This window comes from Cupressus sempervirens, chromosome 9, assembly GCF_028749045.1.
Source record: "Cupressus sempervirens isolate cs-2001-9-10 chromosome 9, ASM2874904v1, whole genome shotgun sequence".
Lineage (NCBI taxonomy): Eukaryota > Viridiplantae > Streptophyta > Pinopsida > Cupressales > Cupressaceae > Cupressus > Cupressus sempervirens.
The window spans coordinates 296192269-296466078 of NC_143126.1; the positions used below are offsets into that span (position 1 = coordinate 296192269).

The window sequence follows — 273810 nt, forward strand, 5'->3', positions numbered from 1 at the left end:
TAGTGTAGTTTTTATTATTATTGTTTGTCTAAAGATCTTATGCATTTAGGATGTCACCACTTGGTGCTTTCTCAAGGATATTATAGGCATGAAGGGTCTAAGCAATCCAGGTTATAAGGTCTTTTGATTTTATTAGAACAAAGTTAATTCTCTCACAAATACTTATTTATGACTATTTAATTGTGGGAGGATATCTTAGATGAGCATGCTAAAAACAAAGGATGTTGTATTAATGATTGACTATGTGTATATCTATAATAGAGTCAAGTGTTTGGGTGATAGCTAAGGGGGTTTCAACAACAAGCCCCTATAGCTGATCTGATCAGCTTGGTTGGACGCATGTTCTTTCTTTTAGTTTTCTTTTGTTTAGGGGCATTTGGTGGTATCTTAGGGTTTATCTTTGTCTCAAGCTTTGGTATTTTTTTACTTGTTACAATTTATTTGGAGTCTCTAGACCTATATTGTAAAAACACTTTATTTTAGATAGAGTTCCCCTACAAAACCCTTAATTCACCTATCATACAAATATGAATTATAATAATTCATTTATGCAAATTTTTATGTAGTAAATTAAATGAATTAATGTAGTTTGTGGATAATGACTGGGCATTTTATATCGAGTAGCGATTCAAATTGTAAAAAATAAGAAATAATTAAGTTAATATTAAGTAAATTTGTTTACACAAGCACAATATTTGTTCCTCGCCGAAGGATTTGCAAGACATTAAAACCACCTTGAGGAAGTGGTTGAAATAATTATGACAACCATTAAGAATAGTTGTAACAGAATCCAGTTATTGAATGAGAGGATGAAGCCTATTCCAAAAAACGCTATTCCTTGTTGAGACAAAGAAGGATTTGCAAGATATTAAAATCATCTTGAGGAAGTGGTTGAAAAGTAAGACAACAATTAAGAATAGTTGTAATAGAATCAAGCTACTGAATTAAAGGATGAACTCTATTCCCGAAAATGAGGGAGTGAGGAGGGGGAGAGGGGGCGAGAAAATAAGAAGAGAACAATCAAGAATAGTTGTAATAGAATCAAGCTGCTGAATGAAAGGAGGCCCCTTTTAAAATGATACTTTTACTTCTTATAACATAAAGTACTATTTAAAAAAAAACTATGAATTAATGAATGTTGTGTTTGGTTTTAGAAGAGTGGTTGTGTAATACACAATATGGAGTCCAAAGATGAGGGCTGTGTTATTGAAAAAGTAGAACATCATAATTCTTTCTACTTATTTTTCGTTATTTTTATTTTATATTGAAGGTTGTTTACAAACCTTGTGCTCCTTACAAGCAACAACATGAGACTTACAAGCTAATTCAAATTCCTTATGAGCAACCAAACTAGAAGCAACAATTTGAAGACCAAGAACCACAACTTAGAATCCACCTTTTACAATGAAATAAATAAAACCCATGGAAGACCAAGGGTCACAACATAGAATTCCACAAAGATGTCCCTCTTGGGACTTGAACTAGGGTCTCCACAATGAGAATTCATTACCCTAACCAACTAGCTAAAGCCCTTGGACTTATTTTCTTTATTTTTTTCTTAACCTTCTTTCTAGTAAATATTAATGGGGATTCAAACTCTCCCAAAATTTTATGATGATTACAAAGCTTAACTATATTATTTCAAATGATTCTTCATTTTAAGTGGCAAGGAGAACATCTCTAAGGGTGTCATTGGCATTGCATGGTCATCACATGGACAACCCCATTTGTAGATGCACTTGAGTGATATGATGTTGTTTCATACTATAGACATCCCTATTAAAAGTCTTTTAACCCTTTGGAACACTAGGTTTCATAAAGGGCATGCAGGGATTATTGACCTTGTGCCCTTTTATGTGTTTTCTCAATTGATTTTGCTTTTAAATTTTAAATATATAATGCATAACTCATGGCGATTGGATGATAGTGAAATACCCTAAATGCCTTGCCTCATCAATTAACATTCCCAGGTCGTATCTCTAATTTCCCCCAATAATCGAAGATAGTTGCATGATATCACTTCCATCCCAAGGATGTAGGTGGGGGAAAAGGAAGACAGGTTGAAAGATGGGGACACATCCCTATGCCACATAGCTCAATCCTTCGTATTCAATTAGACTTCACATGCACTATTGAAATACAAAAAATAGTTAATTCACAAAAGCCACCTACAATTTTTTAAACACCATAAATTAAAGGGGTTCTCTAGTTAAATTTAAATTTAATATTTATTGCAAATATGGTTAGATTTATGCTATTTTTATTCATATTGTGAGGCTGCCTTTTCAATGCATTAAGCATAATTGTTATTCAACACTAATTGCAAACTAAAAACTTTACCAAGTATGAAACAACCAACAAGACATCAACAAACATAGTTTTCATGGTCAACTAGTTATTGCTCTTAATTAGTGAATGTATATGTTCATTTTGACAAAATATCAAGAGTGGGAAAGACAACACAATTAATAGCAAAAATGACAACAATCCATAATGGTAGTAGAGTAGTGTATCTTTCTAGCATGTGATTCTTTCGATGCTAGATGATGACTAATAAAAGGAAACACTCAACAAATTAATTTAAAAGGTTTTTTACAGAAATTAAATCTAGCCCTTCAATGGAGTTTCTTAAGATGACTTATAAGCACTATGACTTGGAGAAAACATTTATTTTGGAGTTCCATCAAAGAATGTTCTTCTTAGTAAGTTGGAAGCAATGGAAATGCATATATCAAAATTGGACCACTTAGATTTTGAGGGGTTTCATTATACAATAGAAGCTCTAGTCAATGCTTTAGTCCAATCCCAATTGACAACGCACTCTGTGAATAACATGAGACTTATACTCATTAGTTGTCTTAGAAAGAGCATGCATATTATAGCTCTTAAAGTTCCCTACAAAAGTGATACAATGAAGGAGATTCTTCTATTGATTGTTGAGAGCTTTCATTAGCTACATGAGGACAAAGGCCCTTCCTATGATAGAAAGGTTAAGATGTTAGAAGTGATGACAAGACCAAGATTTTGTATCTTCAAATTGATTTAGAATTTCATGATCTTATCCTTTAGATGTTTCATTATTTCATAAACTCTATCATTAAAGGGTTATAGAGAAATTATTTTCTCTTGTCTGCATGGTCTTAAATATTGAAAAATGTGACACCATCTCCCATTGCTTTTTTTAAGCTATGCTATTAGTTGTTTTGAAGCAAGAACATGCTTTTTCTTTAGCTGCTTATGAGCGAGTTAGTAGGGCGTGCAAAAGATGTGAGAACCTAAAGCATTTGTTGATTAACAAGGAGCAAATAAAGAAAATAGTTTTAAAGAAAAAGTTGATGAAGGAGGGAATACCATACCTTATGATGTTTGTTTGACAAACCTCTAGGATGATCCCCTTGAAGTGCATACATATATATTGTAAAATCCTCATTTTAGGTAGGTTACTACAGTTGATTTGGTCAGTTCACTATCGCGACCCTTGTGAGTTGATAGTGGGATTTAAGGGTCTCAATTGCAAGGTTATAGGCTTTCCAACAACCTTTGGTGTGTTTTGGCTCTGTTTGACAGACTTTCTATTTATAGTAAGTCAAAATGTTGGTTCTGATGAGCTTAGTTGAGTTAGAAGAGTTGAGTGAGGCTCTTAATTTTTATTTCGAGCTTATGGTTTCAACTCAAAGAATCTTGGAGGGAGCGTCTATTTATAGTAAGTCACCTTGTCAGGTTCATTCATCATCTTTCTTCATCAGGATCACTCTGGTGTTGCTAGATTTTGGTTTTGATGCTTCTACAATTGTTTTTGCGAGACAAGTGGATTATTATAATTATTCATCTAAATATGTTAAGGTTGGTTTTTTGATTAAGGAAAATAAGTTTTGAAGGGTGCCTGGAACCCTTTACAAATTATAAAATTTTCAATGAAGCCCAAACCAAACAAAACTATAGCCCAAAGGTGAAACAGGTCACCAACCAAGACAAGTGACTAGGGTGCATCACAGATAACACAATACTCTTTAGCCATATAAACAAGTTTTGAATGGGCACCTGAAGCCCCATGGTAAAAAGAGGAATAGGCAATAAGTCCCTTACCATGTCAGACTACAAATAACAGAAGGCCAAAAGAGCTAGGAGAACAAAAAACGGGACAGCTGCAACAGGAACTCAAGCTTTTCCTTTCGGTCTCGTCTTTTGAGATCGTAATGCCATATCAAAAGGAGTGGAGGGCTTTACCTTCTTTCCTTTTACTATGGTCCATCCATCCTCCACCAAGCCAACATCCTTTTGCCACACAAAGTCAACAACATCACAACCATCCCTCAAAACCCCTACAGCTAGGGAATGGACCTCGACAGAAGAAGGGACATCAACATCCAGAGACGAAGCCACACAAGGGGTAGTAGTCAAATCGCTAGAGACAAAATTTGAAAGAGGGTGAAAAAAAGAAGTCACCACCATTGGGGCAACAATCATACCATCGGAGACAATAGTCGAGTCCACCACCAAAGTGTCTTGAGAAGAGTCACCATTCCCAACAAAGGGGGCTTTCTGAACTGTGTAGTGATCATCCGAAACCCCCTTCCACCAAGAAGGAGACTTCTTCAGTCTAGATTTTTTAGAGGAGCAGTGGGCAGCAAGGTGGCCAATTGTGATGTCCTAATTTGAGAGTAAATTTTAGTAAGGAATAAAAAATTAAATCGTCAAAGTTCTAACAATTTTACAAACACACACACACACACATACATATAATAATAATAATAATAATAATAATAATAATAAATTATTATGATAATACAAATATTAATTATAACAAACAAGATAAATAATATTAATGTGATATACATATAATTGGATATATCTAAAATATGTATAATAATATATAATTATTTAATATAATAATCTCATGGTATGTTTAATATAAAATTACATAATATTATTTAAATTAATAATATAATAATATAATAAGTCTTATTAATATTAATAATAATTTATATAATTTATATATAATTAATATAATAATATATAATCATTAAAATAATATATAATAAATAATTACTTTATTAATATATTTAATATGAAAGGACATAACTCTGAGTACACTCATATTTATATCAACTCTTTGAGTACACTCATATTTATATCAACTCATCAAAAGAGAGGGGAATTATTGGGGAGAAAAATATGACAAAAAAGGTATATGAATAAAAAAAAATGGAGAAATTAAAGGAATATGGTATCAGAGCATGTTTCTGCCATCTTGATGAGAAGAACTTTAATAGATAATGACTTTGGCCACAGATATATAACTTCAATAGGTTATGGAGCTTTCTAGTACCCAAAAATGAAAGAAATAGAGAAGTGAAATGATTCGGCTACAGAAGAGGTTTTTCAAATTGCCAAGAAGAGGTATATTTCAAAGATTAAGGGCACACTTTGTGAAATACCACAACTTGATCTGAATGAATACATTGATGACGCTGATTAGAATTCAATACTCCTTGAAGATATTGACTGGACAGACGATTATAGCTCAGATTTTGAAGATGGAGAAAATTGTAGGCACATGGAAAGTCCGCCAAAATCAGAGAAGGAAATAGAACAGCAGACATTGCAGTAGCAGCGAAAGCAATCAAGGATGCCGAGGGGAAGATGAAAAATGCTGCAAATTTCAATCGATTAGATATCAGTATTTACAACGCACTGGGATACCTTTTCAGTATGCAGGCAGACAGGTTATCCCAGTATACAGATTATCAAGCACGGGTCATTACTAGAAACTAAAGCCCAAAATAGGTTAAAAACTATTTATGGAAGCCAGTCGACATCAGCATCCCATCCAAATGCATATTATCGAGCGATTGTATTAAGCGGATATGCTGTTTCATGGAAGGACCACTCAAAACCATGTTACAAAAGGAGAAAATTACCAAACTAAGATAACTTACAGGGCACAACTACACGAATCAATAGATATTATTCTCATTTACGTGGATGTTAATCAATCTGACAGACACCTCTTAAGTCCGCATACACATCTAGCACACTATCTTCAGTGGCTATAAAAACTTAGGAATACTTAGCTAATCACTTGAGCACGGGGTATACCATGTAGTTTCCTCCATGTTCAATACAGTTTCAGGAAAGAAGTTTTCCATTCTTGGTTTTGCATTCAAGAAGGATCACAGCAAGCATTGTTGAGTCTTCAAAACTTCATTGCCACCACTATGATCGAGTAAAAACATAAGGAAACTTGCACATCTGGACTCTACAGGGAGACTATACAAGGAGGAAGTAGAAAACCATTGAAATAACAAAACATAAATTCTGTAGCAGAGATAGTAATCGAGATAGCCATAATATTTTCTTATCACTTACCAATATGGACGGGAGGTATGGAACAAAGACTTATCCTTGGCAAAAAGTAGAAATGGTCAATAAGATTCACAAAAAAAAAAGAGAAGACAAATTTGTAGTCATCACATATAGGAGATTCTGTCAAGATCAAACCATCAAAGACCAAAGAAAGATATATGAAGATGAATAAAGGGATAGCAAAGAATTGCCACCGAAGTTTAGATTCAAGAACAACCAAGCACAATATGGATGTCCGAATGAGTCATATCTGATGAAACCATGAGCGTTCGAAATCAAACCACCTTCAACGTGAGACAATCCAATATTAGTATCTACAATAGCAGACCAATACAATCTTTATTCAGTAGAATGACATTATAAAATCACATGATATTCTATGGGGTTGATAACAGTCACTAATAATGCCAAGAGGATAATTTGTCGCTAAAGACAAATAGAGACATTAGTTAGGTTCATTAAAAAAACATACAGTTAGAAAAATGGTAATCCTAGTTAATAGTTAAATATGTATCCACTCAGTGATAAGGGAAAATATCAGAAAGAGGCAATACGTGCGCTGGAGAACCAATGAGATAGAATTAGAGAGATAATAAATAAAATATCAATGTTTTAGTTACCAACTAAGATCAGATAAGGAAGGAAAATAACATGACAACACCAAAAGTAGAAGAAGAATCGAACACATCGAATTTTCTATTTCAACTAGATATGGCGGAATGGGAGGATAAAAGATATGGCTCTTAGGTAAGTAGAAATGGTAATGTTTGTTTTAATTTGATATTTTCTTATTACAACATGTTATATTGTCAAGAGGAAATTTTTTGAAATTATGAAAATATTTTTTCATTTAAATAGCTTCTCAAAATGGGGAGGCCTATTAGGAAGGTTCACAAATCGTGAAATAGAAAAGGTAAGAAATTGAGCTTGCTCAAATTGCAAAAAAAGGTAAAATTAATTTTTTATCTCATTTTTGGCATGTTATTATTTATAAGTACATTGGATTATTAATAATTAATTTTAATCTTTTACATAATGAGTTAAATTATTAATAGTCGTTTACCCTAAATTTAGAAGATCTACAATGACTTTTTAAAAAGGGATAGCAATATGTATTTATGAATGTTAACTATTTTGGAGATATAAATCTCGGAATATATTTGGCTCAATTAAATATTTTATCTTCAAAATCATTTACATTTAATTATGTATCTTTAGTTGTAAATGTTTATACTATTTGGAGGATATGTGGAGAGTACATTTTTGGAAGGTAACTTATAAAAGATAACTTTATTTTCTCACCAAATGTATAGTGGATAGGGAGTGTGCATAGGGTGAAGAGTAAATCAGTCGCGTTGGGGCATAGGAATTTCAATATGAATTTTAAAAATTCGAGGGAGCCCCAAGCTGAGCGTGTCCAAACTCAGAGCCGTAGTAAATCTTCCATCTATGTCAAAATTAAGCATGTTCCTAGTGGATAGGGATTGTGCACAGGGGGAGGAGTAAATTGGTCACGTTGGGGCGAGAGAATCCCAATATGGATTGTAAAATCTGCGGGAGCCCCAAGCTAAGTGTGTCCAAACTTAGAGTCACAGTAAATTTTCCATCCACGTCAAAATTAAGCATGTTCCTAGTGGGTAGGGAGTGTGATCAGGGGGAGGAGTAAATCGGCCGCGTTGGGGCACGAGAAACCCAATATGGATTAAAAATCTAAGGGAGCCCCAAGCTGAGCGTGTCCAAACTCAGAGCCGCAGTAAATCTTCCATCCACTATGGAATTATACACCCTATTATAGTATTAGTTATAGAAAATATGCATTTCCAATCTAACTTTTGATTTTGAGATAGGAGAAAGGAGCACAACATTCACGATCAAGGTGGTAAAACATTTCCTTACTGTTTCTTATTTCAATTTGTAAGCAAGGTTTTAACATGTATACTATGTGTCTACATCATGTCTTCATGCATCAATGTGTTTGCTTCGTGTATTCTTCGCATCTTCTTGCATTCATGTGTCTACATCTTGTTTGCATCGCATCTTCATGCATTAATGTGTCTACTTTGTTCTTGTAAATGCTATTATATACTAACATATTTACTTTGCAAGTATCTAACAAATATGCAAGAAAGAGAATGAATCCAGACTATGAATTAATGAGGACCAAATCAATTGCTTGAGGACAAGAAAATTTGAAAGGGGAGGACTGTGATGTCCCAATTTGAGAGTAAGTTTTAGTAAGGAATACAAAATTAAATCGTCAAAGTTCTAACAAGTTTACATATATAAATATTACACACACACACACACACACACACACACACACACACACACACACACACAATAATAATGATAATAATAATATTATTAAATTATTATGATAATACAAATATTAATTATAACAAACAAAATAAATAATATTAATGTGATATACATATAATTGGATATATCTAAAATATGTATAATAATATAAAATTATTTAATATAATTTAATCTCATGGTATGTTTAATATAAGATTACATAATATTATTTAAACTAATAATATAATATTATAATAAGTCTTATTAATATTAATAATAATTTATATAATTTATATATAATTAATATAATAATATATAATCATTAAAATAATATATAATTAATAATTATTTTATTAATATATTTAATATGAAAGGACATAACTCTTTGAGTACACTCATATTTATATCAACTCATCAAATGAGAGAGGGGAATTATCAAGGAGAAAAATATGACAAAAAAGGTATACGAATAAAAAAAAATGGAGAAAATAAGGGAATGACCAGAAGGGGTCATTACACCAGTCTTGTGGCATTTCCTACATTGGAAGGGGATACCCTCATAATAAAAAAGTTGGATCCAAGATCCAAGTAGAGTGGCCAGTGTAATCTTTTTAGGGAGTCCCTCAGAGATGTCAATCTCAACCAGGATGCGAGAATACATCATCCGAAACACATTGGAAGATGCAGTATCAACCAACAAGAAATCCTCGAGGGCATCTGCCACTGCCCCCAGGACTGAATCCAACCATAGGTGAAGGGGGAGATTGTGCCATTTGAGGTTGTTATTTTTGTTGGTTTTGTATATTGGTCACCCCAATATCATAGCTTGTTGGAACCGAGTCGAAAATCTTTAAATCATGGGCACAAGAAACCATGATCTATGTGCCAAAATATTATGTTATGGTGGAGAAGGTCATTTTTGGGAGCCAAAAGCAATTAATAGCACTTTATTATATTTTAATGTTGTGGAGTTTATTTGGGAAACTTGTACTATTTGAAGGTTATAAATATGAGTCCATTTGATGAGAAAGGCATATGATTGAATACTATTTGCTTTTGATGTCTTTGTGACATTTATGAGTTTGTGGATTTTCATGCCCTTGTTGAAGTATAAGGGTTTGAATTCTAAGTTGTTCTATTGAATCCACAACCGAAGTATTGTGGATCAAATTTTGATTATTGAGTCTTCCATTTATGTGATCATGTTGGTTTGGAAGAAGTCTTTTAGAGAATTTAGTGATTGAGAGTATTGATGCATGTGCCTAATTATATCTACTGGTGGGTGAGGGTTTAGGTTGCGATTTGAAGGTATTTAATAAGAGGATTGGTGCTGAAGAATTTAATAATATTGTTAATCCTAGTGTGTGCCATTTGCATCAGAATTGAGAGTGTTGGATTCCAGGAATCTGAAAATTATTATTGCCAGACATCTATATTACTTGCATGTGGATGCCCATTTGATACAATTTTTGGGCCACATGTGTATCAAAGGTTTCAGACCTACATTTTCATGTGCATTGTTGTTGGGGGAATCACCTTTCATATAGGTGTTTGAGGTTGGAAATCGACAAGTCTTTATTGTTGGCATTGTAGAAGAATCACAACATGTTGTTCATGACTTTTGGAGCTAAGACTAAACTGTCATTCAACAAATCAACTCTCAGCTCGAGTTTATAGGTCTATTTTGTTTGTGAAGAATTAAAGTTTTTAATTATTGTAGCTGGGATAGAATGGATAAATTATAGGGAATTTTTAAAAACTAATGTGAACTGTTGTTGTTCAATACAAGTTTTCATATCTAAAATAAAGTGGGTTGATACTCATTAACATTTAGTTGGCTTAATAAGTAATAAACTACTCATTCTGAAAATTGAAAGTCTAAATTTTAATTGATTAGCTGACATCGTTGGTATATTAAATTGCTTGCAAAATGTTTGGGTAAATGAATAATAACTGATTAAGTGAGAAAATTTGTGTTGTTTTGAGCTATAACTCATTGGGGTTATTACAGTGGCATCAGAGTGGTTTCCCACCATCCTATGTGGTAGGAAAATATTTATTAATTTAGATCTATTGTTGTATTTGGAGTGACCAACACTCTAGCATTTTCTAGCCATGGAAAAACATAGGACTGGTAGCTCTAGAAACTGGTGGAGTAATGAGGAAGTTAGCAGGAAAATGAAGGTTGTGCAGGAGAGTATGGAGAAACTTAAGCTTCATCAACAAAGGTTGGTAGAGAGCTTGTCAGACCCAAAGACGATTGATAGGGCAGTGAGGTATATGGTTTCCTCTTTTAGGAGATTGACACCGAGGATGTAGGAAAGAGGGCTTGGGTTCTTTCTGGTTGACATTCAGGAGGTAGGTGCACCTGTGTTCAGTATGACACCCACTAGTCTTATCTATAGTTCTGATGATAGACTTTCCACACAGGGACATGCGGATGTTTTGTTATCACTAGTGGATAGCAACACTAAGCTTTAATGAGTTGATGATTCTAGAGTTGTTGCCGGGAATAGTGTAGGTGTTATTAGGGTAGTAGTTATTGTCGATAATTTTGATTCTCTCGGGGAGGGGATCATTAGTGTAGATTTGTATGTCACTTATCATTGTGTTACTCCTTTGTGAGAGGAAATTTCTTCCTTAGGTTAGACTGATGCATGTTTGGAGTCACTCAATTGTGATGTTGGTGATTTGGGTGTTATAACGAACTCAAAAAATGTTGGTTTATGCTCCAACGTTATTGATTCACAACCTGAGATAGAGTAATGTGTGTAGAATTGAGTGACAATAGTTAAGGCTCTATCAGGTGATGGGGATACAGATAGTATGGACACCTTTGATGGTCCATTTGAGGATGCTATGAGTTGCACCAAGTATGATATTCCTTGTTAGATATTGGTTGATGACTCTGAGAAGGTTTTGGACGGGTCCAAAGATCAAGATATACATGGACTTTTTGTTGAGGGGGAAGTACAACCATGCAAAGAGTGCAATAATATGTGGGCTTCTACTTCTTCAAAGGAGGTGTCATTTAAGGTACCAAGTAGTAAACTACTCATTTTGAAAATTCCAAGTCTGAATTTGAATTGATTAGCTAACATCGTTGGTAGACTGAGTTGCTTGAAAAATGTTTGACAAAAAAAAATGATTAAGTGAGAAAATTGGTGTTATTTTCAGCTACAACCGGCTGGGGTATTACATAGGCATACTAAGGACTTGCATGATTCAACTAGTTTATGAGATCAATTTTTTTGAAGACAAGTCAATAGAGAAATGTAAGACTAACAAAATTGGGTTCTAATAGAATGAGATAATGTAAGGAGTTTTAATCACTTATTTCATGTTGCTTGACATAATCTAAAAAGACAATAGAGTTCGATGATATTATTGTTATGGAGAACTTATGCCATTTTAGTGGGTGTTGTAGGATTTAAATGACCAATTATTGGTGGTAGAGGAGAGAATTGTGCAAGTATTAACAAGAAAAAATAATATATCACAAACACATTGAAAATATTTTTAGAAAACTTAAATTGAGAAGCAAAAGGGAGTTGCAAATGGAGTCAGTAAGACACAATTTAACATAATAAAATAAGTGATAGAAAAGATAAAATCATATTACTTGTAATTGTTCATGAATGTGGATCTTTTTGTCAAGTTCATTGAGGACAAAGGAAAAGAGATTGATGATTTATTTACAATTGATTATGTTTCATCTTTCATTACAATTAATTAGGTGATTATTACAATTACACTTGAAGAGCAAAAGGCTTTTACAAGGAATATTGCGATAAAAATTAGTTGAAGCAATAAATACTCTCCATATGTATGCAATATTAAATAGTAACTCTAATATTCCTTATGTTGAGGAGATTTAGAATGTCGAAGGAGATTAAAAGGTACAACAAGAACTTGAGCTTATAAATTGTAATGTCCCTACTAAATAAGACAATAATACTTGCAAAACCAAGGTTAGAATTTATACAATAATAAAATATATTTCATTATTCTACTCTCTATCCTAACCCAACCTTAAAGACGTCTCCACATCAGGATAGAGATAACATCTTATCCTCTATCCTAGACTACTTAATATTAATGTATGAGATAAAGATGTTATAGTTATAATGTCTCTCTATCCTCGACTACTTCTCTATCTTCTATGAAGTTTTTCCTTTAAGGTCCTTCCTAGAAGAGACATTCTCTATCCAGGGCCCTTGACACATGCATATGATAACATCTACGAAATATTATGACATTATAACTATATTAAGATCTGCTCTCTTCCCAAAGGGACTAATCTTGATCTTAATATAATAACCATATTAAGAGCCTTCTCTTCCCTAAAAAGGGACTGTCTTAATCTTAAACCGCTAACAATTAAGTCACATGTGAAAATTATCAATTTTGAATTCCAACTTTACATATACATATGTATATGCATAAATTATCCACAAGTATGATTTATTAATATTAATAAATTCATAAACTTAATTAAACAAATATAATCCATAAACATGACTTTCTTACCTTCCTCTTTGCTTGGTCCTTGTGGCCTCTATCATTAGCCATCCCTTCAATGAATTATTCCTTCTAGATTATCTCAACTCTATATTTACTTTGTAAAATTCTTCCTTTTCTAATTATAAAGAAATGATAAAAAATACTTTTTTGTTTCTTCTTTTCCAAGAGTCACAACCTTTCATAATGAAAATAATTTGAAAAGTCATAATATTTCATAATTATCATCCTTTTCGAAAAGTCACAACACTTCATAACTAAAATCCTTTGGAAAAATTTCAATACTTTATAATTAAAATATTTTTGAAGGGTCGTAACTATTCATAATTATAACCCTTTCGAAGGTTCACGTCCTTTCAATATCATTGATACCTTTTCAAAAAGTCACCTCCTTATTTTCTTCATATTACATTATTCCATTTTTCCTTTTTGAACTCCCATCTTCTCCTCTTCTTTTTTTCCTCACTCTCAAATAAAGTCTCCTCTCTATTATATCTTAATTTTAAGGAGTCATGTCTATTTGTTAAACATCTCTTGACTTTTCATTAGATTTAGTTAATTTATATTATTCTATGTTGTATTATTTATTTACTTACTTATTTGTGTTTATTATTATTTATTATTAAATTCTATTTAGAAAGTTAACATACTTTCTAAAATATTTTCTCTTGTATTTAATTTTATTTCTTTATTTATTCATTGTAATTTTATTATTTATTCATTATTTAAAATATCATACTAAAATTATTTCATTGATAATATAGATTAAAATATTATTTTATATTTTTATATTTTAGTATTAGTTTTAATATAACTTTATTATCATTATCTATTTAATAACATTGTATTATCTAATTATTATTAAAGTTCTATCTTAAAAATGAGGATATGACAGTCCACCCTTCCTCAATTTGCTTGTCCTCAAACAATTAGATAATTTCTTCTATTGGGTTAGAATATATATTTCTTTTAGTCCAAATTCTTAGGTTGTGTCAATGGGCCCTTGGTCTACTGGTGAAGTTGAATGGCTCACAAAGAGCCCACCAGGGATCAAGTCTTGTTGAGTACAAGGCTCGAAGACATCATAAGGGATGAGGTCAAGATCGTGCCCCGAGAAAATTTGGTAGCATGCTCCTTAGTCCTTAGCTCTTGGCTGAAGAGGTTTTAGGCATGCATGGGCCTATATCAGGTACCTAAAACTTGTTTGTGAGTGACCTCCATAAAAAAAATAAAAATCTTAAGTTGCTATCATGGATATGTTTGAATCCTTTCTAATAGTCATTAACTTTATACATTAATATTTCATATAAAATATTTTTCTAGATCCTCTTTGACCCTATAGGATGAGAAGATCATGCTATGTTACCACTATAATATGCCCACTAAATAGGACAAGAATACTTGCAAAAGAAATGTTATAATTTGTACAATAATAAAATATATTTCACTATTATACCCTCTATCCTAACCCAACCTTAGAGATGTCTCCACTTTAGGATCAATAACCCTCTTGAGGATCCTTAGACCCCTAATTACTTCTCCATCTTCAATGAAGTGCTCCCTTTAAGGTCCTTCCTAGAATACACATTCTCTATCTAGGGCCCTTGACACATATGCATATGTTAACATCTATGAAATATTCTAGCCTAATAACTATATTAAGATCACTCTCTTCCCAAAGGGATTGTCTTGATCTTAAACTAATACACATATTAAGATCACTCTCTTCCCTAAAGAGGAACTCTCTTGATCTTAAACCATTAACCATTAAGTCATGTATGTTATCCATTTCGAATTCCCTCTTTACATATACATATGTATATGCATAAATTATCCACAAGTATGATTCATTAATATAAATAAATTCACAAACATAATTAAACAAATATAAACTATAAACATACATTTTTAACCTTCCTTTTTGCTTGTTTCATGTGGCTCTATCATTAGTCATCCCTTCATTTTTTTTCTAAAATTCTTCATTTATAAATTACAAGGAAAGGATAAAATATACTTTTTTGTTTCTTCTTTTCCAAGAGTAACAACCTTTCATAGTAAAAATCCTTTGAAAAATCACAACACTTCATAGTCATCATGCTTTCGAAAAGTCACAACACTTCATAACTAAAATCCTTTGGAAAAGTCCCAATACTTTATAATTCAACATTTTTGAATAGTCACAGCTAATCATAATTATGACCTTTTCGAAGGTTCACATCCTTTTAGTATCATTGACACCTTTTCAAAAAGTCACTTCCTTATTTTTGTCATAGTACATTCTTCCATTTTTCCTTTTTGAACTTCCATCTTCTCCTCTTTTTTCTTTCTCTAAAATTAAGTCTCCTCCCTTTTATATCTTAATTTTAAGGAGTTGTGTCTATTTGTTAAATATCTCTTGATTTGTCATTAGATTTAGTTAATTTACATTATTATGTGTTCTGTTATTTATTTACTTCCTTTTTGTGTTTATTATTATTTATTATTAATTTCTATTTAGAATGTTAACATAGTCTCTACAATATTGTCTCTTGTATTTAATTTTACTTCTTTATTTATTCATTGTAATTTTATTATTTTTTAATTATTTAAAATATCATACTAAATATTATTTATTTAATACTATAGATTAAATAAATATTATTTCCTATTTTTTAAATTTTAGTATTAGCTTTAATATAACTTTATTACCATTATTTATTTAATAACAATGTATTATCTAATTATTATTAAAATTCTATCTTAAAATGAGGATATGACATAATTTTGATAATAAAATTTTACATGATGATGTTGAATGTAGAGATGGGATAGCTTCTATTTTAGGATATTATAAATAAACTTTATATTATTACACTTGTTGGATCAATAACTAATGATAAACAACCAATATATTTTCGCAATTTCAATATTGAGACGAGAGTTGACTACACGGTTTAGGAACTTTGTGCAATTCCTAGATTCATCATGTTGTCTTAGGACTAGAATTTAGGTAGACTTTAACATTAGTAATATTCACCTTTTGATCAATTTTCATGACTATTTTTCTTGGTTTGTAGATGAGTTGGATGGTTCATTTAGTCCAACACTAGTACATGTGTAGCTCATGATAAAGGCTACATGTTGGAGGTGATTTAAACATAGGAGATGACTCTTCAACCACTTTGATATTCATTCCTCATATGTATTGAGAAGGTTTTTGAATTGATTACCACTTGCATTTTATTTTTATGTTGGTTATGAAGACATCTATTCATGAGAAGATGGTTGTTAAGCTTAGGTACACTACAAGGTAGTTGGTTCTGAGTGTTATCCTATAGACTAAATGTATTTGTTTCTTCACTCTAGTAAGTGGTAGTCACTATAGATTCATAGGGATGGTATGCATTTCTTAGATGATGCCCCATAAATTGTAGTATTTTGGGTGCGTGGGTGTGTACACAACCTTTCTTAATGCGAAATGGCCAATTTTGTTACAAGAAAAATATTTCAAAGGTAATTTTATTTCATACTTAACAAAACCTTTATCTATTCTTCTATATATTAGGGTTTCAAGTTTTGAAAGCTTTCTAAATCTCTTATATCTTCTTAACATAGTGTGAAACATACTTTGATGAAATTTTTCCAGGATCATATCTCTTCTTGTCGTTAAAAAATAATAACTTTGTATGTATTCTCAATTTTAGGAGGGGAGTCACTAAATTCACTCATCTCAAAGGAAAACAACTTGCACATCGATGTTTCTTTTATTACATCAATCATGGTCTTGATCTCTTCAATATCAAAATCCTTTTATTTGTAAACAAGAGGCAAGGATCTAAACACCTTATCAACAATCTTAATTCAATATTCCAATAGCACGCCTTATTAAAAAAAAAACAACAATAACCTTTTGAATATCAGAAGCAATTATTTCATCTTCGCTCCTCGTCAATGACTCATATCTCACTTTCACACTCTACAACTTGGCTTGCTTCACACAATTCTCTCCTTTATGTAAGTCTCTAACTATGTTTATACCTCACATATAGTCTCCAAATCCTTGACATTTTTATACTTTGTATCAAATAGGGTGCTAGCTTCCTTATCTTTGATGTTATATTCAAGCTTATTCGTCTCATGAACAATAGCGATAGAAATATCTCCAAGAGGATTGTATGCTTTCTTAGTGATTTTCTAGTAATCTTTTTCAATGCACACAAAGCAAGTCTTTATGCATCATTTCCATACGGAAAAGTTAGTGCCTTCAAATCTTGAAATTTCCTTCTTCAAATATTCCATCTTGGATCACCTCAATTTGTTAGCCTTGTTTGAGAGGAACTAGCTCTAATACTAATTTATTAAATATGGCAACACCACACTACTGAGAGTGGGGGCGGGGTTGGGGGGGGGGAGGTGTGTGGGGGTGGATTAATTAGTTATGTCCCGACCACATAAACTTAAACCAACTTTCTCAATGAAACCTTTAAGTCATAGATATGAATTTTAAGCATGTAAGAAAAGAATCACCACTGCACATGAACAAAAGAACACCATGAATTTTGATTTGGAAAACTTATTAAAGGAAAAACCATGGTGTGAATGATATCTACAAGATGATGTACTCTATTAGAAGCACTATACCTTGATAGGAGTATTACAAGGGGAACACACATGCATTTAGATACACTCCTTAGAGCTCACTACTCGATTACAAAAAGGGAAGGATCACCACATTAAAAGTTTACTTGGACAACAATCTAATGTGGAAAATAATCCACAAGTCATGAACTCTATAATAACATCTTCTGCATGCTAGGCTAGTTTGAGTGAAATACACTAGATCTCCACCTCAATTGAAGATTTTACTCATACCTCTTTGTACATTCATAAATAAATCTCTCTCATCCATATTCATAATCTCATAATTATAAATGACTACATCTTTTTATACATTTAATCAAGCTTGTATAAATAAACAAGGTTGACCAAAGTTAAACACCTAGTTACAAAATATTTATTCATTATAACTAAGTATTCAATGTGATCCATTGTATGTTGACTAAGACATAGAAGTGATCTATAACATCAACTTTGAACATGCACCAACTTCTTAAATCACATGTTGATCCATCACAACATGTTACACCATCATGTCAACCAAGAACATGATGAACACTAACATGCTTTCATAAAATCCTGCAATGTGATCACACAAATCATTATGATCCCAAAACATGATTATAATACAAAAAAAAAACACCATGAAATAACTAATAAACATCAACAACACATCTATCTTAAAATCTATACCCATCTCTACACTACTGCAGTAGCAAAGCGAGAAATAAAATAAGAAATGTTTTATGTTTTCAATATTTAAACTTAATGTTTTCAATAAATGTCCTACATGTGGTGGCATACCTAGAGTAGCAGTTTGATGAGCTCTTCAGATATAGCCACCTAGGACTAGGTATAGGTTTTTTTAAATTAGAATAGTTTTAATTCGTAGACAATGATTGTCAGATTCCAATAATAGGTAGTAGGCAGTTTCAGATTCTTATCCTTTTCTTGGATAGAAGACGAAAAAAATGTGGATATTTAAAATGTGGCCTACTGCATGATTGTCAGATTCCAATAATAGGTAGTAGGCAGTTTCGGATTCTTATCCTTTTCTTGGATAGAAGACGAAAAAATGTTTCTCATCCTTTTATTAGAAAAGGAGAGTCAGTTTTAAATAAGCCGGTTGGCTATGTAAGAGAGGCATTCAAATTTGGGTAATAGAGAAAGTTTTAGTTTTTGCCTTAGAAAGGATATAGATAATCGACTATGGAGTTTGGCAGCAATTCGATCTTGGTCTCTCTTGTAAAAGTGCAAATATATTTTCTTTGAGGACATTCCGGGTTAAAGATCTTGGTGTGCGGGTGAAGATAAACTATGGAGATTTATATATTCTGATTAATCCAATCTTGAGTTTGGTTCGAGTTCGATCCCGACTGATTGATGTCGTGCCCCTTGAAGTAACTCAGTTGAGTGAGTTCTCCTCCTGAGCTTTCCAAGGTGTGGCTCTGCATCATTTTTGGTATCAGAGCTTGAGAGTTGCAGGTTGTGAAGTTATATGTTGAATGCCCCTGATCAAGATTCTTCAGTAGGGTCAAGCAAGATGGTGACCAATGCAGAGTTAGCAAAGAAGGTCGAGGAGCAAGAAGAACTTCTCTAGAATGAGAATAGAGAGTTGAAGGGGATAGTGGCAGAACTAGCCAGTAAGTTGGAATATATGCAGAGTGTAGTTGAGAAGAAAGAAATGAAAGAAGAAATGGAAGAAGAGGAAGATGTACCTGATAGTGAAGAAGATAGAATAGCTGAGAACGAGAGACCATTTTTTAAAGCTTTAAAGGCTTTGGGAAGAAAACCCGTTGATTTACCTATGTTTACAGGAAAGATGGACGCTGAATTAGTGTTGGAATAGATTGAAGCCTTAGAGAATCATTTTGAATGTGAGAAAGTTTCAGAATCGTAGCAAGTTAAATTGGCCAAATCCAAAATGAAGGGAGTAGCCCTTACATGGTGGAATTTCGTGCAAGAAGAAAGGGTAAAGGAAGATCTGTTCGTGGAAGAAGATGGTGTCAATGATAAGAGAGACGTATCTCCCTGAAGACTATGAGGTACAGTTGCATCAGAAGAGGCAGAATCTCAGACAAAGGGATATGGATGTCTGTACTTATACAGAAGAGTTTCAGAAGTTAAGTCTAAGGTCAAAATTTGCAGAACCTGAGAGTATCAAGGTAGCAAGATACCTAAATGGTTTGAGGATGAACATACAAGAAGAGTTGCAGTTGCTAAGTCCTAACACGGTAGCTAAATGCTATCAGCTGGCTTTGAAGGTAGAAGAGAAAATCAAAAGGAGACAAGAAAATAATAACAAAGGCAGAGGAAGACAACCATTCAGAGGAAGAGGTACATTTGCAGGAAGGAGTCCAAATTTTCAGCCACAAATGGAGATGCATAATGAAGTTAATAAGTTTGATAATTTCAGAGGAAGTTTCAGAGGTAGAAGGCCAAATTTCAGAGGAAGATCACCAGGAAGGACGAATGGACCAATAAGATGTTACAGCTGTAATCAGGAAGGTCATATGGCACACAAATGTCCAGCAAAAGCAAGCTCTAGTACTCATGATGAAAGAAGATTACATTTGGCACAAGAAGCAGATTTACAAGAAGATTCAGACAACCATGGTTATCCAGAAAAAGGGGAAGCACTTATGATGAGAAGAACAATGTTGAAAAGGCCTGTTAGAGAAGAACCACCACAAAGGAAGTCCATTTTCAGAACTACCTGTAAATCTGGAGGAAAAGTTTGCAAGGTACTAGTAGACTCTGGTTCTACAGAAAATTTTGTGTCTCTTGAAATGGTGGAAAAGTTGAAGCTACCAAGAATACAACACCCGTATCCTTACAGAATATCTTGGTTAAATAAAGGGCAACATACTATAGTAGAAGAGCAAGCTTGCGTGGAATTTCAGATTGGAGCCTATAAGGACAGATTATTGTTTGATATTGTTAACATGGATGCATGCCATTTACTTTTCGGCAGACCCTAGCAATATGATCTCAAGGAACATCATGATGGAGTGAAGAATACATATACCATTACAAAGAATGGAAACGTCATTGAACTGATACCTTTAGTTGAGCCAAGTCAAGAAGAAGCAAAAGCCGTAGAAGCCAAAGTTATGGTGATGGGTAAGAAAGAATTATTGAAAGAAGTGAAAGAAAAGAAGAGCCCACTCTTTGCACTGATTCCTGTACTCAAGGACAAATTGTAGAATGATGCTGAAAATCAGACTGAGGAAGAAAATTCAGAGATGGAGTCTTCAAACTTGAAGGTGGAAGTGATAGAAAAGAACAAGGAAAAGGTACCTGACGAAGTGGAACCAATTCTGGACAAGTACAAAGAAACTATAGCTGATGGAATACCAAAAAGTCTCCCACCAGTGCGAGAAATCAGTCATTGCATTGATCTCATACCAGGATCAACATTACCCAACAAGGCGGCATATAAACTAACACCACAACAAAATGAAAAAATGGCAAGACAAATTGGAGAGCTGCTAGAGGCTGGTTTGATTGGTAAAAGTCTAAGCCCATGCACCGTACTTGCAGTCCTAGCACCAAATAAAAGAAGGAACATGGAGATTATGCAGATATTCAAGAGCACTAAACAAGATCACTATAAGGTACAGATTTCCAATGCCTAGAATAGAAGATTTACTAGATTGTTTAGGGAAAGCAAGATATTTTTCAAAGATTGATTTGAAAAGTGGGTATCATCAGATAAGAATTAGGCCAGGAGATGAATGGAAAAAAATATTTAAGACAAATGAGGGATTGTATGAATGGATGGTAATGCCATTTGGATTGTCTAACGTTCCTAGTACGTTTATGAGGCTTATGAATGAAGTTTTGAAGGATTTTACACGGAAGTTTGTGATAGTATATCTAGATGACATTTTGGTTTTCAGCGAAACAAACGAGGAGCATCTGAAACACATAGATTTGGTGTTGAGAAGGTTACAAGAGGAAAAGCTAATGATCAATATTGAGAAGTGTAATTTTATGCGAGAGGAACTGACATACCTTGGCTTTGTGATCTCAAAGGGAACACTCAAGATGGATCAAGATAAGGTAAGTGCAATTCTTTCTTGGCCAACTCCCAGAACTATTGCAGCAGTTAGAAGTTTTCATGGTTTAGCCATTTTCTACAGAAAGTTTATCAGAAATTTCAGCTTGATTTGTGCACCTATTTTGAAGACCATAAAAGGAGGCCAAAAGTGTAAATTTGTTTGGACAGAAGAAGCCAATAAAGCCTTTGAAATTCTTAAGCAAAAAGTGGCCCGACAACCAGTCTTGGCATTTCCTGATTTCAATAAAGTCTTTGAGATAGAATGTGATGCAAGCAACATAGCCATAGGAGGTGTTCTTAGTCAAGAGGATAGACCAATAGCCTTTTTCAGCGAGAAGCTCAATGAAGCCAAACAGAGATATTCATCATATGATTTGGCAATGTATGCACTTGTTCAATCCCTGAAGAAATGGAGACACTATTTGCTACCCAGGGAATTCATTGTATACACAGATAACCAGGCACTTAGTTTCATAAACAGTCAAGAGAAATTGAATCATAGGCACATGAAATGGGTGGAGACATTGCAAGCATTCACATTTTCTATCAAGCACAAGAAGGGAGTAACAAATAAGGTTGCTGATGCATTAAGCAGAAGAACTTTGACTACGTCACAAATTCAGTTGGAAACTACAGGCATTTCAAATCTGAAAGGTATGTATGTTGATGATGCTGATTTCAAAGACATTTATCAAGCATGTATTAATCTGGATGAAAGGTACAATAGGGAATATTCTAATTTTCTGGTTCAAGAAGGATTATTGTTCAAAGGAGGACAACTTTGCATCCCAAAGTGTTCAATGAGAGATAATATCATACAAGAGAAACATAGTGGGGCATTATCTGGTCATTTTGGACTGGATAAGACTTTAGAGCTGGTTCGTAGACACTATTTTTGGCCAAAGTCACAAAAGGATGTGCGGAAGTTTGTGGAAGAATGCACCATTTGTCAGAAAGGTAAAGGTAAAAGTACCAATGCAGGATTGTATCAGCCCTTACCTATTCCTTCACGACCATGGGAAAGTATTAGTATGGATTTTGTTATGGGATTACCAAGAACTCAGAAGGGGTATGATAGCATATTTGTTGTTGTGGATAGATTCAGTAAAATGTCACATTTCTTACCATGTAAATCCACCAAAGATGCATCATACATTGCAGATTTATTTTTCAAGGAGATAGTGTGAATTCATGGACTACCACTAAATATTGTTTCAGACAGAGATGGCAGATTTGTGGGTCATTTTTGGAGGACTCTTTGGAAGAAACTAGGCACAAATTTATCATTTTCATCTGCATATCATCCACAGACCGATGGTCAAACATAAGTTGTCAACAGATCTTTGGGAAATCTATTAAGATGCCTTACAAAACAACATGGAGAAAAGTGGGATTCCATACTTGCTCAAGCTGAATTCTCATACAATGATACAGTGAATAGAAGTACAGGGAAATCTCCATTTCAAATTGTGTATGGTACACATCCAAGAGGAATTCTTGAGCTGAGGGAACTTCCAAATACTTTTTCAAGTAGTTCACATGCTGAAGAATTTGCTGAAGCTATTAAAGAGGTCCAACATCAAGTCAAGTTGCAGCTACATAATTCAAATCAAAAGTACAAAGAAGTTGCTGATCAGAAAAGAAGAGAAGTACAATTCGAAGTTGGAGATTTAGTATGGGCGTATCTTAAGAAAGAGAGGTTACCTCAAAGGAAGAATACAAAGTTACTACCTAAGAAAGTTGGCCCTTGTCAAATTTTGGAAAAATATGGACATAATGCTTACAAAATTCACTTACCTACAGACATCGGTATTTCACCCATATTCAATGTTTGTGATCTCACACAATATAGAGGTTTTGAAACACAAGCCGTACATGAAGATTCAGTAACAGAAGATCTGCAACAACTACCTAAACCAGCACCACCTCAGTTGGAGAAAATCCTAGATACAAAAATAAAGAAAACTCGCAGACGACAATACACTCAGTATCTAGTCAAATGGAAGAACAAACCAGTGACATAGGCTATTTGGATGGATGAGCAACAAATTAGCAAACATGGTTCATCAGTACACCATCTCATCTCAAGTGGACTTGATATTCTTTCTACAGTGGAGTATGTTGCAGTAGCAGAGCGAGAAATAAAATAAGAAATGTTTTATGTTTTCAATATTTAAATTTAATTTTTTCAATAAACGTCCTACATGTGGTGGCATACCTAGAGTAGCAGTTCAATGAGCTCTCCAGATATAGCCACCTAGGACCAGGTATAGGTTTTTTAAATTAGAATAGTTTTAATTCGTAGATAATGATTGTCAGATTCCAATAATAGGTAGTAGGCAGTTTCAGATTCTTATCCTTTTCTTGGATAGAAGACGAAAAAAATGTGGATATTTAAAATGTGGCATACTGCATGATTCTCAGATTCCAATAATAGGTAGTAGGCAGTTTCGAATTCTTATTCTTTTCTTGGATAGAAGACGAAAAAATGTTTCTCATCCTTTTATTAGAAAAGGAGAGTCAGTTTTAAATAAGCCGGTTGGCTATGTAAGAGAGGCATTCGAATTTGGGTAATAGAGAAAGTTTCAGTTTTTTCCTTAGAAAGGATATAGATAATTGACTATGGAGTTTGGTAGCAATTCGATCTTGGTCTCTCTTGTAAAAGTGCAAATATATTTTCTTTGAGGACATTCTGGGTTAAAGATCTTGGTGTGCGGGTGAAGATAAACTATGGAGATTTATATATTTTGATTAATCCAATCTTGAGTTTGGTTTGAGTTCGATCCTGGTTGATTGATGTCATGCCCCTTGAAGTAACTCAGTTGAGTGAGTTCTCCTCCTGAGCTTTCCAAGGTGTGGCTCTGCATCATTTTTGGTATAAGAGCTTGAGAGTTGTAGGTTGTGAAGTTATATGTTGAACACCCCTGATCAAGATTCTTCAGTAGGGTGAAGCAAGATGGTGACCAATGCAGAGTTAGCGAAGAAGGTCGAGGAGCAAGAAAAACTTCTCTAGAACGAGAATAGAGAGTTGAAGGGGATAGTGGCAGAACTAGCCAGTAAGTTGGAATATATGTAGAGTGTAGTTGAGAAGAAAGAAATGAAAGAAGAAATGGAAGAAGAGGAAGATGTACCTGACAGTGAAGAAGATAGAATAGCTGAGAACGAGAGGCCATTTTTTAAAGCTTTAAAGGCTTTGGGAGGAAAACCCGTTGATTTACCTATGTTTACAGGAAAGATGGACGCTAAATTAGTGTTGGAATGGATTGAAGCCTTAGAGAATCATTTTGAATGTGAGAAAGTTTCAGAATCGCAGCAAGTTAAATTGGCCAAATCCAGAATGAAGGGAGCAACCCTTACATGGTGGAATTTCGTGCAAGAAGAAAGGGTAAAGGAAGATCTGTTCGTGGAAGAAGATGGTGTCAATGATAAGAGAGACGTATCTCCCTGAAGAGTATGAGGTACAGTTGCATCAAAAGAGGCAGAATCTTAGAAAAAGGGATATGGATGTCTGTACTTATACAGAAGAGTTTCAGAAGTTAAGTCTAAGGTCAAAATTTGCAGAACCTGAGAGTATCAAGGTAGCAAGATACCTAAATGGTTTGAGGATGAACATACAAGAAGAGTTGCAGTTGCTAAGTCCTAACACGGTAGCTAAATGCTATCAGCTGGCTTTGAAGGTGGAAGAGAAAATCAAAAGGAGACAAGAAAATAATAAAAGAGGCAGAGGAAGACAACCATTCAGAGGAAGAGGTACATTTGCAGGAAGGAGTCCAAATTTTCAGCCACAAACGGAGATGCATAATGAAGTTAATAAGTTTGATAATTTCAGAGGAAGTTTCAGAGGTAGAAGGCCAAATTTGAGAGGAAGATCACCAGGAAGGATGAATGGACCAATAAGATGTTACAATTGTAATCAGGAAGGTCATATGGCACACAAATGTCCAGCAAAAGAAAGCTTTAGTACTCATGACGAAAGAAGAATACATTTGGCACAAGAAGCAGATTTACAAGAAGATTCAGACAACCATGGTTATCCGGAAAAAGGGGAAGCACTTATGATGAGAAGAACACTGTTGAAAAGGCCTGTTAGAGAAGAACCACCACAAAGGAAGTCCATTTTCAGAACTACGTGTAAATCTGGAGGAAAAGTTTGCAAGGTACTAGTAGACTCTGGTTCTACAGAAAATTTTGTGTCTCTTGAAATGGTGGAAAAGTTGAAGCTACCAAGAATACAACACCCGTATCCTTACAGAATATCTTGGTTAAATAAAGGGCAACATACTATAGTAGAAGAGCAAGCTTGGGTGGAATTTCAGATTGGAGCCTATAAGGACAGATTATTTATTGATATTGTTAACATGGATGCATGCCATTTACTTTTCGGCAGACCCTGGCAATATGATCTCAAGGCACATCATGATGGAGTGAAGAATACATATACCATTACAAAGAATGGAAAGGTCATTGAACTGATACCTTTAGTTGAGCCAAGTCAAGAAGAAGCAAAAGCCGCAGAAGCCAAAGTTATGGTGATGGGTAAGAAAGAATTATCGAAAGAAGTGAAAGAAAAGAAGAGCCCACTCTTTGCACTGATTCCTGTACTCAAGGACAAATTGCAGAATGATGCTGAAAATCAGACTGAGGAAGAAAATTCAGAGATGGAGTCTTCAAACTTGAAGGTGGAAGTGATAGAAAAGAACAAGGAAAAGGTACCTGACGAAGTGGAACCAATTCTAGACAACTACAAAGAAATTATAGCTGATGGAATACCAAAAAGTATCCCACCAGTGTGAGAAATTAGTCATTGCATTGATCTCATACCAGGATCAACATTACCCAACAAGGCGGCATATAAACTAACACCACAACAAAATGAAGAAATGGCAAGACAAATTGGAGAGCTGCTAGAGGCTGGTTTGATTGGTAAAAGTCTAAGCCCATGCACCGTACTTGTAGTCCTAGCACCAAAGAAAGAAGGAACATGGAGATTATGCAGAGATTCAAGAGAACTAAACAAGATAACTATAAGGTACAGATTTCAAATGCCTAGAATAGAAGATTTACTGGATTGTTTAGGGAAAGCAAGATATTTTTCAAAGATTGATTTGAAAAGCGGGTATCATCAGATAAGAATTAGGCCAGGAGATGAATGGAAAACAACATTTAAGACAAATGAGGGATTGTATGAATGGAAGGTAATGCCATTTGGACTGTCTAACGCTCCTAGTACGTTTATGAGGCTTATGAATGAAGTTTTGAAGGATTTTACAGGGAAGTTTGTGATAGTATATCTAGATGACATTTTGGTTTTTAGCGAAACAAAAGAGGAGCATCTGAAACACATAGATTTGGTGTTGAGAAGGTTACAAGAGGAAAAGCTAATGATCAATATTGAGAAGTGTAGTTTTATGCGAGAGGAACTGACATACCTTGGCTTTGTGATCTCAAAGGGAACACTCAAGATGGATCAAGATAAGGTAAGTGCAATTCTTTCTTGGTCAACTCCCAGAACTATTGCAGCAGTTAGAAGTTTTCATGGTTTAGCCACTTTCTACAGAAAGTTTATCAAAAATTTCAGCTTGATCTGTGCACCTATTTTGAAGACCATAAAAGGAGGCCAAAAGTGTAAATTTGTTTGGACAGAAGAAGCCAATAAAGCCTTTGAAATTCTTAAGCAAAAAGTGGCCTGACAACCAGTCTTGGCATTTCCTGATTTCAATAAAGTCTTTGAGATAGAATGTGATGCAAGCAACATAGCCATAGGAGGTGTTCTTAGTGAAGAGGACAAACCAATAGCCTTTTTCAGCGAGAAGCTCAATGAAGCCAAACAGAGATATTCATCATACGATTTGGCAATGTATGCACTTGTTCAATCCCTGAAGAAATGGATTCACTATTTGCTACCCAGGGAATTCATTGTATACACAGATAACCAGGCACTTAGTTTCATAAACAGTCAAGAGAAATTGAATCATAGGCACATGAAATGGGTGGAGACATTGCAAGCATTCACATTTTCTATCAAGCACAAGAAGGGAGTAACAAATAAGGTTGTTGATGCATTAAGCAGAAGAACATTGACTACGTCACAAATTCAGTTAGAAACTACAGGCATTTCAAATCTGAAAGGTATGTATGTTGATGATGCTGATTTCAGAGACATTTATCAAGCATGTATTAATCTGGATGAAAGGTACAATAGGGAATATTCTGATTTTCTGGTTCAAGAAGGATTATTGTTCAAAGGAGGACAAATTTGCATCCCAAAGTGTTCAATGAGAGATAATATCATACAAGAGAAACATAGTGGGGCATTATCTGGTCATTTTGGACTGGATAAGACTTTAGAGCTGGTTCGTAGACACTATTTTTGGCCAAAGTCACAAAAGGATGTGCGGAAGTTTGTGGAAGAATGCACCATTTGTCAAAAAGGTAAAGGTAAAAGTACCAATGCAGGATTGTATCAGCCATTACCTATTCCTTCACGACCATGGGAAAGTATTAGTATGGATTTTGTTATGGGATTACCAAGAACTCAGAAGGGGTATGATAGCATTTTTGTTGTTGTGGATAGATTCAGTAAAATGTCACATTTCTTACCATGTAAATCCACCAAAGATGCATCATACATTGCAAATTTATTTTTCAAGGAGATAGTGTGAATTCATGGACTACCACTAAATATTGTTTCAGACAGAGATGGCAGATTTGTGGGTCATTTTTGGAGGACTCTTTGGAAGAAACTAGGCACAAATTTATCATTTTCATCTGCATATCATCCACAGACCGATGGTCAAACATAAGTTGTCAACAGATCTTTGGGAAATCTATTAAGATGCCTTACAAAACAACATGGAGAAAAGTGGGATTCCATACTTGCTCAAGCTGAATTCTCATACAATGATACAATGAATAGAAGTACAGGGAAATCTCCATTTCAGATTGTGTATGGTACACATCCAAGAGGAATTCTCGAGCTAAGGGAACTTCCAAATACTTTTCCAAGTAGTTCACATGCTGAAGAATTTTTTGAAGCTATTAAAGAGGTCCAACATCAAGTCAAGTTGCAGCTACAAAATTCAAATCAAAAGTACAAAGAAGTTGCTGATCAAAAAAGAAGAGAAGTACAATTCGAAGTTGGTGATTTAGTATGGGCGTATCTTAAGAAAGAGAGGTTACCTCAAAGGAAGAATACAAAGTTACTACCTAAGAAAGTTGGCCCTTGTCAAATTTTGGAAAAATATGGACATAATGCTTACAAAATTCAGTTACCTACAGACATCAGTATTTCACCCATATTCAATGTTTGTGATCTCACACAATACAGAGGTTCTGAAATACAAGCCGTACATGAAGATTCAGTAACAGAAGATCTGCAACAACTACCTAAACCAGCACCACCTCAGTTGGAGAAAATCCTAGATACAAAAATAAAGAAAACTCGCAGACGACAATACACTCAGTATCTAGTCAAATGGAAGAACAAACCAGTGACAGAGGCTATTTGGATGGATGAGCAACAAATTAGCAAACATGGTTCATCAGTACACGATCTCATCTCAAGTGGACTTGAGATTCTTTCTACAGGGGAGTATGCTGCAGTAGCAGAGCGGGAAATAAAATAAGAAATGTTTTATGTTTTCAATATTTAAATTTAATGTTTTCAATAAACGTCTTACATGTGGTGGCATACCTAGAGTAGCAGTTCGATGAGCTCTCCAGATATAGCCACCTAGGACCAGGTATAGGTTTTTTAAATTAGAATAGTTTTAATTTGTAGATAATGATTGTCAGATTCCAATAATAGGTAGTAGGCAGTTTTGGATTCTTATCCTTTTCTTGGATAGAAGACGAAAAAAATGTGGATATTTAAAATGTGGCCTACTGCATGATTGTCAGATTCCAATAATAGGTAGTAGGCAGTTTCAAATTCTTATCCTTTTCTTGGATAGAAGACGAAAAAATGTTTCTCATCCTTTTATTAGAAAAGGAGAGTCAGTTTTAAATAAGCCGATTGGCTATGTAAGAGAGGCATTCGAATTTGGGTAATAGAGTAAGTTTCAATTTTTGCCTTAGAAAGGATATAGATAATCGACTATGGAGTTTGGCAGCAATTCGATCTTGGTCTCTCTTGTAAAAGTGCAAATATATTTTCTTTGAGGACATTCCGGGTTAAAGATCTTGGTGTGCGGGTGAAGATAAACTATGGAGATTTATATATTCTTATTAATCCATTCTTGAGTTTGGTTCGAGTTCGATCCTGGCTGATTGATGTCGTACCCCTTGAAGTAACTCAGTTGAGTGAGTTCTCCTCCTGAGCTTTCCAAGGTGTGGCTCTGCATCATACACTATTAATCAAGAACAACAATCAATAAACTTTGTCACTCTAGGAATATAGCTTGTGATCTTAAAAACCACGAGCTAATCATGTCAAGGACACAATTACAAGTCCTAAACATGCCATAGACTTCACACCCAAAAATACTATCACACCAATGCACATTGATCCAAGCAGTATTTGTCTCTTCCCGAACTCTTCCTAAACATAAAATATACTAGTTTTTGATAAATCACATATAACTTACTCCAATTTGATAGTGAGCTTTTGTAACTTGACATGGGTCAACAAAAGATATACCTCAACACATTTATTCCTTAGCAACATCTGATCTTCCATAGAATACTCTCAACAATCCAATCTTTTTGTTGAACATTCTTGTAACACCTCTGCAACATTGTCTCAACAAAGAAATATGTTTACATTAATGACAATAAATCTCTCAATTATGACATAGCAATCTCCAAAAAATATGTTTTCACAATATCCCAATACTCATAACATTCCATTTTTTAAATAAAATTTCACTTCTAGGCTTTTTACAAAAATCTCACAACATAACTATGCTAAATACCCAAATGTCAACTGGAAAAATACAAATGCACTCACAAACACCCAAATGGGTGATGAAATTAAATCATAAAGTGGGGGAAAAAAAATTCTTATCCCACTCTATTAGTGCAACAAGAATCAAACACTAAAATGAAGTATAAAAGAAATGGCAAGATGCACCTCACCCAAATGGAGAAAATTTTAAACAAAGAGAAGAAATTAGAGGCTCCATTGAATTGGACAAGATCTTTGGAAAAGTTAAGCAATCTAAAAAATGAATACAACGCCCCACTCCATGCAAGAATTTGACAACCAAGTTTATCCAACAAGAAAAAGACTAATTTCTTCAATGCAAATATGGAGCAAATTACAATTTTTTTTTCACAAAACTCAAAATTGAGAAGCAAGAAACTCAATTATGACATCTAAAACACTTTTTTCAAAAGTGACTTTCAAAATAGTTTATTTAAATAATCAAATAAACTATTTAAATTTTACTCCAAACTAAATAAATTGATTCTAATTAACTGTAATCTAACTATGACAAAATAGTTGGCAAATAAAAATAATATTAATATTTTTCCAAATATATTAACAACTAACATTTAATCTAAATTATCTATGATAGTTGTAGGAACTCTAAATGCCTACACAAGTCACTATTCTATAAAAAATGCATTATTAATCTAGATTTACCAATATGCACTAGAGGGAATTATATAATAATCAAGGGTATGTCACCCATACATTGATGGCATTGGCTTAGTGTGAAAGGCCAAAACTACTATCTTCCCCTACCATTGCTACTAATATAGGTACACTCAAATCCTACAGCTTAGGCATGAAATGTCTAGCACCTATTCACTAAAATAAGAAAACATATAAGTGTAGATGATCACAATATAAATAGTTGAAGTACATGTACATAGATGATATGAAATAGTGAAGGAGAGTGATACATCATGTAGATCTCACAAATGAGTGACAACAAATTCATCTCACCTAGTAACAACACAAAGAGCACAATGCTGAGCAATTATGTGCACACATGAGTGAAATTTATCTTATTTAAATTAAAATTGCATCTAATTATAGAAATATTAAATAGTCATTTCTAACATTATGAGCATTAATTAGTGAGAGTAAATAACTAAAACATCTGACAACATGGGCACAAAATATCAGTGCCTCCAATAAAATCAACCTGATAACATAATCAATAGTTTGAATGCAAAATTTACTAGATATCATCATAAGGCATCATGTCACATCGCTAGAATCAACATGCATATACGATCAAACTATAAAAATTAGCATATTTGACCATGTATCTCAGTCAAGATACTGACAACCAAAATAATAAACTCTCATCAATGCATCTCAACATGAAAATAATCATAATAGTAAAACAACACTATACCTCATATCAAAATCACCACTGCACATAATGTAAACACAAGAGGCACTGCACAAATGGTTACTCAACGAATAAACAAAGACGACTTTACCCTTGCCCACAACCACCCCTTCACTCTCAACACTTGTGGAGTCTATTGTTCAAATATGAGTTCTTACATTAGGAAAAATAAGCTCCATCTTCCTTTGAGTCATTCTCCTAAGGAACACTTTCATTGTACATATCAACTTGTTTTCCTAGTTATCATATTCTAATTCTCTTTATGCCATACTTAATATATTACTACAATATCTTTCCCCGCTCTTTTAATCATAATACAAAATATGTTTTGAAGCTATAATTGAACAAAAAAAATTTCATTAGTGGCCCCAAGTTGAATTTAACATGATGTTAATTCACTTTTCTACATCATTTATAGTTGTTTAAAGAGTATTTTTTGAGTTCTCCTATGATAGTTCAAAACATATTATCCACCCCATTGGGAGGCTTGGTAATTGTCTAATCCAAGAAATTATACTATTAACAGATGCTCATGCATATAATTATAAAACTAAATATCATAACACTTGAAATCATGGATTCTATTATGTTGGAGGGTAGAAACTTGAGGGCTAGGTATACAATAGCTATAGGATGGACTCTAAACTATTAACTACATTTTAGACTTAATGCTAGCATTGCATATGTTTGTCATTAGTCTTTCAAAGTCTAATGTTGTTTTGCAAACTTTAATAATGCTCTTGAGTTTATCACTGGGTACCTATTATTTAAAAAAAATTGAAGCATTTACATTTTTGTATACTCTCATTGCTACTATCAAGTGACTCTACGAGAAAACTTAATAGACCATTAGGTTATTATGAGTCACACCCTTATGACAATTATATATTGTTCTAATATAATGTTATAAAATCTTATCTATAATAGGCAAGAGCCTACAACACAACATTAAATAGTGAGCCTCTTATCTAAGAGGTCTTAGGTTCGAGTCTACTCAAAATTAATAAACAATAATAATTAATCACAAAAAAAATTAACCTTGGCTTCGACGTATTATCCATCAAAAAAGAATCTTATATATAATATTCTTTATTAAGCATGTATCCCATATAAGATAATTATAATCCTCTAATTATTAGATAATTAACCATTTATGGATGAGAGTTATTGAGAAGTTATGAATAGTGAAGCCACCCTTCCTCTTATATTTAATAACGTTCTCTCTCGTTTGAGATAGTGTGAATTAATAGCTTTATAGCTAGTTATGTCATTATGCACATAAGGTATTATAGGCCATGTGAAAGTAAGGGTAAATAACCCCACATTCAACCTCTTTATGATAGACTATACTTTGTAAGTGTTTTAACAAATTGATGCTTTATGTTCTTTTTTTTTAACTTTCAAATGTTTTCCCAAATGTATATCTTGTGTAAAAGTACTTTTATGCATGAATGATTCTTATTTCACTTATATTATATTTTGTTTATAGTGATTAGTATCATAAGTTCCTAATTCCTAACACAATGTTTGGACAATAATGGAATCTTAATAACCTTTCTATCGTGATAGTATTATTGGAGTCAATAAGAGTTGCCTCTTTTCACTAATCCTATTTAGTAGTCAAATTGATAAATTTAAAGACTTCCTTAAAAATCCAACCTTTTTGAATGATGAATGTTTGCTTCACCATGTTGTGATTTCTCGATTTCTTTTTAAGTGGTCATATGTTTCTCTTGACAAATTAGAGAGATAACTTGGCACTCTTTCTAAGTTTAATGATCTTTACCAACTTGAGGTCAAGCTTGGTAAAATAATGGTAATGGTCTAACACCACCAAGATTATTAATTTAAGCTTAATTTACTCTATGAAAGGGGTTAGGCGATATCAATATCACCACTTATAGTGAATTAGGCATTCATTTATTAGTCCTCTTTCCTTTCACAAGAGATGTGCCAAGCTTTGAACACTTAATACATATTACTTTCAAGTGAACTACACAACATCATTTAAAAAATGTATATCCTTAACACAATGAATAAGCCCCAAGTGTTATAAGTTCTTGAGCTTTGGAGCTCTAGTTTGAGATCTTATGACTTGGTTTAGATTGTGAGAGTTTAGGGTTGAACATATTGAATAATTGAATGAGAGATGAATAATTTATTCCCACACGCTTATTAAAAACTTCCAACTGTTAATAGATAAAAATAATCAACCAATACTTATACTTTGTTGGTTAAAACAAAATAAATTATCATAACAATGATAAGCATGGCATGTTGTGATGTGGATCCTAATTAGACTTAGAGGTTTATTCGGTGTGGTTTTCCTCTAGATTATTTCTATGGGGGTTTGGAGGCAGTGTCCCCAAGACAAGGTCAATGGGCAGCGCCCTAGGTGTGCTCCCTATTGTAGTACAGGGTGGGGTTGAGGGGCAACGCCCCTATCAAAATTTTTGAGGCAGCGCCACTGAAGCCAAAAATGATCTTATATTGTAAAAGGTGTCGACTCCTTTTTTCTTCTTCTATTGGACAATTTATTCTAGCACTAATTTTATAAGTAGAAAAAAAACTTGTATAAAATGGCTTAGGGTTAGTGATATCATAATGTATGATAATATTGTAGCTTCTTGCAATGGTATTGAGCTATAAGGGATTGCAAATTGTAATCACTAGATGAGAATAAGATTAGAGTTGTTCTTGGTGGATGTAGCCCAGGGATTGGGTGAACCACATTAAATTTTTATGTCTTGTGTTCTCTTCTATGTGATTTATTATTTTTAATATTGGTTATATTTGCATGTAACTGTTATTTTTGTCTGAGGTTAATCGCAACAAGTGGTATCAAAGCTAGACTGTCATCATTTTTTTTAGCCCAGACCATCGTCATTTTTTTTTAGCTATCCTTTGCAGGAACGTCTCACGGTTGAGTGGGAGCGATGACAAATGAGGGTAAGATGAAGGTTGAAAATTTTAATAGGTAAAACTTTTAGTTATGGAAAATGCAAATGGATGACTATCTTTATTAGAAGGATTTATGGAAGCCATTGGAAGAAAAAACCAAGAAATAGGGAACTATAACAAATGAGGATTGAGAGATTCTAGACATAAAGGCACTTGGAAGTATTTGATTATGCTTGGCAATATCAGTGACATTTAACATTACAAAAGCGAAGATGAAAAAAGAGTTGATGCAAACCCTAGAAAAGCTGTAATAAAGACCCTCTGCTTCAAATAAGGTATTTATCATGAGTTGTTTATTTAATATGGAGATGGCACAAGGTGGATCTATTGTAGATCATTTAAATGAGTTTAATATGGTTACTAGTCAGTTATCTTTTGTGAATGTCAAATTTGATGAAGAAATTAAGACCCTTGATTTTGTGTTCTTTGCCAAAAAGATGGAATGACTTGGTAATTGTTGTGAGTAATTTTGTTTATGAATCTAATATCCTAAAATTTGATCATGTGATGGCATTATTTTGAGGGTGGAAAATTGTAGGAAAACCTCAGGTGGATTTACATCAGGAAGTGCTTTGAACACACAAAGCAGAGGCACAACGACTGAGATAAGAAGTCATTCGGAAAAATATGGGAAATCAAGAGGAAAATCAAAGGGGAAGAGGTCTCAATCCAGAGGACTGAGATATTATTGGTACTATGGGAAACCAAGACATAAGAAGAAAGATTATTGGACTCGAAAGAACAATGAAGGAGATAAACCATAAAGGAACAAGGAGACAAATGTGGTTAGTAACAAATCCAAAGAGGATACTTTGCTTCTTTCTTTAGAAAGTGTTGATGATTCTTAAGTTTTAGATTTGGGGGCTTCATTTCATGCTACACCTCATAGAGGTTATTTTGATTATGTCCAAGGGGATTTTGGGTTTGTTTATTTGGGGGATAATGAACCTTGTTAGATTGTTGGAAAAGAAAAAGTTGAGATTAAGTTGTAGAATGGGAATCATTGGCTACTACATGAGGTAAGACATGTTCCAAGGACGAGTAAAAATTTATTTTCAGCAAGGCAACTCGATGATGAGGGTTGTGTAGTTACTTTTAATGATAAATATTGGAAGGTTTCAAAAGGTTCCCTTGTAATAGCAAAAAGTGTAAAAGTAGTCACCTTATATCTTTGTACAAGTCATATTGTTCTTTCTACTTTAATTGTTTCAGAGAAAAATGAATGTTCAGGAACAAATGCTGCAATTGAGCAAGGAGAACAAGTAGTTGTTGTAGATTCTGATACAATGCTATGACACATTAGACTTGGGCACATGAGTGAGAAAGGTATGAAATTACTTCATTCAAAGAAAGTTTTACCAGGTTTGAAATGTGTCATTATGATTTTTTGGGAAAGTTGTGTGTATGGAAAATAGAAGTGAGTGAGTTTTGAGAAGAGTGAGAAGGAAAAGAAAAATGAGAAATTAGAGCTTCTGCATACAACTGTATGGGGACCAACTTAGGTATCTTCCCTTGGTAGATCTCATTATTATGTTATATTTATTGATTGTGTAACTAGAAAAATATGAGTTTATTTCGTTAGACAAAAAATTGATATATTTCAAACTTTTAAGAAAAAGAAATGCTTGGTTGAAAATGAGATTGATAAAAGATTAAAATTTGTCAAATATGATAATAGTGGTGAATATTGCAACATATAATTTGAAGATTATTGCTTCACTAATGGTATTCTTAGACAGAAAACTGTTCCAAGGACTCCACAAGAAAATAGAGTGGCTGAGTGCATGAACCAGACAATAATGGAGTGTGCAAGGAGCATGAGGCTTCATGCCGGGTTGCCCTAAAACATGTGGGCATAGACTATTAATATTGTTAGATATTTGATTAATAGAGGTCCCTCTACTCCTTTGGGTTGTGGTATACTAGAAGAAGCATGGATTGGTAAGAAGGTGAGTTATTCTTTTCTCAAAACCTTCAGTTGTGAAACATTTGCACATATAGATTCTGAAAATAGAACCAAGTTGGAAGCTAAGTCAAAGAAATGTGTATTTGTTGGATATGACCTTGATGAATTTGGTTATAGGCTTTGGGATTTTGAAAATCATAAAATTATAAGAAGTGGAGATGTCATATTCAATGAGAAAGTGTTGTACAAAGATATGTTGCAGCAGCATGAGAAGAAAGAAAATGATTATGTAGTGCTGGATGATACTCAAAAGGAAGATGTTCTAGTAGTCCCTCATGCTTTGCTACAATTGCAACAACAAATATCACACACCCTAGTGAATGTTAGATGGTCAATAAGGCTAAGTAGACCTCCAGAAAGATTTTCTCCTCTTTGTACTCTATTTTACTAACATATGTTGGTGAAGCTGAATGTTATAATGAAGCTGTGCAAGTGAATACAAAGATTCAATGAGAGTCTGCAATGAGAGAAGAAATGGACTCCTTGCTGAAAAATCAAACATGAGATTTATGCAACTTGTCTACAGGAAAAAGGGCTTTATAGAATAAATGGGTTGACAGATTGAAAAAAAAGGACGAAGGTAAGAAAAGATTTAAAGTTAGGTTAGTTGTAAAAGAATTTGCACAGAAAAAAAAAATTGATTTTGATGAAATATGTTGTCCTATTGTTAACATGACTTCTACTCGTACTATTTTAAGTTTAGTGACTACTGAAGATTTGCATTTGGAGCAACTTGATGTTAAAATACACACACACACACACACACACATATGTATATGTATGTATGTATGTGTATATATATATATATATACGTATATACATATATATGTATGTATATATATATATATGTATATGTATATATGTATATGTATATACATATACATATACATATACATATAGCACAATCACATGGATTTGAGATCAAAGGTAAGAAGAATCTAGTGTGAAGATTGAAGAAAAGTTTATAAGGCTTGAAGCAAGCACCTTGGCAATGGTATCTTAAATTTGATAGTTTTATGCATGAACATGGTTATCCTCGGTGTCATTCTAACCATTGTGTTTATTTTAAGAGGTTAGATGATGATAGCTACAATATTTTATGTTTATATGTTGATGATATGCTTGTAGCTGGGTTTAACATAGATCACATTAAGGGGTTAAAAGAATAGTTAGCACATTCATTTGCTATGAAGGACTTCGGGGCAACAAAGAAAATCTTTGGTATGAAAATTTTTAGAGATAGAAAGAACAAAAAATTGACATTATTTATGTTGGGCTTCCCTAAAACATATGGGCAGAGACTATTAATACTATTGTATATTTGATTAATAGAGGTCTCTCTACTCCTTTGGGTTGTGGTATACTAGAGGAAGCATGGATTGGTAAGAAGGTGAGTTATTCTTTTCTCAAAACCTTCAGTTGTGAAACATTTGCACATATAAATTCTGAAAATAGAACCAAGTTAGAAGCTAAGTCAAAGAAATGTGTATTTGTTGGATATGATATTGATGAATTTGGTTATAGGCTTTGAGATTTTGAAAATCATAAAATTATAAGAAGTGGAGATGTCATATTCAATGAGAAAGTGTTACAAAGATATGTTGCAGCAGCATGAGAAAAAATAAAATGATTATATAGTGCTGAATTATACTCAAAAGGAAGATGGTCCAATAGTCCCTCATGCTTTGTAACAACTGCAACAAAAAATACCACACACCCTAGTGAATGTTAGATGATCAACAAGGCTAAGTAGACCTCTAGAAAGATTTTTTCCTCTTTGTACTCTATCTTACTAACAGATGTTTAAAGTTGAATGTTATGATGAAGTTGTATAGGTGGATACAAAGATTCAATGGGAGTCTGCAATGAAAGAAGAAATGGACTCCTTGCTGACAAATCAAACATGAGATTTATGCAAGTTGCCTACAGGCAAAGGGGCTTTACAGAATAAATGGGTTGATAGATTGAAAGAAGATGATGGAGGTAAGAAAAAATTTAAAGTCAGGTTAGTCGTAAAATAATTTGCATAGAAAAAAGACATTGATTTTGATGAGATATTTTCTCATGTTGTTAAAATGACCTCTATTCGTACTATTTTAAGTATTGTGAGTACTGAAGATTTTCTTTTGGAGCAGCTTGATGTTAAAATTATATATATATAACAACCACATGGATTTGAGATCAAAGGAAAGGAGAATCTAGTGTGCAGATTGAAAAAAAGTTTATAAGGCTTGAAGCAAGCACTTCAAAAATGGTATCTTAAATTTGATAGTTTTATGCATGAGCATGGTTATCGTCAGTGTCATTCTAACCATTGTGTTTATTTTAAGAGGTTAGATGATGATAGCTACAATATTTTATGTTTATATGTTGATGATATGCTTGTAGCTGGGTCTAACATAGATCACAATAAGGGGTTAAAAGAATAGTTACCACATTCATTTGCTATGAAGGATTTGGGGGCAGTAAAGCAAATCTTTGGTATGAAAATTTTTCGAGATAGAAAGAACATAAAATTGATGTTATCTATGGTTGATTATATTGAAAAGGTGTTGCAACGTTTCTCTATAGAGGATACTAATGTTGTCCACACACATTTACTTGGTCATTTGAAATTGACTAAGGAGATGTGTCCAAAGACACAAGAAGAGAAGGATAAGATGTCCAAGGTACTTTATGCTTCAACTGTAGGAAGCTTAATATATGTTATGGTATGTACTAGGCCAGATATTGCACATGCAATGCAAGTTGTTAGGAGGTATATGAGTTATCTAGGGCTTGAGCATTGGAATGCAGTTAAATGGATTATCAGATATTTGAGAGGAACGTCCATTAAGTGTTTACATTTTGAGGGCTCTACTATTGATTTACAGGGCTATTTTGACTAAGATTTGGCAAGGGATATTGATACCAGACAAAGGACTACAGGGTATGTATTTATTGTTGGTGGTAAAATAATAAATTGGATTTCTCGATCGCATAAGGTTAATGCTTTATCCACTACAGTGGTAGAGTATGTTGCTGCTACAGAGGTAGCCAAAGAGATGATATGGCTTTAGTTCTTCATAGAAGAATTTGGACATCCATAGAGGTATAATTATTTGTTCACAGATAGCCAAAGTGCCATTTATCTTGCAAAGAATTCTGCTCTACATTCAAAGACAAAACACATACAGTTGTGACACCATTTCATTCAATCACTTTTGGATGATGTACATTTAAAACCAGAGAAGATGCATACAGATGATAATCCAACAGATATGTTTACCAAGGCAGTAACAAGGGAGAAGCTAGACTCCTCTTCAACTTCGGTTGGTCTTATAGACTGAACAAAATAAAAGAACAATAGAGTCCAGGGTGGTTTGATATTCTAGTGGGAGCTACAGGTTTAGCGGTGCTATGATCAGTGTCCGAATGAAAGGTTATTATTGTTGAGTTTGATTAGTCTCCAAGTGGGAGATTGTTGTGATGTGGAGCCTAATAAGACTCGGAGGTTTATTCAGCGTGGTTTCCCCCTAGATTATTTCTATAGGGGTTTGGAGGTAGAACCCCTTGTGGGGTCCTGAAGTAATGCCCCAAGTGTGCTCCTGTCGCAGTACAAGGTTGGGTTGAGGGGAAATGGCCTCGCGGGGGTTTTTGGGGACAGCAACGCTGAAGCCAAAAATGACCTTATATTGTAAAAAGTGTCGACTGCTATTTATTCTATTGGACATTATTCTAGCCCTAATTTTGTAAGCGACAAAATCTTGTATAAAATAGTTTAGGATTAGGGATTTCATAATGTATGATGATATTGTAGCTTCTTGTGACAGTATTGAGCTAAAAGGGATTACATATTGTAATCTCTGGATAATAATAAGATTGGTCTTGCTGTTGGTGGACGTAGTCCAAAGATTGGGTTAACCACATTAAATCTTTGTGTCTTGTGTTCTCTTCTGTGCAATTTATTATTTTATGATATTCGTTATATTTGCATGCAATTGTTATTTTTGTACGAGGTTAATTCTAACATGAAAGCACATAAAACCAATATAATCAACACTAGGATTTACAAGGAAAACACAATTTGGGGAAAACCATAGAGAATTTGTCTCTCATGAAATTAAAACACCCAATAACGTGATTTTTAAAAGGGTTAACTATTGAAAATGCCCATTGCAACAAGGGGTATTGTTGGTGGGCTTCACTAACAAGGTGACTACACCCCATAAATACAAAAGGGCCCACAATCAATACAAAATGGGCTTAAAGCAAATATATGAAAGATAAAAGTAGAAACAACCACATAGTATAGTTGTCAAAACTCTAAAATACAATCAACTACTACCTCCTTGAATCAACTACCACAAGTTTGCACAAAATATGTAATTGTAGTCTCCGCTCTTCATCTTCACATTCACCAACTCATACACCCACATTTGGGTGCCAAAAGTTTCTTCTTTATTTATATTGACATTGAAGAATACACATGTCAACTTCACACAAGAAAATGTGTGATGTGACCAATGTAGCAACTATTACATTTAATTACAAGCACCAAACTTAAATCAAGGATATACATAATTTTTATCCACGCACTTGATTATGACCTAAAAAAGTTGAACCACTAATGAAACAAAACACCATAACATGTTGTGGCCAACATATACCAACAACCATAAACATGTGTATTGATGAATGATCAATGAGTAGAACCAAGTACATAGATCCAAATGTACCAATAAGTATGAGATATTTGTGTTATGAACAATTCATGTACATAACCAAGAAACATTTGTCTCATTACCAACATCAACAATTTACTAAATACATCAAAATTCCAAAACCTATCAGCGAATTGATATTGCCAAAGTGTAGCTATGGAGGTTCTGACATCAATGCCAACACTTGAAAACCAAGTCTAACATTTAGATGGTTGTAATTCATAATATGATGTAGCACATAACCAATTCCTTGATGGCTTGTCCAAGTTGAATTTATCACCCAATTGTTTGCCTTGAGATTATCTTCAAACTTACTTAGTTTATATATTGGCCCATATTTTGTGGGTAATCGTGTAGTTGTGTTAGATTTATATTTTTTTGGCATTATGCTCCTTAGAGTAATTTTCATCTTTAGACTTTTCTAGATGTTAGCATTGTTTGTTCTCTAAGGTCTATTTTCTCTTCTAGTCTATTGATATTGTGTGCACATGTGCATGAGTTTTGAAGTCAATCATTCTTGATGACCAAATAAATTACAAATATAGCTATAAATATTGAAGATTCATATATTAAATTATAGGTGTATGTGTGTACACACGTGTATACATATACATAGAAGGAGATATGGGTATATATATTTATACATATACACATGACACACATATATGTGTCTATATATTTATACACGCACGTGTGTGTGTCTACATATAGATAATGTTTGAAAGTTTGAATATAATTAAAATATTCAAGTTTTACATAAATTTAAGAAATCATAGAAAGCCAAGGCTTGGATGCATCATTAATTTTGTTCATATAACAATTAAAAATAAAATCATCACATATCAATGGAACACTTATATAGATGAGGAATTACATGCCTCTAGTTACATTTTTTAGATATATACATTTTAAACATGATGAATGTAATGTCCCCTCCTAATCAGTTTACAAAATCATATTTAGTAAATGATTTCTTCCATTTTACATTTGATAAATACGAAACAAGTATAAATTCCTTTCCAAAATCGTATTTATTAAATGATTTCCTCCATTTTGCATGTAATAAATACAAAACATGTATAAATATTTTTACAACCATGGGAGGCTTGGTATTTAGCATTAATACTAATAAGGGAAATAAATAAAAGACAAAGGAACGAATCTACGTGGAAATGGGAAGACGGCACTCGGCCAGTTATACACTTTGGCAGGGAATAAACCGACGAAAGAATCGACGGATGGGGGAGCAAATTTTGCAGACTGAAAATGCGGATGCTAACCGTGAGTCACCTGTGAGCGGTTACTAGTACAGAACAATTTAACGGCGTTCAGAACCATTCCATATTTATATTTAAACTGTAAAGAATTTAAGCTAAGTCGGGTTATGAAAGTTCACAGCGATTCTGGAGGTCCGGGATGAGCTACCGTGAAGCCATTGCGGAAGATGAATGAGTCAAATGGTTAGATGAACCCTAATCTTAGATATGAAACTAAGTCCAATCCAGACATTTGTAGTTTTTTATACGACAATGGCTAGAATTTGTTTGCTGTGCTTACCAATAGCTGTAGACCTCTTTTGAAGATTAAACCTTTATGCATAAAATAAACTGCCACATAGCTTTCTTACGAGCACAAGTCCCTTTCTACCACCATGAAGCATTGAGTCAGGTGAAAAAGAAGGGCATAAATTTGAGTCCTTACTATATTAAAACAGACAAACATGTAAATTTTAATTATAGAATTGACATGCTACGAGCCACACTCAATTTTCTTTTGCATCTTGATCGCATGAGCATTTGACATTATATCAACTTAAAACTGCAGATGCACTCTGCCACACTTTAGCTTTTCCAAATGACAGATTGACATGTTTAGAAATCACATGAACCAATTCAACAAAATTGGGTAATTTGATATTCCTAAAATGTGACTCATGGAAATGAAAAAAATATCAGCAAAACACAGGAGTGAATTAATTAACTTTTTAATCCTTGGGATGATGGTCGAATAGTTATAAGTGGATCGCCATATCCTACCGCCTCTGCAAAAGAAAATTAATTGTCATTGATAAATTTCTTTCTTATCTATTTTTTAAGTATAAAACAAAAACACATGGAAGATTATTGTCTGAATACAACTGTGAATCCTGGATGAACTTTACCGTCATCTGTCTTCAATATCCTTATGACCTCCCCAGCTACTTTACTCTGCCAAATATATTATCATACAGCTCAGAAATAATAAATTATAATAAATTGTCCTTGGGATTCTATAAATGGATGAAAATCACTAAATTTTCTAGATTTCTCAGAATGATTAATTAAGAGGCAAAAAATATTTATAATTTATGTACCAAAAAAATGCACCTCAATTGGTGTCTGATTACCAAGCTGTTCAACGTAGCTAACCACTTGCCCAGCTTCGACGGTTTGTCCCTGCCAAAAATCTTTCAATCCTCTCTAAAATTAAAATCCTAATACAAACATGCGGAAGCTAGGACAGGTAAATTAATTCTGGCAACCAGAACTGGTAAACTAATTTCAAAACATAATTTTCATGTTAAAACACATGGTGCAGTCTTTATGGCAAACATATAAAACAGCACCCAAGCTTGTAAATATTAAATTCAAGTTGGTGCCATCAAACAGGTGAGAAGTTCAGGTTTATTTGTTACTAGAAATACAAAACAAAGCCATTTGCTTTTAGAAACCAAGGGCGACTAATGCAAAACTGATGCCATACATGCATGAAGGACTAGGAAGTAATTGTGCAACCCATGAAACTCAAAGTCACAAGGAAATTTATTCTGTATCTAATAATCAGTATCAGTTCCAAATATGACTGATTTTTGACAGTATGGATATGGATGGAAAGAAACAAATTAAATTTTAATAAAATTAATAATTAATAATTAATGATCATTACAAATTAGATTATAAACATATTTATAATACAACTTCAGTTTAATTTAAATTCGAATATTATCAACAATTCAAGTTCAGCTAAATTATTAACAAATTTACAGTATAACACTGGAGCTCGGGTACGTCGGGATGCTGGTATTGCTGGGACAGGGAGACAAAGGGCCTCAATTTTGGAACAGCAGGGGGACGACAGCAGAGGGGTGGGAGGGTGGGTGGTGTTGTATATTATACATATGGAACTTGAAAATTGAAATACTAGTTAAGAAATGATGTTTCAGTATAACATACCAAATCTTGAACATAGCAAAATTGCAACACGAACTAGAACCATTGAACATTCAACATAGTAACATAATACATATCCATTTGGGCCAGCCATCATATTGTGGTTGCTTTAATATAAAAAACATGGTACATATCCAACAGTAACATTCAAAAATCAAAACTCAAATAGAAATTAAAATACCCTTTTAGGTGGGGGTGTGGTTGTGGAATGGCAGAGGTGGGGGTACTTGGGTACTTCAAGTATCTATTGCGGGGATGGGTACTCAAAGGTGTTTTTTTTGGGGTGGGGGGGGGGGTTGTGAGTCCCCAGGTTTCACTGTAAATTTAAAACTGAACCTACAATAATTATTTTGATACATGAAATATCCTAAACTATATCTTATAAACATGTAAGTTCACTAAAATATACATAAAATTTTAAATCTTAATCCTCTCTTTTTTGTTGTTGTTGTGATCAGGTAAGTCAAAAAGGGGGCTCCTATCCCACCAATTAAGTACACAAAATAAAATTGCAGTCTTACTACATCAAGGAAGCACCAAGATACAGTTAAAATACTTAAAAAATATTTTACATATATCGACGGATACAGACATGAATAAGTGAAACAGAAAGAGCAATACACAAGGAGACAGATTTTTACGTTGAAAACCCAGTGTGGACCAAGCTGAGAACTATCTCACTACATAAAAACTAGTTAACTTGCACATGAAGGTCTATAGCCTCAGAAAAAGAAATAATAGACTTGCATAATAGTGAAAATCACTTCTTCAGGGCAAAGATACAACATACTTGATTACAATGAATCGTGATTGTTGCATTGAAGAAAAGCACATCCTTTGAAATACTGGTTATTCTTTACCATTCTAAACATCTAGCACTGACTTCTTCATTGCTCATTTGCACTTCTGAATCTTTTTCACTTACATCACACACCTCACACACCCTTATACAACCTCTTTCCATCCTCCAAATGATAATGTCCTATACGTTGTCTGTAACACATAATAGCATTAATTAGGTTGGCCTAATTAGATGTAATGTGTAGAACATAATCAGTCAACCCAGAATACTTTCTCCAATGCAATGCAGAAAGGAAACAAAATCTGTGAAGCATATATAACATCATGTTGGAACACTCTCCTATAAAACCCAAATAATCACCTTCAACTCTGAATGCAACCGCATGGACCAAAACTACTTAAGTCAGCCCCAAAAGATAAAACTGATAATGCGAGCCAACTAAACATACTCAAAATATGATGCGGAACTCCACAGCAACTACAAATGCACACCATAGCATCTCCTGACACCAACAAAATTATATCAGAGAACTGCAACACCAAATCTACACAAGGCAAAGGAATGCAAAGCATTCATGCAAACAAGTACACTCTCTTTGCATGACCAGCACTTGGACCATCACCAAATCTATTGTGGAAAAAATAAGAGTAGGAAACCTGAGATGTAACAGTCTTTTACATCCACTTAACATAATATTACAATTGCAAGATAATATGAATCAATGCCACACAATGCAGATCAAAACACTACACTCTATCTAATAGTCTTCGCCAAAAAAATCATAATTAGCTAATTCTACTATGGACAAATGAAACTTCTTCAAAGCATCAGAATAGAACTGAAACATCTAAATATGACATCTACGCTCATCACCATCAATCTCCATACATCAATGTCAACATATATACAGTCTCCTAATATACCAAAACTTTGGTACCTACAGGAACAAAACCAAATGTGTACCTCCAAACCTTAGTTGATGTTAATGACAAGTTTGACATCTATGACCACACTTACTCATATTTGCAACAATCTCCCCCTTTGTCATGTTGTTTTATGATGATTGCTTGTAGGTGTAATAGCACTGCCTGGTACAATATGTGTTTTTCAAATGCAACATCCTCTTATATTTATATGAGAGTGAGCGAAGAATAGGCATGTCCCATGACCCTTCATGGGACATGTCTGTTCATTAACATAATCACAATCTTATATATACTAAATATATATATCTTTGCTACAATTTATTCGAGAGAAGCTACAAAACATCAATAGTTCCTCTTAGCTAGCGAGGATAAACACATGACCATATATTACCTCAATGTAATATAAGAATATCTTTGATCAGAATATATTCAACATTTTGATTTCACATTTGATATCTTGAGTATTGGCCTTCCAAAATATCAACATATGATATTCACCAAATACTTTGAATAATGGCTTGCAAAATATCAACACATGATATTCACCATTTTGAATTCATATGAGTATTGGCCTTCAGAATATCATTATATGATACTCACCAAATACTCAGAGTAGTGGCCTACAGAATATCAACATATGATATTCACCATGTACTCAATAAGGTTTGATATTGCATCCGATATCATGAGTATTGGCCTTTCAAAATATCAACATATGATATTCACCAAGTACTCAAAAAGGTTTGATATCACATCTAATATTATGAGTATTGGTCTTCTAGAATATCGACACCCGATATTCACCAAGTACTCAAAATTGTTTATAAGGTATGTGCACATGCATTCTCATACTGTGTACCATAAAAACATCCACCATGCAAAGTATAATCTATCATGATCTGCATCGACATCGTAGGATATCCATCATAATAAAAAGTTAAGTTATTGTAAGATCATCACCTTTCAATAACTTTTGCAAATACAAGTATGATCATTTGGAAGTTGTCACTTCGTCATGATGTACATAGGGGGTAGGCCCATTAAATCATGCAGTCATACGCATGATACCAAATGTTTACATAAAGTCAAAATTCTCTATGATTCTGATATGATCAAGATCTTCAAGGATCAACTGAAACATATCCTCTATCCACTCCTTCAGATGAATGTGTTAGACTCCCTCTAAACATCAATCTTTAAAGCTTCTTATCCAAACTTGCCTTTAACAGTGTTAGACTCCCTTTGAATCTGATATAAATCTTCCTTTTCTTGCAAGAAACATCCTCGGAAAAGATCAAGACAAATAATTCTTATAGTACATATAGAAATACAAATAAGAATGTTAGTATTTTAACTCATGCCATAACATAAATACTTAGTGATGTATAGAAGTCAACAAAATAACTATACTTTGTCTTTACCTTTTATATTCTCATAATGAATCTCTTTATGGTTGACAAACATTATGTCGGATTTATTTAATCTTTTATTACAAGTCTATTGTAATAAAAAATAATTGTATATCACATTAATTTTCAATTCCATTATATATATTTATATTTCATAAGCAACTATTTCCTATCTGCTTATATATATTCAAAATGATAAATATTACTATTCTAAATATATGATATACATTTCAAACATATCATTTTCTTATCACTACTAATTATATTTAGGAAAATTGACCTTCGCGTATCACCTTTACCTTCATTTCACATTAAAGCCTAGTTCGTGGTGGCTCACCTTCCCACGTGTTGTGCTAGGTAAGAATTTTTATGGTGACTTATATGTTACCTGACTTGCCTTTGATTATCGAGTCACCAATTTGCACAAATTACATATACCATTGCTTTTAATATCTATCTTCCACCCTCTGTGATTTGGTATTGTTTATTATTTATATCTCCCTTTCTTATTTGTCTGTCTACGTATTCATAGTTTGGATCCAATGTGTCCCCCATGATTTAATATGATGTTTCTTAATTGTTGTTTCAATGGTAATGTTTAATGCCGATAGGCATTCTACAATGGCAGAATGGGTGGAGGGGGAAGGTGTGAGTGTGTTAATGTTAACATTTACTTTCTAAGTTAAATTTGACAATCATCTACATGTCAAAATCTTAATATTTATTATAAATACGGTATATTTTTAAACAATTATTTAATAAATATTACATAAAATATTTGCTAAAATTATAAACTTAAGAGATAAATAGTCATTTTTAAAAATAATTAAATTTAAAAAAACTTAAGAAAGTGCAAAAAAGATAAAAATTAAGAGTGCAAAAAAGAATAGAAATTAAAATATTTTTAGATGTAGTATATTAAATTTTAATCATTTTTATAATGGATATCTATCGGCATTTCTTTAGATAGATTTATTTAAGATATCTATACTAGTTATTGTCTAGTGTTGTCTTCTGCCTCTCGTCTGCTCGTTAGCAATAGGTCCGCTTGTTATTTTAATGAATAATGTATTCCTCTACCAATATCATTTATGTCCCCCAATTAGAGGTGGGTCCCTCCAAGCCAATATGACACCAAATTGCTTTCAGGGGCACAACTTGTTTTAATTTGATCTTCCATGTTTGGGATGACAAGCTTGGTGGGTCACTGTACCCAAAAGTTGCTGTCTCCTTCACGACATTGTAACTGTCTTGTTTGGGACGATCCTTATTAAGTTTGTAAGAGAAATTCATTCACTTCCAATCCAATGGCTGTATATGTCCATTTTCCAGCAGGGCACAAAAGCAACACCACTACTCAATTGGGTTTTGATTTAATGATTTAATAGAGGCTTCAATTCCTTTGAGCTTTTTAAAAGTGTCATTCCCTACCTAATGGGAGCTTCCACACTTCCTCTCCAGATGCTATATACACTCTTTCCAATACTCACGATTTCTATTATATCTAGTGTTACAGTTTACTCCTAATTGTCAAATGCAAAACTCACACAGCCTCATGCTTCACATACTCTTTCTTATACATTTCATTCAAATTACATCTGCAATTAAGCTCTGATACCATGTTGTTTTATGAGGATCACTTGCAGATGTTATAGCACTGCTTGGTACGGTATGTGTTTTTCAAATGCAACATCCTCTTATATTTATATGAGAGTAAGTAAAGAATAGACATGTCTGTTCATTAACATAATCACAATCTTATATATATATATATATTTCTTTGCTATAGTTTATTCGAGAGAAGCTAAAAAACATAAACATCTCATTGATGGCAAGACTTGTGATACCTCCACGCCAAAAATATATCTTCTATCCCTTTGACATCAAAGACCAACAATGTCTCTACATCACTGGACAAACTTAGTCTTACTTTAAGTTTTCTATATTCCTGCCCGAGTACCAAATATTGTATATATAACATTCTACAACACTTATCTGTCTTTGCAACACTCCCTACAACACTTACAAAATTTATCCCCCCATCTACAACAACTCCCCCTTAGGGCATGGACAAAATGAAAGCAATCAAAATAAAAAATTGTATTCCATCAATCTGCTAGCTATCCACATGTAATTATGTAGAATAAAATTGTCTTGCTGGAAAAAAATGAGAAATTCTCATAGATGGGGGCATAATGCCCTTGTGAATGAACTTGAGCTGAGCCCAACTGGTCTTCCAATCATTTCAGGTAAAAATCCTGCCCTGCCTCTCAACCTTCAAAAGATCCTTTGCCTTTTTAGTACTATCCAGAACCTTGACTGGCTGATCAAGCTTCTGAGAGTATTCAACAAGTTTTCCCCATGCTAGTGAGTTTCAATTGAATTACATCTCTCAGGTGACAAAATTCATTCTTTATTTTCTTCATTCTGATCATTCAGAAGATTCAACCATAAGTACAAATTTTCTCCTTAAATTCTGCCATTTCCGACTGCATCCTTTTACGGATATACTGTATTTGAATAGCTGTAAAATTTGTGACCATAATGTCTCTTGGTAGGCCATCAGTGACCAATTTGGTAAACTGCCACAACTTCATTCACAGTCTTCTCAATTTTTTTTATACCATCTTGAAGCTGGATGCATGCTATTGCACCTCTGTTCAGAAGTTCCTCTAATCTTTTCTCCTCCAAATTCTCTTCAACATTTTCCAAAACTTCAACTTCCAACTTGGAAGCATGTTCTTAAATCCTTCAAGCAACAACTGTATCTGCTTGGTACTACTCAGTGACGCATCTACTTGTACTAAAGGAAGTCCTTCACGAAGGACTTTAAATACATCATCAATGATCTCATTTCTCTGCATATGAGACCTAATGAACTACTTGTGGGTAGAATGGTGAAGGATATCATCCAAGTGAAGCTTACGCAAGGGAGTTAGCTGGATAGGGTCCACCCAATCTTGAGACATAGGCACTTGAAGTAACTTGGTGGAAACCATTGGTTCAAATTGTAACTGAAGGCAGAAGAAGTCTGATATAGAATCTCCAGGAAGTCCAGAAGTATTTCCACCAAGCTCGACATTCTTTTTTGCTTCTGTCAACTTCTCTACCCATTTCTTTTCTGGGCTCTTCTACTTCTCCATAATCTTCTGTACAGACATCTCCAGACCCTTTTTTGTTTCTTTTTTGTTTTTGGACTTGTATCACTATCTTTCTACTTATTTGTAATCCTTGTCAATGCCACCTCCTATTCACAATTGCTCCATGATTAAGTAGATATTTGGCCTTTAATTATTGTTAGGGATTTAAACATTGCAATTTTATTATTCATTTCTTTATCTAGTATTATTAGTTCCTGCCATCTGCTGTTGATTAAACATTTCATCTTTAGCCAATCAAAATGCATTGTTTTTTGTAATAATATTGTATTCTCATATTTCACAAAGTAAAAAAAGCAAGATATTTAACTTTTCAAAATTTGAAAATTACTTTTCCTCATTCTAATTGGCTAAAAACATTCAGCAATATGAGCAGGTTTCATGGACACATTTTTTCATTTTCTGAAGTTTTAGTTTGCTTTTCAACTTTTAGAAACCTTTGTATTATTCATGTAGAAAAAAGTAAACAGGATATTTTATTTTCTATGACATGATCTTGAACATTTGCATTAGCTAATAGTAATTTATTTTAAAATATTTTATTTTATTTCTTTTTTTATATGTATGAGTTGAGGTTGCTAGTATCTAAAGTGGAAATTTATGAATTTTTTATAATATTTATTGAAATATAAAATATAATCAATATATAATTTATAGATATTTTGTTTAATAAAAAATTCAATTTATTTATAATAAAATGATTAGTCAAATAACATTTATTAAACACTATCAATAATTGAAGCATTGCTTGCATTAACTAATTTCTTTTAAAAACAGAAAAAGTATAAATCATTATGAATGATAAATTTAATGACTATCCAATTTTCTTTCAAATTGTATTATAATTCAAAGTATAAAAAATAGAATCATGGATAGAAACCAATCAACATAAATATTTTTTCACTTTTCTCCTTTTTAGCAAGAACGACACAGCTTTATTATTATTAGTATTCACTCATTATATAGTAATAAATCTTGATTAAACTAACGGTAATAATAAATTATAATTTATTTATTCATTAATTTAATTTTATTATTGAATCTTATTCTAAAAGGGGACATCACACCTTGGTTGTACTACTTGAATGTAACAATCATCCCCGTGGACTAAAAAGGTGATTTCATCTTTATATTTCTAGACCAATATAATGGGGAATCTCTCTCTCTCTCTCTCTCTCTCTCACACACACACACACACACACACACACACACACACACACACATCCCGAAAAGGTTTGAGAAACATGGATCAGTTTCTGCAAATGTAATTATACTGCCATTGTTATAGATAAGTTCCAAATGCAAATCCCAAGCTCTTATAAATATAAGAGTAGGAGACATGTCTCTATGATGAATCATTATTAGTTAATATGTATTGACAATATAAATCACAATATAACATATGTATTATATATAATATAATATATAGTATAATATATATCATAGTAACGAGACTTGCCGCGTGTTGAGCAAGTCGTCCAAATCAGCGAGTCAAGTTACCTCAGCCTAGTCAAAATGACCCGTGACCTTGGCTCAGCGGGTCAACTGAGCTAACTTGCTTGACTCGATTGGGTGACTCGGTTGACTCATTTGACTCGGCTGATTTTTAGTTCTTTTCCTTTGTAGTTACGTAACCGATATATGTTATGTATGTGATCAAATTCCCTTCTATTTTATGATGTTATTGTGTCTTTAATCTTTATTCAATAATGGGTGCATGGAATTAATTTAAATCCAAAAAAATCTCTAAATTTCAAGGGTTTTATCACTTTGCCGAGTCACTACCGAGTCAGAGCTAGGTCTGAGTCTTGTTACTTTGATATATATATATATTATAATATTATATATGTAGTATAATTATAATATATATATGATATATTATATCAACATGATTAAATCAATCCGACTATAGCTATAATCTTAACACTCCCTCTTAGCTAGGAAGGATTTGTTATGGAACACATATGCTCTCAAGCATTTGGAGACATATCATCTCAATGTGATATTTACGGATATCAACATAAATCCATCAACACACATATGGATATCAACATATATTACATATGGAATTTGCTTCAATTCACTATGAGGCTAAATTTCTCAACACTCCCTCTTTAACAAAGAGAGAGTTAAAGAAATTATAATACAAGATTTGAACACCACTTTAAGTGCGGTCTAAGATAGATTTAAATTATGGTGTCTGACAAGATCCGACCCGAAGAACCATAACAAATTGATTTTCATGGTGTCCGACAAAATCCGGCCTGAAGAACCATGGTGAGTTGATTATCAAGGTGTCCAACAAAATCCAACCCGAAGAACCATGATAAGTTGGTTATCAAGGTGTTTGACAAAATCCGGCCCGAAGAGCCATGATAATACTTGCTCCAACTCATTTTGGTGTTAGGAGATAGATCAACTATTGATAAAGTTTTCACCTTACAATAGTTACCTTTTGTTCGTTATCATGACTTCCAACACTCTGGGAAAACTTAATGAAGTCAATCATGATAATAGGTCTACCATTCATAAGATACCCACCTTACAATGGTTACCTTCTATTTATACATGTCAATGAAAGATCGTCATCTTTCATTACATATCATATGTGAAATAGTAACCATCATGAACTAGGTTAGAGGGTGGTTAAAAGGCTTTCACCTCAATTCTATCTCATAGAGAAGAGTACATTACAATAAATTTTACTTAGAACTTCTCCTCAAAGAGAAGATATCATTTACAAAGGATTGCACTTCAAAATTCTCCCTCTGAACATTGATCTTGGGAAGTCAAATCCTCTAGTTACTTCCTTAGAATCTCTCTTCATCCGAGGATGCCTGTTGTAATGCCCCGCCAAGGGATCCAAAGAATTTTGCTAAGTTTGCCAAACAATTATTATTATTATTATTTTTTTTATACATGAAAGATAAAACCATTCATAACATTTGCGGAAGCAATAGCAACAATTCAAATAAAAATAAACATAACATATATACATAACAGGCTACATTCTTTAAAGATCCCTTAACGTTGTATCACATCTAAATTAACTAACATACATGAATCCATCTAGTACAACATCCACATGAATAATAATGATAAGTCCAATGTTCCTACATTACATTTCCAAATGCTCAATCATCCACTGTACATGTCATAGGGTATGAAGGCTTAAAAGAATATACATATGTGAAATAAGGTACATCATCCTATTCCAATCCATGATACATCAAAGTAGAGATAATCACATGATACATCATCATAAAAGACATATACATCTATCATAAAGATCAAACAAAATAAACTAAGTGCACGGTTCCTCCCAACCGTTAATAGCATCATTAGACCATCGTGGATCCTAGCCATCCCTCCGTGCGTAACATCCCAAAGCACCGAAGAGATCATCGGCTATAACATAGTAGGAATGTCACTACTAAAACATCTTACTAACATGCAAAGTAAAGCATAGGATACCATCGTCTAACATATGCAAATCATCAATATAAGAACATACCAGTAAATACATCCATCATAAGGTATATCATCTATCATAATTCTCCAAGGACATAATGAAGATAAATACCAACCAAGAATGCTCCAGCCACGGTGTCTCCGATGGATCTCAAATGATAAGAGTGGAAAAATACTACCACCCGACCGCGTGGAACCTAAGTGGTCCACTCCCACCGTGCTGAGGAGATAGTCTCAAGTCCCAAACAGGATATCAAAACCACAAAGCATAAATCTCTATAGTCCAGGAATCCTAAAAGTATACTAACTCAAAGGTTCCAATCACAAAACAGACATCTACTTCCCAGAGGCACAACAATGACATGTAGGAAACCTACTCTGCAAGCGGGAAAGTGTCATCGCATTTATCTCGTACAAGTTACCCTGGCAGTTAGCTAAACTCCACGGGTCCATACAGATCTCATGCGGCCACTAGTATCCTCTCATACTGACGAGGCATACTATGGAATGCAAGGTCGCAACCATGCGTTCTCACTACTCCCATCCTAGCCTGTACAAGCGCTCAAGGCATGGGCGAGAACATCAAAACAATTATCTTTTTAGGTTCATTTAATCCCCATTTAGTGTGTAAATGTTATCACTTATTAACCAAACTTACAATGAGTTACCTTGGCAGCCACTTAGGGCCCCGACCCCCATTGCAAGCCACTTCCCGACACTACAAGTAGATTACCTACCCTAATGCTCATGGAATCATATATCACCATAGTCCTGTACAAGCGACTGTAAAGAAAATCTATAAAAAGAATCATCAAATATCCATGATAAAAACATCAAATATCCATAATAAGAATCATCAAATCTCCAAGATAAGAATCATCAAATCTCCATGAGCATCCGAAAAGCATCCATAAAAAATCATGATCACAACAGTTCTCTATTGGCAACTGAAGACATCACTGATAATCATAAGTATCCATTGGTTCTCAATAACCAAAATATATCATCACATCCATTGGTTTTCAACAAGCAACCAAGAATATCTCAAAATCATACTGATCGAAGACTCCAAAATGGTTGAGTCAAACATGTCACAATATGACATCATCAAGAAATAAATCAACACTTTAGTCCCATCATGGCGACTACAAAGCAATCCAAGGATAACTGATCGATGACTCAAAAATGATTAGCTCAAGTGTCTCATACACATACATCTCAGCTTCACACATGAAGACTGATGAACAATAACAAACATTTCATAGAGCATACGATCACATAACCATGGTTGGGCTTATAAAGATCGAGACCAAATAAGATCAACATGCCATCACATCTCATAACCCCCGAGCCTCTGGTAACAACCTACGACTGGTCAACACTAGTCAACCCAAAACCCAAAACAAGAAGCATAAAGAATACACGATGCAAACACATGTTTTGGTTTTGCTATCTTACATAGTTGAATCAAGTGTAGAGGTTTCCAGTTTTCTGTTTGCAAGTATATTTTCAAGTGTCTTATGTTTCATCATTTGACTTACAAGTCAACCCATTTGTTCCCCGATAGCATTATCCTTCCATTATTAAGAATTACATTCTAAGAATAACTTATGGATAAGTATTTACTTATTGGCCTTTAATTAAATTGTTCTCTTTATTTAACTATGATCCACATTCTAATTAATTAACCTTTCAACTTTTCTAGGATCATTATTCGTTATATTATAAGAGGACCAATTATCATTCTTCGAATAAGAGATTATAACTTTATTAGAATGATCAATTAATATCGTTTCACAATCCTTGACCTTTAATCGTTCTAATAATTCTCAATTATATATTACTAAGTCTTCACCATTAAAATATCTAAAGTCGTTATTCAAGTCATCGGAATAAGACTTATCAACTTGATATTAATATTTCTACAATCTCATTAAAAGAATTATATCAATTAAATCTCTATTACATAACTTAATTATTAAGTAAATCCTATTAACTCTAGTTAATTGATTTAATTAATATTTTCACAACCAAACCATCAACCCAATGAATATTAGTTGACTAATAACTAAAGGTCAGCCACACACAAATATTCAGGTTCATAGTTCAATAATAATAATAGCTTGCTAATATTTAATGACAAGCTATATTGGGAATCTTATTAATAGATCACATTCATCATTCTGCAACAATGTTCTCATTTATATTTTAATAATAACAAGTTATAATAGATCCTCAATACCAAGTATTATTATCTCAAATAAGTTTTCCCTATGTACGTTGATTCAGTTAACTGATAATCCTCCAAATTATTAACCAATTCAATTTGATTAATATTTTTTATAGTACTTCGATCATTAACTAATCTCCTTTAGAGTAACTTTGTTCGTATTAGTTGATAACTATTTAAACTATTTATACTATTATTTATTAATAGTTTGTTAGACCCAACAAACATTAATAAATAATAAACTTATCACAACTATAAATAATCAATCTAGAGAACTATTACATAGAACTTCATTAGCTAACTCTTAATACCATTAAAGTATTCAAACGTATTAACTAATAACATAATAATTCAATCTTAATCCAATATCATTCAGAGTTTCTAAGTCTAAATCAACATAATATAAATTATCATCTTACAATTATTTAATCAATATTAAAATCAACCATTAGACTTCATTTTCTAATTGTTCTAATAATGTTTTATCTATATAAAAGTTGTTTGAAAAAGATCTCTATCACAAACTAATAAGACTCATTGTAGATTTTAACATGAATAATCTCCAAATTCTTAACATTATCATCTTCATTAAACAACTCTAAAATTGTTTAATAGTGTTCAATATACATTATAAAAAGTCCACTATATAAACTATATTAAAATCTCTTTTCTTTTAATTCATTTACTTAGATTGACTAATAATTAACTGCACTTCTTCTACTATTAACTAATCTGAATTAAATTTGATTTAATTAGATTAGATAATAGACCATATAAAACTAATGCATATTAATAAGATTCTAATAAGGGAAGATTGCAATAATATCTTTAATTCATTAAATAATCTCCACTAGATTATCTCTAATCAAATTTGTTGATAACTATTTAAACCATTATTTATTAATAGTTTATTAAACCCAACAAACATTAATAAATAATAAACTTATCAAACTATATTTCCATAAGCTCCATTAGTTATTATTTAACTAACCTTTAAGGCATATCAATAATTCAAATCGTAGCTAGGTTATAACAATGTTATAATGTAACTATGACTCCTTGCCAATATAATAATTCTTATTTAAATCTAAATCCAATATCATTAAAATTTGAGTCTCTTAATAATCATCATTAAACACTTTTATAAATTACCACCTCTTAACTATATATATTAAATAGTATTTAATATTGAAAGTCATCTATTTTTTTTTAATTCAATATCTCTATCCATCAGCTCCATCCACAACTTTCCATTAAAAATCTCCATTAATTCATTTAGAACATTTTTATTAGTCTTTAGACTAATTAAATAATTATTAAATTCTGATTATATTACTTTGATATATTATTTTTGTGAAGTTTAAGCATAAAGAACTCTTGGTTATGGAAGATGAAGAGACATCCGTTCTTGAATAAAACAGTCCCAGTGCGACGGCCATATCTCTCTAATGAACTGTTGGATCGGGCTGAAATTTAAATATGTTGGAGAGGGCCAAGTTGCGCCAATTCTGACCGAAGCGATCAAATAAATTCGATCCCGATAAAAAGTTATGAATGACTGAATTCGGATCTATCCAAGAGGCAGCGACAGGACAATTTGTGATGAATTAAGAATTTCCTGTTAAAATAATTGTTCTCTAAATTTAACCATAAAAGAGTTTGTTCATATGTATCTGAAAATATAATTGATAGAAAGATTACATCTAATCATTTGAATCTTCAATTTAGAATTTCTATTTTAATTCCAAATCTTGTCTTTCTAATTTACAATATAAATTCGAACCCAAACCCGATTAAGATCTAATTTCTTTCTCATTTGGAACTAAGGTTTTTCTATTGTTTTCTTCTCATTCAAATAAAATATCTAGATTCCAATTTCAAATAGTAGATTCAATCACAGAGAGTATTCAGACACATTAAACAGATATGATGAAGACAGGAAGAGAAAGAGTGCAAAGGAAATATGAAAATATCACGAGTGCACCTGGACACTGATGCTAATTTGCCATGCCTTAGAAGTCCATAGAAAATTCCTTCTTTCTCCATCATTCGCAATTCTTCCAAGAATCCAAGCCGATCGAATCCTCCAAGTGATTAAAGGTGCTAGAAGGAGCGTAGAAGCAAGTAGAAAATATATGAGCATATGAATCTTTTCCCATGCATGTAAGCTTTGAAGCTTCTCTTTTTGCTTGTAACTCATGGCTTCCCTTAAGCTTGTAGCTTCTATTAAACTTTTCTTTTAAGCTTTTATGAATGCTTGAATATCAAGAGCTCTCAAGAAACCTTTGGAATGCTTCTTGAAACCGCTGAAAGGTGTCACCAACTAAGCATGGGTATTTTCCAATTCTTTTTGATGAGTCATAGAATTGTAGACACCTTGTGCTTAATTGATGCACTAACCCTCGTGTTGTTGACACATGTTAATTCCCATGCAACCTTATAACTCCAATTTACTTTACTCTTTCCAATTAATTTATTTATTAAGTCTCATGCACTAACTTTAATATCTCCTCTTTTCAATCTTAATATATTTATATTTTAATCATATGAGATTTAGAATCTTTTAATAATTTAAAATATATTTTCCACTTTTAAATTTCATTTTCCAAAACTTTATTGCTAAAATATTTATTAGCTTTAATAATAATATTATTTAGTCATCTATTTAAAAATGAGCTCCAAATATATTATTATTAAAATAAATATTGTTACATTCCAAATTTAATATTATAACTTTTATCTTCCAATTTAATTATTTAATTTAATTAATTTCTCAATTAATTAAATAAAATAAATAATAAAATACCATATTAATTTTGCATTTAATTAAACCATTAATTAAATCTTTTAATTAGGCTTAATTAATAGAAAATACTCCAAAGACTCACAAAGGTAAAAAATACGAAAAATCCATCATAGCCAAAATACATACAAATCAAACCAAGGGGTTTATATCATGAATTACATCATCTGATGCATTCGGAGGGTACTCAACTTAGATACTTGTCCTAATTTTTCAATTAGAACAAATGGCTTAAAAGGTTGGGATTTGGACTTGAGAATTTATCTCCCCTCTCTTATCATTGAGATAATGTGATAGGGTACGCTCATCCTGGCAATTCAGAGAAGTCGATACCCGGTACCTGCAACCTGCATAAAAACTATGCATGTACAAGCACAATATATACTAAACTAAACAGACAATGGCAAGAAGTGGTGCATCGTGTAGATCCCGACTAGCAGGTGACTACGACTCCCTTAACCACATTAGACACGCCATACAAAAGCAAACACACAAAGCAAACACGCACACCATACACATGCAAGTATGGGGTAAGTATCCATAAGAAAACACATATGATAATAAATCATCTTATTAATCATCATTAATAACTGAAAGCAATGTAATAATCATCATCAATAATTGCGAACACTAAAAATAATCATTATATATACATGAAATGTAGAGTCTAAGTAATCTCATCACATATCAATTGAATCCATAGCACAATATCTGATAATCTCATAATAATGTTACTAACCATCAACATGAAACTAGCTCTAAAAGAGTTCAGCAATGATAACAAAATGTGAACTAGGGGCAGGCACTACACCTGTCAAACTCACTCTAAATTTGATATCAATCTTTTGATTTTCTTGTGATAAGTCAATACTACCTCATGATGCGCTCAAGAGTAGGCCCATCAAAATCATGCAGTCACACACATGTATTTCTAGACTCCCTCTGAGTATCAATCTTTTAAGCTCCTGCGTTGCCTTCGAAGAAGTATCATACTCCCTCTTAATGTAGAAGAATTTCATAATCTTAATCATCAAAGATGTTTCTTCAAGAGCTTCATTTTATCCATATTGATCATCAGGGTCTTTGGAGCTACTATCATTAGGTTGAGTCTGCACAATATCTGGTAGCATGTGTAAAGTACCAACTTTCTTTTCCTGTAAGAACATTCCTACATAAACAAAAAGATCAAGGCAAATAACTCTTATAGTACAAATACAATTTAAAAGAGAGAGAATATAGTAAGTAGATAAGTGTAATACTCACAGCGAATGAATACTTATCTGCGCATCCTTGATACAAGTCACTTTACTGAAGGTCCATATCCATCAAGTCAAAAAATGCCTCTATGCAATAATTTGTCAAACAATGAGAATGAAACATTGGTTTGTATTTCCCCCCACAATGTAAAATTCCCTCTCATATTGTTTGAAATTTTAAAAAAATTCCATGGAATATGAAAAATTTCTTTTTATTCATTCTCTTCTAAAGAACTATCAATGGTTCCCATCTTTCTTATGGGTGGCCAAAACTCCATTGTAGATATCCAATCTAGTGCTTGTGGGTCACAGTCTTCACAATGTCTATAAAGGTATATGAATTATCGATTTCATCTATTATTAAATAAATTCATATGCCTTCTTTTGTTAAAATCTATACCCATTATCTTCAGCGATGCCTCTATGATCAAATGTCCCAATTAATCCAAGAAATCTGAAGGTGTTGTCTTTCTTAAAGAAATCAAACATCTCAAAAATTGTTGTTCTAACTTCTCATTATTGTTCCAAGTAAAATATGTGGTTATCGTCTCTCTTTGAAATTATCCATCCCCGAATTTATAATTCTATGGCTCAACTTGAGTGCCAAGTTTTATTAGAATAAAAATATTTGAATGTCAAACATCTTCTATTTGGATAGAAGGGTTGTGTCTCTTAAATAATGAAAGGACATATTTCTTCTACTATTAGATTTCTTCACAACTCAAATAAATCTTTTGAGACTGTGTTTTATGTTTGTATCATGACTATTCCATGCCGATAAGAGACTATATCATGAATCTCTTATACATATTCATGCCCAAATTCTTGTTGATTACCTTGGATTGCTTAAGTGCCTGGAGTTTGCGGATGGTGGTTTGTTTTGTGTAAATGTTCTTATCTTCCAAACATAGTAACACCTATGTCTCTGGTGATTTCCTTCTATATTCATTCCATCGTATATCTTCTTTTTTATTCAGTGTATGGTAACTTTGATTCTTTTATAATTGATAATCTTCTAATATGACTATCGTGAGTTTCTTTCTTGGTGTTTTAAATATATTAGACTTCCATGAATCCCATCGTTCTAAATATCATTTCTGTCATTGAGATAAAATTAAACCTGTGTTCCTCATAGCATAGCTTTGGTATGGATTGTATGACGATAGGAAGCGGTGATAGTAATATACGATACCTCATGTTATTATTATTACACACAATAGAATCTTGTCTTGTGTTTTATCCGCAACTTCAAACATCATTTAGTTCTATTTTTGTTTCCAGATTGATGCCGTTGTAACACTTCTATTCATCACAAGATCACTTGTATTATTATACACATGGTAAGAATATCGTCTTGCAAATACGCACTCCTCTATATCTGACTGTGATGTATTTCCTCCTTATGTGCCTTCTCTAGACAATGAATGTTTCCACTTTGTTTGCCAACAGCTTGGACTGATGTTTCTCCTTTTCCAATTGATACACCAATATTACTTTGTGTTGAAGTTTGACTCAATGTTTAATTTTCCTGCTTGTTCATAGTCAAACATCATTACCAAGCTGTTCGAAAATCTTATTGTGCCTTAGAGGATGCTATCAAAGCACTGCTCTCATGTATGTGTATGGGATCGATCTTTTCGTCAAGTTCAACAATGATAGATAGTTCATACTTATACCTTCAATATTGGTGATGAAGAATTTACTATTACTCTTATCCATGCTTGTGAAAACCCTTTGATTTTTATAACAATATCTCCTTCAATTTTGTAAAAATTAGAGTCCCATCACCATTCACGGAGAAGGTCTTATGGATGACAAAAAAACATAGACTTCCATATACCTAATTTAAGAAAGCTTTCATTCGAGCATTTCCTGATATATTTTATGCATCATCGAATTCATACTAGGTGTGCAATACTTCCTTTTGATTTTACCATAAATAAAATCGTGTTTTGTAAACATTACATATCCAAGCTGTTTGACAAATGAACTAGTAAAACTCTACAATAGGGACGGCAAGTTAATTCTAATTCAAGCTGTAGGTACAAAATATTGTCACATCAACCATCTTTCACTTATCTTTTAGGAAATTCCATCTAACTTCATACTTATGATTAAACTTGTTTGTATATTAAGCATGCTCAGCAAAATATTTCCCTCTTCAAGATTCGAAGGTTTAATTTACATCGTCAAGTTCCATCAACCAGTCACTATGTTCATTCTTTTCCCAAATTATACAAGATGCTAGAACATCTAGATTTTTTTTTTGTGCTAGCATAGGTATTTCCACAGTTAAATTTATCAGAGACGGTAGGGAAAATATCATCTTCAGCATGAAGTAGATCCTTGTCATGAGTATCTTGAATAAAACATGGAATTGACTATAGTCTAGTAAAGTGTAATAACCTCTACTGGATTAAATCAGAAATAGTGAACTTGGACTAATGGGAATTTCGTCAAACAGTTGTTATGAAATCAGGTCCTTAAGCAAAATTATTATTGACATGCCATTGTATTGATTACTAACAGAGATGGTATGAAATAGTTTTATTAAACTATGAAAATCATGTTTTTTCAATCAAATTCTTAAATGGTGGTTCAATAACATAATATCGCAATAATGGATTATAATCTTGCTAACAACTAATAGTTATGGCACAATGTACTGATAACAGTTTTTCCAACTTCAACTAGAAAGAAAATATAGTGATTTGAGTGTGAGCAGTAATTAACATATAGTTCCGTTCTTGGAATGAGTACCAACTGGAGGTCTGATTGAGCTCAAAATGTCCTCCTAGCGCCCACATCCTTGCATCTGATCTTAAATGCCATCTGCAATTTGTAACACACTAAACCCAACTGTACTTATTTGCAAGTTCCCTCTTTTGGATTCACTGTGGCTGGAGTCCTGATATATGATCAGTCAGAAAGGTAATGGTGTTTGACAATGCCCAGTTGCTACCCCATATTTCCTCCAAGCATATAACTATCCTGGAGACCCCCGACCTCTATTGGTTATTTCTGGTATTATTCCCAACCTGCTACTTTTGGGTGATAGCACTCACGTGAGGGAGTTAATATGAAGAAAAATCGACTGCCGTCCAATCCCCCATATTTGCTACGTTCCCCACTTTGTGTTATGGTAATAATCCATGCTGTTACAACCCAACCAAAACTTGAAAACAATACTTACGTGGGAACTGCTCTTCTGCCGTAGGTGGTCTGTTCACCCTTCTTGCTGTCCTACCCTAACTTTTCTAGTTAATGTCCTATGTGTGTGGTATTAAGCACTACACTACTTTAATCACCTTTCTGTCCTAGAGTTATAATTCCTCGAGATTACATATCACTCTAGTCCTTAGTTCTGAAAGTGCAATGTGCGAGCTAGGTTTGCGTCTAGCGGCTAGCCTCACCTTTTTCCTTAAGGGGTTTTGTCCTTAGGAAATATCCAGTCACATTTAAGCAACCATTAGGATTTTGTAGAAATATCATATATTCGTGTGACAATCCCAATGTAAAAGCTTTCTTTTATAACCTCAAAGTGTGGGGAGAAACAAATCTCTTAGCAATGTGGGATAAAAGACTATTTCATCTTTTAGTCACTTAAGTCATTTTGTCATGAAGTGACTTTAAACAATAAAATACTTTATACTTCAACTCAAATAAAGTGACTTTAACCTTAGGATTTCCCATGTAAAAATCTCCTCAACTGAAACCAAAACTCCTGTGACTAGCTGGCATCCTAAATCATATGCCGTTAGCCTATCCGGATGGATAGATAGACTAACTAGGCACCATTAATGCTAGTGCGGAGAAGATGACATTACATAAAGTAGTTTCTTCATTTTGCCCCAAAGTCTTAATTTTAGCGATTAAACATTCTAATACCACAGACTAAGCAAACTGTTCCTCTAGAATCAAAAGCAATCTTTCTTTAGGAGAATATTTGCTACTTCTATTATCTCCTTGATATGAGAATATCTTTTTTTAGCAAGCTCTCAAGCAGATCCCATAATATAGCAACCAATTGATTTCCCTTAACTGATTCATTTTCAATCTCAATCTCCAGACTATATTTATCATACTTGGCTAGCTGTCAAGCTATGACTATAATGGTGGGACATGGAAGAAATAAGACCCTTGATGTAGGCATAACTTGGTCCAAAGAAGGCAATGAGGGCTAAAAATTCAAAATTTTTGGGCTCCATCACACGTTAATATTTCAAATTACATTTGCAGGTTGGCTCTGATACCATGTTGAGAAACATGGATCGGTTTCTGCAAATGTGATTATACTGCCATTGTTATAGGTATGTTCCAAATGCAGATCCCAATCTCTTATAAATATGAGTAGGAGACATGTCTCATGAAGAGACATGTCTCCATGATTAATCATTATTAGTTAATATGTATTTAATATTAACAATATAACATATGTATTATATATAATATAATATATTTATAATATTATATATATATATATATATATATATATGTAGTATAATTATAATATATATGATATATTATATCAACATGATTAAATCAATCCAACTACAGCTATAATCTTAACACTCCCTCTTGGCTAGGGAGGATTTGTTATGGAACACAATATGCTCTCAAGCATATGGAGATATATCATCTCAATTTGATATTTACAGATATTAACATAAATCCATCAACACACACATATATTACCATATATTAGATATGGAATTCGCTTCAATTCACTATGAGGCTAAATTTCTCAACATGAGCCATCTCCAATACTAGGTGTTGTATGCATTTGTATCCTTATTGAAGCTCCTAATATGTTGTTTATTTATTTTGCTATAGGGGAGAGCTTCTCCCAAACTTTGACCCTAAAAGTAGAAGCTCATTTAAGAAGATAAATGAAAGACGAGTTATCATAGGTCCAAAACTAAATGGATATTTGGTGCTCTTTATTTTCTCCAGTTGACCATAAACTATTGTCTTAAAAGCTTATAGAGATCAAACTTCTCTCGTTCAACCATCATTTGGAAAGAAGTTTATATCATTGTGGTAGTGGTAGAACCCTCACAATATTGATAATACATTTTGTATGCAAACCTTAAGTCACATAGAAGACACCCCCAATCAATGATGTCCTCAATTGCCATTGCTCTCTTGTCAGATTGCACACTAGTTAATTGAGTAATCATGTCATTCTTTATTGCTTTCAAGATAGGAAGAATGCTAGAGGAGCACAATCTTGTCAAAGCCTTGATTGCATCCTTCATGATTTTATGTGACCTATTCAAAAACATCTCATCTCCATGAGTTCGGCTAAGAATGATTTGAATCCAAGGATGCTCATAACTAAATTCTAGAAAATCCTTTAGATGCTTTGTCTTCTCTCTAGGATGTCTTTGTATTGTTTCTTAAAAGTTGTCTTCTTCCATTAGCTTCTTCCAAACATCATTGAATTTCACATGACCGATGTTCGTTAGGGACAGATAAATGTATGCCCTTACGTCCTCTATGTACACCATCTAACAACACCTTTAAAAGTGCTCTTTCTTGGTCTCTTTCCATATCCACAAATGGATATGGATAGAATGTAGGTCATGGATTCAATGGAAGGTTGATGACAATTTGATCAAAAAATAAAGTTGATAGCACAAGAGTGATGAATACCTTTGAATGTAACTACCACTAAGGTTTTCACAAGAGATCTTTTGCAGACAACTCTCGATTTTCCAAGATCACAAGTGATCAAAATGAATCCACAAATTAATTTTATCCTTTCTCTTTTAAACACTAATAGTTTTTCTTTGAATGCTCATGATCTGGTGTAGTTCCACCCAAAAATCTATTACTCTCTATTGAGGGAGATCACAAAAACCTCTTCAAGTTTTTCTAGAAACTTGTAATGCTACAAAAATATATTCACAACATCTACCATGATGAAAACCATCCAACATACCAACCATAAGGGCGTCTGTAGTATCTTTAATCAAACTTCCCCCTTAGACAGTGCTTTGTGTTTAGTTTCCATAGGAAACATCTATATCACCAAGAGGTACAGATTAATCCTTTGCCTTGCCTTCTATATTTTTATCAGATTTCTTCACCCATGTCTTTCGCAACTTTTCCTTTTCTTTACTAGAGAAGAGGTCTTCTCATTCTTTCCTCTATAGAACCTAGCAATGTGTCCTTATTTGTTGAAAACATACCAGTAACTATTTAAAGATTGAACATTAGTACCATTGTTTATGATCAGAAGTTCATTCCTCATTATTCTACTTTTGCATTCATTTACCTTATGTCCAAGCTTATTGCAAGGATAGCATTGGCCATTAAATGGTAATCTGATATGGCTTCTACATCCACTAGATCTATGTGCAAACTTGTTGCATGAAAAACATTTAACATTGAAAGATGGAGAGTACCTATTTTAAGCAAGAATGGACCTCTTGATCAACCTCATTAATCTCAAAATCAAAGTGAAACTTTTTGATCTTCATTAACCTCGTTGGATTCACCTTTGACCTTTTCCTTTCACTTGTCATCTTTGTTGGGAGTCGTAGAGCTACCAACTCACCTTTATCCTTATATAGTTTTTTAATCCTAACAACTCATCAAGCAAATCACTATCACCTTTGAGCTTCAAGTTCTTGTCAATTTATTCTTTTTCCTTGTCAATTCATTCCTCAACATGATAATTTTTTCTCCAAACTTAGTGCATTCTTTTGACTTAATACATAGCTTTGTTTTAAGACTATTAACAATCTTCTTGCCTTATTCAACTTGCTTCTTTAGATGGACAACATGTTCTTCTTTCTTGAATTTTTCTTCATAATCTTCTAGATTAGCAAGAGGTAGTTTCAATTCTCTGTTAGGATCTGCTACTTCTTCCATGTTCCATTCTCGTGGTTATGTAGCATCCAAATCTTCCTCAAATTCAAACACAGTGTTCAAATCCTAGATCTACCTCAGCAGTTTATATGTGATGCAACATGTCGTGAGAAACCATTGACAAACCCATGGTTGAAGGCACACAATCCCACAAATCCTCAAAGATGTGTCAAGTTCCTCCGTCAAGTATACCAAAAACAATATCTAGATGATTCAAGTGTTCCTCCCAAGTTTTACTGTATACCAGTATATCATAAAAGAATAGGATGACTAATCTCCTCGGCCAAGATTTGAAGACCTTGTTCATAGTGGATCAGAAAGTAGCTAGTGCATTGGTCAGGACGAATGGCATAACCAAAAACTCAATGTGCCTACAATAACATCTGAAAGAAGTCTTCTCTATGCCCTGCTCTCTAACTTTGATCTGATGGTACCCTCTACTAAAATCTATTTCGGAGAAAAACAAAACTCCATGTAATTCATCAATCAACTCATCAATGCAAGGGATAGGATACTTGTTCTCAATTTAAATAACCGGTAGTCAATACACGTTCTGAGTGTGCCATATTTCTTCATAACCAAAACAACTAACGAAGTGAAAGGTAACTTAGCCTAATATGTCCCATAGCTAGAAAATCATTAATAGTCTTTTCAATTTCATCTTTTAGATTCTTGGGAAATCGGCAAGGAGTAATCATGACAATCTTAGAGCCCTCCTCCAACTCAATAATGTGTTGTATGCCTCTATCTAGAGGTCTTCCAAGTGGAATATCAATAAACGCTTTGGAGTGATTAGTTCTGAGCTCTTGACCATGTAGATGCTTTGCTGGCCTTTCTAGCTCATCATGCATAGGCATTAATCTATTCTCCACTATCCACTCAACCATATCATGTCTAATAAGTCTCTCCATTAGCTAGATGCAATAACTCTCAAGTTACTCTCCCTGATACCTTTTAGAACATGAGTTCTACCATCCACCTCAATCCTCATCTGCATGTCCCTAAAGTTAAGATAAAAATCTCCAATACCATGAAGTCAAATCATACCCAAGACTACATCTATATTCCCCAAATTTACCACATTGAAATCAGCCTTGAAGTCAGAATTGTTCAAGTGCATGGGAAGATTAGAAATCATCTTGTCACACTTGAGAGTATATCCGTCAGCCACTTTCACCCTTATACCCTCAAATTCCTATGTATGTATCTCATGCTTTGCCACTAACTATGCATGTATAAAATATGAGTTGCACCTATATCAAGAAAAGAAATCAGTCTTTGCCCTACCAAGAGGCCACACATCCTAAAAGAGCCTTCTTTTTTCATGCAAGAAACATATTCTTTCTTAAGGCCAGTTTCACCCACCTCCTTAACTTTACTTTCTTCACTTTCCCCTAAATTGAACTGATATTTTTTCATCATAGTACCATTATGTTTTCCCGTTTTTCCCTTTAGCCCAAGGGACAATCATGCTTCTCATCATAGGGATCCTTCCAAAAAAAACAAGGTTGTCTTACAAAGATCGTTAACTTTTTCTTGGTCAAATGGGGCTGCAAATGATCTTTTTGGTTCTAAACTCTCACCCTTTTTAGGATTTGATTCCCTTTAGGAAGCTCCAATTCATAGGCAACTTTGACTACCCTCCAAACCAGAAGGTAGGGCTCATCTAAACGTTGCCTCAACTTCTTTTCCTACATCGCTTCATAGAAGATTGTCTGTAGGGATGAAGCCGAAGGTATGCCAAATCACAAATTTCAAAACTTCTCTTGATTCGGTAGCTAGCTTCATACATCTTTTCTTGGCTTTGGGCCCTATAAAGATTTTCTTTGAGAGATCTCAAAATATCCAAAACCTCTTGTAGCCAATGCTTGGCCCTTCACGTACGACTGTCACCCAATGCCATATCTATGAATGATCAAGGTTCATAACTGTATAATGCTTTGAATGACACCATCCCAATTAACATGTCGTATTGTAACTGTGCTCACCTAGATGCAACTGCTTAACCCGTGCCTTATGTTGTGTCGAAACATAGTTCTTGAGGTAACATTCCAACCACTTATTCACAATCTTTGTCTGTCCATCTATTTGTGGGTGATAACTCATGCTTTGGGACAATCCTCTTTTTGTAAGCCAAAATAGTCATGTCCAAAAAGTGTTTAGGAAGCGACTGTCTTTATCGCTTACTATGTTTTAGGGAGACTATGCATGCAAAATACTTCATGGAAGAATAACTCTGCCACTTATGATGCTTGATACCTAGTGGAAATAACAAAGAAGTGAGCATATTTGGTCGGTGAGTTGATTACGATGAAGATAAAGTCCTTCCTTTGCACCTTAGGAAGCCCAGAAATGAAGTCCAACAAGATGTTATCCCACTTTTATTTAGGAATTCACAATGGTTGAAGCAATCCTCTAGGTAAGGTGTTCTCGGATTTGTTTTGCTGGCAGGTAGCACACTCCTGAACATATTGTAGAACACAATCTTGAGACCCTTCCATGAAAACCTTTACTTGATTTGTTTATAAGTCTACAAGTATCCTAAATGCTCAGCCAAGCGTGAGTTGTGCATCTCTTTTGAACTTTTCTCCTCCATCTTGGACTCGGGTACCAAATAAATTCTATCCTTGTAGTCGATGATGCTGTCAACCAGCTTGTACCTGTCATCCTGCACTTCAACATCCATCAACTACCATGCGAATGTATTCTTGGAATATTCAACCAATAGGTGTGACTCCTAATCTGCCAAGATCTAGGACATAGAGCATATGGCAGGCCTTCTAGACAACATGTTTGTCAACATGTTTGTCACTACATTATTTTTACCCTTCATGTATTCAATATCAAAGTCAAATGCTTGGATTTTGCTCACCCACTTCTATTTTTTTTGTTCAGCTGCCTTTGCTCAAGGAAATATCTCAGGTTGTTGTGGTTTTTATGGATGACAAACTTTTCTCTGACGAGTTATTGTCGAAATTTTGTTAAGGCATGCATGATGGCAAGCATTTCTTTGTCGTAGATGGAATACAATCGTTCTACTCCCAAGAGCTTCTAACTCTTGAACACAATAAGGTGACAATCCTACATTAGCACGACCCCAATGCCTTCCCTAGATGTGTCACTCTAGGATGAAAGGTCGAGTAAATTTTGGCAACACGAAAACCAAACAGGAACTCATGGCTTCCTTTAGCTTTTCAAAATTGCACTGTGCATGCCCATTCCACTAGAAAGACCCTTTCTTTGTCAAATCAGTCAATGGTGCGCTGAGCTATGAGAATCTCTTCACAAACCTTCTGTACTAACTACACAACCTAAAGAAACCGCGTAACTCCAAGAGAGTTTTGGTAGGTGGCCAGCTCAAAATTGCTTGAATCTTCTCCTAATGCACCTAAACCCCTCAGACACTAATGCTGTGTCACAGCTATAATATTTTTGTCATTCCAAATTCACATGTGAACCTTTTCACAAACAACAACTATCTCCATATTCCTCAATACTTCATCCAAGTGCCTCAGATGATCCTCCCATGTCTCACTGGAAATAAGTATGTCATCGAAAAATACCAATAGAAACTTGCACAAATGCTTGTTAAAGATGTGGTTAATATGGAATTGGAATGTGGCTGGAGCGTTGGTCAACCCCCACAGTATGACCAAGAACTCATAGTCCATAATGGCAACAAAAAGTTGTTTTCTCCACATCTTGCTCCCTCATGTGGATTTGGTGATTGCTGGAAAAAAGATTTATCTTGGAAAAGTATAGTGCACTGCGTAATACATCTAACTTGTCGATCGTGGGTATAGGGTATCTATTCTTGATTGTCTTGTTATTCAATGCATGGTAGTCCATACATATCCTGAGGGTTCTATCCTTCTTCTTTACCAACACTACCGATGACACAAAGAGGCTAGAGATGGGTCTAATTCATCCCTTATCGAGAAGCCGCTGGATTGTCTTTTCAATTTCATCCTTAAGCGTTTTGGGATGGTGGTGTGATGTGGTGATCATAGGCTTGGCACCTTCGTCTAATTCAATGGTATGCTCAAATCCATGGTGTGGGCTATGCCAAGTAGAATGTTTGTGAAGACTATGTGGTTAATATCCAATACTATCGAAAGCTCTTCATCCAGGTTACAAGTCTGTTGTTGATATAAATGAAGCAATGCGTTGCCCAAACATCATTGTGTTTGAAAGTTTCCTCCATTCATTGTGTTGAGATATCCCTCAAGCCTTTGTTCAACATTCTTCGCAGGACAACTTTTTTCCCATCCACCTCGAAGGAGAACTCCATTCCTTTAAAGCTCTGTGTGTACTCATCCAGAGTCTCCACCCATTAAATGCCTAGTATGAAATCCATGTCATCTAGATCTACTACAAAGAAGTCATCTATTACTGTGTGGTTCCCCATGGTAATGCTCCAATTTAGGAACTAGATGGATACAGGACAAAAGGTTTCCTCCTGGCACCTTGACTTCAAACCCTTGGTATGCCTCCATAGGAAAACCCCTTCAGTTCACAAGTGATGAGTTGATGAAGTCAAGTGTGGCCCCACTGTCAAGCATGACCATGACCCATTGTCCCTAGAGAGTACCCCATTTGGGCTATGTCATGCACCTTGGCCTATTGCCAAGTGCAACAATGGTGCCTTCTCACTATACCAGCATAGAAATCCTCTCTGCACGATTTATGTCAACTTCTTGGGAGGTATGTTGATCTCCACCTTCAGTCTCGGGTTCCTCATGCTCCTTGTCATTGTACGTCACTTTAATCTAATGGATTTTTCCTTAGCCAAGGCATTGGCGCCTTGGTTCCCATGACTCCTTATGGTTAAAATATAGTTTTCTTCTCTTGAAAAGATGTTGGGTGGCCTCATCCATTGATGACTTGTTTGATAGGAGTTTGTTATCTTTTTCCTTCAGAGTGAGGGGTGGCTTGGGATGTGAATGATTCCTAGTGGAAGAAGAGGATATCACCATGTCCCATGCCTTCTTAATTGCTTTGGTCATGGTGACAGGATTGTATCCCTTCACCAACCTTTCAAAGGTTTCATCAGTCCATCCATGGATAACACAATCTAATGCATCTCTGAGATGTTTGTTACCAATACAAAAAGCCTCTGAAACTCTATTTATTATTGTCGATTGACCTTGTTTTCTTTAGTTGTCAGTCCTTGAAATTAAGCTTTGGATCTTTTTGTTGAAGTGGTCTATGAGCCTCTTAGTGAACTCAACATAAGAGTTTATTTGATCATGACTAAGTGTAACCATTCGATGACGCCACCACTCATGTATGACTCCTTCCAATTGAAGCACATCAAATTTAATTGCTTCATCCTCAAGAATTGGGTTGAGTTGGAAATATGTGTCTGCCTTCAATACCCAAGTCAATGCGGATATTGATCATGATCTGTCAAAGGATGACAGCTTCACCTTGCCTATTTTTTGTTTGAGATCATCATTATAACACCCACGATTGTTTCCACTTGAGTATCTCATACGTAGATCCGTATAATCTTTTAAGGATATGTCGCCTTTGAGACTCACTTTCCTCCAGTCTTGCATTTCTTGGAAAGTGGGCTTACACTCCCTTCGAGACACTCTGGCTCCTAACAAAAATGTCCGCATTGATGGTTGAGAGTGCAAATGGGGATTTACTCTCCATGTCACCAAGTTGTCATTCCCATTTTGTTCTCCATTTTTCTTTGCTTTAGCTAATTTTTGCAATGTATCCTCCACGAACCATTAACATTCTTCTCCTTTGATTAGCACATTGTTAAACTAGGCTTGACTTCTAGTGAGCTCTCTTAATAGTTCTATGACTATCTTAGCAGGATCTTGTGGTTTCCCCATCCTATCAATAGAAAGATGCTTTCTTCTCCTTCCGGTGTATATTATCATCCACAATCCTATAGGATGGCAGGATCACTAGCTCTAATACCACTGTAATGTCCCTTTGGTCATCGTGAGCTTGGAGGTGATGGTGTTGCATCAACTATGTAATAGGTGATGAACAACCCTTGCAAATGGATGTTGGAGTGCCTATACAGAGGCTAAAGGTTGTATGATTGAGCCCATGAAGGACTAACAACACATGGTATTGTCCAAGGTGTACGGTGGATATAAGTGTGTCCATGCCTAGTTAAGGGGTCATATGGTGCTGGGAAGTGCAGAGGTGTATGATGTAATATGATGTCAGAATACAATGGAGGTGGAGTGGAATGTGGCATACAATGAGGTGGCCTACGTACAAATTGTAGGTTGTATAACCTTCCTAGGTGATATGATTATTCATTGCATATAATATGTGTATTATGTATATTTCCTTTATGTTTAAATGCAAATACAAATCTCCAACTATATGGAACAATAAAATTTTAATGCTAAGAGAACACATTCATTACAAAACTTTTGATTCAAACAATGATAGAGCTCCATATTTTCCAGATCCACAATCAAGGAAAATAGAGTCGACTAGGATGAGGGATGAATCCCATTGAAATTGTGTTAGCCAAATAGGGAAGATCGTTCAATTTCAAAATAAATATAGAACTCCAACTAGAATTCGCAATACAATAAATTAATTTAAGTTGCATGAGAAACACATTCTACACGTCGGTCATAAATACCCCTATAGAGTAATTCCCATGGGTGCACAACAAGTGCAATGACAACACTTACGCCTACAACAAAAATAAAAATGGGCCCAAGATATAGATATATTGAGACCCCAAATACAAAATATTATCGTCTTATTTTTAATTTTATTTGATAATGTCGGCATTACACTTTGCTTATGATACTGTATTCTTGCGTGTGTAATGCCAATGGGGTGCAAATCTTTGTGGCTGCATCTAATGCCCAACCTTGTAGTATGTCAAGAAACCTCTTTGATACCACTATAACAATCTTGTTGGAACTACCCCCATTCAACTGGAGAAACTTGGAATAAAATTGCAGCTTGATTTATTAGCTCCAAGTGGATTGCTAGATATGTCTGATAGCAATTCATCCCTAGGCGCCAATGTAGTATGAACAGAGGGCACTAAAAATCCCAAAACGTGTCTTCTTATACACTAATGTCACCTTTTAAGACTCATGCGGCTCCTTGGGAGGAGTGCGGCTCCTTAATTCAATGCCAACCGCTAGTATTTGGGCTGCAATTCAGATTATTTTCTGATTTTGTAATCTCTGGAAACAATTCTGAATGAAATCTATGATATCAAACCCCAAATCCTTCACCATTAAGCACAATAATGGCCTTTGAGTAAAGCCATAGCCAATTACACAATTCATTGGATCATCCACCAATTCAAAGTTCTTAGAACTAGAAATTACAACTCTCCAAACATGAAACTTTTGTGCACCCTTGTCTTCAATTTTTCTTCACACAAATTCAATAATCAAAATGCATAGGGCGATCAATTTCTTTTCTTTTTGGCTTTTGTATTTCTCAAGTATATAGTTGATCATGAGTCTTCTTGAATACACTCCTCACAAATATATTTTCTTTTGTTGAGTTTGAAATATAATATCAAATTATATGTGTTCCTCCATAGTTAGGCACCATGATTCAAACTCATATAATAATCATTAAATGCACCTAGTGCCAAACCACATAATAAGCTTTTTAATATTATTATTAACAAGGTCACCGGGAGACGGGGAGACTTTGAGGTCTCCGGTACTGGTACTGGTACCGGTACGGAAATTTTTCAAATAGGAGACGAGGGTACTTGGAGACGGCAATTTTTTTTATTTTTTTTAAAAATAAATTTTTAATAGTTTAAACTTAAAGAGTCTAATACTAAAAGTAAATACAAAATTTCAAATTTTCAAAATAGTAATACCGTAAGACTAAAAGACTAAAGTAAATAATAAATTAATAATACTAGTGTTGTCACATTAAAAATTAAAATAGATTCATAGAGTCAAACTGTCAAAGATTATAATAATAATAAGCGGTCAGATACATAAGTACATTACTGAAATAGATTTTAAAACCTGACAAATTGGCATTGCTACAAAAAATTTGTGAAAATTATTGAATTATTCAACATTGATGCATGCATAGAGACACACTTAGGATTTCTATTTTCTAACTAAGAGTTAGGATTGCTTAGTTTAAAAGGGAGTAAATCATTTTGTAATAGTGTTTTTTATCCAGTTACATAGATTCAACTAACAAAGATTCCTATATTGGTACTAGGATATTGCCAACAGCAGATAAACAGGTATGAATAACAAATACGACTTATACATCAAACTGAAACATGATATCCTCTTGAAAAAACAGAAATATGGGACCAAATACATTCATGTTAACATACATAAAACCTCTAGTCTATCACTGTTATCGCTGAGTCTTTATCAGCAAATAGATGCTTGGTTTTCATGAGGAATAATACTATTATCAAGCATTTGCATATCAGATTTTTGTAACATACATAATACTATCTTCTAATGCACTAACAACAGTTTTTGCACACTAATTTCTCAGCCGCATAAATTTATGTGATTTGGGATCTTTACTGCAATCCTGTACAGCTTCCAATATGTTGTCTTAGACTTGTATCGTGTTCTTGTAGGTGACGTACATCACCAAGCAGTTGTTACGAAATTCATACAGTACCTTAGATTTTTGCATTAAAAACATTGAAATGAGGGCTAAAATATATAAAATTATTTAATATTATATTTTACATTTATATTTTATCAGGAGACTTCGAGGGGACTTCACTTTTTGGATTAGGAGACGGGGAGACTTCAGGAGACTTCGTCATGAAGTCTCCAACTTTTTTTGAGGTCTCCGGAGACGCGAAAAGTCTCCGAGACGCGTCTCGGTCTCCGAGACGCCACTTTTAGGGGGGAGACGGGTCTCCTGGTAACCATGATTATTAATTAAGTGAAACTTAATTAATTATCAAATAATCAAGTAATTAGCTTATTAAATTTCTCCATGTGGTCAACTCTAAATCCAGATGTTCACTACCAGCGCCAAACACCTAAGTGCCCTGCCAAAAATAGAAACGACCCAAAAATGACTTACTATAATAGTATGTCCCTCAAAACAAGCCAAATGGAAAATCCAAAGGCACAATCCTAATCCCAAATATTACTGAAGAGAGGTAATGTCACCTCTACCAAGGGTAACGAATCAAACCAAAAACCCTCAAGCCATAACATAAGCCCACAAGGGTTGCAATGATGGGCTAACAACTCAACTACTGACACTAGCTAAAAAGAGGGCATTACACCTACCTTATTACCTTCCCATAAACATGGAAAAGTCTCCACATTATGATGACTTCTACAACTTTTTATAGGTTAGCAGTGATCTACTAAGGCTGCTATTCACTCATTTAATTTTGTTCACATTACCGATGATTAGTTAAATACCTTTACGCTTTGTTCTTGTGTTATCTTTTTAAGTTATTAACAAGCTTCTCCAATAGATAATTTGAGAGTGGACAATGTAACTATCTTTTTGGGTAAGTGGAATTAAACATAATAACAAACATTTTGATCAATATTTATAACTGAAGATCTGATGTCAAAAAATGGAAACTACATATACCTAATTAAAGCAGTCCTATATCGATTGGATGCATTAGGGAGATATAATTTTGCTGCACTTGGTCTAACAGGTACTTCAACAAAATTTAAAACTTTATAAAAATCATCCCAAATAAAACTTTATCATCTAAATAGAATCCCATCCCAGTTATAATACACCATTATAAATCAAAACTCTATTCATAGTTTAACAAAGGAGTTTTAACATGAAGATGGCAATATTATTGAATTCTCGTAGCAATAGGGACTTTATCAACAATGTTGAGGGTTTGTGTGGAATGATTGTAGGCTCCTTATGATCTTCAGAAGTTGTTGGTGGCACTCTACTGCCTAATGTAGGTGCTTTGTTTGACAAACTAGTGGGAAAGGAGAACAATCAAGCAAATACATGGCTGCAGCATTCCCAATCTGACCCTAGATCTTCTTATGAAGGGGTTACCTCAATGAGGGAGTATGAAGAATGCTGACAAAGCACTAGATGTCTGATGTTCTACCACAATGACCATAGTTTTTCTTGATGGAAGTGGTTTTGCTAATGCTACGGTTTCCTTTCTACATGCGATCAAATATGGGACTCATACTTCCCCAATTTTCCATTGATCAATGCAGAATGAGTTTCGGTAAAGACACAGATTGTTGTACCTGAGTCTGTGAACATTGAGGATGATATTTGGTGATTTTGCATGCTATGTTTTCCATCACGTGTGTTTGTGAGTTGATTCGGAGAAGTTATAGGAGATTTTCTGAAGACTAGTTATTGACATTATTCACTTTAGATAGTAGTTCAATATTTTGTTTGGTGAGTTTCTGTGGAGCAGAATTTTTGTCTGTGATTCAGGATACTTCATGAAGACATGTATTCACATCTATTTGCAGATTTTCTTAAGGATTGCTGATTTGAATGTCAATTTTTTCATTGGATAGTGAAAGGGAAAGGGAATTTATTTCCTGACCGACTTAGTTAGGGAACGTGTTTGGATTATTATGACTATCTATTGGATGATAGTGTGATGTATTCTACATGTGTTCTAGCCGACACTTACAAAATCACATTGATTGATGTAAAATTCTTTTTAGGTCTCATATTGAGCCAACCTAATAAGTGTTTGAGACTTGTATATGAGAATGAATTTATTTCTGAATTCAGATGTGTGTACTAGTGAGAGGGTGATATGATGCAAGTTTGGATCAGAGTTGATTGAGAATAGGTATGAGTGGAATTCGATGTTTTACTTCAAAGGAACTGTATTGGCATAATCAATGCTTTTAATCAATTCATTTCAGTGGACTGTTGTTCACTCTTTGGGTTGTTGCCTTTATTTTAATTGGATTCTTGTCCAATCAGGGTCCTTGCCCTTGCTGTAATAGAGCAGTGAGCTCCTGGAAAGTGCCTGAATGCATGTGCATTTCCCATTGTACCTTTAACAAGGTTTTATATGTGCAAGTACATCATCTTGTGGGTTTGATCCCCACCGGGTTTTCCTCGAGAATAAGATTTTGTCTGATGAGATATGGTGTTAATTGCTTTCCATAGCATTTAAGTTTTTAGATTTATAAGTTGTGAATGGTTTAATGTTTTGATTTGGTCACACTTGATTACCCCCCTTACGCCCGTGCCGCTCCCCCCCCAACCCGACAATTGTGTGTTGTGCATTATTATTCCTAATAGTGACTTCGGGGAAAGATTCAATAGACTTTATTCACACAATGTTTGCATGGATTCTAGTGGAACTGAATACCTGCAAAGATATAAAATGGGCATATTGCAGCAGGACGCCCGGATGTTAAAATCCAAACAAAGAGGTAAGCATCGTGGTGGAAGAAACTTCCTATACACATTATATGGTTGATAATTCTTCCAAAAGGAATAAATTCTCTCCAAAAGGTCGCACAATGAATAAGAATCATTTGTAGGATGATGAGCCTTCTTCATGATCAAGGATGGATCGAAAATTGATTTAGCAAGTTGCTTCGAAAATCTTGGATCTATCAAAAATTATTGATGATTCTACTCAAGAATATAGACAAGTGCCACCATGGATCTACAAGTTAAACATCCTTAAGATTCCACATTGGTCAGCAAGGGGCCCCACAACCTATGGGATGAGAGCTCATCTATGCAGATCTCACCTCAATTTCAAAAGGATCTTAATGATTGAGGTGGTGCTAATGAATGCAATACAGTGCAGAAAAAGAAAAAGAATACTCATAAAAGTAATGATATTTGCGATAATAAGCTCTTGCAATCTCATTCCAAATCAGATGTTAAAACCACAATTAATTTGTGTGGTTTTAGTTATTTAAAGTAGTTAGGTAAAATTGCTACCAGGCTTTTGCATATTACTTGGTTCTGACATTTACTGGACAAAATTCCAAGATATATGTGTGAATTTATCTTCGATTAACAAATAGAGCATCACTATGCTGCAGCTAACCAAGCAAAGAGTAAATAATCAAAACTCTATTGAAACGGTTTCCTTTTCAATTATCTCCCAGCCCCATTTATTAAAAATGAATATTAGTGTTTAATTAAAATATAATAAGCTATTTAAAAAATTTCTAACTAAATTAAATTGTCCATGATTATTTTGTATCATTGGGATTAACATATTTTCTAATGTCAAGTTAAGAGTGTGTGTGTGTGTGTGTCTGAGTGAGTGAGTGAGTGAGACACACACATATATGATTTAAAAATCATTTTAAAACACATTATCTAATGTTGAACTTTATGTATTATCTTATGTCACTGTTTCATTACATTCACAACCTCACTGGAGAGAATGCAACAAACTAAATAACATAGGATATTCAGAAGAAGAAGAGAAGCAGATAGCCCAAAGAAAATTAATTGACATGAAAGAATAGAAGTTGAGCAATCCAAAGGAAAACAAGCCAAATTATAGGATAACAAGTTGAACACAGCCAATCTGTAAGGATTCAATTTTTGTAAGTTAGATGGCAAGTTGAATGAATTTTATTAATACCTTGGAAAACATATAACCCACCAATCTAGAGGTGTACCATGTATGTGTAGAACTCCAATACATGTGTGGACATCAATAATAAAAAAAATAAAAGCACGCAGCAGTCTACCAGCAGACCGCGCGGAACTTCATATCCAACATAAAACTGTCCAAACTCACTCCATTGCTGAAAACAAGCATTTTTAAGGTCATATAGAATCTTTTTATTGTTTTTAAAGGATTTTAAACAATTTTTTAGATTTTATTTTATTTTTGGTTCATAATAAGCTTTTAAAGTTGACATGGCTATGGAAGGCTCATTGATTGTCTCTGGCTGTATCCAGTTAAGTTTAATTAGGAGCTCACATATGGATACAGGGAAAAACCATAGCCAGGTTGTGTTGCACGGTGTACCCATGCATGTATTTGGCACACAGTCCTGAAAACATGCATGCAAATGGCACACATGGATGTGCAGCCTGGTTATGGGGTATTGTACCTTACAACTCATAAAAAACTAATACATAGAGGGCATTGTCATGCCCTATTCAATGTATCTCTGTCACTTTTCATGGTCCTATAGAACTTAATCTCATCTATGTTACTAAAATAGTTTCATTTATTCCATTTTTGTCTAAAAAATAGATTACAAATTCCTTAGCCCATAGAGAAAACTTCTTAAATTAATAAGTCAAATAAATACCATAATTTCCATGTGCATGTTTCGTCTAGATTTATAAGCATACCTCTTTTGATAGTGGTGGCCCTGCTTTTCCCTTTCTATTATGCCCTCTTTTAAATATACCAACCTGGAGATCCTTCAAATTGTTAGGATAAGATAAAGGCTGCCTAATATATATTTCAAGGATGTGAAATTCAATTAAGTACAAATATCATAGGCACAAGCTATTGGAATTTACCTTTGGAGAAGTTACCAAATACATGCCTTTGTCATCAAATGTCTTCAATAGGTTTTGTGTGCTTGGTTGTCTAATTAAGGACAAACCAGAAGCAGTTTGTGATTCAAGTGAATCAGATGCAGGTGGATCCACGAAAATAGTAGAGCTCATAGATTCTGGTTTTCCACCTGTGGCAAGGGTAGTATAGTTGGTTGGAGATGTTGTTAAATCCATTTTGCTTGCATCCCTCCTGATATATAATTTGAAATCTTTCAGCTGCTCCATAAATAGTCCTCAATCAAAAAAGAGTTTGGTGACTTCTAACCAACAACAATTATTAGATAATCAGAAAGTGAGATTATTATTTTACTACCAGGAACCAAAATTGCTGAATCTTGTGAGAGTTAACCAATTTCTAAAATAAAAAATCAGTATTATGAAGGAACATAATAACTTCATCAAAGAATCTACCTTAAGTTCAAATTCTGTAATAGAAGTCTCACAGATTTTCATGAGTAAATTCTCCACCTGATTAAATAAGAAACACTTAAAAGTTAAAACAGTAGAAGTCACAGAAAAACTAATTTATCTAGAAGAAAATAGTCAATATGAAGTTTTATTGTTGTGGTATACAGAGCACATATCAACAAAAGGCTGCACGGAATTTAGCAAAACTGGTGGGAAACAAATTTCTATCCACTTCAATTTGAAAAAATTGTGGGGCTCATTAACACATCCAGTTGATGTGGTTTAAGTTCATTAATTTTTGTCTTTCTTGGTTTGAAGTAGATATCTGTGCATGGTAAAGGTAGCAACTAAAATTCGAAAAATAACCAGACAGTTAAACCAAAAGATTAGAACATATATAATATGCAACAAACAAGGGGCACAATACACAAGGTACGTCACTGAGTGGACATCTGATGCAGATCATGAAGGAAAGAATCGTATTGAAAATAATAAATTTCAAGTGATAGCTATCTTAAATTTTAACAAGATACTGACATAGTAGTAGGTAAGATATCAATGGCCTAATAATAGTGCAGGAACTTTATAAAGAAAAATTGTAAATCCACTTTACGTAATTAGCTAGTGACAAGATAATTTTTATCACCTCACTTGCATCTGGAATGTTTGGAATGTTCTTATCAAAGGATTTTTCTGCTTCTGATCTATTACCTGAAACATATATCATGCCCCACATATTAGAATGCATAGATGTCTGTGATAAACACATTTTATATTTTAATGGTTAGGATTAAATAAGATATATATGCTCTACAAATACATAAAATTAATAGGTTTATTCCAAGTTCAGATCTTTAAGGAAAAAGTCCTTATTGCTCGCCAAGAGCATGCAAGGTTATCCAATAAAATGTGTATACTAAAAAGATGTGCTCACTGGATAAAGCCGGTGTAAACAAATATGCTACTATTGTGCTCACATAAATATTTGTGAGATATGGTCCTATAGTAGATTTATATCATATCATCTGGGAAGAATTCCTTCACTTCTTTCCCTACATAATTCATCATTCATTCTAAAATTCTAAATGTATTATCTTCCTCACAGTTCCTGTTACCAACTTTTTTCACTTTAGATTTTAAAGAGAGTTTTACAGTGCCTGACAAAAAATGTAAGGATACCATAAAACAATTTGTGCTCAGAAAATCAAGGTAGTGTAAAAAAACTTTGGCTCTTCAAAAAGCATGCTTCCTGCAGGTTTCAGTTATTGCTGAATTCCATTTTGCCTCTATTTTGAAACTGCAGTTATCAAAGATGTCTTACTTCAGATTCTTTCTTTTGCCAATATATTAATTGGTGCACTTTGGTATGTTATTCACTTTCTATCCAGAATCAATTATTATATTAATATTTTCAATATTTAGATCTGTTGTATAATTCTAGATCATTTATTCCATATACTCTAGAATGGAGCTCTTAATTTCTCTCCTACACAAGTCATTCTGAATTTTAAATTGCCCTGACCTCACAGTTCTTGCTAAATTCATCATTCTAAGGTTATCCATACCAATTTCAACCCTATTATCATTATTATGATGGTGAGTGTGAACCAATGAATCAAAGGCTTCATTTTATCTATCATGACCATCCTCCATGCCTTCACATGCAATGGTCATCTATTTATTGTTCAAAAAAGGAAACATAAATTTATTGCATCTAAATGGCCTAAGTTCCTTGATTCCTCTATCACTTTCCTAAGACCATTTTAGTGTCTTTTGAGGCGATTCTCTGTATCAAAATTGAACTTACATACATATATATATGAGAGTTCAACTTAATTCTTCTCTCCTATAATTGTTTCTTTGCACAAGACATTAGAAGAGCTAATAGTTGTGTACCAGTAAACCAACAGAAAGTGAGAGGCTTGGGCAAAGCTACTCAAATATGGTGTGGACTACTTTGTGTTTCATTTGGCACAATTTTTTTATGAGAGATGGTTTCTTGGATCTCCCTTTTTCTTTGTCACAATACACCATCCACACCATATACACGATTGAGGATAACTCCAAACCAAAATATTGCAAGATCATGATGAATAGGTGTCCATTTGTGTCATTGACCCTCCATATTGACGCAAGAGCATCTTGGGTAATTTGGCAATCTTGCATCAACCAAAAAGATTTCCTGCTTATTATTCCTGTCTATTGTTTGTGGAATGGCCTTTGTTGTTCTTGTTTTCCCTTTCTGCACGGTTGGTTCCTTAATATGGACCTACCGTGGATGTTTTTGTTCTTGTGAAAATTAATTCCATCATGAGCAGGAGTTATCCTTCTATTTGTTTGAGGCATGTGTAATGTCCCCAATTTTGTCGGCATCTGAGTTTTAGGGATGAGCCTATTATTGTGATCCTTGTAGGCTAATTATTGTGGATAGAGGGTCTTCTATGGCAGAGGCATGGCTTGAGAAGGTCTTATCTTCTCTACATTTCAGTAAACTATAGGTTGGCTTTCGTTTGGCTCAGATCAGACTTCGTTTGGGCTTAGTTTTGTGTACTTACTATTTGTGGTAAGTTGGTGTTGATCAAGATGGACCCTTTCTATTTTTGGAAAGTGCATTTGGTCACATGGAGAAATAATAGGTATGACTCCTATTTCAGATGGCATATTTAAATGATGAGTATTTTGGGAGTTATTATATTTTTAGTGGCCAAATTATTATTAATTATTAAATGACTTATTATAAAGTTATAATTTAACTTAAGTTGGGAATTGAGTTATCATTGGAAAGTGTCATTTATTAATTAGTTAAGCCAAGTCAAGTGAGAGAATTTAAAGGAAGCTTCTAATTAATGTTGTGTGGTGAAGCTTCTTGAGTAAAGTTACATTTTGGCATAGTGGTAGTTGAATTGTTCACCAAAGGTTTACGATGATTGTTTGAGTCATAACCAATAGGGGTTATTACAGTGGTATCAGAGCGGTTTCCTGCCAGCCTGCAGGAATTGGGCTCAGTTATTATTTTGGTCGGTGCTTACTTCTGAGATTGCCAAATTAATTTTTTGATTTGTATATTGACATGCATGGTGATAGGAGATTCATTCCAGGTAGATATTATATTCACAAAGGATGTACTTCTCTGCCTAGGGATGGAGAATCTGAAATACAAGGTATTGTGAAACAGTTGGATGTGTTAGTGAATGAGCTGAATCAAAATCACAAATGGATGACCTAGCTGATTTCAAATCCGAGATTTGAGCATAGCATGATATCGCTTTTTCGGAGAGCAAAATGTGATGATATAGTTGTGGCTACAGATGTGTAGGGCATTTCTTATGAGACTCTGTATGAATTGGGCACAATTGTGGTGGAATGTGATGAGAATTTGTGTCAGGTTGAGTCAGATAATGCAGTTATTGGCATGAGTTCCTAGGATCATGTAGTTAATGGCGACGCAACGGTAGTGGGAGTAGGAGCACGCGAGGATATTGTCATATCAGCAACCACTTTTGTGTCAGTTGAGCCATCTAGCAAGGAGTTTAGTAGTATGCATGTGGTGGTTGTAGATGTGTGCCCTGATGATAGTACACATGTCAATGATGATAAGGTACACTTTGTGGACAATCCTATATTTGAAATGGATGCAACATTGTCTCATGACAATCCACTATTTGAGATTGATATTGAACACCCACTAGAGAGGAGTTGGACTCAGTTTTCATCATCTATAGACGTAGTTCAGTTTTCTATAGCTAGAGTTGGTGATGTTCTCGTAGACACAGTTTCTGATGAGGATGTAGTTATAGGTACAGTTGGCATGAGTGCATATGGTTCTCTTGCAGCTATGTCTTTTTCTGGGATTGTTGGTGATAATCACGATTCTAGTCCAATATATATTATATGGGTAGCTACGGGGAAGAAGACTATGCTAAGATCTCCTATAGAGTTATCTTTTGATGATGCCTTGACTTTCACATCATCACCATAGGTGTTGGGTGCTATATTGTAGGCAATGTTGATGGACCTGATGATATTGGAATGCAGTTGGTTCAATGCTATTAGTGATGCCATGTACTTCATTTGGGATCCAGGTGGAGGTTGGAGTTCATTGTATTGCCAGATTGCTTGAGGACAAGCAATCTCAGGGAGAGAGGACTGTAATGTCCCCATTTTTGTCGGCATCTGAGTTTTAGGGATTAGCCTATTATTGTGATCCTCGTAGGCTAATTATTGTGGATAGAGGGTCTTCTATGGCAGAGGCTTGGCTTGGGAGGGTCTTATCTTCTCCACATTTCAGTAAGCTATAGGCTGGCCTTCATTTGGCTCAGATCGGACTTTGTTTGGGCTTAGTTTTGTGTACTTACTGTTTGTGGTAAGTTGGTGTTGATCGAGATGGACCCTTTCTATTTTTGGAAAGTGCATTTGATCACATGGAGAAATAATAGGTATGGCTCCTATTTTAGACGACATATTTAAATGATGAGTATTTTGGGAGTTATTATATTTTTAGTGGCCAAATTATTATTAATTATTAAATGGCTTATTATAAAGTTATAATTTAATTTTATAATTTCACTTAAGTTGGGAGTTGAGTTATCATTGGAAAGTGCCATTTATTAATTAGTTAAGCCAAGTCAAGTGAGAGAATTTAGAGGAAGCTTCTAATTAATGTTGTGTGGTGAAGCTACATTTTGGCAACAAAAGGGAATTTGGAGGTTATAAATACAAGCCTATTTGTTGAGAAAAGCACGCTTGAATAATTTATTTGCTTTTGTTGCCTTTGTGGCTTTTTCTGAGGTTTTGAATTTTGTTGCCCTTGCTGAGGTATAAGGGAAGTTGAGAAGTATTTTCGAATCACTGCTGAGGAAGAGTGATTCCATTTAATCTCCCTTACTGTTATTGTTTGTGGTCGGGAGGATTATTTTTGTGGAGGAAATTACATTTCTGGGGTTTCAGAATTCTGAGATCTATTTCTGAGGACTGCATTTGCAATTGTGCTGAGGTATACAATTGCTCTCTTCTACTGTTATTTACTATGGCTAGAGAGAAATTACTTTTAAATGAATTTGTGAAGGAAATGGAGGATTCTTTAATAGCTATGATTTACATTTGAGGATCCACACGTGTTATTTAGAGGCAGCCATTACTAGTATTTGAAGTGTTTGGTAGTTTGGGGAAGTATAGATTTCATTTCCAAGCACCACGTGAGAAATCTGAAGCAATTCTGCCATTTTCTCTCACTTGCGATTTCTCCAAGAGACTATCTTTTGCATGTTTGCAAATACATATTATCTTACAGGCTGCAATCTGGTGTTTTGAGGATAGCTGTTCACACTTTTGTAGCGATTTGGCCATTGAGGTTAATAAATCTGCTCCTGCATATAGGTTCCAAAAGTTATTGTGCTTTTTCTCAATGCAATAGTACTTAATAATGACATGATTATTATTTGGTCTCATTGTTCTAGTTATTGCATTCTCCATTCAATATTAGTGGTCATAGAACACTTTCAAAATTATGTATACAAACAAATAAGGAAGAAGTTGTAAATCAGTTGTTTGGTATTCATTTATACAAGAGCCTTCAATGTTTGATTTATCTAGTAATTATGAGTAGCTCATTACATATCCTAATATTGTACTAGAAAGTTAAAAATCATATGCACAGTGATAGCTGAATTGTTCGCCAAATGTTTGACAAAATGTCAAACGATTGATTAGTGTGGAAATTGATGATTGTTTCAGCCATAATTGATAGGGGTTATTGCAACATGCTTGTTTCTTGGTAGCTCGAGTAATGTGTGGGTTTGCCTTCAACAAGGTTATGTATGGTATAAAGGCTTTCCGCGGCCTTGGGGTTCACTCCTTGGATCACATGTACACTTATCCTTGTCCCTACGGATGTTTGTTTTCTTAATTGTAAGGTTTGTGATTTCTCCTTTGCGGTAGGACCTATATTTTGTAATAATTTGCCTAACAGGCCAACTTGTGGTCTTGCTGGCAATATAATTAGAGATCTAGGGTTAGAAAAAAGTACAAGGAAGTTGGATAGAAGGAAGATAACAAGATTTGGCTCTGTAAGCCCGAGCTTCTAAGCTCACATATTGTATCTTGGATGTTTATGGCTGCAACCAGGTAGGCCTTGATGGAGCCCAAATTTGTATCTCCATGTGTAGAATTATGTTGATGAAACAGAAATGATAATCAGGAAATTATAAGATCCAATCATGGAATGAAGGATACTAGATCAAAGGCATCCAAGTGTGCAAATAATTTGCAAATTTGTAGCAGACATTATGTTGGGTACAGAATAGTTTTGAGGCAGAATTTGGAACAGTTATAAAAGGCATTCATCTTATCAATTTGGTAGTAGTCTTTGATAAGACTCATATAGGAAATGTGAGCATTCTAACATAGCAGATATGAACCAAATAATGAGGAACAAATTTCCAGATTTTTCAGACCTTTCAAGGCAGAATTCTCGGATGAATGTTTGGGCAGATAGGAGGCCTTTTGAGCAGAGTTGAGGAAGCCTCACCTAGCATGTAAAATTTAGAGATAGTTAGAATATTAAAAAAAAACATATTTGTAAGAAAATATGCAGGTTATTATGGTATTTACAAAAGAAGATGGGTAAATCTCTGATTAAACTAGAACCAATGTTCTGGATGCCAAGCCATACACCTACAACAAAGCAGATAAAAAGAAGAAAAAAGCCATACATCAGAATAATATACTCAAAGAATGCTTAACCATTTAGAACAAGAACAAGCATACCTTGTTGAACTCAACGGTTTTGTTGCACATAAAATGGAAGAACATCAGACTTTGAAGACGGGAATAGATGTTTTAATTCGCATAGGCTTAAATAATGGTTTCATGGTAATAAGACTTCAGCAATTGTTCCATGAGACTCACCCTCGATTCCAAATTTGCATGAATGCATACAACAGAATCAATAGAAAGACTATTATCTTAATCTCCATTAAAATATGCATATATGTATTAGGACGACTGTATGTTCATCCATGGGGAAAAAAATGTTAAGGCAGCAGTATCATATTTGTGAAAATCATTGAGGCCCAATGAAAGAATGTATTCATAAATTATTTGCTTATCTTTATCTTGACCATGAGACCCCAGATTCAGTAGCAATGTGAATGCATTCATATTATAAATCATTAATAACTTGCATGGATTTTGGTTCACGGGTGAACATCATCAGAGCCATTAAATATGAAGGATTTATCTTCTAGTTTTCTAGGGCTTCTTGAGTGGGAATGATATATTTCTTTTGATGTTTTATTTCTAACTCGAGTTTATTTTTGGATGCAGGGAATGATTGGATCTAATAACCACCCATAGGATATAGGTAGAAGGATGATGCTCAACCCGTGAAATACAAAAATCAGCGCTTGTGTTGGAAAAAACAGTATCTCGGATCCTAGTTTGGAGGGATATGCGTGGGCGTGGAACTTCTACCTTCTCCAGGGGATCATGTCCGACTTCGTAAGAAAAAGAAATTCAAACATATGAAATGTGCGTTCAAGAGATGGACGCAAAGGATATAAACACATGCCGATGAAGAAATATATTGAAGGAATATTTAAACCGCCGGTTGTGATTTGATATAATTAAAACCATATTAAAAAATGGTTAGTTATTAATTTTGGAAAGGTGCAAGGTTTGATTAAGTAACCGATGCCTTTTGGTGCTCTATAAATATGTAATGTAAAATCAAACAAACCACCATTCATTATTTCCAAAAACTCTTTGCATTCCTGAAGCTTATACAATTTTTAAGTTCTTCCTTGAAAAAGATTGAAGTTTGAACCAAGCTATTGGATATTGAATTATTGGGCATACATTTTGATATCGTGGAAGATAAAATTGTGTTGAGTGGAGCATCAAAATCTGAGTGCCTTCAATATGAATTTCTCCACAGTATAATCAGTAAGATTTTTATTTGCTTTAGAGTTAAATTACTATATAGTTCGTCTTTTGTGATCATCTTTATTTTCTATTAATAATTTGTTATTAGGATAAGTGGATCAAATTGGTTGTTGCTATTTAAACTCGACAAATACAAATATTGTGAAATATTGTTATTGTTTTCTTTATTTGTATCTATTTTGTCCATCTAAGGGTTAAAACATCATAGATTGGTTTAAATATGCATAAAAATGAAATAATTTGACGCATCTTAATAATTGAATTGTTTATAGATTTAATATGCATAATATAATAGAGTTGTACGTGAAAACATAGAGTTTTGACTCTATCACCCTTTTAAATTTCAGCACTGATCATTAACTTGCTCATACTTCTCAATCTATATGCTGGCAATCTTCTAATCTTTTTCTTTTGAGGGTTTGATATCTATTTGTTTTAGCAATTCACTTTTAATCTTATTTCAGCATTCACAAGTTTATTAAAGTAATCGTATTTCGAAGATTAATACTCACTATTATCAATCCATAAGTTTCCTTAAAATCTTGCTATTTCGGGAAACTGTCTTTGCATTGAATCTATCTACTATAAATGTCTTGGATCCAAGTTTGTTGTCCAAGATTAGGTGCACCCACCTTGGTTTTGCAGAGCCAAAAGTGCAGAGAATCTAGATCAAATTGATTGATTCTGTCAAGTTGGCTACAACCGATTAGATATCCCAACATCGACCAAGCAAGGCTCGTAGGATTTTAATCTACGGTTTTAGGAAGCAACAGATTGGCGACTCTACTGGGGAACTTGCAAGTAAGCTTTGCATATTTACTTCATCAAACCAGTGTAGAGACTTATTAAAACATGGTTTTTTGGTAAGATTCAGAATTTGCTTTTTAAACATTTGCCAAGATCGTGAATAAGTTATTAAGTTTAATTTCAACATTTATCATTTGCTGTTTTATACTTTTCAGATTTAATAAATCAGTTTTTTATTAGCATTTAAGCATAAAGTACATAAAGTTCTTCCTGAAGTTGAAAATTCTGTTGTGTTCAAAGTTCTGATTTTCGCTTCATCTAAATTTTGGTTCCATCTCACATAAACTTTGAAGCAACTAAATCTAAACTTCTATTGATATTTTCAGAAAATCACTTTTCAAGTTATTATTGGCATTTACTCTGCTGGGAAAGCACCTAGACATTTATTTCTTTCTTTTTAAAAGAAAGTGGGAACTCTATTGTGTATCATTAACATATTTTATTAAAGAGCTAATCTTTGCTTTTGAGGTGTATGTAGGGAAGAAGGTTAGTGAATCCCAGACCTAATAGGCTTGAGCAACTAACTTTTGAGAAAAAATCAAGAAAGAAGAAAGATAAGAATCATAAATCAAAGATGCTTTACACAACACACAGAAGTTTTCAGGAAAGGACCAACAAGCAAATTGAGAGGGACAATTCAAGTCATTATAGTCCTGAAAAAGAGGAAGAGAACTATAATCCTTTTTTCCATATTCCTAGGGTGGATGAAGAGCCGGATTGTGAGATAATTCAAATTGAGGATGATGAGAAGCATGGACAGATAATGCAAGGGGATATGATTATAAAGAAAATGGCTGAAACAACAAATGGCAACAATGCAATATTAGCGAAAACATAAAAAATGCAGCCAGATCATATCCTTGAAAAAATAGGGATATCAAAGAATCTTATTATTTCTCTCCCTAGAAAAACTTGCAATGCAGAAGCTAGATAGGTGGAGAGAAAGATCTAATCAAATTCAAAATGAATTAAATACGTCATCAAAGTATAATCCACCTCATAGAAAGAATTTGGAATCACAATTTGCCACTAGCCTTGTTAATCCACTAAATGAGAACATAAAAGATAAAAATAACAATTTTAATAGGCATTTCAACAATAATCAACGGGCTTGGATTACTGGAGAACACACTAGAGGAGTCCCGCAAAACAATGGGAACATCAGACAACCTTATGGTATGAATCAAAATAATAACAATCAAAAGACCCAAGGTTATATGGTACAAAATCAGGGGATTAAGAATCAAGCAACAAGGCAGTCGATGACAATCGAAAGATATAGACAGCTTGATTTTGGTGGGATAAGAGGATATCCTAATCCAGTTTCTAACAATTTAAGGAATGCTATTCCAAAATTTTTGGGAAATGGGACAGAATCTGCTGAGCCGCATGTGATTAATTTGAAAAATGTAATTGAATATCTTGAGGAGGATCATGAGGATGTGTTCATGAAACTTTTCATGCAATTATTAATTGAAAATGCTGTAGAGTGGTATAAAAGTTTGCCAGATGGGTCCATTTTTGGATGGTGCGATTTTGCTGATCAATTTATTGAGCAATTTGGTGATCACAATGACACATCTTTTGCGTCACATGAATTGACAAGCATTAAGAAGAATACAAATGAATCAGTATCATAATTTAATAAAAGATTTAACAAAGTTTTAAACAAGATCCCTAGAGAGACCAGACCAGTGGATTCTTTCGTGATTGATTTCTACTTAAGTGCATTCGATAGCAAAACTCATTATGAGATAAGATCTCAGAGATCCTCTTCGTTGCCACAAGCTTTCAAAGTTGCTATGACGATTGAAAATGACAAGATAGCAGCAGGTAGAATCAACAAACGGGATGATCCAAAATTATATAATCCTAAAAACCCTAAGAAGGATGAATTAAAAGAGATTATGGACATGCTCAAAGATATGAAGACTTAGCAAAATAGAAATGAAAGGCCGTCATTCCACAGAAATGATAGATTAAGACTTCAAGACATGCCATACACTACAAACTAGAAGGATGAAAAGCCAGAAAAACTGAATTATGTCAAAGATACCCCTGATCCTTTAAAGAAAATCAACATTTTTGATGATGGGCCATGGTGTGATGTATGTAGGCTTCCTCATGATCCTAGGTATTGCACTATTGCACAATCTGTTTTTGAGGAGGAAGACCAAGAAGGTGAAGAACAACCTGTTGTTAATGCCATATCATCAGAACCATTATGGGGCAGAGATGAGGATGATTCTACAGAGGAAGACCAAAATTCTGATTATCACTACAGGAGGTTGAATCAGCAACGTTGTATCCAGCAGGTGCTTTCAGATGAGGAAGATATACCTACTTTTTGGAAATTGATAGCTGAGGAAAGGAAGGCTTATACTATCACAGCTATAGAGCATGCTAAAAACACCTATCAACAGAGAAATAGAGAAAACACTACTGATCAAGGTAATCCTACTAGTATATTTGCAAAAAATCAGCAACAAATAGAAACATCTAAAAAATGTGAAAATCAATTTCAGGCTAAGCAAAAGGAAAGTAACCAGTCTCCTAAACTAACCAAACAACCCATCAAGCACAATGGTGGTAAGCAAATATCTGACTATCATAGTTTTATTAATCATGCATTGTCTCAATTGAAAATTATTGTTCCTCTAATGGAAATGATGAAATATCCTAATTATAGGGAGGAAACTTTGAAGATATTATCTAGCACAGAGGATATTAATAATGAAAATGATGCAAAAAATAATGAAGAACCACCTGTTGTGTATCTAAGGACAGCATTGAATAAAAATTCAAATCAAGTAGACCCGTTTTATTTAACATTTTTGATTAATAACAAATTGGTAAAGAATTGTATGATTGATTCTGGCGCAGTAGTTAATATCATGCCTGCTGATGTAATGAAAGAAATAGGTCTCAAAGTAGATACTCCTTATGGAAAATGCTATGCTATGAATAATAGATCTGTCCCAGTAGTTGGTATTATTAAAAATGTTGAATTTCGTTTTTCAGCATTTCCACATATATCATATAGGACTGAAATCACTGTAGTTGAGATTTTAGTGAGTTATGGCATTTTTTTTTTTTATCAATAAACGGCCGAAGCCTAGGTATATATTTTATCAATGAAAAATAATTTTACAGGTCCTCCATTCAAATGGGCACTGATAGGAAAGAACGGGGAAGAAAACCTATAGTCTTGCCCGGGACAAAAGTCCTGATATGTACAAAGAGCAAAGGTGCATACCCCATTTCAGGCTAAGCAAAAGGAAAGTAACCAATCTCCTAAACTAACCAAACAACCCATCAAGCACAATGGTGGTAAGCAAATATCTGACTATCATAGTTTTATTAATCATGCATTGTCTCAATTGAAAATTATTGTTCCTCTAATGGAAATGATGAAATATCCTAATTATAGGGAGGAAACTTTGAAGATATTATCTAGCCCAGAGGATATTAATAATGAAAATGATGCAAAAAATAATTAAGAACCACCTGTTGTGTATCTAAGGACAGCATTGAATAAAAATTCAAATCAAGTAGACCCGTTTTATTTAACATTTTTGATTAATAACAAATTGGTAAAGAATTGTATGATTGATTCTGGCGCAGTAGTTAATATCATGCCTGCTGATGTAATGAAAGAAATAGGTCTCAAAGTAGATACTCCTTATGGAAAATGCTATGCTATGAATAATAGATCTGTCCCAGTAGTTGGTATTATTAAAAATGTTGAATTTCGTTTTTCAGCATTTCCACATATATCATATAGGACTGAAATCACTGTAGTTGAGATTTTAGTGAGTTATGGCATGTTTTTTTTTTTATCAATAAACGGCCGAAGCCTAGGTATATATTTTATTAATGAAAAATAATTTTACAGGTCCTCCATTCAAACGGGCACTGATAGGAAAGAACGGGGAAGAAAACCTATAGTCTTGCCCGGGACAAAAGTCCTGATATGTACAAAGAGCAAAGGTGCATACCCCAGATTATAAAATATCACATAATCCTTTGGTGGATCAATCCATAAAGTCAAGTTTTAATTACATATTAATCCTTCAGTATGATATTCGTTACAGATTCCATTTGTGTCAAAACTAAGATTCTTGGAAGTCTTCTTGCGGAGGATTGATCTAATGTGGAAGGATGAGTGCAATCTTGTATCAACTTTGCTCAGCCCTATAACTAACAACAGAGAAACCAAAGGAACAACTCAATGGGGAAATTGTTAGTACGGTTAGCAAAGAGAGGTTGAAAGGAATCAAACCTGATGAATAGGAATTAGATATGGGACCTCCACACTAGAGCAAAAACAAAACCCAGACATCAACTTTTCAAATGTAATATAGTTAGATAATACCGATAGTCAGTTCATCCTCCAATTTTCACAATTAGACGACATTTTATCAGTGAGACAATGATTTATTAAATATGTATCTTAACCAAGCGAACTCAAAGCCATAAGAAGACCCAGTTAACTTATACATTAGCCAATATTAGAACCGAGAACCATTGCTTCCGAAAAGAAAATCATATATCAAGGTAATGCAAAATTCAAACAGAGTAAGCTATAAAAACATAAGAATTTATAGAACTAAATTCCTAGCTTGTATTCATTTAAGGCTAGATCTTGAATACAAAGAATAACCATATTATTGAGAGGAAATTCACTACCATATTTAAGAAGGCGATAGGTATAAAATGAAAATAGTTGCAATACAAAAGGGTAGGGGGGTGGAGTGACGCAGAGTATATGAGAATAAATTGGCATATATACGTAAATATAAACACACACACACACACACACACACACACACACACACACACACACACACACACACATATATATATATGTCTATATGAGTAGCTATATATACCAGAGTAACGAAAATCGCGCTGAAATCGCGTGAATCGCCGATTCAGCGATCAGATTCATGCACCCCGATTTTTTTGGAGTCGGAAATCGTGATCGGCGATTTCATCGGGTGAATCGCCTGAATCGCATGTATCGGCGATTCACTCAAAAAATCGCCTGAATCGCCATTAAAAATCGCCAAAATCAGCTGGCAACAGCATGCATGTTTAGTTGGAAATAATAAAAAAATCACTTATGTTTTTTGCTTTCTTTTTTACCTTTCCTCTTTGTTATAACCCTAAAGGGCCTTCTAATTGTTAAGCATGACTAAAAGAGAGGAGAAGAGAAAAGAAGAACCATAGGTTATAAAAAAAAAAAAAAAAAAAAAACGACGACAAATAAAAAATGTTTAGAATGCATAACGGATGATGCCCAAGGGAAGGGAAAGACATAATCAGGTAGTAAAACATCAGCGGTTTCTAGAAAGAGTGTGGGATCAGAAGAAAATCACAAAAACACTGTGTTCCATATAGTTTTGTGTGGGTTTCAGAGTGCAAATTTGGTTTTGGCGACGGGGGCGCTGCCCCTCGACCTCGCTGGGGGCGTTGCCCCCTAGACCCCCAGTCGCTGCGGTTATCAGTCGTGGGAAGTCTCACCAGTTGATGAGACCTAAAGCTGTTGCAGGCATGGAGTGTCTGTGGTGGAGAGAACAATAGAGCAAGCCTTTCGAGAGGGGTGATATGCTTTGAAGCACTTGGAGTAGGTGTTGGATGTGAAGCTGTCTTATAAAAACTCTTTACCCCATGTGGTAAACACAAACTTCCATGTTTATATATGTTAAGTTTCAACTTCTATTTGATGATGTTATAGTGTGTTTAAGTTATATTCAATTAAGGGTGCATGAAATAAGTCTTAAATTGTTAAAATCTCTACATTTAAAGGGTTTTTTCAAATTTGCCGATTCACCGGCGATTCACCCCCGATTCATGATTCGATTCGGCCGTGCCGATTCCGATACGATTCTGATTCTCGTTACTTTGATATATACATATGAATATATCTATATATGTGTCAACATGATCCAAAATACATAGGTGTCACCCATGGAGGTTAAGAGAGGTTGGAATCTGGGCGGAAGGGTTAAGTAGAAGATCTAAATCAACAAACTCAGGTTCAGGAGTGGAGATAATTTATTAAACTTATCAGAAGGCACTAGCCTGCAAATTGTCAGATTAGATTGAGTCAAAAAGATGGCTTTCATTCAGCATGAAAGTCTAATTTCCTGAAATCATCCTGCAACCACTAATATATTTGTATTGCAATCTTATATAAAAGAACCTTTATTCTAAAAATAAACCATCAAGATCTTTATGTAACAAATGAATAAGTGCCTTTTAGAAACTACCTTCTACATAATGCCACTCATCATAACATGCAATGAGTTCTTAATTTAACACATAAATTGAAAAGTAATGTCGCTTACAATCCTCTTTGAATCCATACTTATTAATTTGACTATAATCTGAGTTCTTAATATATGCTTGTTTAGGTTTGTCTATTTCTATGTTGATACTTACCTATCCATGCCTAAGGAAGGGAATAATTATAAGATTAAATAAGACAGTTCTATTGCCTTTATGATTCCTAAACACTTGGATGTCATGTCCCCAATTTTCGGTGGCAGTCTGATTAATTAATTTGATTAACTTGGTCGTCCAAAATAATGAATATTTGATGAGGACGACTAATTAATCATTTTAATTAAATAAATAAATGATATTAAGTTAATTACTTATAAAATTATCAAATAAATAAATATTAAAAGATAACTTTATATTTAATTAATTTAATAAAGTGACTTGGATTATAAAATATTTAATAAAGTCACTTAAGAGATAAGATCAAAAATGTTCTAGAAGTCTCTGGAGAAGATGGAGAGAAAAGAATAAATAGGCACCCCGGGGCTCCATTCGAATCAGGCAGTTGATTATCTCTCTTTGATTTTCAGATTGTGATTCAATCACAGGTGCATTGTAGAACTTAGGGTTTCTGCAATTGTCACAACTGGCCATTGAGAACGATAACTCTCAATTGGTGCGCAATTTTGAGGATGTGAAATATCATCTGAATTATTGCAGATTGGAGGTGATATTCAGTCATTTCATCAGGGCATTAATTTGGGTCTAAGGCCAATTTTTGTGGTTTTTGCATCACTAGTTGTGGAAGGATCAGCTAGTGTGGAATTAATTGCCGCCTACACAAGCATTGCAGAATTGAAGACTTGTAACTCATTGATCAGTCTGAGGGTTTAAGGAAATTATAGACAGCAATCTACTCTACCAAGCAGGTAAGAACTTGTTATCCATAATAATTCCGTTATCTTTTGAAGAGCAGCATGGCATCGCCGGATTGGAGAGTTTGTGGGCATTCGTATCGAAGATGAACTCCAGTCATCACATCGGCGCATAGATATGGGCCTAAGGTCGGATCACTAGACGGAGAATGCCGCACTTGAAGTGTATATTATGGTCGATCCATATTAATTATTGAAGAAGTAGCGGAAACAATGAATAGACACGGGTCGGAATATATGTAAGGTTTGACTCAGTATCAACGCAAGCAGAGGGGATAGGTTGCGATTCATAAAATCGCAGAGCAATTTTCCTAAGGCCAGCCTCCTATATAGCAATGCTTCCGTGGAGCAAGAAATAAGGGAACAAACTTGCAAGCCGCCGAACTAAGGATGAAGTCGTACCAGTTCAAAAATACTGGTTCATCGCATTGTTTAATTCCGTAGCTGAAATATAGCTTCACCAAGTGATCAAACTCGGGGGGGTGAGTCAGCGGCATCGTTTTTCTCTACCAGCCGGTGAATTTTTACTGTTCCTATTCCATCCACGTTTTTTCTGGCCATTCCAAGCGGCTCAGGTCGGAATCACCAAACCAAGGAAAGAGTGCAAGTCAGAGACCTGGTGGAGTTTTGCGTGCTCTTCATAATCCAAGAGTTACAACTGCTACGCAACATTGTCCTCTGTTAACTGCATCAGTTTCTCACATTAAACGCAGTACCATTATAGTACGTGGTTCTCAGGATGGTTATGCCATCACAGGATCAAGTAAAAAAGTAAAATCCAGTTCATTGTTCAATATCCATACAGAAAATACTGGCAAGGGCTCTGCTGTGGCGGACTAAAAAAGGTTTAAGTACATTGAAAGTTTAGACTGGCAGAATTCCTGTTACAAATTATATCTGGAGAAATTGTGCTCAGACTGGACAGAGGGTGGTAGTAAGTTGGCGGCAATCTCAGGTTTTTATTCCTTACAGTCCAGGTCTATTGTTTGATTATTGAATTATGGTTAAGCATTGAAACATTTGATTGTAATAGGAATTCTTTTCTGAACATCGTTGGTATTATTATCCACTGCAATTGTCATATCTATATTGGCGAATTATTTGAGATATTACCCTTTTGCATGACAAATTTTATAGTACATTGTCTTTCTTAGTATAACTCAAACTACAAGAATAGAATTTGTCTCAGTTTATCACTGGTTCTTAGCGACCTTGCTTGCAAAGTGTTTGACGAAACGTCAAACCCCTGAAGTATTAAGATCTCGGTGTTAAAATAAGCAATAATCCTGTTGGGGTTATTTCAGTGGTATCAGAGCGGTTTTCTTGCCATCCTGTGGGGTGAGAACCGACGTACATGAGTGATCAGCACTCTACTTCAACCAAGATGGACAAGTACAGCACAAAGTCTCCAAGGACACAATCTTGGACCATTAATAGACACAGTATGCAGAGTCGAAATTGTGGAAAGGAGAGCTATTCAGACATTCAGGATGAGCTCAGAAAAATTAGACATAACATGTCTGAACTGTTGGTTAAGCACCACCGTATGATTGACAGGCTGTCCGTCCCAGCTAAGGTGAATAAGTCAACTGGATTTTGATTCGGAAAATCTTCTCGCAAAGCACTAGCTGATACAGTGGGCGATGTTACTAGGAACCTTAATGAGGAGTTCGAGAAACAAGTGTGCAACCGGTCAGAGGTTTCAGTTCGGTCACAGGAAGAAGTGGTGAAGGATATTACGCTGATGGATAGTAACTGCCAACTTGATACTCAAGATGAGACAGTTGAATACGAGTTTCCCAAGGGTGATGTCTCAGGTACTCAGGGTAGTTTGGTTCCGACAAGCAATGATTACAGTGAAGTGAGTTCAGATGATGATAAGGATGTTGATGGTGAGATACCAGGTAGAAATGAGAAAACATTGAGTATTCATGATTTTGCTGAGAGAGAGTACCAGGCTCAGTTAGATGCTTCGTCACATGAGGATGAGAATGGCAGTACTTCACATGATTTGTCCAGCCAGCTGAAGGTAAGCAAAGATAGTATTGTGGCTTCTTTATCTCATCATGACAGGATGCGGGAGATGTTAGAAAAGCACATCTAGATGATTCAGTTACGAGGAAGACATAAGGGAGTTCAGGCAAATTCTTCTTGCTGTGACTTACATGCAATTGGTGAAGGAATGGGGACGACGAAGTTGAGCTATTTACATCTTCTATCAGATCGTGACCATCTTCTAAGCCTTGCCAAAGATTATTCAAATGCCTTGAGGAGGAAGGAGGAGAAAGTTTCCAAGCTTTCTCGTGAGCTTAAGGACAATCGAGCAACTTTGGTAAATACTCCATTGGCATTACAGGACTGGGAGAGACATGGAAATGAGCATGGCATGGAGCTAGGCTTAGTTTCATCTTACATGCCTGACATTCAGCTCCCTGCAGCAGACGGATCATATATGGTAGCTGATAATGTTACGAGTTCATCTTGCATTCACATCCAGGATATAAGGACAATGTCAAACAAATATGAGGAGTTAGTTGGTATTGGTCACATTACTCAGGTAAGTAGTTTGCTTGAGTTACCAGCTGTTCCTTGTTTACGGATATGGACTCAAGAATGTTTTAGCAGTGTCTGGGATTCAATTGACTGGAGAACACTTAATGGTAGCAATGATTGTTTAAATACTATCATGGACTGGATTAGCAGAATACCCGGTGTTGTCTTTCTTTGTGCCAGCAGCTTGACCGATGTTGGTATTGGTTTTTATACACCGTTGTTGGGTTTGGTTTATATATGCAGACGACCGTTTTTGCTAGAAGGTGTTGAAGATTTTTCATATTTGGCAATGTGTACGGATGAGTCCCAGGATCATTTTGGCCTTGATAACATCCAGGAGGATGAAGTGAACAGTTTTGTAGATTCAGCTTCCTTGACAAATTCTTTGGGTACAGGGGAGTTTAAAGATAGTACTACAGATTTTGACACTCCGGATGAGGATATGAATTTTGGAGAGAATTCGCAAGATATGGATGACAATATTCTAGAAACCAGTAAACTGGAGGATACCCCTATAGACAACGCACCAGAAGAGGTTTATGGGAGACAGTTCAGTCAGAGCCATCATGTGACTAGCCAGTTGAAAGTTAGTAAGCAAGACATTGCTATCGCTTGTGAGCATTTTGATACTGCTTGTCAGTTGTTGACCGTCACTGGTTGGGGTACTTCTATGATGGATGAGTCCAGCGGTGGTTACTTTTCTTTGGCAGAGATTCATGCCTTGAGTGAAGCTGTTCGGATTTTGAAGCAGGATTACTTACGATTGGTAGCTGACCGTGATCACCTGGTTGAGTGGGGGAGTACAGCCTATGAGGCACTCTTGGATTGTGAAGAGGAGGTGAGTGAGCTTTCCCAGGAGCTCATAGCGACTACTGAGGCTTTAGAGGACACACGGCGGGATCTACAGAAGTCGCAGTTTCAATTGAAGGAGGTGACCGTGGAGTTGGAGCATTTGCGGTCAAGACCAGCCCCAAACCCAGTTCATTTGTCTATTGAGGTGGTTGGTGGTGAGTACACTCTTGTAGTTGCTACTGAGGAGCATGTTGTTAGGGTTGACACACATGTCCAAGATTTGGAAGTCGCTGGTCCTAATGAGTTTGGGATACCAGTAGAGTCAAGTCTCCAGATTGATTCTTCTCTGATAAATGACAGTGTGGTACAGTTGGGTATGCCACCTTCACAGGAGGATCAGTTGTGGTGTGCAGGGAAGTATATTGATGCTTCCTCGTATAATTTTTACTGCACTGAACCGTTCATGGAGTATTTGCTGGATAGTGCATGTGTTCATTTGGACTCGCATAAGGTGACAGAAGGTGTTCTCATCCAAGATACTAGTGTTATTTGCAGATTGGTTGAGAAGATTATAGGGGTCCTTTCTACTATGCTACCTCACAGGGATCTCGAGGAGGGGTTTGTTGAGCAGAGTGCACAGGGACCTATCCGACCTACAGTCACTCAGAGTCAGAAATTGGAGCCATATGTCGATTACCAGTTCAGTGATGATGAGCTAGCAACAGAATTTGGAGGTTCTTACCGGCATTATACGGTAGGGTACGCTCATCATTTTTCTTTTACCATGGAGATAGAAGATTTAATTTCACGCAGATGTAGATTGGCTCCAGTTTTTTACCATCCATTATGGGATAGATTGGCACCATCTTTTGAAAATAAAATTGGTAGTAGCAAGTTACTCAGCCTGCATCATCGACACACCCGGAGCAGTTTTTCAGAGATTGGATTTGATGGCAGTGATTCAGGTACCTATGGCTGTTGTCATATCTACAGTGCAGTTGGGTGCAAGTGTCATTTTGACAGGGGCTTGAGTTTTGATAGAGTTGATGTTTCAGTTAGCTTGAGTTCCGCAAAATGGTTTCTTCTACCAACATCTACAGTTGGTTTTCAGATGATTTCATCAGAGTTGTCAAGTCGTTTGGTATTGAGTACAGTTTCTCAGTTGTCGATATTGATGATTTCTCCAAGGGAGTATGGTGAGGATTGGGATGATACACAGATTTACATTTGGGATCCAGGCAGACTGATTGGTTCATGGTCCAGCCATTGCTTGGGGACAAGCAATTTCAGGAAGGGCGGACTGTCATGTCCCCAATTTTCGGTGGCAGTCTGATTAATTAATTTGATTAACTTGGTCGTCCAAAATAATGAATATTTGATGAGGATGACTAATTAATCATTTTAATTAAATAAATAAATGATATTAAGTTAATTACTTATAAAGTTATCAAATAAATAAATATTAAAAGATAACTTTATATTTAATTAATTTAATAAAGTGACTTGGATTATAAAATATTTAATAAAGTCACTTAAGAGATAAGATCAAAAATGTTCTAAAAGTCTCTGGAGAAGATGGAGAGAAAAGAATAAATAGGCACCTCGGGGCTCCATTCGAATCAGGCAGTTGATTATCTCTCTTTGATTTTCAGATTGTGATTCAATCACAGGTGCATTGTAGAACTTAGGGTTTTTGCAATTGTCACAATTGGCCATTGAGAACGATAACTCTCAATTGGTGCGCAATTTTGAGGATGTGAAATATCATCTGAATTATTGCAGATTGGAGGTGATATTCAGTCATTTCATCAGGGCATTAATTTGGGTCTAAGGCCAATTTTTGTGGTTTTTGCATCACTAGTTGTGGAAGGATCAGCTAGTGCGGAATTAATTGCCGCCTACACAAGCATTGCAGAATTGAAGACTTGTAACTCATTGATCAGTCTGAGGGTTTAAGGAAATTATAGACAGCAATCTACTCTACCAAGCAGGTAAGAACTTGTTATCCATAATAATACCGTTATCTTTTGAAGAGCAGCATGGCATCGCCGGATTGGAGAGTTTGTGGGCATTCGTATTGAAGATGAACTCCAGTCATCACATCGGCGCATAGATATGGGCCTAAGGTCGGATCACTAGACGGAGACTGCTGCACTTGAAGTGTATATTATGGTCGATCCATATTAATTATTGAAGTAGCGGAAACAATGAATAGACACGGTCGGAATATATGTAAGGTCTGACTCAGTATCAACGCAAGCAGAGGGGATAGGTTGCGATTCATAAAATCGTAGAGCAATTTTCCTAAGGCCAACCTCCTATATAGCAGTGCTTCTGTGGAGCAAGAAATAAGGGAACAAACTTGCAAGCCGCCGAACTAAGGATGAAGTCGTACCAGTTCAAAAATACTGGTTCATCGCATTGTTTAATTCCGTAGCTGAAATATACCTTCGCCAAGTGATCAAACTCGGGGGGGTGAGTCAGCAGCATCGTTTTTCTCTACCAGCCGGTGAATTTTTACTGTTCCTATTCCATCCACGTTTTTTCTGGCCATTCCAAGCAGCTCAGGTCGGAATCACCAAACCAAGGAAAGAGTGCAAGTCAGAGACCTGGTGGAGTTTTGCGTGCTCTTCATAATCCAAGAGTTACAACTGTTACGCAACATTGTCCTCTGTTAACTGCATCAGTTTCTCACATTAAACGCAGTACCATTATAGTACGTGGTTCTCAGGATGGTTATGCCATCACAGGATCAAGTAAAAAAGTAAAATCCAGTTCATTGTTCAATATCCATACAGAAAATACTGGCAAGGGCTCTGCTGTGGTGGACTCAAAAAGGTTTAAGTACATTGAAAGTTTAGACTGGCAGAATTCCTGTTACAAATTATATCTGGAGAAATTGTGCTCAGACTGGACAGAGGGTGGTAGTAAGTTGGCGGCAATCTCAGGTTTTTATTCCTTACAGTCCAGGTCTATTGTTTGATTATTGAATTATGGTTAAGCATTGAAACATTTGATTGTAATAGGAATTCTTTTCTGAACATCGTTGGTATTATTATCCACTGCAATTGTCATATCTATATTGGCGAATTATTTGAGATATTACCCTTTTGCATGACAAATTTTATAGTACATTGTCTTTCTTAGTATAACTCAGACTACAAGAATAGAATTTGTCTCAGTTTATCACTGGTTCTTAGCTACCTTGCTTGCAAAGTGTTTGACGAAACGTCAAACCCCTGAAGTATTAAGATCTCGGTGTTAAAATAAGCAATAATCCTGTTGGGGTTATTTCATTGGATGAGTGGATAAATTCTTAATTATAGATTAAAATCTAAAGCTAGGACAATGGATAAATTCCTAATTAATTATATCATATATACCTATATTTTTATTTGCTTATTGAATTTGAGCAGATTATTACCATCAACACCTATATTTGCCAATTTATCAGCCTTAGAGTTTCCTTCTCTAAAGATATGATTCAACTAGTATTCTTTAAGTTGATCTAAGATGTTGAGGACTTCTTCTAATTCAGAATTTAGAACCCAATTAGGCATTTTTCTCTTCCTTAGGGCATTAATTACAATTTGAGAATCACATTCTATAATAATCTTATATAGTCCTATATTTAAACATAGCCGGATCCCTTCTTAGAGGGCTTTTTGTTCTGCTAGGTTGTTAGTAGTGGGATTTATTGATTTGGCCCTTTTGATTATCCACTTACCTTCCTCATTGTTAATGATGCATCCAATACCCACTTGCCCCAGATTCCCTCTTGAAGCTCCATCAAAATTTAGTTTGGCCCAACCCATAGGAGGGGGGTCCATTTGCAATTATCTCTAGCTTCTTTGTTCCTTGCTTTGTATAATTGCGGAGGATTGATCAGGTTTACCCAATTATTTTTTATTAATCCATCCCATATTGAAAACGATCCTTCTTCAAATTGAGATTTCCTAATATAAGAATTGAGAGTTTCTGCTATACAAGCCTCAACTTTTTTGATAAGATCAGCTGCTTGCATTTCTTGGTTTTTGAAGATTCTTCTATTTCTTTCTTTCCAGACATCCCAAATGAGAATGGATGGGCTGATATTCCACAATTTGCCATATATTCCATATTTTTGATTAGTTGGCCATCCTAAAAGGAGTTCCACTAAGAATTTAGGCAAGGGTGAAGTCTAGTTCATCCTTTGTCTGAGCCATTCCCAACAAAGTTGAGAATAATTACAGTTATACAACAAGTAGTCAGCATCTTCACTTTCTTGCTTGCAAAGAACGCATCTAGAGGGACTCTAGATTCCTCGTTTTTGGAGTCTATCAGTGGTAAGAATCTTTTTTTGAAAAGCTAGCCAAAGAAAGAATCTTGCCTTTGGTAGGCAAGAGACATCCTAGCATAGATTGAGTGGGATGTTCACTTCTTCCCATTTTTGAGAGTTTATAATGGATCTGTAACCCTCTTTAACACTATATCTACCTTCTTTAGATGCTGCCCATATGAGGTTATCTTTCCTTACTACTTGCTTTATTCTCCTTTTACGGATAATTTTCCTATAGTCTTCTTCTACTGCTGGATTTAAATCCAAATTATCTACAAATTTCCATTCCCACTTAGTTCCTTTGCTAGTTGTTATCATTGTCTTATAATCACTAACTTTAGTTCCCCAAAGGTTGATAAGTAGTTCTTTGCTACTTTTTGGGAGGCCTAAGTTATCTATTGGAGGGTGACCATCCCAAGAGTCTTCCCAAAATAATGCTTCCTCCCCATTACCCACATCCCATGTGAGATATTTAGTAATAAGAGATCTGCTTTTTCCTATGAAATTCCAACTATCAAACCCTTTGGGAAGGGATTTCATTCTAAAAATAGAAAATGGGTCATTTGCATTAAGGTATTTATTATACATGATTTTAGCCCATTTTTTATCATTTTCTTTAAAGAGGTGCCAAGTTAATTTAGTGCCAAATGCTTCATTTTGCCAATTTAAATTCTTTATTCCTAACCCTCCTACCTCCTTAGGTTTGCATATCTTATCCCATTTGATAAGTGCTAACGTTTTAGAGTCCTCACAGTCTTTCCAAAGAAAATTCTTGAGCTTAGCTTCTAACTTTTTATTAATAAGTTTGGGGAGAGGAAGACAAGATAAAGGATATATTGGAAGAGCTGACAAAACTGCTCTAATTTTGGTTATTTTTCCTGCTTTTGTTAACCATTTGTCCTTCCATCCTCCTATTTTTGTATCTAATCTTTTTAGGATCTGACTCCATACTTTATTATGTTTGTTTCCATTTTCTAATTCAATTCCTAAATATTTAGATAGAAAGTTTCCTTTTTTGAAACCGATGATGTTACAAATCTGTTTTTCTATATTCAGATTGGTATTAATAAAAAAAATCTCAGATTTAGAGGCATTGACTCTTTGCCTTGATGCTACCATATATTGTTGTATGATTGTTTTAATATTCATAGCTTCTTTAATTGTGCTTTCACTTGGAAGGATAGTGTCATCTGCATACTGCTGATGGGTAATGTTGGGAATATTGTTAGTAACTGTAATGCCATTAATCTTTCCTTCATTATTAGCCTTAGAGAAAGCTGTCCCAAATGCTTCAGCCATAATAATGAAGAGGAAAGGAGATAAAGGGTCTCCTTGTCTTAAACCTCTTGATGTTTCAAAAAAACCTTCTCAGGTACCATTAATAAGAATTGAAATTCTGGTAGTTGAAATGCACTGAAAAATGAGGTTGATCCATTGATATGAGAATCCAAAGACTTCTAGGGTTTTGCATAAGAACCTCCAGTCAACCATGTCATAAGCTTTTTGGATGTCTAGTTTCATAAACATGCTTGGGGTTCTATTCTTGATTGCTGAGTGAATAGTTTCTTGTATAATTAGAATTCCATCTAAGATTGATCGTCTTGGAACAAAACCTGTCTGTTCTTCATATATGAGTTTGGTTAGAAAAGGTTTTAATTGATTTGTCAAAATTTTGGAATTTTTTTTATATATGGTATTACAAAGAGTTATTGGCCTATAATCTCCTGGATTATCCGGGTTCTCTAGTTTAGGAATTAAAGTTAAAAAGGTGAAATTAATCTCGGATAATAATAAACCACCATTTCTTGAGGTTTCAATTGCCTTCCAAAGGTCTAGACCAATAATGTCCCAACATTTTTGATAGAAGAAAGCCTGGGATCCATCAAGCCTTGGTGATTTATCCGGATTCATACTAAATAGAGCTGTTTTAACTTCTTCCAGAGAGATGGGTTTATTTAGTCTTTTATTATCTTCTGGCATAATAATTTGGGGAATTGCTTCCAGCATTTTTGTTTGGGCTGCCAAATTGGAACTATCAAAGTTATTGAGAATATTATGAAAATGGCTTACAAAGGTTTCAGCTATTTTATCTGAATTATCTGTGAATGAGCCCGAGGCATCTTTCACTTTAGTTATTCTATTGATTGCTCTATTGTGGAGTGTACTGTTGTGAAAGTATTCAGTATTTCGATCTTCTTCTTCTAGCAATTTCTCTCTTGACTTTTGTCTCCAGAAAGTTTCTTCTTTTGCTAGGATGCTTTCCTGTTTTGCTAGTAATTCTTTTTCTAAGCAGAAGCTATTATTATTCATTCCATTTTTAATTACCTCGGTGTTTAGTTTAAGTAACTTTTCTTCAATATCTAATTTTTCTTTGAAGATATTTTTAAAATGTTGTTTATTCCATTTAAGGATTTTTTCTTTAATTAATTTCATTTTGGAAACAAAGATGAACATTTTGGATCCTTTAAAGTTATCTTGTTTCCACCAATTTTTAATGAGATTCATAAAGTTTTGATCAAGAAACCACATTTTTTCGCATTTGAACAGGTTTCTATATGGTTTATTTGGTTTAGAAAGGCTTGATAATGGTCTGATCCTGCTATAGGCAAGATAGAGGAATGGATATTGAAATTGAAATCACTAAGTCCTCTAATGAGGAATCTATCCAGTTTTTCAGCTATGTAGGTAAAATCTTTTCTTTTGTTATTACAGGTAAATTCCCCATTATTAGTTGGAATATCAACTAAATTGTTGCTATCTACCCAGTTTTTGAAGTCTATAGACGCTTGGGAAATTTGTTGTAGACCTCCAAATTTCTCACCTAAATTCAAAATACTATTAAAATCTCCTTCTAGAAGGATGATTTCATTGCTATAATTATTGATAAATAAACTGATTTCATCCCATATGGCTTTTTTGTCTGAATTCTGGATTGGACCATATATATTTATTAAAATAAACTGTAAATTAGATTTAATATTTTTAATTTTGCTGCTTATCCATGAGTGACTTGATTTTATGATGTTGAGAATGACTTTCCTAGGATTCCAGATTATTCCTAAACCTCTTGAGGCCCCTCTAGATTCTTGCAGGTAAGAATTCCATTTGCTCAATTTCTTTTCTAGCCTAATGTCTTCATCCTTATTTAATTTGGTTTCTTGTAACATAACTATATCTGAATCAAAGGCTTTTAAATTTTGACATAAAAGCCTTTTCTTGCTAGGGGCATTTAAGCCTCTAGCATTCTAGGTTGTGATCTTCATGTTGTCTTGGGAAGGACCTTCCCCTTCTCTACGTTGAAAATTTGATTGATCTTTTGTTGTTCTTTTGCCTACCTCTCTGCTTCTCTTAGTTCTTTCAAGGATTTCCTTCCTCTTTTGACTTTTAATTTACCATATCTTGGAGCCTTAATTCCTTCTTGATTCATTATCATAATATTTTCCTTTTGTATCACTTCCTTCCTCATTTTCTAATTCCTGCAGAATTTGTTCTGTCATGATATTCTGAATATCTGCTTTTCCTGAGTTTTGTGCTGTCCCATCTTCCTTCTCATTATCTAGAGAGTATTTCCTTTTTTTATCTTCCTCTTCTATACTTAACATGTCTTTTTTAAGATCTTCATAAGTGTAGTCATTTCCCTCTAGTTTAAGCATTCTCTGTAATAGATTTTCTTTTTTGAGCTATACTGCTTTTGTCTAGATTCTCAAATTTGAACACATGAATTAGTTCCTTGGTAAGCTGTTCCAGATTTTCATTTTCATCTTTTGCATTAATTTCTTTATCTAAATCCTCAATGCTGCTCGTGTTATTGTTCATTAAATCATATAAGTCTTGAGTAATGTTTCCAATTTCCTTGCTTTGATTGCTTATCTTAGCCTTACTTTCACTATTGCTTTTATAGAGCACTAGGGTTTGCCAAAAATTTATGAATTTCTTTTCTACTCTATCTTTTGGATTTTTGTCTTTTGAAGCACTTTCCTGGTATTGCTTATCCTCAAATGTTTCTATAAACTGAGATGATTTTACATTTCTATCTTTGGAGATAAGACCCATATTTAAATCTTTTGTCTTCTTGTTTGAAACTTCTTTTTCCATATTGGATTTTGAGATTCTTTTATTTTCCCATCCTTTCCTTTTACTTCTCTTCCTTTTTTTAATGCTGTTTCTAGACTTCTTTTCTTGATTTTCTAATTTCCCATTGGTCACTGTTTGCTGATCTTTTGAATCAGTTCTTCCATTTTCCCAGAAACTTCCTTTGGGGTTGTTTTTGAGCTTTCAATGTTTGTATTGAGAGAATGAGCAAGCATATCTGCTTTCTTTAGACTTTTTTCTTTATCTACTTCCTTTTCCTTTTCTAAGTCCAGATATGACCTCAAGAGGTTTAGTTCGTTCTTTTGGTGTTCTTTCCAATTTCTAATCCTAATCATAGGGAAGACATCCTCAAGATCTGATTTAACTGTATCTTTTTAAAAATTGTTTTGCTTTCATCATTTAATCTAATAATCTCAAATATTTCGGTCTCTTTTCTAAAACATTTAATACTGTATATTGTTGAGTTGATAATAATTTTAATAGGTTAAAAATTTGTGGAATTTACTTCACAATTCAGCAATAGTCTAACACTATTACAGAATTCAAAAGAAGCATCTATCCCTATCAAATCTCCCATTGAAAAACCTATTTTACTAGTTATTTCTATATGCATTAACTGTGGAGGTAAAGACTATAGAGTAATCCAGGTTGGGATAGAAAAATCTAGTTTTTCCTCCTTACAATCTGGATACCATTCAAAAAATTTAACAACATATCCTTTAAAATAGAAATCTGATTGATATAGAAAATATTTTTTAACAAATTCATTTAAGCAATGAATATAAGCTTATTTGTCAAAGAAATGAGAAAAACTTGTTGTTGACAAAAATCCTCCAACCAATCTATCAAATTGTTGAATTCTGCTATAGGTCCATTCCAATAGGCGAAAATCCCTACTTTCTGACATTCTTGCCAGCGCTCTTCACTGTTTTGGTTACTGATAATAATAATGTTTTCTTCAGATTTAGATTGCTTTTGAGAAGGGTCCTTATTTGAAAGTTTTAACACGGAGGCAAATGATTTGGTTCTTCTTTCCTTCGATGGGGTGGGATATAAATAGGGGAATGATGGATACATGCCTGGTTTTTGGAAGGATTTATGGCATTTGGGATTGGGTTAAAAGAAGATTTCGACGTCTGCCAAAACCCTAAATTTGCGTATTTAGTAAGATTGTAAAAATTGATTTGATTGTCTAACTTTTCTGTGGAAAAAATAATCGGTCGCGAGCTGTACCCACCTATTTTTGTTTCCTAAGTTACTTGGGACAAGCTATTACCTTCATAATTGAGATTAAACTCAAAAATCCTTGGTGTTATTTTTCCGTTGGGAAAAGAGCCATTATTTTCCTGCACAATTGGACTGGCTGGTTCGTCCAAAATCGAAAACGAATTTGCAGTCGCTATGGAGAAGGATGCAAGCAATTTTTTAGAAGAAATTTGCCCATTTCTCTCCTGCTTTAATCTAGGTTTCTTAGGGTTTTCTTCATATCTCAGGGGAGCTTGCATGGAGAAATTGTGTTGATTATTGGAAATCACAATTTTCGACTTGTGTGCAGTAATCTTCGTTGGTAGAGCACTTAATAAAATGTTTTAAAATATTGAATGCAAATCGTTAGTCTTAGTGAGTTATGGCATGTTGTTATCTAGATAATGGTCTAATTTGGTTGGTGGTCATGTATAGTTGGATTTGTCCTACACTACCATACCGGTAGGGGGCAAAGAAATCAGAATTGAAAGGGAACCCCAATCATATTATCTTGTTGAAGATTACAGTCCGGATCCTGAAGTCAACTTTTGTCATTCTGACATGGATAATTTCCAGGTAAGTATAACTAAATCTACTTCTGAAGTAATTAACCCAATTTCAATACATGTAAAAGAAGATTGTGATAACATTTGGCAAATGTTCTTTGACGGTGCTTGTAGTAAGGAAGGAAATGGGGCCAGTGTTATATTTATTTCACCATCAAGTAAAATTTTTAAATTTTCATTCTTATTAAATTTTGAGTGTACTAACAATATTGCTGAATATGAGGCTTTGATTATTGGTCTTGATATTGCTAAGATTTATGGGATTAAATTACTCACTGTTTTAGGGGACTTAGATTTGATTGTCTCCCAAATTAGGTATAAGTTTTCAACTAGGAAGCCAAGATTGAAACAATATCGTAACTATGTATGAGATTTGTTAGAGTTTTTTTGATGCTTTTTCTATAAAGTGGATTGATAGGTCAAATAACTACTTGGCTGATATAATGATCAACCTTGCTATTAGACAAATTGATCTTCCATTTGATGAGGTTATTCAAGTAGAAATGAAAAATAGACCTTCAATACTAGATAATGTGCAAAACTGGCAAGTCTTTGAAGACGACGGAGATCTCATTAGGTTTTTAACTTGTGAGGAGGATTATAAAAATCAGTTCATTGATTGGAATAGATGTGTGGAAGAAGAGGATGGCAAGGAAATGTTATCTAGAAAAGAAATAGTTCAATTAAAGACAAACAAAATACCTAAGGGTTTTGTGGCCTTAGAAAGAATCTTTGATGAAAGAGAAAGTGCAAAACCTAGCAAATCCACTAAAATCCAAAACAATATTGAGGAGATAAACTTAGGAAGTGAAAATTCTCCTAAAAATGTTTATATAGGGAAGAAATTATCAACTAAGATAAGGGCTGAATTGATCTCCTTGTTGAGGAAATATGGACATGTTTTTGCTTGGAGTTACGATCAACTCAAAGCTTATAGGGAAGACTTATTTCAACATGTGATACCATTAAAGCCTGATGCTAAACCTTTTAGGTAGAGACAATACCCAATCAATCCAATTCTAGCCCGAAAGATGAAAGATGAACTAATTAAGTTGAGAGATGCCGGAATCATTAAACCTATTAGGCACTCTACATGGGTTTCAAATTTAGTGCCAGTTAGAAAAAAGAACGACGATATTCGATTGTGTATAGATTTCAGGAACTTGAACATATCTTCTCTAAAGGATAATTATGCATTACCTAGTACGGAGATCTTACTGCAAAAGGTGACTGGAAATGAATTGTTATCTATGATGGACAGATTTTCGGGCTATAATTAGGTTAAGGTCAAAGAGTCCGAACAATATAAGACTGCTTTCAATATTCCTTGGGGTACTTATGTGTATGCTAGGATGCCTTTTGGGTTAACAAATGCAGGAGCTAATTTTCAAAGGGCAATGGATGTTGCCTTTGATGGACTAATTGATCTAATTATGGTAGTTTATCAGTATGACTTCGCTGCCTATTCTAAGAGAGCAGAAGATCATTGTAAACATTTGGAGAAAATTTTCATAAGAGCTCTTGAATTCGGAATTTCCTTAAACCCTAAAAAATGTCATTTTGGAGTTACTGAAGGGAAATTATTAGGGCATATTATCTCAAAGGAAGGGGTAAGGATAGATCCGAAAAGAGTAGCAGCCATCGATAATATTCAGATTCCTAAAACAACTAAGGGTATCCAGTCATTCTTTGGGCAAATTAATTTCGTAAGGAGATTTGTTTCTAATTCTGTTGAGATTATTAAACCTATCGCTAAAATGCTTAAAAGGGAGCAAAGATAGCATGGGATGATGAAGCTATAGGAGCACTTACTAAGATAAAGAAAGCTATAAAGGAAGCCCCAGTTCTTAAGTCTCCCGACTTTAAGAAACCTTTTCAAATATTCTTGTTTGCTTCTTATCATACTATAGCTGTTGTTATGTTGCAAAAGAACAATGAAGGACATGAGCAACCGATTGCATTCTTTAGTAAGAGTTTACAAGCTGCTGAACTTAATTACAATATAAATGAAAAGCAGCCTTGCGCCCTTGTTAAAGCAGTTAAGTCTTTTCGACCTTATTTGGTCGGAGCCGAAGTCATTGCTTATGTACCTAATGCTGTCATTAAAGATATACTTAGGCAGTCTGAAACTACTGGAAGACAATGTCGTTGGACAAATTAAAAATCAATCCCCTGGTGTCTTTAAACAAGCTCCTCTACATGATGCATGGATTCAAACCCTACATCATCATATTTATCAAAAGTTAGGTCAATAAAACCTAATCTTCAAAAATCCATCTTATAGCACTAGAATCAACCATTGAGATCTCTACACACTCTCCAAACATATCTTAGATCCATCTTAGTCACCTTGAGATCATAATCATAACTCTAAAATATTTTACCGATCTCTTATAAGCTATTTTATAATCTTCCTTTATCATGTTGACCTATAACATAAAAACCTTCTTCAAATTCATTGTACTTGGTCACCTTGATCAATGTTAACAGCCAATTCATCAAGCACACAATCCTAGATCATTCGAAGGCATCATTAAACTCAAACAAATGATCAAATACATCATTCTTTACCAATCTACCGATAATTATTGCCCTACTTCAAGAACATTGTTGTGCCCCACTAAAATGTTTGTAATTGCCTCACAAATTATCAAAATGACAAACCCTTTAACTGGGAGACACATTGCTATGTCCTTTACACATTCCCAATTGTGTGACCAAAGATCTTCTCATATGTTATTGCAAAAACTCAAACTTTTCCATTCTGAAACTCTATTGTACCATCAAACAATGAAACAACCGATCTTCATCTGTGATGCCATAACCCAACCAAAAGACTATGTCAGCATCTGAAACTTTACATACATCATGTAGACAACATCTACATCAACCCATGAGGTGTGAAACTATTCATCTTTAGTAACTTTTCTATGCAATTTATCTGAACATTCCCTATTCCTAGTGAAATAGCATAACAAACATTCATACTATATAGTAGACATGTAATATGTATGAATAGATATCCAAAACTTTATGATAAACATATTGACGTCAAATAATAGACATGTTGACATCAATGACAACACATCTATCTTGCAAACAACCTCCCCCTTTGGCATTGATGGCAACATGTGATGGGAAAAAAAAGTAATGCAATAAAAAGTCAACAAATCTATCAACAATATCCAAAGATACATAATTATCTTTCAAAGTCTCTAAATCAGTTGTGACATTATTGCCCCTTGGATTACTCTCCTGGGATCATGCTCTGATTACATACTCTTCTCTCCATCAGTTTCTACCCCTTGGATGTACACTACTTTCTTATGCCAAAACTCTTTCTAATGTGCAAGTATATGAACTTGCTCTTCCTTCTCTAACCCACCTCTCTTTCGTCTTTTTGAACACATCTGTCTCTTTCATCTGCCTCTTCTTCTTCTTACTTGCTGACATCTGCCTCTTCTTCATCTTCTTCTTCTCTTTACTCGTTGACTTGTTTTTACTTCATCTGATTCTTCTCTTTACTTGTTGACTTGTTTTTTACATCTATCTCATTTGAGGACACAATTTTTATTTAATTAATTATGTTTCCAAACTGAATTTTTTTTTGTTGACTTAACTTGGGGACAAGGAGGATGAATGATTAATACACTCACTTATTCTGAGTTAAAAAAGGAATAATATGTAACATTTGATTTTATAATTTTAACTCCAAAACGTTCCAAATGATAAAAGAAATTGAGAAAAACGAAATCATTCTTGGTTATTCATTTTAGACAAACCTTCTTTGGGAGTTTGAGTAGTTGTTCAGGTATCTTTCCTACTACGAAAACCTTAAGACAATGTCGGTTTCATGGACAAAAATTGAGTCGACAATGTTAAGATTCTAGCTTCATTTGAATTGAATTGACTTGGAGATAATTCTTTTGTGGTTATTGGTGAACCATCATTTAGACAAATACTCATATATATATAAAATTGTTAATATATTATTTAATGATGATTAACCATAGAGACATGTCTTCCTCTCATATTTATAAGTCATTCAAATTTGCATTTGGAACACACCGATATAATGACAGTGCTATTACGTTTGCAGAAAACAATCAACATGGTATTAGAGTGAGGCTGCAAATATAAAATTCAGATTAAGAAGAGAAGGGACAAATATAAATAAGACCAGCATCTTTTGTCAGGCTGAACTCCTTTACATAACAAGTTTTATTTAAGCAATATCAATATATGTTTATATGACCATTGGAACTATATATACGATTGGTGATACAACTATTGGGCTCTATATAAGTTGTATTTCTGGCGTGTATTCAAGGCTCTTCTACCCACTGTCTATCATAAAGGAATTTAAAGGAAGGTTGGATGATTCGATTGCCATCTATCTGCATTGATCATAGAGAGGTGTATGGTCAAACATGAGGAAAGACAACAGTTCCAAGGGATGTGTGAGACTTGAAGACATGTAAGAGAATCATATTAGCCAGGTTCTCCTCCCATGCCTCCAAGACTATGGGTTCATTCTTCAGCAAGACAATAAATATTCATATTTTGAATATTTTACTCATATCTTTTATAGATGGCAGTAATAAGAATTAATGTCTTGGTTCTTCACTATTCGACTCAAAGATTACTATTATAGAATTTAATTGTTATGAAATTTAAAATATTGGCAGAGGATTTATTTATCAGACCTAAAGTATCCACAACAATTATACAAAACAAAATAATATGATTTGGGCAAATGGAAAAATGCAGCAAACAAGGAGTTCTTGTTAAAAGATGCCAAAACGTCCCCTAAAAATGCTCCAAGATCCATCGTTTTTAAAATGTTCATGCTTGGGACATTTTTGGTGAAAAATGTTTTTCATCAAGATGAAAGATCAAATTGATTTGGTGTTTAAACACCAAAATATGCACCTACAGGCAATGTAATCAGCAAATAAGCTCAAATCGATTTGTATTGGAGCAAAAACATTGATAAAAAATGGTGTTTTTTGAAGTTTTCTTAAAAAATGTGCCCTAGGTTTGAGCTCTCAAAATCAATTTTCAGCATGTTAAATCCGTTTTTGATGCAAGGAAAATCATTGTCAAGTAAAAACACCTTCAATGGAGAAGATCTCATGCAAATCCATCAAGAAAATCTCCCTCAATGATCAAATCGGGTTCTTGGAAGGCAAACACATGTATTTCTTCAAAATCAGACTTTTTGAAAGGCAATACACATTTTAAAATACACTTCTAGTTAAAATCGGACCTTTTTGGGTCAATAACATGTTTTAAAATCTTTTAACAAGGCAAATCAGACCTTTTTGGGTCAATGACATGTTTTAAAATCTGCAAGTGATCAAAATTGCACCTTTTGGAGGGCAATGCACATTTTAAGTTACATCTTACATTTTGGATGCAAAGGCATAAAAACTTACCTTTTGATGCAATGGCATCAAAAATGTCCACTTATGATAGCTTTTTGATGTAATGACATCAAAAAGGTCCATTTATGTTAATAAGTCGAACTTTATATGCAATGACATGTAAAATGTCCACTTTTGATAACTTAAAGTCATTTAATCAACTTAATTTCACAAAAATGTTACTAAATGGGACAAACAATATTTATATATCATATTAAAAAATACAACACATAAATATTATTTAAAAAGTAACATTTAAATGAGCATTTGACTTAAAAATCAAAAATTAAACTGAAACTATATAGTTATATAGTCACTTTAAGTGAAAAATCAAAAAGTAGCTCAACTTAAAATTATAACATAAAGTGCACTATAGTCACCTTAAGTGAAAAATTTAAAAATAAAGTAACTTTAAAACATAACAAAAAGTGAATTTAAGTTATATTTTTCAAAAAGTGAAAGTCAAATTAAAAATATAACATGATATTTTTAATTTGTGATGTTGCACCAAAAAGGTCCACTTTTGAGGCACTAAAATAAGCATCTCTTGATTGACAACTCCGATTGAGCTCTAAGTTAGACCGAATCGACGGGAAAAGCGAAAGGCATGACATGAGCAAAACAAAAGGACTAAAAACCAACAAACACAAAATCAAAATCAAAGAAAAGGACGTGAAGGCTTCAAAAATCAAGTAAAGGCTCGATAGAAAGCAAAACGAAAAAGACTTGACGAAAGCCTTCAACAAAACAATTTAATATACGAATTGAAATTGATCGATCGATCAACATCAAACAATTGAATATCAAATTAAAACTTCGAGATATGCGAAACTAGCTTGAAAAAGTTTCGTGTTACCAACATTTGTGGTGACAAAATGCAGGACAACACAACGAACTCGCCTCTGTTAATATAGTTTCTAGCTTCTACAACTTTGCAACTATGAACAACCAAGAGTGTTGACTGGCATCTTAGAGCATTGAAGAGTACAGAGTTTGAACAACAATAATATTTATCAACAAACGTTAGAAGATGACATGTGTCATGGATACAAAATGAAGTAATGAATTCAATGTGCATATGTGGTAGAAGGTTTTTGGGTCTTTGCTGTATAGAAGTTAGTACCAGTATTGAAATATTTGGGGAAACAAGATTATCATGTCTTGTGTGAGGTGCATTATAGGTGGTGTTGTATTTTTAAATTTAGTCCTTGTGCATTCGAAGAACACGACACATGATCTCAAGATTGATCCAAAATTCATGTGGTGAACAAGGCACTTGAATGGTTTATACTGATTGGAAGTTGTAATACTGATTTTTGCATCCTGTGCCAACATCAATTTGTAATGTCCTAGTCCTAGAACCTTATAACAAATAAATTAATTGAAGAATTTATTAAAAATATATATTAATTGAATCAAAGACATATTGAATAGCAATTTAATAATTACTAATTAATAAATAAATAGCCTTATAGACAACTATTGATATATCTATAAATAACATTAAGTATTGTATAAAAACATATAGTTCTTCAATTATATGATAACTGGTCTGTTTACTTAATTAATTGTCAATCCATAGGAAATAATCAACTTATTTTATTTAAAATACTATAGCGTGCTCATTATCCCTCTTAAGAAAGTCAAAAAACAAATTAATAATATGAAATCCATGTTCTTCATAAGCGATGGAAATTATATTAGTTTAATTAAAGAATTACATGGGTAAAATATGAATGAAGGGGCACTAGTCCAAATAATCATGACCTTTCTTCCATCCCTACCATATATTAATAGGGAGTGACATAGGATGAGAAAGACACCGAAAATCATAATAGAAATCAATATTTTAAAAAGGAAACACATATCAAAATAAAACAAAGAATGAAGGACCAATCACATGGGATTATTTGGTGGAAAAATAGAAGGCATATTTTGTAGCAAACCAAAATGAGAAAAATAAAAGAGGATAATCATTGATTAAATAGAAGATGTTTATAGAGTAAAGACCACCAATTATGCATCCTTGAAACCCAAAATTGTAGGGCGGAGTGCATGAGAGGTACATAATGCAAAGGTAAGTGATTTTATTAATTAGAAGGTTGCTTTATTTATTAAATAAATTTTATTATATGGCTCTATATATTATTATATTATTAAAAGATTATAATTTATTTTTAAGTGGTATTTAGAAATATAAATAAATAAATAATTTGGTTTGTATATTTTTCACAGAATGAATTAAGAACCTATAGTGCCAATATAAGGACTTGCTCGCCTGTATAAATGGCTTCATGCCAATATAGAGTTAGGAGTCGTCTTTATATAAATGGCTACGGTGGGATTCATGAAATCTTGTAGTGCCAGTGCAGGAAGTGAGATCCTTGTATAAATGGCTATTGTGCTAGTGGGAGAGATGAGTAACCCTATATAAATGGCTATATGAGAACAAGATAATGGTTAGAAATAAGGAGAAAATAATATATTTCTACTTTTTAGTATTTAATCCTAACATTTATTTTGCAAGTATTAGCGTCCCAATCTAACCCTAATAGTGGGGACATTACAATGGTATCAGAGCATGATCTTGCCATCCTGTAGGGTGAAGACAATTATAAAAAGATCAAACTATTGAATACAATTATTAAAGAAGCCTAGAAATATGATTAAATAAATGATGAATCTAAGTTCATGCAATTGATTTATTGTCAAGACAGGAGAGGTAGAGTAAATCCACTCAAGATAGGTAGATTCCAAGATAGGTAAGGACATGGGTTCCAATGCCTTGAGGAAAGAATCCAAGATAGGTAAGAACATGATTCCAAAATCCTTGAGGAAAGAAGCCAAGATGGGTATGAACATGTAGTCCCAATACCTTGAGGGAGCCTACTCATAGATGAGTATCTAGCGCCCCGTAACATCAAAGTTTACATCCTTCTTAAAGAGGTCAGGTAAGGAGAAAAGAGAACTTGAATCGAATATAATAATTATCAAATCTATTAAGGATTATTCATCATCTTCTTAAAATTGATTTGATCTTAAATACACAAATCCATATTTGTATTTGAGACAATCATCAAGGAAACCCTAACAAGATTTTGAAACTACAAATATCATCTTTCAAGATAGCAATCAATTTATGTTTGGAACCATTTAAGGCAACTCAACGGCTCAACATTATGACATCTATAATATGTCATCACATAACTTTTGATCATCAAACACAAACCAATTGATAAATCAATCTCCTAAGTTTAAAATATAAAATTACTCATAGCATCCAATATGTGTGCACTTAGTTTCCTTCAACTATTGGTTATATTGTCAAATTCAATCAAATAGAGGTATCAAAATAAATAAAGATTTAATTGCTTGAGGACAAGCAATTTTGGGAGGGTAGGACTGTAATGTCCTAGTCCTAGAACCTTATAACAAATAAATTAATCGAAGAATTGATTAAAATTATATATTAATTGAATCAAAGAAATATTGAATAGCAATTTAATAATTACTAATTAATAAATAAATAGCCTTATAGACAACTATTGATATATCTATAAATAACATTAAGTATTGTATAAAAAACATATAGTTCTTCGATTATATGATAACTGGTTTGTTTACTTTATTAATTATAAATCCATAGGAAATAATCAACTTATTTTATTTAAAATACTATATCGTGCTCATTATCCCTCTTAAGAAAAAAAACAAATTAATAATATGAAATCCAAGTTCTTCATAAGTGATGGAAATTGTATTAGTTTAATTAAAGAATTACATGGGGTAACATATGAATGAAGGGGCACTAGTCCAAATAATCATGACCTTTCTTCCATCCCTACCATATATTAATAGGGAGTGACGAAGGATGAGAAAGACACCGAAAATTATAATAGAAATCAATATTTTAAAAGGGAAACACATATCAAAACAAAATAAAGAATGAAGGACCAATCACATGGGATTATTTGGTGGAAAAGAGAAGGCATATTTTGTAACAAACCAAATGAGAAAAATAAAAGAGGATAATCATGGATTAAGTAGAAGATATTTATAGAGTAAAGACCACCAAATATGCATCCTTGAAACCCGAAATTGTAGGGAGGAGTGCATGAAAGGTACATAATGCAAAGGTAAGTGATTTTATTAATTAGAAGGTTGCTTTATTTATTAAATAAATTTTATTATATGACTATATTATTATATTATTAAAAGATATTATAATTTATTTTTAAGTGGTATTTAGAAATATAAATTAATTAATTATTTGGTTTGTATATTTTTCAAAAAATGAATTAAGAACCTATAGTGCCAATATAAGGACTTGCTCGCTTATATAAATGGCTTTGTGCCAGTATAGAGTTAGGAGTCGTCTTTATATAAATGGCTACGATAGGATTGATGAAATCTTGTAGTACCAGTGCAAGAAGTGAGATCCTCGTATAAATGGCTATTGTGCCAGTGCGAGAGATGAGTAACCCTATATAAATGGCTAGATGAGAATAAGATAATGGTTAGAAATAAGGAGAAAATACTATATTTCTACTTTTTAGTATTTAATCGTAACATTTATTTTGCAAGGTTATTGTCCCAATCTAACCCTAATAGTGGGGACATTACACAATTCTACCTATTTTAAAATGAACCCATGCATGCTGAGAATGTGGATATGGACATCCATTGAAGTAAATGGAGATATCTTTATTTTAACGAGTTTTGGAGAATGGAGCCTCTATTTGACAATAAACATAACCACTAAGCACAAAGTGAAATGGAACGTAGTTGAGGGAGAAACATGTGGATTACTTCATTCATATATGGGAGTGGCAATGAATTTCAGCATTGTCTCATCAATTGTGCGGGAATTGGTCTCTATGAGAAAATGGCCTTAAGCATTGTGGAACATGTTGCTTCTACCCACCACTGCAACCTTTCGCTCTAGCAATGTCATGTTATGTTTTCCAGAGAATCAATTGTTGTTTTCTTCATATTCAAAAACTTCAACTTTTGCAATAAACAACAATGTATTTGGATCTTCCTCTTCAATAGGACAGGAGGTAACACTCTTAAATGATTGATGAATCACAAATCTAATGGAAGGAAGTTATATAAGAGAATATGTACATTAATGAAAGATAGGGATTAGAGAAATAAAGGAATAGCGTACAATTTATGGGGAGTAATTATGGAAAAGAGTATACATCTTCAAGAAAGAGATACTTAGAATAGCATAAATGAAAAGGGATATATAAGAGATGATGTCTTTTAAAATTAATATGAAAAGGTACAAGTATATTTATGGAGTATGATTGAAATAGAAATGATGGAGAAAGATTAAGGGAGGTTGTAAAACATATTAAAGGAAGACAACCATGTGATAGGAAAAAGCATACAACGCTAGCGGTTAAATAACTAAGATTATAATATGATAAGTAAAGTGGGGACTAAAATGGAAAGTATCAAGGGCTATGATATATTAAGATGGAAGCATTAAAGTATTTAATGCTATTAAGATGATATGAGGTGACTATTCTGAAATATGTCTAAAGAAGAATTAAGTTAGGGAGAATACACAAGAACTCCAAGAATATAATGTATAGACTTCTATCAACCATGGATAATGTAAAATCTTATGTTAAGAGAATGGAGAAGAATTATCAGAGGACAAGGATATGGATTATGGTATAGAACCAAAGTAGGAATACAAGGATCGTTCCGAGAGAACTAAATAGGAATATAATTGTGGATATTCTTCTAGAAGTAGAAGTGATGTTGCAGTTGATGGTTCAAATTGAGTGAAAACTCTATAAAATGAAGTATATGGGAATTTTACATTGTGGGGGGGAATAATTACCTTAACCAATGTTTCATTCCCATTGGAGGCATTTTTTGATTTAATGCATATGGACCTTCATTGGAGCAACTTGTATCAAGGATACACAAATAAGTATTGATTATCTTTGAGTATTACATTTATCTACTCACTTTAGTTTCCCTCTTATTGGTAATTTTATATGTACTATAAGAGCTATTTTCCTTGATCTTTTCTTGTCTTTGAGGATGTTCTTGAATGAAAAGAAGGTTGGTACATTACACATGCTACCCAATACTGTGTAGAGTCTATGCTATGGCAATAGCTCTAAAGAAGTGATCTAAAGTCATCTCATGATCAAGTTGGATAAAGTGAGGGTCATGAAGCTAATATCGTTGATGAGTGAGATTATATCTTCCTATATTAACAGGGAGTCTGACACTTCTTCTAAAGGCAATGGAGGAGCTTAGAAACCAGATTCAAAGGGAGTCCGACAAGCACCCTTGGGCGAAGAGAGCTTCTAATGGAGTAGCTAGAGGACATGACTTCCTAGGATCATTGTTTATTATAGTCTTGGATGAGCTGAAAATCATGAGATCAAGTCTGACTATTTGATCGACTACTTTTGTGTCCCGAAATGTGCTAGAAATTAGATAGTAAATATTCTTAAAGGGATATAATTGTGTATATGCATTTTTGATGCAAACTAAAATATGAGATTAAGAAATTGATCATATTCCTCCCTCGCTGAGAGGGAATGTTAAAGTGATAGCTTCGGTTGGATCTAATATCAACATATGGAACATACATATACGTATGTATATGTATATACATGCATATGTAAATATATATACATACATATATGTATATGTTTGATTTACTTCACATATTGATATCTCATGCTATTCAATACCTTATGATCATGCCCTGACCGGGCTGTATATATTAATATATATACTGTAATAGTTCCTCTCATGTATCAAGCATCGATTCATGACATTAATGATACTATAATTGTTGTTCTTGTTCTATTATTTGATAGACTACATTCAGTTGTGGTCCCATAGTGCCAGAGATTAGATAAAACACATCTTTCTAAGATATAACATACTCTTTTGGTAGGCATCAAAAATTTGATGCCAGTGCACATACCAAAAGAATATAAGTATGATGAATATCATAAGATTGATACTTCTTGTTGAATCATACTTCAGATTATATTGAAAAATAACATCTAAGTTGATGGGTATATGTTGATATACCATTCTAGGAATATCATAATGAGATGATATCTCTCCATATGCTTGAAAGCATAATGTGTTCTTGTCATCTCTAAAAGTTGCACGTTGACTGAGCTCTAACTCAATCACTCTTAGAAACATAGAAATACTCCTGGGTTCGTAGGTTACCCAAAATTGGAGTAAATCTCCAAGTTCTAGGCTGGTTTCTATGAGATGCTTTCACCTAAGATCAATGCAAGAATGCAAAATACTTGGCTGGAAAAGGGTTAGAAGGATTGCTTGCATGAACTTAAATACTGAAAGGTAAACTTAAGGTGATGAACCAAAACATTAAGATGAGAAGATTATTCACTTGACACAATAAAGCTACTAAACAGTTCAATATTGGCACTATATTGATCTCAAAAAACTCATATATAAGCACTTTATAAGAAGGATAGACTTCAAACAAAATGCTAATAGGAATAATGAAATTCATAGTTAACAACCTAAAATGAAACACAATTTCACAACTTACAACCTATATGTGTATTCCAAAATTCACTTGCAGATGCTAAAACTGAGACATTAACTCAAGGATTTAAAACAAATCACAAAAATTACATCAGATCAGTGACTTACACAAAACAAAGTGAAGACAAAATGACTTAAAAACTATTCCTTATTCAAGATCCAAAGGTGACACAATAACTCTCTCATAAAACTGGTTACAAAGTAATCTACAAAATATCATGAAGGACACAAAAAGATCACTCCAAAACCGCCTTTGCATAAAAATTGAGAATTGAGAACCCTTACAAATGAGCCTCAAGCTCATACTTATGCATTTTTACATCCAACTGCATCATAAATGCAAACACCAACTCCTTGGTTGAATTCAGCCTTCAAGGCCAATTTTGAGCCCCTAAAAAGTCTTCAAAAAGGTGTGCAAATGGCCCAAAAAGTATGGCCCCAAAATATCATCATAAAGACCCTACATAAATGCAGTCTTATCTCCAGAATAAGCACTCAAAAGTCTTTGATATGCAATAACTCTATCTGACTTTTCATCCCATCATTACATGGCTCTTGTTATGACTTTGTAGAGTATCCTTAGACTTCTTAAAGGTAAATTTTATTTTTATTTTTTATCGTTAATATTGAATGATATGTAATTCTTTTAATCAATCAATATTATAAATATCAATTAGATAAATAAATCACAAATTGTTTAATACTTTTAATTAATAAAATTTATTATAATATTTATAGTTTTTTTTTCTTAACACGTATTAATTGTATTAATGTGTTATGAAGTGATAAGTTAAATCACTTAACATTATTAATTGTAATGTCCCCTTTTTAGCATTCATAGCATGATGTTGTCGTTAGCCTATTTCCCCGTGGTCCCGTAGGCTAATCAGGACATTAAAGGGGCTTAGAGGCCATTTGGCCTAGATAGTTTCAGTTGCAGGTCTTTCTGAGGGGTTTTGAGGCAACTTTGGGCATACTTACTATTTATAGTAAGTCATCTTGAGCATGGGTGGACATCCAGTGGCAGCGGTATGTCGATGGTAATTGTTTAAAATCGGCAAGAAGACTTGTTTATCATTGATAATGATTTGTTTTGCATTGATAAAGCTATTTTATAGAGTTAAATTTAAATATTTAACTTTATTAATGCATAGACTATAGTTTGTGGGAAATATTTAAATTAAAAGAGTCCCCTTTATTTTATAACACATTGGAGACATAAGTTACATAAAGGGAGTTATGTTTTATCCCACATTGAGAAAATGAAGGATGGAGCTCTTGTGAGAACACTATAAAAGAAATGGAAGAGCTTCTTTTAAGCATGCTTGGAAATATCAAAGAAATTGAAAAATTTTCTAAAGATTATATCTCAATAGTTTGGAGGACGAAATCCCTTCAAGCTGAAAATCTTGACGCCATTGAAAGATATGGTTTTGAGATTCAACATAGTAGCAGTCCGAAAAAACGGAACCGAAAAAGCAGGCTGAAAAACGGGTACAAAAAAGTAGTCCGAAAAAAGCGGAACCGAAAAAGTAGGCGGAAAAAACGGGTACGAAAAAGCAGTCCAAAAAAGTAGAACCGAAAAAAAGCAGGCCGAAAAAGCAAATCGGAAAAGCAAAGTAGAAGGGGCAGCATTGAAGAAAATTATTACAGCCATCTACAACCAGGTTCTTTTGTTAGTATTGCTTTTTAGGGTGTTATAAGCTTTTAGCTGTAAGTGTGCATTATACCAGCATTGTCATTTTGTAATCCATGTAAATGCCAATGTCTTGGCCATATTTCATGAGCATTGTATTAGAAATTTCATTACAAATTAATAAGATAATAGTTGCTGGTGTCATTTAAGCAATACAATATCATTATTTATCAGCTAGTTAGTTTGCATACCAACTGTTTGTAAAAATGCCAGTTGGCTGTAGGTGTTCATTTCTCATGCTTAGATCATATATATGCACTGAATATTGTCAAAATTAGTAGCACACTCATGTTAGGCCATTGGTAGTCCATTTGGAGTCTTCTAGAATAAGAATCTCATTGATGCAAATTGGAAAAAAGTCATTTAAAGCCAGCTGAAAAACTATATCAGTTATACGTCTCTTGCATGTGAATTGTTTGATGAAATTCCTTGAGCTTTCATCAACATTTTTTGAGGGCAGATTTGAGAAGAGTCATTACAGTGGTATCAGAGCTATAAGTCCTGCCATCCTATGGAGGTCTTATAGGGAATTTGGAATAGCCAGATAGAGAGAAAAATGTTTGACAAAATGAATGCCGGTCCAGATCAGGGAAAGGAAAGATTCTTACAATTATTAGACACCTTAGCACAGGGACAGCGATCAGCAGAGCAAAGAGCACAGGAACAGAGTCAGAGATTTGAGCTTATGATGCAGATGATGGCTCGTCAAATGGGGTTGAATGCTAATGTGGGTGGAGGAAATAATCAGAATAGTAATAACCAGAGTGGTAATAATCAAGATGGGACACATAATGGAGGTGAACAAGTGGGGAACAATTTCGGTCATGCACCCCAACAATCTAGGACAATGAGTTCAAGGCCCATTATTCTCACATTTCCTCCTAGAGCTCCAGAGTAGCCCGTACCAGAGCCCCAGATCACTGATATACAGGACCAACTAAGGAGAGATTGGGAAGCCGGAGGTCCAGATTTTACTGCTGCAATTACCTTTAGGGAGTATATAGATGTGCGGATGAAGCATATGCCATGTGGACATGACAGGAACCAGAGCTATGAGCTACAGAATAAAGTAGGGAAACTTCAGTTACCATATTATGATGGCTCGGGGAAGTCTACAACAAGAGCTTGGGTTCAAAAGCTTGACACATACTTTCAAATAAACCCTATGCCTGAGAAAGAAGCTATTAAGTATGCAGCAACTCACCTGGATGGGTCAGCACACAAGTGGTGGCATCATGGTATGGTCACTATGGGTCATGCACACATTACCTCATATGTGGAGTTTTCGGAGAGACTGATTGAACACTTTGATAGGCCTAAGGATCATACCTTCCCTATGACAGGCAAAAACTTGTATGAGGAGTTTAACAGACATGCAGATTCGATACAGGGAGACTTCAACACATCTTCAGGTAATGGTTTATCTGCATCATCTTCACAGGCAAAAGGGGTTTCAGATGTTGTGCAAGTTGAGCCAGTTGCATCAGAAGGTGATATCATAGGCACATCGGATTGCATGATTGACATAGATAGTGATTCCAGTACAGTTGGGCTGGATGAAGTTACAGCAGTTGAGGATACTGTCATGTTTGAGGATAGTACAGTTGATCAGAAAGTGAGCATTCAGGACTTTGCAGAAAATGAGTATCAAGCACAGTTGGATGCTTCTTCACATGAGATAGAGGCTAGTAGCTCTTCACTTGGTTTGGCAAGCCAGCTGAAGACAAGGGACAAGGATATTGTCGCGACTTTATCTCATTATGACAGGATGTATGGATTGATTGAGAATCACATTTGGATGATTCAACTGCAGGAGAGACAAAAAGGAGTCACAATAGGTTCTTCTTGTGACGACTTACAGCAAATCAAGGAAGACATGGAGGCAATGAAGGTAAGTTACATACACCGACTTTCAGATCGCGATCATCTCCTTAATCTTGCAGGGATCTATTTAGATGCATTGAAGAAGGAGGAGGTTGACCAGCTTTCTCATGAGCTAGAGGATACTCGGAATTCCTTGGTGTGTACTTAGTTGGCTCTCCAGGATTCTGAGAGACATGTGAACGAGCTTTGTCTTGAGGTGAGCTTAATTCGGGAGTTAGCGCTTATAGCAGGGACTCAGTTTTCTTTTACAATCAGGTCACATGTTGATGATTTCTCAAAGATGATAGAGTTTATAGGAGAGTCCCAGGATCTGATTATTACAAACGACACCCAGGGGGATGTTGTGGATAGTTTTGAGGACTTAGTTTCCTCAGCAGTTTTTATGGTACGGAGGGGTTGGACAGCAATGCTACAGTTTTTGATACTATGTATGTTGATATGAGCTTTGGAGTTGATTCGCAGGATATGGATGGTAATAGTCTAGAGACCAGTAACTTTGAGGATGCTCCTTTAGACAGTGTGTCAGAGGAGGTTTGTAGGAGACAGTCTAGCCAGTGCCATCATGTGTCTAGTCAGTTGACAGTTAGTGAGCGAGACATTTCTATCGCTTGCCAGCATTTCGACGCTGCTCGTCAGTTGTTATCAGTTTATGGATGGGGTTGTCCTACTAGTGATGAGCAGGGAGGTAGTTATCTTTCCTTGACAGAGATCCACTCTTTATGGGAGGCTATTCGGATTCTAAGACAGGATTATATGCAGTTGGTAGTCGACAGAGATTATCTTATGGAGTGGGGGAGTACAACATACGATGCATTATTGGCCAAGGAAGATGAGGTGAGTGAGCTTACTCAGCAGCTTGAGGTGACTTCTGAGATTCTTGAGAGTACACAGTTGGCTTTCGAGGAGGCACAGTTTCATTTGGCTAAGGTGACCATGGAGTTAGAGCGATTGCAGTCTTTACCAGATTCTGTACAGTCACAAGCTGTGGTGTCTAGTGATCCGAGGATGTCCATGGTCGAGATTGTCAGAGACAGTGGAGATGGGGATGCATCCACCCTTGATACTAACATTGGCATATCGGTTTCGTTCCTACTAGAGTCAGGTTCAGTTGAATTGGGTGCTATAGCAGATTGTTGTGGTATGCCTGACATGGTGGTGGCCTCTAGTACTGATGGCCCGGAGACTAGAGATGTTGTATCAAAGATCATGTGTGATGTTGGTGAGCCGGCAGTTGGCATGGTTCCTGCTAGTGATACTACTCCCTTGGCGATGTCTTCGAAGGTAGTAGTCAGTTCCAGCTTGGTTAGTGATCGATTGCAGTTAGTTTCATTTGGGTTGCAGTCTGAGCCACTAACTAAGATTGGCGCATTCTATCGGCATTACACTGTGAGGTATGCTCATCAATTTACCTTTGATGACCATGTTGATGAGATGATGATATGGAGATATACTTTGATTCCTAGTGCTTGTCATCAGTTATGGGATGGTTTGACGCCACAGGATGAGAGTTGTGATGGGCATGACATGGCAATAGGTTCTGCAGTTGATAGCTTGATAATACATGACTTAGAGCAAGAGTTTGGGAGTGATGCTTCAGCGGTTGTTGTTATTGATTCTACTCCTTTGGTTATGACATCTCCTGACTTAGCTGGTGATCAGTCACAGTGGGTTGTATCACTTGTTCATGGTGAGCTGTTGATTGGGGTTGGTTCTTTTTATCAGCATTATACTGCAGGGTATGTACATCAGTTAGCATTTGATCCTTGTGTTGAGGAGTTGGTGGCAGGCAGATTTGGTTTGGGTTCCATTTCTTGCTGTTTATCTTGTGATGTCTTTTCACCATCAGCGGCGCATGGGAGTTATGGTTATGAGACAGTGGCCCGTAATCTACAGAGTTGTGTTAATTGCAGTAGATGTACAGTGTGTGGATTCTTTGTATTTGGTGCAGTTTCATGTGGGAGTGGTCACCATTGTTGCAGAGTTGGATTGTACATTCCATATAGACCAGTGGGATGCGTTGATGGTATTTACTGTGTTGGCAGTTTGGGTTATCTACTCTACTTGGATTCTGATATTTTGAGAGCTTGTTTCTCATGGGTTCCTGACTTTGGAGTTTGGGTGAGTTGTATTCGCCAATTTGATTATGGATTCCTCTTGGTTAATTTTCAGAGGTTGTTGCAGGAGCCTATGTTGACTAACAGCAGTATAGTTTATGACTACATTTGGGATCCAGGTGGATTGATTGGGTTGTTGTTCGGCCATTGCTTAGGGACAAGCAATTTTGGGAAGGGCGGACTGTAATGTCCCCTTTTTAGCATTCATAGCATGATGTTGTCATTAGCCTATTTCCCCACGGTCCCGTAGGCTAATCAGGACATTAAAGGGGCTTAGAGGCCATTTGGCCTAGATAGTTTCAATTGCAGGTCTTTTTGAGGGGTTTTGAGGCAACTTTGGGCATACTTACTATTTATAGTAAGTCATCTTGGGCATGGGTGGACATCCAGTGGCAGCGGTATGTCGATGGTAATTGTTTAAAATCGGCAAGAAGACTTATTTATCATTGATAAGATTTGTTTTGCATTGATAAAGCTATTTTATAAAGTTAAATTTAAATATTTAACTTTATTAATGCATAGACTATAGTTTGTGGGAAATATTTAAATTAAAAGAGTCCCCTTTATTTTATAACACATTGGAGACATAAGTTACATAAAGGGAGTTATGTTTTATCCCACATTGAGAAAACGAAGGATGGAGCTCTTGTGAGAACACTATAAAAGAAATGGAAGAGCTTCTTTTAAGCATGCTTGGAAATATCAAAGAAATTGAAAAATTTTCTGGAGATTATGTCTCAATAGTTTGGAGGACGAAATCCCTTCAAGCTGAAAATCTTGACGCCATTGAAAGATATGGTCTTGAGATTCAACATAGTAGCAGTCCGAAAAAGCGGAACCGAAAAAGCAGGCTGAAAAAGTGGGTACGAAAAAGCAGTCCGAAAAAAGCGGAACCGAAAAAGCAGGCGAAAAAAGCGGGTACGAAAAAGCAGTATGAAAAAGCAGAACCGAAAAAAAGCAGGCCGAAAAAACAAATCAGAAAAGCAAAGTAGAAGGGGCAGCATTGAAGGAAATTATTACAGCCATCTACAACTAGGTTCTTTTGTTAGTATTGCTTTTTAGGGTGTTATAAGCTTTTAGCTGTAAGTGTGCATTATATCAGCATTGTCATTTTGTAATCCATGTAAATGCCAAAGTCTTGGCCATATTTCATGAGCATTGTATTAGAAATTTCATTACAAATTAATAAGATAATAGTTGCTGGTGTCATTTAAGCAATACAATATCATTATTTATCAGCTAGTTAGTTTGCATACCAACTGTTTGTAAAAATGCCAGTTGGCTGTAGGTGTTCATTTCTCATGCTTAGATCATATATATGCACTGAATATTGTCAAAATTAGTAGCACACTCATGTTAGGCCATTGGCTGTCCATTTGGAGTCTTTTAGAATAAGAATCTCATTGATGCAAATTGGAAAAAAGTCATTTAAAGCCAGCTGAAAAACTATATCAGTTATACGTCCCTTGCATGTGAATTGTTTGATGAAATTCCTTGAGCTTTCATCAGCATTTTTTGAGGGCAGATTTGAGGAGGGTCATTACATTAATCCAATTGATATTTATTAAAATAATAAATTCTAAAGTTTATAATAAATATCATAGAGATGATTAAGAATAAAAATGTATACTATAGTATTTATGTGTATTATTTTTATATATATAAATTTGAACATTAAAAAGATTAATAATAATAAAGTGATTTAATTTATAAGTCACTTAACAATATCATTAATATTGATATATTAAAATTACATAATATAATATACTATAACAAATATTTCCTTAAAAATATTTATCTTACCTTTAAAAATCCAAGGAAGGACACTTTGCAAAATTGTGAATCATTACATAGCATTGGCAAATATTTGGTGTGAAAAGGCAATTAACAGCATGGAAATAGAAGACTTTTGGAAATATAAAAACATCCCCACAAAAATACCAATGGGAAAGAGAAGCTTCTAGGGGTATCTTATGAATACCCTAAATCAAACCAAAGTCTTTCATTTTTACATTTGCAAAATGCGAATATGTTGCTCTGTTGCCGCCATGAGTAAATGAGGGTATGAGCTGGAGCTTTTATGCCAAAATAGAACAGCCTTCTGGGTGTTTTCTAAGGTTGAACAACATATTTTTTGCATTTGGCTATATCATTTGTTACAAATGTTGTCCGTCATGAGAAAATAGGAGTTTTCTGGCAAAATAAATGCAGAAATCTGTGCATTTTCTGCCCTTCTCTTGCCGCATTTCCTGCATGTTTATGACCATTTTCAAGAAGCTGCCATGAATGAAGAAAGAGGAAAGTTTGTTGAAGCTTTTGATGGCGGTTTGTGGCTTGAAGCCATAGCTTTCTGGGCATTTTTGGTATTCTCCCTTGTGGTAAAAAAAAGAGAGACCTGCTGCTCGTAAGAATCTTTGGTATTTCTGGGCATTTTTTGGCTCAAAATATAGGTCTAAATTTGCATTTTCTGTGGGTTCTTTGGCTGCAACAAAAGATCTACTTATGCATTTTGTAATCTTTAGCCTGCAACCTTGATCTGTTTGTTGAAGGTGAGCATTTTTCTGTTTTAGAAAATTGGAGATTCTAAAAGCTTTTTATCATAGACTTTTTGGAAATTGTTTGGGGCTTTTTACCGTCAATATTTCTACATCATGTATGAAAGAAAAGAGAACATTTTCCTTCCTATTTGCTTGAATAGTTATTGTCTTTTTTAGATATTCTAGAAATGATTAGTTTTTTCAATTTTGAAGTTGAAAAGAAACTAGAAGCTTATAAATTGAATCTCTTCAAATATTTGTATAAAAAGTCATCATGAGAACCTTTGAAGAAAGAAAAATAGCTGGAACTTATCTTTTCCAGATTGCCTGAATTTTGTAGACTAAAACCACTGGGCTTTTGACATGATCATGGCTCTTTGAAAATGAAAGTTTGCAAATAAATCCTAACCCTATTATGAAACCCACATACATTTTATATTTATCTGGGTATTAAAAAGATAGCAAGAGGGTTTGAGCTCTGTAATTTTATAATTGAATCAGTGACTTGAGACCTAGTTGCATTTTGAATTTGTGCTTCTGATTGTTAGAATATTGGCCTTGGTACCTATTATCTCATGTCACTTTCTGATAAGAAAAAATGCAACAATATAGCTCGAAAATGCCTTAAATATATCAGGCTTTTGTGCATTTGCTGCTTTGACATACCATGTGACATGTTCTTTTAGAACTAATAAGGTGATTTTCTGCTAACCTTTATATGCTTCAGTTATGTGGACAAAAGTGTATTCTCTTCATTGCTACTTGAAAGTTGCTGCATTGATTTGTAGTTGGAACTATTAGTGATGGTCATCACTGTATTTGTATCATTCAACACAAAAATTGATCCTTCAAGCTCTATGATAAGTCAATTAATGTAGTTGCCCCTCAAATAGATGACTTGCATCATCTTATGACTATAAATAATGTTGTCCTTTTATCCTTTACTTGTATACAAAAACTTGTCTCTGTTGGCCTGTAGATATAAATACTTTACACCTAGCTTTAACAATCTTATCATGATCTTCAATGTGAGATACCATCCAAATGCTTCCATTGTGTTGATGTCCTTGGAGGCTCTTTCACATATTTGACTATCATGAATCTCCCTTCTTATTCATTCAATATCTTATTCATCTATTTATTGAAGATTTCTATACATTCTCGAACTTGTGTTGAAGAATTATTACATTTCATTTTTCTGATAGATTTTACTGATTGTACACCATACACTCACATGTTGAAACACTTTTTCATATGACAGACACCATGCTTACTTTGTTGATTTATGGAATGAACACCTCTTATGACAATAGGTGCCACTTATTGATCAAACAATGTAATGATTGCTGTTCACATATATATACTCTGTTTATCTGCTGATTATCAATGGTACTTGCATACATATCACTTTGATTGCCGATCACTTTATCTCTTATTAGTGAGTTGAACTCAAACCCTTGTGGGAGCCACATTTACTTCCATTCACTAATCAGAGCACCTATTGCTGCACATGAAACTAATTAGTTAGAAACAAAATAGAGTTTGGGTTTTACTATGTAGATGCATGTGTGGGGCGTAATGATGAGATAGATTAGTCATTGCTTGGATCCATTGGGTCTAACCCTATTCTTTCTTGTGATTGCAGGACTTGGGGTTGGAATACAGGAAAATAGGAGCAGCAGGGCATCTAGAGCGTGTATGGTCAAAGCAAGCAACAACATCGAGAGTCATGCAAGCCATGGCTTGCCCCTATGATTCTTCTTTTTACACATGTATTTATGTTTTCAAACTCAAGATCTGAATTTGTTCCTACGCTAGTTTCACAACTTGTGTGAAACATTTGAACATGTTGGGTGGATATTTTGCAACTGACAGTTTTGGGTGAAAATCCAGTCGCAATATAAGATGATCAACCACAATGTGCAAGACAGAGTCTCTCCTATCTTAAAGGGAAGGCTCCCCCTTCTCACTGTTCCTTGGATCAACTCAAGGTAAGCAAGAAGTTGAGATATTTTATAAAATGGGTGTTACCAATATCCTTTCTTATCTTTCAAGAAAGAATCCACTTACTCGTGGAGCAAGTAATGGGTAGGGTGAATCTCTAACTACACTTCTATCAAAAGCTCAAAATAGTGATACCGATAAACCTTCACTAACTCAAAGGCTAGCTGAAAATGTACCGGTTTGGCTCTAAGTCCGGTCGTACTTCTATATGGAAAAGTTTTACAACTAAGGCACAAAGACTCTTAAAAGTAAGAATAACTTAACTATTTTGCGAATTAAGAAAGAAGTATAAGTTACAGACAAAGCTTCTAGCTATATATTTTCACAACCGCTCTCAGTCAAAGCTTCAGCTCCGATTGCTTCTTAAATCACTATGCTCTTTTATTGAACACACAATAATAACATGAATCAAATACAATAGGCACAAATTATAGTCAAAGCTTCTAATTTGCTCTATCACAATTGCTTCCAGACAAAGCTTCAAATTCAATTGCTTCTTTTAGTCACTTTTCTCCCAAATTCATACTACACAATCAAAGTTATGCTTGCACAAATGTGGCAGAGCTTTTTTGCATACAACAAAAGATGATTTTTTACAATGAGGGGGTACTCCTTTATATAGGCACAAAAGTTGACAAAACGGTGGAGGAAAAAGTGGGAGCAACTTGACCAACTTTGACCTAGTCTAACTAAAAGAGAAAAAATAGGGTTACATGCAACTGCACATGCAACTTGCATTACATCTTTTACATGCACATGTAACTCGCATTACATGTAATTACACATCTTCATGTAATACATCCTCTTTAATTACAAACATGAAAGAAGAAGAAAGAAGACAAAAGAGAAGGAAACAATCCTAAGCATTGTCCTAAAAAGCCTTGTACTTTGACGATGCAATCCCGAATGATTACAAGATCGGGAGTTCCTGTACTTTGTACTGCTGCATTCACCTTGATAACCATATTGTTGGTTCTTTTGATAACCTCTAACTCTTTTTGATGAATTTTCCGTTGTCATTTGAAAACTTGATGTGATCTAGCTTTTCTTGCTCAAGTTGTCATGAATTCTCCTTTGTAGATCAGCACAAACTAGAGTCTCTGACACTTTGAAAGCCCTCTTGATGGAGTCCGGATGTAAATTCGGAACAACTTTCCATCAGTACCTTTAACATTTTTTTTGAAGTAAAGTTCTTGGCGCATGTGAATGTGTGCAAATGAGAACTTTTGGATTTAAAATTATGACTTGGGCTTTCAAGATGTCATTGCATGGAAATGGATTACATATAAATGCAACATGTAAAGAGGACATACAAATGCAGATGGAGGATGTGCTTTACATGTAAGTGCAGGTGATGGGATGAGGCGCAAAGCATGGAAAGATGCGGAAACATATATTTGCTCATGAAGGTGCGAATGCACATGGAGAGATGGAAATAGAAAATGGAAGAGGGATAATGAACTTTATAGTCGTCTTAGGTGAAAAGGTGAAGTCAAAGTGCATGGGGAAACATGCATATGGCATCTTTTTGACTTTTCAAAAATTGACTTTTAATCAAAATCGGACATTTTGGATGCAATTACACATAAGACATTTTATGTAACCGTGTCGTGCGAATGGATGCGAAAAATGAGATGAGTGTGAAAATGGAAGCGGAAAATGGGATTACATGCATGTGCGGATGGTGAATGAGATCAAAAACATGTAATTGCGTTTGTCAGATGAGATGTGAAGTGTTGTGACATGAAAAATGAAAGTGGAATGTGATGATGTTTTCGCATGAAGTGAAGCAACAACAAGTTCTTGGGAAAAAACTTGTAACTTCTCCAAAGTGAAGAAAATTGGCAAGCAAGCACAAAGCACAAAATTTCAAAAGAAAAACGTACCTTTGGAAAGTGACTCAAACATGTCAAGATGAAATGCACTTCAACACACAAATTTGAAATTGGAACTTGGAAATGAACCAAAAATAAGAAAATAAACCATTTCATCATTTTTAAAGGAAAAATGCACTATTCATGGCATATATTTGGACAAGCGTGCAATAACAAGCCATAATATGTATGGAAATAGCAAGATAAACATGAATTGATGAGCAAGTTTGAAAATGTCCGCTTACTTGGAGGTTAAAGAGCCAAAATAGAAAGTTTTATAAACTTGAAGACCAATGCTTCCTCAAATCTGCATTTTCAAACTACTTTTTGACTTTTTTGTACTTGCATTTAACAAAAAATGAACAATGAAGGGTCGAATTTGACATAAGAATGCCAAATACATGGTCTCCAAAGACAATATTATGCATTTAAAACTCAAAAACAGTCTCTCTTGATCAAAAGTATGGGTTGGAAATGCATTTTTTGAGTTTTTTGAACAAAAACATGACATTTTCATGCAAAAATCTGAGCCGTTTTTGCAAAAACGTGGCTAAAAAATGCATGTTTTCGAGTCATTTTTGACTTGTGAATGCAAAAACAACTTTCCCAAATGCACATACATGGATCAAAATGCAAAAACATGACTCCAAAATGCAAAAAAGTGTATAAAAACCTCAATTTTCTGGGCGTTTTTAGCAAAAACGTGATTCATAAAAGGCATAAAATGAATTTGTTTTTGGCTTCCAAGTGCAAAAATGTGAACCAAGATGTATTGCAAATGATTGAAGATGCCAAAACGCCTCTTTTCCTTGCAAAAATGTGATTTAAATCACTTTAAATGGATTTTTTTAAAAGATTTTTCCAAAAACGTGCCCTTGGAAGGAGTTTGAAAAAACATTTTTTAGCAAGACATTCATTTTTTATGTTAGAAAATCCATTGCCAAGCAAAAATGACCCTATTGAAGAAGATCTCATGAAAAACTATAAAGTAAATCTCTCACAATCTCCAAAATCGGGTTCTTGGAGGCCAAATGCATGTATTTGTTCAAAATTGGACGTTTTGGAGGTCAATACATATTTTAAAACATGCTTTAGTTTAAAATCGGACCTTTTGGAGTCAACAACATGTTTTAAAGTGTGCAAGCAAGCAAAATCGGACCTTTCGGAGGAGGATGCACATTTTTAGTTACATCTCACATTTTGGATGTAAAGACAAAAAAACTTAACTTTTGATGCAGTGACTTCAAAAAGGTCCACTTTTGATAGCTTTTTGATGTAATAACATCAAAAAGGTTCACCAAGTTGAACTTATATGCAATGACATGTAAAATGTCCTCTTTTGATGAATTTTATATGTAATTGCATATAAAATGTCCACTTTTGATAACTTAAAGTCATTTAATCCATTTAAATTTATAAAAAATGTTACTAAATGGGTCATAAACAATATTTATTTATCATATTTAAAAATATAAAATATAAACATCATTTAAAAAGTAACATTTAAATAAGCATTTGAAAAATTAAACTGAAACTATATAGTTATATAGTCTCTTTAAGTGAAAAATTAAAAAGTAACTCAACTTAAAATTATAACATAAAGTGCACTATAATCACTTTAAGTGAAAAATTTAAAGTTAAAGTAACTTAAAAAAATAGCAAAAAGTGAATATAATTTATATTTATCAAAAAGTGAAAGTCAAATTTAAAATATAACATCATATTTTTAATTTGTGTTGTTGCACCAAAAAGGTCCACTTTTGAGGCACTAAAACGGACATATCTGTTGACTGACAACTCTGATTGAACTCTAGGTTAGACCAAATCAAAGGGAAAACCGAAAGCCATGACTTGAGCAAGACCAAAGGACTAAAAACTAACAAACACACACTCAAAAGAAAAGAAAAGGATGATAAGGCCTCAAAAATCAAGCAAAGGCTTGACAGAAAGCAAAATGAAAAAGACTTGACAAAAGCCTTCGGTAAAATGATTTGATATACAAATTGAAATTGATCGATTGATCAACATTAAGCAATTGAATATCAAATTCAAACTTAGAGATACATGAAACTAGCTTGAAAAAGTTTCATACTATTGCCAGCATTTTGTGATGACAAAATGCAGGACATCAGAACATATATGCTCAATAAAAAATTACATTTTCAGAAAAAGCTTGTTAAAAAATAGTTTTATGTGATGCTCTTTCTTCCTAAAATGTAATGTTTCAACTCTCTGGTTAAATGAAATCAAAGCCCTTGTACGTGGCAAAACATAAAAATGCACCTTTTTGATTGACATAAATATGGTTCTACCTAAATTCAACCAAGGGTGAAAATTTAGGTAACATTTTGGCGACATCTGCTATATGTCTGCCAACTAGACATCAAGACCAGAAGCATAAAACAATCCATTGGGCATAGAGTCAACTCAAATCTAGAAAAATGGGTAATCAAAACAGAGCAATGTTATATGTATGCAAGTATCCTAGTCAGGTAATCATGCTTGTTTGTGTGCCTTATTGGGACAACGAATTCTGTCAATATCCTTGAATGGGCATATTTATGAGTGTGCTTGGGTGGTTAGGGTATTTGTATGCATGTAAGGTTGTTCATTCATTTCAGCTCTTTAGAAAGCTTGGGAAAACTTTATTGAAAACATGAAGCACAAGGAAAATCTAATAAAGCTTGTGGTGGAACAACACTTGGGAAACACAAGACAACTAAACTAGTATGCGGACGCATTTATTGGAAGCAAGAGGCCTAACCTACTATAAACAAGGTGAGATTGATGGATCATACCTCAAAGCAAGGCTTCAGGTGTATCCCATTCACAAGGATGGGCAGAACATCTCCTTCCATAGTTGACAACTAGTAGGCATTGTGCTCTTTACACTCTGAAATTATGAATGGTCAACTACAGATATTGTCAAATTTGCTATGACGTCCTGGCCTATTCTTTAGAACATCCCATTTTAGTACAAGATCAACTGCCATGAAATTTCTTGTCCTTGCCTTCTTGTCAAAGGTTCATTTAGTCAACATCTACTACTATTCCTTATTTCTCATAGCTTTAGCTCTAGTTTCTTCTAACTCCCTCAATTGAGCATGTCTTACTTGTAAAGGATCCCCTCCTTCTAATAGAATCGGCTGAACAACAAGATCTAAAGGTGGTAACTCAACTGAAATTGACAACCGTGCTTCTTTTCCATATACCAATATATAAGGTGATATACCAATCACCTGTAATGTCCCCATTATAAAATAAATGTATTTAATTAAACCTTGTTAATGGGCCAATTGATTTAATATATCTCGGACTCATTTTTATTTTGTTTCCGTAGTTTGTGTCGCTGTCGGCTATCTTTGTACACTCTCAGAAAGATTCCTAACGGGTATTTAAGCACGACTTGTAGGTAGTCTTTAGGCATGCATTTTATTTGGATTATTTCTGTGTATTGCGAATTCATGTTGGGATTCTCTATAATTCGTCATTTCGGAAGTGAAAGATCTTCCCTACTTGGCTATTTCTGATTTCGGTGGGATTCTCCCTCACCCTATTCTGTCGTTTATAACGCTTCATTCGAATCTGGCAAGTTGGAGCTTCATTCTTGTTGCAAGATAATTATTATTTGATATATATAATTTTCTCTGTGTTTTGGTTACTTCAAGCTGGCAGTATCTGTGTGTTGGTTTTGTGTTGGCTTCGCCCCTCTTTGGCATCACAACATCTCCGTACCTCTCTCCATCATCCATACAACCTCTTGTCTCCAACTGTACCACCACCCCTCCACACCTCTGGCATCTTACTTCATACTTACCAACTTCCTCCTCACCATCCGTACGGCCTGCAATTTCCACGTGTACGGCTTGCATTTTCCACACCGTATGGCTCCCTAGGATATCCCGTACAGCCATCAACTTGGCTTCTATTTCACCGTACGGCCTCAATGTCTGTACGCCTTCCCTCCTCCCTACACCATACGGTGCCCTGCCTTCACCATACTCCTCCCCTCCATACCCTCCACCGTACGGTGCCCACATTCTTGTCGTATGGAGTGCACACTCCCTGTCGTACAACCCTTATCATTTGCCCTCCATGCTTCCTTCAAACTCGTACGGACATACATTATTCCATTCTACGGTCGGCCTATAGGTCTTCTTGCTGTCTTTCAGTAGTTGTGATTGGTTAATCTGGTTACCCCCAATGAAGGAACATTACAGTGGTATCAAAGCTTTTGATCTTGCTTGCCTGTAGAAGTGAATGAAAGTTTATATTCGAAGGAGAAGGTGAAATAACTCTATTGATAGAATGGTAGATCATTAGGATCCTACGACAAAACTCATGAATCTTTTAGGAGAGCTGAACAGAAATCAAATACAAATCAACGAAACCCAAAGGCTTATGTAGGAAACTCTACAAAAATTGGCCGAGGGCAAGACAACAGGAGAACAAAATGGGCATAGCGACAATTCTGTTTTGGGAGACAAACTTTCAACCCTCTCGCTCTCAACCTTCGATACCCATTTTCCTTCCAAGGACGGAAGCACCACACAAAGGAAGAGAGCCCACTTTTCAGGAAATGCAAGAAAAACTTCAGGAAGATTGGCAGAACGCGAATATGGAAGGTGATATATCTTACAGAGACTATGTTTATCTAAGAATGAGATATTTTGGTAGGGGAAATTGCAGTTATTTTAATGATGATCTTAGGAGAAAGATCAGAAAGATAAACTTACCGCCATTTGATGTATCTAGAGTCATTACCGCATAGTCATGGGTTCTAAAGGCAGATACCTATTTCCAACTCAATCCAATGCTCGAAGAGGAAGCAATCAAGTTCGCAACATTTCATCTGGAAGGAGTGGTGCATGAGTGGTGGCATTATGGATTGGTCACTTTCGATCACGACCAAGTGACCTCTTATGTTAAATTCACTGAGAGACTCATTGATCGTTTCAATGGGAAGGATCCTGAGCTAAACTTCAAAGATCTAGCTCAGTTAAAGCAAATGGGCACAGTAGACAAATACATCACTGAGTTCCAAAGGCTGTCAATACTAGTCACAAACATCTCTGAAAGACACTGAATTGTGTCATTCATGGATGGGCTGAGAGAGCCTTTGAGAGGTTGGATCAAAGGGTTCAATCCATGTGCACTCAATGAAGCTGTTAAGAAGGTGCGTGACATGGCCGCATCTTCCTCCAAAACTCATGCAGCTACACCAACACCATCTCCACAAGAAGACAAGGACAAGGAGAAAGTTCAGAAGAAACCTCAGATTGATGAAGATTCTAGGCAAGAACTCCGGAGGAAAAAGCTCTGTTTCACATGCAAAGAACCATGGGGACCTGGTCATCGCTGCCTTGGGAAGGGAAAGATTCATTACATTGAGGTGATGCTTAATGACAACAAAAGACAAATACCTGTAGCAACTGATGAAGAAATTACCTAGCAAGAGAGAATAAATGCCCTGATACAAAAAAGGGGTTCCATTGCTACCCTCACTACATTGACTGGAAGTGGGTATCTTTAGGGTTCGCGGCACACTTCACGGAAAACGAGTCCCAATCTGATTGATAGTGGTGCCACACTCAATTTCATCAATTCCAGTTGAGCATGGAGGATTTGAGGTTAAGGTTGCAGGAGGAACCTTGTTACCTTGCACTCATGTGATCCCATGGCTACAAATTTCCATGGGAATCTATACCATGGCAGATGATTTCTTTGTCATAGATTTGGTTAATATTGATATCATTTTGGGCATTCAGTGGTTGGAAACTCTTGACCAGTACACTCAAAGTTTCAAAAGGATGGACTTTTCATTCGAGACGGATGGCAAGAAGGTGATGCTAAGAGGAATGTCAAATAAAGGATCGAGGAAAGTTACAATCAAGATGGAGGCAATTTTAAAATAAGATTTGGTCCCAGATGCAGCAAGTAAAAACAAGATAGTCAACACCACACCACATTCCTTGGATAATTGGCGGGCCCATCTATTGGTTGAGTATTCAAAGAACACTTTTGCATGTGAGTTGATGGATGGCTATGTACGCGATAAAAGATACAAAGTTATTGATGACATGATTTACTTTAGTGGGAAAATCTACTTAGTGCCTGACTTGGAACTGAAGGAGCTGATTAAAAAAAGTTTTCTAGAACAGGATGTGCATTTTCTTGAGGACAAGCAAATTTTGAGACGTGAGGATTGTAATGTCCCCATCATAAAATAAATGTATTTAATTAAACCTTGTTAATGGGCCGATTGATTTAATATATCCCAGACTCATTTTTATTTTGTTTCCGTAGTTTGTCGTCGTCGGCTATCTTTGTACACCCTTGAAAAGTTTTCCTATTGGGATTCTCTATAATTCACCATTTCGGAAGTGAAAGATCTTCCCTACTTGGCTGTATCTAGTTTCGGTGGGATTCCCCCTTACCTTATTCTGTCGCCTGTAACGCTTCGCTTGGATCTGGTAAGTTGGAGCTTCATTCTATTTGCAAGATATTTATTTTTTGATATATATAATTTTCTCTACGTTTTGGTTACTTCAAGCTGGCAATATCTATGTTGGTTCTGTATTGGCTTCTCCCCTCTTTGGCATCAAAGCATCTTCGTACCTCTCCATCACTTGTACAACCTCCTGTCTCCATCCGTACCACCATCCCTCCACAACTCTAGCATCTTACTTCATACTTACCAACTTCCTCCTCACCATCCGTACGGCTTGCATTTTCCCCACCGTACGACTCCCTAGGATATCCCGTACGGCCATCAACTTGGCCTTCATTTTATTGTACGGCCTCAGTATCCGTATGCCTTCCCTCCTCCCTACACCGTACGGTGCCTTGCCTTCACCGTACTCCTCCCCTCCATACCCTCCACTGTACAGTGCTCACATTCCTAACATACGGAGTGCATACTCCCTGTCGTACGACCCTTATCATTTGTCCTCCATGCTTCCTTCAGACCCGTACGAACATACATTATTCCATTGTACGGTTGGCATGTAGGTCTTCTTGTCGTCTTTCAGTAGTTGTGACTTGTTAATCTAGTTACCCCCACGGCAGGAACATTACATCACCTTCTTGGGGGTTATCCTCTCTGCCCAAAGAGCACTTTTCAGCTTTGAATGCCAATCTCTCTGATTGTCTTGGAGCGTCCTCTTAATGAGTTTGAGCAGATTTTTTTTTGTGGACTCTAGTAGTCCATGTCCTTGGGGATAATAGTTGAACTTTTATTCAAATAAATACCACTTTTAACTGCTCAATCAACAACTCTTAACCCCACAAATGCAAGCGCATTGTGTGATACAATAGAGTCAGGAATTCCAAATCTGCAAACCAGATCATCATAGAAGTTTGAAACAGAAGTCTCATTGGCTTCTTTTAAAGTTGTTGCTTCCATCTAGAGTGTAATATAATCAGTCATAGTGATTATCCACTTATGGCCTAAGTTGGATGGTGGATTAATCACTCCAATAAAATCAATCCCCTATTTGATGAAAGGTTGTTCCACTTTTATGGGGTCTAATGGCAAGGCAGCCAGCTTCTCTTTTCCTAAAAACATAGCACACTTGACACATTTTCTAACGTAAACATGTGCATCCTTAAAAAGGCTAGGCCAAAAATAGCTATCTCTCATGAATTTAAAGGTTGTTGTCCTAGGAGAGAAATGACCTCCTGAAGGCCCATCATGAAATTCATGCAAGACTCCCAGAATTTGATTTGAATCCACATACCTATGAAGAACGCCACTATGATCCTTTCTATACAAGATATCATTGATTAAAACAAAGGGAATAGACTGCAGTCTATGGGACCTTCTTTTTGCCTTATCCAAACCTGGTGGACACTCACTGATTTGCAAAAATTGTGTCACAGTTGTAACCCAACTTGTTGGTTCCTCTTGTTTAGGCATATTTTGGTTAGCAAGAACTGTTTCTATAGGGCCATTTGTTCTTGGAAACTTCTCATTTGCTAGCTGCTCACATAAGCCTTTACCTCTTACAAGCTTGGTCACCTAGATGTCTACATCATACTCTGTAACTTAGGTGATCCAACCAGCTCTTTCGTCATTGAGATTCCTCTTTAATAGAAATTGTTTCACACTGGGATGGGCCACCATTATATGTACCTTGCTACGAGACAACATATGCCAGAATTTCTTCAAGCTCTTTACAACAACCAATACATGCTTCTCAAAAAGGTTGTATCTTTGCTCATAATCTTCAAGGCCTTTACCAAAGAAGGCAATAGGTTGTTCAAAGCCTTCGTCATTCTGCTGTACTAAAATTGCAAAAATGACATCATAGTTGCCATAAGCACATAGAATGAAATCCTTCTTAAAGTTAGGATTTACTAGTGCCGGGCCTGATGCTAAGGCTTCTTTGATCGCTTGAAATCCATTCTTTCCTTCCTTAGTCCAACAAAAAACTACATTTTTCTTCAACATTGTTGTTAATGGCTTTAAAAGAGTAGCTATATCAGGTAGGAAGCGTCTAACAAAATTTATTCTTCGTATGAAACTTTGCAACCCCTTCTTATGATGTGGTAAGGGAAGCTCCAAGATAGCTGCAACTCGTTTTGGGTCTATTGTTATGTTAAAGTTGTAGCTACAGTCAGATAAATTTGATTTGAGATTCATTGTTGTTATTGGTAATCATCATTTTCTATATATAAATGTATTCATGTAATAATAATATATATTATATATATCCCAGACCGCATTCTCAACATGCAGTGCAATGAATTATCGTATTCCTCGATGGATCTGCAACATTCTTTGAGAGTCGAGCTGCAATAAATGAATGCCCAATGTCTATTGTAAGTTGGATCTTCACACAATGATAGGTGAGCTAGATATGGAGTCTACAATATTATTGAATATTCTTAATAAATGAATGGTGCCATAAATACCAATGTAGACTGATTGGAAACATCTATCATTGCAACATTTGATGAGGAGTTCTATTTTATCAAGAAACTCTTTGCCGTGGATAGTATACTGGCTGCGTGCAGAAAGAATACTGGATGTACGCTTTCCTCTTGACATTATATATCTATAAAATGGCAGAATATACCATCTGGACAAAAGAATTATGAAAACCGAATTAAATATTTCAATGGAAGAAATTTAATATTTGAGCAACCGATATTTCATCAGAGGCAATAGATGCACTTCAAATGCAATTACCATAATACCAGGAGTTAGTAATCTATAATCAACGTGTTCTTTAGCGCAAAACAATGAAGGAAAAATGGTAAGGAAGGGATGAACACATCAACACTCAACATATAGTCAGCATTTTTATATATTATAGAGTGAACATTAATATGGAGATTCAAATTTGTAAGTCCGGAAGGGGGACTTTAACTTGCTAATGGTGATTAAGTTATGAATTAAATTATTCAAGTTTATTAGTTTGTGAATGATCTATATTCGTCAGCCCGAGGACACTACAATATATATACAAGTATTAACTAAAAAGAGCAATGATCTGAGGACTAAGATAAGCATCTCTGAATAGATATTTTTCAATCTTATATTAATAGAGAAATTACAGGAAATGGCATTACATGTCAGTGAGCTTCTTCTCTTATAATCAATCATATTGCTTATGTTACATTCTCAGAATATAATCTATCATTCTCAAGTTCTAAACATAAGAGAATACATAACGAAGGAAGGGATTATAATCTACCCTTAGTACTAATCATAAGGAATCAAATAGCTCTCGGAGAAGTATATGCATTCACTAGAAGATCATTTATATCTTGTAGTGATTTTTATTTTTAGGGTATCAATGGTACTGATGTTGGTTAACTCATGATGCTGAAAATGTTCTTCTTCCAAGGTTTATAAGCAGAATTAACAACTACCTAACTTGATGCTTGATCTTGAGTTCGCCAAGATGGCATGCATGACTTCACAATCAATATAAACTAGAAGCACTTCAGAGAATGATGTTGAGATTGAAAATAGCTGTGACCAACATGAATACAGAAGTTTGAAGAGATTGATTGAATCTTAATAGAAATTCCTAGTTATATTACATCCACTATCAAACTAAGATGGCATGACGTATTCATATACTTGAGAGGACTTGATCTGTCCACTTGTGCAGCAATAAAGTTTTAGCTTTCAAACAAATGAAGAATTTTAAGTCTTCGTAATTCGAAATGAGAGCACAAGTGCGCAAAGGGGATGCTATGACAAGCATAAGATAGAAGAAGAGTCTTCGTGAGCCAGCTGGTTGAGTCAACCTCATACTTGATTGGAATGAGATAATCTCAATCTAAATAATAGTATAGCTTAGTACTAACAATAAGGAAATGGAATTTGTTTATTAAAGAAAAAAATCATATTAAAGGGTATGTCTCTTATAAAGAGAGACATTCTTTTCAAGATAAAGGTGAGAAGTAGGTTGAAAGGTTTTTCCTAAACTACAGGGTAAGGAGGACCACAACATGTTCCCCTTGCTATATAAAATATATGAGGTAACATTATGGTAAGTACTTGCCTAACTCATTACAAATATATCTTTAATCAATGAGTATTTGTATATTGAAAAAGCATCAAAGACATTTATTAATAAGAAAATAATAAATAGAAGGCATATTAAATATTGAACATACATACATACACACACACACACACACACACATATATATATATATATGTTATTGAAATGATCCTTATATCATTATGCAAACTATTAATTATTGTAACTTCTCTCTCTTTTATTTTTATAAGAGTTATGTGCCTTGATCTTTTCCTCCGAGAATGTTCTTGCAGGAAAAGAGGGAGATTGAGATTCAAAGGGAGATTGACATTTTAGGCAACCTTGAAAGAGAGGAAGCATATAGAGGATATGATCCAGTCAACCTTTGGTGATCTTGATCATATTAATTCAAAGGGAGTAAACCACGCTGTGATAGATTCACTAGTGATATAAATTTGGAATACAAAGATTGCAAGATGTGTGTAATATAGGTTTAATAAAAGATCAAACAAATACCTTTGCATGAACAAAGGAAATTTGAGTTGTTGTGAGACATTAATGAAGTTTTTAAGAATTCATTTGAACCCTCTACGAGTCTCACTTTGATGAATGAAACTCGACGTATGAGTTGTAGATCCATACATGTGGCACAATCATACTCAATCAAAATACTAGCATATTGTGGACGAGTTTGAGAAGATGGAAGGACATATTTGCTTCTACTGTTAAGCGAAATGAATGTTTGGACCTTCAATGGACGAAAAGAGCAAGTTGGAACTTAGAAAGAAGTTGTCATAATTGATACAAAATTGTTCAACAATATAAGAATAAGTAGAAATATTACATTATGGGGGGAATAATAGTAAATGTTTCATTCCCACTTGAACATTATTTAGAAGGGAGATGTTCCATTCTCAAAGCTAAAAAGACAATTTTTGAATCTTCATGTGCAGATAAGTATTCTTATCATTCACATTTATCTACTCTTTGTAGTCTCTCTCTTATTTGTAATTCTATACATACTGTAAGGGTTATTTGCCTTCATTTTTTTCCTTTATGATTGAAGATATACTTACAGGAAAAGAAGGTTGGTACTTCACATAATGCTACCTAATATTTTGCAGACTCAATCTAATGATAGTAGCTCCAAAGACCCTGATGATCAAGATGGATACAATAAGGCTCTTGAAGCAAACATCTTTGATGATCGAGATTATGAGCTTCTTCTACATTAAGAGGGAGTATAACACTTCTTCTAAAGCAACGAAGGAGCTTAGAAGATTGATACTCAGAGGGAGTCTAAAAATACATGTATGTGATTGCATGATTTTGATGGGCCTACCCCTATATACAACATGAGGAAATAACAACTTATCACTAAAGGTTGAAAGATTAATATCATATTCAGAGAGAGTCCGAGAAGCATCCTTGGGTGAAAAGAGTCTCAAAGGGAGTAACTACAAGACCTCACTTCCCAGGATCATTGTTTAAAGGGAGAAATTTTGAGATGTAATCCTTTGTGGATGATATCTTCTCTATGAGGAGAAGTTCTAAGTGAAATTCTTTGTAATGTGCTAGTGCAGGAGCACCTAGTCAAAGCTCCTTGTTTTGATTTTAGTTTTGATTTTGGCATGTACTAACTCTAGCCAAGTCAGGAGTGTGATTTTGGACCTTTCAAGGTCATGGTTGAGTTTGTTTCTAGGTGGAGCTGACTAGGCTCAATCCAATCTAGCTAGTTTGGTTTTCTTGCTTTATCTTTGTTTGGTTTTTGGTTGTTAGGGGTTACGGGTCTTGGACCATAAAAGCTTGGGGAAGGTATGATTTTGACCTAGCTTTTCCTCTTTGATGTTTTTACATCCTCTTGCGTAGGCTAGGAGATCCTACATACCATTTGGAGCAAAAGATGAAAAAGATGTCAAATATTGACAAAGTTGTCAAGTAGGGAAAAGTGGTCAAAAACATGTGGATTGATGCTCTGAAGGCCCAATTATGTCTAGACATCATAAATGGACCATGTTAGACCTACTGGGAAGATTCCAAGTGATAGATGTCTTAAAATTGCAAAAATGCAAAAGTTGTCGACAACTTTGATAGGTTGAATGACAAAATTTGAGCAAGAATTGAACATGTTGTGGATTTGAAATTGATAGTTCCTATAATTGTCTGAAATCTCTTGGTAGACTTATAAAAACCATGAAATGACCCATTCCAAAGGTTGGAGATTGTAAGAGGAAAGTTTTGTTATTGAAAACCACAAATTTTGCCCAATTTTTCATAGTTTTACTTGTTTTAGTTTGCATGTTCACAATAATGGATTAAAGCTTGAGTTTTTGCATTGGATTGTTGGAGTTCATACTTGTACAATTCTTTTTGTTTCAGGTTGCTAGGTTGTAGAAGTTCATTTGATTAGTTTTTGAGAATCTCTTGTAAACAGACTGTGTGTTCCAGTCTTGACAGTTTTTGCAAAAATGGTTCCCCCATGAGTTCCTACCATGGATTCATCATGGCCTTAAGGAGAATGAAAGTAGAGCCAATGTACATTATGCATATAGATTTTGGGGCATTGGAGAGTTGGTTAACCATTTGTAATGTGATGCCCTAGGCAAGTCACAGTTGCTTAGTTAGGCAATCACAACGTTTTCAAGAAGCTTTTGGAGGTTTGAATGTGATAGATACTTCAAACCATGAGATGCAAAATGGAGAGGGGTTAGCAATGTTTCCATATACAAGAGGGAGAAGTTTCAAAACAAGTTTTGCTAAGATTTTGATTAGACCCTAATCAACACTGTCATTCTTAATGTGAAAACCTTGAATATAGCAACAAATATTGCTTTCAGGTGTATGGAGAGCTTGCGGACCTGAGACCAACAAAATCTTTTAGGTTATCCAAAAGGGTAGTCGAGTCCATGATTTGTTTTCCACCTTGTTAAGATAAATTTGGGGTTGTAGTCCAAAAACCCAAGTAGGAGGGCTAATTCAATTAGACTTGTTTTTTACAGTTTTGGAGTAGATGCAAAGAACTTGAGGAAAACTTGTGGGATTTGTGTTCAGAAGCCTAGGTGAGGTCTAACACCTCATGTGTGAGCCCCTCACTCCATGTAGTTGAGGAAATGAACAAGATGTATCAAGAATTGAAGTTGGCAAGTTAGCTTGTAGAGGCATTTGATGAATGAAGAAGCAAAAATCCTTAGTGTAACTAGGTAGTGAGTAGTTGGAGGATAAGATAGAGATCCTCTAGAGGTTAGGGTATGAAAGTAAACCCTAATAAGCTAACATAAAGCTTGATCAAGTCCTGGAGAAGATATGGACTAAGCAAGAAAACTACCTAGTCTTACATCAGATTGGTATCAGAGCCACGGAGATTGGGCTTGTAGTTAGATGTATCATACTAAAGAATCAGTAAGTGAGTCAACAATGGTGACTAATGCAGAGTTAGCTAAAGAAATGGGTGAGCAAAAGGAGAGAAATAGAATCCTTGAAGAAGCTCTAGAAGAAATGAAAACAAAATTAGAAGAAGTTGCTTAGGCAGCTAAGAAGAAAGACCAAGAAGGTGAAAGCAGAAATAAGGGTAAAGAAAAGATGGATGAGGAAGACATCATACCTATCCCAAGCCCTCCATTGAATGAGGAACCAATCTTAAAAGACATCAAGGAATTAGGTGGGAAAGCTCTAGAAGGAATCCCTTTGTTTAGTGGAAAGATGGACACTGAACTTTAAATGGAGTGGATTGAAGGGATGGAGAATCACTTTGAGGGTGAAGGTGTGACTGAAGCACAAAAGGTTAAGGTAGAAAAATCTAGGCTAAGGGGATGAGCCCTAACATGGTGGAAGTACCTCCAAGAGAGAGGGAGAAAGTGGGAAAGAAGCCCATTGCAAATTGGAAAGCCATGGTAACAAACGTGAAAGAACAATACTTACTAGAAGACTATGAAATTCAACTACACAAGAAGAAGCAAAGTTTAAAACAAAAGACATGGATGTGGCAACTTACACTGAAGAGTTTCAGAAAATGTGTTTGAGGTCAAGAGTACAAGAAGATAAAACTATCAAAGTGGCTAGATATCTAGGAGGCTTGAAGTGGAACACACAAGAAGAGATCAGCCTATGCACTCCCACAACAGTCCATAAATGCTTCCAACTTGCTCTGAAAGTGGAAGAAAAAAACAAGAAGAGGGCAGACACAAACTTTAGAGGCAGAGATGGAAGAGGTCAAAGAGGCTATGGTGGAAGAGGATCAGGTTCTAGGCCACAAGGAGACAACAAGTTGACTGAACAACAAGAAGGAAGTTTAGGAAGAGGAAGTTTCAATAGAGGTAGAGGCTCTAACACTAGTTGGAGAGGAAGGAGTAGCAACCAAGGGAGAGGATCCTACTTTGCCATCATGAAGTGCTACCATTGCAATTAGTTAGGAGACCCTGCATATAGGTGCCCTGAAAAAAGGCTCAAGTTCCCAAGGAAGTACAAAAAGAGTTAATTATGTGCAAGAAGAGTAGCAACAGACATAAACAATCTTAAGTACCTTTAGAATCAGAGGAAAGGGAAAACTTGATGATAAGAAGAACATTGATCAAGGAGCCAATCAAATAAGAATCAAGTTAAAGAAGGGCACTCTTTAGAATCAGATGCAAAATCATGGGGGAAGGTGTGTAGAGCCATCATTGATGATTGCTCAACAGATAACATAATCAGTGAAGAGGCAGTTAGCAAGCTGAAGCTAAAAAGAATATCACATGCCAACCCATATAAGGTCACATGGCTCAACAAAGGACAACATATTCTTGTGGGAGAGCAAGCATGGGTAGAGTTCACCATAGAGAAATACAAGGATAGAGTGCTATGTGACATTCTTCCTACGGATGCATGCCACCTTCTACTTGGAAGGCCATGGCAATTTGATAACCAAGCCATACATGATGGAACAAAAAATGCCTACTCATTCAAGAAGGCTGGTGTGACTTTCAAGATTTGGTCCTTGATAGAAGGAGAGATGAATACCTCAGGCCCAAGTGTGCTCATGGTTGGTAAGAAAGAGTTCTTAAAGACCTTAGAGGAAGGAGATGGAGTTGGGTTTGCATTAGTTTTGAAGCCCAACAATGAAGCTGTTGTCAAGAAAACAGAGATACCAAGTGAAGTACAAGAATTGCTTGAAGAGTACAAAGCTATTGTGGGTGATGGACAAGCCGCCACCCTACCTCCTAAGAGACTTGTTAGCCACCAAATAGACTTTATTCCAGGAGCTACCCTACCCAACAAGGCTGCCTATAAGATGACCCCTCAACAAAATGAGGAAATTGCCAAGCAAATCCAAGAGCTCCTAGACCAAGGCCTAATTAGGAAAAACATTAGCCCATGCGCAATCCCTACTATTTTAGCCCCCAAGAAAGGAGGAACTTGGAGACTTTGTACTAATTCTAGAGCCATTAATAGAATCACGATTAGGTATAGGTTCCCAATACCTAGAATTGAAGACCTAATGGAATGTTTAGGGGAAGCAAAATATTTCACCAAGATAGACCTAAAAAGTGGCTACCACCAAATCAGAATAAATGAAGGGGATGAGTGGAAAACAACCTTCAAAACTATAGACGGTTTGTATGAATGGCTTATAATGCCATTTGGTTTGTCTAATGCTCCATCTACTTTTATGAGGCTTATGAATGAGGTATTGGCAAATTATATTGGTAAGTTTTTTGTTGTATATTGGATGACATATTAAATTTTAGCAAAACTAAAGAGGAGCATATCAAGCATTTACAAATTGTTTTTAAGAAATTAAATGAAGAAAAGCTAATGATAAACTTGGAGAAGTGTGACTTCATGAAACAAGAGCTAGTTTATCTTGGCTTTGTTTTGTCTCAAGGTAACCTCAAAATGGATCAAGACAAGGTGGATGCCATTCTAAGTTGGCCTATTCCCAAGACTGCATCAAATGTAAGAAGCTTCCATGGTTTGGCCTAGTATTATAGAAAGTTTATCAAGCATTTCAATGGCATATGTGCTCCTATGTTGGATACAATCAAAAGTGGAATGAAGACAAAGTTTCACTGGACCCCACAAGCTGATCATGGTTTTGAAACACTCAAAAAGAAGATAGCAGAATTGCCTACTCTAGTGCTTCCTAGCTTTGAGAGACTTTTTCAAGTGGAGTGTGATGCATGTAATGTAGCTATTGAGGCTGTTCTAAGCCAAGAAGGAAGACCAATGGCTTTTCATAGTGAGAAGCTCAATGATGCAAAGAGGAAGAACTCCTCCTATGACTTAGAGTTGTATGCTTTAGTCCAAGCTCTAAGGAAGTGGAGGTACTATTCGCTCCCAAAAGAATTTTTGGAGTACTTAGACAACCAAGCCCTCAGGTTCCTTAACTCCCAAGATAAGCTTAGTAGCAAGCATATGAAATGGGTAGAACACCTACAAGCCTACACCTTCACCATTAGGCATAAGAAGGGGGTGTAGAATAAGGCAGCTAATGCATTAAGTAGAAGACTCCTTACAGTCCAAGAGATTCAACTACAATGCATAGGCATTGAAATCTTCAAAGACCTATATCCTAATGATGAAGACTTTGCTCAAATCTACAAGGTATGCAAGGAGTTCAAAAAGAACTTTCATGGTGAGTTTTCTGATTATACATTGCATAATGATTTATTGTTTAAAGGGAGTCAACTTTGAGTTCCTAGAGGGTCAATGAGGGAAAATTTGATCCAAGGAAAGCATAATGGGGCACTTAGTGATCATTTTGGAGTCAACAAGACTCAAGAGTTAGTTACTAGGTTCTATTTCTGGCCTAGGATGACTAGAGATATTAGACAGTATGGGCAAAGTTGTATAGTTTGTCAAAAGGCAAAGGGCACATCCACCAATGCTGGTCTTTATCAACCACTTCCAATCCCTAGCAGACCATGGGAGTGCATAAGTATGGATTTTGTAGTTGGCTTACCAAAGACAAGGCAAGGTTATGATAGCATTTATGTGATTGTGAATAGGTTTAGCAAGATGGCCCATTTTGTACCTTGCAAAACCATACATGATGCTTGTCAGATTGCTCACTTGTTTTCCAGAGAGGTGGTTAGGATCCATGGACTACCTATGAGCAATGTTTCAGATAGGGAGACCAAATTCACGAGCCACTTTTGGAAGACACAGTGGAAAAAGCTTGGAATTAACTTATCTTTTGGATCTGCCTATCGCTCACAAATAGATCGCCAAACAAAGGTGATTAATAGGAATCTAGTCAACTTGTTGAGGTGTCTCACAAAGATGTATGGTCAGGCATGGGACCAACTCATTTGGAAGACTGAATATGCATATAATGACACAGTGAATAGATCAACTGGTAAAAGTCCTTTTGAAATAGTTTATGGTTTGCATCCTAGAGGGGTATTTGAGTTGAGGGAGTTGAAGTATGGAGAACAAGGTAGTGCTATGCTGTGGACTTTGCCCAATCTATGAGGGAAGTCCATGAAAATGTAAGGAAGACACTAATTGAAAAAGCTGACAACTGAAGCAAAAGGTGGATGCATCAAAAAGGGATGTTCAGTTTCAAATAGGGGATCTTGTGATGGTTTATCTGAATAAAGCAAGGTTGCCAAAGGGAGTACCACACAAGCTATAGATGAGAAGATTGGGTCAATGCAAAATACTTACAAAATATGGTACAATGCTTATAAGGTTGAGCTACCTGCAAACATAGGGTTGTCACCAATCTTCAATGTTGCAGATCTGATTTCATACAAAGGACCTGTTCCAGATGCTGGTCAAAATCTTCAAGAGGTCACCCAAGATGTAGCAGACATGTATCTTATCTGACAACAGATAAGATACTAGATTCAAGGGTCTACAAGAAGACTCAGAAGGACTACATGGACATCTGGTCAAATGGCTTGGCAAGGATGATATTGATGCTACTTGGATAAAAGAGGCAGACTTCAAGAGGTTGGGCATTGACTTCCAATTGCTCAATCCAAGGATGGATTAACTTCTTTTTGTTTGCGGGAGTATGGTGTAGGAGCACCTAGTCAAAGCTCCTTGTTTTGATTTTAGTTTTGATTTTGGCATGTATTAACTCTAGCCAAGTTAGGAGTGTGAATTTGGACCTTTCAAGCTCATGGTTGAATTTGTTCCTAGGTGGAGTTGACTAGGCTCAATCCACTCTACGTGGTTTGGTTTTCTTGCTTTATGTTTGTTTGGTTTTTGGTTGTTAAGGGTTATGGGTCTTGGACCATAAAAGCCTAGGGAAGGTATGGTTTTGACCTACCTTGTCCTCTTTGATGTTTTTACATCCTCTTGCATAGGCTAGTAGATCCTAAATACCATTTGGAGCAAAAGATGAGAAAGATGTCAAATATTGACAAAGTTGTCAAGCAGGGCAAAGTGGTAAAAAACATGTGGATTGATGCTCTGAAGGCCCAATTATGTCTAGGCATCATAAACAGACCATGTTAGACCTACTGGGAAGATTCCAAGTCATAGATGTTTTAAAATTGCAAAAATGCAAAAGTTGTCAACAACTTTGAAAAGTTGCATGACAACATTTGAGCAAGAATTGAATATGTCGTGGACTTGAGGTTGATAGTTCCTATAACTGTCTGAAACCTCTAGGTAGACTTATAAAAACCACGAAATGACCCATTCCAAGGGTTAGAGATTCTAAGAGGAAAGTTTTCTTATTGAAAACCACAAAGTCTGCCCCAGTTTTTCAGTCTTACCTATTTTAGTTTGCATGTTCACAATAATGGATTAAAGCTTGGGTTTTTGCACTGGATTGTTGGAGTTTATACTTGTACAATTCTTTTTGTTTCAGGCTGCTAGGTTGTAGAAGTTCATTTGATTAGTTTTTGAAAACATTTTGTAAACAAACTATGCGCTGTTCCAGTCTTGACAGTTTTTGCAAAAGTGGCTCCCCCATGAGTTCCTACTGTAGATTCATCACGCCCTTAAGGGGAATGGAAATGAAGCCAATTTACATTATGTATATAGCTTTTGGGGCCTTGGAGAGTTGGTCAACCATTTTTAATGTGATGCCATAGGCAAGTCACAGTCACTTTGTTAGGCAATCACGACATTTTCAAGAAGCTTTTGGAGGTTTGAATGTGATAGATACTTCAAACCATGAGATGCACAATGGAGAGGGGTTAGTAATGTTTCCATATGCAAGAGGAAGAAGTTTCAAAACAAGTTTTGCTAAGATTTTGATTATACCCTAGTCAGCACTGTCATTCTTAATGTGAAACCCTTGAATATAGGCACACAAATTTCTTTTAGGTGTACGGAGAGCTTGGGGACCTGAGACTCACAAAATCTTTAGGTTTTCCAAAAGGGTACCCAAATCCATGATTTGCTTGCCACCTTGTTCAGAGAAATATGGGTTTATAGTCCAAAAACCCAAGTAGGAGTTCTAATTCAGTTAGGCCTGTTTTTTATAGTTTTGGAGTAGATGCAAAGAACTTGAGGAAAACTTGAGGGATTTGTATCCTTAAGCCTAGGTGAGGTCTAAGACCTCATGTGTGAGCCCCTCACTCCATGTGGTTGAGGAAATGAACAAGATAGATCAAGAATTGAAGGTGGCAAGTTAGCTTGTAGAGGCATTTGGTGAATGAAGAAGCAAAAATCCTTGGTGTAACTAGGTAGTGAGTAGTTGGAGGATAGGATAGAGATCCTCTAGAGGTTAAAGTACGAAAGTAAACCCTAACAGGCTAAGAGAAAGCCTGAGCAAGTCCTAGAGAAGATATGGACTAAGCAAGCAAACTACCTAGTCTTACATCATGTGCTCTTCTCTATGAGAAAGAAGTCTGAGGTGAAAACCCTTGTTCCACTCTCTAGTAGCATCTATGGTGGGTCAACCCTCTGACTTTGTTCATGGTGGATATCATGTGAGTTACTACATGACGTTGTTGTGATTATGTCATGAAAGGTGACGATCTTATCAATAGCTGGACCTGTTATCATAACAAACTACATTAAGTTGTTGTCCCGGAATGTCAGAAGTTATGATAACGAACAGAAGGTAACTATTGTAAGGTGACTATCTTATCAATAGTTTGACCTATCTCCTAGATATGCTACATTAACTTGTAACACCAAAATGTGTTGGATGTCTAGGAGCAAATGTCATCATGGTTTTTTAGGCTAGATTTTGCTGGACACCATGAAAATCAATTTATTATGGTTTTTCGGGCCAGATCTTGCCAGACACCATAACTTAAATCTATCATAGACCACACTTAAGGTGGTATTCAAATCTTTTATTATAATTGCTGAAATTCTCTCCTTGCTAAAGAGCGAGTGTTGAGAAATTTAGCCTAATAGTGAATTGAAGCAAATTTCATATGTAATATATGTTAATATATATGTGTGATTTCTATCACTCCTTTGTTAATGAAACCATAACCTTTTTGGTGAGTGCTATACAAGTTTTATGAGTGTCATACCATATTTTGGGAAGGTTACAAGATGGAAGTGTCTCATTTGAAATTCAAATTAGTCAAGTTTGGTGCTACCTATCCATACAAGTAGCCACAACTCCCTATGTGCTGTTGCACCAAAACTTAGAGGCCACTACATTGCTTATTAGGATGTCACACACATTGTGTTGGGATGCTACACAAGTTTGAGGAGATATAGAGGGATGATGTTATATTTTCTTTTGTTTGGTTTGCATACTTCATCAACAAAGATCAGCTCTTAAATAAATTAACGTATTCATATTATGTAAGAAAATTCTAAATGCTCAAGTTTGCTACAGCAACATATACATTGTATTTATTTGACACTAATTTAGCAAAAGAAATTTATACTAGCATAGAGAATTGGAAATATTAATATTGTATCCAATTGTTTTGTAATACCAATTGTTTGACAGAATTTTTTCTTCCTTATTCATCTGTCTTTACTTCTACAGCTTTTCTAGATTCTTTCTCCTTTGTTTCCTTGCCTTGCACAACACATTCCCTTACATTTGTCTACTATTGGTTTACTTCCTCAGTTTTTTCCATAGGGTGAAATAAGTCAATGGTAAAGCCAACAAAAAACTTCTTACATTCTTTCTTACCATCCACATGTATATGCAACAATCCCTAAAAGCATCATTGTGATATTTTATGTCTATGGCCATTATGACTTAATTAAAATGTGTTTGTGGTAAACATTCAAGTTATTCTCAATCTATGCTTGATATTTTCAGTTCTACTATTATGTCATTATTTATGCTACAAACATTGGTAGGAGCTCTAAAACATGTGTTTTTTATCATGGATGTGGTACAAAGAATGGTGGAGCATAAGGAGGAATGAACAAAGTCAGGTATGTTGGTATGAAGATTTTAGTAGGATGATATGTTCAGTATTATATTGTGATTGGAAACCAAAGTAATCTTCAATTTGTATTGAAGATAAGATGTTAATGTATGTAAGAATCTGATTTGCAAGAGCTTCTGCCATCTTACATTTTTTCCTTGCAACATCTATGGACTTCAAGCCCATTCATGCAATATCTTGCACACTATCTAGCACATCTTCCCTCACCTTATCATTCTAATAAAACAAATACTTTCCTACACCATGTAGTAATCACTTTAGGTACTTGGGTATTATCTCTTGGTGAGTACTTTGTTAATGTTCAACATTGTTATTTCTGCCCATTCTTCTCTTTTTTAGTTTTTGGACTGTTCCTCTATTAGGCACAATTAGACATTGTTTTTACGATGGCATCCTTTTTCTCTTATGATGCTCCTCATCCTTCTCTTTCTCCCTTTGCTTATACAAGTCTTGCATTATGGGGGTTTTCTTCCCATCTAGTCATTTGTTCTCCCCCCTTATCTACTTTTAAAATTGGTCACTTCTTCCAAGAGTTCTCCTGTAGCTAGGTGTGTCCACTTCTTTCACTTAGCAGGCAAGAAAATTCAAGATCATAGAATTTCTTCGATTTGGCCTCTTAAGATTATTGATGCTCACCCTCCTCATAATCGTCATCCTAGCATCAAACCGGTGTAGGTCATTAAAATCTCTCATGATATTTCTTCTTAGATTGCATTTATTCTCTAGGCATCTTTTACCCAAAATTATCAAGGGTTTCTATTGTTCTTCATCTTCTTCATCTAAGTTTACAAGAAACGTTGATACACCATTTTGGTTCCTACATGTGTCTTAGATATGGTTTGTGCCACATTTTATCCTTGCTGCTTTCTAACTGTAGCATCTATTATGTTGTTTCGCATTGGAGATATTTTTGCCAAGTTTTCTTTTATCCCCTTGCATATTGCCGCCAACATATAGCATTTTTTCCCTTCATTTGGTTCCACACCTCCCATGTCTACAAGTATATGCTGCCCCACTTTGGCTTTTTGTACATCCCACATATATGAATTCCAATTTTTTGGAAACTTTAACAATTTTGAGTTTATTGGAACCTTGTCCTACTCTTCTGCTTCTCCATTTTGAGTTTCTACAAATTCTTTCTTTTTCTTTCTATGATTGGATTTTGGGAGGTGATACTTGTAATGAAATCTTTGGCTTCTTCTAACATTTGGACCTGGGACCTTCTAGTTTTTGCATATTGTGATTCTCTCTATTTTGGTACTTATTCAGTTCAACAACTCACAATGGAAATTCAAAACTAGAAGAGTACCTTTGTCCTTCCTTCCTTGCCAATTTCCTTAACAACAAATCTTTAACCACAAATAATGAAATTTTATGTTTTAAAATTACCAATAATTGGTTAGCTTCATCACTATGTCATCCTAAAATTAAACATAACTAAAAAATACTGCAGAGCCAACTTTTTCATAAAATCTAGGGGCACTCTAGGGTTAGCTTTAGTTATATCTTTAACTTGTACAATCAATTCATCTAAATTTCTTAATTAGCTCAAGATATAGGGTTGCATTTATTAGTATATTTTTGTTTTTCTTAATTTTCACCAAAAAGGAAAGCTGAGATCCCTTTCCCCATTAGGCTTCAAGTTTGGTGCATGGAAGAAATGCAATTTTTAGGAGGAAATGAACCAGATTCATGGGCCAATTGTGAAGTCTTGGAGGATTTGCATTTCCAAAGCACTTAGAATCTGATGTGATATGTGCACTCCATTAGACTTAATCATTCTAACAAATGGACATATATTTCACCAAAAAATGAAAATTTTTTAAAAAAAGTTATAATTTAAGCTTTTAAATTTTTATCAATAAATATGCTGTAATGTCCCCTCCTCCGCGCTAGCCATAATGGCGCCTTGTTGGTCTATCTTTCTATCCAGATAGGCTAATGGCATATGATTTAGGATGCCGGCCAATCACAAGAGTTTTGGTTTCACTGGAGGAGATTTTAAATGGGAAATTCTAAAGTTAAAGCCACATTGTTTTATTAAGTCGAAATATAAAGTACTTTATTATTTAAAGTCACTTTATGACAAAGTAACTTAAGTGACTAAAGGACGAAATAGTCTTTAATCCCACATTGCTAAGTTGTTTGTATCTCTCCTCATTTTGAGGTTATAAAAGAAAGCATTTGCATTGGGATTGTTACCATGAATATATGTTATTTTTACAAAGCCTAAGGTTGCTTAAAAGTGAGTGGATATTTCCTAAGGACGAAACCCCTTGAGGAGAATACTGAGGCTAGACGCAAACCTAGTACTCATAAATGAACATTCAATTCTAAGTTTCAAATTGAAGCAGAGATTTACAAGTCTTGGGAGCTCACAATAGGAAGAAGATTAGTGTGTGAAAATCAATACAAAATAGTGGTACATATGCTACATTAGCTGGTTGTTGATGCTTGGACGGTAAAAACAATTGGACATTTATTACTTATTCTGAGATGATGTTGGAGAACTTCGCATGAGCTAAGTTACATATTATTCAAGGCTTTTCTCTGTCTACGTCCACCCAACAGTGAGACAGCAGTAAGCATTACATGTGACAGTGAGCAGTAGCACACCGACACCCCAAGCCATGTCACGGGAACACCTCACATGGGTTACCTTCAGGGCAGCGACATCAGATAGAAGTCAAGAATCAGAACAGCAGGCGGAATGTTGAACATTACAAGAGATTGATAATGGTCTAACAATGACTCTAGGTGGAAGCAACAAGGGTAGTCCATTGTCCAACCATTGGCCAATCGACAAACATTATATTTCACTCTTCAAAATGCACATTACAGTATTGTTTGTCTGTAATAACCCCAACTGGTTATAACTTCATCAAACACCAAATTATTTTATAATTCAGTAGTTTGACATTTTGTCAAACACTTTGCAGGCAAGCTCTAATACCACTGTAATAACCCTGTCTAGTCATAGCTAAATCAAGCATCAATTTCTTTCACATTTTGATGGTTTGACATTTTGCCAAACGCTTGGCAAGCAGCCCAATTACCATTGAATCTATGATGTCTTAAATTTTCAAACACAATATCAAGATGTATAGCAAACTGACCACAAATTTACTTAATTTTGCCGTTATAAGTTTTGTATAAATAAATACCAAATGCCAATAAACAATTTTGAAATAATTCACACTAGCCTCTGAGTTCATTCATCAACAAACCATACAACAATATAATGAAAAAGGAATTTAATTGTTGGCTGATTATAAATCAGAATTTGAAGCTAGTCTGTTTACTTTTAAACTATGTAATATAAACTGAATTTTACAAATTAAGAACCTGGGCTTTGCTAAAGAATGTAATTGCAAAGTCAAACTAAAAGCCGCCTGGTCCAATTTCAATCTGGCGTTCATAGTCTAACCTTACAAATGCTGCCCAAAACAAACTTGAATCTGCAGACTAAACCCTCGTCCAACAACAGAGAAATTATAATATTCAATTGTATAAATGCTCCTCAGTCACAGTTAATACAGAAAGAGGAGACAATAATAAAATTCAAAAGTTCACAATACCTCAGCTATGGATTCTCATAATTAAATTTACAATACTTTAGTTGTAGATCCCAAGCCCTTATACTTCAACAAGGGCACAAACTTCAGACTTAGAAATGTCACAAAGATAACAAGAGCGAAATAAGATAATCAAATAATTGGATGCTTTACTCATCAAATGGGCTCATATTTATAATCTCCAAATGGCACAAAGTTTCCCAAATGAACTTCACTTAAGAAGCTTCCCACACAACATTAAAATATAATAAAGTGCCATTATAATCTAATTTATTAATTGCTTTTGGCTTTGAAAATGACCTTTTCCACCATAACTTAAAATTCTGACACCCCATGATTTAAAACTTTTCGTCTCGGTTCCAACAAGCTATGATACTAAGGTGACCAACCAACAACATTATCAAAATAGCAACCTTAGTGTATTTATATGAACAATAATAATAATTCACCTATCTTGCAAAAACAACTGAAGAGACATCAGAATCAAAATCTGACAACACCAAAGTGATCTTGAAGATGAAAGATGATGAATGAACCTGACAAAGTGACTTACTATAAATAGATGCTCCCTCCAAGATTCATGGCGCTCAAACTGGTGCCCAAAATAAAAACTGAGAGCATCCTCCAACTCCTCTAACTCAATTGAGCTCATCGGAACCAATAGATTAACTTACTATAAATAGTAAGTACCTCAAATAGAGCCAAAACACACCATAGGCTGCTGGAAAGACTATAACCACACAACTGAGACCCTCAAATCCCACTGTCAGCTCACGAGGGTTGCAATGGTGAACTAAACTGGCCAATTGCAGGAACCTACTAAAAATGGGGACATTACATTGTCTATGTATTTCTCCAAATAATGAAATCTAGTTAATGACATCTAATGTTTAGAACTAAATTGATGTTACTTTCATGAACCGATAATATACCTTGTGTTATTGTGCTATTGCTGACATCTATTTTGAAGTCACCGTTTTCATTGATAATACAATTATTCTCTGATACACAAGTTCACAAATCAATAAAATGGTATTAAATAGTTCATTACTTAAGTTTCTTTGGTTGCACACCAATTGTTTGACAGAAAGTCAGTAGTTCAGATTTGAGTTTTATTTATCAAACAAAGAAGGGATATTACACATGCATATGTCCAAGGAATTTCAATCTTACAATAACAACATGGTTCGTACAATTAATTCTAAATAAAAAGGATGAGCAGAGAGCTTTTTGAAACTATTCATTACAAACACAAGAATGTTGTTTTACAGTTCAACATAGACATTATCTTGCTATTTTTCTTATGCAGAAGAGGAAATTGGTAAAGGTCTTATCATTGAATTTAACCAGTCCACAAGATGTCTGTCTCACAAGGACTGGGACTGTGAACAGTAACAAAAACTAATGGAATGGAGCATATTGATAAAAATGAGTGAGATAAAGAACAAATAGTTTCTATATTTTCATTTTGTAAGAGACAATGAAGATATTAATGGCAATACTCAACTAGAGCACTGCAGAGAATGTTATGGCTTACAGCTTACCTGAATAGAAAAGTGTTTGACCTACAGGATAATCTCTAAGAGGCTCAGTTCCTCAAAATATGCATAGTTCTCGGTGTCAATAAAGAGTAGAAAGTAAGGATGAAATTTTTTCATTCAGGAGGAACCAATGAGACTCAAAAGATGCAGTTTGTTCTATCGACACTAAATGTAAAATTTAAGTCATTTTCCCACAAACATGTTTCCATTTACTAACATTATATGTGACAGGAGCAGGTAACCGTAAAATCTGTGGACTGCAATGTTTGAATGGCTTTAAATTTTGAAAATGAGCCAAATTATCAGTTCCTGCTCAAAACATACGTAAAAACCAAATATGCACAAAAGAAGCTATGGTAGTCAATCGTTTTTTGGTAACTGGCTTGCATCTACCATGATAAATTATAATTTATGTATATATCAAACCAAAGATTACAAGTGGCAAAGAAAATGGAGTACAAATTTTACATACTTTGAGGAGTCGCCCAGGAGCGGACATCCACTGATTGTATCATTGTTCGGGAAAAACCAATATGTAAAGGAAAGCCAATTGTGTCCAGATGTTTTGGTGGTCTAGCTAGCACTTGAGTCAAATGCGTCAAATGGGACTGACATCCAAAAACCAAACCTTCTTTTCTTTTGGATATGCTTATCTCAATGGACCTTCCCAGAATGTGTGCTCCTGTGCATGCACATCCTTCAAAAAAAAAGAATGGTGTGGATGTCAGTTTTCTTTTGTGCTGAACAGGATGCATTTTTACTAAATAAAACACATTTTAGATTTTCCTGGTCAAGAGACTGCTTTGCAAAGACAATCAACCTTCACTGCTGCCCACAAGAGAAACAAAAACGTACAGAACTTTCAAAGTTATAGCCTTTCTTAACAAAATTGTACTGACTTTCATGCGTAACAAAGAAGAAATGATATAGTGAACTTTTTAACATAACATGTTTGGTTAGAAGAATTCTATCTTTTTCTGTATAGTAGATTATACCAAATTGGGGAAAGATAAGCCCAGTCAACAGCTTTATATCAATGCATCAATCTAAACATACACTGCATGCTCTCGAAAAACTATGCATACTCTCAAGATACATTCTGAAAGCAATGGATTTGAGCTCAATATGCTTATCTGCAGATCAGGATTGTCCACAATATTATTATTCTAGTAAGATTTTAATTACTTTTATTTATTCAGTTCTTGACAATCCAGGTCAGCTGATCTGCACCCTCAATAACATTATTACCCAACTGTACACAATATCAAAATTTCAAGGATGATTCTGAGGGAGCCACAACTTGACAGATTGAGCGGATAGATGTAATTAAGGTATTAAACTTGCAACAGTAAATCTTGGTTAGCCAAACTTACCACATGTTTTCAAGTTCCTCCAGCGAAGAGATGCCTTAAAGTTTATATTGCTCATTGGAACACAAAACTTTATATAAAACTAAAAAGGCAACTTCAAACAAAAAGAATAATTCTATGACATACGAGACATAGCAAAGGACATTGGAACAACATGTTGGCACCTACAAGGCTACAGAGGGACCAGACAAAGGTCTCTGCCTTCAAAACAAATTATGACATTCACAAGTATTACTACTTTGGGCGCCTAAATACTAAAACCTGTATTCAGTATTAATTGGTGGCTATTAATGCTCTTCCAGATTTGATTATTTCTATCATAATTCATGAAACACAACAAATTTTGACAGGCAGTCAAGGGCAAGGAGGTATCTCAAGAAAGAAAACAAAATTGGGGACAAAAAAGAGAAAAACTCTGCATTCATTCCCATATTAAAGAGAAATCCTCTCTGACAAGAGGACTTGAAATGGAGGACATTTGACATAATTCCTTAACGAACTTTAAGTGATATGAATGTAGGATTTAGTGAGAAGCAAGATTGGCAAATCTTTGAACTTTGATTTCAATATGGAGAATTATAGTTTCAATAACTATCCATGAGAATTTATCATAGATGTGAATGCGAGTAAGTATCAAAAAGTTCAGATTGTGCAGTAGTACTTGAGGAGCTAAGAGATAAAACACTTTGATTTTAAAGTTGGGCTAACATGTTCTCCTCGGGTTATCTCAAGTACTCCTTGTGGGTACAATGATTTGTAGAAGACCACTGCTGTAACGAGATCTCCTGTGGCACCATGCTGACTGTAAACTTACTGTAGAAGAACAAGTAAAGACCAAAGCGATGAGCTTGGTGATCAAATATTGCATAATGACCTGCCATCTGTGAATATCTTTAGTTGGAAAAATGCTAAACTATTGAAATATACATTTCAGATATCAGGTTCGTCCTGTACTGTCATATTTCTACACATTGCAATAAATCAAGAATTACAAGGAAGAACAAGATCATATTGTAATATACAGAATAAGCAGAACTGTTATGGCATCAATTTAAATCGAATAAATCAGATTTTACTTTTTCATTATAAATGTTTGAAATAGTGTTGCCATATTGTTGTCAGCTGTCTTTAGATGCTACAGTTGCTACATATTTTGACATTAGTAAGACCGTGTGCACATCCATGCAGGGTAACTGAGGTAGATTACTAGATTCAATGTTCCCAGGTCTAGAGAGTCAGCAGCTCCTCACCAACATGCCAGTAAAGCAGGATAGACACATATTACTGGCTTCCTTTATTCTATTGGAAGATTGTTTATCTTTGATGTTTGAAGAGATTTCAAAAGACATTATTTGCACCCACTAGAAGGTCATCTAACCAACAAAGTCAATGTTCTCCCATGGATATAGTAGATCTTGTTGAAGATGGTAGCTGTGATAGAGATCTTTATCTTTGGAAATATGAACGTTATTACCGTTATTGTTACGTTCAGCTGAAAAGGACACTTAAGTTTAATTTGTAATTATAAATGTAAATGACATGTGCCATTCTCATGCATTGAGGCATGAATATTCGAAGAGTCATAATTAATTATAGGAGTTATAGGAATCTCAACAGACCTTTCGGTTATCATGTGAAGAGTCTCCTATTGTTATATATTTGTATCATGTAAAGGATTTTGTACACTTGAATTTCATAATCAATAAAGATATGTTTTGTTGTGTGGCTGGGTTTTTCAATTCATTCTAGAAGGGTTTTCCCAGGATATTTCTAGTGTTCATTGTTTCAGTTTTGTCTTCTTCTTATTGCTGGTTATTTTCATAGTTTTCTGGGCGCTAGTTTCAACATGGTATCAGAGCCATGATATCATCTATATAAAAAATGTTAAATTTTATATAGACTGTCTATTTGTGATGATCCCAATTTTTTTCATTTATTTCTAAATGGATCCCATGACATTTTTTTTAATCGAATGTTTTGTACTGCTTCACCTTCATTAACTTTTATGCGGTTGTCTTCGAGGCATTCTGCTCAAGTATTCTTACCTTTGTTCTCATCAGATTCAATTTCTCTTCCTTTTTTGGTCAATTAAGGTCTCTGTTTCTTTTTCCACCTGTCTCATAATAGAGATCATGTTTAATATTTCTTATTCGAGAGGCAAATCCACAAGAAAAGAAGGAAAAAAATAAGTATCAAGCTTTCTGTCGTGCTTATTGGTGAAGAGAAAGGAAAGAAGTGAGATTTCATTTTCTGATGTCGTGGCTTGTTCAATCCCTTGCTGCTCCATTTCACGAGCAAAACGAGTAGAGTCATAGCGATGGGGATGATGCACGCGAGGTTAAAGAAGAAAACCCTACATCTACAGGCAGCGGAGTGAAGGAAGACCTTTCAAAGTTAACAAATACCCTCAAACGCCAATTCTGGGGCGTCACCCAATTCATAGCGCCGCCTCCCTTCGTCAAAGTCGCTGAAGACCCTTCACCCGAAGACAATGATGTCCTTGATCGGTTTCAAACCGATATCTTTGGGAGATTCAAGACGGGTTTCTTGCATATCTCCTCTGTCATATAGAGCCTCGCAACAAATCAAGATGAATCTTAATTTGAATCAGAGGATAAAATTAGTGAGTCTCCCAAGTCTGTGAATTTTTCGATCAGTGAAATTTCTAGGCTTGCGTCGAGCTTTTTGAGTTCGAATTTGGGGAACTTGAACGAGGAGGGTGAAGATAGGGTTCTGGGTTTGACTGAAGAAGTTCTCGGCTTTGTAGCTGATGTAGCATAGCATCCCGAAACTTGGTTGGATTTTCCCCTGGACAAAGATGGAGATGGATATCCTCCCTAGGCAGGATTCGATTCAGGAAAATATCTTCACGATTTGTATATGTCTTTTATGCATCTTCGTACTCTTCCTGTGTTTAAATCTTTCAACGGTCTAGTTGTATTTCATTGCTTTCCATCGAGTGCATGTCTTCATTGCTATGTATGCAAAGTTTCGAGCGATTGATAGAATCAGTGGTTTTGTGGAGACGCGGTTCAAGAAAGTTGCGAAGTGCAGATCTTCTATTGGGTTGAAATCCCTCTTTATCGTCTCTTCTACTGCAGTTGAGACTTTCACAATGATGGGGGTCTAATTGGATTATCAAAGAAGTTCTTTTTCTCAATATGATCAGGGACGGAATATTACGTTCATATTACAAGTTTGAAAGGATACAAATCTTATGATAACATGCACTCACGTCTTTTGCCTCGTAGCACTAAACAGATACGTTTTTTTTGTTATCTTTCTTTACTTTTACCAAGATTGGAGGATGTGTATGTAACTGTCAGAATTTACTTATCATTTCTTTTCTTCAGTGCCCTCTCTCTCTCTCTCTCTCTCTCTCTCTCTCTCTCTCTCTCTCTTAAGGAATTATATAGGTGATATTAATTTTCTGCATGTTTCTAGGCAAGCCTAGTTTCTACGGTTATAGAACTTAGTCATTTTACTATCGATGGTGATGATTAGTTGTACGCAGTGCTACATACTGAGAGATTTGCATAACTTTCAACGAAAAAGGAAGCTAAGTATTTTCTATGTTATCTTCCTATCTAAGGTCATCTACTATATTGTCATATATGAAACGGTTAGATTTGGAAAGTTTATGACAAGATTATCTTACTAATCTCTCTTGGTTGCAAATGGATGCTATAGGATCTTTGAGAATATTTATTCACAGTCACATTTAGAGAGAAGTTTCCAACATAATTTTTTTGTGCTATTTGCTTACAGTCTTCAGATTTTGATAAAATATTGAGGAATAGTTTATGAGTATCTTTGTGGAAAGCTCTTTTATCTGAAGATTGTATATAAATTTCATTATGGTTTTTGGAGGAGGATCAACAATTTGTTGGATGGTTTAGGAAAGCTTGATCTTATACATGGGCCACCATGGGTGTACATTGGTCTTTATCTCATGCAAGATTGTGTCAAGTCGACATTTTGATTGCATTCTTTAGCTACAAGTTGAGACTTTGTTGTTAAATAGTATTGCATGGAGTTGAAGAGATAAGTATTATTGTGATGTTTTATTCTTATAATTGTATTAATGCTATGAAATTTATAGTAGCTATTAAGGCATCATTCTAAACCTCTTTGTGTAGGCCACAAAGAGATGAGTATTTATTGAGATTAGGCCACAAAGAGATGAGTATTTATGGTTATAGATTATGTTTAGCATTGATAGTTGATTTTAATAATCTTTCTTGGTTGGAGGATGCAACAAGATAAGGATTATAGCTCCAGACGGAGATGTTGAGCTTGAGAGGGAGATTTTAGCTTCAGAGAGAGGCTTCATAATTAAGAGGGAGTGCTTATGGAAGTCCCTTCATTCTTTCATATGCTTGTGATGTTTGTGATATTTATAAAATTTGAGACTTAAATGGAATCAAGTCTTAGTTTGTTATTGTCTATTTTATTCATGTGTGAATAAATGAGATTGTAAGATCAGCTATGATAACTCTTTCACTATACAATAGTGAACATCATATTGAGAGAGTCCATGATGTCATCATGTTGAGAGATTCCGTGATGAGAGTTGGATGTCATGTTGAGAGATTCCATGACAGTTCACGTTGAGAGAGTCCGTGAATAAAGGTTTAGTTGTGAGTCTTACTAAATCTTTTCATGTTGAGTGATTCCATAAATATGATTGATTGTTACAGGTTTTCATGTTGAGTGATTCCATGAATATGATTGATTGTTATAGGTTTTCATGTTCAGTGATTCCATGAATACGATTGATTGTTTCATGTTTTCATAGGATATATGAGATGAGATTTTATCATTAACATTTTGGTTGCAGTCTTGTGTGATTGTTCAGCTAAAGATCTCTCTCTGGCTAGGAGGGAGTGTTGAAGATGGTAGCTGCGATAGAGATCTTAATCTCTAGAAATATGAATGTTATTACCGTTATTGTTACGTTCAGCTGAAAAGGACACTTAAGTTTAATTTGTAATTATAAATGTAAATGACATGTGTCATTCTCATGCATTGAGGCATGAATATTCAAAGAGTCATAATTAATTATAGGAGTTATAGGAATCTCAAGAGACCTTTCGGTTATCATGTGAAGAGTCTCCTATTGTTATATATTTGCATCATGCAAAGGATATTGTACACTCGAATTTTATAATCAATAAAGATATATTATGTTGTGTGGCTAGGTTTTTCCCTTCATTCTAGAAGGGTTTTCCCAGGATATTTCTGGTGTTCATTGTTTCAGTTTTGTCTTCTGCTTATTGCTGGTTATTTTCATAGTTTTCTGGGTTCTAGTTTCAACAGATCTTGTAACAGTGATTGATAGTGCAAAGGTTGATCCTTCATTACAAAGTTTAGATTGGGGTAGCCATGCCTCCATCAGCTCTACTGTATTTGAAAATTACCCTTATTTTTTCATAGTTATTTGTAGTGTTGGAAATACATAACATTATCATTTTGACAAGTTTAGGTTTTATTTACCATGGGTTCCCTGCCCATTGTTAGATAGACATATTTATTCTTGTGCTTTTAGTTAAAGTTCAACTTAGTAGACTTATTATGGTTGCTTGAAGATAATTTCATTTTTTCTCTTCTATGCATTACCTAGAATTGATTTTCAAATTTTCAATAGTGGAATAGTTTTCTTTTCTCCATTTCAAAGCAAATTATGATGAGAAAGACGTGTACTATCTTACTATATCAATTATTTAGATAGGCACGTGAGCTTTTCATCCATTTTTAATTGTTATCAATTTATCTGTACATTCTAATTTTCTACAAGTTTCCTTAATCTAGAACTAGAAGTATACACTTTCTAGAATCTTCCATTTGTCTCTCTTTGAAGCTTCCCTTTGTCTGGAAGCATTTTTGTATATCATTGTACTCAGTAAACACCTAATACAATAAAGGACATAGAATATATATTGTTGCCGCTAACACCTTTATGTTCTTATTCACAATTGTGCTCATACAAAATTATGTGTTCCAGTTTTTAAATGATTTATTTTTATTTCAAAATTTATTTCTCTTCTCCATCTTGCTGAAACTGAATCTATAGCAGTGCCTCAGTTTCATTTTCTCCATTTCAAAGCAACAAGATCTCATAAAGAAACAGTTTACCCAGTTTCTTTAAAAGCTTAAATTTTGAAAATTAAAAATATTTTATGAAAAACTTAAGAGTTCACTAGCCTGTGCAGAGGAGATAACAAGTTTTAGTCAGGTGCATAGTAATCTTATTGAATAACTGAATGACTAATAGGGGAAGCAACTGTGGGGAATTGGCATTGTGAGAGAAGTTGAACTTATCAAAAGCTGATAAACCTTTTTCAGGAAGGGCTCTTCTTATGGCCTTCAGTCTTCCCAAGGGATGCATCCCAATGAAAATCAGGAATACCAGGGGACAAGAATTTATATTTATTAGTTTTATTCACTTATGAGTGACAGGACTAGTTTTCATGGACAACATATTTCTTATAATATCGAATCATTCAGCTTTGCAAATAGATGATAAATCCCCTCAAATTTAAAGACCATGGAAAAGTTTCTGCCCTCGGATATAAATCTAACTGAGAAGAAATGAGTGCATGGGTGCTATGTCCCCCATTATGATTTGACTTAATTTACCTAAGTTTCTCAGTTAGGTTTTGATTGTAATGTCCCCTTATAGGATTGGTTATTTATCTTATTAGACTTAGTTATTTGTACAAATCATTATCATCCATACCTACCTTATTACTATTCTAACTTAATGAAGGAAGAAGTAGGTGTTATACAAGTTGCCTAGATACCAACTCTGCAATTGATTCTCTCAAACTTAGTAGGTCCAAGTCTGTATCACAAAGGCTTACAGAACATTGACCCCTACCCTATCTTGGGACAAAGAGCAATCTTGGATTTATACAAGCCCCTCCTTGGTAACATTACTACCTTCCTTGCTTAAACCAAATAGTAAAACGATATAGTATATAAATATATTTATATATGTAGGAACATATATACTAATTATGAGTTAATTCTATTTATGAATTTAAATTATTATTATAAGCTTATCATTATATATGAATTATGTATCTATATGACCATATCATGACCTTTCATCTTTAATATCACCTATACAAATAAAATTCTATAATTTAATATCTAGTTCAGATTCTTTATCATGTGTCATATTATGCTCACAGCATAACTTTGTATCTTTACTAAAGAGTATTCTCCATATTTTATAGTATCCTCTGCTTTCTTATTTCTTTCTAATCAATGATTTGAGAATGGGATTGTTCTCAACTAAGTATCTTGCAAAATCAAAGGGTTGCATCCTTCAAAAGTTTAAAAGATATGTCACTTCCTAATAGTATCCCTTCAAAACATAAGCAGATTGATTTGTTATATATAAATTGCATATCTTCCCAATTTTATACAAATTGTTTTATGCGAATTGCCCTCCATAATTAATTGTTATTTCATGCATGTACATTAAACATTGTCATTGAGATAATCGTTGTCGAATAGCCACTTAATAAAGCCCTTGCTATCAATCTGATTTGAAATGGAGATAAACTTAAATATTCACCGGTAAAAGTCTTATTTAGTTTGTTAGATAAATTGGAGTTGCCACCACCAAAGACCAACATCAATGATAGTCATTGTCAACATATAGAAACATAAGGGTCAAATAATATTAATAAGGGACTGTAATGGCTCTGACTCAATACAATAGAAACAACAACATTAGAAAATAAGGAACACAGCGGTAATCAAACTAAGTCAATAGATAGGCCTCTTAAGCACTAATCGTGTATACATCCATATAGCCTTTCATATGAAGGAAATATAATGGTAATAATGAGTAACATAGTCCAATAAATATTGTCACTAAGTTATGATTTTGTCAAAGATAATCAAGCAATTAGTTAAGAGCCAACCAGCAGATCAATATTATCATATGTATTTATTATTGGGTGTCCAACACTTAATATGAATGGATAAGGAGGATTCAATGAGTAGTAGGGATGTAAATATAATTTATTAGTGTAACACCAGTACTAGGGTATGTTGGGGCGAGTTTCTGGGATGGGGGACAATGGGTCTCATTTTCGAGATGGTGGGGGGATTACCAGGGGACAACGACAACAGGAGGACAGTGTCGTCAGAAAATAATGGTTCAAGATGTTCCTGACGGTGTATCGGGAGGTTCCTGACGGTGTTTCAGGATGTTCCCGACGGTGTATCAGGAGGTTCCCGACAGTGCATCGGGAGGGTTCTGTCAGTGTATCGGGATGTGTGTCGTCAGGCCGACATGTATCGAGATGTATCCAGAAGGTTCTATTATTACAGTTGGCATGTTGTATGCGGCTGACAGATACCTTCGAGAAGGTTCCTCGAACAGTATTTATATTTCCCTTCGGGATCATTGTAATCATCACTACCTCATGTAATATCTTGGCATATGCGAATAATAAAAGAAGTGTTCTGTTGTTCGAGTTCGTGTGCACTATCTGTATGCAATTCTTAACTAATCTATGCGGTAAACATTTGGCGCCGTTGCCCGATGGACCTAGAAAGGCAGGAGAATGAAGGGTAATGCCGAATCAGCTAAACAAGAATAAGAACAAACTAAAGGACAAGGACGAAATACGCACAGCACGTGGCGATCTGATTTTGGTGCAGCAAGTCGAACGAAGAAAGAGATTCCAGAAGATTGCTGCCGATGGATGCAGAAGCGCGGAAGCATTGTTGGAGGAGACGCGACAGTGGGTGGAATTGGTCGAAGAGGCAAGGGAGGAGTTTTTGAATTTGTGTTCGCCGAGGGAAGAAAGTCCAGCCGGAAGAGAATCCACTCGCACGGCTCGGAGTGCTAAAGGAGCAAGAGCGTGGAGTGAACTCTTCGTCTAGGATCCACTTCCAGAAGGAACAGATTCACTTAACGGAGACCCTTCTTCACCAAACACAGCTGTCGAGATACCAAGTGTGAGCGTCGGGATACCAAGTGTCAGCATCGGAATACCAAGCATGAGCATCAGGATGGCGGGACCAAAGGAGAAGTTACCTAAATTTGATGGTGATGGAGCAGTTGATCCCATCAGACATTGTAAAACCTGTGAAACGATTTGGAGAGCTAATGGCATAATGGATACAAATGAATGGATGAGGCAATTTTCGACAACCCTACGGGGTGTTGCGATTGATTGGTTTACTGATACTGATCCACAAAAGTTAAATAGTTGGGATAACATTAAGAAGGAGTTTATCGCCGAATTTCAACTCCTACGCGATGATAATGAAATTGTAGCGGAGATATTCAATACTAAGCAGGGGAAGAATGAAACAGTCCGAGTCTTCGCAAGGAAATTGAAGGATTTGATCAATAAGATGGAGAATAAGCCAGCTGACGGGTTATAGAAACGATGGTTCATTGAAGGCCTTCACCCAAAACTGCGAAAGAAGATGAAGATTGTGCCACCATCGACATACATTGAAGCATATAACCGGGCAATGAACTTGGAAAGTGAGCAGAAGACCAAGAAGAAGAAGAAGACTAGTTCATCCGATTCAGATGACAACGCCTCTTCAGGAGAAGATAGCACTGATGATGAGGGTAGCAGCAAGAAGGTTTGTGCCCTTCAGCAAGACATGATTCGGATGATGAAGGAATTCAAGAACATGAACAAGGAAACTAAGGGCAATGAACTATGGTGCACGAAGTGCAAAAAGGAAGGCCATACGAAGGGATCCTTCCCGAAAGAGCAATATTGCGAGATCTGCCAGATTATGGGACACTCGGTAAAGGAATGCCCGTTCAATTTGAAAACAAGAACACCACAACAAGTGTTCCTGACACAGGAAGCAACCCCGTCAGGAGGGAACGGGAACACCAGTACGGAAGGTGCCACATCGGGAGGATACAGAAATAATCGGCGTGGTCTAAACAACAACAATAGTGCCAGCAACAATAATGGTGGAAGAAGTCGGATCCAGTATGATGCGAATGGCCGACCGATAGTTCAATGCCACGCATGCAATCTATGGGGTCACTTCGCCCAAGAATGTACAACGGCGAACACACCGAAGTTGCTATGCCGATGGTGCGGACTTGGTGATCATGATGATACTAAGTGTCCGAAGTCCGGAGTAAACTTGATTACCGTTGGGACAGACGAGGAAGAAGTTCTAGCTATCACACGGAAGCAGGTGAAGCTCTACCCTGACCCGACGGAGGAAAGGAAGAGACTAAGGAAAGTCCGTGCAGAAATCCAGAAAGCAACACAGAGAGAACCGACACACCTAAAGGACACACCCGGCACCTCTGTTCGAAACTGTGCAGAACAAAACATTGTAAGGCAAATCTTGCAAGCTGAGGTACCCGTTAGGATCAATGATTTGTTGCTCACTATGCCTCAACTCCGTACGACACTCACTAATACAGCCCCGATTGCTAAGCAACTGGTAAAGCAAGAAAAGGAGAAACAGGGAAACACAAGTACAGAAGACCCGATGCTATTAGCTCTTTCATCTGGACGCTATCCGGCGGTTGTCGAAATGGGCATTCTCGGAACTGTGTTAACGGACACGATCATGGACGGAGGGTCTGGTGTCAATGTGCTGCCAGAGGATACCTGGAGGAAGTTGGGACAGCCGACATTGTGGCCACCTACCTTCCAGTTGTTAACAGCTGATCAACATGGAATCAAGCCATTGGGAATACTCACAGCACAACCAGTGACAGTTGGAACACAACCATTACTGTTGGACTTCGTGGTGATTCCTCTAAGACGAAAAGTGTATGATGCTATTCTGGGTCGAGGGTGGCTAATACAAGCCAAGGCAAAGCACGATTGGAAGAAAAATACTTTATCGCTCGAAAGCAAAGGTCGGAAGTATGTTATCGATCTGCACGCTCAGATGGTCGGGGAAGAAGCCCTATCGTCAGACTCCGAAAGCGAAGAAGATGAAAAGGAGCAAAGCATGGAACCAGATTAGGAGGGAATTCTACGACTGGAAGGAGATGATGAATTGGATTTGGTAAATGGTCTCTACCATTGGCAGATAGAAGATTATGAATTGTTTCCAAGCTGCAACGTATTGACAATAGAAGGATACAATAATGATGAATTCCCAAAGGAGTTTACTGAACTGAAGGAAGGCGATGCGTCACTCGATGTCACCCCGGCACATAAGTTCTCTGAAGGGGAACCCATCAAATACAACGAAGTTGCATTACAGACCATGAATTTGGGCAATGAAGCCGAACCACAGAACATACTGGTAGGAGACAACTGGGACCCAGTACTAAAGGCAGCAACATTCAAAATATTTTTAGAGTATAAGGATGTATTTGCATGGACATACAAGGACCTCAAAGGAGTACCGTCGGAGTTGTGCGTGCACCGCATTCAGTTGATTGAAGGAGCAATACCTGTAAGAAAGCGACCCTACAGAATGAACAAAAATTATGCGGCGCGGGTTACGGAGGAAATCAATCGAATGTTGGAGGCCGACATTATTTTCAAGGTACAGACCAGTGAATGGGTATCTCCGATAGTGATTTCACTGAAAAAGGACTCCACTCAGATCCGAATATGTGTTGATTTCCGATGCCTAAATGCCGTCACCATCAAGGATCCGTATCCGATTCCATTCATAGACAACATCCTGGAAGAGGTAGCGGGACACGAGATCTACTCATTTATGGATGGGTTTTCCGGCTACAATCAGATTTCCATCACAGAGGAGGATAAGCTGAAGACGACATTTGTCGTAGAAGATGGGGTATATGCCTATAATCGAATGCCATTCGGTCTGTGCAATGCGCCTACGACATTTCAATGAATCATACTACATATTTTTGATAAGATGTCCGTCGGAAACTTCAAGGCATTTTTGGATGATTGGTCAATGTTCAGTGCAGAGGACAAACATCTGGCAGCATTGGGCGAGTGTATGGAAAGGTGCCGACGTGCGCGCCTGGCCCTAAATCCGAAGAAGTGCGGATTTATGGTTCCCCAGGGCAGGTTGCTCGAACACATAGACTGTAAGGAGGGACTAAAGACAGACCTGGACAAAGTGCGAGTCATATTGGAGATGCAGCCATCCACCAATGTAACGGAGATAAAATCTTTCCTTGGACATATAGGCTATTATAGACGCTTCATCAAAAATTTGCCAGGATAGCATATCCACTGGACAGGTTGACAAGCAAGGGAGAATCATTCCGATGGGAAAAAGATCAAGATGAAGCATTTGAAGGGCTCAAAGTAAGGTTGGCTACTGCACCCATCCTGGCCTACCCGGATTGGAATAAGGAGTTTCATGTGCATGTTGATGCATCTAACTATGCGATTGGAGCAACTCTCGCACAAACCGGTAGCCACGGGTTGGATCATCCGATCTACTTCACCAGTCGATTACTATCAAAAGTAGAACAAAATTATAGTACGACCGAACGTGAAGCATTGGGGATGGTCTATGCTATACAAAAATTCCGCCATTACTTGCTGGCTACTCCGTTTGTGTTCTATGTCGATCATCAGGCCTTGTTGTATATGATCAATAAACCAGTCATTCAAGGAAGGATCAGCCGATGGTTACTCCTCTTGCAGGAGTTTACCTTCAAAATCATCGTACGACCAGGAAAGAAGCATGTAAGCGCCGATCATTTATCACGTATTAGAACAGGAGAACCGGTAGATGGTGTGAATGATGACTTTCCTGATGCACAGTTGTTCCAGATTGTCGCACTACCGAAGTGGTATACAAGCATCGACGAATACTTGTCCACAGGACAGTTTCCAGATACCATGCCATCAAATGAAAGACGGAAGATGGTCATACGGAGCGGAACATTTCAATTGATTAATGGACTGTTGTATAAAATGGGACCCGATCAGATCCTCAGGCGTTGTGTCTTGGAGGAAGAAATTCCACGGGTACTGAAGGAAGCGCATGAAGGACCGGCTGGAGGACATATGGGCCCGGACACAACTGCACGAAAGATACTTCTAGCAGGATTGTGGTGGCCAACGATATACAATGACGCCAGAGAATGGGTTATTGCATGCGATACATGTCAGCGCGCGGGGAAACCCTTGAAGAGAGACTTCATGCCTCTGAATCCCTCTCATGCCCAGGAGCTTTTTGAACGATGGGGGTTGGATTTCATAGGACCCCTGAAGATGAGCAGAACCAAAAGGTGCCATTACATTGTGGTCGCCATGGAGTACTTGACTAAATGGGTGGAGGCACGTGCACTACCAGACAACTTAGAAGTAAGTATAGCACAGTTTATTTATGAGCAAATAATTACTAGATACGGCATTCCGTTACAATTAACAAGTGATAGAGGCGGACATTTTGTAAACCATGTGATCCGACTACTTACCACGGAGTTCAAAATTTATCATTCGCTATCAAGTCCGTACTACCCAAGAGCTAACGGACAGGCCGAAGCTACCAACAAAATCCTGGTATCAATTATATATAAATCCTGTGCAGTCGAAGGAGAGGATTGGGAGGAAAAATTACCTTCTGCTCTGTGGGCTTACCGTACGGCGTATAAAGTTACAACAAGACGCATGCCGTTTAAATTGATGTTCGGGTAGGAGGCTATAGTACCAGCAGAATTCATAATACCAAGCCTACGGATAGTGCTAGAAAATAAGTTAGGCGACATGGAAAGTTTAAGGAAGCGGCTGTACAAACTAAATAGGTTGGAGAAAAAGCGATTGTTAGCACAGTGGGCCACTGAAGTAACCCAGAACAAGCGGAAGGCGTGGCACGATAAGCACTTGAAATTGAGTAGGTTTCAGCCCGGACAGTGGGTGTTGAAGTACGATGGCCAGAATGAGATCAAGCCGGGCAAGTTCAAAGTTAAGTGGGTCGGACCGTATTAGATTCGGGAAGTAGGAGACAATGGAGCAATAAAACTATGGACTTTGGATGGACAGGAAGTGCCCCAGGCGGTGAATGGCTCAAAGCTCAAGGTATACCATGATCAGAAGAATTTTGTGTCAGAAAATGACCGTCGGGTGTCCCCGTCGTCGTCGCAGACCGATGATGCTGACGGTCGTAGAGAAAATTGACTCTGCTATTCGAAAAAAAAGAAGAAGAGCCATACGGTGGCCACCGTGCGGCGGGCTATTTCATGGCACCATACGGTCCGTACGGCAAGCTATTTCATGGTACCGTACGGCCGGCTATTCCATGTCGTCGTACGGTGCTATTTGTATGAGTATTAAACGTGAAAAAAAAGGCCATTTGACGCAGAGTACCGTACGGTCCGTACGGCACATTATTTCATGTCAAATACCACCGTACGGTGTTGTTGGTCTTCTCGGATTTGAGTTATCTTCATTTGGCGGAGCTTGGTAGGAACGAAGAAACCATTGGCTTCGTCTTTCCTTCCTCCTGACTTTTATTAGTTCTTGATCGCGTGGATTTTGTAGATGACGGACTTAAGATTTTTCTCCTTCAAATTGTTCACGACAAACTGGACAGTGCCACTTTCCAGGAGAAGTGCGCTTAAGGGGTAGGTCAAAACGCTGCAAATGTTAAGTTCGAGGGCAGCAATCGCAACAAAGCAAGTCGTCACCGGCATCGAGTTTCGCATGTATCGATTCATGCTTCATCAAGGCCTTCACATGGTGAATAAGTAAAACTACGCAGGGGAGAGTTTTCAGTGCTCCGAGGGCGAAGCTGATGAAGAAGGTTGCACAAACCCTTCTTGTGAAGGTTCCCCATTTTTGCCAGCATCAAAGTTTGGGAGATTAGCCTATTATTGAGATCCTCATAGGCTAATTATTGTGAATAGAGAGTCTTCTATGGCAGTGACTTGGCTTGAGAGGGTCTTGTCTTCTCCACAATTCAGTAAGCTAATGGTTGGTCTTCAATTGGCTCAGATTGGACTTCATTTGGGCTTAGTTTTGTGTACTTACTATTTGTGGTAAGTCGAATGTTGATTGAAATGGACCCTTTCTATTTTTGGAAAGTGCATTTGGTCACATGGAGAAATAATAGTTATGACTCCTATTTCAGACGACATATTTAAATGATGACTATTTTGGGAGTTATTATATTTTTAGTGGCCAAATTATTATTAATTATTAAATGGCTTATTATAAAGTTATAATTTAACTTTATAATTTCACTTGAGTTGAGAGTTACATTGAAAAGTATCCTCTATTAATTAGTTAAGCCAAGTCAAATGAGAAGATATAGAGGAAGCTTCTAATTAATGTTGTGTGGTAAAGCTTCTTGAGTGAAGTTACATTTTGGCAACAAAAGGGAATTTGGAGGTTATAAATACAAGGTCATTTAATTGGGAATAGCATGATTGAATATATATTTGCTTTTGTTGCCTTTGTGGCTTTTCTGAGTTCTGATTTTTTGTGCCCTTGCTGAAGTATAAGGGTTTGTAGTTGATTGTTCATTCCACTACTGAAGTATAGTGATTTGATCTGAGGGGTGGTATTTAATCTACAGCTGTGGTAATGTGGATTGTATATTTGGGAATTATTGCAAGTGCTTTCCCTACTGTGCTTACTGTGACTAGAGATTGATCCGAGGTTTCTTTCCACTGCTGAAGTTTTGTGGGGTTGGGTTTGCATTTTGAGAATCATTTTGGGGTCTTTCATTTCTGTTTCACTATGCTTGGAAGAATGGTTGAGGCCTGCTGTTTGGTCTGAGTTCTCTCTGAAATTTGGTGGTACTTTCGATTTGCACACAAATATCTGAAGCGTCTGTTGTAGGTGTTTATAGTGTCTTTCTTGGGAACAAATTACACTAGCAATTAGGGTCCGCAACTTCACCTAAATACTCTGCTATTTGGTGGAAATAATCTATGCTAGTCGGCTTTGAATTACCTGTGATTTGGGCGTCTACATAGCTGCTAATTGCTTAGTGGGACGTGAGTCCAGTCCATGGTACAGATTTGGCTACGTGGAGTTTGACGTGAGCCATTACAGCTGCTATAGGTTCTTGCATTTAATTGTGCTTATTAAAATAAATTAGAATATTCAGAAGATGTATTACAATTGAGATCGACATTTGCAAGAGTGATAGTGACAAATAAATTAAGTTTCAACGTTGGGATTTATTGAGAATTTAGTTACTTGAATTGCTACTATTCCTCTACTAATTTCATTATTTCAAATAGTTAGAAAAATTTGACATATGTGTTTCAAATGCAAAAGCAATAAACTCAAAATACAAGGAAAGTTATCATCTCAGTGATATTAGAGGTTGTTTGCCAAATGTTTAATAAAATGTCAAACATCTGTAACTAAGGAATTGTAGTTTAAGTTATAACCAGATCAGGGTTATTACTTGGGGACGAGTACTTTGAGGTTTGGGAGGGGAGTGTGAGTCCCCATGTTTCACTACATTTTATATTACGATGATAAATTATTGTCATTTCTATGATTGTTGTCTAGTTGCATCAAACTTGTCAATAGATACATATACATTTATGATGCCAATAGCTCCAAGTGAAATGGTCGAGAACTAACAATCTAATTTCTTTTACAAGGAAAATGGCTTCATATGTTTTTGTCTTGAGATTATTACTATTATTACCAATATTATTATTAATATTTGTCCACTACTAATAATTATTAAGATTATTATTATCATTAATATTTATAAATTATTTGTTTACTATAATTTAATATTAAATTTACTTCTAAAGCGGGACATCACAATCGTACCTCCCCAAAATTGCTTGTCCTTAAGCAATTCAATATTTCGTCATTATTTGATAGTGATATTTGGTAAATTAACTTAAAACAAATATCCTCTCGTTCCCTAGAGAGACAATCTTAGACCATCTTATGGTGTATCTGTTTGAATTTGCTAGACATTATGTTTGCATGATAACATGCCTCTAGTTAGTCTCTCTCTAGTATTCTAGATAAACCAAAGTATACACTTAAAAAATATGCATGAATATGTGAAGATACGAAGCATACATGGTAATGCATGAAGACAAAGCATACATATTGAAGATACAAAGCATACGCATTGATGCATGAAGACACAAAGCATACACATTGATGCATGAAGACACAAAGCATGTATAAGGTATACACACTATAAACATTATTAATTTCAATTCTCAAGTCTCGTATTTCATATGAAGCAATTTAATTTCATATGCTATCTATATTTCTTGTTGTTAAACTTGATTTGATATTACTTTTTTCTAAGGAGAGAGGTCTAAATACAATCCAAAGTGCTTAGAGACCACTTTATAGATTTCCTCAAGTTTACAGATCCAAGCCCTCCCTTGGGGATTTTTCCCTCAAGGATTGGAGGGTTGTTGATCCCCACCCTATCTTGAGAACTATCCTTTTGGGATTTAGATTGTCATTCCTTGAATTGCTTCATCTTTCCTTCTTAATTACTAAAGCTATATGAGGATCTCATACATACTTCTAATAAATTTACATATGTATTCATCACTTATTTCGTTATGTTTTTAGGCTTTAACATTACTTGATACAGTAAGATATGTATATCACAATATGATCCTTTTTATGGACAAAAGTGATTCATTAATTTGCATTTACCCTACAGGATGAAAGGATCATAGCTCTAATACCACTTGTAATGTCCCATGTTGGAACTTTACTTAATTTCTTAATTAGAGTTTTCATTGTAATATAGGATTGGTTATTTATCTTATTATTTGTACAAAATATTATCATCCATACCTACCTTGTTACAATTTTGACTTAGTGAAGGAAAGAGTAGGTGTTATCTAAGTTGCCTAGATACCAACTTTGCAATGGATTCCCTCAAACTTTATAGATCCAAGTCCGTATCATGAATGCTTACAAAACACTGAACCCCACCCTATCTTGGGACAAAAATCCATTGCTTGGATTTATACAAGCCCCTCCTTGGTAACATTGCTACCTCCTTGGTTAAGCAAAATAGTAAAAGGACTGGGTATATAAATATATTTATATATGTGGGAACATATTTACTAATTATGAGTTTATAATTCTGATTTATGAATTTATATTATAATTATAAGCTTATCATTAAATATGTATGTATATGACCATATAATGACCTTTCATTCTCAATATCATATATATAAATAAAATTATATAATTTAATATCTATTTCAGATTCTTTATCATCTGTCATATTATGTTGACAACATAACTTTGTATCTTTACTAAAGAGTATTCTTCATATTTTATAGTCTCTCTCATTTCTTTGTTCTTATTTCTTTCTATTTGATGTTTTCAGAATGGGATTGTTCTTCATTATGTATCTTGCAAGATCAAAGGGTTGCATCCTTTGTATGTGTAAAAGATATGTCACTTCCTAATTGTATCCCTTCATAACATAAGCAGATTGATTTGTTATATAAATCGCAACTCTTCTTGATTTTATACAATTTGGTTTATGCAAGTAGCCTTCCATAATTAATTGTTATTTCATGTATGTATGTTAAACACTATCATTGAGATAATTGTTGTCAAATAGACACTTGATCGTGCCCTTGCTATCGATCTGATTTGAAATGGAGATAAACTTAAATATTCACCAATAGAAGTCTTATTTAGTTAGGTAAACTAGAGTTGACGTCACCAAAGACCAACGTTAATGATTAGTCTGTTAGAATAAAGCAATAACTTAATTCTTAAGTCATCTTGTGATCATTAAGTTACCTTTACTTCACTCTTAAGAATCACTTTATGCATTAGTGACATATAATTATTAAATAATTGCTTTTTAAGATTTTTTAAGCTAGATCTCCTATATTAGGATTGATCATTGTGTACTTTATTTGTTAGTTTTCCGAGATTGCTGCAAATGTAATAGCATGGCCATTATGTTTGGTATGTGTTTTCCAAATGACAACGATATCTTATTTATATTGAGAAAAGTCATGAAGAGACATGTCCCTCCATGGGACATGTCTATTCGTTAATCAGATAATTAATATAATTATAAATTTAATCATGTATACGTATATAATATTAATTTCTCTCATATACTAATGAACTTATATCTCAAATATAATGAACACACACACACACACACATATATAAATTATATATAGGGTTATTCAACTGAAGTTATCAAACATCAACACTCCCTCTTAGCTAGGGAGGATAAACACAAGACAAATATTACACCATTGGTAATATTAAGAATGACAAATTTAAGGATAACTTTGATTAGAAGATATTCATCATTTTGATATCACATCTGATATCATGAGTATTGGTCTCCCAGAATATCGACATTCAATATTCAACAAGTACTCAAAAGGTTTTGATATCACATCTGATATCATGAGTATTGGTCTCCCAAAATATCAACATCCAATATTCACCAAGTACTCAAAAAGTTTTGATATCACATCTGATATCATGAGATTGGTCTCCCAAAATATCAATGATATTCACCAAATACTCTTTGAATAATGACCTTCCCAAATGTTGAGATGCAAGAGGTTCACCAAATACTATAAGTAATGGCCCTCTAGAATCAAATTGCATTTTGTCCCAAATCTACGCAATTTTCTCATAGATTCGTAGGTGCATCCTCTTTGTTTTAATGCATTGATGAGGCATCATGAAAAAAATTCATTATATCCAAATTGCTCTGTGTAGGTTTGTCTAAGCATTCTTTTGAAAGTTTTTAGTTGAGATTATCCCCAATTGTTTACTGGTACGAGTTTTCCTTCTCGCACTACAAGCACTCAATTTTTGGTCAACTTTCACGTCATTTCTTTGTTCTTATTCATGTTGTAAATAGTTTTTGGTCTTGTTTTTGCCTTAGGTGAATGGCCCTTGGAATTTCACTCGATTTGAGCTAACTTAGGTCCGATTCTGAGTAGTCTAGCTCAAGTTATGAGGGAAAAAGTTGGGTTTTTTAGGTCAACTGCATATCTTTATTAAAAATCTCATAAAAGTGGTTTTTTTATTGGCAATTACATGATATAAATTATATTTAATATCTAAAGTGGATTTTGACGTCCATTTTAAAATTTCAACTCATTCTAAGTTGGATTGACCATAGTTTTTAATGTTTTATGAAAATAGCCTATTTCAAGACTATTTTTCATGTTACTTTATTAAAAACTATAGTTAAATATTAAGTATTGTTAAGTTTGTAAGGATTGCATGCAGATGCAATTGCATTGCATGTAAGGTATATGTATTCCAAATGGCAACGACCTCTTTTATTTATATTTAAAAATGAGCCAAGAATAGACATGTCCCTTCATTGGACATGTCTATTCATTATAATGTGATTAATATTATTATAATTATAAATTTAGTTTTATATATATGTATTATATTAATTTTTTTGATATAATAATAAATTTATATCTCAAATATAATAAACACATATAAATTATATCTCATATATAATTATATATATTCATACGCTTATCCGACTGAAGCTACCAAACATCAACACTCCCTCTTAACTAGGGAGGATAAACACAAGAGATATATTACACCATTGGTAATATTAGTGATGCAAGTGAAGAAGGACTCACAAATCACATAATCACTACTCCATAACTTATCACAGCAATATTGCACATTTTGCAAACTTATAACCAAATCAATAAACTAGGATAGAATTTTCCACTTGAGAAGAGATGATCATAACTTTCACAAATGAAGAGATAAAAATAATTCCTTTTATGAGAGAGTATATATATCAGTTCAACACATTTTTCCAAAGTTATAGTTCAAAATGATAACTTAAATAAAAGTTATTACTCTTCTCTTAAAACTACTCACATAAAAATCAGGTTCAGACCAGTCTGCACTCAAATGCTCATAATTTCTTCAAATCACAATGAAATTTGACCAAACCAAAACTAAACAAAAGCTAACTCAAATACCTTTCCGAGACTATAATCTTCAGGTCTGTCTCTTTTGATATGAATTTATACCAATAGAAACAACAGCCAGATTCTGGAAAATTATACAGAAAATTAACATAAAACTTACAAAATAAAACTCTTTTTCATTTCTATTCTTCTCAAAAAGATTTCCAACCATTCCTATCAGTAAATCATGACCATTACATCACATTTAAATGTCTTTTCAATTCCTCTAACTATTAGAACCTCCAATGACTCTTGACCTTCCTCTTTACATCAACTTTTTATACTGTCAAATTTTTGTGACAATATTTTATTACATATTTGAAAACTTTTGCATTTTCTCATAAATGAACTTTTAACTTTATAGAAACCCTAATAAAATATAAAAAATAGACTATAAATGAAATTTTATGACCTTTCACCCTTCAATGATTTTATTTACATAATTTGACCATACTAGACAACTTTGTCAATCTATTACAAATTGATTCTAAGGTTTAACTTAGCGTTACATGTGGACTCAAATAGACATAAAATATATTGACAAACATTTATTTGACATTTCAAAACAATCATTAATGAGATATGTATTCTTTATGTCCATTGTTCTATGTGCTCCTACACCAATCAGGCATGACAATTTAAGGAAATCTTTGATCAGAAGATATCCACCATTTTGATATCACATTTGATACCATGGGTATTGGCCTTTAAAATATATGATAGTCATTACATACCCTGAGTAATGGTCTCCAGAATATCAACACTTGATACTCACCATGTGCTCAATAAGGTAATGGTCTACAGAATATCAACATATGATATTCACCATTTTAATATCACATTTGAGTATTAGTCTACAAAATATCAACATATGATATTCACCAAATACTTTTTGAGTAATGGTTTCCAGAATGAGATGCAAGATGTTCACCAAGTACTATGAGTAATGGCCTCTAGAACATCAATTTGCATAACATTCACTATGTACTAAAAAATGTTATAAGGTACGTGCACACACATTCTCATAATGCTTACCATATAAGCATCCACCATGCAAAGTATAATCTATCATGATCTTCATAGACATTGGAAGATATCCGTCATAATAGAAAATTAAGTTATTGAAAGATTGTCATCTTTCAATAACTTCTATAAATACAAGTAACATCATTTGGAAGTCGTCACTTCTTCATGATGTACACAAGGGGTAGGCCTATTAAAATCACATAGTCATGAGGTATATTTATCAAGACTACTACAATTTATTGATCACTGGAGAATCCATCTCAATGTGATTTACTCCCTTTGTATCAATATGACTAAGATCCTCTATCTTCTCCCTCTTTTTTAAGGTTGCCTCTAATGAAATGTCAAGCTCCCTTTGAATCTTGATCTTCTGAGATTCTCGTCCAAAGTTTCCTTTGACGAAATGTCAGACTCCCTCTAAATCTAATATCGATCTGTCTTTTCCTACAATAACATTCTCAGAGGAAAAGATCAAGGCAAATAGCTCTTATAGAAATACAAATAAATACTTGTCTTCACATCAATGTTTAATCTTTCATTCCTTTAGACTTTATTGTAGCCAAAAATAATTATTTATTACATTAATTATTTCATTAAAAAAAATTATATGGTAGTGTTAGTTGTAGATTATCAATCTCCTCCCATACTAACACCATCAACTATTTCCCTTATGAAATAATCTTTTGTTATAATAATATCAAATTTAGATAACCATTTACATTGACCTCTTCACTGTTTTCCATATATGTTTATTTATATCTATCCATATAAATGAATTAATAAATAATCATAAGCATGAATAATTATGATCACACTTCTATTGATTAATATTATTTAGATAATATTGAAATAATATATCATACCTTTAGAAGATTGATCAACAACTTCACCAATGTCCTCGTAGGTGTCCTCAACAATTTATTTAAATGAAACTAGTGCCATGTAATAATGGATTATGTACCATCTATAAAGCCCTAGACTAAGAGATTGTTTCTCTATGAACCACAATCAAAATCTATTGGAGGCTTGAATGCTTTCTTTTACAAATGTCCCATTCTTGATCACCATGACCATTATTATGCACACTCTATTAGAGCTTGCACATTGTGCATGCTTTTCTACAAAAGCATTTCCAATTGCAAAATACATTGGTTATGAGTTTCTTAAAGCTTTCATCATTATTTTTGTTTTCTCATCTTCATATCCCAACACAAATGTCATGATTCTGGACATACCCTGCTATATTCTTGTCAACCGCAGTAATTGCAACTATAACAGCAGACCAAAAATAAGAATATATATTTTGTTGAATGTTCATACCTTGTTTTGAAGCTCCTTGTTGAGCTTCTATCCATCAAAGTGTAGACTTCCCAAGAAAGGAATGGTCTCCATGATGGAATATAAGGAGGCAACTCTTAATCGAATGCTAGTCAAATTTTGACGGATTCTATAGGAAGCTATAGCAGTTTGAAATCATGCTCTGTTGCAAAACATATTTATGCAGAATCTCCTATTGGCAGTCATATTCACATTATGTGTTGCTATGGATGTATTGGCATATTTTGTATCAGACATGCATTACCAACTTACAAGCCTCCTGCCCTTATCTTCTTTAGGATCCTTTTTTTAATCTTTTACATCTAGTATTTTTGTTTACTTTCTACATCTGTAACTAGGCTCTGATGCCATGTTAAGTTTCTAAGGATCTCTTGCAAATGTAATGGTATTGCTTGTAAGGTATATGTGTTCTAAGTAGCAGCAGCCTCTTTTATTTATATTTGAAAAATGAGCCAAGAATATACATGTCCCTTCATGAGACATGTCTATTGATTATAATGTAATTAATATAATTATAAATATAAATTCAGTTATATATATATATATATATGTGTGTGTGTGTGTGTATGTGTGTGTGTATGTACGTATGTATATGTATATGTATTATATTAATTTTTCTCATGTAATAATAAATTTATATTTCAGATATAATAAATATATATAAATTATATCTCATGTATAATTATATATATTGATAGTGTAATGTCCCTTCTTTGGGAACATTAGAATTATTAAGAAGGAATGAATTTACAATATTAAACTAGACTATGTAAATATTAAATTTGACTATGTAAGCTGAAGATTTATTATTAAAGGTCAAATTAATATTCCATGTGGTCACAAGAGAACGAGGAGGAATAAGACGATTTATCAAAGAGAAGTTGAAAAGTCACAAGGAATATGACGAAGGCTAGAGGGGAGTCGAAGAGTCTCAGTTTGTGTTTTAAAAAGGGAAAGAGACTCATTGCTAGTCATGCTTGATTTTATGATTCAGTTCAGTTTTCTCTCTTGTGAGAGTTTTTCAGAAAGCTTCAGCTTTCAGCTAGTTTGAGGACGTAGCCCCTCATGCTGGCAGACAATGGACGCAAACTTATTGTCCTGGGAAACATCAATTTAAGTGTTTCATCCACACTTATATGTTCTTACTCTAGTATTTCCAATTTGACTGTTAATCTGTATTTAAGATTGGATTTTTGTACTAGTTACTATATTGTTGTTATACAATGCAATAACATATTTTAAGGTGTTATAAGGGTTTGTTGTTTTATCTAACTGGTTTGTAACACATGGTTATATGCTTGACATCTTGGATGTTATTGTGAAATAACGGGTTATATTCTTGTGGAGAATCTTCTAGTTTTATTATAGCATTGTATTCCATTTGCCTATATTTGAGTTTGAATGTTATATCTAAGAAGAAGTTGACTAAATCTTTATTGGGATTTCTACTGGTTTTCGATTGTGTTGGAAACTATCTGCATTGTTTTATTTCTGAATAAATTGTTGAAAGGAAATTTAGTAAATATCCGGTTCGAGATATTTCAATGGTATCAGAGTTGGTCTTCCTACCAGCCTGTGAAGTTTTACCCAGACACATATTTTTTGTAGAAATTAATGGCCAAATTAAGAGCTGCCAAGTGAAATAGATTTTAACACTGCAGTCAAATATGGGCATTCAATCGAACCATATTCTAGTAGGGAAAAGAGTAATTGCATTTGAGAAGAAAATTGCAATGGGTATAATCAGAGGTTCATTGGAGCTATTACAAAATCTAAGGAGTCTTGGCTATTTGTTCAAATTGAAGAAGCAAATATTCTGGAAGTTTCCCTTTCCCTAGGGACGAAAACCCTTAAGAAAGTTTGAGAAGCTAGTCATATCCCCATGCCCTCTTGGAGATCTCAACAGCTGCAAGTAAGGAGTTTACAAACTATTACATTATACCAGAAGTTTGCGCTAATACAGAAAGGTGGTATGTATTTCTTTCGTTATACCAGTTGGTGATAGCGTATGATTAAATGATTAATATACTCGGAGTTGTATGAGGGACTGCAATATAGTAGCAGTTTACACCTACAGCAATCGCTAGATTATTTTGAAGAAGAAGAACGATGGAGCTTAGGAGTAAGTACATGTTAGAAGGGTGATGATTCTTTAAGACCAGTCACGTCACTGCCTAGTCGGGTGTGCTACCAACACCTAACAATCGTGGTCGGTTTTTTTTGGTTTGATCATAAGAGTGTCACCTGAGAAGAGAATATGTTCAAGCACCTATAGATGGCAAGTTCTGGATAGAGGGTGAGCTTTGGGTATGGCAATTATCAGCTAGACGGCAAGGCAAACATTGACTACAGCCGAAAGAGGATTTAACATCACCACTAGACATTTTCAGATTGCGGTAGTGTAGATGGTTCCATACTTGTGATCCTCAAGCATGACTAAACACCGTACATCTCTAGTCGGGTTACCACCTTGGGACAAGCTGGTATTGATAGAAGTCATATGTCTAGAAGGGTGTGAGAACAAACGGATGCAAGTTCATATCAATTCAGGGAGGATTGAAGGAAGCATCGGTTTCGGAGGAAGGAGTTACGTTTGCCTTGAAAAAAAAAAAGAAGCAAGAATAATATAAAACCCGTCAATTGATGATTTTACTATAAGATGGACCTTCAGTCAGGAAAATAAAAACTTTACGACTCCCATGGAGAAGTGTTGGATGCGGAAAGTGTTATTTCTTCTTACACCACACCAGGGTCCCACTGGCAGTGAAAAGAAGAGTTGAGTTGCTAGGAAATTTATACCAAAGGAGAATTCATAAGAGAACATAAGCTATCTTGGGAGAATCCGAAACTTCACAAGACACATACTACAATATCATGTTCAATGGTTGACGTCCAACTATAAATTTGCATTAGAATCCTAAAGGAAAGTTGGTCTAGTGATGTGGAAGGAACATTTCAATTTCTGAATGTAGTGACTTATCAGTAGTGACACTAAATAAACAATTTCTTGAAGGTAACGACACCCACACAAAGGCCTTATAAAGCATACGTGAGGAAGCACATAGAAACGGAAATATACCAGATACGTTGCAGTCAGGATGAGACAAGTGGCTCGACTGTTGAGACGTGCACACAAATGGTGATTGTGCACCTGTCCTAGTCAGCGTTCAATAATAATATGGCAGTGGCAAAGTCATGAAGGTAATTGGGCTAATAGAAAAACACATAAGTGTCTTATGAACATGTATTGTTGTCAGGCTAACAAGCAAAGAGGAAGGTTGATATTATATTTTCTAAATTAAAAAAAAGGCAGCAATAGAATTTGTCACTGCAAAGAGGGTGACTGCTTGAGGTCGTTTAGATTGTTGCAGACAATGGATTGCTATGCTTATTACAGAGGGACAAAAACTTGTGTTGAGTAACTGTATTATTGATAGGGTTCTCAGTCAATCTCTAACAGTATTGACGACAAAGTTAGCTGGAGTCTCTCATTGATACAAATACCTTCCAACCTACAATCGCATCAATAACATCAATTAGCAGAATTTTAAACAGGTCTGTTATTACTGAAGTTTGTAATGAAATTCAGCAATGGGAAAAGACTTGAACAAAATCTTCAAAGGTACTATGAAACTACATGAGCACTTAGCCCAGAATTCAGAATTTGTTATAAGAGCAAAACTACTCGACATTTATGGTGAGTATAAAGAACTTCCTACCTGAATCTAGAATGATCTATCATTCAATGATTACTTGAATTTTCATCTAAGGCAACAAAATATGACTGGTATGGCAAAAGGAAAGTATTTGGAGTTGGTCCAGGATCTCTTTGCAAGTGAACAGCACACAGGTGTATGAAGAAATTCCGATAGACCAGAATTATCAATTGGATGATCTTAAAATAGAAAAGTAGGCAACTACCAAAGATGGGCAACCTTCTCACGATCACATAGAAGATGTTACACGAGGTATAGGTTTCTTCGTTGGTGACTAGGAGGTGAGCTTTGTCAAGCAGAATAATGAAGTAGATTGCACACAAGATAATAACAGTTTGAGACCTTGGCATCATGAACCATATATTCATAATACTCAGAATGTCAATTTAGAGGAACAACCTAGGATGACATTGCAAGACAATGAACAATCTCAATAGGGAGATAATGAAATACATGTCTCGCAGAATCAACTGAAGGTTAGTAAAGACATGATCGTGGCATCCTTAGTGCAGTTTATCAGTACCCACGAGTTGGTTGAGGAGCTCTACAAGAAGATCTCAAGGGAAGGGGAAGATGACTAGCATGTAACCGATTTAACAGCCCTCGAGGCTATGAAATCATATTACTTATATCTGTTGTCCGACAGGGATTACATTCTCAAGGTTGATGAGATTTATGCAGTACAGTTAAATAGGGAAAAGGATGAGATTGAGGATCTCAACAGGACACTTAAGTATGTTCAGGAGACTCTAACCAAAGCTCAATTTTCTCTATAGGGAGTAGAAAATCAAATCAAGCTCATGGAGCACTCTCGGGAATATGAGAATAGAATGGGGCAAGAGTTCTTCCAGGAAGTCAATGACGAACTTGAGAGCATTCAGCAGATGTATAACTTGGATAACTGCCCCAAATGGTCAAGTAGCAAAACTTCAGAACACTTTCAGCTTGTTGACAACCCTTTGTTTGAAGTTGTTGCTGATTGGACATCCGACAATCCTCTTTGTGTTAAATGAGGGATCATTTCTTGTTTGCTATGAAGAGGAAGAGTTTGATTTCAGACTTTGGGATCCTAACTCAGATCCTAGAAGTGAATCCAAATTCAGCATGGGGATGATGAATCAACTTCTGTTGCTTATCATTTGATCAGCCCCAACATTTTTTCCGATTTCACCCCATTCAGGAGTTGGATGAATTTTCTTTATCAGCCTCTAAATAGTTCTCGATGGAGTATTTATGTGAGGTTTGTGGTTAGATTCTCAGCATCTTTTATATTCATAACTCCTATGTGCTAGGAAATTCTCCAAGTTTATGCCGACAGTATGAATTTCGATGTCCATGGGATGGTGGTTTCAGCTTTTGAGCAGCTCATTTCTTACATCATCCATCTAAGTCAGGTCTTCACATTCTACTGGATTATAAATGGACCCTAGATATATTTCTATATCATCATAGCAACGTGGCAGCATAATAGAGTTTGGGATCCAGGTGTTGGCAAATTGTATCTATGGTTGGACGAGGATTTTATTGTGGTCCTATTCAATTTGAGGCTAATTATGGTGATGATCAATGTTGATCAGTTTACAGGCGCAATGTTTCTTCAAAGAGTGATATGGGATCCAAGAATTTGGTTGACAGGTGTTTTGCAGAGTGGTACCGTGCTTCACAGTTTGGCCGGGTTTGTTGTCAATTTGGGCTACTGGATTAAGTACAGATTTATATGGGATCCTAGTACATATTGCTTGAGGGCAAGCAATCTTAAGGAGGGGAGATTTGTAATGTCCCTTTTTTGGGGACATTAGAATTATTAAGAAGGAACAAATTTACAATATTAAATTTGACTATGTAAGCTGGAGATTTATTATTAAAGGTCAAATTAATATTCCATGTGGTCACAAGAGGACGAGGAGGAATAAGACGATTTATCAGAGAGAAGTTGAAGAGTCACAAGGAATAGGACGAAAGCCAGAGGGGAGTCGAAGAGTCTCAATTTGTGTTTTAAAAAGGGAAAGAAACTCATTGCTGGTCATGCTTGATTTTATGATTCAGTTCAGTTTTCTCTCTTGTGAGAGTTTTTCAGAAAGCTTCAGCTTTCAGCTAGTTTAAAGACATAGCCCCTTATGCTGGCAGGCAGTGGAGGCAAACCCATTGTCCTAGGAAACATCAATTCAGGTGTTTCATTCGCGCTTACAAGTTCTTATTCTAGTATTTCTAATCTGACTGTTAATTTGTATTTAAGCTTGGGTTTTTGTATTGGTTATTGTATTCTTGTTGTATAATGCAATAACGTATTTTAAGGCATTATAAGAGTTTGCTGGTTTTATCTTACTAGTTTGTGACACATGGTTATAGGCTCGACATCTTGAACGTTATTGTGAAATAACGGGTTATATTCTTGTGGAGAATCTTCTAGTTTTATTATAGCATTGTATTCTATTTGCCTATATTTGAGTTTGAATGTTATATCTAAGAAGAAGTTGACTAAATATCTATTGGGATTTTTACTAGTTTTCGATTGTGCTGGAAACTATCTACAATGTTTTATTTCTGAATATATTGTTGAAAGGATATTTAGTAAATATCCGGTTCGGGATATTTCAGATAGGCTTATCTAACCGAAGCTACTAAACATGAACAAGTATAAATACATGAAGTAGCTTAAATGCATAAAAGTGGGATTTTTATTACACCTTGCATACATCCACATGCAAAATACTTCATGAAAATCTACTCCCAATAAATTATAAGTCCCAACATTAATTAAATGGACTTTTTATATGCAATAACACATTTTAATGTGTTAAGTGGGTTTTTAATATGTATTTACATATTTTAAGCTTATTCAATTAATGTAAGTGAGAAAATTTTACTCATTTGCATATGTCGTTGCATATATAGTTTATTTTAATTATATTAATGCATTCAAATGGAGTTTTAAGACTCACTGCACATACATCTTTATGAATAATCACTTAGTGAACTTTTGAAATCAACTTACATGTTTTTTATAATATGCAAATACTCTTCAAAGACAAAGTGGCAATTTTTGGCCCAGTTGCATGTGTATATGATGTTTTTCAACTCATCTTCATCTAGCCCAAGTCAAAGTGGCGAACTTGAGACCAACTGCACGTATTTTAAAAAAGAAGTGTCAATGACTTCCTAAAACGTGTTTCATGAAGGCATTATTATAAAGGTTAAAAGTGGCGATTTTATTTAACATTACACGTTTCCAATACATGTGTTTGCATTTAAATATTGTGTTTTCCTCTATAAGGCCAAGAGTGGCGATTTTCTTAGTAAAAACATGTATTTGGAATATGCATATGCCCTCTTAAAACATGTTCTCCACTAAGCTGTTCTTTCATTCCTTATGGTGGCAATTTTTGGTGGTTTTACATGTTTTGAAATACATGTGTTTGCCCTTAAAAAATGCGTATTTCTCCTCAAGGCTGTAAGTGGTGATTTCTCTTGCCAGTACATGCATTTTGGTATATGTGTTTGCACTCAAGAACTGCGTTTTAAACCTTCAACGCCTTTTTCAAGAAGTTTTGGGCATATTGTTACATGTTTTTGGTCCCCAAAGGTGCATCTTACTATCCATAACATATTGGCATATGCATTTGCTCAAAAAAGACCCATTTTTTATCCAACACAAGGTGTTTTTGGAGGTTTTACGATAAGTGGCAATTTTTGGAGTTAAAGCATGTTCTCCAATACATGTGTTTGGTAGAAAACAGCCCGTCTAGGGAACGTTTTGGTTCAAAAACTTCACATTTCTTCATGGATCACACCTTCCAATCACTTAAAGAAGCATTCTACAGTAGGTATTTCCATTTCCAGCTTGTTCTTCGTAATTTTGCAAGCTAATCTCTTGCCCTAGGCGTCATTTTTGTATGCTCTTGAATATGCATTTGCTTGGTCAAAGTTTGTTCCACTTTTTGGGCATTATATTTCTCCAACTATCTCCACATGTACAAATTCGAACCATGATGTTTGGATTTCAAAATCTATTTAAATCATTGGCTATTGGACAAATCTAAAATCCTAAATCTCTTGGATTTATTTCAGATTTTCTCAAGATTTGGATAAAGACTTGTTTCTCATTTTTGGTGGAGTTCAAATAAAATTCTTTTGTTATTTTCCTTAAGGCATTGATGTATATATTTGTTATGTTGGGTATGCAGGTCTCCATTTTCAGATTTGCATCTCTTTTACGTACATGAAGTTGCTCCTTCTATCTTCCGTCCTCTTCTCCAAGTTGCATGTGCAAGGTTTCATATTACTTGCATATGCAGTTGGGTGTAAAATCTCATTCTCAAAGGAAAGGCAAGTTCACTTCTTCCCCACATGTGAATGCAAGTTAAAATCCTACCGTCATCATTCCATATACCTCCATATGGCTTCTCTATGGTTGAAGTTTCTCCCATATGCTTGCTTGATAGAGTATTACTTTTTGCACTTATTAAAATGTGCTATGCCCAGTGTGTTACTCATTCTTTTCCCTTATTCACTTAATTCCAAGCTTGCTAGCCGTATATGCAATTCACTCCAAACAAAACTCATTTTTGACTATTTTACTCATATTTAAGCCATTCTAAGCTTGACCCATTTGTTCATTCTCCATCCTTAATTATTCCAATCATTTTCCCTATCCATACCTTATCCCAAACCTGTGTTTTTACATCAAAACCTTGACATGGACCCCTCATATGAAGATGTTCTCACACTATGGGATTTTCATGTGACAGTTGTGCATGTGTACCATTTTGCAATGTCAAGAGAAACTACTCCAGCAAAAGGCAAAGATAGAAAGAAAATAAAGTACCAGTATGGTCAGTATCATAACTCTATTCCACCCTCACAAGTAACTTCGTACTGTAATGAACTACAAGATACCAACATATCTCATATGAACATTGAAGATTTCCTTGCAAGAGTTTATGTTGAAGCTACCGAGAATATGACATGGATCAAACGAAGTCAGTATCATAACTCTATTCCACCCACACAAGTAGAAAGAAAATAAAGTACCAGTATGGTCGATATCATAACTCTATTCCACCCTCACAAGTAACTTCCTATTGTAATGAAATACAAGATACCGACATATTTCATATGAACATTAAAGATTTCCTTGCAAGAGTTTATGTTGAAGCTACCGAGAATATGACATGGATCAAACAAAGTCAATATCATAACTCTATTCCACCCTCACAAGTAACTTCCTATTGTGATGAAGTACAGGATACTAACATATCTCATATGAACATTGAAGATTTCCTTACAAGAGTTTATGTTGAAGCTACCGAGAATATGACATGGATCAAGTGAAGTCATATTCATCTATTGTCTATTTTCCCCTTGGCAGCTCATGAGCCAAAATTCATTCTTGCACGTGCAAGACACTCTAATGCATCCTCTCGAACCATCAGAGATCAAGATGGTAACACTATCATTAGTCTCGATCCTGATACTAGTAATCCTATTTTAAATGTCCCTTACACTCCAGTTGTCACAAATATCACAAGGAAAAAGGATTTGGAGTGATGGAACGAGGACACCTCTTATTGCACCAAGTTTGTCAATGATAATTGGTCGATCACTAAGAGGCCAAATCTTGTTAGATGGCCAATAAAAGGCATACATCGTTGTCATTTCAAAGAAGAAATTAATGAGCTCGTCACATTGCTCAGTCGCTTAACAGGGCTCAAGGATTCAAACACCTTCAAACCCTAGATGTATAAGTACATCTCTCTCATTATAAGGTCAATGAAGAATATATTTTGGGTTTAACTAGTGACTAATTCAATTTGTGAACAGTTGGTGAGCCTGCTGACAACAGAAGTGTTCAACATGAACTCCTACATGGTGTATATTGTTGCTTCCCTAGGTTCATTCTCAGGTATGTCAACTAAAATTGACAGGTTTATAATGCACATGTGGGAGTACAATGAACAGTTGCCTCTAAATCAAAGCCGGATACATTTTCGAAGGGTTCAAGATGCCTTCTTTGGGCATTACATAATAAAGAACTCCCAAACAAGTGATTTTCTGATGAGGCGTGGAACAAAATGAATGAGTATGGTTGTATACTTCTACAGTTTCCCAACTTCACATATCTGCGAGTTGGATGTTTCAAGGGAGAGTCATACACTTTGCTAAGGTACCCTACAGACAAGATTATACTCATGTAATTGACAAGACAACTCATGGAGGTACAAACTTATCAATCTAGTTTGCACTGACCAGGAGTGGGAATTTCATTATGCAACCCCTTGAAGATTGGTGGGTATTCTTTGGATACTGTGCCTAAAGCAAAGAAGATGGAGTTTGAACTTCAAAGAACACATTGAAGAGGTTCGCAATCAGAAGTTGTTTTGATTGGAGAGTATTGCATGACAAGATGAGGAAGCAATTCCTACACATACATCATCCAGAAGATCTTTGGATTGATGTATGCACCGAAGTGGATATACGATGCATCGACTACACTTGGTTGACTCTTAAACAAATTGTGGATTTCAACTTAGTAGCAATCCCTCCTAGATTTGAGGATGATGATCAAATTTTTGATCCCGACTATATTCAGCATAATGTGGAAAAATTACTCATTCTTCCTCCTACATGGTCCTGCAAGGAAAGCACCTCAATTTGAGATAATTTTCAATCCATTCTAGCTAATACCAATACCTAGATGAAAATAAGAGGTCTCTAGTGCATTAAGATAAAGCCCGAGAAAGACTTTGATCCTGCTGGTCCAATTGGGTTGAGATTTGAGATAAAGGATAAAGGTAAAGAAGAGACATCATCGTCAACATTTGAACCTCATGTTCAAAGTTTTCCCAAGCTATCCATCAAAAGAGAGGACTTGAGAGTACTTGAGGTAAAGAGGATTGAAACTTGCAATCCAAATTGTCTCAATTGATGATGATGCTAGGAAAAAAAAGGAGCCCTCACCACTGGTTCTGTGTCCTCTTGAGGTTCTTGCAAGAACCTCTCTTCCAGATTCTGCACCAACATCAGATGAATCTCACGATTCACCCCTGAGCATGGCCATGGATGCATTTTCCACCAAGCATCCATCTCTTGAGGATCATGTGACAATAACTTCAGCATTGCCTGTGTCCTTGGCTGCACCTCCATTGGAAATAGGAGGAGATCAATATGACTACGAGAATGTGTTTGATAGATATTCCTTGACATTCCCTTCTCCTACTACTTGGTCTACGATATTGTTGGATGTAACTTCATCTTAGTTTAAGCAATTCATGACTGAAGCTACACATAACAGTCCTAACCCTACAACCATTTAGACTGAGGCGCCGGCTATAGTCACCACTGTCATGCAAGACAATCCAAAGTTAACCATGGTGACTAATACTTCAGCTAGCATGTCTTCTTTCAGCCTTCCCCCATGGTTGAGCACCATCACACAGAAAAGAAAGAAAGAAGAAATTCCACCTAAGGAGTTTCACAGACAAGTTGTCAGGCCAAGGGTTTCAAAGAATAAAAAAGATAAGGCAATATCTCGGGTTATGGTGGATGATAACAACATTAAGTATGCAGAAGTTATCGAACCTCTTGTTGAAAAACTAGCAGAAGAAATGCAACCTGCTGATTACAAGTTTTCCAGAATTGAACTTGGCAAACAAAAACGTTTGGGCTGCAAACAAGATGCTCAAGATGCACTTATCTCATTAGTTATGAAAAATTACATGTGGGAAAAGAAAAATATGTTGAAAAGAGAGAACGCGCAACTTTTGAAAACAATTGAAGAGATAAAGAAATCTTCTTCAAGTGTTGAATATGCTTCCTCCGAGTGTACTGAAAGAATCATAAGGCGCAAGTTGTAGATGAATGGGATGTCAATATTGAATAACAAGGTGTTCAGATCATTCGAGATATTTACAGGATGCTGAGGAAAGGAAAAGAAGCTGCTGCCCAACTTAGTGATATTCAAGAATCACTTAAACAACAATTAGAGTTGCTGGATGGAGACATTGGTGTTTGGAAAAGCATGATGGAGTTTGATTTGGATGCTTTATGTGACTATGAAGTTATCTCGTCTGTTGAGATGTATCATGATTGCAAGCACCTAATGATTAACATAGAACAAGTTTTGCAATAGATCATGAAAGATGTGAAGGCAGCAGTAATTAAGATTAATGAGCAAAAAGACATGATCAATAAATGTTACAAGAAGCTGTCGTGTGGAGTTGTCATTGAGAATAATGAACTCAAGAAAGAAGAGGATATTCTTGCAAGGTTCATTGAAACAATTTGCTTACAACTTGAAGCAGATGATTTCAATATTACTGTAATTAATGCATTTGCAAGTTGGAAGTGTTCACTAGATGAACTATAGAGCAAGAAGGAAATTTCTATCTAAGAAATTTTGGAAGCAACAAGTACACATCAAAAGATCATAATGGTTGTTGATTACACCGATGAGCCTGATGTTGAAGTTGTGCGTAACTCACTATAGAAATTTGCAAAGATAGTTGAGCCTTTGTAAACATTTCAAATTTTCCATATGTTTTAGAGTAGGATAACAAAAATTACATGTCAGGAGCAATTATGCTGTAAGTACAGAATAACATGTCCCTATACAATCAGCTCATGCAGTTGAATTGCAATCGCATTATACGCATGCAATTTTGAATAAGTCAAATTAGTTAGGAGTTTGTTAGAGAATAAGTCAAAATGGTTGAGGAGTTCCTCTTTCCCCTCCACCTTTCTCTCTCCTATTTTCTTATATAAAGGAGAGAGCTCATTACAAATAATCATCTTTTGCTTTATATAGGAAGGCTGGGCTTGTAACTTGAAGGCTTTTTATTTCTTGTTGCAAATCTCTAAAGTGAATAAAGAAGCAAGTTTTCCCAAACTTTGTGTTGTGAGTCTTCAAATTAATCTTTCTTATGTTGCATTGATTAAGTCATCTTCGTTACTTCTCCTTTTGTGAAGCATTTAAGCATTTGGTTTTGTTCTTGAAAGACTTTGAGCTTTCAAAGACAAGATTGCTATAGTCTGAGAGTGGCTATAAGTATTGGGATTTAAAAACTTTGAGCTTTACTTCTTAGTATTTTACTTTCTCACAATAGTTGAACAAAGACTTTGAGTTTTATTAGCTGTTCGCCCTTTTTTTTCAAAAAGGTTGCTTGTAAGAGACTTTGGGTTCTTACGTCAACTATTAAGCCACCGATTAGATTGCAAATAGTAGTTGTTAGCGTAAGATCATTCCTAAAGGAAGAGGAATAGATCTAGTGAACCAACCATTTGTCAATTCCAGTTGAGTTTTTGTTGTAGCCACCTACGGTAAGAAGGGAGCCTCCCCTATTGCTAAGAGGAGAGATTTATCTCACTACACCGTTGCCTAAAGTTCCCATTTTGTAAGTTGTGGTCACAATGGCTTACAATCTTTTTAGCCAACACCCATGACATTCACCAAGTACTCTATGTAATGGCCTCCTAGAACATCAATTTGCATAACATTCACCACAAACTCAAAATGTTTATAAGGTATGTGCATGTGCATTCTCATAATGTGTACCATGCAAAGTATAATCTATCATGATCTGCATAGACATCGTAAGATATCCATCATAATGGAAAATTAAGTTATTGTAAGATCGTCACCTTTCAATAACTCTTACAAGTACAAGTGATGATCATTTGGAAGTCGTCACCTCCTCATGATGTACACAGGGTTAGTTTGGGACAAGTAATACCTACAAAATAATGGTTAGAATCACAATAACAACAAACAAACTATATTATTCTACCCTCTAATTTAACCCCAATCTTAAGGACATCTCCAGATCGAGCTTCCTAGCTCATAGCTACCTTGCCATCTTCTCGGGAGCTCACCCCTTGAGATTCTTCTTCGACGGGCATCCTCTATCCAAGGCTACTCACATATGCATATTTTGACAACATCAAAATATTCTAGCACATCGATTATCGGCCATGACGGATAATGGAGATCTTAATATCTCCATGCTCCATGCTTTAATATCAATTCTCGGTCATGGCCGACAATGTAGATTTTAATATCTCACATGCTCTATGCTTCGAGTTCACATTGATTCTCGGCTATGGCGGACAATGGAGATCTTAATATCTCCATGCTCCATGTTTTGAATCTCATTAATATCCATGGTGTTAACCCCATGAGCTAACACAATATTATCCACAAATATGATTCATAAATATAAATAAATACATAAACATAATTAAACAAATATAATCCATAAATATACATTTCTTACCTTCTTCTTTTCCAAGAGTCACAACCTTTCATAATAAAAATCCTTTGAAAAGTCACAACACTTCATAATTATAATCTTTTCAAAAAGTCACAACACTTCATAACTAAAATCCTTTGGAAAAATCTCGATACTTTATAATCACAATATTTTTGAAGTCACAACTATTCATAATTATGACCCTTTCAAAGGTTCACATCCTTTCAATATCATTAATACCTTTTCAAAAAGTCGCTTCCTTATTTTCTTAATGATATTACTTTCCTCTTCCATTTTTCCTTTTTGAACTCCTCTCTTCTTCTCTTCCTTTTTCCCCTCTCTAAAATAAACTCTCCTCCCTTTTATATCTTAATTTTAAAAAGTCATGTCTATTTGTTAAATCTCTCTTGACATTTCATTAGATTTAGTTAATTTATATTATACTATGTTATATTATTTTTTTACTTACTTATTTGTGTTTATTATTATTTATTATGAAATTCTATTTAGATAGTTAACATACTTTCTACACTATTGTCTCTTGTATTTAATTTTATTTCTTTATTTACTTTTTGAAAATTTATTTTTTTATTATTTAAAATATCATACTAAATATTATTTCATTAATAATATAGATTAAATAATTAATATTTCTTAGTTTTATATTTTAGTATTAGTTTTAATATAACTTTATTATCATTATTTATTTAATAATATTGTATTATCTAACTATTATTAAAATTCCATCTTAAAATAGAGATATGATAGTTTGTCCTTCCTCAAATTGCTTGTCCTCAAGCAATTAGATAACTTCTTTTGTTGAGTTGAAATTTATATTTCTTTTAGTCCAAATTCTTAGGTTGTTATCATGGATATATTTGAATCATTTCTAATAGTCATTAAATTTCTATATTAGTCTTTCATATAAATTTTTTTCTAGATCCCTTTTAACCCTACAAGATGACGAGATCATTATCTAATACCACTGTAATGTCCCTGCTATTAAGGTTAGTTCGGGACAAGTAATACTTGCAAAATAATGGTTAGAATCACAATAATAACAAACAAACTATATTATTCTACCCTCTAATTTAACCCCAATCTTAAGAACATCTCCAGATCGAGCTTCTTAACTCATAGCTACCTCACTATCTTCTTGGGAACGCACCCTTTAAGGTTCTTCTTGGATGGGCACCTTCTATCCAAAGCTACTCACATGCATATGTTGACAACATCAGAATATTCTAGCACATCGATTTTTGGCCATGGCAGACAATGGAGATCTTAATATCTCCATGTTCCATGCTTCGATATCGATTCTCAGCCATGGCAAACAATGTAGATCTTAATATCTCACATGCTCCATGCTTCGAGTTCACATTGATTCTCGTTCATGGCGGACAATGGAGATCTTAATATCTCCATGCTCTATGCTTTGAGTTTCATTAATATCCATGGTGTTAATCCCATGAGCTAACACAATATTATTCACAAGTATGGTTCATAAATATAAATAAATACATAAACATAATTAAACAAATATAATCTATAAACATGCATTTCTTACCTTCTTCTTTTCCAAGAGTCACAACCTTTTATAATACAAATCCTTTGAAAAGTCACAACACTTCATAATTATAATCCTTTTGAAAAGTCACAACACTTCATAACTAAAATCCTTTGAAAAAATCTTAATACTTTATAATCACAATATTTTTGAAGAGTCGTGACTATTCGTAATTATGATCCTCTCGAAGGTTCACATCCTTTCAATATCATTGATACCTTTTCAAAAAGTCACTTGTTTTCTTCATGATATTACTTTCCTTTTTCATTTTTCCTTTTTGAACTCCTCTCTTCTCCTCTTCCTTTTTTCCTTTCTCTAAAATAAGCGCTCCTTTTTATATCTTAATTTTAAGGAGTTATGTCTATTTGTTAAACCTCTCTTGACTTTTCATTAGATTTAGTTAATTTATATTATTCTATGTTATATTATTTATTTACTTATTTGTGTTTACTACTATTTATTATGAAATTCTATTTAGAAAGTTAACATACTTTTTACAATATTGTCTCTTGTATTTAATTTTATTTCTTTATTTACTTTTTGAAAATTTATTATTATTTTTTAATTTAAAATATCATATTAAATATTATTTCATTAATAATATAGATTAAATAATTATTATTTCCTAGTTTTATATTTTAGTACTAGTTTTAATATAACTTTATTATCATTAGTTATTTAATAACATTATATTATCTAATTATTATTAAAATTCTATCTTAAAATGGGGAAATGACAGCAGGCCCATTAAATCATGCAGTCACACACATGATACAAAAAGTTTACATGAAGTCAAAACTCCCTCTGATTCTGGTATGATCAAGATCTTCAAAGATTAGTTGAAGCATATCATCTATCTACTCCTTTAGACAGATGTGTAAGTCTCCCTCTGAACATCAATCTTTTGAGCCCTTTTACCTTTGAAGAAGTGTCACTCCCTTTAAATCTGATATCAATCTCCCTCTTCCTGCAAGAACATTCTCAGAGGAAAAGATCAAGGCAAGTAGCTCTTATAAACATTAAAAATAAGATACGAGGGAGACTAATATAATACTCAAGGATAATAAATAATTCTGCATAATAAGATCATTGCAATATAGGTAAACTAAATATCTAATTTATATTTAATCATTTTGACAAATTTAAGTATTTATTAAATATTATCCCTTTGTATTGACAAATATTTCAAAATAATATATATACATATATGATTATAATATCTAATAAAACATTGAACATAGAATTAATATTTTATGAAATGAACACATAGCTACTTACCATATTGGGTTGGTACCCAATGATGACTATTCATATAACAATGTAATTGCAATATGACTTGCACAGAGTAACTCATTTACCTTTGTGTCATGATATCATGCGAGTGTTTATGCGGCTATTGCAAGCTTTGCTTCATCAACCACTGAAATTGTCTCTCATGAATCAAATACATTCTATCCCCCATTCAAGCACCCACCTCCCGTTCGATGCTTGGGCCATGGGAATGAATATGGATTGGTGTACGAGGATGCATGCCTATCGCATCACCCAACTATTCTATGGACTTGCAAAGTGGAATAGCTTTCAATAGGGAGTGCCCCAAGTAGGACAGATAGAAACTTCCAAACCACGTGGGCCATTGTTGTCAGACCATAATTATCAAGGTTGCATGGGTACTCATACCCACACCCCTGGTACTCATACCCATGTACCCAAGTACTGGGTACACGTATCCCAAGTACCTGGTGCTCGGTGGAAAGCATCATAATTAAGGACCTTGATTAAGATTTCTGATTTTTTTGGGGTATTTTGTTTACGTATTCGCTTGTTGTTTATCAAGCTTAATTCAATACCTAATTAGTTTGAAACTTTGATACAATATTGATTAACATTAAACTTTATCACTATTCAAGTCAGAAGTTTATCATTTGCAATATGTCATTGTCATATGATTTATGGTCATTTTGTTCATATTTAAAGTCTGCCTTCTCTGTTATGCATCTAAACACTTATCATATATTTTTATTACAAACATATGGCAAATCTAAAACTGAAAACAATACATTACATTTGCAAACTTTATCATTGTTCTTGTTGTGTAAAACCATTGTCATGACTCATAATTTCAGATTTTCTATAAATATAAATGTATAATTAAAAATAAAGTTTGACATACCCAAGTACCCTCATCACCTATTATGAAAAATACCCATACCCTAAGTACCCCAAGTATCCCCGTCCCTATGCAACCTTGATAATTACCCTTGACTATCATTTCCTTCATGTGTCTAAGTTGTTGATTCGGGTTCAATTCGAAGTTCGAGAACAGGTTCGCAAGTTTGTCGAAATTTTGGAAACAGGTTTGGGTTTTCTTGGGTTCGTTAGTACAAAAACATGTAAAAATTAAAATTTTAAAAATAAATAAATAAATAAATATATATATATATATATATATATATATATATATATATGCACATTTTTATGAAGCATGAGTTGAAATTAGAATGTAGCATAGTAGCATAAACACATTTAAACAACGAAAACTTTTAAACACCATAAACAGTTAAACTTGTAATCATAGTGATCATACCATCATATAGTAACATAGTTCAATTAAATTCAACATCAAAGATTCAAAACATTTAAAATATCAAGTTCAAATATCATTGTTTCACGTTCATTGTTTAACAGTTTAACTAATGAAATGAAAAACTATTAATATTCTAAGTTCTTCAATCTTCATCTTCATCTTCTTCTTCTCCGGTATTACTTGCACCAAGGCCAATGGGATCAGCAGCAGAAACAATGGTATTGACATCAAAGTCATCAAAATTATCAATTGTAAGTCAAGCAGTGGAAGCATCCAAGTCCGCAATCTTTGCACCTACATCCCACTTCCTTGTCTCCCACTTTAAACTCCTTACACAACTGGATGCTTGCTCAAAAACTTATGTGCTCTTACTTAAGACAAAATAACCTGATTTAAAACATAAAATGACAATGAGAGGCCACCAAAAGAAATTCATAACAACGTTTAAGGTTGTGGACACCAAAAAAATTTAGTTTTTGCCTAAAAAAACACTTTTCAGCTGTCTGCAGAACCCAATTCACTGCGGGTTCGAACTGGGTTCAAACTTTTCGGTGTTGGTTCGCTTGGGTTTGATTCCAGTTCAAACCCGATCGAACCCGCATGGCAAAAACAATACCCTTGTCGAACCAAGTCCGAACCGGACTAGAACTGCGAACCCATTCAAACTTTTCCTAGTACGGATGGGGGGGTGGAGGTACCCATACAACTTAGTGTTTAATCTCTACATGTTTACGGTGGCCTATCTACTATTCTTTACACTAATATATGAATCCAACATGATGTTTCCCTTGCATATTTATGTGTCTTCATTATTTGATCAATGCTTCATGTATACATTCAAAACACTAAATATGATGATTCCTCCCATACTCTCCTTGGTACATTGGCAATGAATGATCATTTTTCTAAGATCTTAGGTATGAGTGTCAAACATTGTGCATTTTACATATATATAAATCGCGGTTGAGAATGTAGTTGTAGTGTTGTGATGTAAAGGTTACAGTCATAATAATCTTCTACATGGAGTCATGTTTGAGTTGAAGTCTACTATTCCGCATGAGTTATGATTTTTTATATATACCTCTCACAACCTTATCACTAATTCCCCCTTGTATTACTACGTGAATCCCTATGATATAGTCAGCCTCCATGTCATTCCCTGCCTATCATTCTGAGGTTGCGACTCTTCCTTCAATCATGACAATCCACCTACCGCTCTTTATACAAATACCTAGCAATACCTATGTTTGTTTCCAATTTTCGAGCTGAAGAGTACTTGGCGCTTGTAAGATTATTCCTTTTCCATATTTCTCTCTTCAAACTCTATCATTTCTGTCCTCATTTATTATTCAATGAGTTTCCTTTCTTCATGGTCGGCAATTGTCGGTTTTATCCCTGGTTGTGTTGGTGATAGTTTATTGGTCTAATGTCCAATATGCTCTGATAGCTTTGAACCCAATTCTAAAATAATACCATGAACTCTGAGTTTTATTGGAGTTAACATTCAAATATCAATACTTTTCTACAGATAATGATGATTTAGTCTTTTACATAGTCCACCTCATGGGACTATTTCTTCATAAACAATTTTCTTAAAGTTGCCTAGAAAATTATAATTTTCATCATCTTCATTTTCTTTTCTACATCTACAACTTGTTCTGATACCATGTTAGTTCTCCGGGATCACTATAAATGTAATAACACTGCCATTATGTTTGGTATGTATTTTCCAAATGACAATGATGTCTTATATTGAGAATAAGCCATGAAGAGACATGTCCCTTCATGGGACATGTCCATTCGTTAATCAAATAATTAATATAATTATAAATTTAATCATGTATATATATATACATATATTATATTAATTTATCTCATATAACAATAAACTTATATCTCAAATATAATGAACACACATACATATAAATTATATCTCATATATAATTCTATATAGGTTTATCCGATTGAAGCTATCAAACATCAAAATTACTGATTTGTTTGATCTGATAATGTAGTATTTCATATTTTCAAATCCCATGCCCTTGCTTTGTTATTCCATTCTTCCCGGTGACAGGCTATCTTTGCATGCAGGTGATCTTAGCTTCATGAAGTTGGATTGACAACTTCTACATGGTATTAGAATGTTGACTTGCTACAACTTGTTATGGGTTTTCGAAGATTCTGGGTAACAAGGGTTTGCTAAGACAAATCATAGTTTTTTATTTGATTTTTTATGAAATAGGGGGTTGCCTATTTTTTTGTGCACTTTGAGCTCAAGTTGACCTCGTTGATGGGTTTATAGCACCCAAAAACCTTTACTTTCATTTAAAATTTGTCAAAATTGGAGGCAGTTGACTTCTAAGGCAAAAAAAAATGGCCCGCAGGCCATACAACTTGGGCACGGAAATCAAGGCAATGATATTTTACAATTAAAAATAAAAATTAGAAAAGCGTAATACTTTTAAAATAAGCACATACCTTTTTATTTCTATACAAAGTAATGCAAAGTTTAAAAAATAAAAAAAGTGGGTGCTCTTTTTCAAAGTATGCGCTGACATGCACCTGTTTGCATTGACCTTAGTGTTGACAGGACCACCAAGCTGCGCCTCCCTACCGCCTTTTTAGTGGAGCAATGCTCGACACCATCCTTCAACCGGCAACTCTACCACTGCCTCACCAAGCCACCACCTATATGCCACCCTAAAACAACCCATCAATTTCAGGACACGTGGCAACTTCCCAAATCACCAAAATTATTTTCTAACACCGGTCATATTTTCTAGTTTGATTTTTTGACAAGGGTATTTCTTTGCTTGTGATGGTCATAGAGTCGTCAAATTTAGGCTCATGAGTTGCTAATGTCAGCACTGTATCATCACTTCTCAAGCCCCTTTTGGCCCTTAAGGAGCAGTTTTTTGGTCGCATCTTGCTCATACAGAATCCATTTTTTGCAAACAAGATATCACCAGAAAGCTAGTTCCAAGCCTATTGCAGTGGTGCATGTATTTCTGACTTTTTTTTTGTTTGGTTGCCCTTTTACGTAGTTAAAGTCAAATGATTGTTTTGCACTCAGGGGGGCATATCTTGTTTGTTTTAGCTCTAATTTTTTAACTTGAATAAGTGTCAAAGCTCTTCTTGCATTCTATTAAAATCTTCTATTATTTCTCACATAAAGTTTACCAGGTACACAAGATTCTATCTAAAGCTCTTTTGTACTTTTTCTAGTTTTCACTGTAGAAATAACTTCTGGGGTTTGGTTTGTTGCTTTGTGGCGGGAGTTTTTTCTTCCTTTCTGTCATTTACTTCAGAAACCCAGAACTTTCGCACATTCAAAACACTTCAAAATGGCTGATATTGCTTCTTCTCGTGACCTTACACCACACAACTATCATACATGGAAAGCCTTCATGACTCTGCTTCTCAGATCCAAGGGGTTGTGGTCCTGTTTAGATGTTGTTCAACTAGTTTTGACTCGGCCATTTGAGGTTATGTAACATAGGAACAAGATGGATGAGGCTATGGGTTTGATTTCCTTACATGTTTGAGATAGTTTGTTATTTCATCTTGATGGGTGCTACAGTCCTCTTGACATGTAAACCAAGTTCCATACTTTATTTGGTACCATTAATGAATACAGAGCACTTTAGATTGAGGTTGAACTTACTTGTACCTAATTCTTTTCCTTCTATTGAGGACTTTCTGCTGAAGCCTAAACAACATATTATTGCTAAATAGATTTGGCAAGATTAAGACTAATAAAGAGTGTATTTTCCTGATTTTGTCAAAGCTTTGTGGGAACATTCCTATTTTCTCATCTACCTTTCATTCCACTACGGGTGCCTTGGGTCTTACATTTACCATGCCTACATTTGAGGTTCTTTGTGATCACTTGACTAGAGAGCAAGGCAAGCTCACACAGTTGGACTCTCTAACGGGATCAAAGAACCAAGCATTGGTCTAGTAGAGACAGAAACCAAAGCCCAAAATATATTTAGCTAGCAGTGAGAGTTCCTATAAGCCACCTCCAAAATCCAATTCAAGAAAACCCACTCCGAAAGGCAAATCTTCTAAGTCTAGTGAGTCTTCCTCCAAGACTAAGAAGCATACAGGTGATCCATGAAATTTTTATGGAAAGGAAGGACATCCAATTTCCAAGTCTTGGAAACATTCAAGAGCTTTAGATGAGGCCATGCAACATCACATTACTTCTCTAAAGCTACCTCCTCCTTCACACCATATGACACACATGATTTGGTCATCTCACTTGCCCATAGTAATACTCACATATTGTAGTTGGTGACTCCGGACAACTTTTAGTTACAGGTTTTGGTTTTGTTTCTTTGGATGGTGGTTCTCTTCAGGATGTTCTTGTAAAACAATTGAGTTCTCACTTCTCACCAAATGATTTGGTTATTCAAGACTTGCATGATCCTGATTTGGTTGTTGCTACTGCAAGTGTTGATTATGAGTCTCACTTATATAGATTTGATGGCTTTGAGAGTTTATACAATTCAAATGTTTCTCTAGTTGCACATGCAGACTCAATGAACAGACTTTGGCATGAGTGTTTTGGCCATGTCGTTATAGATATTTACTGTAGATGAGTATACAGGCACTTGTGATTGGGTTACCATAGATTTCTTGTACATGTATTTTTTGTGGATATGTTCTTGGGAAGCATCATCGAGATCCCTTTCCTATAGGCAAAGAAACATGTGCTAAGGAACCCTTGGAGTTGGACCGTAGCAATCTGATGTCCTTTTCGACTCCTTTTTCAGGGGCCTCATATGTACTCACATGCATTGATGACTTCTCCAGGCATACATGGGTGTACCTTCTTAAGTACAAGTCTGGTGTCTTTGATTCCTTTCGAATCTTTAAGACATTTGTTGAGAAGCAGTCTGGACTTTTTATCAGGAGGATACACACAAATAATGGGGGTGAGTATGCGAATCAATCCTTCAGATATTTTTGCATCAAGCATGGTTCGTTGCATCAATTGATAGTACCCGACACTCTTCAACATAATGGTGTTGCTGAGAGAAAGAGCATAACCTTACAAGAGATGACCAATTGTATAATTCAATCTAGAGATATGCAGTCTTCTTTCTGGGCTAAGGCAGTTAATTGTGCTAACTACATTCAGATGGTTTATACATTCCAAGGTTTTGGTAGTGAGGCTTGGGCATTTATTCTCAATGCTTAGTGGGAAGCCATGAAGTGGTAGAGTCGACCACTAATATTTGTTAGCTATTGTGAGGATATGAAGGTATACAAATTGTTTGATCTTGATTCTAGAGAGGTCTTGTTGATGTCGAGTTTGATAAGCACTTTCCTCAAATAGATTCTCCATCATGAGCTTCTTCCATATTGCCTACTACTTCCCCTTCACATCTTGAGGATTCCATATCTTTTGAGGATGATACAAATAATGACCCTCCTTTACCACCACCACCAAATACTCCACATTTGCCCAAGTGGACTCGTGTTATTGTTGAGGAAGTTGGTACTTTGGCATGTGATCCTTCAAATACTTGTCGCACTCATGTTTAGACATCTGGTACTGGTCATTAGAGTCATGCCACTTCGGCTAATCCTTAGAAGTTTTCAAAGGTGACAGGTCAATTTGAGTGGGATAGGGCCATGGATGAGTATTCTTCTTTGATGAAGAATCATATTTGGGATCTTTGTCGTCTTCTGCAAGAGAGAAAGTTGGTTTGGTGCAAGTGGTCGTACTATACCAAGTATGTTGCAGATTGTTCAATTGATAGATTCAAGGCACGTCTTGTTGCGAAGAGGTTCTCATAGGTGGAGGGTATTGATTACTCCGAGACCTTTTCCCCTGTTTCCATGATGAACTCTATTTGCCTTGTACTCTCCCTTGCGGCTTCTCAAGGATGGACAATGTTTCAGATGGACGTGAAGAGTGCCTTCTTGCATTGAGGCCTACATGAGGAGATCTATATGGAGAAGCCTCAAGGTTTTGTATAGGAGAATCTCTAGTTTGCAAACTTCGATGATCATTATATGGTCTCAAATAAGCCCCTCAGGCTTGGTATGAGATGGACTCCTTTCTACTTGCTTCACACTTCATCTATTGTCATTCTAGTCATACTCTGTACATTCAGTGTCATTGGTTTGATCTTTTGGTGCTTGTACTATATGTTGACAATCTCATTATTATAGTTAGCTCATCCTCTATGGTTTAGGGTGTTCAAAGAGCTTTGATGGAGCAATTTGAGACAACAAATCTCGGCCTTTTGCACTATGTTTTAGGCCTATAGGTTATTTAGTCTTCAGATGAGATTTCCATAATCCAGCAAAAGTATGCTTTTAATATGCTTCAACGTTTTGCCATGCTTGATTGCAAATCTGCCCCCATGCCATTTCAATCAGGGGTTGTTTTGTCCACCACATGCACTACTCCTTCAATACATCCCATGTTATATAGACAATTGGTTGGCAGTTTTTTGTACTTGACACATACTCGTCTTGATCTTTCCTTTATGGTTGGCCTTGTCTCTAGATTCTTGCATGATCCTCATGAGATTCATTGGCAAGTGCCTAAACATATTTTGAGGTACATTTGGGGCACTATACATTATAGAATTCACCATACATCAGGATCCCCTCATATTGTTGGCTTTACTGACTCAAATTGGGCTAGTGATGTCAATGATCGGAAATCTACTTCTGGCTCCGTGTTTTGTCTTGTTTCTAGTGCTATCACATACTATTGCAAGAAGAAGATTTCTATTGCATTATTGTCTATGGAGACTAAGTACCGAGCATTGGTTTTAGTTAGTCAGAAGATTCTATGGCTTCAATAGTTGATGACAAAGTTTGGGTTTCCTCCTAATAGTCCCGCAATTCTTTGGTGTGACAATCACAGTGTCATTCACATTTCCTACAACCTAATGGAGCATCACCGAACTAAGCATATTAAGATCTACATGTACTTCATCAGAGAGTTGATTCAGGATGGTGTTCTCATCTTGGAGTACATATTTGCAAATAAGCAATTGCAAACATCTTCACTAAGCCTTTGGCATCCCTACGCTATCTTCAACTACGTTCCATGTATGGGGTGAAGGAAGTTGTCCTTGGGAGGTCTCAGTGAGACCTTCATATTCTTTTTCCTGCATTCCTTCCATATCTTTTTGGAGAAGATTTTTTCCCATTAGGTTCTCTATTCCTCCACTTTATAGAGATTTGGTTTTGATTGGATACCTAATCAGGCTATGTTGTCAGGACCGAAATTTGCTTTCAGCATTGTAGTTTCCTTGTTTTTCCTACATTGTTGTTCATCTTGGGGGGGTATTAGAATAAAGAAAAAACTTAATTTTTAAGTCATCTTGATTTGATCATTAAGTTACCTTTACTTTTCTTTTGATGTATCAATTTATGCATTAGTGATATTTAATAATTATATTAATTATTAAATGATTGCTTTTTAGGGTTTCTTATTTTAGGTTACCAAATCTCCTATATTAGGATTGATTATTTTATACTTTATTGATTCGTTTGATTTGATAATATAATTTTTTATTTTGTCAGAGCCCAAACCTTTGCTTTGTTATTCCATTCTTCTCGGTGACAGGTTATCTTTGCATGCAGGTGATCTTGGTTTCATAAGTTGGATTGACAACTTCTACATAGTCATTGTCAACATATACAAACATAAGGGTCGAATAAGATTAATAAGAGACTCTAATGGCCCTGACTCCGTACAATGTAAACGACACTAGAAAATAAGGTACACAATAGTAATCAAACTAAGTCAATAGATAGATCTCTTATGTACCGATCATGTATAGATCTATATCGTTTGTTACACGAAGGAACGATTAATGGAAATAATGAGTAATATAATCTGACAATTATTGTCACTAAGTTATGATTCTATCGAAGATGATAAGGAGATTAGGTAAGAGCCAACAAGCAGATCGATATTATCATATGTATTTATGATCGGGTAATCAACACTTAATATGAATGGATAAGGAGGATTCAATGCATAGTAGAGATGTAAATATATTTTATATTATGATGATACATTATTGCCATTTCTATGATTGTTGTCTTGCATCAAACTCTGTAATGTAGTCAACAGATACATATGCATTTATGATGCCAATAGTTCCCAATGAAATGGTTGAGCACCAATAATCTGATCTCCCATATAAAAAATGGCTTCATATGTTTTTGTCTTGAGATTATTACTTTTATTAACAATATTATTATTAATATTTGTCAACTATCAATAATTATTAATAGTATTATTATCATTAATATTTATCAATTATTTATTTATATTAATTTAATATTAAATTTACTTCTGGAAGGGGATATCACAATGGGACAGAAGAAAGGTAAATGTCCATTTAAAAAGATTGTTAAGAACCCAGAAAAATGATAATGCCTTATAAGTTGGAAATTGTATTGAAGCAAAACAGGTAAAGAATGGAATTATTGAATTGCTATTTAATAAAACTACTGACTTCAGAGTGACAAGACAAGTTCTCATGGACATCATATTTCTGACAATATTGAACCATTCAACTGTGGAAATCGGTGATCAATTCGCACAGGTTTTAAGGGTTTATTTCTGTTTAAAATTATCACTGCCTTGTGATAAGAAATCTGTTCCAAACCACCGCAGCCATGAATAATGTTTCAGTCTCACTCCTCAGCTATAGGGTCATGCAGGAAACTGTTGTGAAAAATATGGAGAAGGCCTTATCTTCATTAAAGTGGTATACGGTCAACTGTGAAGGAAATTGGAAACAAAGGACTAAAGGAAAACAGATATTCATGCGAAAAAAATTGTTAATCAGAAACAGTAAAACAGTCAACATTGTATAAAGTAGAAAACTGTAAATTAAACCTATTGAATTGCAAGTGCTACGAATAGTTCTCATAGAAAGCATACTTCTTAAGATATTAAATCATTCAGCTTCGCAAATAGGTGATTAATTTCCATCAATTTGAAAGATTTCCTTTCTATTTCAAATTCTCTCTGTCTTGGGATAAGAGCTCTTTTCCAAACCATGGGGGCCATGAATAATGTAGTAGCCCTCAGTTACAAGACCATTCAGAGAAAACATGAGAATCAATGGGAAGAAGTTCTGCACCTATACAGAAGCAGCATACAGCCAACTGGAAAGGAATCTGAATACACAGTGCAAAGAGTAAAGGAGAAATCCATGTGAAAAAGATTGTTGATAAGAAAGAGAAAATTGCAATTTCTTTTGCTAGGTTTTATTTAAAAATGTAACAGTATGCTTTATTCTAACCACCATGCCCCCTCTATGCCCAAATTTTGGGGAAAGGGATCTAACTAACCCCAAACCCATCAACCTATCGTATAGACTCTGTGAAACACTAAAAATAGCCAATGACATATTCAAGCCATCAGAGGAAAAACTGGTATAAAGAGAAGCAACAAAAAAAAACATTAGGTGTAGAAGGTGGACGGCATCACCATTATCATCAAAATCAACAGAAAATCCAAAGGTTTCTGACTAAAATTATCTTTTTTATCTGCAGGTAATCTGGCATATAATGGCAACATTATTTTCTGACTAGCCCCTAAGAACTTTCTATTAATACATACAAATATCAGTCATGGGGCTCATTAATCCACCATCCCAATGTATTGTTTCTTCTGATCATAATTATATATAACAGAAAGTAATTTTGAAGAGATGAACAAATTGCTAACATCAGCAAGTGAAAAAATTGCTAACATCAGCAAGAATCAGGGTGGCACTATTACTGAATAGTCATCTTATCCTGACTTGTTTCAAACTTCATTAACCTAACAATTCCATCATTTGTCTGAGGAATCTACTTTGTTTACATGAAATTCTTCAGCCATCCAGCACTTTTATCAAATTTCTTCAGTAACTAGTTGTATTCCACAGAATTCACTGTCATTTGACTGGCCAGCCTGCTGTTTCTACTAGGAAATTGAGCATATTTTCTGTTTACTTATAGTTATCTTTGTAACATGTTTAAATTTGATCATCATTAGTGCTTTTACTGTGGTGAAAAAGTTGTGACAATTATAGTATTTTGTTGACCATTAGATGTCTGCCAAATGAGAGTATTACTCTGTGAGAACTCCAGTCAAGACATTTACAAAGCCTCTTGCTATTGGGGGTTCATAGGCCACTGTGTGTTGATGTTATAATATATATTAGGGTGTATATTCTTGTCATTAACATGTCTTGCAGATATGCCTTGATATTAAGCAGTATGGGCATTCATATATCCTTCTGCTATTGGGGATTTGTGTAATAAACCCAGCTGGTTCCTACTACTGAAATTGAATGATGGTATCACTTTCACTTGAATTGTCTTGTAAATTTTGATTTTCAGAACATAGAGCTTACCATATCAGAGCATGTAACTATATGTCATATCAGATTTCAAAGAAATTCCTATGCAGCAATAACCATATGCAGTGAATTTCTGGATGTTTGTGCTCTTTCTAGATTTTAGAAAATCTATAAAATACTGAAATTCACTGGAAAAAAAAAACAGATATCTAGAAGATAACACATTGAAATTCCTTGCAATTACAATTAAAAAATCCAAACTAAATTTCTTTGCAAATTGAAAATTGTCTCTTAAAACTGCTGCAACTTGAATTAAGATAATTACAATTGAAATATCCTGAACGTGGAGATGATCATGTGCAAGGCAATCTGCATCACATACAGATCGATAGAGCCCTTAATTGTGCAGCTCAACCCTAATTGCTGGCGCCTAGAATTTGCAAATCCTAGGGTGTTTTAATCACTGAAAGCCAGACATCCAATTCAGATTATCAGGACACCACAACAGAGATTTGAAGGTGTCTACCATTAGGGAAAATAACCACCTGGTCTGCTAAAGTAATTGCAGCCAACAACAGCATTAATTACCAAAAATGTCGTGTAAAAATGCTCCAATGCAATCTATTCCATGTCGAACAACAGGCATACAAGGATGCTTAATACAGAAGTGCACCCTGCATAGAGCTGCCAAAACTGAATTGCCAGGCAGAACTATGAATTCCTCAATACCAAATCGCACAAGTGCAGACAATTCGCAATGCCCCAGCAGCAGATTTAAAGGGCATTCAAATCAGTAACCCAAATCACTGAATTTCTTCAGCACCAGAATATCTGCCTAGCCATAGTTGAACAATAATGGATGATGCGAATAAATTCTTTTCTCAGCCACAGTAGATACAGTATGAGAAGATTCCAATAACTCAAAACTCAAGACTCAAAATTCCAAACACTTATCCCTCAACAAGGGCATAGAAAATCAGAACTTCAGGAAAATGTCACAAAGAAACCAAAGCAAAATAAGATAATCAAATGATCGGATGCTATTCTCATCAAATGGGCTCATATTTATAATCTCCAAATAGCACAAATTTTCCAAATGAGCTCCACTTAAAAAGCTTCCTCAACACAACATTAAAATATAATGAAGTGTCATTATAATATAATTTATTAATTGCTTTTGGCTCCCAAAAATGACCTTTTCCACCATAACATAATATTCTCTCACACAACTGTTTCTTGTGTCCACGATTTAAAACCTTCCAACCCGGTTTCAACGAGCTATGTTATTGAGGTGACCAATAAACAACACCAACAAAATAGCAACCTCAACATATTTAGATGAATAATAATAATAATTCACCCGTCTTGTGAAAATAACTAAAGAAGCATCAGAATCAAAATCTAACAACACTAGAGTGATAAATGAACCTAACAGGGTGACTTACTATAAATAGACACTCCCTCCAAGATTCTTGGAGCCCAAACCAAAAGCCCGAAATTAAAACTAAGAGCATCATTCAACTCCTCTAACTCAAATGAGCTCATCAGAACCAACAATTAACTTACTATAAATAGTAAGTCTCTCAAGTGGAGACAAAACACACCATAGGCTGCTGGTAACCCCACAACTGAGACCCTCAAATCCCACTGTCAGCTCACAAGGGTCGTGATAGTGAACTAACCAAGCCAATTGCAAGAACCTACTAAAAATGGGAACATTACAATTTAAAATCATTGTGAAAATGTAAAAGTAATGGGTTTTGGTAATTCTTTTGACATTTGAGATATATAAGATCACCATGTGACCTATATGTGACATTTTGATATTGCTTGGTTGATGTTGCTATGATAATATTTATTAAGTTGGTCAATGATTTGGTCCCAGGTTGATAGGAAAGAGGAGTTAGTGTCCCATATAGGTGATGCAGTGCTAACAATGAAATCCAAGGAATGCTCGTTTCCCAACATGATTTTCTGATTGGCTTTCGCCTTCCTACACCCACTGAGGTTTTCTTTTAACAACTTAAATTACTTGTAAGCATGTGCTGGCATAGCTAGTGTTCTTTTCTTGTCTTTGACAACTTTTCACAGATATACATATGAGATCATTTGCAAAATACTAAATATACCACAAAATCTGATAAGACTTATCACTACTAATAAAGACCCGGCAAAATATTCTCTATCAGTCCATTGGAAATGTAAATGCAAATTATAAAAAACAATAAAGAACCCTGTGCTCTAGCTATATAGCAAACATTACATGAAGCAATTCCCCTCTTCATCCATTAAGAACAAGAAGTCACTAAATAAGTTGGCTAACGAGGAGATGTGATTTCACGAAGCTAACAAAGGGATTAGTCTAGTCTGTTTATTATAAGTTATCAATTGAGTGAGGATGGGAATGAGGATATGAGAATCCAATACATAGATGTAATAATCCCTGCTTGGTCTGATCAAAGAATTCAAACTTGAACTAACAAAATTTTGTCAAACAGTTGGCGTGTAACCCAGTTGTTAAATCTTGATATCACTAAAAAGAAATCCGACTCCAAAACATACAACAATAGGAGTAAAGAAGTGCATACAAAGTGAAAACTCAAAAAATGAAAGCACTTGAATTTTATACTATTCTCCAATTACAACAGTATTGTACAATTTTACCTATCTTGAATCATGGGGGAATAATTACTGAACGAATTCATACAAGCATATTTATGTTTAGAATATGAACACATGGTTTACAATCACAAACAAAGCAATAAATGGAACCCGTGTAACCGCAACTGGCTAGTAGTCTATATTGCTTGTTTTGGCATGCTCTTCAATGGCCTCAGTTCTGGAAATGGAGACCATAGGCCCTGGTTATCATTGGAAGGGAAGGTGTCATGACTGAGAATTCCTTCTACGCTGCCCAGCTTATTCTATGCGACATCTCTTTCACCCGTCTGCTATATCTGCGATGTAGATGCCATTGGCTCACACACTATCACTACTCATCCACTTGTTGACAAGTCATGATAGCACTCTCCACTCTCGTGATGTCACTATGGTTAGTCAGACCTTCAGACGACTACCTCATTGCACACCATAATCTCGTGGGTGACTGCTACTGTTAACCAGTCTATTTAGAGCTTAACCCAACATGGATGGATGCTTTAGGAGCTGCCAGTCGGTTGCCTACTCCCTTATTCGATACTCCTACACTTTATTTTCAATAGCCACTGTTACTGCCAATCAATCCCACTGTTGTTAACTCCATTGTAATCTCCTTACTATTGAGCTGCTCACGTCCATCCTATACTGGAAATTGATTTATGGTTAATCTCCCAATATTTTCCAGATTACACAAATGCTAAAGTTTGTTGTTAACTTACTTCTTGAAGACAAATGTGACGTCTATTAATGCTCTCCAATTCTAAAACAAACTCCAGTGAGAGGCTGGGTTTTCGTCAACCTTCTCAGCTTATCCCAAGGGGTTTCATCCTCGAGAATAATCCAATCACATTTAAACAACTTTTTGTACTTTATCAATATAATATATCATGCCCCAATCCCAATGTAGCTCCATGCTTTTATAACTTCAATAGGAGGGAAGACACAAACAACTAGGCAATGTGGGATAAAAAAGCCAATTTCATCTTTTAGTCAATTTAGTTACTTTATAACTTTATAATAACATTAAAATATTTAAATTAAATCACTTAAGTCACTTGAACTTTAATCTCTTGAAATACTTGTTTGATTGCCATGCCGTCTGAAATAGGAATCTCTCCTCATAATTCCCCATGTGACCAAATACACTTTCTAAAAATAGAAAGGGTCCATCTCTATTACTCCTGACTTACTATACATAGTATGTATGGAAAATGGAGTCCAAATGATATTGAACGAAGGCCAAATCCATAAATCGCTAAATGTTGGAGATGAATCAATCCTCAAAAGACCCTCTAACCATCCTCATTAGCCTATGAGGATCCAATATTAGGCTAATCCTTGAAATTTTGATGCTAGCAACAAATGGGGACATTGTAGTCCTCCCTTCCCGAGATTGCTTGCCCTCAAGCAATCCAACAATCATAGTGAACTCCAAGCTCCACCTAGATCCCAAATAAAGTAGTATGTGACACCCCTGTTAACATGGAACCAATTGCATACCACTAACATCCTTAGGACCAACAACATAACCTACAGTATAACACTCAAAACTTGTGCTAATGACGTAGGAGTTAGAATATCACTAGAAGAATACCCCACAAGAACTATCTTCATCTTGGTTCTCATCCATATAATATAAACTGGACTGGAATCTTGATCAACAATCTCTTGAAGAGACATAGCTACGGGAGAACCATATGCACTCATGCCAATTGTATCAACCATAGGTGTAGCCATGTCAAAATCTATGGGCACAGGAACATTACCAACTACCCTACACAAAACTTAATCTTTACAGATGATGAAAACTAAACCCAACTCCACTCAAGTGAGCGATCAACATCAACCTCAAACAACAGATTTTCATAAGACAATGTTGCATCCATGTCAAACATAGGATTATCCATGAACATCAACACTTTGTTGATCGATAGTAAACATGACTCTATCACTACAACACTCACCTCATCAACAATAACAAGTGTACTATCATCAGAGCACACATATACAACCGCTTGCATACTGCTAAACTCCTCATTGGATGGCTCAAATGACACAGAAGTGGTTACTGATATGACAGTATCCTTTCATGCTCCTCCCACTATCGCTGCATCATCATCAAATACATGATTTGAGGAACTCATGCCAACAACTGCATCATCTGACTTAACCTGAAATAAATCTTCATCACATTCCACCTCAATTGTGCCCAACTCATGTAGTGTCTCATATGAAATGTCCCGCAAATCTGAAACTGCAACTGTATCATCAGCTTCCACTCTTAGAAAAAGTGATATCATTCTCTGCTCAAACCCTGGCTTTGAAATCAATTGGGTTATCTGTTTGTAATTTTGATTCATCTCATTCACTAGCACATCCAACTGTTTCACAATACCTTGTATCTCAGAATCACACTCCATTAGCGGAGAAGTACGCCCTCTATGGGTGTAATGAATACGAAACCTTCTATCACCATCCATAACACTAAAAACCAAGTCCTCTACCTGTGGGTCAAAACAAAAGTGAGGAGCACTCCTCAAAGTGTAATGCTGATAAAAACTGCCAATCTCTGTCAAGGGCTCATTGTCATCAAATTGGAAATCAGAAGATGGCTCCAATCTCTGACTCTGAACTATTGGTCGGGCAAGATCCTAGGAAGCCCTCTCAGCAAGCCCAACCACAAAATCCCTATTGGGAAGCATTGTAGCCAAGGTCTTTACAATCTTCCTTACCAATCGTCGAATAGCATGAGAGCACCCTTAGATATATTGTATGAAATCTCCCACAAATCCGAGCTCTCAAGCAAATACTCCATGAATGACTCAGTACAGTAGAAATTATATGTGGAAGCATCAATCTACTCCTTCGCAATCCACAACTGATCTCTCTGAAAATGTGATAATGCCAACTGTCCAATGTTATCAGTTGTATGAAAAGAAGAAATAGATTCACTTCCAGTGGAAGGAAGAAAATCACCATGAGAACCCGTCTCCACTGATGCTCTTGCTTCCTCTGTACATACTACACTCATATCCTGGACGAATGTGTTCACCACATCATCATGTCCCTCATCCTCAACTATAGAAGCAAACTCACCACCAACCACAATATGTAACTGAACAAGGTCTGGGGCTAGTGTTAACTGTACCCGTTCTAACTCCATGGAAACCTCATCCTACTGTGACTATGACTCTTGAAGAGCCAACTGAGTATATTGAAGAAAGTTCATTGTCACCTCAAGCTCCTGGGTGAGCTCAACCACCTCCTCTTTCCCTAACAACATCTCATAGCAGGTGCTACCCCACTCTAGAAGGTAATCTCTATCATCACTAACTGAGAGTAACTATACTTCAAGATCCTAACAGCTTCTCGAAGCACATGAACCTCTGCTAGGGAAAGACTACTATCATCATGCTCATCTAACACAGGGGCACCCCAACCAGATATTGCTAGCATATGCCGAATAGCATCATAATGATCAAGAGATGAAGAAATGTCACTATCACTCACCTTCAGCTGATAAGTCACATGATGTCTTTGTAACCCCTAACTCCTTTACAAGCTCTGTGTCTCACTAACTGTACCGTGATAGGAAACTAAATCAGAACTATCCACCACAAGATCACTGATACATGTGCTATCATCCTTGCATAGCTCTGCATCCGAGATACAACTACTATGTACCTCAAACAACTCCTCCAAAGAAATTGAAGCCCTCACAATCTCAATCTCCCCACATGTCCCAACTTCCACCTCAATAGTAAGATCCTATAAACATCGATCCTGGGACTCATCCAAAACCTCATCAGAGTCATAATCTAATATCTAACAAGGGGTATCATACCCAGTGCAACTCATAGCATCATCCAACAAATCACCAGAGGTGTCTATACTATCTACATCCCTATCACCTAATAGAACCTCAACTGTCGTCACCTGACTCTGTACACATGAATCTATGCCAGGCTGTGAATCAATAACGCTAGAGCATGAACCCACATCTACTGACTCCATTGTAACACCCAAATCATTGATATTATGGCTGGGTGACTCCATACATGCACCGGTCCCACCCTGTAATGTCCCTATCATAAAATAAATATATTTAATTAAACCTTGTTAATGGGCCGATCGATTTAATATATCTTGGACCCATTTTTATTTTGTTTCCATAGTTTGTGTCATCGTCGGCTATCTTTGTACACCCTCAGAAACTTTCCCAACATGTATTTAAGCACGGCTTGTAGGTAGTCTTTAGGCATGTATTTTATTTGGATTATTTCTGTGTACTGCAAATTCCTATTTGGATTCTCTGTAATTTGCCATTTCGGAAGTGAAAGATCTTCCCTACTTGTCTATTTCCGGTTTCGGTGGAATCTGGGATTCCCCCTCACCCTATTCCGTCACCTGTAACTCTTCGCTCGGATCTAGCAAGTCGGAGCTTCATTCTTGTTGCAAGATATTTATTATCTAATATATATAATTCTCTTTGTGTTTTGGTTACTTCAAGCTGGCAGTATTTGTGTGTTGGTTCTGTGTTGGCTTCGCCCCTCTCTAGCATCACAGCATCTCTGTACCTCTCTCCATCATCCGTACAACCTCCTGTCTCCATTCATACCACCACCCCTCCATGCCTCTGGCATCTTACTTCATACTTACCAACTTCCTCCTCACCATCCGTACGGCCAGCAATTTCCAAGTGTATGGCCTACATTTTCCTTATCGTACGACTCCCTAGGATATCTTGTACGGCCATCAACTTGGCCTCCATTTCACCATACGGCCTCAATGTCCATACACCTTCCCTCCTCCCTACACCGTGTAGTGTGCTGCCTTCACCATACTCCTCCCCTCCACACCCTCCACCGTACAATGCCCACATTCCTGTCATACGAGTGCACACTCCCTGTCGTACGACCCTTATTATTTTCCCTCTGTGCTTCCTTCAGACCCATACGGACATACATTATTCCATTGTACAACCGGCATGTAGGTCTTCTTGTCGTCTTTCAATAGTTGTGACTAGTTAATCTGGTTACCAACACAAAAGGTACATCACAGTGGTATCAGAGCTTTTGATCCTGCCTGCCTATGGAAGTTAATCCAAATTTATACTCGAAGGAGAAGGCAAAATAATCCTATTGATAGAATGGCAGATCATCAAGATCCTACGACATAACTCATGAATCTTTTAAGAGAGTTCAACAGAAATCAAATACAAATCAATGAAACCCAAAGGCTTATGCAGGAAACTCTACAAAAATTGACCAAGTGAAAGACAACAGGAGAACAAAATGGGCATAGCGATGATTATGTTTCAAGATGGACAAACTTTCAACCCTCTCACTCTCGACCTTCGATACCCATCTTCCTTCAAGGACGGAAGCACCACGCAAAGGAAGAGCCCACTTTTGAGGAAATGCAAGAAAAACTTCAGGAAGATTGGCGGAACGCGAATATGGAAGGTGATATATCTTACAGAGACTATGTTGATCTAAGAATGAGATATTCTCGTAGGGGAAATCACAGTTATTTTAGTGATGATCTCAGGAGAAAGATTGGAAAGGTAAACTTATCGTCATTTGATGGATCTGGAGTCATTACCGCACAGTCATGGGTTCTAAAGGCAGATACCTATTTCCAATTCAATCCAATGCCCGAAGGGGAAGCAATCAAGTTCGCAGCACTTCATCTGGAAGGACTGGCACACAAGTGGTGGCATCATGGATTGGTCACTCTCGGTCATGACCAAGTGACCTCTTATGTTGAGTTCACTAGGAGACTCATTGACCGTTTCAATGGGAAGGATCCTGAGCTAAACTTGAAAGATTTAGCTCAGCTAAAGCAAACAAGCACGGTAGACAACTACATCACTGAGTTCCAAAGGTTGTCGGTACAAGTCACAGACATCTTTGAAAGACACTAAATTGTGTTATTCATGGATGGGCTGAGAAAGCCTTTGAGAGATTGGATCAAAGGGTTCAACCCATGTGCACTCAACGAAGCTATTAAGAAGGTGTGTGACATGGCCGCATCTTCCTCCAAAATTCACACAACTACACCAACACCATCCCCACAAGAAGACAAGGACAAGGAGACAGTTCAGAAGAAACCTCAGATTGAAGAAGATACTAGGCAAGAACTCCAGAGGAAAAAGCTCTGTTTCATATGCAAAGAACCATGGGGACCTGGTCATCGCTGCCTTGGGAAGGGAAAGATTCATTACATTGAGGTGATGCTTGATGACGACTAAGGACAAATAACTGCAGCAACTGACAAAGAAATTACCCAGAAGGAGAGAATAAATGCCCTAATACAAAAAGGGGGTTCCATTGCTACCCTCACTACATCGACTAGAAGTGGTATCTTCACGGCTCGTGGCACACTTCACAGAAAACATGTCCCAATCATGATTAATAGGGGCGCCACACTCAATTTCATCAATTCATCTTTGGTCACTAGTAAAGGCCTACACGTAGTTGAGCATGGAGGATTTGAGGTTAAGGGTGTAGAAGGAACCTTGTTACCTTGCACTCATGTGATCCCATGGCTACAAATTTCCATAGGAAACTATATCATGGCAGATGATTTCTTTGTCATAGACTTGGTTGATACTAATATCATTTTGGGCATTCAGTGATTGGAAACTCTTGACTAGTACACCCAAAGTTTCAAAAGGATGGACTTTTCATTCAAGACGGATGGCAAGAAGGTGATGCTAAGAGGAATGTCAAATAAAGGATCAAGGGAAGTCGCAATCAAGAAAATGAAGGCAATTTTAAAACAGGATTTGGTCCCAGACACGACAAGTAAAAACAAGATAGTCAACACAACACCACATTCCTTGGATAATTGGCGGGCCCATCTATTGGTCGAGTATTCCAAGAACACTTTTGCATGTGAATTGATGGATGGCTATGTACACGATGAAAGATGCAAAGTTATTGATGACATCATTTACTTCGGCAGGAAGATCTACTTAGTGCCTGACTCGGAACTAAAGGAGCTGATTACGGAAGGTTTCCTAGAACCGGATGTGTATTTGCTTGAAGACAAGAAAATTTTGGGATGGGAGGATTGTAATGTCCCCGTCATAAAATAAATGTATTTAATTAAACCTTGTTAATGGGTCGATTGATTTAATATACTCGAACCCATTTTTATTTTGTTTCCAATAGTTTGTGTTGCCATCAGCTATCTTTGTACACCCTCAAAAAGTTTCCAAACAGGTATTTAAGCACAGTTAATAGGTAGTCTTTAGGCATGCATTTTATTTGGATTATTTCTGTGTACTGCAAATTCCTGTTGGGGTTCTTTGTAATTCGCCATTTCGGAAGTGAAAGATCTTCCCTACTTGGCTATTTCCGGTTTCGGTGGGATTCCCCCTCACACTATTCCATCACCTATAACGCTTCGCTCAAATCTGGCAAGTCGAAGCTTCATTCTTGTTGCAAGATATTTATTATCTAATATATTTAATTTTCTCTGCGTTTTGGTTACTTCAAGCTAGCAGTATCTATGTTTTGATTATGTGTTGGCTTCGCCTCTCTCTAGCATCACAGCATCTCCAAACCTCTCTCCATCATCCGTACAACCTCCTGTCTCCATCCATACCACCACCTATCCACACCTTTGGCATCTTACTTCATACTTACCAACTTCCTCCTCACCATTCGTACAGCCTACAATTTCCAAGTGTACAGCCTGCATTTTCCCTACTATACGGCTCCCTAGGATATCCCATATGGCCCCCTAGGATATCCCGTACGTCCATCACCTTGGCCTCCATTTTACCGTACAGCCTCAGTGTTCGTATGCCTTCCCTCCTCCCTACACCATACGATGCCTTGCCTTCACCGTACTCCTCCGCTCCATACCCTCCACCATACAGTGCCCACATTCCTGTCGTATGGAGTGCACACTCCTTGTTGTACAGCCCTTATCATTTGCCCTCTGTGCTTCCTTCAAACCTGTACGGACATAAATTATTCCATTGTACAGCCGGCCTGTAGGTCTTCTTGTCATCTTTCAGTAGTTGTGGCTAGTTAATCTGGTTACCCCCATGGAAGGAACATTACACACTTGAGGAAGCAACTACCTCCTACACTGGAGCAACACTATGACAGCTCCCATACAAATCTCCAATAATAATTCCCTCCTCAAGAGAGCCTGCATCAACTGTCTCTGTACTAACTGCAACAACTCTAGGGGCCTCGACGTGCTAAAGCTTAGTGCTGCGATCCACCAGGGGTACAGACACATCTACTGATCTCTGTGAAATGGGTCCATCATCAACACTGCAGATAGGACTAGCAGGTGTTGTACTAAATACAGGTACATCTCGTCATGGACACTTGTCGAGGAAAACTCAAGCTTCCTTCCCCACAATCTCGATGTTGGCCTTCTAAAGGCAAAAACCATATACCTCACTGTCCTCTCAACCATCTTTGGATTTGACAAGCTCTTTGCCAACCTTTGTTGATGAAGTTCAATTTTTTCCATATTCTCCTACAAAGCATTCATTTTCATGCTAAATTACTCATTACTCCAATAACTTCTAGAAGTACCAGTCCTCCTATGTCTGTCCATAGAAAAAAAAACTAGAGTGCTAATCACTCCAAATGCAATAGCAAATCTGAAAATAAAATAACTTTCCTACTCTATAGGATAGCAAGACTTATAGCTCTTGCAATAGCATCACTTTATTTGTCACATAGAAATAGTCTTCCAAACCTCCAATAGAATACAATTTTCAAAACAATTATCATAAAATTTAAACCATTCAGATTAAACCTTTTATAAAATGTTTTTGATGAAATCTCTGATTAGAATTTCTGATAAACAGTTTCTGATAACCACACAGGCTGGCAGAATACATGGCTTTGATACCACTATAATAATCCCTGCTTGGTCTGATCGAATAATTCAAATTTGAACTAATAGAATTTTGTCAAACAGTTGGCGTGTAACCCAGTTGTTAAATTTTGATATCACTAAAAAGAAATCTGATGGAGTAGAAACACATTAGGTATGAGCCAAACACAGAGCATACACATGAAAACACGAGGTATACACATGCATTAGTAGACATTGTTGGCCTGTATTCTCATGCATCTGTGTATTGGATTCTCATAGCCTCTGGAGTAGAAACACATTAGGTATGAACCAAACACAGAGCATACACATGAAAACAAGAGCTATACAGATGCAAAAGTAGACACTGTTGGCCTGTATTTTCACCTTGTTAGAATCCTGAAAATCTTGGTGTGAAAATCCAATTTACTCATTTTGAGCAGTTAGGGCTTGCAATTTCAATATACAGAGTTACCCTAGAAAAACCCTAGTTTCATCATCTATATCCTCGTGTCCATTAGAAACCCTAGTTGTTGTGGGTGTGCCCTTATTACAAATTACAGAGTTGATGCTGAACATCAGAATTGATAGTTGTTCAAATTTTTGCTATCTCCAATATTCTTTTTGTAACTGTTTTGTCTCATATGAAAAAGTTGTTGTAACTGGATTTTGAACATGTGTCCTTCCATCTGAAGCTTGTTGCAATCCTTATTCTATAAAAGGATTTCCAAGATGTGGAGTGAGGGTCCAAAAAATTCTAATCTGAACAAAGTTTTGTTCATTCTAGTGTTACTCCATGCATACTGTAATTTTGTTCCAAAATTAAATAGAAAGTTAACAATTGCTGGTCTATTTGAGTTATTTTTCTAATAGGAATGGTCATTGAATGTATACAATTTCAAAGAAGTTAATACAAATGCAGAAAGCTAATTGTTCATCCTAGATCTTGTCTCTTCTTTTATTTATATTCTGTTCTCTGAGATTTAATGGCAAAGTTTATTAAATTTCAGTTGTAATTTGCTTTGAATTATATTTCAATTTGCTCTTGCTAATAATCTAATGGGTTATATAAATGCTTAATGCAAGTTGGAAGAACTTTATAATTTTCATTGAAGTTTTTGATAAGTATGAGATCTGGAAATGAATACTGATAATCTTTGCACAAAGTGTTAAGATTAGATCTAGAAGTAAATGTCTAATTCCTATGAGTTTATAACCCAATAGATAAGGCATTGGTCATCTTTTGAAGTTGATTTAATTGGAATGTCTTATACTGTGCAAAAAATCATATAAATCAATCTTTTAATTTTCTGTTATTGAAGTTTTAAAACGTCAGCCTGCACTTGATTCATGGAGTTCTAGGGTTTGATAAAGTAGCCATTCATCATCTCTTTTGTGGTCATAGAATTAGAAGAATTGGGGCTAAATCATCTGTTATTTTGGAATCCATACTGAGAATCTGATTTTAAAGTAAATAAAGAATGAATTCCTAGGTATACCCGCCTGAATCTTGCAGAATTTAGAGTGGAGAAGACATCAGAGTTTTGTCAGTTGGTCCTTTAGGTTTATTTTTCAGAATGTCAATCATGGTCTCTAGCTAATTCGTAGGTTTTTTAATCATCCAAAAGGTTGTTTAAATTTTGTCAAATTAGAAGCCAACAAACACAATATACAAATGAATATATGCAAACATAGAGCACACACATTAAGACACCAAGTATACACATGAATATATGCATACACAGAACACACAAACACACAAGTATAGACATGAATGTATGTAGAGTAGTAACAAGAATCACGGTGATTCATGTAATTCAGCAATTCAATTCAAGCCAAACGATTTTTTGTGAATCGGTGAATCGAATCAGCAATTAAGGGTTTATGAAATAAGTTACTAAATTTTAATGGTTTTTTTAATTAGTCGATTCATAGCTGATTCGATTCCGATTCATGGTCGATTTGCGATTTGATTCGACCTTGCCGATTCCAATCCGATTCCGATTCTCATTAAGACAAAGAGTATAAATGCAAATACACATTTTGCTAGATCTCTTTCATTTTTTAGCCAAAAAGTGGGCCACACCCTAATCTTGGGGTTCGTAATCCATTTCAAGCCAAAGAGTGCGCCTAATCCCAACTTGTTGCTCATAATCTATTTCAAGCCAGAAAGTGGGTCTAACCCTATCTTTTTGCTTATAATCTATTTAAAGAAAAAGTGGGCCTAATCCCATCTTTCTGCTCATTGTCCCTTTTGAGCTAAAAAATGGGCCTAACTCATGTTGTTACTCATAATCTATTTCAAGCCAGAAAGTGGGCCTAACCCTATCCTAATCATAAACACACATGGAGTAGAAACACATTAGGTATGAACCAAACACAGAGCATACACATGAAAACATGAGGTATACACATGCATAAGTAGACACAAAGTATACAAATGAATATATGCAAACATAGAGGACACACATAAAGATACCAAGTATACACATGAATATATGCATACACAGAACACACATAAACACACAAGTATAGGCATGAATGTATGTAGAGTAGTAATGAGAATCGTGGTGATTCACGCAATTCGGCAATTCGATTCAAGCGAAATGATCTTCTGTGAATCGGTGAATCAAATCAGTGATAAAGGATTTATGAAATAAGTTACTAAATTTCATAGGGTTTATTTAATTTTTTGATTCGTGGCCAATTCGATCCCAATTCATGGCCGATTCGCAATTCGATTCAGCCTTGTCAATTTTGATTCTCGTTACTTTGATGTAGACAAAGAGTATAAATACAAATACACATTTTGCTAGATCTCTTCTATTTTTTAGCCAAACAGTGGGCCTAACCTTAATCTTGGGGTTCATAATCCATTTCGAGCCAAAGAGTGGGCCTAACCCCAACTCATTGCTCATAATCTATTTCAAGCCAAAAAGTGGATCTAACCCTGTCTTTTGCTTATAATCTATTTCAAGAAAAAAGTGGGCCTAATCCCATCTTTCTACTCATAATCCCTTTTGAGCCAGAAAATGGGCCTAACCCATGTTGTTACTCATAATCCATTTCAAGCCAGAAAGTGGGCCTAACCCTATGCTTCTGCTCATTACCATTTCGAGCCAACAAGTAGGCCTAATCCCATTTTTTCACTCATTACCATTTTGAGCCAAAAAGTGGACCTAACCCCGTCCTTCTGCTCATAGTATATTTTGAGCTAGAAAGTGGGTCCAAACCCATCTTTAGCTCATAGGCTATTTAGAGCCAGAAAGTGAGCATAACCCCATCTTGGTGCTCGTAAACCATAGAGCCCAAAAGTGGGCCTATACAAATGTTCATAAATGTGTCATAAATTTGTTGCAATATGCTTCAAACCTTTTCTCAATGTGTCCCACAGATCTGCTTCGATATGCTTCGAATTTGTTTTGAAATGTTCTTAATATTTCTCTACGCTAGGATTGTTCTAGATCTTTTATTTTCTTAAGAGGGTCTTCTTTTGAAGTCGCTTTGGACTCTATCATGACCCTCTTTGTTTGGAACTCTTGGATGATGTCAACTGACTAAGTACTATAATATTTAAGTAAGAATTTGTGATTTTTGTCATTTCTTGCCACTCTTTCTTTATCACTATCTTTAGGTACATTGCATAGTGTTGTTCTCACAGGCTGGCAGAATCACTACTCCAATACCAATAGTAATGTACCCTTTTTGGCATTGTCCTAGACTATAGAATTATTGCACGTTACATATGTTTTCAGACTGCTGTTGCAATTTAGGCAGATCTGACTTTAATACTGCTTCCTTCTTGGGATACCGATCATTGTTCTTTCAGATAATAACTTTTGCTCCTTGGTTTGATTTTCCTTCATTATTGTGTGGATGAATGATGATAAGTCCTCTTCAATGCTTGAAATGAATTCTCCTATACTTTGTTGGTAGAAGGGTTACCACCTTTCATAAGAATTGAGTGACCACTTTTTGTTGTTGTCTTTGAGAATAATATATTCATCCCCAAATTAAGCTCCCCTTTTGGATGTCCTTAAATGAAACCTTCTCCCCTTTAAATCCTCCAATATGAGGGAGACTCACAACTCTTCATGATGGTGACAACATTTCACAATTACCAGTTATCTCAACCATTCATCATTGCTTTCCCTTTAAAAGAGTTATCTTCCTCCTATCCTTTCTTCTTCCCTTAGGGCTCGATTGGTTGTAGGAATTGTCGAATGTGGTAATCAACTATGCTCGAATAAGCTCACTTCTAGAATTCATGCATTCTTAAAATAATTTCCAAAATATCACTTGGACCTGTTTGGTTGACCTGGAAGAAGGGTTGGAAGATGCATTTTCTATATTTGGTAGCAAGAATTGGAATTGGAGTTTCCGTATTCTTCCACCCTTTGGAACTCTCTGTGAGCTATCTTATTTGTCCCAAGCCTATATTCAGTGCAGTCAATCCTAATATCTGACACCCGCCACTAATGACTCCCATGCACCGCTTGAAAATCAAACGCCAATGAGAATTCACAGATAACCTAGCAGAAGGAATCAAATGCCTCACCTTGACCTCTTTCCCGAATGCATAAACCACCATTAACCACACATATTGTTGCAGGGCAAGGCCCACAATGTCACTAACCCCACTCTACTGAACAACTGCCTAGTTATGGAAATACCCCACATAACCCGAGCACAAATCATCCTTGGCATTAACATACAACCAAGGAACCCACCTATGCAGAACAAAAAAAGTTCTCTGGGCTTGCTTGTCCTGAAGTGTCATAGGGAGCGCAACCCTAACCAAGTTACCTACAAAATTTGGCCTGCACTTGTTCTTCTCATTGTTGATCTTCTCCACGAGCAACGAAATGCTCTAGACTATGGAATAATCACACGGCAATGTCACTTTGTGAGTTGTGGACCAAACAAAACATTAAATTGGGTTTAGAAACAAGTGGAATAGGAATAAGCTATTCTAATTCAACCTTTTTTGAGGAAGAGAGGTATGCCCATTTTGAGCTAAAATTAGAAGATATAAATTCCAATTCCAGCTTTATATTTTACAAACAAACTTCGAATTTACAAATGTAATTATTTGTATTTTTCTATTCCCGCCCATTTCTAGTTACCAAACGGGCCCTTAACACTTCCTCACTTTGCTCAAATTATTTTTTCCTTCATGTCAATGAACTCCTCTCTTTTATATCTCATGTTTGAGGGAGTCACAGCTCTTCATGGAATGCCTCTTGACCTTTCACTAAACATAATTTAATTGTAATTTATATAATATTTTATTATGATTGTATATTTTAACTTCATTAGTATTAGTTATTATTTTGTCCTAATTCCAGAAGGGGACATTATAGTAGACAATCTTGTAATCCCAAATAGGTATGTAATTAGGCAAAGCAAGAATATCTCCCAGAGCTTCATGCAGTGTACTATTTTGACAAACAAATGTTAAAGTATAGCACCAAGTTGATTTGCGCTTTTCATTAGTCCTCCAAAAGGATGTCAAGATGACACCAAAAGAATGCACATGATTTGCCTAAAATTTGATGTAAAAACCCAAATTGGCTCCCAATTTGAACAATGATGCACAAAATCTTCTTTGCAATATTTTATTGTTCTCCAATTTATTTTGAATTTTCCCAAGTTGATAAGTTACAAGAAGTTTGAAATGATGTTATAAATTCAGACTATAACTGGAAAGAGATTCTTTGCATTTGATATGAAAACCACAAATCAGAAATATGTGTTTTAATAATGGCACCCGGCTGCAGGTAATTTGCCAATTTATTAAATTAAGGAAATGAGCAACCATGCATAAAATCTCAATATAATTCTAAATAGCAATTTGAACCTAAATTGATTTGTTTGGAAAATGGTCGTCTCTCCTTATATCAACTCACAGCCGAGACGTGTATGCTCAATCACCTCCAGCAGTAATGTTGATGTCTCCAACAGCACTCCAATGAGCTGTTGTTAGCAATAAATAGTTCCCACACCCACCCACAGCTATGGTTTGCTGAAACATGTGACCAACTACAAACTGCAGGTCAGAACAAGGTGCGTTAGCCTCTCCCTACTGCCACAACTCAAACGCCAAGGTATTAAGGTCGAGTGGCCTTCACTATGATGTCGCCTACTCACTTCTAGAAATCACTTCTTGCTTTCACCCATGTCTGCCAATACTTGATGAAATTTGCAGCTTCCAAGTATCAATACGTCCAGCAACACAAATGTAGACTCTCAGCAGTAAATCATAAGCCTACACTTACAAAATCTCCAAGCCACAAGAGTCATAGTAGGAGATTCCAACAATTGTTTTACCCCAGCACAATTGTTAATGAGAACCTCAGAATTTCTTCAAACCCTCAACCAGATGATATGAGCAAAGAAAATATATAATTCAAGATTATTCTCCATAGCCACAGGAATACAATAGGAGTACTTCAACACAATTATCAAGAACTTTCTCAGACGAGACCCTTGTACTTCAGTAAGGGCTCACAAGTCAGAAATCAGGAAAAAGCCACAAAAGCAAAAAAAAGCAAATATATAATCAAGCGTGCTTTTTCCCATGAAATGAGCTATCATTTATAATCTTTCGTTGGCCCAAAGTTTCCTAGAAGACTCCACTTCAGAAATTGTGGAAGTTTCCCAAAAGAACTCAACACTAGAAACATTCCAACACACTTTTTAGAAATATCACTTAATGTCATTAGTATAATAATATAAATATTATTATAATAATATAAACATTATTATAATAATATAAACATTATTATAATAATGCAACTTAATAATAAATAAGAGTTCATGCAATTATTAACTTAATTTACCGCAGTTAGGCAAAAGCCCACAACGCAACGGTAACTTGCGAGCCTCTCATGTGGGAGGTCTTGGGTTTGAATCTACCTTCGCTTTACATATAATAATAATTAATTCTAATAAATAATAATAATTAATCTAGGCTTCGGCCGTTTACCGATCTAAAAGAATATATATATATATAAAATAAAAATAAAAAACTTAATTTACCGTAGGTGACGACCAACTACCGAAGCCACCCACTACACTACTAAAATTAGCAACTGCCAAAAATAGTAAATCTATCGTTGGGACCCCCAAAACACCCTGTCAGCTCACGAGGGTCACTATGATGAGCTAACTCCAACTATGTAGACCTGCCAAAAATGGGGACATTACAGTCCTCCTTCCCCAAGATTGCTTGTCCTTAAGAAATCTGGCATCATACAAAAACCTCCATCGAGATCCCATACAAAGCAAGTGATGTCCCTATCCTCACTGAACCAACAGAATTCTAATACCATCAACAGAACCAATGACATGACCTACAATATAACACCAAACACTTGTGCCAAAGTGTCACCTGTAGTCAAATCCATAGAAGGTCCCAGTATGTCCTTTGTACTAACCCAATCATTTTGCCAATCATCGGACATAGGTACAAACAATCTCTGCACAACATACGAATCCTGCACAAATCTGAAGTAGTACGAACTCCCCATAAAATAGACCTCACTAGAATCCTGATCATCTCTAGTAACCCCTATGAAAGATGAAGCCATAGGAGAACTAGGTGCAATATTTGGTTCTTTGTTGCTCTCAACAAATACACTCACATCCTTTGTATCCACAATGCTCACATCCTCATCAGAATCGAAAAAATATAGAAACACCTCCAATTGTCACTATAGGAAACTGAATTGTATCTACAGATGGTGTAAATTGAGCCCAACTCCACTTAGGTAAGTGATCATTGTCAACCTCAAAATCAATGACATGCGTACTATCAACAACACATGCCTGAACATCTAAGGTACTACTGCTAAGTGCCTCACTAGATGGCTTATTTATCACAGAAGTAGTTGTAGATATATCATCGCACACACTTACCCCCATTATCACTGCATCCCTAGTCAAAGAAGTACGCCCTCTGCGAGTATAATATCTACCTGGAATGATTCTTCTATCAACGTCCATAATGCCGATAACCAACTCACAAAATCAATCTAAAAAATTTCAAAGTCAACACCGATAATAACTGAGCCCAATTCCTGCTGGCTGGCAGGAAATCACTCTGATACCACTATAAAAACCCAAATTAGTTCCCAATTTGAACAATGATGCACAAACTCTTATTTGCAATATTTTATTGTTCCCCAATTTATTTTGAATTTTCCCAAGTTGATAAGTTACAAGAAGTTTGAAATGATGTTATAAATTCAGACTATAACTGGAAAGAGATTCTTTGCATTTGATATGAAAACCACAAATCAGAAATTTATGTTTTAATAATGGCACCTGACTGCAGGTAATTTGCCAATTTATTAGATTGAGGAAATTACCAACCATAAATAAAACCTCAATACAATTCTAAATAGCGATTTGAACATGAATTGAATTGTTTGGAAAATGGCCGTCTCTCCTTATATCAACTCACAGCCGAGATATGGATGCTCAATTACCTCCAGCAGTAATGGTGGCATCTCCAACTGCACTCCAATCAGTTGCCATCAGCAATAAATAGTTCCCACAACTATGGTTTGCTGAAACACGTGACCAACTACAAACCGCAGGTCCAAAACATGGTGTGTTAGCCTCTCCCTGTTGCCATAGCTCAAACGCCAAGGCATTAAGGCCAAGTGGCCTTCACTATGATGTCATCTAATCACTTCCAGAAATCACTTCTTTCTTTCACCCACGTCTGCCAATACTTGATGAAATTCACAACTTCCAAGTATCAATACGTCCAGCAACACAAATGTAGACTCTCAGTAGTAAATCATAAGCCTACACTTACAAAATCTCCAAGTCACAAGAGTCATAGTAGAAGATTTCAACAATTATTTACCTCAGCACAATTGTTAATGAGAACCTCAAAATTTCTTCAAACCCTCAGCCAGATGATATGAGCAAAGAAAATATATAATTCAAGATTATTCTCCTTAGCCATAGGAATACAATACGAGAATGTTGGCCAATTGTATACTTCGACACAATTGCCAAGAACTTTCTCAAACAAGACCCTTATACTTTAGCAAGGGCTCACAAGTTAGAAATCACGAAAAAGCCACAAAGGCACAAAAAGCAAATATATAATCAAGCATGCTTTTCCATATGAAATGAGCTCTCATTTATAATCTTTTGTTGGCCCAAAGTTTCCTAAAAGACTCCACTTCAAAAATTGTGGAAGTTTTCCAAAAGAACTAAACACTAGAAACTTTCCAACACACTTTTTAGAAATATCACTTAATGTCATTATTATAATAATATAAACATTATTATAATAATGCAACGTAATAATAAATAAGAGCTCATGCAATTATTAACTGAATTTACTGCAGGTGACGACCAACTACCAAAGCCACCCACTGCACTGCCAAAAATAGACTTACTAAAAATAGTAAATCTATGGCTGGAACCCTCAAAACACCCTGTCCACTCACGAGGATCGCTATGATGAGCTAACTCCATCAACGACGTAAAGCTACAAAAAACGGGGACATTACATTTGAACTTATGATATTACTCATTCTGAGAGTGGTTTCTTCAAAGATTCTAAACACTCTATAGTAATACAATTATTATTCTGTGCATTATAAAAAAACTCCATAAAAGATAAAAGGATACTGATTTACAGTTAATCCCTTTAGAGACGAAGAGCTATGAATTTAGAGACTTCGGCTTTTTCCATATGTGCGCTTAACCACAGTTTACTATAGGTTAGTCCATATACTGATTTCCCCCTTGTATTTTGATACATGCAATTTGATCACATAACAACTTCTGCTACAAGTAGTATTATTTATAAAATTATATGTATCTAAACATGACCATGCATCAAAGAAGACCAGTAGAAGATTGGGGTGGTGAAAATGATCTTCCTTTGCATTTAAGAGCAGGTATATGCTAGAGTCAGTCAATGAAGACATACTAAAGTCAGAGCAAAAGCTGCAGGTACAGAAGAATTTTTCTTTTTTTAGGCTGCAAGATTTGGATAGCCCCTATAAATTGTAGTGTGCTTTGTGAACTTTTTAATGTGGCCAGTGACACTAGTGTAAGATGTCCTCCAATACCACATGGGCTGGGGGAAAACTGGACATCTTGACCTTATGCCTGCCACAGAAAGCTCTTGTCAATTGAGCTAGGCCCGTAGCCCAAGTATAGGTGGCTTTTAATTTTTCAAGGTGACCCCAATTTTTCAGGATGGAGGCACGAGGGACAAAGGGATGGATTTCTAGGAAGCTGATTTTTCAAACCAATTTTGGGGACGGCCATATTAAAATAGGGAAATTTGAAATATTCATATGAAAACATGGATGAAGCACACACATATACACTATATAACCTTAAAATCTAAGGACTAGCATTATTCTAAATTAAAAGTCAAAGGAAAATTGCTTATAGAGTTCATTGTCATTATTCGAAAAATATAGGAATGTTCCCAAGACATACATGTCACCAAGACATCTCAAAAACGGGGAGGCTTGAAAAAGAAAAAGAGAGACACATCCCTAGCTAACTATATTTTTTGCTAGATGAACATATTTTCTTGGCATAGAATACCAAGTAAAAGAGTTAACTGCGGGATTTTATCAAACTCTTTCATAACCAATTGCATGAATACTCGTACCCATACCCCTTGGATGCATACCAGAAACTGGTACATGTACACAAATCATTGGGTACTCAGTGGAGAGCATCATAGCTAAGGACCTTTATTAAGATTTCTGATTTTTGTTTCAATTTTTTTGCATATAACCTAGTTGTTAATCAAACTTTGTCATGTCCCCACTCTAGCTCAATCTAACAGAGACATGTGAGTCAGCTTATTATGGGGTCTTGTAGGCTGACAGGGTTGGATAGAGACCCAGTATGGTTATTCAGTGTTGGGGACTTGGTTTTCTGGTGGGTATTGATCAGTTGGGTGACGTTCCTTATTTTTAGGAGGCAGTTCCTACATTTATGGAGTTCATTCCTACTTTTTAGGAGGTATGATCATGCCCAAGGCTGGGTTTCCATGAGATGACCTTTTGGGTTCAGTTTCAGAGGGATAGGGCTTGTTTCCTAAATTTTAGGAGCATCCCTAGATTTTAGGGATGAGACTGTCAGTGGATCCTTGATTTTCGACTTCAGTCACAGACAGGTGACAGGATGGTTTTATGGTTTGTGATGTCAGTTGGGCAGTTTATGGCTATTTGGGTTATATTTTTAATATTTCCTAAGTTAGCGTTTAATATTTAAATAAGGCTAAGTTAATAGCCATTTTGGAGTAATAAGGGAATTTTGGCCTCATCTGGATGCGTATCCCATGTTGTGATAGCTCATTGGAAAGGTCTTGAAATTCTCTAAATCTTCCTCTTTGGTCTCAGGGCAATTCGGTGAGCGGATTTATTACTATGGTGGAAAAGGTCATTTTCTAGTGACATGGTCACTTTGAAATAAGATTTAATTCATTTTTATAGCCAACGCCAATTGGGGGTCACTTTAGGGTTTGAATTGCTTTGCAAGGGGTTATAAGGAGATGGGTGCCATTTCTCATGATTATGCATATTTTTTCAAACAATTCCTTTCAAATTTGCTCTGCTTGAGCGATTTGCATTCTGGGACGCAAACCCCAGGGTAATTGTTGGCTGGGACGTAACCCTCAACAGCATTGGGTATTGGTTTGTCAGTAGTTTCAACAGTATTCAGGAGGAAGGTAGACGCCACTTCAGCTTGGGCCTACAGTTTGTTTTGTTGGGCATGTTCTTTGGCGTATGGGAGGTGAATTCTAGCAGCCGTACACTACCAGTTCTTGCAGCCGTACTTGCAGTCGTACTCTGTCATTTGCAGCACTTGGATACATAGAAAAATCGGTTACTCAGCAACAGAATCTTGCATCTTATCAGCCCGTTTTCATCAACCAGTTGTGGCGTCATTGTTAGAGGAAATGTACTGGATCTTTCATTTGGCTCTTTAATTCAGAGATTTGCCTGGTACGATTTGTATCAACTCTGACTTTACTGCATATTGTTATTTATTTTCAGACTCTTTTCTTGCCATTTGTTACTTCTCATTATTATATGGAATAATCATCAAAAACACAAAAACAAACAAACTCTTCTGCATTTCCGTCTAGTTCTACAAGAAAACATTAATAAACAGGAAAAAACAAAAATAAAATAAATCTACAGCAGAGATCCATCAGGGATCTTTCAAACTTATTCCAATATGTAATCACCAATCAGTTTAGAATTTTGATTCAATGATTGTATGACATTTCAATTTGTGTACTTAATCTTCAAAGTCATTGTTTGATAGTAAACTTTACCAGTGTTCTTATTTTGAAAACTCAATGTCACTATATTTTCAGGCTTTCTATAAAATATTAAATTATATATAAAAAGTTCAACATACCTGAAGTTCCTGTCTCCGAAATACTTAGGCAACCTTGTTTAAAACAATAAAAGAGAAGATTTGGCACTTGAAATGTTTTTGTCATAGAGTTTTTGTTAGAGTAATGAATAACCGGCTGCACATGTGGCAACTCAAGTTTGAGTTGTTGGCAGCAAGAGTCTAGTTTAATTGTAGTTGTGTCATAGAGTTCTACTTTGAACAAATTACTAATTGTATATCTTTTTCTTAGATCCAATAAGCTGTCTAAAGTAGTCCACTTGTCCATTACTCTTGTTGTGTTGTCAAATCCTCTTAGTATGTTGTCAAATCCTTAACAGTTTGTTGTTAATCTCTTTTGCAATATTATAGGAATGGAGGTTGTTCGTACAGTTGTATAAATAGACTCCCATTATTCAATAATATCAAGTTGCTAGTTCTTCTTCTCTTATCTATTTTCTTCTTGCATATTGCAACTCTATTTTTCAATAGTTTTGATTTCTAGCAACATCAATGAGTGAGCTGGCAGGCAATGACACATAAGTGGGAGGCAATGATACACAAGAAACATAACATTAAAGCTTCCGATGCCAATGGATTTTGTATTCTGCTTTTAACTCCTTTCTTGAAAGAAAATGATTGGTTGGAGCTCTCAAGTAGAACCCGAACAAGCGAGGGAAGGCATGGATGCATTTAAAATCAAACCCCCCCAGAAGCTGTCAATTCCTGGCAATTTACCACAGGATCACAAATTCATGAGCATGTGGATTAAATTCATAAAGCCTCGATAAGCCTCTTTGCCCGATTAGACCCCCCAGCAGTGCTGACAAACCCAAGAGGACCATTAAATTTGTAAACATGCCTATCCCACTCCTTTCTTTGTTGAACAACTAAAGGAGATTCCTAAAAAATTCAATTAATTACATGAAAATGCATCCCTCATCTGGATGAACTCAAAGTTTAACTGAATTTTATCGATTCTGGCTAATCCGTGGCTGCTGTGGGTGAAATTGAATTAGCTACTTGAGATAAAATTTATACCTATGATATTCTTCGAGTGTTTCGTTGAATAACAGTTAAATTGTCCTTGTGTGCATGTTCATAGGATCAATTTAAACATGTGGAACCCACTGATAGATAAAGCAGTGGCAATCAAGAAATGTGCAAAACCTAGCTCCACCAGTCAAAACGATTGCAAGGCAAATGAATTGTTGTAGCAATTGAACGAAAATACTTAATTTGTCAACTGGAAAAATAATATACATCATTGTTTACTGCCTCTTGTACAAGGAGAATTCGTTCCATATGATCATTACTTCTTGTGAGCATCTACATAATAGTAAGTGCAAGTAAACAGGGCAATGAAATGACAATTTATGATTGATTTAACAATCATTACTTACTTGCGACAGAAGTTGCATTACTCTTCTGCAACAAATGTGTTTTTTTTTTCACGCAAAAACCTCAAAACAATCGTGTGAGAGAGCTTCGAAATTAAGAAAATATTGCAAAGCAAAAATTCGTAACTACCAAATTAACAAATGTTTTTCACTCAAAAAACTCAACACAAATGAAGAAAATATTGCAAGGCAAAATTTTCAAACTACCAAATCCACCTAAGGAGGCCATGACTGCGAACGGATGAAGTTGCGGTTGTCGATTTCAATCTTCGTCGGCTGTTGAAGAAGCTTATCAACTTCCTAAATTTTTTGAGAATATGTTTTATCAGCTGCAGTGCATCTCCAGCGCCTGCAAATCTATATATGTCTAGTCTTTTCATGTTGCAGCTTTATCTTATATGTTTCTGATCTATATGATTGCCTTATCGACTAAATGAAAAACTACCGTACCCGTAGACTAGTTCAAACTAGTTCTTTGTCAATCTTGATTAGATGGCAAATATCAACATAATGGGCGTATCCTTTCGTTCAGAAGTTATCTCAACGTTGAGATGATCATTAAGTAAATAATCCGTCGTTGAAATAATGTGTAAATTCATAAAAATATTAATTAATATGGATAGGCATTTTACAATGATCAATGGGTGGAGTGGGAAGGTTTGAGTGTGCTAATGTTAATATTTACTTTTCATGTTAAATTTGACAACTATCTACATGTTAAAATCTTAATATTTATTATAAATACAGAATTTTTTTAAAAATAATTTAATAAATATTACATAAATATTTGCTAAAATTATAAACTTAAGAAATATAGATAATTATTATTTTTTAATTAAAATAAAAAAATTTAGAAAGATTAAAAAAGAATCAAAATATAAATAAGCAAATAAGAATGGAAATAAAAATATTCTTAGATGTAATAAATTAAATTTTAACTATGTTTATAATGGATATCTATTAGCATTTTTTTAGATTGATTTATTTAAGATATCTATATTAGTTATAAAATTATGTGTAAATTCATACAATATTTATTATAAGTAAAAAGTATAAATAAATAATTGATTGTTTCAATTATAAGTAAATTGTTATCCTTCATTTTGTTACCACAAAATGTAGGTAACAGTACGAAATTTCGCATTTCTCTGAGTTTAGTTTATTATTTAATTGGTTTGTATTGATCAACCAATCGATCCCAATTGATATAATGAATCCTTTTACCGAAGACTTTCATCAAGGTTTTTTAGTTTTTCTGTTTGTTGAGCCCCATGTTTGATTTTTTAAGTCTTCAACGTTCTTTTTATTATTTTTGAGTGTGTATTTGTTGGATTTTAGTCATTTGATTTTGCTTATGTCATTGCTTTCAGTTTTCCTTTCGATTTGGTCTATCTTATGGCTTAATCAGAGTTGGCAATCAAAAGATATGACTATTTTAGTGCCCAAAAAGTGAACTCTCTAGGTGCAACTACACGAATTAAAATATCATGTTATATTTTAAAGTTGACATTCATTTTTTGAACAGTATAACATATATCCACTTTATGTTATGTTTTTAAGTTACTTATCATTTTGATTTTTCACTTAAAGCAACTATAGAGCACTTTATGTTATATTTTTAAGTTGAGTTTTTTTTTTTTTTTTTTCACTTAACTGACAATATTAACTATATAGTTTGATTTAATTTTTGTGTTTAATTTAAAATATTTTAGTAAATATAACTTTTTGAATGATATTTGCACATTATATTAATGTATATAGTGTAAATATTATTTATGACTCATTTAAGTAATTTTTTTTCAAAAATTAAATTAACATTTGCTTATTCCATCACTTAAGTTTTGCATAGCATGTCTAGAAGCTCATTTATATAAAAATATATAATTGCCTCTAGAGACCACAATTTTGAGCTAAAAGATAGTTTTAGAGTACATAAAACATGTAAATACATGTGTTTTAAAATATGCAATGACTCTCCAAGAAAGAGACATACATATTCAAGTGTTTTCAAAAATATGTAGTGACCTCCAAAAGGTGTGATTTTGCACTTGGTCTTCTATTTCATATTTTTTTGAAATATGTAATGTGCCCCAAAAGGTGTGATTTTGCACTTGGACTCTATTACACGTTTTTAAAACATGCATATGCACTCAAAAAGTGTGATTTGAATAAGGAGACTCTATTACATATTTTTAAAACATGTAATATCTTTCCAAATGTGTGATTTGCCTTGAAATACATGCATATGTCTTCATAGAACCCGATTTTGAAGATTGAAGAGAAAACTTCTTGCATTTGTTCTCAAGAGCATGTTTTTGCTTGAGATATCCAAATCCATCCATTCTGAATTAAGGAAATCTTCTACCTAGAGTCATTTTTGCATTTGAATGCATTTGGCATCCAAATCCATGAAGAAATCGTTGCATGTTATGAATATTTGAAGCCATATTTTTACATTAAAACATGTATTTGAGGTAAAATTTTATCACATTTTAGACCCAAGAAGAATCGCTTGGGCCTTTGATTCATGTTGTCGCATGTTAAGATCACGTTTTTTCCCTCAAATGACAAAAACAACTCATACCTATCTATTCTAAGAAAATGTTTTTACCTAAAAATATCCAAGAACACATTTTGGGGCAAAAACAATTTGTTTTTTGATGGTTTTTTAGTACGTTTTTTGCTTCCATTTTTTTCATCGCTCATTTTGAATTCATCATTGCAAGGTTGAAGAGAACAAAGGTTGTTTTGAATTTATTTCTAAGTTGGAGCTTCTTTCTCCTTCATTTTTGGCTCATTAATCTTCAAATAAATGGTCATTTTCCATTTTGCTCAATAATTCATATATATCTTGTTATCTTGATGCATGTTTTAACTTGATGATGCACACTTGTTGGTATATATGCCATGAAAAGTGCATTTTTTCTTTAAAAATGAGGAAAATTCTCATTTTCATACTCTCTTTTTTCCAATTTCCAAATTCGAATTTGCATTTTGAAGTAACTTGCTTATTGACATGTTTAAGTCTAATGCCAAAGGTACATGTTTCTTTTGTGCTCGTTTTCATTTTTTATTTCCTTTATTTCTCATTTTTCTTCATTTGGAAGAAATTGCAAGTTCTTTCTGAAGAAATTGCAAGTTCTTTCCGAAGAACTTGAGCACGTTTCACTGCACTCCACCTTTCACCTCTTCATGCAAGTGCATCATTTCATTCCATATTCGTCATTACATGCCAAGAAACATTGCATCCATTCCTTTCATATGCAATTACACTTCAAGAGAAATTACATGTAATTCCACTTTCCATGTATGATACATTGCATCTCATTCTTCACATGTGATTATATGTAATCTCACCCTCCATCCACATTTACATGCAATCTCATCCTTTGTTCCCATTTACACACATTTCCATCTTCCAAACCTAAATGCATGTTCATTTTACATGTAACCCACTTTACATGTAATGATATCTGGAGAACCCATTTTTTACTAAAGGTCTCACTTTTAAAGTCAAAAGTTATCATTTGCATGCATTCCCATGCACCTAGCCTTCATTCCTCAAGGCACCTTTATAAAAACTCATCATTTTTCCATATGCATTTACATGTCATTCATCTTCCTAAGTCTCATTTTAGCCTTGTACTTTCCATATCACATCTAATTCATTGCATATATTCTATGAGTATCTAAGCAATACTCTCAATATATTGTTCCTCAAATATCCATTTTGCCAATAGTCTCATGGAATCAGAATCCATATCTTCCAATGATGGATTCAATCCCATTGAAACTTTTATATTGTGGTGCACTTTTCAAGATATGATAGAACTTTTCCCAATGGTTGTCCGAGAACTTGAGTTCATGTGAGAATGCGACAAGCACTTTGTTTCAAAAAAAAAGTTGTAGATGCTTGTCGAAAAGTTATTCCAAATTTACCTACAGACATCATTGAGAAGCTTTCCAAAGTGTTAGAGGCTCTAGTTTGTGTTGATCTAAAAAGGAGAATTCATGACAACTAGAACGAGAAAAAGTTTGATTGCATCAAGTTTTCAAATGATAACGAACAATTTATCAAAAAGAGTCAAAGGCTATCAAAAGATGCACCACCATGATTATCAAGGTGAATGCAGTGGCATGAAATACAGGAACTCCCAATCCCATTATCATCTAGAATTACATCATCAAGTAAAAGGCCTTTGTTGATAATCTATAGGATTGATTCATTCAGAATTAATAGCCTCAACTCTTTTTTCTTCTTCTTCCATGTTTGTAGTTGGAAAAGGGTGTAGTGCATGAAATGATGTAAATACATGAAATTGTGTAAAGAAATGTAATCAAATAACTTATCTCACCTAATTAGACCAAGTCAAAGTTGGTTGAGTTGCTCCCACTTTTCCCTCCACCTTTTTCTCAACTCCTTTGCCTATATAAGGAGTACCCCTTCATTGTAAAATCATCTTTTGTTGTATGCAAGAAAGCTCTGCCAAACTTGTGCAAGTATAACTTTGATTGTGTAGTGCAAATTGGGAGAAAAGTGAATAAAATAAGCAATTAGATTCAAAAATTTGACTGGAAGCAATTTTGATAGTAAAAATTGGAAACTTTGACTTTAATGTGTGCCTGTTGTCTTTTATTCATGTTATTATTGTGTGTTCAATAATAGAGCATAGTGAGTTAAGAAGCAATCAGAGTCAGAGCTTTGACTAGGAGTGACTGTGGTGATACATAGATTGGAAACTTTGACTATAACTTGTATTTCTATCTCAAATTCATAAAAAAAAAATAGAATTTCCCTACTTCTGGAAGTCTTTGCGCCCCAATCGTAGAGGTTTTCCTTATAAAACATAATAGAAATCATCTACTTCTAGAAGTCTTTGCACCCCAATGGTAGTTTTTTTTTCTAAATTAAACAAACAAAACTTAGAACCAAACTAATACACTTTCAATCAACCTTTGAGCTGGTGTTGGTTTATCGGTATCACCATTTCCAACTACTACATAGAAGTGTAGTTAGAGAGTTCATCTTGCCTGGATTCTTTTCTCAAAGATAAGAGGAAAGAATATTGGTAACACCCCTTACAAAATTTCTCAACTTCTTACTTACCTTGAGATGATCTAAGGAACAGTGAGAAGGGGGAGCCTTCCCTTTAATGTAGGAGAGACTTTGTCTCACATGTTGTGGTTGGTCTACATATTTTGTGACTAGATTTTACCTAAAACTATTAGGTGTAAATTATTCACCCAACATAAATAATTCATTGTTGAAATCATGAGAAACTTGTCTATATAAATAATTGCATCTATATATTTTTATTAGATAAATTAAATTAATTGATTTTTTAATAATCTTAATTTATTGTGTTAAGAATAAAATATAGTACAATATAATACTTATAAAAATAATAGTAATACAATAAATTAGTATAATAATGGTCAAGCTTATTTTATTTTAAATATAATATTATTCATAACTCAACACTAGTAATAATTGTAAATAATTAAATTTAAATTCTAATATACTTTTAAATTAATGTCATCTTCAAAAGGCTCAACTGCTAGTTTTGAAATATTGACAAATATTTGAGATTAAAAATCTTTAGATTGTGAAGTGGCAAGTTATTATAGTTTTGAGTATCTATATGGATATTGAGTGGGTAGAAGCAAGGATGATATTTTTTTTTTTGGGGTCGAGAGGGTGGGGGGGGGAGGGGGGGAGGGGGGGTGAGAATGGTTGATGGGGATGACTTTTATTATGAATGAATTCATGTCAAGATGTTGATTTGTGAACCAAAATGTTTGAATTTGATTAATCTTGATCATAAATTAGATCCCTTCTTCTTATAAGGAATTTAGGGTGTTATCTACCTTTGTAATCTGGAGGTCCATTTTTATAAGGTAATTTTCATCTCTATCATGTAGGACCTTTTTAGAAATAATTTCATATCTTACTTAAAGAGAAGGAGGTGGAAGAGGATGGTCACTAATTCAAAACTAGATATGAGTGATGACCAATTAGAAAATATCAATGCAAAATGATGTTCTCTTTTTTTCGTTGAGTTGAGATAAAAATTGGTCCCACCCATTATTTATTTTCTTCTAGTGAATGCATTGAAGAGGGAAATTATTCTCCATATAAAATTTAATCAATAAAAATAATACTATGTATAAATGTGTGTTAAAATTATTTGGGATGGAAATGATTTTTTAGGAATAGTGTAACATGCTAACTAAATCAAATATTATAACAACTAATTTTCACCATTATTGTGATTTTGCATTGATAAAACAAAAAAATTACACCTCTCTTTACTTTAAAAGACTAAAATAGAAATAAATTATTTTCTCACATGTGCATATAAATTACCACATAATAAATTTAATTTTTCTCTCTTTTCATAGAATTAAATGCAATAACGTAAGAGAAAGAGTTAGAATTTATTGTTTCTTTTATTGTGATGTGGAGCCTAATCAAATTCAGAGGTTTATTTAGCACGGATTTCTCCCCATATTATTTCTACAAGGTTTTGGTGGCAACGCCCCCAAGATGGGGTCAAGGGGTAGCAACCCAAGTGTGTTCCCTGTTGCAATACAAGGTGGGGTCGAGGGGCAATGCCCCTGCAAGGGTTTTAGGAGCAGCGCCCCTGAAGCCAAAAATGCCCTTATATTGTAAAAGGTGTCGACTGTTATTTTTCCTATTGGAAGACTTATTCTAGCCCTAATTTTGTAAGCAAAAAAAACTTGTATAAAAAGGCGTATGGTTAGGGATTTCATAATGTAAAGGTGATATTATAGCTTCTTGCAGTGGTAGTGAGTTGTAAGGGATTACAAATTGTAATCACTAGATAATAATAATATTGGACTTGTTGTTGGTGGACATAGCCCAGGGATTGGGTGAACCATGTTAAATCTTTGTGTCTTGTGTTCTCTTCTATGTGATCTATTATTTTCTGATATTGGTATTGGTATGGGGACCAACTCAGGTATCTTCCCTTGGTGGCTCTCATTATTATGTTAGATTTTATCAATGATGCAACTAGAAAACTGTGGACTTATTTTCTTAGAAATCTTATGTATCTCAAACTTTTAAGAAATGGAAATGCTTGGTTGAAAATGAGACTGGTAAGAAATTAACATGTCTTAGATTTGATAATGGTGGTGAGTATTACAGTCATGAATTTGAAGATTATTTCTCCACTAATGGTATTTGTAGATAGAAGACTATTCCAAGGACTGCACAGGAAAATGGAGTGGCTGAATGCATGAACATGACTATAATGGAGTGTGCAAGAAGCATGAGGTTACATGTTGGGTTACCCTTAAACATGTGGGCGAAGGCTGTCAATACTATTGTATATTTGACTAATAGAGGTCCCTCTACTCTTTTGGGTTGTGGTATTCCAGAGAAAGCATGGATTGGTAAGAAAGTGAGTTATTCTTTTCTCAAAACCTTTGGTTGTGAAGCCTTTGCTCATATAAATTCTGAAAATAGAACCAAGCTGGAAGCTAAGTCAAAGAAATGTGTATTTATTGGATATGACATTGATGAATTTGGTTATAGGCTTTGGGATTTTAAAAATTATAAAATTTTAAGCAGGGATGTCATATTCAATGAGAAAGTGTTGGACAAAGACATGTTGCAACAACATGAGAAGAAAGAAAATGATTATGTAGTGCTAGATGATACTCCAAAAGATGACGTTCCAGCAATTCCTCATGATCTGCAACAACCACAACAAAAAATGTCACACACACCAGTGAATGTTAGACGATCAACAAGGAAAGTAGACCTCCATAAAGATTTTCTCCCTCTTTGTATTATATTTTACTTACTGATACTGGTGAACTTGAATGTTCTGATGAAGCTATGCAAGTGGATACTAAGATTTAGTAGGAGTTTGCAATGGCAGATGAAATGGACTCCTTGCTGAAAAATAAGTCTTGAGATTTATGCAAGTTGTCTATAGGTAAATGAGCTTTACAGAATAAATGGGTTTATAGGTTGAAAGAAGAGGATGGAGGTAAGAAAAAATTTAAAGCTAGGTTAGTTGTAAAAGGATTTGCACATAAAAAGGGCATTGCTTTTGATGAGATATTCTCTCCTATTGTAAAAATGACTTCTACTCGTATTGTTTTAAGTATTGTGGATACTAAAGATTTGCATTTGGAGTAGCTTGATGTTAAAACAACCTTCCTTCATGGTGATTTGGAAGAAGAGATATATATGGCATAGCCGCAAAGATTTGAGGTCAAAGGTAAGGAGAACTTAGTGTGTAGATTGAAGAAAAGTTTATATTGCTTGAAGCAAGCACCTCAACAATGGTATCTAAAATTTGACAATTTTATGCATAAGCATGGATATCATAGGTGTCATTCAGATCCTTGTGTTTATTTTAAGAGGTTGGATGATGATAGCTACATTATTTTATGTTTATATGTTGATGATATGCTTATAGCTGGGTCTAACATGGATCACATTAAGGGACTGAAATGAAAGTTAGCAGTTATCTTCTATGAATGTTAATTTTGATGAAGAAATTAGGGCTCTCTTGATTTTTTGTTCTTTACCTAAAAGGTGGAATGTCTTGGTAATGACTATGAGTAATTTTGTTTTTGGATCTAATACCTTGAAATTTGATGATGTGATTGGTGTTATTCTGAGTGAGGAAACTCATAGGAAAACCTTAGGTGGATCTACATCAAGAAGTGCTTTGAACGCACAAAGAAGAGGCAGAATAACTAAGAGAGGAAATAATTCTTGAAATCGTGAAAAATCAAGAGGAAAGTCAAAGGGAAAGATGTCTCAATCCAAAGGACCGAGAGATTGCTAGTATTGTGGAAAACCAAGGCATAAGAAGAGAGATTGTTGGACTCAAAAGAAAAAGGAAGGAGATGATATGGCTTAAGTTATTCATGGAAGAATTAGGAAACCCACATAGGGATATTTGTTTGTGTATAGATAGCCAAAGTGCCATTCATCTTGTGAAAATTTTTTCTCTACATTCAAAGACAAAACACATACAATTGTGGTACCATTTCATTTGGTTAGTTTTGGATGATGGATAGTTAAAGATGGGGAAGATACATATAGATGATAATCTAGACGATATGTTTACCAAGGTAGTAACAAGGGAGAAGATGAACTCCTCTTCAGCTTCGGTTGGTCTTCTAGATTGAATAGAATAAATGAATAATAGAGTCCAAGGTGGCTTGATATTCTAGTGGGAGCTAGAGGTTTAGTGATGTTATGATCAGTTTCCAAGTGGGAGGTTATTATTGTGGAGTCTGATTAGTATCCAAGTGGGAGATTGTTATGATGTGGATCCTAATCAGACTCAGAGGTTTATTCAATGTACTGTCCCCCCAAATTATATCTATGGGGGTTTGGGGGTAGCGCTCCCAAGAAAAAGATCAAAGGGCAACTCCCCTGCAAGGGTTTTCAAGGGCAGTGCCCCCAAAGCAAAAAATGACCTTATATTGTGAAAGGTGTTGGCTTTTATTTTTCTATTAGATGACTTTTTCTAGCCCTAATTTTGTAAGCAGAAAAATCTTGTATAAAATGGCTTAGGGTTAGGGATTTCATAATGTATGATGATATTGGAGCTTCTTGGGGCGGTATTGAGCTATAAGGGATTGTGGATTGTAATCACTGAATAATAATATTATTAAACTTGTTGTTAGAGGATATGGCTCAGAGACTTGGTGAACCACGTTAAATCTTTGTATCGTGTGTTCTCTTTTGTGTGATTTATTATTTTTTGATATTAGTTATATTTGCATGTAACTATTATTTATGTCGGTGGTTAATCCTAATAGATAAATGATAATAGCAATTTGTATATAAAGTAAGGACCACAAGACAAGATATTACGAGTATAAATATTTGTGGATGATATCATATTTGGAGGACATGAGATGTTATGCAAATCATTTACTGAAGAAATGAGGAAAGAATTTGAAATGTTTATGTTTGGAGAGATAAAATTCTTTGTGGGTCTACAAGTTCATCAAATGAAGGATGAAATATTCTCAGTCAAAATACATCAAGGAAACAATGAAAGAATTTGGAATGGAAGATTCCAAACCAGTTGGAACACCTATGTCTACTTGGCATAAACCTTCAAATAATGATGATTCAAAGGAGGTAAATCAAACTACATACAGAACAATGATTGGAAAACCTCAGTATGTGGTACACACTAGACCTAATATTGCATTGGTAGCTAGCATAGTTACAAGGTTTTTTGCAAATCCTAAAGAAAATCACATGATGGTAGTAAAAAGAATTCTGAGGTGCCGAAAAGGAAATGAAGAATATGGTTTATGGTATAAGAAAGTAGGAAATCTTGAGTTAAGAACATATACTGATGCAAATTAGGCAGGAAGCATTGCTGACAGAAAAAACACTAGTGGAGGAGCATTCTTTCTTGGAAAGAGATTAGTGTCTTAGGCAAGCAAGAAACAAAATTGTATTTCTCAATCAACAGTAGAGACATAGTACGTTGTTGCGACAGTCAATTATTCTAACATAATATGGATCAAGCAACTATTGTTAGGTGCAAAGGAGGAAATCAAGGAACTAGTGGTTATCTATTGTGATAACACAAGTGCAATTAATATATCCAAAAATCTTGTAATGCACACAAAGACAAAACACATTGCAATCAAGTATCATTACATAAGGGAATCAAGACAAAGAAGTGATATTGGAATATGTAAACACCAAGAAGCAGATAGTAGACATATTTACCAAGGCTTTACCTAAGGATGCATTTATGTGTCTAAGAGGTAAACTAGAGGTTATTCCCCTGTCTGATGCTCACTAAAGAAAAAGATAGTGATGCATCAACCAAGCTCCATTGAAGATCTATTCAAGTTGATGCAGATTGTCACACTTCACGTGTGAAATGCATAGCATATTGCATATGAATTAGTATAAAAGGTACATAATAAAGTTTCAAATTTTGTATCCTTTGGCATTTGATGTCAAAGAGGGAGAGTTTAATGTCAACAAGGGAGAGTTAATGTTAAAGAGAAAGAGGGAGAGTTTTATATCTTAGATGGAAAGTATTTAGATGATGGAATCTACAATAAAGAGGGAGAAAATGATAGAGGGAGTTGGTTGTTAGAATTTCTTTAGAATAACTGGGGGGGGTGAATCAGTTATTCAAGGTCCAGATGTCCCTTTCTAACTTTTCACCAAATGTGGTGAATCCATTCAATAATTCATTCATTCAAGCTTTAACTTATCTAATTAGCAAGTTACTATAAATCAACATGCAAGTGTAACACACAAGAAATCAACACATGACACAGTGATTTACATGGAAACCCAATTTGGGAAAAACCACCAGTAACATGCTACTCAATTCTCACCCTTTTGAAGTGATGCCCTGTGAAAGGCCTTCCCTGTTAAATGCTTACAACACATACTATTAAATGTGACCTTGTTAGAGGATTTAACCACCTTGTTAGAAGTGGGCCTGGTTAAAGGACTTTAGAACACTCACTTGGAATGTCACCCTGTTAAAAGATTTACAAATAGCTATTAGGCCAACCTAAGTCCATAGGATTTTCAGATCTAATACAATTGCTAGAGAGTATTAGAAAATCTTAACCTGACTACAATATACAACTTATCTTGCAGATCTCAGATCACTTCTCTGCACATACCCTTGACTGGCCTTCTATTTCTGCAACTCTTAACTTCTTGCCTTATCTTTCAAGCTTTGTCTCCTTGAGTCTTCGTACTCAATGTACCAGTGCAATCATCTCTTCATGGCCACTTGTAGAAGCAGAGCCTCTGTGCTCTTCCTTCTCCTAGATCTCTCCTTCTTGACACTCTTACAATCTCTTCACATATTTGACACTTCTGAGGCAATAGTATTAGCAGCTCTATTCTTCTTGGTCTATGACTTCTTAAATAGAAGTCTTGGAGTTCTTTTTCCTGCTCGATTCTTCTTTTCTTCAATTTCAATTTGCATGGATTAGGTAGGATTCATTGCATCTAACCCATATTTTGATTCCTTTAGAAACTTCTTAAATAATTCATTAGAATTCACCCAAAAATGATTTACATAGGATTTTGTGCCAGCAACTCATCATCCTTATCCTCTAAATTGTTCACAAAATTCAATGTAACCACTAAGTCGGCTTGGATTTGGCAAATATTCGTTATTTGAAATAATGCAGCAGCTCGACACTATTGAAATACTGGTGCTCAGCACATACTGTGTTACTTGGCATCAACTATGTTTTTCCTGATGCTCAACATCTGAAGATTACTCGGCACCAACTAAAAATTTTCTAATGCTCGGCATCTGATCTTTTACTTGACACTTGAAGATCACTTGGCACACACTGAAAATATCTACTACTTGGCTTCTAATAAGAATTTTCTTAGCTTCAACTAATTAACTCGACTTCAACTGATGATCAAGATTAGAGCTTTGCAGTGAAATTTGTTACAACTTCTTCCTCCAATATGTCTAAGTGTGATCATCCTCTGTATCTTTGAGTATGTTATCAAAACACTACTTAACCATTGTCTTAGTTGATCCTTGCACTTCATTACAACATCATAATTCAACCTTTTCTTTAGGTGCTCTTGTTACATCTTGTTGATCAAATCCTCATCATCAATCAACAAAGTGATAGTGCTTGAACCTTATAAGCAAATATCATTCCTACAAATAGCAGGTTTGACATCAATGGAAAAACAATGATTGAAAACATTCTTTTACAACTATCTCCCTTTTTGATCTTCAACAACGATGAGCTTTTCAATCAAATTTCCAACATTGGTATGGATGAGAATCAGAATCAAACTAAGGATATTATCTAATTGCTCATACTTTTATCATTTTATGTTGTCATGTTGTATTTTCATCAATGCCAAAGAAAGAGTTTGTTGGAAACAATTCTTCAATTGTATGTTTCCATTGATGTTACATAAATGTCAATATTAATCAATCATATTCGATATTGACCAAGCAATCAGGTAATGAAGAACATTTCAGTATTGACCGAGCAATTGGGAAAAGGATATTTAGGTTTGCAATATTAACTGAGTGGTTGGGTATCAAAGGACTTCTAGTGTTAAACCGAGTGACAACAAAATACACTTGTCAAGTAATTAATTGATTGAGGATAACTATTTGGATAGTTAATGATTATTTGAAAGGGTATTCAATCCAACTTATCAAAGCTTATGATAGATAAGAAAGGTCAAGTAGTGAAGATAAAGTGCAAGTTGTAAGATGTGGAATACGATGAATATGTGAGCAAAGGCAAAGTAGGAAAGTGTGAAAGACAAGCTACAAAGATTATTCTGATAAGTAAGGATCTAGAGGTCAAGCTAGAACAAAGATTTGAATTTGCAAAGGAAGTTTCTTCATAAATCATGTAAAATTTTTGTTACCGTCTAACCATTTTAGTAGTGAATAAATCTCTTAGCAAAGTTGACTTAATAGTCATTTTGTAAATCCTTTAATAGGGTGACATTTCAAGATTAAAGTGTTTAAAGACCTCTATCCAAGCCACTTCTAATAGGGTGATCTAAATCCTTTAACAAGGTCATACTTAACAATATGTATTATAATATTTAACATGGTGACTCCTAACAAGGCTCACTTTAGAAGAGTAAAAAATATTGTGACTAGTTGCATGGTGGCTTTCCCAAATTGGGTTTCCACATTAAATCTCGGTATCATCTGTGTTCATGCTATTTTCTTAATGCTTTATGTTTTTGCAACTAAGTTACTAAAGGTTAAAATAGTGTAATATTCACAAGATTGTTTTGTTAACTGAGTTACAACATTAACTTAGTTAAAACCGAGTTGGACAATATTGCATGATCAGTGAAAAGTTTGATTTGACATCTAGGGTCAAGGAATTGTTTTTGTGGTAACTAATTCACCCCTCCCCTCTCAATTAATCTATTCATTTCAAATAGATATATGATAGGTACTCGGTGAATATCTTGCCTTGATATTCTAATAGGCCATTACAATATTGGGTACTTGGTGAATATCACATGTTGACATTTTGACAGGACAATAACCATATGATATTATATTTCTGATTTCCAAATATTACCAATGGTATTTTATTTACATGTGTTTATCCTTCTAAACTAAGGGGGATTGTTGATGTGTTAGTTCAATCAAGATATATATATATATATATATATATATATATATAACACCTAAAACCATATACAATGGAGACTGATTGAATTAATTACATGTTTGACCAACTTACCATCTTCTTAATCATAATATTGGTCGACAAGAGTATATGTTAATTTGTGTTTATAAAAACAACCAATCGAGAGTGATGTTCCTAATGGACATGATTTCATAGTGGAGTTACTTCCCATTGGGGATGTGACTCCCAACCTGTATACTTATACATCCTTCTTCCTACTAGTAAATACAATCAATAAAAACATAATTACATCAGTCTTCTAATTTGGTGATCGCAGGTTGACCTCCATTCATTAATATCATTGCCAATAGGAATAATCATTACAATATAACAATATCTTATTCAAGTTTATTTCTTATTTTTGCAAAGGTATAAAACACTTATTTTAGTGACTTTTCTTCTACACCTCGATTGCAAAGAATTCATATATCTCAAGATATATATAAGGATTAGAAATAAATATAAGAAAAGTATGATAGTTAACATATACGAATAAAATGTAATTTAGCTAGACAAGTATTAATGTTGAACTATCATAAATTTTAAAATTATCCTTAAGATAGGTAATAAGGACTTACATACAAGAAGAACTATTGAGAAGAACCTTATGGGTAGGATTTTCAAGGTTCTTGATTTGTATCGGTACCATTATTGCCATCATGATCATTATTTTCCTCTATGTTGACAAGGAATGATTCTTCAAAAGAAGTATAATTTCACTTATTAAGGATTTCATCAATAAAGTAAACATGGTCATTACCTAATAAAAGAGTAAACTTATTGTTGGTTATTTTTTAGACTACTAGGTACTTTAAACCCAATACCAGAAAACATAAGACCAAATCAAACCTAAGAACTAGCCAAATCTTATATTTAGTGTGATCAATCTTAGCTTCTAGACCAACTTCACAAAGTATAAGAAGACTCCCGTCACTTTAGGCTCTGCAGAGCCAAGGTGAGAAAACCTTAGGGATTTATCCGACAAATGCTATGATATTCTTCTCTTCGTCAAGATTAACCCCTACAACATAAAAAATGGTCATAATCTTCTTCTTAGATTCATAATAAACTTCTTGATTATAATGGCTATTTATACTCAATAGGAAAGCAATCACAAATAAGTGTTGACCAATGATTCTAGTTCTTTAGTACATAAAATAAAATAAACAAGTTTTGATAGAGTTATCGTCTACAATTATATAAACCATCAACTTGCAATTGAGATTATGTGATCAATGTCTTATCCATTGTTACACAAAGTCAAAACTGACAATCTCAAACCTATTCAATTAACTTGCAATTGAATTTGTCAACAATGCATTCCAAATCTCATTCTTATCATATCCTTCTCACATACGCAAAACCCTATAACTTATTGAAAGAAATTACTTAATCATTTGAATTAATAGAAATCAATAAGAGATACACTATTCATCCAAATTGAATTAAATTGAAAGAAACTTGTTCATTTTAACCTAAAGATCACAGATATACAAGGAAGGAGACAAAATTCAAATACATAAATATGCAAAATTTCCTTTCGTATTACTTTCTTTGAAAATGAATACACTACTGATATAGACTCACAATATAACTCAAGACTTGGAAATTTGATCATTGATATTCATTGTATTCTCAAGTATACAAGACTAAATACACTCATACAATTGCAAAGACTGGATGGACTACAAAATAACATAAGACTGAAAATTATATAGACTTCTGACCTCAACTCCTCATCTTGGAAATCCATATATAGGATTGCAACAAGCTATAGATGGGAGGACACATGTCAAAACTTGAATGGATACAAAAGTGGCAAGACATGCCTAAAAATTTATACAAGACATTCCTTAGTGTTTGTGATCAAAAAAGAGGAAGTAGTTGAAAAAATCAATAGGTGAAAATTCATGTCATGCACTTTTGACTTTACTCCCCTTTGTCTTCTTTTTCCATCCACATCCTCAAAAGCTTCAAAATTTGATATGAGTATTTAAGAGAGTTTATGCTTCTGATAAAGTGATCAACATATATGATCTTATCTTTTAATATCTCATTGCCTTTGACCTTAATAATGTTTCAGTTGCTTCCTACCAGGAAGGCCTTTATTTCTCCCACCGGTTCCCACACATATATCTCTTGCTTGGTGAGCCACTTAGTGGTTTTAACTTCTTCTGGGTCCTTAGTGGCCTTAGTCCACCTAGCATCTGTGATGGTCTTAGACTCCATTGAAAACTTGTTTAAGTCTAACTCTGCTCTAAATAAAGAGTCCACTAATTTGTTGAAAGGAGCATCATTGTTGTCTTCAAAAATTCTCACTGTGGCCTCTCGAGTCATACCATTCCTGCCAATCCCTCACTGTATTGACAACATCCAAAATTGGTGGTATGCAGGGTTGAATTCCTTGAGATAAAACCTTCAATTTTCCTTGTATGATCTGTAATTTCCTAGTGAAGAAGCCAATTAAATATTTAATTGCCTCTAGGCTCTCCTTCACTATGATTATCTTATTAGACAAATTTGGCTTTTTTAGGCAATAACACAATAAGCCTCTCTAAGAACTATGTATATGGCCTCCAAAAATTGAATGTGGGTGATAGCCATGAAAGTGCCTCATTGCATAATTACTCAGGACTTTGTAAACGAGCATACAAATTATGAGCCTATTGTGATATGCTCTTTAGAGTTTCAACCCTATAGCTCATAACACTCTTAAGGAAAAATGTCATTACCTCATCTCTTTATTGAGTAGGTGGAGCATCAATGCTCATTCCCCTAGGTTCTATTGTATCCCCTACCTCCATCTCATCTATCTGAGTTATATTATCTGTTATGACCTTAGGTGGCTGCCCTTGATTGTCCTATTCTTGAACCTATTCTGCAGTCACCACTTGCTCTGCATTTGCAAGTTTCTCTCTAAGGGATACAACATCAGCCTCTAGTGCTTGGACCTTAGCCTCAAGCTCTTCAATCCTCTCCTTGTAGACATGGATTTTCCTAGGCTCATCCTCATAGAGCTTTCTCACATCAATATAGTAATGTACGGATTTGGTAAGTTTTGTTTCTATTTCCTCTACCTTTTGCCTCATTCATGAATGAGAAATGCTTCATGACCTTTGAAATCTCTAGACCTAAAGTGCCCTATAAAGTCCACACAACCATGTTTCCCTAATCTACGCTCTGCACATCTATCAGTTTAAACTTGTTTGATGTAGGGGCCATGCTCCAAACTGCTAGAGACTTGGTGTCAATGTTGAATCCAGTTCCTCTTTGCAATCCATCAGCACCATATGCCTCATAGGAGATGGCATTCTCCTATCTTTTGATCCGATCAAGCATAAATGCTAAATGCCATCCAGGCACCAACAACATCCCACTCTTCTGCACAAGGTCCCTATCCTCCTCTAGAGTCACAAATTCACTCTCAAGATCATATGCTTGTAGCTTCTCAACTAGTTCTATCTTTTGTTCATCTGACTCTCTTGGTTTCATCTTCAATACTAACTCACTCTATTTTATTTTATATAAAAAACTTTTGAACTCAGCTGATTTAATAAAATCATCATCTTCCATGAATTGTTGGGCCTAGATAATCCTGTCATCCAGCCTTGTTGCTGCTAGTTCCAGGTCTGTGAGTGTATTCTCTACTATAATGACCTTGTCTTGCATGTAACTTTTCCTTAAGTCAGAAAAGTACTAACTCTTGCTTGGCAGAATTTGCAATATCCTTTGTTTAACTTCTGTAGGGATATGGACAATTTTCTATCTCCTATTTCCGTTAGTGACCCATCATACCTCAGCAAGCTCATCCTCCTTTATTTCTGGGACCACATCAAGCTCAGGGCTATTGGGGCACACCATCTCCTCTTCTCCCATGGGTCCCTCTAGCATTTTGGCCATGATTTCAACATGGTCAGTGACCATCTTCCTAATCCTATGAGGATAGGGGATATGCTTGTAAAATCCTATCATGGGGTAGCTCCTTGGGGTTAGGCAATACATAATTCCTTATCTCCTTATGGGTTTTCTTAATCTAATTATCAAGATCATACATGTTGTAGGGACCAGTTGACAGGTTGAAATGGTGGAGGAAAGAGTGAATTTGATCTAGGGCGTCTTTGCTAATTGAAAAGTCCCCAACCTTGAAACATCTACACAAAAATGTGCCCTTATGAACCTTAGGGCCTAAGTACTCTCTATTGACCATAAATAATTGGCACATAAATTCAATGATGGCAATCTGCGAGGGATAGATTTTAGCAATATGTGGGGTGGCTAGGGACAACCATACAATCTCATCAAAGAAAAGGTTGGGAGTAGAAAGATGTCTCCCCAATTATGATATAATCTCTTACTCTTTGGGAGTAGGGCAGGTCTCAATAAACCCTTTAGGATTTCAAGTGCCCTAAAGTATCTGAGGTCTAGCATTTTCATAATAACATTACTGAAATTATTGAAGAAGGAAACACAATTAGAAAAGTGGTATAAACTATCCCATACCCATGACCATAGCTAAACTACTAACTCTTCATTTGCATTAATAGTATGATTAATGAAATCAGGGCTTATGTACCCCACATTTTTGTATAAAATCAGATGCATCAACAATGACTAGTGATGGAACTTGAAATTTTTCATTTCTCCACTTTGAGTTAGTGCAATTTTTTCCTTCATCACCTCTAGGTAATATTCAACATAGTCATATTCCTCTCCATGGTATGAATCTTGCACATCTCTGGCTATAATAAATTTTGCTCCATACAACATATCTATTCCATCACCTCTAGGTAATATTCAACATAGTCATATTCCTCTCCATGGTATGAATCTTGCACATCTCTGGCTATAATAAATTTTGCTCCATACCTTGTGGACACCATATATTATTTTTACAAAGTAATTCTTGAACTTGTCCAAAGGCATCATTTTATCCACCTTCTTAGGGTAATCACCTACACTCTTTAGATCCATAGGGATATGTTGTAGCATAGACTTCCCTATATAAGATTTTGTATTTCTTTCAAATTTCTTTGTAGATCCTCTGAAACTATAGGCTGGCCCATAACACCATCTAATCCAAAAGCTTCAATGAATGAGGTTCAATCTAGAGTAAATAGAATAGTTCCATCTCTCATATGGAACTATTTGGTGGCTAGATTATATGACTTGATTAGGGCTTTCACCAAATACACATCAACGAAGACCTCTGAAAATATCAAAATTTCCAAGTTCTTCTAAGGGTTGCACATTGGGATCTTCTTCTCCCTGTTATGATAAAAATATTTGAATAGCTCAAAAATCGTGACTCTAGGGCATATAGCATCTCTCTATAGAGAATATGGGTTTGTGAAAGCATGGTTATCTACATCATTAGCATTTAAGGATCCTAGGAATAATTTTAATAATTCTTCAACAAATTAGTTAGGTTTTCTTTGTTTTGTCTTCCCTCCCTTGGAAGTTGAAGTTTCTTCAACCTCCACGCCTGATGCTTGAATTTCCTCTACCTCTTTATTAGACATCCTGAATGTATGCTGAAAAACATTGTATAAACTCTATTCTTAGGTGCTGAAAACAATTATCTACATGTACTAAAAAACTCTGCAACCGCATAGATTTTCTTCTCTTTGTGAATGGTAAACTGTAACTGATCAATATAATGTCTTTATAGCTCGATGTACATTATCAACATTCATCTTTGCATTGATTCTCAGTATGCTCAAGCCATAAAATCAGCTTATTCTATCACCTCAGAAGAGCGTCACCATTATTATCTAGCAATGAATTTTTTATTTATTGGTTAAATCTCATTGGTTAAGAGCTCTTTGTCATTTCTAGCTCAGAATATGGAAAACATATTTTCATGTCAACTTAGGGTTTATGATCCTACGATCATCTCAAGAGTCAAAATCCTCGTAAAATCTTAGGTGTGGAACATTTGTGATATGATCTTGTGATCTCATGAAATCAAAACCCTTATCACAATATCTTAAACCTTGAAAAAAGACTCTACAATTTCATGATACACTAGTTACCATAACATCGGATCTTATCTTTAAATTCCTTATGATCTCACAACATATTGAATAGCATAGCATCATATTTCAATTTTCCTTGCTTCACAATCTTACAATCATGGTTCATCTATCATTTTGTAACATCAACAATCTTCCTTCTGACCCTTAATATACTATGAGAAACTGTAACCCTTTCCATCATAGTATTAATGGCATCTATTTTCAACCTTACGATCCCACGACACATTGGCCTGTTGTAGCATTGTAACACCTTGTTGCTATCCTTGAGATCTTACAGGACATTATTTGTGTAAGATCAAAGAATGAGATCCACTAGATTGTAGACTTATGTAAAGACATCTTTGGCCCCACCATCTTGATGTGGCATCCACCTTGTATATGTTGCATCATTTGACCAATTAGGATAGGAAACTTGTCACATTTCTGACACTAAACTACCAGTCTGCTTTTTGGTTTACCTTCTTTATGATCCTATGATCATTACCCCACAACATCGTGATCTTTAAAATCCTCTTCCTTGATCTTACGACTAGGGAATGTAGCATAACATCTTAAAACTTTATGAAGACCTTCTCGATATCTCGATCACCTCCTTGTCGTAGGATTAGAAAAACTAAAATGCTCCCTTGTGTTTCACATTTATACGATCCTACACCAAACTGCTTGTCACATGGTTGTAACCCTTCACAACTATCTTTACCATCCCTCGATGCATGTTTTGTCATAACATCATAAGAGATGATTTAAAAAACAAACAAACTCCCGCTTAGATATAAAACCTAGGGGAAGGGCCAGACTTTTATTTTTGTGAAATTTCTAGTGGGATAGGATGAAAATACAACCCTAGGGAATCATTTTTCACACTAGGAAAAGGGAAATTATAACTCGATTAGTGCAAAATTATTAGTATTAGGGAAAAAAAAATTATGTTAGGGCCATCCTCTGAAAATGAAAACAAATAAAACATGAACCCTAACATCAAAAAACTCTTTTCTGAAACATTTTCACCACAAAGATTTATAAATTTAGTTCAGTGCAAATAAGGACTATCAATGGCTCTTTCTAGGGATGATGGATACTTGTATCTATGCAAGAATTCAAATTCTTTGGTTAAAGTAGAACACACACATGACAACCTAAGGCAACCTTCCTAAGACTGTACAAGCACATATACATATATACAAGGACTATTTACATCTACAAAGGAAATTACACAAATGTACAAGGATATACAAGCCTAACTACTGTTCATGGAAAATAAATACCTTGAATAGAAGTAGCTCTTCAAGAATTGTCCATGAACTAGCAACTCAAGGAATTTTCCTAACAATTCCTTGATAAAATATGAATCTTCACCCCATGTATAGTCAATAAGATAAGGGCCAAGCCATATAGGATCAAATTTTCCATGCTTGCCATTATCTCCAATCCTTGCATTCCACATTAGGACAAGATCATCTAGTTGGAACTTTATGGCCACTACCTTCTTATCATACATATGCTTAGTTTGTAACTACAACTGTACATTTCTTGGAAAGGCCTCATTTCTGGCTTCAGTCAATCCAACTAATTTATCCATCCTCTCTTGCATATCATCTAAGATATCTTCATCATACATGTGGATGTAACTATACATGCCTAGGAAGTTATTCTAAGGCATTCTAGCCTAGATTCCATATACTAGGTCAAATGGTGCAACACTAATTGCCTTTTTCATGGTCACTCTATTAGCCCAGATTTCCAATTGCAATTTTGAATCCCATTCTTTCTTGTTGTCTTCCAAAGTTCTCTTTATGATCTTCTGCAAACTATTATTTGTGGACTCAGCTTGTCCATTTCTTTGGGGGTGATAGGGTGATGAAGTTGACCTAGTAATGTTATATTTGCCACAAAAGTTAATAAATTCATCAGACCTAAAACACATAGCATTATCAATCACCATTTTTTAGGACATCTAAACCTTGTAATGATATTATTCAGAAGGAAATCATTTACCACCTTACTAGTAGCTTTTCTTGTAGGGATAGCTTCTACCCATTTGCTAAAATAATCTATTGCAACTAATATCCATGAGTATCCACTACTGGACTTGGGTGATATTTCTCCTATAAAAATCCATTCCCCATTGCTGAAAGGGCACTTCGACCTCAACTAATTTCAAAGGTGTGTTCCTAGAGAACTTTAACTTTCCAACAAATCTTTGGCAAGGATCACAATTTCTAACTAGGATTTGGGCATATTTAAATAAGCTAGGCCACCAAAAGCCTGCTCTCATGATCTTGTGGGTAGCAGTCTTTTCCATATAGTGCCCACCACATACCCTTGAATGCATCTTACTCGATACTCTTTTAGATTCTTCTTGATCAATGTATTTCAAAAGTATACATTTAAAATTTCTCCACCACAACTTGCCATTGACAATGATGTATCTAATTGAATGTAACTTGATAGTCCTCTTTTCATTATCTATCAAGTGAGATGGAGCCTACATATGCTGTAAGTAGTATATTACATCTTTATACTAGTCAAATTGATCCATATCACATGTATCAGAAATGAAATCTTTGTTTACAAAATTAATTTGATTAGCATCTATATTTGATTGAGCCATTAGTTTAGATAATCCTTGTCCTCTTACCAATTTGGTGTTTTGGATATCTATATTGAATTTCTAGATTTTGTTGATCCATCTACACCTTCTACCAGAAACCTCTTGCTGAGAAAAAATATCCTTCATGGTACAAAGGTAATAACAATAGCACCCACTAGGTAACACCTAAAAGCCTTAACAACCTTGACTAAAGCATAAGCCTATTTCTCACTACTTTTATATTTTAGTTCAGTAGTTTGTAAGGATTTACTAAAAAATGCTATAGGTTGTTTATGTCCATCTTTATTTTTGTGTAATAGGACAACAACAATAGTGTGAAATGATGCAAAAGAAAATATATGCATAGGCTTTTCATAATCTGGGGTCCTGAGGACTGATACATTCTTAATTTCTTGGAAAGCTAACTAATAGTTGCTCCCTTCTTGAGCATTTTTGAGATTGGTCTATTGATTTTAGCAAAATTTGTCACAAATCTTCTTAAGAAGTTCACTTTCCCAAAGAAGGATTGTATACCTTTAACATTCTTAGGTCTTGGTACTTTGTCAATGGTTGCTACCCTTTTAGTATCAATTTTGACCCCTTCCTTAGATACAATATGGCCAAGAAACTTTCTTTCTGTCACCCCAAAGGTGCATTAATTGGGTTTAAAGAGACTCCATATTCCAAATCTTTGATAAAAATATTCTGTAAATGTTTCCAATGGTCTTTGACCTTCTCTAAATATGTAGTTAAGTCATCCTGATATGCAACCATAAACTTATCAATATACACATCATAAGCTACATCCATGGCCCTTTGAAATATTGCCCCTACACTAATTAGACCAAAGGGAATTCTTACATAAATATACGTTCCCCATGGAGTAGTAAAAGTTGTTTTGAATTGTTCCTTTTCATCCACTAGGACTTGATTATATCTAGAGACACCATCCATCATTGACATTAGTTCAGAACTAGTAACTTGCTGTAACATGGTCTCCATGTTAGGGAGTCCATAGTTATCTTTCAGAGATGCAATATTTAGATTTCTAAAATCAACACAAAGCATGATGTCACCATTCTTCTTTCTAATTGGTACTAGATTAGACACCCAAGAAGAATGTATAATTGTCTTAATTATTTCCCCCATCCCTAAGCTTCATGAGTTCTTCTTGAATCTTAGGGGATAAAGTGGGATTGACATATCTATGTTTTTGTCTTAAAGGCTTGACCCCCTCCTTGAGAGGTATGACATTCTAAAAAAGATCTTCTCTATAGGCTTTAAGGTCATCATATGACCATGCAAAGACATGTCTAAATTTCCTCAACAAATCTATCAAAGATTTCCTAATTGTGGGAGATAAGGTCTTACCAATGTATACCTATTTTGGAGTTTTAGTAACGCCCAAATTGATTTCTTCAAGTTCTTGGGGCTTGTTATCTCTGATGTTTGCCTGCACTCTATTCTAATTATCAAAGACATTGTCAAGTACTACTAAACCATTAGGGACCTTGTTAGTTTTTAGCTGTAAGATCTCTCGACCAAAGATGGTCTATTTTCCATGTACTGTTTCCAAAAAAGTACTACAATCCAATTCTTGACCATGATATTTATCCTCATTAAGTAGAAAATTTAAAATGTCTTTATCATCTTCAAAAACTTGTCAATTTTCTACAGTGTCAAGAATAGAAAGTTGATTCTGCACTTTAATTATGGAGACACCAACAAATGAAATGTCATCCAGCTTGATTGCCACATTAGCTAGAAAATAAACCATTTTATTATTATTCCTATCCATCCAAGAAATTCCAAAGGCATCAAATAATTCTATCTAGTCCCAGACAACATTTCTGTATTGTTTAAGTCTTTTATTCTTGGAGGCATATGTTCCTTTAATTTGAGACACAACTGATTTGGAATCCCCAATGACATGCAACTTCTTGATTCCATGACTAGTTGCAACCTTCAATCCTAGCAGCAATGCTTCATATTCTGCAAAATTGTTGGTACATGTAAAGTTCAAGGTGAATGAGTATCTAAATTGTGTTTTTCTTTAGGGATATAAATACAACCCCAGCTCCTAAACCTTCTCTAGAACTTGTCCCATTAAAATACATGGTCTATATCCTCTATGAGTCCAAACATTTAGCCACCTCTTGTGTGATCATGGGGGGTGGTTTTTAAGTTTCTTAGATAATAGGGTCTACTCTAAATGCATTTACCTTAGTGTCTAGGAAACAAGTAGCATCCTTGTCAATACTATTTTCAAATATATAAGTAACCCTTGGCTCCCAATCAACCTTGATAGCCTTTTCCCCTATATGGAAAGTAGCATATGATAAATCATACTACAAACTACCTTCCATCAAAACACTCCACTTCCTAGAGAGCAACATTCCATAATGGAGGGGAATGTTAACCACAAGGACAACCATAAACAATTCTACATTGGGGTAAGCAACGAGTTTGAAAGGTAGGGCATTGATAGTACCTATGACTAGTACTTCTCTAGTATCCATTGCTCTACATCTACCCTGTTTGGTATTAACCTTTAAAACGAGGGCCTTCATAACTTTAAAAGGCATAATGTTGTTAGATGCTCTAGAGTCAATCATACAATTTCTTAGAGTTTTACCATTTATAACTAGACTGAGGAAAAAAAGGGTCAATATCATCTAGGTAGGCTACAAATGAGTTGTCCAAATACAATTGTGGTATTTGAGACATGACTTCTTTATCTTCTTTATCATTTACTATAACTGATGTGTCAGATGATAAGACTATTGGTTCTTGTGTGACAACATTAGTATTTCCTATCCCTTCCAACCAAGATAAAGCCTTATTTTTGTGTTCCTCTATCCTAAACATTTATGATAAAGAGACTTTGACAATAATTTGTGATAGCATTGAAATTATGTCAATAGGATCATAACTGGTGGGCTTAATACAAATACTTGTGGCTACAAGTGTTTGAACATCAGGAACCTCCTTTGACTTGAAGTTATTAGAATTTGGTTTCTTTTCTGGTACACTTGCCTTGATAGTTTCAACTCCTTGAAACTGCACTTTTTTCTTTGGTTCCCACTTCTTAGTCTTAATGTCCTTGACCTTTGCAACCACTAGATCCTCTTTTCCTTTCTCATCATTTGCTTTATGAGTTGTATTCTTAATAAATATACCAAAAGACTTACCAACAATATTGTTGACATTTCTATTTCTTAGATTGTAGGTGCTATGAACTTGAGCTACCATCTCAGCAGTAATCCTATTAATCTCCTCCTTGGATGGCTTCCTTAAGTTTGTGTGAGTTGTATTTGACAATGTATTGCATACCTTATCATCATCATAATCCTTACCATCTAAAAACACTTGCTAATGGTGTACATGATAAGAACTTCTCTGGTTTGCATCATCATCTTCAAATTCATCCAACTTAGATTTGAATCTATTATCGCACAAATTTACCATATCACAACCGATGTCACCATGATCTTCTCCCTCATCTGCATCCTTATTTTGTGCATGTTGATCTGTAGAGAAAGATTGGGCTACTACACAAAAATTAGGGGAATGAGGTAACTGGCATATATTGTACCAAGGCACTTCATCAATCATATTTAATGAATTCCTTTGTAAAGGGTCTGGGGTGCCTTTATCTTTGTTTCCTTGAGTAGGATTGGGGATTGGCTTGCCATCCTTCCACTAAGTAGTATAAGGATAATTTTGCATTCTGGGCTACCTATTAAAATTATTATTGAAAGGGGCCTTCTCAATAGTATTTGGTTTATTTTCTTGGTAGGTTGGTGGATTCATTTGCTTCAATAGGGTTAAAACTTGACCCATTGTGTTCTCTTTAGGCTTCTTTCCTATAGTAGGCCTTTCACCTTCTTTCTTATTTCTAGGATTGAACATTTTAGGGTCATCCCTTCTTCCAACTTTACTAGAAGCCTTTCTATTATTTTCTATATTTACTGCCATCTTATAAGCTTCCCTCAATGTTTTAGGATCCTCATCCTTGAGATTATAGGCCATTTTAGAATAAAAAGCATTGAAATAGGTTGTAAGACACACATCCTCATTTAACCTCATTACTTGGAATAGTTTGTACATTCCCTTCTAAAATCTGACATTAAAATCAAAGTGGACTCATTCACACCCTTCTTTATGTTATTGAACTCATTTAACACAAAGTTGCCATTGGTGTTATCACCATATTGTTCCTTGAACAATTTTTCTAGGTCACTCCAAGAGGTTACACTGTCATCTGGTAATCTTCTAAACCAATCTCTGGCATCCTTTATCAGTGAATGAAAAAAATATTTCATCACCACATCCTCATGTTCCACCTCATAGTCATTGAGCATATCAATGAACTTCCTAAGGTGTTCCTCACCAGTGATGTCATCATCTCTAGAGAATTTTATGACCTTGTCTCTAAGGTCATTAGAGATGGGATGTGGGAAACTAGGGATACCGAAAAAGGATATATATTTTTATTTTTCCATATAATTTGGTTTCCTTTGGAAACCTGCAACATTTGATGTACTTGCCCCAGTAGCTTCACTTTGGGTAGAGACTTGGGGCTATTGGGCTTTTTGAAAAGTAGGGATCTGGCTAGTAGTAGCAAAAGTTGAGGCAAGGGCTGACTGTGAAGAGCTTTGGCCTATTATCAGAGGTCTAGTAGTAGGGAAAAATGGGGTAACTTGTGAAGATTGGCCTGGCTGAAAAGATAATGTAGAGTTAGACTTAATAAATTGGATCTTTCTCCTAGTTTCAACTACTTGAGCTTCATTCTCTACTTTCTCTAGTTCTTTTTCTAAATCTTCCTTTTCCTTCCTAGCCTTTTCTAACTCTAGATCAAGCTTAGAAATGACAAGGTTAGTGGGCTTATTAGGAAGATCTTGAGGCTCATTGATTTGCACTCCCATAATTTTATGTTTTCCTTTGTTAGTGTCTTTCACAATCAAATCTACAATTTTAGGTTCAACAGGTTTATAAGGTTGAACTTGTGAAATAATAGGCCCCTCCTTCTCTTTAAGAAGGCACTCCTACTCTTGGACTTTACATTTTAAGCCATCCATGTCTCCAAATATATCAGAATGTATCTTAGAAGATCTTTCCTCTATTCTCTTATTTTGCTCTTGTAGAGAAGCCATTCTCCTAAGAAAATTGTCTCTTTCAATGAGAGTATTCAACATGATCTGTTCCTTCTCTTTTTCCAAAGGTATATGTTTGACCTCTTCCTCTGCAACCTTCTTTCTAAGGGCTTCTAATTCTAAAAATAAATCTTTAGGGTATGTAGAAGTAGCCTCTAAACTTATTAGATCATCTAGGTCTATGATATTTCTCTCCTTATACTGACCTTGTCTAGGTTTTCATAGCTAGAACATTTCAATTTTTTTTTTGCATTAGCTACAAAAAACTTTGACTTGACTTGCCACCCCTTTAACGGGAAAGTGTTTGAAAATGACTTTTTAAAGTGAAAATACCATGGGAAAAAATTCTAATAGGGAAAACCAATCAGAAAACACTACAACTTATTTTGCTGACAAGGCACATGATAAGACAATTAATCTCCAATAGAGCCACCATTTTGTTGGTTATTTTTTAGAGTACTAGGTACTTTAAACCCAATACTAGAAAACATTAGACCAAACCAAACCTAAGGATTAGCTAAATCCTATATTTAGTGTGATCAATCTTAGCTTTTGGACCAACTTCACAGAGTATAAGAAGACTCCCTTAGCTTTAGGCTCTACAGGGCCAAGGTGGGAAAACTTTAGGGATTTATCTAAAAAATGTTATGATATTCTTCTCTTATTCAAGATTATCCCCTACAACAAAAAAATGGTCATCATCTTCTTCTTAGATTTGTAATAAACTTCTTGATTACAATGGCTATTTATAATCAATAGGAAAGCAATCACAAATAAGGGTTGACCAGTGATTCTAGTTCTTTAGTACATAAAATAAAATAAACAAGTTTTGATTGAGGTATGTTCTGCAATTATATAAACCATAACCTTGCAACTGAGATTATGTGATCAATGTCTTATCCATTGTTACATAGAGTTGAAACCAACAATCTCAGACCTATTCAATTGACTTGCAATTGAATCTGTCAATAACGCATTCCAAATCTCATTCTTATCATATCCTTCTCACATACCCAAAACCCTATCATTTATTGAAAGTAATTACTTAATCCTTTGAATTAATAGCAATAAGTAAGAGATACACAATTCATCCAAATTGAATTAAATTGAAAGAAACTTGTTCATTTCAACCTCAAGATCACAGATATACAAGGAAGGAGACAAAATTCAGATATGCAAAATTTCCTTTTGTATTACTTTCTTTGAAAATAAATACACTATTGATATAGACTCACAATATAACTCAAGACTTGGTAGTTTGATCATTGATATTCATTGTATTCTCAAGTATACAAGACTAAATACATTCATACAATCACAAAGACTAGATGGACTGCAAAATAACATAAGATTGAAAATTATACAGACTTTTAACCTCAATTCCTCACCTTGGAAATCCATACATAGGATTGCAATAAGCTATAGATGGGAGGAGGAAACATGTCAAAACTTGAATGGATACATAAGTGGCAATGCATGTCCAAAATGTTATACAAGGCATTCCTTAGTGTTCGATCAAAAAAGAGGAAGTAGTTGAAAAAGTCAACAGATGAAAATTCATGTCATGCGCTTTTGACTTTACTCCCCTTTGTCTTCTTCTATCATCCTCATCCTCAAAGATTCAAAATTTGATATGAGTTGTTATGGGAGCTTATCCTTCTAATAAAGTGATTAGCATATCTAATCTTATCTTTTAATCTTTCATTGCCTTTAATCTTAATAATGTTTCAGCTACTTCCTATCGGTAAGGCCTTTATTTCTCCTACTACTTCTCACACATATATATCTCTCGCTTGGTGGGCCACTCAGTGGTTTTAAGTTCTTCTAGGTCCTTAGCGGCCTTAGTCCATCTAGCATCCGTGATGACTTTAGACTCCATTGGAAACTTGTTTTAACTCTACTCTAAACAAAGAGTCCACTAATTTGTTGAAAGGAGCATCACTGATGTCTTCAAATATTGCCACTATGGCCTCCTCAGTCAAAATGGCACCAAAGGAATTAAACCATTCTTGCCAATCCCTCACTATATTAGCAACATCCAAAACTGGTGGTATAAGGGGCTGAATTCCCTGAGATAAAACCTTCAATTTTCCTTGAATGATCTGTAATTTCTTTGTGAAGAATCCAATTAAATCTTTAATTGTCTCTAGGCTCTCCTTCACTATGATTATCTTATTAGGCAAATCTAGATTTTTAGCCATTAGTACAATAAGCCTCTCTAAAAACTATGTATATGCCCCCCACAAATTGAATGTGAGTGATAGGCATAAAAGTGCTTCATTGCAAAATTGCTCAGCACTTTGTAAAATAACATAAAAATTATAAGCCCATTGTGATATGCTCTTTAGAGTTTCAACCTTGTGGCTTATAACACTCTTAAGGAGATATGTCCTTACCTCATCTCTTTGCTGAGTAGGTGGAGCACTAGTAAAAAAACAACAATATGTCACTAAAAAAACCACTAAAAATTGTATATATGTGACTAAAATCAGTCAAGTGACTAATAGTAGTTAATATCCAGTCATTTATAACACTGCTAAATATACTACTACGCGATTTTAGTCACTGATTTTGATCTGTGACTAAAATATACTACTAAATATATATAATAGTATATATATTTAGTAGTATATTTTAGTCACAGATCAAAATCAGTGACTAAAATCGCGTAGTAGTATATTTAGCAGTGTTATAAATGACTGGATATTAACTACAATTAGTCACTTGACTGATTTTTAATAGTATATTTAGTAGTATATTTTAGTCACGGATCAAAATCAGTGACTAAAATCGCTTAGTAGTATATTTAGTAGTGTTATAAATGATTGGATATTAACTACTATCAGTCACTTGACTGATTTAAGTCTCTATTTTCAATCGTTGATTTAGTCGCACATTTAGTCATATAATTAATAGTATATTTAATCACATATTTAGTCGTAAATTTGAAAGTTGATTTAGTTTTATATGTAGTGATCTATTTGGTCACATAATTAGTCTATTTAGTAGCATATTTAGTAGTATATTTAGTTATAATAGGACATGATGGAATTGAACCACCATCCTCCTACTTTAAAAGCAAGTGCTCTTCCATTGAGCTAATACCCTTTGAAGAATAATCATACAATGTGTATAGCATTGTATGAGTACATTTCGTAGCATATTTAGTAGTATATTTAGCTATAATAGGTTATGTATAGCATTAGGAGTTCTAGAGTTAAATGACTTGAAGTTGTTTTCAATCCTATCTTTCATTATATCAAGTATTGCAAGGAGTACATTAGAATCTGTGTCTTTCTCAGATCGTTTAGCTTGCAATATCCCCATAGTCAAGTGCTTGAATTTAGGTACAAGCATTGCTCTTCCACTTATGATTTTAAGTATTGCCTTAAATTTTGATGTAACATCACCAAGGTCATGCATCAAACATGCAATTGCAGCTACAGATTCTGCATCCACCCTTTGACCATACAGTTACACAAAATAAATGTTTTTTTTTTAAGGAAAGAATAGATGGAAAACTTGATTATAAAATATTTTTCATTTCAAAATAAAATGGTGTATACTAAGCCCACATGACATTGCACACAGATAAGACACAAAAGAGTTTATTTTTAGGAGTAATAGTAGCCAAAAGGAGGTAAGTGAAAATGTATCAAGAGCACTAAAACAATAATTACTTATATAGAAAAATTCAAAATTTTCCTTGAAGCCACATCAATGAGCACAAATAAGCATGTAAAGTGTTCCATAGGCATGAATTATATTTCTATTGTTAAAATAAATTATCTTTAAAAATTGGACTATTAATTCCACCCACATTCTTTGAAGGTGACAACTTGTAAGATTCCATGTTAGAGAGGCTAAAGGGGTTTTATACATTATTGAAAACTTAGTTGCTCTATTTTGTTGGTTAACACAAAGGTTCAAGTATAAATTCATATCATAATTATAAATACCAAATTACTGTTATATTTTACTACTATGGTCCACATGGAACATCATGTAAAAGGAAACTCATAGTTGATAATTAAGGTTGAACAAG

The 273810-nt window shown here is 35.0% G+C and overlaps 1 protein-coding gene across 5 annotated transcripts; it reads right to left on the minus strand.

Moving 5' to 3' along the window:
* Positions 1–43484: 43484 nt before the first annotated feature.
* Positions 43485–242180, minus strand: LOC149538574 (uncharacterized). 5 transcript variants are annotated; one of them, XR_016356076.1, is made up of 11 exons: positions 241993–242180; positions 163867–164091; positions 82470–82534; positions 81827–81883; positions 81377–81631; positions 81203–81265; positions 46153–46294; positions 45781–45983; positions 44148–44227; positions 43943–43988; positions 43485–43822 (listed from the first exon to the last, which is right to left on the minus strand). XR_016356076.1 is itself a non-coding variant. In XM_089799882.1 (9 exons), the coding sequence occupies exons 1-9, from the start codon at positions 242003–242005 to the stop codon at positions 43758–43760; spliced, it is 858 nt and encodes a 285-aa protein (XP_089656008.1). In that variant the 5' UTR covers positions 242006–242152; the 3' UTR covers positions 43485–43757. The 5 variants fall into 5 exon arrangements, 4 of the variants coding, with proteins under 4 accessions (XP_089656008.1, XP_089656007.1, XP_089656009.1 ...); XM_089799882.1 differs by lacking the exons at positions 45781–45983; positions 46153–46294 and having other exon boundaries at positions 44148–44216; positions 241993–242152; XM_089799881.1 differs by lacking the exons at positions 45781–45983; positions 46153–46294 and having other exon boundaries at positions 44148–44216; positions 241984–242152.
* Between the last annotated feature and the right edge of the window lie 31630 nt (positions 242181–273810).

What these genes read in the sequence shown, in the direction of transcription:
- LOC149538574 (XM_089799881.1), bottom strand. Translation starts at nt 242,005, where the DNA reads ATGGCCTCCTTAGGTGGATTTG. An exon ending in ACATTCCAGATGCAAGTGAG is followed by an intron (nt 81,884 to 82,469) that starts GTGATAAAAATT and finishes TTATTTAATCAG; the next exon opens with GTGGAGAATTTACTCATGAA. An exon ending in GATATTGAAGACAGATGACG is followed by an intron (nt 43,823 to 43,942) that starts GTAAAGTTCATC and finishes TTTCTTTTGCAG; the next exon opens with AGGCGGTAGGATATGGCGAT.